The following is a 288,358-nucleotide window of genomic DNA, read 5'->3' on the forward strand; positions in this document are numbered from 1 at the left end:
TTTTCCAGTGGTCATGTATGGATGTGAGAGCTGGACTGTGAAGACGGCTGAGCGCTGAAGAATTGATGCTTTTGAACTGTGGTGTTGGAGAAGACTCTTGAGAGTCCCTTGGACTGCAAGGAGATCCAACCAGTCCATTCTGAAGGAGATCAGCCCTGGGTGTTCTTTGGAAGGAATGATGCTAAAGCTGAAACTCCAGTACTTTGGCCACCTCATGGGAAGAGTTGACTCATTGGAAAAGACTCTGATGCTGGGAGGAATTGGGGGCAGGAGGAGAAGGGGACGACAGAGGATGAGATGGCTGGATGGCATCACCGACTTGATAAACGTGAGTCTGAGTGAACTCCGGGAGTTGGTGATGGACAGGGAGGCTTGGAATGCTGCGATTTATGGGGTTGCAAAGAGTCAGACATGACTGAGTGACTGAACTGACTGACTGAACTAAACTGTCCACAGTGGTGACTTATAGGCGTTTAGAGGGGGAGGTAGCTTCTATTTTGTGTACTTCCTTGTGGGATTGTTTTTGTAATTAATGTGCATTTTTTTCAGCACAATTTTACTCTAGCTTCCCTCTTCTGGTCTCCCTGAAAACTATCCCTGAAGACATGAAAGCAGAAGCTCGGGAGAACTCATATGTGGTTGAAATTTTAATTAGCATCTACTCTGGATACAGGGTGGCACACCAGGCAGCTCAGAGGTAAAGAAACTACCTGCCAGTGCTGGAGACGCAGGAGACAAGAGTTCGATCCCTGGGTTGGGAAGATCCCCTGGAGGAGGAAATGGCAACCCACTCTGGTATTCTTGCCTGGAGAATCCCATGGCCAGAGGAGAATGGCAGGCTGTACAGTCCACAAGTTTGCAAAAGAATCGGACATGGCTTAGCGACTAAACCACGTGCCACTCACAAACTCTAGAATTTTTGGCAAGAGACTTAGTTCTCTGCCTCTTAGTTTTACCTCCAGTAAAATGAGGATCTAGTAACAGTGCCGGCCTCAGAGTGACCATAAGAATTCAACGTGCTAAGGTAGGAGTGGTTCACAGGAGCATGTGTGTTCAGTCGCTTCAGTCGGGTCTGACTCTGCGACCTATAGACTGTAGCCCGCCAGGCTCCTCTGTCCATGGGATTCTCCAGGCAAGAATACTGGAGTGGGTTGCCATGCCCTTCTCCAGGTCACAGGAGCATGGGGTGCAGAAAAACAATAAATAAGTGTCAGCTATTCCTCGTTTCTCTGGTGTCCCTGTCAAGGATGGAGTGGGATGAGATGGGAGGCAGAGGCTCCTGCAATCGTCCAAGTGAGAGATGAGGTCTTGAGCTAAGGCTGTGAGGATGGAGGGAGTGAAAGCAGGGAGGCAACCTGGGAAGGTGGACTGAGTAGCCAGGAACAGGGGAAGGGAGGGGACCGGGTGACCTGGGTTCCCAGCAGAGGTGACAGAGAGGATGCGACAGCTAGCAGAGCAGAGGAAGGGGAAGGGAAGCCGCCAGGTCTGGGGAAACCCACACAGAGGCATCCAGCAGGAACAGTCCATGAGTTCATTTGGCCAAAACAAACGTACTTCAGTTTTACGTCAGCATCTCTGGACCCCAAGTCCTGGGGGCTAAGGACCTGTCTGACAAAATAAAGAGTGAGATCCTGGCCTGAGAGTGGGCCCTCTGACCACATCTGAAAGTGAAAGTGTTACATCACTTAGTCACGTCCGAATCTGCGACCCCATGGACTGTAGCCCACCAGGCTCCTCTGTCCATGAGATTCTTCAGATAAGAATACTGGAGTGAGTTGCCATTTCCTTCTCCAGGGGATCTTTCCAACCAGGGGATTGAACCCCTGTCTCCTGCATCGCAGGCAGATTCTTTACTATCTGAGCCACTGGGTCCCTTCTCCCTGGTGCTGCCCCCTAGGTGTACCTGCATCAAAACATGGTCAAGCTGCTCTACATTAAGTCCTTATCTTACAAACAGACCAGAGGCTTGAATTCAGTCTGTCCATCCACACAGACCTCCCGCTGGACATACATTTCCGAAAGAGCCTCAAAAATGCTTCCCCCACTCCCCAACTAGCCATTTGCCTACCAATTCTCTCTAGAACTATTAAAAACAAAATGCAGAAAACAAACCATCAAAGATAAGACCAGTTAAAGTAAAAAACCATGACATAGTACAGGGGAGAAGGACGACTTAGAGAAGTCTGCCCGGACTGGACTTGCAGCCGGGCATGCACCATGCTTCTCATAAGCATTTCCTCATCAGAAACTCTGGGGTGAAGATGCATCCACCTCCCTCGGAGGTTGCTAAGGAGAAGCAATATTCCAAAGCCAACTCAGAAATGTTAGGACCTCCCTCCCTCAATCAGAGGGCTGAAACCAATCAGGATTTAAGCGCTGTAGTATGTTTCCAACACAAGGACTAAGATTCACATAATGTGTGCTCAGTCATATTGTATTCTTTTGCAGCTTCATGGACTGTAGCCCGCCAGGCTCCTCTGTCCATGGGATTCTCCAGGCCAGAATACTGGAGTGGGTTGCCATTTCCTTCTTCAGGCAATTGTCCCGATCCAGGGATTGAACCCGCGTCTCCTGCACTGGCGGGTGGATTCTTTCCCACTGAGCCACCTGGGAAGCCCCAGGATTTGGCGTGCTGCTGATAAACTCTGGCTACCTCCTGTGGTGGGTAGATTCACTTTGTTTTACTCCTAATTACCCAACTACATAGTCTGCGAACCCTATACTCTGTTTTCATACGAAGAACTTGGGAAGAGTCACCGTTTGACAGAAAGCCACATCAGATGGGGAGGGTCTCCTTCTGGGGCTCCGTAAGGGGAGTTTGGAGGGAGACAGACCGGCCAAGAGAGGATGTCTGCCTGCCAGGAACGCAGCGGCTAAAGGGAGCATGTGGGAGACAGGGCGGTGCCTGATAAAAGGGCACCGGAAACCGGGAGACGGCAAAAGCTCCTATTTCATCATCACTGAACTCTGTATATTTTAAGAAAGGCATTTCAGAGCTCCTGGTTTATTTCTCATTTGGGACCTTCCTCCTGACTATGATGAGCCCAGGCAATCTAAAAGGCCTCGCTACTATTTCCTGCGGTGCAGAGGCCCCGGCCTAGGATTCAGGACAGAGGCCAGAGCTTGCGGGCGACTCTCTCCAGCAGCAGGCACGGGGTTAGGGCAGGGAGATGGCAGAGCAGGGTGCCCAGCTCAGAAGCCCCCCTCTCCTCCTCTGAGCCCCAGGACATGGGGGTCCTCCAGCTGTCTTCCCGAAGTCATGCCAGGAGCTGGAGGCTGGGGGCTGCCCAGTTTGCCCTTTATTCTCATGCGTCACATTTGCACCCATGCAGGGGTCCAGGGGTCCCCGCAGAGAAGAGCTCCTTGGGGTAGAAGGCAGGACAGGAAAGAACCCAAGCTCTCAGCCCCTACCCATGTTTTATCGCCAAGTACATGGGCTCCTGGTCAGATAGACCTGGGTTCCAATCCTGCCATCTTTCACAAGTGACTTGCCCGAGGTTTTTGAGCCTCAGTTTCCTTGTCTTTAAAATGGGGCCAACCAATTTGTTGTTAAGACTGAAGGCAGGAACACATGCAGGTCACAACAGCCATCACTGCAGACTGGAGGTGGGCCCCTCGCTCACACTGAGGAAGCCTTTGCCAAGCCTGGGTTGGGGGCGTGGGCTGGGTAGGCAAGAGAGGTTTCTGCTAAAAGACACAGGACTAGAGAACAAAGAGGGCATCTTGTCCTCCCTGACAGTGTTCCCAGGCCACTGTCCCCTCGGGACGGCACTGCACCTGGGGACTCTCCCGGCATTTATTCTGAGGCCCCCACCATTTACCACGTGACTTCTACCGAAGCCCCCCACACTTCCCATGACCCTAAGAGACCAACCAGGCAGCAACATCCACCACATCCATCATGGGGTGCAGAGACACGTCTGACCCCAGCCCAGACTCAGGGCCCAGGGACGTCTCAAGGGGACGCTCAGATGCCATCAAAGTGGCCACTATCTCCCGGGCCCACGTCCCTGTGTTTCCTCTTTCCGTACTTGTCTGGAGGGGTGGGTAGGGGGTGGATGGCAAGCTCCAGTGGCCTGGATGACTCATTTCCTCCTTGGGATCAGAGCAGGAGTTCCACAAGGAGGGGGTGGTGGTGGAGGGGTGCAGTGGGGGACTGGAGGCCTCTGGAAGCAAAACAGCCAGTGAGGCCGCCTCCAGGAGTAAAATGAGATGAAATTCAACCCACACTGACTGAGCGCCGGGTACATAAGTTCCTAGGGAAAGAAAAGAGCAAATGAGAGGGAAAGAACTGTTTTTTTTTTTTTTAATCCATTTATTATATACAATATTAAGGCACAAATTTAAGCAGCAAAGGATAGGAAAATCTTTGGCTGACCAACAGGATCAATATTTGCTGTGGGGGACACAACCGTCTTCCTGAATTTCCCTGCTCTGTACACAGACCCATCCGGCCGTTGCAGCTCTGGGCTTCCCGCCCCCCCAGGACAGACCAGCCATACGAAGATGCCACAATGATACATCAGAGTCTGCTGGAGAGAATACAGCACACGCACCTGGCAGGAAGCGCAGTGGCACCCAAGCCAGCAGGGTTCTGGCCGAGGTGGGTGCCTGACCCGCCCTGCCTCACAGAACGTCCCAGATTCCGCTCTACAAAGGGGGAAAACACCTTAAATCAAAGAAAACCACTATGGGTCAGTCTGTTCACATCCCAGTTTGTAATAAATACTTATAGGTGTCTCTGTGTGAACAGAATTCTAGGTAAACCACATGGAAATAGACCACTGGGCACCAAAACTCCAGAGCTGATACAAGAGAACGCTGTATATGGGTTCCATTATACTGAAAACAGTGCTCTAATTCCGTGAAGAAGCAAAGTTTCACGACAAAGAAACACCCCGGTTTTGGCCTAATATGACAATAACATGCACTTAAGTCTAACATGGTTTTACGGAATTCCGACTGGAGGCAGACAGATACTCATGAATGTGCATTTACATCCGTGTGTACGCAGAGATGTGAACACGTATAAGGCGTGACAAGAGAGCAGCTTTTTTTTTTTTTTTTAATCCATTGGAAGTTACATGTACTAGTGATTACTGTTTTCCTTTGAAGTGGTCACTCTGAAAGGAGTCCAAAGATGCAGTATCCCCAGGAACACCTTAGGGACTTTTTTTTTTTTAAAAGAAAGAGCTAAAAGGATGTGACTTACCTTCATCACTCATTTTTACTTATCCAACTGAGTCAATGACTTGGGTTTATTTCCAATCTTAAACCCATTCTCAAAGGATGATGCTCCCTCATCTCTAAGGATAACCAGAGGAACGTGTCAGGCCCCCAAATCCATCCTAACAGAGGTGTTTACAGAATGTTTCTACTTGGACAGCACTGTAGTCATCAGCAAGAGTCTCACAAAGCAGGGTGAGATGAAACACTTGGATCTTTTGGATATTAAGAAAAGAAACTCGACATACAATCTTAGAGCCACATCTCGTGTATGCACTGACAATATATACATGTCTTTTTTTTTTAAATGCATGTCTTTAGATACCTTTAAATTACCAAACAAGAAAAGGGGGTGCTACTTAAAAGCGAGAGGAAAAAAAAAACTGCTTATTAGGTCCAGAAGAAATCTATTTACTGAAGCGCTAACCTTTTCATGCTCCCAGCTGATCAGCTTCTGGTAACTTCTTAATGACTCTGCCCATCTTCCATGGAGCCACACACAAGGGGCACCCACTGAACAACCCTCATGTTGAATGAAGACATTCTAAACACATTGATTAATTAGCAAAAACAAACAAACAAAAAAACACATGAGAAGAGAAAAAACATTTGTAAAGCATACACTGCAGCTGCGTCAAGCTTGGGGATAAGCGGGCAGTTTTGGACAGGATGTTCTGTGTTAAAGAAGACTCTCTGACTCTCTCATATCACGGCCACGATCCTACCTGGCTCAGGAGGAGTGTGAGATCACGGGGGGCACACAGAAGCTCGCCCACCGGCGCCAGGGCACATATGCTGGCTGTAGGACTTTGTTTTGGAAGACACACCTCTCTGCTCACGTGAGCTCCCTGCCTCCAAACCTTGCAACCCGCCACCTACTCTTAGAACCCTGCCTTTTCTGATGTCTGTGTTCACACCAGGCTCTGGGACTCAGGATGCAGTGGGGGGAGTTTCTATCACCATCAGCTACCAAGGAGGAATGGAGAAGGAAACGGCCATCCACTCCAGTATTCTTGCCTGGAGAATCCCTGGACAGAGGAGCCTGGTGGGTTACATGCAGCCCATGGGGTTGCAAGAGTCAGACATGACTTAGAGACTAAATCACCAGCATTGCAGAGGATGAAGCATGAGACATCTCTAACTGTTGGCACTCAGCATCACAAGGTCAAAGCCGCGAGACAACAAACAGCAGGGATGGCTGGCTGTTCTGCAGGGGGCGTTCCGGCACGCCTGGATACCCAGCCCAAGTCCTGTGTAGTCAAACGCACAAGTGGCCAAAGAGCAAGCTCCACAAACCTAAAGAGAGAAAGAAGGGCCCCCACTCTCTGCCTCCAACCCAAGTCCCGGGAGGGACACGGCAGCCCTGTCCTGCGTGTCCGCTCTGAGCAGGCGCAGTGCAACGCTGTGGCTGGCCTCCAACCTGTGGGAAGCTGAAGACAAGCTGAGAAGAAAACATCAAGGAAAGGCTCTGCACACACTTGGAAAATCAGTGCCAGAAAGCAGCGACATCGCCTGCTCCACACGGTACCCTGGGTGGCACGCGGAAACTGCCAGATGACATGCTCAAGGAGGAGGCAGGGTGACTCCGGCATGTCATCATCACCCAGGGCCAAGGCTTGACCCTTCACCCTGAGACAGGGCCCAGGAGTTCATGGTCAGACACCACACTGGGATGTTCTGGAGGAGACCCGGCCTCTGGATTACATGCAAAGAAGAGCTTTATAAAACAGACTTTGTGGCCTAGTGTAACAGTACACAGACTCCCAAGCTGTGTTTATGGGCAGTCCTAGCAGTTTGGAGGGTCGGGGGGATGAAGAAGGGAGCTGCTTGTGTGTGCACATGTACACAGACACGCACAGGGGATGGAGCGGGTCAAGGTGTGACCCCAAAAGACGCTCATCACCCCCAAGTCAGAAGCAGTCCGGCCCACGTCAAGGCTGCTCTCCCAAACCCTCGGTCCAGACGCTGGTCTCTCCTGCGGAAGGGACTTGACCTCCCTGGACCCGTTTCCTCCTCTGTGAAATAAGGATATAAACCTGCCCCTGCTCCCATGTCGTCAGAGGATGCACTGAAAGGTACCCAGTGCTTGCACACAGTTGGCACTAAAAAATGGAGTAAGGATTCTTTTCCAAAAATCCAATGAGATCATGTTTCATCAACGGCGAGAACGCACAGGGGGAGTTCAGTATCTGCTTTCTCCTAAAGGCAAGCAAGGCTTCGAGAAATCTACAGAGATGAAGAGCAGTGAGGCCCTCGCTGGGCCGGAAATCTGCCATAAAAGAAGAGATTTCAAAGCTGTAAGTCCCTTTTGTTGCAGAGGAGGCAGGTCAGAAGCAAAAAAGGTGGACAGACACCACAGCACAGTAGAAAAACGGTGACGTCTTGTACTGTGAGAGTTACCAGGCCTGGCAACTCAGGGACCGAGGAAAGCCAGCAAGCTTCGTGCCTATGCTGCCACTGAGATGTGCTGGGGCCTAAAGACGAGGCTCTGGCTCTCCCCCATTTCTGGGGGACACAGCTCACATTTGGGGTGGCCCAGGCCTGGACAGCAGTGAGGGGGGCACCTCTTATTTCTAGATACTAATCTTTTCCTTTCTCAACATTAATCAGGGGTCAAAAGGTCCTTAAGAGAGTCGGCTGCCATCAACTGAGCCTCATCACTTGTCGAAAGTGAAAGAGAAGAGAGATAGGATGGGGAGCTCTCTGCCCCACCACACCCATGTGTCCATACTCACCACGCCCCTGCACCACCCATGAGGTTCACCGCTCTGGCAGAACCAGGGACTGCTCGGCCCCGCAAAGCCACTCTGGTTCCTCAGGCTGCACAACCCTCAGTGACGCTTAAAGTGGGACCGCAGAAGGCAACATGTGTGATACAGAGTCCCCCACAGAGCTGGGCCTGAGGTGCATCCCTTCTGTTTATTCTGACCACCAGGCAGCTCCGAGAAGCTCCTGGGCAAAGCCAGCAGTTTCCTTCCCTCCACCCACACTCATCACCCTCTTCTACCATGTGGATCTGGGGAGGCTTCACCCAGGTTACAGGGCTCCCCACAGGTGGCCCTCGTGGTAAAGAGCCCGCCTGCCAAGGCAGGAGACGTAAGACACGGGTTCGATCCCTGGGTTGGGAAGATCCCTGGGAGGGTGGCAGGGCAACCCACTCCAGCATTCTTGCCTGGAGAATCGCCATGGACAGAGAAGCCTGGCGGGCTATGGTCCACAGGGTGGCACAGAGTTGGACATGACTGAAGCGACTTGGCAGGCAGGCAGGCACCCAGGTTACACTCCAAAAACCAACCCTTCAAGGAGCTACCCCAGCCAACTTTTTGAAGTGATGGGGTCTTCAGGGCTTCGTTTGGGTGGGATGCGAGAAAGTCTCAGATCATGGGCATGAGGACCCAGGGTGACAGAAATGCCGCTGGCCCGGAGGCAGCAAATTCATCAGGACCCCACAAGGGCATCTGATGGCCTGACTAGCCTCTCTCCTCTGATCCAGCACCTTCCAGGTTTGTAAAGGAAGCCGACATCTGAGACGTCAGATGCAAAACCCTACAACACGGGGAAAAGGGGGCCACGGCCTCACTCATTCCGGGCTCTTGGACCTGGTGCTTCTGTCTTACTTTGGACCAGTTGCTTCGAACTAAACCCTTGAACAACCCAACCACACTGTATCGATACTGGCCTATTAGGTTACGAAGCAAGTCCCCAGCAGGGCGGACCTGACTGCTGACAGCCACAGAATCTGTGTGCTCACCAACTACATCCAGAAGGATTCAAGGGGATGGCAGAGCAGGGGCCACAAACAGTAGCAAGCGGGACAAGGTGCCAGGGGAGATTCTAGATGCCACCAAGTCAAGTGTCCCTTGGTTCCTGGAGCGCAATCCTGAAAGTCCTACCTCAACGGAGCAATGAGGTGGAGAATCAGAACTCCACGCAAGAGCTGATGTGAGGGGAGAAAGTTGTGGTGGCAGGAGCTTAATGCAGGACGTCACAGTGGCCATGAATCCTCTGTCTCATCGGAGCTGACCAAGTTCACTGTCAGAAGGTCAACTGCTGTAGCCCAACTCCTCCAAGGCGGAGGAAACTGCCAGGAAGCCACCAAAAGGCTTTGTCCCACTAGTCACTGTGCATGATGACCCATCAGATACTGCTCTGGCAAACCCCAGACCGAAGGAACCCTGCAAGGCTTATTACAAGAGGGAAAAAAATGAAGGAAAAAAGGTATAATGAAAGAGAATGAGGCAGAGACAGAGATGAACTCAGAGATGTGAGCGGGGGTGAACCCCAAGACCAGAAAGCTCCCATCCTGCATGCTGCTCAGTGCAGAAAAGCCAAGAAGGCCCATAACCTCCTGAAAATCCAAACCAATCAGGTACAGAGGTGGAGATGGCCTTTTAAACCCTCCATCACCCTGGACATTTCTCCTCCCTGCCACACCCACACGCATTCACAGGACACATCATGGAGGGCACAGGTGAAATGACGTTGTGTCAAGACAGACTGAGAGATTTCTAGGAGGTTCTTCTCAAAACAAGCTAAGAGGCAAGGAGAATGGGCGTATTCCAAGGAAGATCCATGCTCAGGTTTATCTGTTTATAACCAGACCATGGGTGTACACAGACCCTCCCCGAGAGGTACATTTTTCTGTACAATGAAAAAATTTCATTTCCTAGATCTTCTTTGTTTCCAAACCTACATGCATCTTCTCTCTTCCACCATAAGCGGGAAAAATCCACGGCATCCTCTTCATCTTCAGTCATGTAGGTCTTCTGTTTTTGTTTTAACATTTATAAAAAGAATTCTCACTAATCTGAAATCCTTATCTGCTCAAACCATCCCTGATTTCCCATCCGCAACCTTCATGATCTTTCTTTCTCTTTGCCACGTTCCTTGCGCCTCGGTGTTCCACTGTTAAATTCAACAGGGAGCCCAGGGTTAGATGAGAACTTCCATCATCTCCCCGTCGGGGAACTCAGGCTTGTGGAGTAAGTTGCTGACGCGGCCTTTGTGGTCAGGCGACTTTCCGTGGCCGGGAGAGTTCTCTGCCAAACAGAAGGGACATATCAGTGGCCCGTTCCCCAGGAGGACCACAGGCCTACCCAGCTCGCTCTAAAATGGAACCACTTCAAGTACCACCCACCACCACCGGCGCACACAGGTTAAGGCCACAGAGCCCAGCTTTGGCGGACCAAAGCTAAATGCCTGGGCCTGGGATTCAGACACAAAGAACACAACCAGGACGTGATGGGAGAGGTCTGAGCGGGGGAAGGGGGCATTAGGACTTTGTGCGGGGACCTCACCCACCCCGCTCCCCTCCTTTCCTCTACATTATCAAGTGTCTACAATGAGGCAGGTCCCTCCCCGGTTCCCTGACTTCTTGGCAAAAGGGCATCCCAAGAATTACATCTCCAAAAATCAACAACATTATGTATACTTGTTTATTTTGGAGAATGAACATAGGGAACCCCGTTGGAGGAAACAACTCATTTATGCCCAGGAGCCCCCACCTCCTCCAAAGGATTCCCGAGCAGAGGGATCCTCACCCTACAACTATGAACAGTCCAAAGCCAAGTCTACGCTCTCCAAGGACACTTCTGGACTCATTGCAAAACTCCTCCCAATCTGTCTTCTCTTAAATGTTTGAAAGCAACTCCTCAGAACTGGCCTGAGTGCTGGGCCACTTCACCCACCCTAAATCTACCTTCTGCGTCAATCGGGACTGAATCAGTGTCTCCTTCAGTCGACACTGAATCCTTGATGAGTAAACACCCTGAAGGCAACATCTCTGTACCTCATGCTCTTGATGGACCTGGTACCTGGTACCAGCTCCCAAACATACGGAGGGTGGGGGAGTTGGGGGGACTAATTCCTTAACATCCCTCGGAGGGTTTGTCTGCACACCTTCTGGGGAAGGGCTAGCTATTAAACATATGCTAAAAGGACAAATGCACTTTCTGTGCTCTTTAAATATAGTAATAAGTTAGGAGTCTCTACACACATTTTAGGGCTTCCCACGTGGCGCTAGTGGTAAAGAACATGCCTGCCAATGCAGGAGACATGATACCCGGTCAGGAAGATCCCCTGGAGTAGGAAATGGCAACCCACTTCAGTATTCTTGCCTGGAGAATTCCATGAACAGAGGAGCCTGGTGGGCTACAGTCTATGGAGTCACAGAGTGGGATATGACAGAAGTGACTTAGCATGCAAGCACACATATTTCAATTCCAGAATAATAAAGAGCCTGCAGAGTCTAGGGCATCCCTGGTGGCTCAGATGGCAAAGAATCTGCTTGCACTGCAGAAGACCCAGGTTCCATCCATGGGTTGGGAAGCTCCCCTGGAGAAGGGAATGGCAACTCACTCCAGTATTCTTGCCTAGAAAATCCCATGGACGGAGGAGCCTGGTGGGCTACAGTCCATAGAATTGCAAAGATTCAAACACGATGGAGCGACTAACACTTTGCAGAGCCTAAATGCATCAGAGTAACCATACTATAGAAAGTGAAATCACTCAGTCATGTCCAACTCTTTGCGACCCTGTGGACTATAGCATACCAGGCTCCTCCGTCCATGGGATTCTCCAGGCAAGAATACTGGAGTGGGTTGCCATTTCCTTCTCCAAGCATACCATAAGATAACCCATAAGTGAGAGTAGGTTGGTAGCCTGGCTCCCTCCCCAGCTCAATAGAAGCCCCTCTCCCACCCCTGACAGGACAGGGAGCTCTATGGAGTGTGAGAGCAGGTGGAGACCTCGTACCCAGTTTCTCTGCTGTGCCCTTGGCCGCTGGGTGCTTCAGCACGGGGCTGTTGGAAGGGGTCCCGCTGAGCCTGCTGCGCGTGGGCAGGGAGGCCACACCGGGCCAGAAGAGCTCGGCACTCTTGTCCGTCTGCGTGCTGCTGTCCTTGCTGCCCGTCTTGGCGTGGGCGCTGCTGGCCGACGTGCCGGGGGTTGGGGGCGAGAGTGTGGTGGCAGAGGGGGTGGGCAGCAGGGGGGTGGATGCGTGGTCATGGTGCTCCTTCCCCAGCAGCAGCCCTGTGGGTGGAAGAACAGCTTCTTCAGTACCGTGCCTCAAGAAGCAAGACCCATCGGCTCGGCAGGGATACAGATGCCAGCGAAGAGAACGGACGTCTGTATAGGCTGGGGAGTGGTGGACTGGGAGATCAGGACTGACACACATACACACCTAGGTGGCACTCGTGGCCAAGAGTCTGCCTGCCAGTGCAGGCGATGCAGGAGACTTGGGTTTGATCCCTGGGTTGGGAAGATCCCCTGAAAGGAGGGCATGGCTACCCACTCCACTATTCTTGCCTGGAGAATCTCATGGACAGAGGAGCCTGGCGGGTTACAGTGCATGGGGTTGCAAAGAGTCAGACATGACTGAGCTTACACACACATGTAAAAGAGGCGGCTAGTGGAAACCTGCTGTATAGCACAGGGAGCCCAGCTCCATGCTCTGTGGATGGGATAGGGGTCACAGTGGGAAGGGGGTCCAAGGGGGAGGGACAATATGTATATGGATGGCTGATTCACTTTCCTGTAGAGCAGAAACTATAACATTATAAGGCAACTACATTGCCAACAAAGGTCCATCGAGTCAAGGCTATCATTTTTCCAGTAGTCATGTATGGATGTGAGAGTTGGACTATAAAGAAAGCTGAACACAGAAGAATTGATGCTTTTGAACTGTGGTGTTGGCGAAGACAAGAGTCCCTTGGACAGCAAGGAGATCCAACCAGTCCATCCTAAAGGAGATCAGTCCTGGGTGTTCATTGGAGGGACTGATGTTGAAGTTGAAACTCTAATACTTTGGCCACCTGATGCGAAGAACTGACTCACTGGAAAAGACCCTGATCCTGGGAAAGATTGAAGGTGGGAGGAGAAGGGGACGACAGAGGATGAGATGGTTGGATGGCATCACCAACTCAATGGACCTGAGTTTGAGTAAACTCTGGGAACTGGTGATGGACAGGGAGGCCTGGCGTGCTGCAGTCCATGGGGTCGCAAAGAATCGGACATGACTGAGCGACTGAACTGAATACCCCAATTAAAAACCAAAAACAAAAAACCTAGCATGGGGCAGGGGAGGAGCTGTCACATAAACTGGTTATAATATAACAAATGATAGGATACTACTATTCTGAGGATGCTATGGCAAGAAGGGAGAAGAGGTACCTTACAGGCAGAGTGTCGAGGGGCAGGGGCACTCCTGCAAGGCTTTCTGGAAACAATGCTTTCTTTCCGTCTGCAGCCCAGGAGGGCTAGTCCTGAGCAGTGGTGGCGTGTCTAAGAAAACCTGAAGGCTTCTCTGCTCCTAGACACAGCCCTGTTGGCCTGCTGCTCTGCCTAACAGCCCCCAACTCTACTCCTCTCTGGTAATGAATTGTCTCCCCAGGGCCTGGGTCAAAACAAGCATGCCTCCTGGTTACAGCAACAGAGTTGTGTACAATATTCCCCAGAGGGCTCCTTGTGATGAAGAGCCATGTCTTCCAAGAGGCAGGAAGCCAGCTGAGTTCCTGGGGAGGGCGGCTCAGCTCTTTTCTTCCCACCTATCCCAAGACCAAAGCGTTCAGGGTGGGAAGAGGGCGGCCGGCTGGGCAAAAGGGAGGCGTGACGTGCCCCGTTTCTTCAATGTCTTTCTGCAAGCTGGACAGCACAGCAACTGTTCTAATAGTGAAGTATGGCCCTCATTCAGAAAAGTGCCAGCACTTCACACCAGCCTATAGAAAGTGCAGTAAGCACAATCAAGTGTCTGTTCATTTAACGAAGTTCACACAGTCTCCTTGGTAGGGCTATTTCAGGGTGCCCATTCATAATGCAACACAACTCAATCCAGTCTGTCTACAGTGATGCTTCTCAACGTGTTTACACACATCAATTACTTGGATATAGTTAAGATGAAGATTCAAGTCAGCGGGGGACCTTGAGCTTCTGTTTCTCTAAGAAGCTCCCAGGCGACGCTGGTGGTGCTGGCCCACAGACCACACCTTGAGGAGCAAGAAGCCTTCACTAGGTGCTTCCCAGACATCATCTCAGTTCGTATGAGGTAGGTCCTGTTGCTCTCTTTTGTTTTATAGAAAAGGAAATGGCCTATATTAGTGTCTCACAGTGGAGAAGTAGCAGAAATGGCATTTGAAGCCAGAGGTGCCTGCCTTTAAGTCCACCTTGTGTCCTTTTCCGCCTCATCACTCTACTCCCGCGTGGAGAGCCCAAGTCTAGCAAGAGTATTCCTGTGCAACTAAGCCACTGGTCAGTCATCTCACCTGGGAGCCCCTGAGCCATCAGACAGGGATCTGCCTCCTTCCAGAGCCTCTCAGACAAGAGACCGTGGAAACGCTGTGGGGCCCGTGCAGGAGGTCTGTGGGAATTGAACGTGTGCCTCCCTCTGCAGTGGGAGGGCTCCACTCTTCTCTTGTGACAAGTGGACACTGATCACAGTAACAAGGGGAAATACGAGTGCGGAGAACACAGGAGCTCTTCCTGCGGCCAGGTCTTCCGCTCCCAGGCCTGGCTGTGACACATCAAATGTTAGAGGTACGGGCAGCCCCCAGGGAAATGCCTGCCTGGCTGGATGTCACAGACGGGCCTCTGCCGGAGAGGTTTCTATGGGAGAGGAGCACGTGCTGAGTCCCCTCCCAAGTCTACCTGAGCACCACTGCCGAGGCTCTGTAAATGGGGAGGGGAGCTAAGAGTCCTTGAGAGGGACTTTGAAGATCCTAGCTGCTGTCCACATGCCTCCTCTTTGAAGTGCATTTCCTTGGAGGGCAGGGCCTACAGAAGTAACCCATGGGGGGACTTCAAAAGGAGATAGCGGCTGGGTGCCTTTGATTCCCCCCCAAGTCTGTCAGCTTCCTCCTGGAAGCTCTTATCCCCTTTGACATGAAGCAGCCAGGCTCCTCCACTGTCCTGGGCTGACAAAAACAGGCTCTCAGTTCCACGGATAAACAAAACACACTCTGACCCAGGGAAATGCATCAAAGAAGGGCCAGGCCCCTGGGGCTGCAGAGTCAGGGACAAGAGCAGAGGACGTGTGACTGGGAGTCCTGCCTGTGACCCGGGCAGCTCTGTCTCATCCTCTCTGACTCAGCGAGCTGGGCCGCTGGTCCCCATCACCCTAGGAAACTGGTCCATGGCTATGACAGCATTTGCAGAATACTCTTCCAAACTCTGCCTGTGCAACAACAATCCAACAAAATACCACCAGCAGCCCCTTATGTGAGAGCACTGCTTGCAAAGTGCTTTCTCTCCAGTACGTCATTTTGGCCTTGCAATGACCCCATACGGGACAGTAGGGAAGACACCTCCAGACACCACCCAGCTTTTCTAGACACAGAAGCAGAGGTGGAGCAGTCCTACCACTGGTCTGGGGCAGAACCAAGTTCAGAGGCCTGAAGTCTCAACGTCTTCTTCCTACTAAAAATTTTTATAGTGTAAGACACCTTAGCTTTCAGTAATAATGATAATGATTATGAGTCAACTCATGGCTAACAGTGACTGGTGGGGTGGCCTTTGCTTCCACCACCAAAGTATGATGCATTATCCTTCCCACGCCTCCACTGGAGACTCCTGGACACTCACAGACAGGTCTGGCTCAGTCTCTTGTGGGGTCACTGCTCCTTTCTCCTGGGTCCTGGTGCACATAAGGTTTTGTTTGTGCCCTCCAAGAGTCTGTTTCCCCAGTCCTGTGGAAGTTCTGTAATCAAATCCCACTGGCCTTCAAAGTCAAATTCCCTGGGGGTTCTCAGTCCCTTTGCCAGATCCCCAGGTTGGGAAATCTGGTTTGGGTCCCAGAACTTTCGCAACAGTGCAAAAACTTCTTTGGTATAACTGTTCTCCAGTTTGTGGGTTGTCTGCTCGGTGGTTCTATGGTGGGGCTCAGACCCCACACCTCCCAGGTCTGCTGCAGCCAGAGCCCCTGTTCCCGTGGCAGGCAACTGGTGACCCATGCCCTGCCCATCATAGCAAGACTCAGATTCCCCCACAGCCAGTCCCTCCCATCAGGAAGCTTCTACAAGCCTCTTATCCTCATCCATCAGAGGGCAGACAGAATGGAAACCACAGTCACAGAAAACTAACCAAACTGATCACGAGGATCACAGCCTTCTCTAACTCAATGAAACTATGAGCCATGCTGTGTAGGGTCACCCAAGACCAACAGGTCATGGTGGAGAGTTCTAACAAAACATGGTCCACTGGAGAGTGAATGGCAAACCACTTCAGTATACTTCAGAAGAATACTGAGAAAAACCATATGAATGGTATGAAAAGGCAAAAAGATATGACATTGAAAGATGAACTCCCCAGGTCAGTAGGTGCCCAATCTGCTACTGGAGAAGACTGGAGAAATAGCTGCAGAAAGAATGAAGAGGCTGAGCCAAAGTGGAAACAATTACCCATTTGTGGATGTGACTGGTGTTAGAAGTAAAGTCCTATGCTGTAAAGAGCAATATTGCATAGAAACCTGGAATGTTAGGTCCATGAGTCAAGATAAATCGGAAGTGGTAAAACAGGAGATAGCAACAGTGAATATTGACATTTTAGGAATCGGTGAACTAAAAAGGATCGAATTGGGCAAATTTAATTCAGATGACCATTACATCTACTACTGTGGTAAGAATCCCTTAGTAGAAATGGAGTAGCCCTCACAGTCAACAAAAGAGTCTGAAATGCAGTACTTGGGTGCGATCTCAAAAATGAGATTTTTTTTTGTTCATTTCTAAGGCAAGCCATTCAGTATCACAGTAACCCAAGTTTATGTCCCAACCACAAATGCCAAAGAAGCTAAAGTTGAATGGTTCTATGAGGACCTACAAGAACTTCTACAACTAAAACCAAAAAAAGATGTCTTTTTCATCATAGAGGACTGGACTGCAAAAGCAGGAAGTCAACAGATACCTGGAGTAACAGGCAACTTTGGGCTTGGAGTACAAAATGAAGCAAGGCAAAGGCTAACAAGTTTTGTCAAGACAATGCACTGCTCACAGCAAACACCCTCTTCCAACAACACAAGAGGTGACTCTGCACATGGCCATCACCAGATGGTCAATACCAAAATCAGACTGATTATATTCTTTGCAGACAAAGATGGAGAAGCTCTATACAGTCAGCAAAAATAAGACTTGGAGCTGACTGTGGCTCAGATCATGAACTCCTTATTGTCAAATTCAGACTTGAAGAAAGAAGGGAAAACCACTAAACCATTCAGGTAGGACCTAAATCAAATCCATTACGATTATACAGTGGAAGTGACAAATAGATTCAAGGGACACGATCTGATAGATAAGAGTGCCTTAAGAACTATTAACAGGAGTTTGTAACACTGTGTGGGAGGACGTGATCAAGACCATCTCCAAGAAGGAGAAATGCAAAAAGGCAAAATGGTTGTCTGAGGAGGCCTTACAAATAGCTGAGAAAAGAAGAGAAGCTAAAGGCAAAGGAGAAAAGGAAAGATAGACCCATCTGAATGCAGAGTTCCAAAGAATCGCAAGGAGAGATAAGAAAGCCTTCCTCAGTGATCAATGCATAGAAATAGAGGAAAACAATAGAATGGAAAAGACTAGAGATCTCTCCAAGAAAATTAGAGATGGCAGGGAACATTTTATGCAAAGATGGGCTCAATAAAGGACAGAAACAGTATGGCCTTAACAGAAACAGAAGATATTAAGAAGAGGTGGCAAGAATACACACAACTACTATACAAAAAAGATCTTAATGACCCAGATAACCACGATGGTGTGACCACTCACCTAGAGCCAGACATCTTAGAGTGCGAAGTCAAGTGGGCCTTAGGAAGCATCAAGATGAATAAAGCTGGTGGAGGTGATGGAATTTCAGGTGAGCTATTTCAAATTCTAAAAGATGATGCTGTGAAAATGCTGCGAGCCAGCAAATATGGAAAACTCAGCAGTGGCTACAGAACTGGTAAAGGTCAGTTTTCATTCCAATCCCAAAAAAAGGCAAGGCCAAAGAATGTTCAAACTACCACATAACTGCACTCATCTCACACACTAGCAAAGCAATGCTCAAAATTCTCAAAGCTAGGTTTTAATAGTACACGAACCGAGAACTTCCAGATGTTCAAGTTGGATTTAGAAAAGGCAGAGGAACCAGAGATCAAATTGCCAACATTTTTTGGATCATTGAAAATTCAAGAGAATTCCAAAAAAAACACCGACTTATGTTTCACTGACTACTTTAGTCAAAGACTAAAGCCTTTGACTGTGTGGATTACAACAAACTGTGGAAAATTCTTCAAGAGATGGGAATACCAGACCACCTGACCTGCCTCCTGAGAAATCTGTATGCAGGTCAGGAAGCAACAGTTAGAACTGGACATGGAACAATGGACTGGTTCCAAATTGGGAAACGAGTAGGTCAAGACTGTATATCGTCACCTTGCTTATTTAACTTACATGCAGAGTACATCATGAGAAATGCTGGGCTGGGTGAAGCACAAGCTGGAACCAAAACTTCCGAGAGAAATATCAATAACCTCAGATATGGAGATGACACCACCCTGATGGCAGATGAAGAGGAACTGAAGAGCCTCTTGATGAAAGTGAAAGAGGAGTGAAAAAGTTGGCTTAAAGCTCAACATTCAGAAAATTAAGATCATGGCATCTGATCCCATCATTTCATGGCAAATAGATGGGGAAACAATGGCAACAGTGACAGACTTTATTTTCTTGGGCTCCAAAATTACTGCAGATGTTGATTGCAGCCATGAAATTAAGATGCTTGCTCCTTGGAAGAAAAGCTATGACAAGCCTAGACAGCATATATTACAAAGCAGTCATATTACTTTGCCAACAAAGGTCCATATAGTCAAACCTGTGGTTTTTCCAATCATCCACTCATGTATGGGTGTGAGAGTTGGACCATAAAGAAAGCTGAGTGCTGAAGAACTGATGCTTTTGAACTGTGGTGCTGGAGATGACTCTTGAAAGTCCTTTGGTCAGCAAGGACATCAGAGCAGTCAATCCTAAAGGAAATCACTCCTGAATACTCATTGGAAGGACTGATGCTTACGCTGAAGCCCCAATACTTTGGCCACCTGATAAGAAGGTCTTTTCATTAGAAAAGGCTCTGATGCTGGGAAAGATTGACAGCAAGAGGAGAAGGGGACTACAGAAAATGAGATGGTTGGATGGTATCACCGAGCTGATGGAAATGAGTTTGAGCCAAGTTCTGGGAGATGGTGAAAGACAGGGAAGCCTGGTGTGCTGCAGTCCGTGGGGTCACAAAGAGTCGCACACAACTGAGCGAGGGAACCGAACTTCACATGTGAGTAAACTGAGACTTGGAGATACTCAAAATTCCTACTTTCACAAGGGGGTCTGAACTCCATTGGCCAGCTGAGGTGCCTCAGTGTTTGTGCGACTCCTGCTCTTCAGAGGCTCACGTGAGGAGTGGAGGGGCTCACCTATGCAGGGGTGGGGCTTGCCTGGGGGTGAGTGGGCCTCACTTATGGAGGGAGGACCTTGCCTGAGGGGGTGGGGCTCACCTGTAGAGGGGAGGGGTTTGCTTGGGGAGGGGCGGGGCTTGTTGAGGGGGTGGGGCTCTCTGCAGAGGGGCATGGCTTGCTTGGGAGGGGTGGGGATTGTTGAGGGGGTGGGCTCACCTGCAGAGGGGCAGGGCTTGCTTGGGAGGGGCGGGGCTTGTTGAGGGGGTGGGGCTCATTTGCAGAGGGGCAGGGATTGCTTGGGGAGGGGCGGGGCTTATTGAGGGAGTGGGGCTGACCTGCAGAGGGGCAGGGCTTGTTGAGGGGGTGGGGCTGACCTGCAGAGGGGCAGAGCTTGCTTGGGAGGGGCGGGGCTTGTTGAGGGGGTGGGGCTCACCTATGCTTCCCTTCCAGGTCTTCTCCTCCTTTCTCTCCTCAGCCAACTGGCTGCTGGTGAGCGAGGTCTGGCGGGAGTGAGTCCCGGTGGCTGCTGCAATGGATGGCACAGAGCGGGCGGGTCTCAGGCTGGAGGAGTCCGTCTTCCCGGCATCTTTACGGGATCGCTGCTGGAGGACCTTAATCATGGCGTCCTTCTCTATGATTTTGGCATGGAGATTTTTAATACTGTGTAAGAAAACAAAACAGTCATGATCAAAATCCATGGAATGACAGGGATATTTGTATTTTCCTCAGGACCCCATAGATTTTAACTATAATTCCAAGGACAGAGTTAACTGCTGCCTATGTCTTCAGTTACAATCTCCAATTGTAGAAGACTGGTCTTTTGTAGTACCTGAAAAGGGGACACATTCTCTGGCCCCTTAGGAGGCTCTGGGACCCCGAGGACACACAGTTTGAGTGCGTGTGGCCACCTGGCAGGGACATCTTGGACTGAAGTGTGTCTAGAAGCCTGGCAGTAGGAAGGGTGCAAGGAACTACCGGGAAACACACACAAACTCAAGCCTCACACAGGGTGGGCTGCTCAGGAGAGTCAATTTGCCTATTTTCTGAGGGAGGGGTGGTTTGGGAAATGGACAAGTTTTCTGTGAGAAGATGTTGTTTTCCTCCCTGAAGGTCAAAGATGAGAATCAGGAGACATGTGAGTTCTTTTTCACAACCTAAGTAGTAACTTGCTGAGCTTATCAGCGACTCAGCCATGCAGTCCTATTTTCACATCTGCAGAATGAGAAGCTCAGCTTCCCAGGGCTCAACAGGGAGGGCTGGGGGTGGGCGGCAGGCTAGCTCTGCGATGTCACAAAGCCTGCTGGAGGACTTCTTGTTTACTTCAGGAGAAAAACACATTGGCTACATATGTTCTTTATTACTGGCTGGAATATATAAATACTGGCTCAAAAACTCTGAGACTCTGACATATGATGTTTCCCTTTGTCTAGCTGATAATGTCGAGTAGGCTGTTGAGACAGACACCCAGAAAACACATGGGCTTCTAAATTCTTGTTACTAGCCTCCACCTAAATATCTGCATCTGACATGAAATTAGCTCCCAGAGACCTCGGGCTCCAGGCCCCTTGTTAACAGGACTCTTTCCCTGGAATGCAAACTTGGAGGGCTCAAGCTGAAGGCTATCTAGAACGGGAAGGGGCTGGAGACGAGTGCACACAGCGGGATGGTGGCCCCACCGGGCTTGTGAGGTGGGTGGCAGGCGTGGGGCCCGGGGGGCTGGGCACGGCCGTCCCTTACGTGTACTCCATGTCCTGACACCTCCTGGTGGCCTGCACCACCTCCTCCTCCTCCTGCCAGATGTGGGCCTCCAGCGAGCTCTCGCCATAGCTGCCATTCCTCGAGTGGTTGACAATCGTGGTGTCCCTGGCAACACGGAACACACACACAGACTGATGTCAGTCAGTTCTCTCCCTGAACCGCTAGAACGAAGCTAGTATCTAAGGAAAATAAAATGCAAAGTTCCAAATTCCTTGCCCCTTCTACCAATGATCCTGAATCATAAGCGACGTGGTGTGCGCTGAATACAGACACTGTACACTTAAGTGTGCACTTATGTTAGGGCCAGTGTCTCCTAACATGTGGACAGTGGATAGTACCAGTATGTCCATGCTTGTGCTCTTTCACACTTCTTTCTTACTTTCTCAACCAGCATTCAGGTGTTATTCTGTTTCTCGCCCACTTAGGAGCTATCTCAGTGTTTTACAATAAATGGGGACTCAGGAAATGCCTGAAACAGAGACTGGTCCTCCTGGACAGCAAGGCCCCGGCTGGAGTCCCCTCCACGCTTGCATCTGGCTCGCTTCTCCTGTGAGCCCCTGCCTAGGACTCAGGTCCGTTCAGTGCAACAACCATGCCGGGCAGGAGGACACAAACATGAAGAAGACACACCCCGTGTCCTGGGAAAGTCCAGTTGAGGGGGTGGAGTCGGGGAGGGGCAGACAGAGGGAGACCGCAAAGCAGTGCAGCTGGCAGCAGGTGCCTGGCTGAAAACAGCCGGTCAACGGGGACTGCTCTCCCGTCACTGGTTCTGTCAATATAATTACTCTTAACAGGGCTTCCCCGGTGCCTCAGACGGTAAAGAATCTGCCTGCAGTGCACAAGACCCTGGTTCGATCCCTGGGTCAGGAAGATCCCCTGGAGGAGGGCATGGCAACACACTCCAGTACTCTTGCCTGGAAAATTCCACAGACAGAGGAACCTGGCATCCATGGACCATGGGGTCACAAAGAGTCGGACACAACCAACACTTTCTCTTTCAATGATGACTGGTAAAGACAAGATAATCGTGTCATCTAAGTCAGTGGTCCTTAACCTTTTTGGCACTAGGGACAGGTTTCGTGAAAGATGATTTGTCCACAGGGGTGGGGTGGGGTGGCAGAGGGTGGATGGTTCAGGCGATGATGTGAGCGATGGGGAGTGACAGACAGATGAAGAAGCTTCGGTTGCTCTGTCAGTCCGTTGCTCCTAAGAGGCCATGGTACTGGTGCTCGGCCTGGGGGTTGAGGATCTCTGAATTCTAAGAGATCTAAGCATGTCTGAGGCTGAAAGGCACAATCTTAAACTAGGAAGTGAATCTTTAGTAAGAAGTGATCCAGCTTCACATCCCTTTAACTTCACATTACAGTGTTAAAATCTTAAAGCTCTTTTTTAGAACACCTAAAAGTAGCAAAAAGAGGGGCCTTCTTGCACGTGTTCATGAGGGAGTGTTTCATCATGTTTGGACCTGGGTGAAGCACTTTACCCGAGGTATCTCATGTAGCTCTCTCAGGAACTTGGGCAGTAAGCATGATTATCCTCATTTTACAGATGAACAAATGAATGAGTTTGCAAGAGCACCCATTTAGTGAAGGCAGATGGATTCAAATCCAGATATCCCTGACTCCAGAGTCCATGCTCTTAACCTTCACACTCCTCAGTGTCCTGTGTCTTTATGAAGAAGGCCTCAGCAAAGGTACACAAATGATAAGATAAACCAACAAAGAGGGCACATGTGAGAATGTGGCCAAGTGCAAACTGCCTAAAACAAATCAGAACACCTAACAACACAGAGAGCCAGCAGAGTGCTTTAAACATACTGACACAATTATAAATTCACTCCATGGTGCTCAAAACTCATCAATACAGGGTATTAGAGCCAGAAACATTTTCAACTGATTTATTTTTAGAGAATTTACTGGAGACAGATTTAAAAATTCATATTTATACTATCAAGGACAGGAGGTACAATTAGATGAAAACAACTTAGAAGGTATACACACACAACTATAAACAAAATATTACATTGCTTTGAAATGTTTAAAAAGTTTCAAAACTAAAAAAAAAAAAAAAAAAAGTTTCAAAACTTCCCCACCCACACAAAACAGCCTAGTCTCTCAAACTTCTGATCACTGGTGCCAAAAATGCATCAAGATGGCAAAAGCAGTTGGTACACAAATATCACACTGCCTATAAACATGAAGTATGCAGCAGTGGCTGCAAAGTCACTAAGCTAATGGCTGGGAATAGTCATTTTTGCCAGTTCTTACATAGCCATTTAGCATCTCAGCAATAAGAGCTCAGAATTTTGACCTTTCTCAAAAATTCTTCATTTTCCCTTTCTCCCTTTTTGTTAATAGCAAAGCCATGCTAAAACTACAGAGGTTTTCTTTGAAAAGAACAGTAAGATAGGAGTTACAAATGTGACCTCCTCTGAACTGACTTTTCCCAAGACTGGGGGAAGCAGTGGTCAGTAGAAGGGAGGGAAGTTTCCCACGGAATTGTTAGATGCTCAGTAATGACATGTGAAAGCAAAAAAAGGGGAAGGGAGGGACGGTGCAAAGTGACCCATCCACCTACAAATCCATCCAGGACTTTAAACAGAGCTAAGGAGGAGAGAAACAGGGCTGGGTAAATCCCACAGGATTACTGTCTGAGAGCAAGAGGCCTGTCCCCTGCTTGAAGGACGACAGATGGCCAAGGCTGGGCCTAACATAGTGGGATGGGGCTGACTGCGTGTGGGCTCTGGCTGGTTCAACTCACAACACTCCGCCACCCCCATCCTGTGCCCACTGAGCAGTCTCATGCCTCAGACCTGTTCCATGCCCTACTTCTGACTTTACATTCCAGTCCCATTTGTCTCGGAGAAGGCAATGGCACCCCACTCCAGTACTCTTGCCTGGAAAATCCCATGGGCGGAGGAGCCTGGTAGGCTGCAGTCCATGGGCTTGCTAAGAGTCGGACACGACTGAGCGAATTCACTTTCACTTTTCACTTTCATGCACTGGAGAAGGAAATGGCAACCCACTCCAGTGTTCTTGCCTGGAGAATCCCAGGGACGGGGGAGCCTGGCGGGCTGCCCTCTGTGGGGTTGCACAGAGTCGGACACAACTGAAGCGACTTAGCAGCAGCAGCAGCCCACTTGTCTCTGGAACCCCTCTTCTTTTTTTTTTTTGTTTTTGGTTGTTGTTTAGTTACGAAGTCCTGTCCAACTCTTTCACGACACCTTGGACTATAGCCCACCAGGCTCCTCTGTTCACGGGATTTCCCAGGCAGGAATACTGGAGTGAGTTGCCATTTCTTTCTCCAGGGTATCTTCCCGATCTAGGGATCAAACCTGAGTTTCCTGCGTTGACAGGTGGATTCTTTACCACTGAGCCATCAAGGAAGCCCTCCTGGGGATCCCAAGCGTGCATCTAATCTGATAAATCAGGAGTTGAGACAACAATGACCCATAACAGCCTTGGGTCATGCTTCCAAGGTAGCGCTATTGGGGTTTCTGTGTTCTCAGCCAGGGGAATACAGTCTGCTTCCTTGCACATCACCAGTCAAAGATTTCAGAGATTAGGTAATTTCTGAGTAAAGTAAGTGACACTCAGAAAGGCCTTGTGCAGTCACACACCTACAGTGGGCAAAAAGCAGGCCGTGAGAGCCCTGACTGGCAGAACGCACAGCCTTGCAGGTCAGCGCAGCCAAAGTGCATGCCAGTGAGACAGAAGGGCTGAAAGTGGACGTCCTGCCTGCCTACTCGGTGTTCTTTCCATCAAAAGTCATGCAGATTCCCAGGGCAACCACTGACAGGCAGGCGTGAGACTAAGCTGGCAAACAAGGCCACATCCCTCCATGCAACTTTATGATGGGCTGTTCTCTGCCTCGGGATCCAGAGGTGATTTAGTTTTTAGCTCAGAAAACAAAGAGCTGAAGATAAAAACATTTCAGTTATGTAAAAAATCAAAAGTGTTTCCAAGGGCTTCACCAATGTCACCCACACATTTCAAGGGCTGGCCTGAGGCTGTAACTTCCTCCATGGCTGGAGCTGCAACTCACCGAGATTGATACGCATCCTGAATGCCTATTTCCACTCCCAAAGACACACTAAGAGGGGACACGGTGGGCTGTTTTCCCTCACAGCACCGACATACAGAATCAACACTTGAGCACTAATAAAGGATCTCCAAACAGTGATTTTCCACTTGGGTCTGCAGGTCCAAGTGTGCTGAGCACCCAGAGGAGGCATCTGTGCCCACGTGGGTAGCACTGGTCTCTCTCTGAGTTCCTGGAGGTACCATCTGGGCATTCAGCTAGCAATTCTCTACCTGGGTAATGAACATGGCAGCCCACGCTCAACTTATAAAGTAACTCCCCCAAACCACAAGGGACCTTCTCTACCTCATTCAAAAAGAAATCACACAGCCCAAGAAGTGGAGGGCTGACTAACTGACAGCATTCTCTTCTCATGCCTGGTTCACACCCTCCCATCCCCAATGGTACAACAATAACTCTTATGTAGTCCAGTTTTATTGATGCTCCTTTAAAATCTGAGGCTCTCCGCCAAATATGCTGACTCAAAATTTTGGTAAATTCCAAACAACTCTGAATTCAATGCCCAATACAACTTATGGGCAAAAAGGAGGTGGTGAGAATCGGACTAGCAGAACACAGAGCCTTGCAGGTCAGTGCAACAGAAGTGAATGCAGGCTAGGTGCAGCAATTGAGGGAAACGACCTGCTCATTCAGACAAGGGTAGAACCTAACAGAATTATCGTGTGAATTATTGAGCATTTTGAGCTAGTTTTTAAAGAAAGAGTAAGGCTGTGCACCCACAATAAAGGAAATAAAGCAAGAGAGGTAGGAACTGATAGTCGCAGGAAACCATTTCAAACCAAGTGAGATCAGGCTTTAAGCCGGGCAAATTTCAATTTGACGGGTGGTACCACTACTTACTACCACTGTGTCTCTCTAAACCCTAATTCGAGGAAATATGAGGATATGCAAAATGAGGATAATAGTCCTCACTCTCAGGGCTGTTATGAGGATTGCATGTTCTTGTCTGGCCCATGAAACATACCCACTGTTAAAAAGAACATAAAGTATACTTTTCCAGCATCATTCTTAAAGACCACATAGTACTCTGTTGAACAGATGGACTTCAGTATTGACTGACTCCCACTTATTGGGCTCTACTCTGTTTTTAAATGTATTGATGTTTTCAACTACATTGAGATGAACGTCCTTGGACATAAGTCTTCAGGCACTTATACAATGATTTCCTTAAAAGAAATGTTGAGAATCAGAATTGTGGAACCAAAGCAGAGATGGTGTTGTTCAGTCGCTAAATCCTGTCCAACTCTTTGTGACCCCATTTGTCCGCAGCAGGCACGCTTCCCTATCCATCACCAACTCCCGGAGTTTACTCAAACTCATGTCCACTGAGTCAATGATGCCATCCAACCATCTCATCCTTTGTCGCCCCCTCCTCCTCCTGCCCTCAATCTTTCCCAGCATCAGGGTCCTTTCCAATGAGTCCTCCAAAGAAGAGGGATAGATTACCAAAATCATTCTCCAGAAACCTTACACCACACCTTGCTCTCCAACTAGCACTACAGCCACTTTGAAATTATTTTTAACCGCTCTCACTCCCTGGGATGCAGCCGTGAACCCCTCCGGACACCCTGCGCTTCTTTCCAGGGTTTTCCGAGGCGCGCGGTGCCCGGGCCTCACCTCTCAGCAGCGGCGGTGGCCGCGGCGCTCATGGCGAAGTGGCGGATGGCGCTCTCCTCCACATACTTCTGCTCCCACTTGGTCATGTCGGCCTCCAGTGCCAGGATGCGCTCCTCCTTCTCCCTCACAAGTTCCATGAGCGCTGGGGCGTTGTACTCCGGCAGGCTGGCCGGCTGGCTGTTGCCATGTTTCTGGAGAAGCGGAAGAAATAACACCTCGATGCTGAACCGGGCTGCAAAGCAGACCGCATGTAGGCAGAGCTTCCCTGGGAAGCGCGCGCGGTTCACGCAGGTCCTGCAGCGCGTTTCACACGCATCCGCACGCCCTTGCCTCCTCTCCAGCACAGGAGACCCTAACGGGTGGATCCCCACACTGTCAACCCCTATATCCGGTTCCTCTAGCTCATTTAATTCTCCTGGAACTCTACCAAAGGCACAACATGATCCCAATTTTGCAGACGGGAAAACTAAGCTGTTGAGGAAGCTTGAATGCACTGTTCTGTGTCTCTAAGGCTATTCTTAAGCAGGTTCAGGATTTAAACCAGAAATCTGTCTGGCTACATTCAGCTTCACCTGTCAGGAAGTGCCTTTGTCCAAGGTCTCCCAGTTGATTTATCCCAAGAGTAAGAACAAGAAAGAAGACTGGGTCTCAGGGTCTAGGGCATTTTCTCTAGAGTTCAAGGAAGTGATTCAGCTGTTTGCTTTCCCTGAGGCTGGGAGTCAGAAGGGAGGCACAGGAAGTGGGAGTGAGATGCCCTAAGGCAGCAGCTCTCAACCTTTCTGGCATGGGGACTGGTTTCCTGGAAGACAACCACAGACTGGGGGTGGGGCAGGGGGAAGATGATTTCCGGATGATTCAAGCACAATAATTTATTGTGCACTTTATTTCTATTATTATTACATCAGCTCCACCTCAGATTATCAGGCATTAGATCCCAGTGGCTGGGGACCCCTGCCTTGAGGGCATGCTTGCCCAGCCTCACCGCTGGCATCTGGGAAACAGAAATTAACACCTACCCTACCTGGAAGCCGGGTAATCAAATAGGACAGCTATGAAAGCACTTAATACACTTTAAGGGGCTAAACAAAGTGCTACCAGAAAACCTCTGATGCAAATCAAGCTCATTTCCCAACCCCTTCTCTCCATCTGGGTCTATAAGAGAGCCACCTCTCAGTTTCTGTCCAAATCCCTTGTGTTGCATCTCAGGCTGGTGACCTGCTTGGGTTAAGAGCTATCTGAGCAAATACATGCATTTCAACACTCAAGTGTTCAGAGATAGCACAATCTAATGGGTAAGTATGTTGGCCAGAAAAATATACGAAGAGTCAGGCAGGCCAGCTTCTGCTGCCTGTTCAGCTAGTCACCAAATATTTACTAAGCATGCACTCTGTACAGGGGGTACCACAAGGAACAGTGCAGAGAAAATCTTTGCCCTCAATGTGTTCACCTGGGAGAAATGCCCTAATTAGCAACTTGATCTTGAAATGGTCTCTCAGTTGCCCTGGACCTCATTTTGCTCTTCAAGGACATTTCCCCTAGACTTTCCTGGTGGCACAGTGGATAGGAATCTGCCTGCCAATGCAGGGGACACAGGTTCAATCCCTGGTCCTGGGAGATTCCACATGGCATGGAGCAACTAATCCTGTGCACCACAATGATTGAGTCTCTGCTCTAGAGCCTGAGAGCCACAGCTACTGACCCCACGTGCTGCAGCTACTGAAGACCACCCGCCTAGAGCCTGTGCTCCGCAGCAAGAGAAGCCATCCCAATGAGAAACCCACGCACCACAACCAAGAGTGGCCCTCACTCATTGCAACTAGAGAAAGTCTGTGCGCTGCAATGAAGATCCGGTGCAACCAAAGCAAAAATGTCAGTACATTTTTAAAAAAGAGAATATTTCCCCTTCTCTCTTCTACCTCCTAAGACCACCTGAGCTCTGTTCAAGAAAGAGAAGATTGTGAGTTCTAAAAATTTTAATTTTCCTTCCCTTTTTACCGTTACTCTATTTCACTTTCTTCCACTTCTAATGATGCTTGAGTACTACACTTGGCCTCCCAAAGTAGAGGGAGATGACTTCTAAAAAAAGAATCTGTTCGTGGAGAGCTGCTATTTCCTCCTGGTCCTAGCGTCTTGACCTATCTTCGTCTTCCCTCTTCTCAGTCCAGCCACATTTGTCACTTTTTATTTCAGTGGCATTGGAAAAGTTGGAGCAGTTTGATCAAACGACTCTGAAGGTAATGATGAGAAAAAACAGCAATGATAGTTATTCTTCCTTCATTAGTTGCTAAGTGTCAATCACTGTAAGGATTTTGTGCAGATTCTCTTATTTGTAATTACAAGTATATGGTAAGTATAATTTATGTGCCCCATTTTAGAGACAAGGAAGTGAAGGCGCAGACAGATTACTTTTTCAATAGGAGAAGGCAGGATTCAACACCGGTCAGCCTAACCTCAGAGTCCATATTCTGATCTGATCTACGATTCCATGCCACTCTGCTCACCTCCAGTCTAACCATCCTTCTGGAAGGTTCCAGGGCACCTTGCAGGGATAATGGAGCTCATCTGGGGCTCGGTGTTGTTAGAGGGTTGGGTGGAGAGAGTCAGCAGTGTCTTGGCATGTATCTAAAGGCAGAGCCCTTCTGCGGGGTAGTTGATTCCAAAGTGCTCTAAGTTGTTTTCTCAATGGTCCTTTCCAGAATGACTCTCTATGGGGAAGGTGGGCAGTGTGACCTTACTGCTTTGTTGAAGAGAGAGATGACCGGGAGCTTTATTTCTTTTGTGTAACCTCAGTATGCCTTCTGATAGGGTCAGATAAATACTTGAGTGGCACTAGGGTGAAGGAGCACGGTGCAGCATGGGCTGCCTACATCCCAGGCGGGCAGATGTGTGAGCTCCTCACAGTGAATGAGGAGGAAGCGGATCAGAGTATGAGTTCCTTGGGTGACCCCCGCACTCCAGAGTGGATGCTGGTCATCCCTGCTGAGGGTCAACAGAACTGTGATCACTACACTTATTCACAGACTCCAGGCAGGAATCGGACCAATCTATATAGTATCTGCCACATGGAACTATTAAAATCCCAAGGTGTTCTGGTGGATTTCTTTGTGACAACATTTTTGCCTTTTCTGGTTATAGAATAACGTATGTGAAGTGTTAGTTGGTAAGTCGTGTCCAACTCTTTGCGACCCCATGGACTGTAGCCTGCCAGGCTTCTCTGTCCATGGGATTCTCCAGGCAAGAATACTGGAGTGAGTTGCCATTCCCTTCTCCAGGGGATCTTCCTAACCCAGGGGTTGAACCTGGGTCTCCTGCATTGCAGGCAGATTCTTTACTGTCTGACCCACTAGGGAGTATGCTCACTGGTAAAATGAGAGAATGAAGCATTAAAGGAAAAAATTTAAAAAAAATTATCTTTTTAATGAGTAGGGAAAAGTAGGGAAACCCTCAAGTGTCTTTCATAATAGAGGAGAGAGATTAACACTCTCATTAAAAAACAACAAAAAAAACCCCCTGGAATATTAATGTAAAGAAATGCTGGGCAATTCTGTTTAAAGATTGTTTCCCCTTTCTCTGGTCTCATGTCAGCCACACACAGCTGGGGTCTGCTATCCCCTCCAAAGACAAGTCCAAACTATAAGCCGCATAATACTCGAAGAGTCCCAATTCTGAACCTTCCGTCCTCCCAGTACGTGCATGCAAAGCCAAGTGGCTTCAGTCATGTCCGACTTTCTGCAACCCACTGGACCCACCAGGCTCCTCTGTCTTTGGGATTCTCCAGGCAAGAATACTGGAGTGGGTTGCCATGCCCTCCTCCAGGGGATATTCCCAACCCAGGGACGGAACCTGTGTCTCTAACATCTCCTGTATCGGCAGGTGGGTTCTTTACCACTAGCACCACCGGGAAGCCCTCTGTCCTCCCCAGGTAGCCTAAATCTGGCAGCTGACTTTATGTACAGCAGGAATGTTGTGTTTGCTCGTCTAAGGAAAAAATGGATGTGAGTACGCAAGGGTCTAAGTGTACATATGGGAACGGGCCTCTGTGGCAATAGAGATATTTTCCAAATAATGTTAACTTCACATTTCTTCTGGATATATAACAAGGATAATGGAGTTGAGTCTGGTTTCTTTCTTTCCTCTTTTATTTTTTTCTTTAAGAAAAAGACATCGTGCAAAACTAAATGTTGATAATGTACAGGAAGATATTCTTATACATTTCAGATAAGAAATTGGTACATTTACTTTGTAGAGTGATTTGGCAATATCTAGCAATGTTTAGCATATGCATTCGCTATCCAGAAATTCCATTTTTAGGTATATCCTCTTGGGAAACTCTCACATTCTTTAGCAAGGAGACATATAAAAAGGCAGCTCACTATAGTAGTCTATAACAGCAATACCACTGACAAAAATCCCGAGAGTAATCAGTGGGGGAGAGATGGTTGAGAATACACAGAGGAGCTGAAATGAAGAGTCTGGTTTCACGGCACTCAAAATAGAAGATCCAGGGATAAGTAATTTAACTGTAGGGTGTGGGTGGCACATTAACTGGAAAGGAACATTCTTTTTTGCTCTAAGTACTGAGTTGTGCCTATTCTGTCAGCCAGAAACTCATAAATACCCACCAGGTGCCAGCACAGTACCAGAAAGCCTGGCACCAGAGAGCCTACCCTTCAGTTGGGAAGCTTAAGATCTCAATAACCGAGCAACAGAGAACAGCCGAAGGGTGGGGAATGTGGCACAGGTTAGATAGATCGGAGACAGACTCAGTTCTTCCTAAGAAGCCAAGTTGGTGGGGGCCTGGGTGGGCCTCTGAATTTTCTGGGCAATCTTGCCAACATGTCCATTTCCAGCCAAGTACACATGTGCAGAGGGAGCTGTGTGCACTGCCACGAGAAAGGGCTGAACTGGCCTGAGCATATGCTTTCAAGCATTTTCAAGTGTTTCAACCATAACCACTATGTGCTGTCCACTAGATAATTCCATGGAGCCTTGTCTCATGTTTCCCTGGTTCCAAACTTACAGCACACCCTTCACCAGCTGCACAGAGGACTGGGCCCACAGCGCTGGCCGATGATATGCCAGAAGCCCCTGACCAGCCTGTAAACGGGTCTGGCCCAGCTGGTGGATATCTGCCCTTGTCGAGGCCCACATGGACCCTGGGCTGGGGTGTTTTCATCTGAGCTTGTTCATAGCTGCATTACAGGAACAGCTGTTACCAGGAGAAACCGGGAGCGGCAGAAGGACTAAGCGCCTATGGCCAAAACTAGCTTTTCGGGATAGTCCTGACTCCTTTTGTCCTTTACCTCTGAAAACTCACTGATGGTCATGTCCTCCTTATTTCACCCCCATTCTAGGTCCCCCCCACCTCGACTCCCACCATATCTACCCCCTTGAAGACACTAATAGCCATTCAAGCTGGCTTTCCTGACTTTGACACCTGTCCGTCCAGCCCCTCTTCTGACACCACTGGAGGGCTCCTCCCTTGATCCTACAGGGGTGGGGGCGGGGGGCGGGGAATCCACTTTCCCAACCTGAGCAAACGCCCTCCACAAACTGGCCGTTGCCACCTGACCAGCCAGCTCCTTGGGCACGCTCCCCCAGCTGTCCTGGACTCACCGTGTGTCTCACACCTCTCTCCTCTATGCACTGAACTCCTCTATCTCTGATGCTTCCTGCAGAATGGCCAACAAACTCCTCTCTCCAAGTGCTACTCAAAGTCATCTTCTGTGAAGTCGTGTATACTTGCATTCCCCCATGCCCAGCCCCCAAGGGTCACCTACTTCTTTCTGTAAGGACCTCTGTCCCTCCAAGGGAGTGGACTGATTGCTCCACTGGCTGGACCTCCGAGCACAGACGCTCTCACCAGCCTTGAGCTCCAAACGCAGAGCGCAGCCCGCAGGCAGCATGCGCCCCGCTTCACGCATGCGCCCCGCTCCACGCATGCGCCACCCCGCCCCGCCCCGCCCCGCCCCTCACCTGCTGGGTCCTCAGGGCGTCCAGCTCCCTCTCCAGCCAGGTGCGCAGCCTCCGCTCCATCTGCTCGCGCTTCTCACACGCTGACTGCAGCTGGGTCAGGGCCTGCTGCAGCTTCTCGACTTTCTCCACATATGCCTGCTTCTCTCGGAGCTGAGCAGAGTAAAAAGGAGCACGGGATTTAGACTGTGATTCTTGAAGCTGGAGTGGAGGTGAGGGCGGGGTGAGGGGGAGAGAAGGTCAGAGTACCTGGAGATGCTGTCCTTTCCTCACTCCTATACCTAAGCCGTGCTGAAACAGAAAAGATTTAGGCCAAGGCCAGCAGTTACACCTAAAACGGCTGGGATATTCTGAACTGAAGACCCTAAGAGGTCACCTGCTTTCAGTCATTCACAGAGCTCTGAGCTCAATCCTTGGTTATTGCTTAGTACTTACAGCATGTACGGGCATTGGAAATGAGGTTAATAAAGAATTTTTAAGTGTCATGAGGAAATGATTATTCTATAATGTTAACTGAAAAATCTAGAATCAAAAGTTATATACAACATCATCACAACTATGTCTATCATCAATGTATGAAAAAAGACTGAAAGGAAATGAAAGCATTGTGTTTACCTGTATAGCAGAAAAAATAATTTCTCGTCTTCTTTCTTCTGTATTTTTCAAATTTTCTATAAGTATCAATTACTATCGTAACAGAGAGATTGTGTCTGTATGAATATATGCATGTGTATCCATTTGTGTATGTGTGAATAAGTATAAATATTTCTTATTGTAGATATTTGGAAGTAACTTTCTCCTAAAGATTTCAGAGCCCTTTACGGATGAATAGCTGACAGCCCTGGAGAGAAGGATGGGGCTAATGAACATGCAAACCACACAATAACTGAGGAGAAACAGATTAAGGTAAAAATGATTTATGTAAATGTCATGTCAGGTATGAATTTAGAACCATCAATCAACAGCTTCAAATTCTTACCCTCAGAGTTTGTTTTCTCCCAATTAGGCATCTGGTCCATGTTCATAAATTCCAGGCACATTTCTAACTTGCTGGGGATTGGCTGGGGCCAAAAATCAGACTGAGGCATTTATCTGGTCCTGGGTGAGTAGACACCAGATGCTACTTCCTGTCACTCTGCACCTCAGTGTACAGACGCTTGGCAGGTGGTTCAGATCCTGAGTTCAACCCGACTGCACTGGCAACATGCTAGTGGAATATGCTAGTGATTAAAGTACTTGCTCACTGCGAAGGTCGGTGTCTGACTTCAGCAGGCAGTCCTGCCGTGACCAGTGCCTGCGTCCTAGCCAAAGCCACTGCGATAAAGAAAGGAGAGGCTTCTGACCTTTTGCAGGGAGTGCAGACAGCAACAGCCTTTTCCACACCTGCTCTTGGGCTTAGTTTTCCTCTGGCTTTTCCTTCACTGTGACTTTGGTTGCTTGAGGACCTACTGACTGCAGGTTCCTGTGCTAGAACAGCCTCATCTGATAGAATATTTTGTGAGTACTGTTCATATACCACTTACCATGTCCTGGATTGTATACTGTTTTGAGTGTGTAGCCCCTAAAATACTAAGATAAGTGCCACAAGATCTGTCTCCCTGGGGCAGAGTGTGCAGTATGTCCCCAAGGCTTGGGACAGTATCTGCCATTCAGTTCAGTAAATATTTGTTAAATGAATGAATTAATATTAACTCTAACTGCAGGATTCCTAAAGACATGGTTCACTCTCATTCACCCTTGTAATAGCCCTAAGCCCAGCAAGGAGTATGTAATGATGAGGGTGATTAGTCATAACCATAATTAATCACCCAACATTTTGCAAGCACAGCATGCCAAGCCTTGTGCTTTATATGCAGTATCTCGTTTAATCTGCCCAATGACAGTAAAGAAGGTAAAGTCTTACTATCTCGATTTAACAGATGAGAAAACTGAGGACTGAATAGGTTAGTGATTCACTCAAAGTTACACAGCTGATTTACCCATCCTGGGGTCAGGATTCTAACTCACGTCTTCTGCCTTTAGAGTCCAAGCACTTAAGCATTGTGGAAAGTTACGGTAAGCCCTCAGTGTGAGCCATCTGAACTGAGTTAACACCCTTCTTTAATAAGAACAAGGAGGGATCCTGGAAGCCAGACACATGAGACATTTTGGAGAAGTTATGTACAATCAGTCGAGGAAAGATCTTATAAATATAATGACAAGGGAAGATCCATAGTGGTGATTATAAAGAACCTGTCTTCAAGGAGTTCACAACTTTGGCTTTAACAGAAATATTAAATAAAAAGGTTAAAAATAATCATTTTTCTTCACTCCACACATGGAGATGGGCCCTTGAGAAATGATCTTAGTTATTACGGATAATGAGTCCCAGCCTCCATTGCTCAAAGCGGGCCTCTGGTCCTTCAGGGGTTAAGGTTACCTTCTGTAGCAAATGATTTCCTATTTAATGAGCTGCTTGGTGGTGACAGGGAAAACTCTGGGGCTGTTGCCTGAGATAACTCATGCTAGCATTAAAACTAGCAGGGACATCCCTGGTAGTCAAGTGGTTAAAATGCCACACTTCCACTGCAGGGGGCATGGGTTTGATCCCCAGTTGGAGAACTAAGATCCCACATGCCACATGGTGTGGCCAAAAAATAGGGGGAGAAAAAGAAAATTAAGTATAAGTTGCTAGAAAAAAATTGTGGGGTTTAACAGACGGGCCTAGACAATGTATTAAAAGAGCAGAGACATCACTTTGCTGACAAAGGTCCACATAGTCAAAGCTATGGTTTTTCCAGTAGTTAAGTACAGATGTGAGATCTGGACCATAAAGAAGGCCAAAGAAGTGATGCTTTTGAATTGTGATGCTGAAGAAGACTCTTGAGAGTCTCCTGGACGACAAGGATATCAAATCAGTCAATCCTAAAGGAGATCAACCCTGAGTATTCACCGGAAGGACTGATGCTGAAGCTCCAATACTTTGGCCATTTAATGGGAAGAGCCGATGCACTGGGAAAGACTGGTGCTAGGAAAGATTAAGGGCAGGAGGAGAAGGGGGTGGCAGAGGAGGAGATGGTTATATAGCATCACCAACTCAATGGACAGGAATTTGAGCAAACTTCAGGAGATGGTGGAGGACAGAGGAGCCTGGTGTGTTGCAGTCCATGGGGTTGCAAAGAGTCAGACATGACTGAGCAACTGAAAAACAACAAGTAGTACTAACTTAACAATCTTTGCCTTTAACTGCTCAGGCTTGAAGTTGAAGTTTGCCGAGACACTCGAATCCCTTGGCACCAGGAGATGTTTTTGGAAGGAACAGTTTTTCATTTTCAACAAGAATAAAAGCACTTAAATTAATAACAATACTGCATCCTGTGTGTCAAGCACCAACTGGGCTCTGGTGGAGCATATTTCAGTCCTGTGTCTCTCTGACTTCTAGTTCCTGCTCTCCACAGCAGGTCTGTTCAACTCAGCCCCACCACACAGGGGCTTGTGCAGCCAGCTTCTCTGTGCTGCGGTATCTACAGCCTGGATCCTGGAACTGGGGCCTCAGGAGTGGTCATTCTCCTTCCCTGGTCAGGCTTAAAGGAAAAGTGCTTCCCTGGTGGTTCAGATGGTAAAGAATCTGCCTGCAATGTGAGAGGCCTGGGTTCGATCCCTGGATCAGGAAGATCCCCCTGGAGGAGGGTATGGCACTCCAGTATCCACTCCAGTATCTTTGCCTGGAGAAGTCTATGGACAGAGGAGCTTGGTGGGCTAAGGTCCTTGGGGTTTCAAAGAGTCAGTCACAACTAAGAGATGAATGCTTTTACTTTCTACTTCTCAAAACTTCACCTAAAGGCTTGATTTCATCAAAAAAGCACTAAACTCATAATGCTTGAGCAGCATCAATATTTCCTAGACTGGGGCGTGGGGGTGGGGGGCGGGCGGTGGTCATTGCTAACTGAGCCAACTTCTAAAAACTGGAGACAGGTTTGCTGAATACCATTCCTACCCCACCCAGTCATAAGACTGGGCCTTTTTTACGCACGGGAGAACCCAAAGATACAACACTTGAACTGTTTTCTTAATTGAGTCTCCTTTCTGCACAGGCACCAGTGGTTCCCAGTCCTTCCATTTATTTCCAGCCCCTGGACACCTGCCAGGCGGTGGGCGGCAGCCTGGGTTTATGGCTGAGACTGAGCTCTTTGCTGACGTATTCACCACTGCCTCTCATCCTTTGCCCGACTCTGGGGTGGATAAGCTCTGTTTTTACTCATTTTTATTTGAGAGGTTGCCTACATTGCTCCCCTGGAGTTGGCTCTGGTTAAAGTTGCTGGGTTAGGAAACAGACATGGAGGCCCTTGGGGCTCTGGGCACCACCCCTTGTACCCCCCAATTCCCCTGCGGGCTCACCTCCTCTTCCAGCTTGATGACCCTGGCCTGGGCGTTGCTCAGAGCCTGGTCTAGGATCTCGATGTGTCTCCGGTGGTCCTCACTCGCGGTCCGCACTGCCGCCAACTCCATCTCTAACTTCTCCTTTTCCTTCAGGAATTCCTTGTCTAGAAGGGAGACAGGAACAAAACGAGCTCTATCAGAAAGCACTCCCCGTCTGGGCTCCCCGCCAGTCTACATCTGGCAAGAATTAGGAGTTGAAAAACATGCACAAAGTGGAGGCTGGAACTACTGCTTCTGCTTCTTGTTCATAGGGGTGGTGTGTAAGGCAAGGATTTTCTTAAAAACCACTGTTAACTCTAGATATATTCCAGGTCACAGCTCCAGAGATGCACAGCACACACAGATCTAGTGAGCCCCTATTCTCAGGTGTTCATTTCTGCACAACATTTGCTTTAAGCCTTCAAATTAACCTTGGGCCAATGATTTCCTTTTCGGCTCACAAGCTCCCCACTTCTAACTTCCAAACCAGTGATGGAAAGGCAGGCAATACTAATGATAACACTAACACTCCCGTTCACTGAAAAATAAACCCCGGTCCAGGAGGTTCAGCTTTCGCTCTGAGGCCAGGCAGCAGAGGGGAGCTTCAACCCAGGCCTCCAGTCTCTGGCTGGGTCCTCGTCCATGTAACCCAGCTTCACCTTTTCTCTTGGTTCTGTTCATGAGAGGAAAAGCAAAGTGATCTGGATGTGTGCAAACAGCCTTCCTCTCCTCCACTGATGCTGTAACTGAGGGTGATCACATCTCTCCGCATGTGGCGCGCAAAGGGCACCTCCCCCTTGCCGCTCCCACCTGGCTCTCCCATAGCCTCGCCCGCCGTTTGACAAGCAGACAGGGCCCATGGTGTCATGAGGTCAGTATTTTTTATGGAAAACATGTCTCCTGTTACAAAGCAATGCAGGCACACCTCAGAGATGCTGTGGGTTCTACTCCAGGCCATAATAAAGCAAGTCACATAAATTTTTTTGGTTTCCCAGTGCATATAAAAGTTATGGGCTCCCCAGGTGGCAGTATTGGTAAGGAACCTGCCTGCCAATGCAGGAGACGTAAGAGATGCAGATTCGATCCCTGGGTCCAGTAGATCTTAGATTATATTGTAGTCTACCAAGCACGCAACGGGCTTCCCAGTGGATAAAGAATCCGCCTGCAATGCAGGAGCCCAGGTGACGTGGGTTCAATACCTGGATTGGGAAGATCCCCTGGAGTACAGAAGGGCAACCCACTCCAGTATTCTTGCCTGGAGAATCTCAAGCACAGAAGAGCCTGTCGGGCTACAGTCCACAGGATCCCAAGGAGTCGGACACAACCGAAGCAACTGAGCACAGCACAAGCGTGCAGTAATAGGACTGTGACTAAAAAACAATCCTCATACTTTAATTAAAATATACTTTATTGCTAAAAAAGGCCAAAACAAAACAGTACTGTCAAAGATCATTGATCACGTTACCATGACAAGTATGATAATAATGAAAAAGTCTGAGATATTGTGAGATTTACCAAAACATAACATAGGGACTGGAGTAGATACTTTTAGAAAGACGGCACCAAGAGACTTACTCAAAGGTTTGTAACTACAAACCTTTAATTTGGGGTGGGGGGGAAGGCAACCAAACAAAGTGCAATAAAATGAGACATGCCTGTATATTTTATTTTTAAAGTAACTTAGAATATTTAGATATGTTGTTTATAATATGGAGAAACTTGAATGGACTTAATGTGTAAAATTAAGGGATTGGTTAAATAAAATACAGTAAACCCTACAATAGAATAGGATGCTGCCATTAAAACTAAATAAGAGACTATTAGTGATGAGGAAAAAAATCTTCATTGTTGAAAAAAGGTGGCTACAAAACCCTGTGCATACTCTTCCATAGTTGCAGAAAACAGGGCATTTAACAGCAACAACAATAGTTACAAATTGACTTCTTCATATATGGGATTTTTTAAAGTATCATTGATATCAATTTCTCATTTAAATGATTTCTTCTCTGCAATCACCCTCTGTGTTTTTTCAGTCTTTTAACTTTATTGAGGCTTTCAATGGCTAAGTCAAAGATCTCTCTTGGTAAATGTCACACAGAATCTGAAAATATGTTTGTCATTTTCAAATATCTTTTGATATTGATTTCTAATATAATTCCACAGTGATAAGAGAACAGACTCTGTATGATTTCAATATCTTTAGATCATAAATTTCTTCACCTTGTTTTATGTCCCTGGATATGTTCCGATGTCTCCTAGTTTAGAGTCTATGGGAACTTGAGTAGAATTTGTATCCTACTGTTGTGTGAAAAATATATATATCTTAATTATGTTTAACTGTTTCATAGTGCTTTCAGGTCCACTATATCCTACTTCTATATATTCATTCTATTACTTTTTGAGAGTTTAATACTGAAACTCCAACTAAAAATCTTAATTTTCTACTTAAAAAATAATTGTAACATATAGTGGAACTATATGTAACCTTGTTCTGTATTTTTCAAGTCTCCTATAAATGTGTTATCATAATTTCATAATTTAAAATATAAAAAAGAGAGGAAAAAAAAAGAAATTGATTTCTCTGTGCCCACATACTCAAATGCCTCATACTGGTTATCTAGTCCTCCTAGCAAACCAAACTGAAACACTAAGAACCAAAGTCTAGAAGCTGTACAAGCTTGTGATAGTGGTTTCATTCATTTATGATTTCCTTGGATAGCCACTCATTCATTTAGCACAGTTATCAAACATCAAGGACTGGTCTTACAGGCACTGAAGCAGTAGAAGGAATGCCGCTTGTAAGGAGAAGGGAAAATGTGGTTCTGAATATAGGGCGAAGACATTTTAGGGCTGCTTATTGTTGTTCATTTGCTCTGTTGTGTCCAACTCTTTGAGACCCCATGGACTACAACACGTCAGGCTTCCCTGTCCATCACCAACTCCTGGAGCCTACTCAAACTAATGTCCATTGAGTCGGTGATGCCATCCAACCATTTCATCCTCTGCTGTCCCCTTCTCTTCCTGCCCTCAGTCTTTCCCAGCATCAGGGTCTTTTCAAATGAGTCAGTTCGTTGTATCAGGTGGCCAAAATATTGGAGCTTCAACCTCAGCATCAGTCCTTCCAATGAATATTCAGGACTGATTTCCTTTAGGATTAACTGATTTGATCTCCTTGTAAAGGGACTCTCAAAAGTCTTCCCCAACACCACAGTTCAAAAGCATCAATCCTTCGGCTAATACTCAGTAAATAACTCACAATTTTAAAGCCAGGAGGAATCACAGGAAATATCACCATCCAGTTCTGCCCCCTTTGCTTAACACGTGAGGAGAGGGAAGCCCGGGAGCAAAGGCACTTGCCCAGCGTGCCCGCCAGCTGGGGCAGAGCCAGGGACAAAGGCCGGTCTCCTGACGGCTGCTGTGATGTCCTTCCCGCCTGACTGCACTGCCCTTGCCCCGTGAGCTTATGTCAAGGGAATCAGCCTACAATGGAACAGCTTCAGAATGGATAGAATGAATGAGCAGACTTGTAAAGAGAGTGCTGGCTGAGATGGCGAGAAATAATGGCATCTCTCAAAAACAAAGTGAGGCCACCAACATCCTGACCCAGAAAAGAGCATTACTTTTCAGCTCCCATATCCCACTGCAACGACCAACTGCCTTCTCCCTTTCAGTGGCATGAGATGCTACTTCTGAAACTTCCTTCCCCGTGCATGCAAGAGGCCTAAACAAATGGGCCAGAAGCTCTGGGCATCCCCATCCACAGCCCCAGGCGGACCAGAGCATTTCACGCCTTCTGTGCAAAATTACTGACATTTGAGCACTAGCTCCCTGGGTTTGGACAACATCTGAACAGGCATGGTGCCCACTGGCCTTGTCCAGGCTCTGGAGGGCACCCAGGGGTTAGTTTCTCAGCAGGCAGACCTGGGGATGCACCACTGGATTTCAGAGTTTCTGCTTGGTTATCAACCTAAGCTTAACACTTTCTGTCTTTGTTGAGGGCAAAGACACCTGAGGTTTGACCAAAGGCAAAGTGTAGAAGCCACAACTAGAGCTTCTTGCAGTTTGCAAGTTGATCACAAACACTGCCTTGTTACAATGACAACTATGACAACTCCTTGGATTTCTGGATTAATGAATACTCCTCCCTTCCCCCAACACATACAATTCCAGTTTTTGCTATTCCCTTGATTGGCAGTATCAAACTGTGGATAGGGGATGGACTTTGGCATCTGAAAGAGCTGGATTCAAATCCCAGGTTCACCACTTTTTAGCTTTGAGGCCTTGGGCAAGGAATAACCTCTTTGAGTCTCAGCACCTTCATCTATCAAATGGGAAAGATAAAAGCTACATCATGGAATTGTTGTGATGAGTCTGTTGACAAAGATGAGGCAGATAAAGACTAAAAGGACAGAAACAGATAGATCTTTATCTCTTTAGGTCATTATTGAGCCTAGACCACTGCCTGGCTCAGTAAGTGTTGTTGAATGAATAAATGAATGAATGAATCTCTACTGGGTGCCAAGTTCACTGCCAACAGTAAAATAAATGGCAGCTCTCGTTAGCAGTTAGCATTTGACCTCCTTGGGGTCTCCTGACAGCCTTTGCTATGTAGCGGTCCACTTCACCTCTGAAGCCACCACTCATCAGATGGCTGGTACTGACCTTGAAGGTCTCTGGCTCCCTTCTTCTGCCCAGGCTCCCTGAATCTCACAGTTGGCACATCAGGACAAAGATGTGGGTACTGGGGGGGAGACTGCATTAGCTCTGGAATTCCTGGGTTCAGACATCTCTGCCCTGAGTTTGATGACCTTAAACTTCAGGCTGAAGCAATGTTAATGTCATTCACACTGGCTCAGAACTCCTTGTCCACTGATAGGAAGTGCTCCCGTTTTAAAGACAATGTTCATGACAACTCGTGTTTGTGAATGGCTACTGTGTCCCAGGAATGGTGACTTACATTATTCCCTTTCATTATTCCATTCATGATCTCTCCTTTCAGCTTACTCTACGAGGGAGGCACTGTTAGGATTCCCATTTTCCAGTGGAGAATAAGTAATGTGCCCACAGAGGTGATGCTCGTCAGTAGGAGAGCCAGAACCCTCACCACACCTCTGTAATGCACGTTCACAGGCAAAGCGCCTCATGTCTCCACTGTACAAGCATGAGGGGTGAAGACCTCCGGGATGACAGAACAGGAGGTTTGGGAGAGCATCATCGCTACCAGCTCATCATGGCACAGGTTTAAGTATGTCACGGGTCATATCATCATCTCAATATACGGCGACTGATACTACACGTGTATCTTTTTGCAAATATTAATTAAGTATTTGCTATGTGGAGGATTCAGAGTACTGGACAAAAGCATGAACCTTTTTCCTTTTAATTAACTTTTACTGGAGCATAGTTGTCTTATAATTTTTTTTTAAACACTTTAAACTTTCTATGTTGTATTGGAGCATAGCCGATTAGCAATGTTGTAGTTTCAGGCGAAGAGTGAAGGGACTCAGCCATACATATACATGTATCCATTCTCCCCCAAATCCCACTCCCATGCAGGCTGCCACATAACACTCAACAGAGTTCCATGTGCTATACAATAAGATTTTGTTGGTTATCCATTTCAAATGTAGCAGTGTATACATGATCTTCCCAAAGTCTCTAACTATCCCTTCCCCTTGGGAAACCATAAGTTTGTTTTCTAAGTCTGTGAGTCTCTTTCTGTTTTGTAAATAAGCTTATTTGTACCATTTCTTTTTATATCCCACATATAAGAGATACCATATGATATGTCTTTTTCTCTGATTTGCTTCGCTCAGTATTACACTCTCTAGGCCCATCCATGTTGCTGCAAATGGCATGATTTCCTTCTTTTCAATGCCAGAGTAATATGCCATTATAAACAGGCACCGCACCTTCTTTATCCATTCCCCTGTCAATGGACGTTTAGGTAAACAGTAAACAGTATGCTTACTGGTAAACAGTTCTGCAATGAACACTGAGGTGCACATATCCTTTCGGATCATGTTTTTCTCCGGGTATAAAAGCACAAATCTAATATCAAGTTTCCTATATAGCTTTGTGACTCAGAATAAATGAACATCTTTGTGCCTCAGTTTCCTTGTCTTTAAGGTAAGGATCCTACTCACCTACTCACCAACAGTACCTATTTCAAAATGCATATATGCATATAGCAAATATCAACTATGACATGCTAAGGCTATTCTTCTTGTCCAAAAAGTGTGATAAATTCTCAGGCTACAAGGTGAATAGGCCAGAGCACCCTGCTTTTAGTCGGGTGGGAAGAGAGGCAGGGACACAGGCAAAGGCCCTGGGACCAGCTGCTCTAAGAGATGCTGGCACAGTTTCTATGACAACACAGGGAGGACCCTTGCCGCAAACCCAGGGTAGGAGGAAGAGGGGCTGCCAAAGCAGTGAGCCTACGTGGTGGGGTCACTGTGCCCCTTAATCCCCTGGAGACACTTCAGATGTCAGGGCCATCTGAAAAAGTCATCTCTTGGGGGATGCCAAGGGTGAGTCCTATAAGTGAAACCATCTCATAGGAAGGTCCCTGCAGTTTACTAGTGAAGCCCCTCGGGATGGATCTTGAGAAAGACCAGCCTCACATTAAACCTCTGGTCGAGCTCCAAGGTATATACTGAGAATTCTTAGAACAGGCAAGTTGACACAAGGGAACTCATGCCCAGAATGGTCTGTTTACTCAGTGGATATGAATTACCCTCGACTGTGTGGAGTGGGGCGTTGTTTAGCCTGATGGCTCCAGTCCCATTTACACAGAGGCTGTCTGCGCACACACTGTTGACTCTGGAAACCACAGCGATGGCGTGGGCTTTGTAGCCGGCCGACCTGGTACGATCCTGGCACCTTCACAGGCTGGCTCACTTTGAACACGTGACTTCCCCTGTTCAGACTCCATCTCCTCCGATGCAACTAAGAAGGGATTTTGCAGGAATGTTGTGAGGATTAAAATGACGACCTAGGTGGTACTAGCGGTAAAGAATCCAGCTGCCCATGCAGGAGACATAAGAGCCACGGGTTCGCTCCCTGGGTTGGGAAGATCCCTGGAGAAGGGACTGGCAACCCACTCCAGTATTCTTGCCTGGAGAATCCCATGGACAGAGGAGCCTGGCAGGCTACAGTCCGTAGGGATGCACAGAGTCGGCCATGACTGAAGCGACTTAGCACATAAAATACCTACCGTGGGGTTTGGCATTTAACAGACACTTAATAAACAACAAGAGCTGAGACGCATGACACTGGTGTTTCTCCTGCCCCAGGAACTGTGCCTTCAGCTTTACCACACAACCTCATTTCATGAATCCTCGCATCAACTCCGTCTGCCAACTGGAAAATCTGAAGCAACATGAGCTATGACACTTGTGACAGGTCTAATGGTAGCTTCTTTTGTGTCTCTACCCATAGGGTCATCTCTTGGCTTGAAAAAGAGCAGAAGTCGATGGAAATGAGAACTGGGTCTAGAATTCAAAGCAGCTCCCCTCCCGTCTTACCCTTCACCTTTGCCAGTTCTGGGCAAAGTCTGCAGTGGACTGTCTGTTGCAAGTGTTCTGCAATTACTATTTGAGCACCAAGCTTAACTGCTGGCTGAAGCACAGGGTGATGCATCCTAGTAACCTCTGTGGAGAAACACTGAGGGTGGAGCCTGGGCTGCGGGGTCTGGCAGTGGAGGTGTCAGGGCACCGTGCCCTGCACTGCTGGGTTTTTGTTGTTGTTATTTTTAATTGGAGGATAATTGCTTTACGATGTTGTGCTGGTTTCTGCCATACTGTGATGCGAATCAGTCATATGTGTACATATATGTCCCCTCCCTCTTGAACCTCCCTGTCACCTTACCCACCCCTCCAGGTTGTCACAGAGCACAAGGCTGGGGATCCTGTGTCATATAGCAGCTTCCCACTAGCTATCTATTTAACATATAGCCAGTCAGTCAGTCAGTTCAGTCGCTCAGTCGTGTCCAACTCTTTTCGACCACATGGACTGCAGCACACCAGGCTTCCCTGTCCATCACCAACTCCTGGAGCTTACTCAAACTCATGTCCATTGAGTCGGTGATGCCATCCAATCATCTCATCCTCTGTCATCCCCTTCTCCTCCCGCCTTCAATCTTTCCCAGCATCAGGGTCTTCTCCAGTGAGTCAGTTCTTCATATCAGGTGGCCAAAGTATTGGAGTTTCAGCTTCAGCATCAGTCCTTCCAGTGAATATTCAGGGCTGATTTCCTTTAGGATTGACTGGTTGGATCTCCTTGCAGTCCAAGGGACTCTCAAGAGTCTTCTCCAACACCACAGGTCAAAAGCATCAATTCTTCGGCACTCAACTTTCTTTACAGTCCAACTCTCACATCCATACATGACCACTGGAAAAACCATAGCCTTGACTAGACGGATCTTTGTTGGTAAAGTAATATCTCTGCTTTTTCATATGCTGTCTAGGTTTGTCATAGCTTTTCTTCCAAGGAGCAAGCGTCTTTTAATTTCATGACTGCAGTCACCATCTGCAGTGATTTTGGAGCCCCCCAAAAATAAAGTCTGTCACTGTTTCCATTGTTTTCCCATCTATTTGCCATGAAGTGATGAGACCAGATGCCATGATCTTAGTTTTCTGAATGTTGAGTTTTAAGCCAACTTTTTCACTCTCCTCTTTCACTTTCAAAATTTAACAAATGGTAGTGTATATTATATGTTTCAATGCTACTCTCTCAACTTGTCCCACCCTCTCCTTCCCCTTGGGCTTCCCTGGAGGCTCAGATGGTAAAGCGTCTGCCTACAATGCAGGAGACCCAGGTTCGATCCCTAGGTTGGGAAGATTCCCCTGGAGAAGGCAATGGCAACCCACTCCAGTACTCTTGCCTGGAAAATCCCATGGACTGAGGAGCCTGGTAGGCTACAGTCCATGGGGTCGCAAAGAGTCGGACACGACTGAGCAACTTCACTTCTTCACTTCTCCTTCCCCTGCTGGATCCATCAGTCTATTCTCTATGTCTGTGTTTCTATTCCTGCTTTGTAAATAGGTTCATCAATACCATTTTTTCTAGATTCCTTATATATGCATTAATATATGATATTTGTTTTTCTCTTTCTGACTTACTTCACTTTATATAACAGGCTTTAGATTCATCCACCCCACTAGAATGGACTGAAATTCAATCCTTTTAAAGGCTGAGTAATATTCCATTGTGTATATGTACCACAACCTCTTTATCCATTCATCCACTGATGGACATGTGGTTGATTCCATGTCCTGGCTATTGTAAACAGTGCTGCAATGAACACTGGGGTACCTGTGTCTTTTTCAATTATAGTTTTCTCAGGGTATATGCTCAGTAGTGGGATTGCTGGGTCACATGGTAGTTTTTTCCCCTAATTTAAGGAATCTCCATACTGTTCTCCATGGTGACTGCATCAATTTATATCCCCACAGCTGTGCAAGAGGGTTCCCTTTTCTCCACAGCCTCTCCAGCATTTAGTGCTTGTAGATTTTTTGGATGATGGCCATTCTGATCAGTGTGAGCAAATACCTCACTGTAGCTTTGATTTGCATTTCTCTACTAAATGTGCTGCTGGTTTTTAATGCAGAGCTCCAACTTATGGCTGGAGCTGATGAGGGGAGCAAAGCTACAAACTGGCCCTTCTCAAGCAGGAATTAATTTTCTAGGCCTTTCTTTTTAAAAATTTATTTATTTTTAATTGAAGGATAATTGCTTTACAATATTGTGTTGGTTTCTGCATAACATGAATCAGCCATAGGTACACATATATTCCCTCACTTTTAAACCTCCCTCCCATCTCCCACCCCTTCCCACCTCTCTAGGTTGTTATAGGCCTTTCTTGATATAAAGGTTTTTTGATAAGTTTTCCCCTAAGCCCAATATAGCTGGAGGGACAGAGGAGTCTGGCTACCACCAGCGTGACCAAGGGGTGACTAATTCACTAGAATGCTTGGAAGGCAAAAGAGAGGTCCCTTTCCAAATATCACAGAATGTAATTTATATGTGGAATCTAAAGAAAAAAAAATACAAAAGAACTTATTTATAAAACAGAAATAGAGTCATAGACATAGAAAACAAACTTATGGTTACCAAAGGGGATGGTGCTTGTGTGTGGGGGGAGATATTAATAAATTAGGAGTTTGGGATTAATACATACACACTACTGTATATAAAATAGATAACCAACAAGGATGGACTGTACTGCACAGGAATATACTATCTTACAATAACCTATAATGAAAAAGAATCTGAAAAGGATGATGATATATATTTATCATATATATACATATATACACACATATATATTTATATATGTATATACATAAAGTTGAATCATTTTGCTGTACACTTGAAACTAAAACAAAGTTGTAAATTAACTCTATACCTACCTATATAAAGAGGCAAGTACATCTTTACCTGGAGTAGACGGCTGTCACAGTGGCTGCTCAGAGAACGCTCCACTTGGAAAAATGTCTACTGTGGTCCCCGTTTTGCAGGGCTAAATTCCAAGCAGCCGCGTCTGCATTACAAAGCCCCTCTCATCCCCAATCCCACACTCTCCATGTGACAGGAGCAAACCTGAAGGGCCCTGTGACCCGAGCCAGGCCAAGCGAAACGTCTGGAACTGCATGAGGGGGCGCCTGGGCGAGCGGGATGCTGACACAGAACGGGAGCCCAGCTCTGAGGCCAGGGACCACATCCCACATGCACGCCGGACAGAGCGTGTACATGCAGAGGGTGAAGAATCAAGCAGATGGATATGGAGAGGCTATGGTAGGAAGGGGAGAGGGAAAGGGAAGTCCCCCCAAACCATCTCCCCTTGTATTCTCACAGACAGGCCGGCCTGGGCCCCTGGCCCCTGCGAAGCGTGTCTACACATCTTGCCTAGGGCCTCCTTCACATACAAGGATACTACAAAAACAAAAAAAACCCAAACCCAACAATAATAGTTCTCTTTTCCAGGGCTAAGCTAGCCCAATCAAATTTTTCTTTTTGTAACCAAAAGGTCAATAATACATTCACTGTTCTTTCTTTACACCTCTATGCTCTCTTCCACCAAAAAAAGCCTTGGACTGCAAGGAGATCCATCCTAAAGGAAATCAGTCCTAAATATTCATTGGAAAGACTGATGCTGAAGCTGAAACTCCAATACCTTGGCCATCTGATGCGAAGAACTGACTTGCTGGAAAAGACCCTGATGCCAGGAAAGATTGAAGGCAAGAGGAGAAGGGGATGACAGAGGATGAGATGGTTGGATGGCATCACTGACTCAATGGACATGAGTTTGAGTGAACTCCCGAAGTTGGTGATGGACAGGGAGGCCTGGTGTGCTGTGGTTCATGGAGTTGCAGAGTCGGACACGACTGGGCAACTGAACTGAACTGATTCCCTCCTCCACCAAGAAAGGACCTGGTAGTAATCCCTCAGGACAGGCTGCCCAGGACTCCTGGCAACAATTCTGGTAACTAGACACTGCTCCACCATGCTGATAAAACAGACTCCTTCTTCTGGAAAGACATCTGAATAATTATTTGCCTTATTATCCCTTCCTAAAATGTCCCCTCCTGTTTCTTCTTCCTTAGGATTCTTTGGCCATATCCTGGCACCGTATCTTGTAATTCTGAGCAGACGTGGCAGAGGAGCCTATTCCAAGGGTCGGCTATGATTCACGGAATAACTGGAGAGTCAGATCCACTTGCAAGTCTTCTCTGCTGGGGTTATAAGAGTGGAAAGACAAGAGGAAGGTACTCCAAGTACTTCACTATAAGCCAAGCTATTTAGGTTCATTTTGCCTCAAAGATATTCTCTTAATGCCCTCGGAAGCTCCTTCTTCCATCTGCCCTCACTCCCTCACTCCAGTTTGAAAGCTACACTGACACATCCAAAAAATATAATCCAAACAGAGCACTGTTTACAGCACGTAAGAGCAATCTGTTCACATGAAGTTTATCTGATGCAAAACAACCTGAGAGATGATCTACCTTTAAAAGCCACACTCATTCATTCAGAAATTCTAAAGTGACAATACAAAGCTGACTCCATATCCTCCCGGTTTGGCTTTTTGCTGTCTTTGTAAAATGGGCTGATAAGTTTCTCAGGTAAGGAAGCTCATTATTTCAGACCGGGCTGTTGGGCTCCCTGCCATCCTCGTACGCGCGTGCGTGCTGTCATGGTTCCCGGAAACAGCGAGACAGGGGCTGTGAGTGGGCGGCTAAATAAGTCTGTGAACAAACACAGAACACTCTAGCCAGGGTTTGCTTTAAATGGCTGAGAGTGAACTGTTTCAAAATGAATTCTGTAATAAGAAAGATTAAGAACCAAACTCTGTTCTGCAGAGTCCTGGGAGGAGGAGGGGGAGGGGAGAAAAGGGATGCTGGGCCAGGTAGGAAGGAAGGGGCTCCTGACAAATGCGCCCCTGTCCTAACCAGAAACCTGTTTCGGCTTCGTGCGTTTTATCTGAGCTTCCAGATAAGCGTTCTTTTCTTCTTTATTTTGGCCACACCACTCAGCATGGGGGATCTTAGATCCTCGACCAGGGATCAAATTTGCACCCCCCTGCATTGGGAGCATGGAGTCTTAGCCAGTGGACCACCAGAGAAGTCCCCAGATAAACTCTCTTTAAATAAGACCTCTGAGATTGAAAGCTAATAGTTCAGACATTACAAGGGAAACACTGATTTGTGGAAATGGCCGCTGTTAAAATGTAGGGAAGACACTTGGAGAAATGAATCAATATGGGAGGTAAAGCCTTATGTGTGAAGGATTCATTCAGTCTTCATTGCCCAAAGTTAAAAAGAAAATAGAAAATTTCCCTTTTACAAATGGAGAAGGAAATGGCAACCCACTCGAGTATTCTTGCCTGGGAAATCCCATGGGCAGAGGCGCCTGGTGGACTACAGCCCATGGGGTCACAAAGACGTAGCTACGACTTAGCAACTAAACAGCAGCAGCATGGCAGCTACATTACTCTAACATATATATCTGTTTTCCAGGCCCACACTGAAGGCTACACATTGATTCTTGCAATCAAGGAGACCTCTCCTGCATGGGAGAACCTGCATACATATACTTTGAGAGGGAAAGTAGTTCTTTCACGAGTCTTGACAGTTTTCTACTTGTACTCCAGGGACAGTGGCCAACGTCTGAGTTAATCCTTCCACCTCCTGGACTTACTTTATATCGTGTCTAAATCCTTCTATCTTTGTAGGATTTTAGGGATCTAAGATAGTAGAAATGTTTCCTATGGGAAGAAATAGAAAAAGTTTAGGCAACACCTCACCGAACGAGTGTTCTATTAATACACGATCAAATTCTAACTCAATCTTTAAAAATTCAAAAATAATCCTTTTCAGATGCTTTTCCCTGGAAAGTAACAAACTCAAACCACAAAATCTATTGATCTAATTGAGGAAAACAACACATTTGGTCTTACCATACTCTATTTATCTGCTGCTCTTTAGTATCCAGAAAGTGAGTTTAATACTGCAAAGTGCTTTTTATAGCACCCAATGTAAAATATTTCAGGTATGGATTTGGCAAAATATCTGAATAGCAGTAAAAGCTCTGTCAATATAACTTTTTCTAATCTAATCATTTTCAGTATTGCATTTTAATTTTAGAAACTATACTTATACTTTCAAGTATAATTCATAGGTATTTTTTAACCTGCCTAAATACATACACAACCAGCAAACTTACTCAGCAAAACCTTCTATATTCATACATCCATTCACCTGGCTCAGCCTCCTCATGTGCTGTTTGACCTTCCACTTTATATTTTTAACGTGAAGTAAAAACGTACTGCTACTTCTGTGTCACTGCAGACAGCATAATAAATTATGCAATGCATTAAAAATGTCAGGACGCACAGGGCATTTGATTTTGACTATACACCCATGCACGAATTGTCAATGAAACCTGATGGCTTACGCTTTCTATAATCTCCACAGAAGTCCTTTTCTGCCTTCTCTCTTCTTCATACAAAATGATAAACAACAGACACGTCTGTTTCCAAGTATGACAAAGTCAGAACCTACCAGACAATTTTGCTGCCCTTGCAGAAAACAACCACAGAACCTGGACATAATGCAGAGACCAACGACCTGAAGGGAGTAAGATGTGAGGCAGGGGGACAGATGGTGAGGGGAGGCCTTTCGCTGCAGAGGTCAGAGCTGCACACGCTCGACCTGCACGGGGGCTGGACTGTGACAGCTGTCACGGCTTGTCGCACTGTACACTTAAAATGTGTCAACTTTACTGTATGAAAATATAGGTACGTGTTATAAACCTATATTTGGTTTAATTAGGGGCCTCCCTGATCACTCAAATGGTAAAGAACCTGCCTGCAATGTTGGGCAGGTTTGATCTCTGGGTCGGGAAGATCCCCTGGAGGAGGGCATGGCAACTCACTCCAGTATTCTTTCCTGGAGAATCCCATGGACAGAGAAGCCTGGCAGGTGACAGCCACGGAGTTGCAAAGAGTTGGACACAACTGAGAGACTAACACTTCACTTTCACTTCAAGGCATTATTATAATATGTATAATAAAACTATGCTTTCTAAACGGGACCTCTGAATGGCAGACACGGCTTAACACCAAAACCTGGGTGAAAGAAGCAGATGCTGGGGAAACTGTTATATGTGGGAACGGAAGTGGTTTAATCTCCTGATCAGGGAGAAATAAATGAGTCACCTGCAATTACAGATTCTCCCTTCCTTTAGCTTCTGCGAGCTCTTCCATTGTCAATTTCATAACTTGCTTTGAGCAGATCCTTTTCTTCTTCTTTCTACCAAACCACAGTCTTTGTCGGCAAGAAGCAAATTAGAAGCAGATGCAAGCTTATTTTTAATGGTCCAAGACCAAATTTTCTGAACTTAAAAGAAACACTTTGTCCCCTCAAAGTTCTTGGATTCCATTAAGATACAACCGCATATTCTCCTTCCAAATCATGAACCAAAAATAATTTCAAAAACTAATTGTAAGAAACCACACCCCAAGGTTACTTATTGTAATTTGTTTATTTTTTATTCTTATCATCCAGAGAACAAAGAGTTTAATTTCATAGACGTTTTGAGAAAACTTTTAAGATTCTAGGCTGGTCTCAATAATTTTCTTGTTTTAGTATCTGAGGAGATATACTGAATTATCCAGCAAGGCTTTTTATTATAATTGGCTCAGGTTCAAAGACAGATGTAAAAGGTTAAGAAACATAAAATGTTCATTCCAGTAGCTAGAACTCATTTGAGATGACTTGAATACACTATCATTAAGTTACAGTACTGGGCTAAATAATTTGCAGTAAAAATTCTAGTACAAGAATTATTTATGTTTGCTTACTAAGCTGGATTCTTCTCTGGGTAAAAAATGTGAAATCTCTTATTACTCCCAGAGCCAACAGAGATGACCTTTGGAGGCTGGAAAGGAAAAAAAAAACATAAGAAAAAGGAGGTCCCTATTCTTATCATGGTCTTGCATTAAGTACTGAGGGGGCCTTGGACAAATCGTTTAATCATCTTTGGTCACAGTTTCTTCTTTAATGAAGCATGGAGGCCACGCTAAGTGAGCTCTAAAATCATTGGGAATCCAACTCTGCTACCTGTCTCCAATGCCTGGTACACAGGAAGCAGCTCTCGAGAATCAGGATGCCCTGGGTTCAAAGCCTGTCTGCTCCACTTACCTGCCTGTATAACCATGGACAAGTTCCTTAACCTTCCTGTGCCCTAGTTCGCTCATCCGTTAAAGACCTGTAATACCTACTTCACAGGGCTGCTTGCAGGATAAACCGGGACTGTGCACTGACAGAGGTCAGCACGGTGCTTGGTGGACAGGAAGTGTTCAATCCGCGGTGGCCACCTCACCGTTTTTGCATGATCTGAACCAGGACCTGAAGGCTAGATTATGAGGGAGCACACTTGCAACTCCACCTAAAGGTAAACTTTGAACCATCAGATCAACAGCCTCTGAAATCACTGTCACTCATAATGGCCATCAGATGGCTTTTAACGAGCTCCAGTTCAGAGGATACACACACGGCTAGTAACTAGACTTATGGCCATTCAGATACTCCTCAATCCAAGAACTGTAGACCTCACCTCACAGCAGGATGCTTATGGGTAGATTAATGGCCCTGCTGGGAGATGGACCCCTAAGACCTCGGCACCCAGGAGGCTACCACCGGTGGCTAACCACAGGACTACCCTGCCCAGCCCTGTTTCCACCATTAGCTAATTACAGATTCCCACTGGGCTAACAAAGGCTTGTAACTGCATTCATACGTGTCTCAGTTAATCTCATGTGAAATAACCATGCTCACCTAATTAGGAATGAAGTAAAAGATGACTAAAACCCTACCAGGAAAAGAAAATAACAATTGAATCCTGATTTATAAATTGGGACAATTAACAAAATAAGATCTAATAAATATTTCTGAAGTTATTTTCTATCCTCCTTCTTTGTTGGGGCTTCTCCTTTCCCTTCCTCCTCCATATGCATGCATGCTAAGTTACTTCTCCATAACCAGCGCCTAAAACAGAAGTCCACACACGATGGCCTGCAGGCTGAACCCAGCGCACAGCCACACCATCTGTCCATGGCTAATCTACAGTGACTTTCAGACCATAGGGACGGAGTTGAGTAGCTGCGGCCCCCAAGCCTAGACTTATTTACAGGCTGTCCCTTTATGGAAAGAGTTTCCTGATCAATGGTCTAGAACACAGCTCATTCATAGTAGGTAGCTAATAACTGTTTTGGACAAAATGATAATGGTCATCATTTCATTCAACATCCAACAAGTGCTTAATGCTTCCAAGCACCAGGCCCTGTGCCAGCTTCTGGAAACATAGTAACCTGAGACTAGAATGGTGAGAATGACAGGGTCCATGCCCTCATGGTGTGGACAGTTTAGAAAGGGAAGGGAGAAAATGGTCATCCAAATGGTTCCTTATTTACAGTATGATGAGTGTTTACAAAGGGAACAGGGAACTGGAGGGAGATATAAAAGGAAGACTGGATCTTATCTCAGGCAGCCTTCTCTGAGTAACTGCCATTTACTTTGAGCTGAGACCTGAATGTGGATTTCCTGGCTCTGAACTGTCAGCGAAAGTGAAGGGTCCCTGATGCCACATGAAATGCAAATGGGTTTCAGTCTGTGCTTTTTCCATCCATCCATCTAGCTGAGTGCAAGGAACACAGATCATAATGAAGTTTAAGACACTTGATTTTTCAACCCTCAAACAGGAATAGTAAGCAAATAATTTAAAAACCAATGACATGAAAATCATAAGCCACGTTCGCTTGTTAGAGACTGGACATCAACATGTGACCAAGATACAGGTCTGTCATCAGCTCTGGCTCTTCAGGCAGAGAAAATCAGCCTAAATTGAATAACATTAATTTTCACACTTGGGGAGAAGATTTGATGGAATGTAAACAGACACCCTGCAGGCTGGATGCACTGCTGGTTGTCATGAAGGTTTGAAGTTTCTCAGTGCTGCCTGTCAAGGTTGATCAAGTGGTGTAAGCAGTCACACACTCTGCTTTCAAAACCTAGCAAGGCTCGGGAGGCCACACAGGCATTCCTTGGGAACATGACCCATTTCTCCACCCTGAAGACTGGCAGGTTCTTCTAGAGAAGGTGGAGGAAGGAAGCAAAGGAACAAGAAGAAGCGATGCAGAATAAATGTATAGCCTTACAAATCCATAAATGCAAGTCTGCAGAATAAATGCATAAAGTCTTCTTTGCATTTCCTATTACTGATGAGCCCATAGAGCTCTGCTGGCTGAATTGGGAAGATTTTGTTCTCTATTTCTTTCGATGAAATGTAGGTACAGGGAGATTAAGCATCTAACTTCAGGTCACTGAGCATGTGAGTGAGAACCCAAGAACTGGAAGATGTGGTGACTGATCCAAAATTAGGTTGCTTAAGCTTGTGCCTATAAAACCTTTGCTTTTTAAAACTGAATTTTTAGTCCTAGTAAAGCAAGGAGATCAAACCAGTCAATCCTAAAGGAAATCAACCCTGAATATTCATTGGAAGGACTGATGCTGAAGCTCTGATACTTTGGCCACCTGATACAAAGAGCTGATTCACTGGAAAAGACTCTGATGCGGGGAAAGATTGAAGGCAGAAGGAGAAGGGGATGACAGAGGATGAGATGGTTAGATAGCATCACTGACACAATAGACATGAATCTGAGCAAACTCTGGGAGATAGTGAAGGACAGGGAAGCCTGGTGTGCTACAGTCCATGGGATCGCAAAGAGTAGGACATGACTGAGCGACTGAACAACAACAACTAAATTCAGAGGCCATCTAAAGGTTAATTTAGGGCAAGAAAATTTTCTCAGTTTAAGAAATGTACCTTATGTGTTATTAGCTAAGTCATATTTATAAAAAGTAATAGCCACATCACCAAGAATTTTTATAGCTTTAGCAAGTAAATTGTTTAAATCACCAAAATATCATGTTACTGATTATGTTAAAAAATGTTTAAATAGTTGAGTATTTTAAAATCCATTGGTTAAAAATCCACTGGTTCCAAAATAAAACCTTATTGTATAAACTAAAAAAAAAAAAAAGAAATGTACCTTAGCAGGCTTTCGTGGACATTCCCTTCCTCTGCCCAGGATCTGATGTGTGGTGTCTGGCATGGTCTATGGACTGGTTTGTGCAAGAATATGGCAAGCTGCCCCCAAAACTTTTATATACCGTAGTCAGCCTTCAACTTCAACATGACCACAGCAGAGTAAAAGAGGAGTCAGGGAACCAACTACATTTTAGTACATAGTAGTCATTTTCATGAAAAATACTACTGTTCCTGGAAGTAGAGGAAGATTCCCTTTACCTGGATATTTTCCTACTTGAAAAAGCAAGAGAGGAGGGGAAGGGGAAGGTGAAAGGCAAAAAAGAAAAAAAAAAAATCAAGCATTTTTAAGTTGCTTCTATTCTATTGTCATTAATAATTTCACGTAATATCTTGAAATAACTGAGCAGAACCGGAGGTAGCTCCTAGCATGGGTGGGAGATTTTGAGCTAAAAAGAACATTTTGATACTGATGTGCCATGATGAAAATTTCAAGCCTGTTCTTACAAGATCTCCCACTTTTACTCATTTCCTCAATAAACATTTATTGAGCGCCAGGTACATAAAGATCCAAGGGGTTTTAATGAAGGCTGGGGCTGGATGTTGACAAAGAATGCCTGTAATTCTCCCATCTAGTGCAGGAGATTCACACTAAGAAACGGTGCCCACAGAGAACATAGGCAAAATAAGTGATGCGGTACGGGCTTTGCGCCCAGGTGGCAGCTGCAAGCACCATCGGGCCCACAGAGGAGGAGGGAGCCCAGTGCATCCACGTGTGACAATGTCGAGCCTCTCCTTCCTAACGAAGCCCGACAGAAACCCACAGCAGGATGTAATGAAACACAATGAGGATTCAGAATACACTCCTTACGCTCTATGTGGGTCAACAGAATTAATATTTATGTCATTGTAATTTCTGCTTTGTGTTTCACATAAGCCCTTAGAGGAAATACAGAAAGAAGGATTTTCTTGTAGGAAATTATTTTTGCCTCTTTTATGTTCTAAAAGAGACAGAAAATCAAAGTATCTAAAGTAAGACTTAAGATGATGATTGTAAGATAAATTGAAAACGGCAAATTATTGTTATTTTTAAAACAGTGGTTCCACACTTTTTTGGGGGGGGTTCATTTTTAAACCCATGGGGATTATAAAGGAAATCAAATCCTATGAATTACTCTTATTTATACCCATAACTTATTAAACAAATAAATGAATGTCCCCAAAATATTTTTTTTTTCTTAGAGAGGGACATTTAACAGATAGAATTTAATATACATAGACTTCAGTTTAACCAAATATGCTGAACCCATGAGGCCTAAAGAATCCCAAGGAGTGAATGGGGAGAGAAGTTTCTGGCCATCCTGTAACACACATGGGTTTTATCCTGGAATAATACAAGCTGCCAAAGCTCATCAGCTCCCCCTCCACTCAAGAATATAAGATCTTTGCCAGTCTAGTTTCCCCATATCTAATATTTTGTTTTTGACTTTCTGGCTACTAGTATGGGCTTCCCCGATGGCTCAAGCAGTAAAGAATACACCTGCAATGTAAGAGACACAGGAAATGGAGGTTCAATCCCTGGGTCAGGAAGATCCCCTGGAGGAGGAAATGGAAACCACTCCAGACATAATAGTGATAAAAATTCTGCAGAGTTACTAATTTTCAGAAAGAAACAGATAAAACATTTCACTTATTGACAAGACAGAGCTAAGAATGATGACAGACATTCCTGGAGAACTTCGTTTTGTGGACGGTTGTCTACGTTTCTCCATGTGTGTGTGTGTGTGTGTGTGTGTGTGTGTGTGAGACAGATGAGTAAATGGGGAAACCAGGAATCTCAGTAAGTTAAAAAAGCTAAAGTACCCAGTTTCACTCAGCCAGATCAAAAAAGAAATTGGTTAGATGCCCTGTTTTTAAGGAGTAATTTGGCTGCAAACATATTTGGAAAAACAAGTAAAACCAGAAAAGGCTTTCCAGGTGGCTCCATTGTAAAGAATCTGCCTGCCAATACAGGAGACTCAGGTTCGATCCCTGGGTCGGGAAGATCCCCTGAAGAAGGAAATGACCAACCACTCAAGGATTTTTGCCTGGGAAATTGCTACAGACCATGGGCTCGCAAAGAGTTGGACATGACTGAGCGACTAAGCACACACACAAAATCAGAAAACACACATACAAACTTTTGAATTCTTCCAAAATGAACAATGCAACATCATGAGGTGACAGAGGAAAAACACTCCCCTGAGTCTTAAAACTCCTAAGCACTTCATTCAGAGAGATTTTTAATTCAGACAATCTCATGTCTAAAAGGAGCATAATTATCACTCTGTTGAATGCTTATTTCAACTTGTAGAGCTATGTGTAATGACCCAGGCAGACCACCCAGGCCTTTATCAGGCTCCAACGAAGAGCAGAGTTCTGTCTTTAAAGGCAAACTACTCTGGGCAGCAGGGAAACTTGGAAATCAGGCCAGGAAGGACATCCCCTTCCACTAATTGAGACTTTACAGAAATCCTCCCAACCGCTCATATTGCAAGAATGCCTTGAGTGTTTTGGGACCTGGACTCCAAGCTTCCGCTGGAACATGGAGCAAAAACATCATACATGTTATTCTCTATTTTCCCCTTTCCCTCTAACTTTTCCATTGGCCAAGGCGGTTGTCAGGGCCTTCCCAACTTAGCCTTAGCTACTGGTAGGTAGATCCAGAGACGTCACTACTGTTTGCTATGCAGTCAGTCTTAGCTTTCTCTTAGCCAAGCATTAGAATCTCAAAGGCTCATCTGAAAAACATGGCTCCTCTTGAGTGTACACTCAGTGTTTATGATTATGATTCTTAGGCATTGAAAAGTATTCTTATAATAGACTTTCTAAAGACTATACAGATAATGGAACACATTAATAACTGAAGAGATAGTGATTTGTGCCTGCCGTTCTGTGCCCACGTGCTAAAAGGAAAGCCTGACAGAGAGCACCGCCCATCACCAGCCTCCAGGGTACGTCTGCACCTTTGTCATTACAGCTGCTCACTTAGCTACGGGCCGCAGCAGGAGATGACTCAACACGCTCAAACCTTCACTTGTTACCGAATCCCCACGTCTCCTCCTCCTCCTCCTGCTTTTTATTGGTAAAGGATGACCATACATCCAGTGGCTCTAGTCACACTCATTTCACTCTCTGTCATTATTCAGTTGGTCATCAAGTCCTCTAATTTATCAACTGTTGATCTGTCTCCTACCCTCCACTACTACTTCTTAGTTCAGGACCTCTACTTCTTTTGTCCAGATACTAAATTATCTGTTAATCAGTCTCCTTGTCTCCAGATTAGTTCTTCATGAATTTCCCTTCTTTTGTGCCTCCTTAACTAGCTTCTAAAACATAAGCCTTAGAAACAATGAAATCATAAACATACGTGAAGAAAACACAGGTGAATATGTTTATAATTTTGGAGTGGAAAAAGCATTTCTAAGCATGACCTAAAACCTAGAAGGCACAAATATAGTCACTTGGAAAATCTATAAGATAAAGGGCACTATATTCAAAGATACAAAAACAACTGGGGAAAAAATATCTGCACTATATATGGCAGGAAACATGCTAATTTTCTTCATACAAAGAGTTCTTCCAACTCACTAAGAAAAAAAAAAACTATTTGTAAATTTGAAATAACATCTCAAGTCCATCTCTTGGCCACTCCAGGAGAGGAAAAGCTAATGCAAATGATTATAAAGCTGGCAGGCAGGCACAAAGTGTCCTGCAAAGACTAGGTAATGAAACGTTGTTTAGCTATCAGTGTTAGCAACCCTGCTTCAAAGGCCCTGCCGAGATGCAATTACATCACACGTCAACACTGAGGCACTCTTCAGCAGTTGAAAAACGCCCCTGGACTCTCTTGTTTATACCTCTGGAACAGCAGAACATATTTGCATGGAACAACTCATTCCTTGTAAAGCTGGAAGGGCCCCTTTGCCTGCATTATTGATGCTTTAGCTTTCAGCCAGAAGGTTAAAGTTGTCGGGAACATTTCTGAACTCACACAACACCAAAATCTATTAGTCCATCAGCACAGCCTGAGCTGGGAGGCTGCAGCAAATGCTCACCTGATGAAACGCATTGACTTTTCCATTTTGATCTGAACTACGTGACAAAATAATATCTCCTGACAAGAAGGCAGAGTATCAGCAGAGTGACATTACTGACATAACGGCCACAAGGATACTTACTCTACCTAGTAATATGATCATCCAAAATTAAGGTGTCAAACCCAGAGGAATAAGGTGAGGAGGCACGTGGGTGGGAGGTTCAGGATGGGGAGGACACATGTATACCTGAGCCGATTTATGCTGATGTATGGCAAAAACCATCACAGTACTGTAAAGAAATTACCCTCCAATTAAAATATAAATTAATTTTTAAAAATTAAGGTGTCAAAATCTGAAATGCTAATAGTACAGATGACTCATTTGTCAAATGAATGCTCAGATGAAATGGTAAATCCACTGCATCTATGAGTAGAAATAACTTCTGTTAGGAAAGTGAATAACTCAAGATGCTTATATATATATATAGCTTTGTATACAAGTCTGGAGCACAGGCCAATTCACCTAATGCAAAGGAATCTGACGCAAAAGTTCAAGACTGTATGAGTGTCTATTTGCCAAACAGAGTTTTAAAAATGAAGTTGAGACTCAAGCTGGAGTCTGATCATGAGAAAATCTTGGAAAAACTGGAGTGCAATCGTGAGTAAATTTGGGAAAAACAAAGAAGAAACATTAACCCCAATGGACAGTATTGGGAATTAGAAAATGTAACCAAGTATTTCTCAGCTTTGAAAATGTAGACCTGTAATGAGGGATCCAAGCACCAGAATATACTATCACTATACAGTGGATGGCCAGGGTTTGAACAACATTTTTTGCTGTTAGAACTGCCTTTATCTGTGAGCACTTAACTCACAATGTTGCTGAGAATTATGACAGAGAAATGAATTCAATTTTCTATACAGTTTCCCAAAAAAGACAGCTGGATTTTTTATGTTTCTGATTTAGACAATGAATTTGCAGAAATTCAAACCCTAATTGATGGTTTTTCAAAATCCATTTGCTTCTATTATTTGCCTCTGGTGAAATTAATAGAATATTTCCCAATAAATCTAGAGGCAGAGGAAGCCATTTTATTTCTGGCTGAAATGGGCTCGCTGGGTTCAGCATCGAGCATCAGCAATGAAGACCCTTGCTGGGAACATCTCCATTGCTTCACGCTGCCAGGGGCGGCCAGTTCAGAAATGCTCAACCTACATGCACACAAAACACAACAAAAGAGCGAATCCCACCACAGACCTCCTTCCTTTTCCATGGAGATAAAGAACTATGCCTTACTTCAGGTGGTGAGGGCCAGGGAATACTGCAAGAGTGTTATTCCTCGGAGGGTATTGTAGAGAAACAGAAACTGAAGGTCAGGAGGTCAGAATAAACACTACTGAAATATTACAACCTCGGCTTTGTCTTGGGCAGACCCAAGAGGGCTTCATCTTAGGCCCAAGAGCTTATATGCCGAGTTAACAAATGAAAAGCAAGCAACACAAATCTTACTTAAAATGAACAGGCTTCTCCCCTTAGGCCCTGAGCTTTTAAAACCACACAGTTGGGAAAGATAAGCAAGGAGACTCACTCTGGGAAGCGTAAAGCCCCTCGGCCGCCCTGTCTTCATGTCCGTCATACTCCCTGCTGGACAGCTGTCTGTTGGCTGTCTCCAGTCGATCTGGACATAGAGAGGAGATGGTTACAAAGACATGCATGCGAATCCAAGTCATCCTGCAACTGACAAATGACCCAGGTGCTGAGAGCTGGTAGGGAGAGCTGCCCGGGAAGGAGCCCCAAACTGAACAACTCTTGGGGAGGAACAAGATGTTCCAAAACACTGAAAGGAAAGTCTTCAGTGGCCACGCCATGTCTTTATACTATCCACTGCCAAGGGGTGCACCAGCAACAGGCAGTGAAGAGCAGGTACCTGCAAGCCCAGCAAAGTCCTCGCAAAGGGCTTGAGTTCCCCTGGCCTCAAACTGAGCCCTCATCTAAACTTAACTATCAGTTCTCTGTAGCTAGGAAACAAAAAATTAAAAATAACAAATAAATAGCAGGAAACAAGTCAAGATGACCTAACGGATAAAGACTCTACTCAGTGAGTTCTAGGTTTGCTCATGCCATTTCATCAGTCTTCATTTATTCAATTAAATAATTCAACCTAACAAGGTTTTATTGAGCATACAGCATACCCAAAACTGAAGGGTTTACAGTAATTAAAAAAAATGTAGGTTCCAGCTACAGACTCCAAGTACACTGAGTCTTTTGACATGAGAGAACTGAAAAAAATGGCTTGGCTGACTGAAAGTGAAGTACAAGTTCATGGGTCAAATCAATCTGCATATGGGAGGTTGTCAAGATCCTGCAACATGGGACCCAGGCTTTCAGGAAATTGATATACGTTTACTCTTCTCAGAACCATGGGTTTGTTTTTTCTCTAAGAGGGACATGTGTCTAGCTCTGTCTTCTACACTATATATTGAGCAAGTGTTAAGTGTTGGCTTTCAAAGAATGCAATCAAATGCTTCAGCTTGATATGGTAAGGGTTGTGCATGCAACACTGGTCTTTTCAGACATTCCCATTCACAACAAGAATCATGCTAAGTACTTTTGAAGCAAGAAGGAGCTGCACACATATTCCCTCCCTTTCAAGGACTCATGCATAGAGGTTGTCACTTTTCAGGCTCAATGCTGCACTGGACAACCTATAAGGTGAAAAGAACACGTCTGCTCTTTGGTGCCCCTTCCCCAGGATGCTGGGATTTACAAGGTTATCTAACACAACTTGGACTTGGAGTTAGACTGTCAGCTACATGGGGCAAGGGTGTTTAGGGCAGGGAAAACGTGAGTGATGTACCTCGGAGGTCTCTGTTGAAGTCATGGAGCCTTCGAATCTCGCCTTCGAGTTTGTTCCTCATCGCTTTGTCCAGCGACTCTCGCTTGGTGGTAGACTTGACCAGGCTCTCGTAGGCTTCCGAGATTCTCTGAAGTTCTTTCTCAAACTGAAAGAAACAGCGTGGAAGTGGAACCTCTGACATTCTCACCCATGACTTGGTTATACCGATTCTTGGACATTCCCAGTGTGAAGGCTGTATCTTCATTGCAGCCTTTCTGCACCTCAAGTTTGGCTAGCAAATCCTGCAGTCGACTTCACCCCCCACCCCCACCCTGTGTCCCCCAGGGCCACGTTAGGATCCTGTGAATGACAGTCACAAGTCTGGTGGGACCATCTGATGTCACCTGGTACATCAGGTGTCTCTCAGTACAATGTCCATCAGATGTCTATCAGGAAGGGGTGAATTTAAACATAACGCATACTCTTATATTTTGTATGGTAATTTATAACTATTATTTTTCCTAGTTAACTTAAGAAAAATATTAAAGTACAAGAAAACGAAAGGATCACAGCTAGAACCCAAATTCCCTGAGTCCAAGTACAGTGCTCTTCCTGAGACCCTTATCCTCAAAGGAATATAAAATCCACATGAAGAAAGGCTTCATCGCTTAGTTTTGTTACCCCTTTGTCTATGAAATTATCTATATAAAGGACTAATGGATTTGTATCTAAGTGTAAACCAATCTGCCAGATTGTTTCTCTATATGTGAGGGAACTGAAAAGACATGAATTTAAACCACCTTTTCTCTTGGATTTCACTGAATCCAGGGCTGTCACTGGTGAAGTCTTTAATCTATGGCATACATAAATCTATAACAAGTAGCTGAAACTGTTATAACAGGAGTCTAACACAATAGCATGTTTTAAAGTAGATATTAATAAATCCCATTTTATTGTTGTGCAACATACATGCAGGAGAAAAAGTAAAGTGAAAGTTGTTCTGTCGTGTCCGACACTGTGGACACTCTACAGTAGTCCATGGAATTCTCCAGGCCAGAATACTGGACAGAATACTAGAGTGGGTAGCCTTTCCCTTCTCCAGGGGATCTTCCCAACCTAGGGATTGAACCCAGGTCTCCCAGATTGCAGGCACGTTCTTTACCAGCTGAGCCACAAGGGAAGCCCAGAAAAAGTAAAGATTGCCCGCAAACTTGGCTACTAAAAGTTGGAATCAGAGGCAAAGTGACAGGGTTGAGAACACCAGCACCTCTCCCTGGGCACAAAGAGACCTGCCCTGCATTTTGGTCTCTTCACAGGAGAGCTGTGTACACCATAAGCCAGGTAACCTGATTGCCTGAACTCCAAACGCCCAGATCAGAAAGTTCCTGCTTAGACTCCTATAACTATTGCTAAACCAATACCTACCCTAACAGACACCTATCACACACTCACTGCGTGTCTGGGTGCCAGGGGAACAGAAATAAGACAGTGTCTGCTCCTGTGGGCCTTGCAGCCTGGCTGGCCTGTGTGTAGGCACACACGCCTCTCCAGTGCAGTCTGACAAAAGGTGTGGTGTTAATGCTATGGTAGCCTGCAGACAAAGTCCTTAATTTAGCAGGGTAAGAAGAGGTTTCTTTAAAACAAGATTTCAGGGAAAATGCCATTTAAAATGAGTCCGGAGGGATGAACAAGAACTTGCCAAGCAGAAAAGAAAAGGCTAAAGGGCTTTGGCATTCAAAGCAGAAGACAGGGAGGGCATGAGCCAAGACAGAGCCATGAAAGAGTATGCGTGTGTCTGACAGGGCAGGTCATTTGAGGATGGCAGCAAGGGGCGAGAGGCAGGAACAAGGCAGTGCAAAGGCAGGGCTTTAAGGAGAATGACAGGGGTGGGAGAGCTTGGGGAGGGCAGGGCAGCATAAACCTCACCTGAGGTTTTACAGAGTTCAGACTAAAAGATGGGGCTGCCGAGACAGGAGGCAGGAGAAAGGAGTCCAGGTAAAAGCTACTGTAAACAGTTCAGTGACACATGACAAAGAGTGAACCCAGACAACCAAAAAGACAGATCCCAAAGACACTGAAGAGTAGACTCAGTAAGCCTCCGTGACAGGTCTGGACAGGCAAGGGAGAAAGAAACCAAACACAGTCACAGCTTAGAAGACAGAGTAACAAGAGTCAGCCGAGATAAATGATGATAAGGCAAACACGTTTACCAAAGAAAGAAAACCAGTCTGGGTTTGGAGATACCAGGCCTGAAGTGCCTGCAGAACAACAGGGCAAAGATTTCCAGCAAGCCGGGGACAGACAGGTCTGAAAGTCGGGAGGGCAAAGTTGTGCTGCTATGTGCAGAGGACAGATGAGGCCACGAAGCGGAGACCGCTTAGGGAGGCCACCAGATGCTCCTAGGGCCGAGGATGGAGCGCTGACACTTCAGGAGAAGGTGGGACAGGAGGACCCAGGAGAGAGACCGACACAGGGACGCCTCCGCAGCCAGGAAGCCAGAAACTAAAGGAGAGAGAGTGTGGTCACTGCCCCAGAGGTTGCAACGGAGCCAAGACACATCAGAGAAGAGGTGGGTGGCGAGGCTGCAGGGCGTCGGGCCTCCTGCTCGCTGGCCTCCAGCTGGGGCGGGGCTGAACACCAAGGCTCCCTTCGGCATGGATGTTCCCAAAGGCCTCTAATACCAGAGTGGGTTCCTCCACAGTCCCCTTATTTCAACGAGGCCTTTCTATCTCTTCCAAAGATATCATGAATTATTGGTCATGTGGCAGGAGAAAGAACAGCCTGTCCTGAATCCTGCTCATAGTCCTACCGCAAAATTATGTTCCTTCCTTTTAATTTTGTTTTCAAAAGAGATGGCTCCAAAACATACCACCACTTCTATGCTAATTTCATCTGTGAAAGGTGGCCTTTGCTTGCAGACAGATGGGCAATGCTGCAGGGACAATCCCCGGTAAGATGGGGCACCAGTGAAGCCTTCTTCAACTAGGCCACCCATAGGAACTTCCCTCTACCTGATTTCATATACTTTCCTATGTTATATTCAGCTGACTGGAATTCAGCTGCATTCTGTGTCTCTGACTTGACTGTCAACTCCTTGAGAGCAGAAACAGCCCCATAGCCCTAGACTTGTGCCCTGCCTCATGACAAAAGTACCGACTGCATAATTAACCTTTAAATCTCTTACAGAACTACAACTGTATGTAGGAAGTTAGCAAGATGAGATTGTGATTCAACATCAGGGAGAATTTCCTAACAATCTCTTCCAGAAGTCTACCCAGTAGTGAGCGTCTCTACTCTGGAGGCATTCAAGTAAAAAAATGAATGACCTCTTTTCAGAGACATGAGGTTTCTAAGGAGTGGGAAATTGGACTAGAATCACTTTAAGAATTTTAAGTCTAAAGCTCTGTGATTTCTGACTGCACACTCCTTCAGAAGGAGGACCACATCCTCTTCTTCAGAGCCTCGGGTCAGAATACCTTAAGGCCCTCTTAATGTCACTTCCTAGGTGGTGCTAGTGATAAAGAATCCGTCTGTCAATACAGGAGACATAAAAGACACAGGTTCGATCCCTAGGTTGGAAAGATCCCCTGGAGAAGGGCATGGCAACCCACTCCAGTATCCTTGCTTAGAGAATCTGATGGACAGAGGAGCCTGGAAGGCTACAGTCCAGAAGGTCGCCCAGAGTTGGACACGACAGAAACAACCTAGCACACACACGCGATGTGTGTCAGAGGTGAAAGGAGTTGGACAGGTTGGTCTTGATATACAGACCATCTGGGCCAGTCCCAAGTCTGAGCAGGAACATATGAAGAGCGTTTGCCTCCACAGCTCCCAGCCTCCCTTCCAGCAAAGACGTCAGGAAGCTCTTAGGGCAGGCTGCAGGAGACCCGGGAATCTCTGAGAAGCAATCTCTGGCCCAGAAACGGAACTCCAAGAAGAATGGAAAGCTTATAGTTTCAGCAGGGGCTGCTGCCATGAAGCAAAGGGGCAGAGAGGGGCTGTGAGCAAGTCTTAGCCCTTCCCAGTTTAGAGACTGGCTTGTTCCCAGACACCTTCACATGCACAACTCAGGGACTTATAGGGTTGAAGACAGGCCTGCCGTCCACGCCTCAGACTGCCCAACCACAGCCACTGCTGCTGTACTGACAAGAGGGTCTTTACTAAAGCAAGCCCAGAGGAACCATCGATGTGTGGCTCTTCAAACATCCACCTACACCCTGATGGCTTCTGAGGCCAACCTGCTCAGCAACCCACAGTCTGGTCCTGCTGGAAATTCCGTGCATGAATTATGCTTCAGGGAAACTGGGAGGAAAAAGAAGCAAAATGAGTGGCCGAAAGGAAGTGATGAAAAACCGCCACTCTCTCTGGGGGTCTGTGGTCCTCATTCCAACACTAACAGGGATAATCACCACCCTGCCCCTCTCTGGAAACAGGGTCTTCATTTCCAGGTGGTTCTTTGGCAGCCTCTGAGCTCAGTCATTGTTTCCTGCTGAGTTCCTGGCATGTCGCACATAGGCTAAAGCCCTGCAATTAAAAATTTATCTATTTTTGGTTTTGCCCTGGAGATGAATCTCCACGAGCGCTCCCAAGGCTGTGAAGAAGGATTCCAGAATGGACGTTCCTGCCAACACAGGGCGGCCACATCCTACGCTGTGGCACCACCCAAAGTGGGGGTCTTTATCCCTGAGGAGTACAGTCACCTCACTGGACAAGCCTCTCCCCAGACCTGAGGCTCAAATAAGAGACACAGTTACAGAGACACACGGAGCGGTGGGGCCTGGACTAGGGCGACCTCGGGAACACAGGCCTTGAACCACCCAGTCATGATTTCAGGCCGCTCTGTGTCTCTTGGTCCCAGTTGCCGAGGAGAGCTACGGAACTAGTGCTGAATATGGCTCCTATTCATCAAAATCTGAGTTTTCACACCGACAATTTCAATTAGATACACAACTAATTAGTGATTAATGAAATGTAATATTTACAGAACCATTCACAACATTCAAGGGACTGAAGGAGTTTGGGATTTCAGAAGGGGTACAGCCTTCGATTTTTCCCCTTTTCCAGAAGTTATCAAAACGCTTTTGGCCGCAAAACTTAAGGATCATACCCATGCAGGGAAACTGAGTCCCTGCGAGGCTGATTTTGGTTTTCAAAACAGAAATGGTCATCGACATCAACAAAGAGATGTGTGTTACAGGCCAATAAAGATACGTCTGAATTTTTAAAAAGTCAATGAAGAATAATAAGAACTCCCAGTTTCTGCATCTTCCCTGTAGCTGTTCAAAAATATTTATGGAAAAGGGGGAGAACGACACTCAGCCCTCAGGAGTCTGCACGGCTCCTAGACACATCTGCCACTGGGCTCCCTCAGAGAGAGAGAGGAAAAAAAACGACTGACTTCCCAGGAAGTGCTGAGCTGGCCTGTCCCAATTTTCAGCCTGGACCAGGAAAGAAGCTTAGAGGCAAGAGAGGCAAGCCGAGGCCTGAGTGTGACTTCCAGGCACTGCCAGGAACCCGCACACGAGCTACCGCGTGACCGGCCCAGGGCGGAGGCCGCCATCTTTAGGCAGCCCACCGGTCCCCGCCCCTCGTCTGACGCCTCCAGGAAAGGCGGTCAGGCCTCTTGGAGCCAAGCCTGGTCTTGACTTCGGGGAGCTCCAGACCCTCGCCGCGGAAGCTCCACACAAACGCGCTGGGACAGGTCCCGTCTGTGAACGGCTGCATCATCCCACCCACGGCACCCTGCCGACTGCTGCCAGCCCTCGGGGGAATCAGAGGGGCTGACGGCTCTGACACCCGGACCCGCAGAAAGGCCAGGCTTTACGGAGAGGTCAACACTGAGCAGCCCTGTCATATGGACGCAGTGACCACCGTGGTCCAGCCAGGAGCAAGTCCTGGCATGAGGACCCAAAGGGCAAGGCTGCTCTGCTCAGGGGGGTTTACAGTCCCACCCTTTCTCTTTACAAAAGCCCCCACCTGCCCAGGACAGAGCAGGCCCCTAGACTCTTATGAGATGGCCCCGACCACACATGCCACTTTGTCCCCAGAAAGGAAACTCCGGAGCCCCGTGGCTCTGCTGCCTGAAACCATCCTATGACTTTTGTCCCTCACCTGCAGGGCCTTTGTACCTGCAGCTTTTCAGGTGCTGGCGTGTGGGTCATGGTGAAATCACTGCCTGTAACAGTTCACTCTCACTAGACGTCTCCCTGTTGACTTTGGCTCACAGCATAAAGCCCTAAGAATGAAGGCTGCCGTGTGTCCTAATATCCTCATGACAAAGACACGGGCTGGAATTCTGCAGCATCTCCCCACCTGCTGAGTAAGCAGAAGGAGAGCATGCCGGAACTCGCACTCTGCCCTCGGTGCTGAGGCATCACTGCATTTTTTGCAGAGACCGGCTGATGAAACCAGCACAGCAATCACCAGGTTCCTGTGTGAGATCCTAGACGTAAAGGAAGAACCTGCCTCTCTCAGCTTGCTGCTCCCGTATCCCTCTCGGTGTCCCCTCTCCCACACTGTCCGTTTGGGGCGATGCTGCTTAGCTGCTGAGTCCCTGTCCAGGGGCACCTCTCCTGTCTCTCCTGTAGCCCCTTGACATTCTATTGCAGGTTTAGCTTGCATGACTCCCCTCCACCCCTGTTTTTTTTTTTGCATAATCACAATAGTAAAAGATGTTTATCAGTTTTCATAATCAATAGCCAGACAAAAAATACAAGATAATTACAACTGCAAGCCATAATGGGAACATGAGTAACCTAACAATATAAAATAATTACCATTTGGCAGGAGGACGTCAGGCAGTGATGAGGTAAGTGGAAGTACATATATGCACAGATTTTCATCTGCTCAGCCAGCCTGTATCTTTTGGTTGCTGCATTTAATCCATTTATGTTTAAGGCAATTATCGATATGTGTTATCCTATTACTGTTTTCTTAATTGTTTGGGGTTTATTTTCTGTAGTTAGGCCTCTTTCTTGTTTCCTGCCTAGAGAAATTCCTTTAGCGCTGGCTATAAAGCTGGTTTGGTGGTACTGAATTCTCTTAACTTTTGCTTGTCGGGAAAGCTTTTGATTTCTCCATCAAACTTGAAGGAGTGACTCTCCCACTTTTGGACGATAAGCTCCTCCAAGGGAGGCACCCTGGCATATTTATTTTTGTCTTCCTAAAGCCTTACATGGTGCCTGGCACAAAATGGTGTCGAATTAAACGCTGGCCAGTGAGTCAGTAAATCAACCCCCTTGAGCCATAAGGAACTATGTGCCTTTCGGAGAACCTTCCCTCTGGCCTCATCTTGTGCTGTTCCTGCCGTCTGAGCTCTGTGTCCACTTGCTTTCTCCCACTTGATCTGCTCCTCTCAGTCCTGCCTTAGGTCCCGCTAGCCCCTGATCTGATCCATCTACGTGTAATACCTAGAACCTTCCCCCGCCCATCTCCGGGGAAGCCCCCTACCTTGTGGAGCTTGTCGGCATTGTCATAGTAACCCTGAAGCTCCTGGTGCAGCACGCGGTTCTCCTCCGTCAGGATCTCCACCATCTGCTGGGCTCGCTCCACGATGGCGAACGCGTCAGGACCAAGCTGCTGGCTGGGCGAGGCGGCGGGCGGGGGCGGCGCGGCCCCCAGGGCCATGGGAGGAGCAAGCGGCAGGGGCACGGAGTGCAACGGCCCGCTGACCGAGGAGTTCTGCGAGGACACTGGGCTGTGCTGCTGCGCCGTGGACGGGAAAGGAAGCTGGCATGGGCGGCTGCAAGGGAAGAGACCAGGAGTCAGGGCCAGGGCCACAGGCTGGGGCTGGGGTGGGGGTGGGGTGGGAGGAACGCCCACAGCATAGGCACTGTGGTGATGCCAGGGGTCAGCATCAACGCAGGGTCCAGGCTGGGCTGAGAGATGCAGCTTCAATCCCCCATCCCACAGATATTCAGCGCTCTCCCTCTGAATGTGTACTGCTCTGGTCATCGGGAAACGGTGGACCAGACAGACAAGGTCCTTCCCTGCTCTCATGAAGTTTATGTTCTTGGAGAGAGAGAGAGATGGGCACACCACCAAATGATGAACACACAAAGCTGGGTATTGAAAAGCAACGACACCTCTCCAAGAATCAACCCAAGGGACAGGGACAGGGAATCACTGAGTGGCCAGTTCATACAGAGGGGTCAGGGAAATGGTCTCTGAGAAGCGGACGCCTGAGCTGAAGTCTGTTGACAGCCATGGAGTAAAGAGTGGCTGGGGGCAGGGAGTGGAGAAGAAGCAGGGGAAGTTTTCCAGGTAGAGGGATCGGGGGCGAGCGGGACCAAGAGGAGCAGATCAAGTGGAAGAAAGCAAGTGGACACAGAGCCCAGACGGCCGGAACAGCGAGATGAGGCCAGAGGGATGGGCATGGGCCTCTGGGAGCCAAAGCCAGATCTTCCCTTGGAGTGTGGAGGGGGCAGAGGAGGAGCTGTCTTCATGCCTGTGGGTGGGATGTATGTTGGCGAGGATAGACCAAAGGTGCCCAGTGAGGAAACCTGGGAAAGACTGAAGGCAAGAGGAGAAGGGCTGACAGAAGATGAGATGGTCAGATAGCATCACCAACTCCTTGGACATAAATTAGAGCAAACTCCAGGAGACAGCACAGGACACAGGAGTGAGCTGCCATCCATGGGGTCACAAAGAGACAGATATGACCTAGTGACTGAACAACAACAGCAACAGCCAGGTTAAGAAAACACAGATGTTCCTCGATGGTTCAAATTCTGGTACTAGCTTCTTTATCTGAACCCATGAATTTTCATCTCCAATCTCCCCTTCCGAAGGATCCCCGCCTCCTGATTCTGTTAATCGGTTTCATAAGAATCACTGTATTTTCTTCCAGCCTACGCCAAGAGCTCCTAACAACAACTCTATAGTATAAACAGCAAAGACAGTCTTGGCATCTAGTTCTGTAACCATGGCTATCTCTCCTCTGCAGACTTGGGGAAACTGGTGTTCTTGTTTATCCCTTCAACCTTTAGGTCTCAGTCTGGGAACTGGGGTGCTAAGAATTATCAGCAACCCCCAAATCACTGGCATCTTTATATCAAAGGGTTGAGCTCCTTCTAGTCTGTAACAGTTTCATGTATTACCTCCATTCCTTTTGATCCTCCAAGGCCAAATCTCTCAGAACTACCTCCCTTTATCCTCAGAGGTCATCTGACCTTATATTTCCTTTTAAGTATATTTGCTGCAGTGTTTTTGGACCGTGTCAGCCTCCATATCTCTCACTGTGCAAGTGTATCTTACAGCATTAAGCAGCCTCTGAATGCTGACTTCTGCAGCTAAACGTCAAACTCTAGAAGAAAGGGTGTCACCTTAGCCCTCCCTACGTGGAGATGCAAACACCCCTAAAGATGACCTTGGAAGAAACCCAGGGATCCCACCAGAGTGACTAACCACTGGCTCTGTTCTGGTAACCAACATCAGAGTGCTCCACCGGGCTCCCAAGCTAGCTTCCAACTAGATCTCCTTATGGTTTTGATCTAGGAGCCCATCCATTTCATGTTAAAATAACTGGGATCTAAGTTCCCAGAGTCAAAATAGGGAACCATGGAGCTTAAGGTAGTTCTTTACTCCTTAAGGGCCTCAGATTTCAGAAAGGAGTGCTCGGGGTTGGGGGGTATAAACCTTCCCCCTTCCCTCCCTTTCCACACCTACGATTACCATCTGACCTTCTCATTAGAAATAAAGCGTTTCTGCAGTTTGATGAATTTGTGCCCCTTCTACACTGAAGTGTATGTGAATGTGTTGTCCCGTGCGCATGAGGATGTCTGTGTGTACAAGGTCCAACTCCATAGTGAGAGTGAAGTGCCCTTGGCTGCCTTTCACAATGCCCAACGTTCACCCCCATCACAGGGATTCCTATCAGTTGTGGACCCAAAACAACACAGGTCCTTTGTGAGCAAGTGCATTCCTGCAGCCTGGCTAAATTCTACAGTGTATTTTTCATGCAAAGAGGTTACCTTGACAAGAGACAAAATATCACAAATTACACTGCCTCAGTCCAAAGGCAGACACCCATTCCCAACTTCAAGTTCTCCCTTCCCACTTCATCCAATGCAAACAACAAGCATGGTATGTCTCCTTGGAGCTGGGGTGGGCACAGATGAAGCATCAGGGCCCCAATAGGACTTGCCCTCTGACCCTTCAGGCGTGGGCTTCAGGGCGGGGGTTCTACTTTTTGACATTTATTGGGCTCTGGCATTTGGAACTCACAGTCAAGGATGGGCCTATGTTCCCTTATATAACAAAAAGGAAGTTTTCATAATGCCAGCCTAAGTCATCCATGATGGTGACTAGCCACCTGAGTGGCAATGCAGGAAAAAGGTTCTTGCCAAGTTCAGGGACGGAAAGAATGGGTTTTTCAAAATAGGAAGTCTTTTATGATAAATAGAGAACATTGGCTTCAAAAAATAACCCGGTTACACATTCAAGAATACACATTCAAGAAGCATGGTATTACAACGGATGATGTCTAGCCAGGGGAGCAAAACACTGTTCCTTGGCTCCGCTCCTCAGCCACTGGGGCGGGTGGGCTCAAAGGTCCGTACAAGGCAGATTTGGATGACAGTAAATGAAGGGGAAAGAATGGTGAGGGGGCACAGGAAAATGTCACACACCATCAGACCAGTGCTATGAATCAAGATATCCTCTGCTTCCAAAGATAATGCTACTGATGGCCACCATTAGGATAAAGACTTCTTCGCAATGGGGACACAGAGAAAAAAGAAAAAGAGGAGATGGGAACTAATATTTATTGAGAAACTACTTTATATAGAATTCTACGTTGTGCTGTGCTTAGTTGGTCAGTGGTGTCTGACTCTTTGCAACCCAATGGACTTAGCCCACCAGATTCCTGTCCATGGGAATTCTCCAGGCAAGAATACTGGAGTGGGTTGCCATGCTCTACTCCAGAGGATCTTCCTGACCCAGGAACTGAACCGGAGTCTTATGCATTGCAGGCAGATTCTTTATCAGCTGAGCTAGTAAAGGTAAGCCCAGAATTCTATGCCACAACTATCTATTTGACTATAGCTTACTTCCTCTGTTGGGGTTTCCCTGGTGGCTCAGATGGTAAAGAATCTCCCTGCAATGTGGGAGACCAGGGTTTGGTCGGGAAGATCCCCTGGAGAAGGGAATGGCTACCCACTCCAGTATTCTTGCCTGGAGAATTCCCATGGACAGAGGAGCCTGGTGGGCTACAGTCCATAGGGTTGCAAACAGTCAGACACAACTGAGCGACTAACACTTTCACTTACTTCCTCTGTTAGAATGTGAAGGCAGAGAGCTGTTACTCACATCATTTGTTTCAGTATCCTGGGACCATACCATCACTTGGGTTAAGTTAAAGGACTTAAGGAGTTAATATGTATTAAGCTGGGCACAAATTAAACACTGAACAAATGTTAGCTAGTACCACTATAATTAGTATCATCTGTATCCCATAGAAGGCTGAGCACTGAAGAATTGATGCTTTTGAATTGTGGTGCTGCTGAAGACTCTTGAGAGTCCCTTGGACTGCAAGGAAATCAAACCAGTCAATCCTAAAGGAAATCAACCTTGAATATTCACTGGAAGGACTGATACTGAAGCTGAAGCTCCAATACTTTGGCCACCTGATGTGAAGCACCGACTCACTGGAAAAGATCCTGATGCTAGGAAACATTGAGGGCAAGAAGAGAAGCGGGCAACAGAGGATGGGATGGTTGAATGGCATCACCGACTCAATGGATATGAACTTCAGCAAAGTCCAGGAGACAGTGGAGGACACAGGAGTCTGACATGCTGTGGTGAAGAGTCCGACATGACTCAGTGACTGAACGACAACAACCCAGAGCCTAGCCCTGAGTGTGGCTTTCATGGAAAGTCCAATATTTTTTTTTCTGTTATGGCTAACATTTATTGGGCACTTTTGACTCTAGCCACTGTAGTATACACTGCTACACGCATCATCTCACCTTGAGCTTCATAACTGCCTTATAAAATAGGCATCACTATCAAGTCTCTGTATTTAGACGGGAAAACAAGGCACAAGACGGTCTGTGCTAAGTTGCTTCGGTCGTGTCTGATTCTTTGTGACCCCATGGCCTGGAGCCCGCCAAGCTCCTCTGTCCATGGAATTCTCCAGGCAAGAATACTGGAGTGGGTTGCCATTTCCTTAAATGGCAGAAACATAAAGAAGATGCAAGCACAGGCTTTGGGATTCCAGAGCCTGCAGCTCACTTGTTCCCTGAACGGTGCGGGGGAACACAGGGAGGACAGGCAGGCGCCCTGTGACCTCTGCTGCCAGGTCCCGCGGCTCAGTCTGAGTGACCATCACATCCCTGACTCACACCCTAGCGAAAGCATCAGAGCTTGCTGTAGGTTCAAGCCACCTCAGGGGAAGCATGAAGGCTAGAAAGCTGCCCCTGTGTTGTTCTCTTGGACTGTTACTTACCTTCAATGCTGTTGTCTTTCATAGGTTAATGTCTCTTCTACACAAGCATTCAACTAACACTATTAAGGGTCTACACCATCTGCCAGGAAGCACAACTCATCACCTCGCTTTATCCTCACACACACCAAGACAGGACCACCACCAGGTTCTGCTCCTGTCTCATGGAATTGGAGAAATCTTGGAACACTGAAGAAAGGGATCTTTTCCCACCTGCCACCGAATTGACTATTAAATATATCTGAGCAGGGTTGAAAAGCCTCTTCGCCCCAAGTCCACAGTGAGGTATTAGAAACAAGAACCAAGGAACATTTAAAGAGCCACATCTGGGATTTCCCTGGTGGCCCAGTGGTTAAGACTTCACCTTCCAATGCAGAGGGTGCGGGTTTGAGCCCTGTCAGGGAACTAAGATTCCACATGCCTCGTGACCAAAAAAATCAAACATAAACCAGAAGCAATACTGTAAGTAATTCAATAAAGACTTTAAAAATGATTCACATCAAAAAAGTTTTAATAAAAAAAAACAAAGAGCCACATCTATGATTCAAAATAGGGTCATACAGGGAATATATGTGGGCTGATCTTCCATCATCAATGATTTGGACCATGACTTTAAAAATGATCCACATCAAAAAAATTTTAATAAAAAAACAAAGAGCCGCATCTATGATTCAAAAAAATAGGGCCATACAGGGAATATATATGGGCTGATCTTCCATCATTAATGACTTGGGACCGTGACACATAGCCTGCCCCAGAATCTGCACTCATCTCTTGCTTCCTAATTTACAGCCCTGCCCGATTCACAGTCCGGACAACCTACCACCACTGGCCTATGTCATGGTTTTGTTCTCTTGAATTTTTATTTAAATATCATTTAATTTTTCATGCATTATTATTCTTCCTAATTAGTATCATGCATGTTTTCTGAGGGTAGAAAATTATGACTTACACTAAATTGGTATCCAGTACATTTTTGTCAGTTGATTTGGCCCCAGAGCCCAACAGCCAGTTAGGAGGTCATATATGCTTTATGAACTTCAACACTGTTTTATTGAGGAAGAGACCTCTGGTATTTATATTTGATCTGGATAATATAGTTAGAATCTCCAGTCATGACACTGCCAATTTAATAACACGGCTCCATGTCGCTTCCTTTCTCATACACAAAATGCAGCTCAATACTGAAGTGATAATGTAATTTGGATTAGGGAAGCAAGATCATTGGTGACAGCTACTACTCAACAGTCCCTTTGCTTCTCTCTGCACACAACAAGACTTCATAAATAAGCTTGTTTACATATTCTTTTAAAAAAATTTTTTGGGGGCCGTGCCTCACAGCATGTGGGATCCCCAACCAGGGATCAAACCCATGACCCCTGCATTGGAAGCACAGAGTCTTAACCACTGAGCTACCAGCGAAGTTCCCACAAATAAGCTTGTTTAAACATTTGTATTTACATTACACCTAAATGTGTAATGTACTAAACGTGCCATGAATAGCACTTTACCTCTACTGTCACTTCATTCTCACAAGCTTGGACATTCCCTGCTCTCACAACATGTATTATTATTCTGTTTTTAAAGTATGCAAACTAAAGCTCAGAGGATTAATAAACCAGAGATCTCAGTCTTTACAAAGCAAAACAATGGGCTATGAACTGGGAGTTGGAACTCACATACCTCCACCACACCAGGGCTATCGCCCCATGCTAGCACAAGACTGGAGTATTCCTTAATATGGGACTCTTTCTCTGCTTCTTTCTAGCCATGTAACCATGGACAAGTTTTTAACTTCTTCTTCACCTTTAAATGGTGATAACGACGGAGATTTCAGGGGAATACTATCTCATACTATTGCAAACTGGAACAAGAATCTTGGGGAAAGATAGATTTTGAAAGATAGGTATAATTTGGGCAGCTAGAGATGGGTGAGGGTTGTTGGGTTTCTCAGGAGAAAGAAATGAAATGGGGAAAAGGCTGGGTGAATTTGATGACCAGCAGAGAGTCTGATGGAGAAAGCAACGGCAACCCACTCCAGTACTCTTGCCTGGAAAATCCCATGGACGGAGGAGCCTAGTGGGCTGCAGTCCATGGGGTCGCTAAGAGTATGGCATGACTGAGCAACTTCACTTTCACTTTTCACTTTCATGCATTGGAGAAGGAAATGGCAACCCACTCCAGTGTTCTTGCCTGGAGAATCCCAGGGACAGAGGAGCCTAGTGGGCTGCTGTCTATGGGGTCGCACAGAGTCGGACACGACTGAAGTGACTTAGCTGCAGTAGCAGCAGCAGCAACGATAGTTATCTACTTCACAGAGTTGTTATGAGAATTAAATGAGACCATGTATATAAAGCACTGCACATAGTGTCTGTCATTTGGGAAAGTACTTAATAACTGCTAGTCTCTGTTATTATTATTACACTGCTAATGGGTGTCAGGAGAAAAGCAAAGGATAATGCACCCTTGGGTGTCCCTTCCTCTTAAAACACTCTGTGTGGAGAATCCCAGTCCCTAACACTAAAGCTTCAACCTGGAAACAAAGCAAATGCCAGCACTACAGAAGCTTCTATTTCTGAAGTGATTTCTTGCAGTGCAATGCAGAACAAGAGTATAATGTCAAGGTGATGCACATGCATGTCGGGACCCTCTCTTGAACACAGATCCTCACTTTCTTCTAGACCTGTACTGTCCAAAATGCTAGCCACAAATCACATGTGGCTACTGAACACCTGAAATGTGTCTCATCTGAGCTGAGATGTGCACGAAGTATAAAAGGCACATCAAAATTTGAAGACAGTACAAAAAAGGTAAAATATCTCAGCAATAGTTTTTTATGTTGATAACCTGTTGAAATGATAATGCTTTAGATATAATGGGTTAAATAAAACATGCATCCAAATGTACGTTTTAAAATGGATTAACTAACGGTATGGAAGTTCCTTAAAAAAACTAAAAATACAGTTACCGTATGATCCAACAATCCTGCTCCTGAGCATATATCCACCAAACACAAAAACCAATTTGAAAAGACACACACGCTTCAGTGTTTACAGCAGCACTACTTACAACAGCCAAGACATGAAAGCAACCTAAGTGTCCACCCACAGACGAATGGGTAAAGAAGATGTGATAAGCGTACACAGTTGAATATTACTCAGCCATTAAAAGAAAGAAATGCCATCTGCAGCAATCTCTACGATGGACCTAGAGAGTCTCATACTAAAAGAAGTCAGACAAACACAAATATATGGTATCACCTGTATCTGGAATCTTAAAAAAACGAAACAAATGACCTGACTGACAAAACAGAAATAAACTCGTAGACATAGAAAACAAACTTATGGTTACCAAGGGGGGAGGGGTTGAGGGGGTAGATAAATTAGGAGTTTGGAATTAGATACAAACTACTATACATAAAACAGATAACAAAGTCTTACAGTATAGCACAGGGAACAATATTCAATAACAGAAAAAAAATTTAATGTAGGAAGTATAATGTATAAATGAATCACTGCTTTATAGCAGAAACTAACACAAACAACACTGTAAATTAACTATATTCAATTTTTAAAAACGGGTTAACTAAAACATGTTTTTAAATTAATTTCACCTGTTTCTTTTCACTTTATAAAAATGTGGCTGTGAGAAAAATTTTAATTAGATATCTGTCCCACATTATATTTCTTTTTTAAAGGATGTCAATGTCTAAGTTTTTTTAATTTAGCATTTTAAATTTTTAAATTCTTATTAGAGTATAGCTGACTTACAATGTCATGTTAGTTTCTGCTGTACAGCAAAGTAAATGAGTTATTCACACAGGCACATACAATACACACAAATGTATCTCCACTCTTTTTTAGATTCTTTGCCCACATAGGTTATTACAGAGTATTGAGTAGAGTTTCCTGTGCTATATAGCAGGTCCTTATCAGTTATCTATTTTATACATAGTGGCATCTATACATCAATTCCAATCTTCCAATTTATCCCTCTCCTCTCCCTCCTCAACAATATATTTTCATTGTTCAGCACTGCTTTGGTCCACACTACATGTACACCAAAAGGCTTCATTTTGGAAAGAATTCCAGAATTCAGTGAGCAACAGAGCAATTCACGCCAACAGACCAGTAGTCCCCACTCTACTAACCCCAGATCTCCAAGCATCAATGGTGACCAGGAACCTATATTCAAAATACTATATGTTTTGGGGGCTTCCCAGGTGGCTCAGGGGTAAAGAGTCCACCTGCCAATACAGGAGACCCAGGTTCTGTCCCTGGGATGGGAAGATCCCCTGGAAAAGGAACTGGCAGCCCACTCCAGTATTCTTGCCTGGAAAATCCCATGGACAGAAGAGCCTGGTGGGCTACAGTCCATGGGTCACAAAACAGTCGGACATGACTTAGTGACTAAACAACAACAACATGTTTATCTACAATTAGGCCATCATGCTAACATTTAATATGGCTTGTGTGATTGCCAACAGTTGTCTAAAACATAACAGGAAAAGAGACATCAATGGATAAACAGATGAAGGATGTGTGACCAAGTAATTCAAAAGAGAAACTGCAAGCAGCTAAACAAATTTCCCAAAGCAAAGTTATTAATAGACAACTAAAATCAAAACAACTTTTTTCCATTTATCAATATTAACAATCAGTTCAATGAATGTTTACTGAGCTTTAAAGCAAAGATTCTTTAAAATTCTCAAGACATGATACATATTAGGACTTTGCTTGAGTAAAACATTACAGAAAAATGACTAGAAGGAACTAAGACAAAAGGACAGAATGACAGTCTCCAGATGACAAATTCATGGATTTCTCTCTTCCTATTTTTCTATTCTTTATGTAATTTCTACAATGAATATGGCTAGCTATTCAAAAATTTCTGCATTAATATATATGTTCATCATAGAAAAACATATATTAGCCACAAGGGCTTCTCTTGTGGCTCAGCTGGTAAAGAATCTGCCTGCAATGTGGGAGACCTGGGTTGGGAAGATCCCCTGGAGAAGGGAAAGGCTACCCACTCCAGTATTCTGGCCTGGAGACTTCCAGGGACTGTACAGTCCATGGAGTCACAAAGAGTCAGATATTACTGAGTGACTTTCACTTATAGAAAAATTAGAAAATAGAGATAAGTCAAAAATCAGCACTGTTATTTTAATAATCAGAGGAAGTGAACATGACAAAATAATGTTAAAATGAGGTGAAAAGAACAAATGGCAAGGTTCAAATTTTAAGACTTCTCCCTCAGTAAAAATACCTCTTATTTACCTAGAGGTTTCCAATTTAGAGTATTTTCTTATACTTTCTGACTGTGAAAGCAACAGTGAACAGAGTATTTTAGAGTAGTTTTGGCTGGATAATGGAACTGCAGGCAATTTCTGTTTCCCTTCTTTACCATTTTTTAGGGAGTGGGGAAGTGGGAGTTATCTATATTACTAGATTTTTGATAATGAAAGTGTTTCATTGGTGTAAGAGAAAATCAGTTACTTTTAGGAAACATCAGCTACAACAAATTGCAGATAAGGAAGCTGAGGCCCTGAGAACTTAAGCAATTTGCTACAAAGTGGAAGAGCCAGGACTTAAAAGGGCTCAAAACTTCTTTCCCCAAACCCACAGCCTTCCCACCTGGATCCCTTTGGTGGTGCAACACAGGACTCTTAAGTGTTCAGGCTGAGTCTAGACTCTTGGGTAAACTAAGACCCAAACTATTGCTAGGCAGGTGCATATGGATGATCCTCTTGTTTGGAGAAGCCATGCATTTAATGCACTGCAGCTGGAGTTGTGTTACATTTCCTGAGAAAGCAACCTAAACTTGACCCCAGCCTTTTCAAATTCCCACACCGCAGAGCCGCTCCTCACAATAAACAGGGCATTTTACTTGGCTCACCCAGCCACAATTCAGCTTAAAAATTGTACAAACTCGTAAATTTTAATTCTGGTATTCAAAACACATGTTTAGCTGGTGGGATTTAAAAAAACACTCCCTGGCCTCATTTTTGTTCAGAGCAACGCGTGGTGGTTAATCCGAAAGCTTTGGGTCTGGCTCACCTTTTAATGCCACATAGCAATTCATTTTCGTTAACTATCTACACTGCAAATCAGCACTTTGGAAACACACTCACTCGGACAATCCCCCTTCCTCCTCCAGCCATTTCCAACTCAGAGTGAGAGGGGGCCACTGAACATTCTCTGTTGTACTATACAGCACATTTGAGACCTCACACTCACCCAGAGTAAAGCTGCTCTTCAGCCCGAATTCTCACGCTTGTTTGCACTCTGGCCACACTGCTGGGTCGGCGTGGGTTCCTGGCAAGAGGCACGGTTTCTCTCTAATCAGCCACATGGGCTCCAGGACTCTCCTCTTTGCTCCCCCTCTCCCCGCTGCATTGTCTGACACGTTCCCAGGGAGCATGGGGCTTCCCTGGTGGCTTAGACAGTGAAGAATCCACCTGCAGTGCAGGAGACCCAGGATCCATCCCTGGGTCGGGAAGGTCCCCTGGAGGAGGGCATGGCAATCCACTCCAGTATTCTTGCCTGGAGAATCCCAGAGACGGAGGAGCCTGGAGGGCTATAGTCCATGGGGTCGAAGAAAGTTGGACACAACTGAAGCACCTGAGCATCAGAGAGCATCAGGAACTTTGACTCTGTGCTAAATAAAACCAAACCAGGAGGTTTTTCTAGAGGAAAATTCATAGTGAATATTCTAAGGAAAACATGCATGATTTGGGAGGCTGAGCACACCACAGGGTCCCTCCATGAACGCAGGAAACCACGAGCCCCCTGAACTGATGGGAAGGATGGCTGGCCTGTGAAGAGACGAAGCAAGCATGTTCTATGGAACAGGATCCATGGCACCACTGGCTCTGATGTCATCTCTTTTTTAATATTTATTTGGGGGATCTTGTGGTGGCATTTGGAATCTTTAGTTGCAGAATGCAAACTTAGCTGTGGTGTGTGAGATCTAGTTCCCCAGTATTCATTCGTGCCTTCACTTCCATTAACGGGACAGACCAGTCAGTCCTAAAGGAAATCAATCCTGAACATTCATTGTAAGGACTGATGCTGAGGCTCCAATACTTTGGCCACCTGATGTGAAGAGCTGACTCATTTGCAAAGACCCTGATGCTGGGAAAGACTGAAGGAGGGAGGAGAAGGGGACAACAGAGGATGAGATCACTAGATGGCATCACTGACTCAAGGGACATGAGTTTGACTAAACTCCAGGAGCTGGTGATGGGCAGGCCTGGTGTGTTGTGGTCCATGGGGTCTCGAAGAATCGGACACGACGGAGCAACTGAACTGAACTGATGAAAGTCAAGGAGGCCTTGACCGGTGGCCTCTCCACGGGGTTTCCCACAAGAAGAGACCATAACCTGCTACACATCTCCCATGGTCCACGGATCAGAGCAGGTGAGAGAATTCGTAAGCTATGGTAAATCAGTAATGGAGGCCAGAACTCCAGATTCTTACTCATCCTAAGCTCTGTGCTCTTTAGACCTTTCCATCTCTAGACAAAAAGCAGTGAAGTCTTGATAGTGTGTGATGGATGGGGTGAGAGCTCTGAATATCCACAACATACTGGGGCTGTCTTTGCAGCTTGAGGCCAGAACATGAGCCCAGTGATCTCAGACAAACGCCTCCCTGACTCAAGGGTCGTCCATGAGGCACTGACCCAACAACCGGCAGCTTCCCAAACCATCACCATTAATGACAAACTGATAACCTGTTAAGCACAAGGAAAGGTGACAGTGAAGTTAAAGGGAGACCTGCTCTTCTCTGGGCTTCCCAGGTGGCTGAGTGGGAAAGAACTCACCTGCCATTGCAAGAGCCGCCTGAGGCACAGGTTCAATCCCTGGGTTGGGAAGGTCCCCTGCAGGAGGGCATGGCAACCCACCCCAGTATTCTTGCCTGGAGAATCCCATGGACAGAGGAGCCTGGCGGGCTGCAGCTCACAGGGCTGCAGAGTCAGAAATGGCTGAGCACACACGCAATGGCTCTTCTTTTGGTCAAAGATAGCTTGAACATCACACCGTGCTGAGCTTCAGATCCAGTCCTTAGAGCTCAGGCCACACTGAATGTGTCTGAAGCAGGGCTGGTGTGGACGCAACTCTGTTTACCCTGCTGGCCAAAGGCTGCCCTGGGGGAGCCATGCTGGCGAGCTGTGGTCAGGCTCACAAAGCCACCTTGTAGCTCTGGGGCTGAGCCTCAATAGTCTGTCTGTTACATCTTCTAGGCCATTTTGATGTGTCATGTGGACCCAGCTGCCAAGCCCGGCAACCAGCTCAAATCCTTCAGGCATTGCTTCTTCTTTCTGACGTCATCACATCGAAACACATGACACCACCCACAAATACCTGGGCAGCCCTCCAGGAATAGCTTCCTCCTCCCCCTTCCTATCTTCCACTCACAGCATACCTACTGCCAAATGATAAAAAGCAGCAAGACCCCTTTATGCCCTGCCAGGTAACCAAGAATAAAGCCCAAGAGGAGTAAGGAGACTAAGGATATTTCTACTTTTGATCAAGCTCTAGACACAGAGTTAAATGATTAAGAAAAAAAAAAAGTGAACTATCACAACCCAAACTCTGATATGATTCTGCAATCAGTCTGCTAAGTCTGCTAAGTCACTTCAGTTGTGTCCGACTCTGTGCGACCCCATAGATGGCAGCCGACCAGGCTCCCCTGTCCCTGGGATTCTCCAGGCAAGAACACTGGAGTGGGTTGCCATTTCCTTCTCCAATGCATGAAAGTGAAAAGTGAGAGTAAAGTTGCTCAGTCATGTCCGACTTTTATCGACCCCATGGACTGCAGTGCACCAGGCTCCTCCGCCCATGGGATTTTCCAAGCAAGTACCATGGATTATTTAACTCTGGCAAATCAATGTGCTAATAACCAGAAATTTGAAGATATATTTTTCCTCTTCAAACCTAATAGCTTTTAAATTTCAATTTCTCCTTGCCTTAAGGAATCATAAAAGGGTGAGAACAAGAGCTCTCCCAGGCTGCACTTGGATACCCTGGTGGGGTCACACTGTGTCCGCTGCGTCCTGCTGCCTGTCAGGGGCCTGCCTGTCGGTACATTGCTTCAAAACTGCCACTGCCACCGAAGGCAGGGAAATGGGTCAGCAGCTGCCAAGTGAGTGACAGGCCAGCTCACTCTGCCAAGGCCCAGTCACTCTCTTTTCAGAAGATGTACAGCCAAAGTAGGCCCTGCACCCAGCCATTGGGGTCACTCAGGAAAATCTCAGCTCATTTGACTTAGAATCTGATAAATGAAACCTCTGGCAAGAATGAAGACACAGCCATAACAGACAGTGACCCACTTGTCTTCTCTTATGCTCCACAGTCTCCCCAGGCAAAGCAAGCTCAGAAACATCTAAACTCCAGCAATTTCCAAATGGGTATCTCCAGAGCCAACTTCTCTCCTGAAAGTTTGCTTTCCAAATGACTTATTTCCCACAGTGTCCATATCTAATCAATCATTAAATGATGTCAGCTCTATTTCTCTTAGCATATAATGCTCCTCCATACCTATGGCCTCAAAGCTGGGCTACTCTCTCCAAGTCTTATCTGGACACAACTCACCTCATCTCTGATGGTCTTCATGGCCTCTAGGTTCCCCTTCCTCTAATTCATCCTTTGCTGCCATTAAAATCAGCCTAGTAAACATCAACACAGTCTTTACTGAAAAACACTGGTTCTTGCAATTGTTTCTGAATAAATTCTAAACTCTTTAGTATGACACTCAAAGATCCTCATCAACTGGTCTCAATTTCCTTGTCCAAACACACTTTCTGCCACTTCCTACACCGCCACGGCTCTGCATGACTGCAGCTCATGCCAGACAAAACCCCCTAAGCTCTGGTCTGAAGAAATGGCCTTTCCCCTGCATAGTCCTGCATAGTACCTCCTGCTACTTCACCTCTACCCCACAGCTCTGATTTCTTCTTCAAGACCCAACTCAAAGGTCACCTCCTCTGTGCAGCTCTCCCTAAGCCCTTAAGCTGTGAGTCATATCACTCTCTCCGGTTCCCGAATGCTCTCTGCACCTTTCTATCCTAAAACGGCACCCTGCAGCCCAAGGATCTGTTCAGATGCTGGCTTCCCTGAGACGATGCTGGGAGGACCTTAACGGTGGAAACTGTATCTTTATCTCTGAACTGAGTACAGGGCTACACAGACTACAAATGTGGGAAGTGTTGTTGAATCCATCAGTCAGAGCAATTAGGGCGATGGAAGGAAATGGTTTTGACAGTCAGGATACCTGAGCCTCACTCCAGTTGCCTCAGAGTTGAGTACTGCAGGAACTGAGTTTCTCATCTCTTGAATAAACAGAGCTTCTTCCCTGGTGGCTCAAACGGTAAAAGAATCTGCCTGCAACGCAGGAGACCTGGGTTCAATCCCTGGGTCAGGAAGATCCCCAGGAGAAGGGCATGGCAACCCACTCCAGTATTCTTGTCTGAAGAATCCCATGGACAGAGGAGCCTGGTGTGCTACAGTCTGCTGCTGCTGCTAAGTCGCTTCAGTCGTGTCTGACTCTGTGCGACCCCATAGACGGCAGCCCACCAGGCTCCCCCGTCCCTGGGATTCTCCAGGCAAGAACACTGGAGTGGGTTACCATTTCCTTCTCCAATGCAGGAAAGTGAAAAGTGAAAGTGAAGTCGCTCAGTCGTGTCCGACTTTTATCGACCCCATGGACTGCAGCCTACCAGGCTCCTCTGTCCATGGGATTTTCCAGGCAAGAGTAATGCAGTGGGGTGCCATTGCCTGAGTTGGACACGACTGAGCAACTAATACTTTCACTTTTCTGTTGAATAAAGGGGTGAGGCTATATGATCTCTAGGTCTCTTTAGCTCCTCTGTTCTAGAATTCAGACTACATTTTCCTTTAAAATCTACAATGAAGAAAGACTCTATAAAACCCCATGGTAATAACATGTTCCAGGAGTTTGGACACTCTCCAAAAAGCCAGCCAGGAAAACCACTGCTCCTCTAGCCCACTGGGCCGAGCTCCCCAGGGACAGCCCGCAACGGAGGCTCCGCCCCAAACTCAGAAATTCCTACCTGCCTTCGGGAACACCTGGAGAAAATCCCCAGTTGACCTCTATTCTGTTTCACTCTATATATTTTGGCCAAAACTCTGCTTACTAAATATTGTGACAAAAACCTAATATGCCTTGAAAATAATGAGAGCTAAAACCATGAGTGAAACCACTAGGCTTACTGTGGAAAACAGTATGAAGGTTTCTCAAAAAACTAAAAACAGAACTACCTTATGACCCAGCAATTCCACTCCTGGGTATATAAAAACATTAATTCAGAAAGACACATGCATCTCAGTATTCACAGCAGCATTCTAGGTGGCTCAATAGTAGAGAATCTGCCTGCTAATGCAAGAGACACAGGTTCCATCCTTGTGTTGGGAAGATCTCCTGGAGGAAAAAATGGCAACCCACTCCAATATTCTTGCCTGAAAAAAATCCCATGGACAGAGGAGCCTGGCGGGCTACAGTTCACAGGGTTGCAAAGAGCTGGACACAACTGAGCAACTGAGCACACACGTACGCAAAAGTGTTCAAAGGGGCACAGATCAAGAATCGTGTATTCACAGATGATGCAACTTCACAGAAGATAGGGAAGCAACACAAGTATCATCAACTGATCAATGGATAAAGAAGATGTGATAGATACACGTGACGGAATACCACTCAGTCATATTAAAGAATGAAGGTTTGCCATTTGCAGCTACACAGATGGGCTTGGAGGGCAATCTGCTAACTGAAATAGGTCAGGCAGAGAAAGACAAGTACTGTTTGATATCACTAATATGTGGAACCTAAAAAATACAACAAACCAGTGAATGTGATATAAAAGAAGCAGACTCAGGCATACAGGGAACAAACTAGTGGTGACCAGTGGGGAGAAGGGAAGGAGGAGGGGCAGTGTAGGGGCAGGGGATTAAGAGGAACAAACTATTAGCTATTAGCTATAAAACAGGCTATTAGCTATAAAACCATTATAGCTATTAGCTATAAAACAAACTACTGGCTATAAAACAGGCTACAAGGATACACTGTAAGACATGGGGAATATAGCCAATATTTTATAATAACTATACACGGGGCATAATCTTTAAAAATTATGCATCGCTCTATTGTACATCTGCAAAATAGTAATAATATTATCTATCAACTATACTTCAATTAAAAGAATAAATTTTTTTAAATTCTCTAGGCTTGATAATCACCTCGTTACCCCGTACTCTGGGGGTGGCTGGTACCTCAGGACGGCCACTTCTGTCCTCGCAGGCTGGGGCGCAGGGTAAGGCTTGACCATCTCGTGGAGCAGCCCGGGGTGCTGGTCACTGTAGAACAGTCCATGCTCCTGGGTCTTGCTGACCGGGGACACCATCTGCTTGGTCTTGAAGGGGTACTCGGGTGGAGGACCTCGGGGGTCCAGCATCTTGGCCGCAGGCTGGGCTGGGGAGGGCCCCCCTCCAGCCTTGAACGCCTTTCCGTTCCCGGGGCCAGGGAGGTGCTGCTTGGCGCCGTTCCTCTCCAGCGACAGCTGCATGATCCTCTCGCTGAGAGAGCGGACATGGCCCTGCTTGAGCTCCTTCAGCGCCTCGTCCTTGTGCGCCTGTCCGCTGTTGGCGCGGCTCACCGTCGGCCTGCCCTCAGTCCGGGCCTTCTGACTGGCGCCCCCGGCCATGTAGTAGCTGTGCCCCACGGCCCCCGGTTGCTGCTGTGGCGGCGGCGGCGGCGGCTGCTGTCCCCGGAAAAACTGGGACTGCGCCTTGGCCTCCTCGTACGTGGGCAGCTCCTCGTTGTTCTGCTGAGGCTGCGCGGACCGCACCTGTTTCTCCATCACCGTGTTGTCCACCTGGTGTTCCTGACCCTGCGGTTCCTGGCGTGCTGACTGGTAGACCATTTGTGGGTCTTCTTGAGCGAGGTTTTCCGTGGAAGAAAAGTTGGTGGGGTGGGCTGGCCCTGCGCTCCCTGTGGCCTGGTGCTGAATGGCCAGCAAGTTCATGTTCTCGGTCGGGGTGCCATAGCGCAGTTGCTCCTGGATCAGCCGCTGTAACACTGTTCCAGCTGCCGCATCCTCGGAACCTCTCATCTCCACCTCTGGGATCCTCGGGAAGTTCGGGGGGTGGAAGTTACAGAGAGGATCCTCAACTGGAAGATAAACATGGGAAAAACGTGTCAGGCTGTTCCGTACAGGTCTCAGTGTATATTGTGAATAATGAACTTTCTAATGATAGAGGCATTTAAAGCGTTCCAATACCGCGTCACCCCCATTACCCTGGAGTTTCTCACGGGGAGCATCTCTCCAGCTCAGTGCGCCTCTCCCACTCTCCCTTCCCTCACCTCCTGCTTCCTTCTAGACCTTGGTCAGGCCTTCAAGCTCTCCCTTTAAGCTCTCCACTGACCCCTTCTCTTCATCATATAAACATTCTTTCCCATCTTAAAAAAAAAAAAAATCAGAACAACAACAAAAAAAGAAACCACCTTCTCACAGCCCAGTGTAAACCTCTAAGTGCCACCCAGTTTCTCTTCTCTCTTCTCTCCTAACTGTCCTCAGAAAGCAATCGACACTTGCCGTCTCCACTTTTCAAACACTCCAGACACGGCCCACCCTACTGCTCTGAGAGTTCGAGTTCCAGCAACACACCAAGAACACAGAGTTCCCAAACAAGCTAGCTCTCTCTGGCCTCCAGGACTTTGTCCCCATTCATCCCTCTGCCTGGAAAGATGCATCTCACTACATCTTCTTGGGAAATTCCTAGATGTGCTTTGAGTGATGGCTCCAAAGCTGCCTTCTAAGTAAAACCCTTCCTGCTGCAGCCCAGCAGGCTTGAGCCCTCCTTCTCCAACATCCAAGTTCTGTTGTGTCATACATCCCAAAGACTGATCATCACAAGTTGTTGTTTAGTTGCTAAGTTGTGTCAGATGGCACTTATTTATGTAAACAAGACTTTGAACATCTTAAAGGCAGAGATCATGGCTCCTCATCTGGGTCTCCCTAGCATACAACTCTATGGTTTTTCCAGTGGTCATGTATGGATGTGAGAGCTGGACCACAAAGAAGGCTGAGCACTGAAGAATTGATGCTTTTGAACTGTGGTGCTGGAGAAGACTCCTGAGAGTCCCTTGGACTGCAAGGAGATCAAACCAGTTAATCCTGAAGGAAATCAACCCTGAATATTCCATGAAAAGACTGATGCTGAAGCTGAAGCTCCAATACTTTGGCCACCTGATTCAAAGAGCTGTCTCACAGTAAAGACCCTGATGCTGGGAAAGACTGAAGGCAGGAGGAGAAGGGGACGACAGAGGATGAGATGGATGGATGGTATCATGGACTCAATGGACATGAGTTTGAGCTAACTCTGGGAGATGGTAAAGGACAAGGAAGCCTGGTGTGCTGTGGTCTATGGGGTTGCAAAGAGTTAGATTCAACTTAGTAATTGAACAACAACAAGCAACCTAATGCCTGCATATAATGGGTGTCAAACATTTAACCAGTAAAGAAGTACCATGAAATACATAATTTATGCCTTTGCACAAAAGTACTCAGAAGGAGTGTATTGAGGATATTTATAGTGATAGGCTAGTAAACATTCTACTACTTACTACTGATAAGACTTGCTGTCTTTGGGCTCAAAATCCTTACCTGTAAAAGCAGGGAGCTAAGCAAGCCCATCTCTAAGTAGCCTTCAGCCCTACAATTCCAAGCAGTGATGGTTCTGTGTTTTTATATATACAAAGGACACATTATTTCCCCCCAAACCGTCTCTCTTCCCGAAAGTTGCCTTTTTTCTGATAAATGGCATCCTCATCTATGATCAAAGAGTCATCCAGATACAGAGTGCAGATACAATTTTGTCCCTTTTGTTTCCTTTGCTCCCTCCATTTTTTTTTAAAGGTTTTTTTAATTGTTGAATTGTAGAGGTACTTTATTAATTTATTTATCTATGTATTTGGCCACACCACATGGCATGTGGGATCTTAGTTCCCCAACCAGCAGTCAAATCCACATCCCCTGCATTGGAAGCATGGAGTCGTAACCACTGGACTGCCAGGGAAGTCCCCTTTGCTCCTTACATTTAATCAAGTGCCAAGCTAGGTTTTTAGTTTATAGTAAAATAAGAAAAAAATGAAGATGGTGTGATACTCTTACAAGATATATAAATACACACATAATCACACATATATATGTGTATATACCTAGATACACATAAGCTGAGTTTACTACCTTCTTTTAGCAGGGGCTGCTACTAAGGACTACATTCCTCTTATACTTTTTGGTATTAAAATATGAGAAAAGGTGACAGTAGATGACATTTTGAGTGTTTCTGTAACAGCAAAGACTGCAGCCCCAGCTTCTACGACCTCAACCATTCTCTGGGTTCCAGAGAATTCTGGAACCCAGAATTCTCTGGGTTCCTAAGCTAAGCTAAGCTAAGCTAAGTCACTTCAGTCATGTCCGACTCTGTGTGACCCCATAGACAGCAGCCCACCAGGCTTACCCGTCCCTGGGATTCTCCAGGCAAGAACACTGGAGTGGGTTACCATTTCCTTCTCCAATGCATGAAAAGTGAAAAGTGAAAGTGAAGTCGCTCAGTCGTATCCAACCCTCAGCGACCCCAGGGACTGCAGCCTACCAGGCTCCTCAGTCCATGGGATTCTCCAGGCAGGAGTACTGGAGTGGGGTGCCATTGCCTTCTCCGCAAGCTCCCCTAACCAGTTTCTAAATGTCCTGAACAGCCTAACATCTGGCCTTGTCTCTGGCCTTCTCTTTCAATCAACAGTGTATTTATTACCAGTCTTCCACTACTAGAATTCTCTAGCACCAGGGAACAGACAGCCTTATCTTATCACATGCTGTGAACCCACTGTCTAGAACACTACCATGACACACAAAAGGCATTCAGGAAAGAACTGTTGGAGGGTAGGAGATATCTTAGAAGTTTGGGATTAACATATACACACTACTATAGTGGCTCAGACGGTAAAGCGTCTGTCTGCAATGCAGGAGACCCGGGTTCAGTCCCTGGGTTGGGAATATCCCCTGGAGAAGGAAATGGCAGCCCACTTCAGTATTCTTGCGTGGAAAATCCCATGGACCGTGGAGCCTGGTAGGCTACCGTCCACAGGGTCGTAAAGAGTTGGACACGACTGAGCGACTTCACTTTCACTTTTCATATATGAAATCAGTAAACAAGGACCTACTGCATAGCACAGGGAACTATATTTGATATCTTGTAATAATCTATAATGGAAAAAAAATCTGAAAAACAATCGACATATACAGATATATAGATACAACTGAATCACTTCGCTATACACTTGAAATTAGCACAGCACTGTAAATTAACTATACTTCAATTAAAAAAATGGTTTAAAAAATGAGAGAGTAAAGAACTCTACAGACTGGTTCCTGAAGCTCACCTCTGATCTACCCCTCGTGAGCTCAGGCAATTACTTGGTTTCTCTGAACCTCTCTCTCCTCTGGGGTCAGGCTTCATATCTACTTCACAGGATGGTATGTGGAGTAAATTCAAACTTACTGCTCATTTTCAGAGAACGTGCACAGTAACTGAGATATAAACCCGAAGTTCAGCAATTAGAACTTTGCAACAACAAAAACAGACCACTGAAAGTCACCCAAGATGAGCTGCTGAGTAACTGTACTAAGTGATGCACAATCCTAGGAAAGCAATTAACAGCGTGGGTTGAGTTGAGCCATCACTCACTCCACAAATACCAACTGCCAGCCTGTGATATTCAGGCATTCTGACAGGTGCTGGGTTGGGAGAGTAAAGAAGACAGTTCTTACCCTCAGGGCTTAATGAACAAGCAAATTCAAATAAAAAATCAACACTTCAAATAAAAATGGATAAAAATTCAAATAAAAACGTATTTCCAAAGGAAAATGATTTTTTGGATGAATAATAAAAGGAATGGGGTCTCATTAGGCATAGAAACTGAATCTCCTTTTCATGAGCACATCTGGCAAGAGCCTTAAGATCCTTCTTTAATGTGGTTTTGAAGATTCCTTCATGGTGTAACCAATCTCATAAACCCTTAAAAATAGTCAGGAAATTTTTACAAAGGAAGCAGTTCCTTTCCGAATATAGTTTAGAATTTCTCTGAATTTCTGAATTACCTGCAAAAAGAGGTATAAATGAAAGGAGAAGAAAAAAGAAATGAAAGATTCTAGGAAAGAGTACAAAAAAGAACATTTAGGAATTAGAGAAAAATTAGGCACTCAATGGTATAATTCGAAAGTTCCTACCTACTCAGGAACTCTCTCTGTTGAGTGAGTCATGTATTATAATTAACAGTCTATTAACACCAGCAGTAAAGAATCCGCCTGCAATGCAAGTGTCACGGGAGACAAAGGTTCAATCCCTGGGTCAGGAAGATCCCCTGGAGGAGGGCATGGCAACCCACTCCAGTGTTCTTGCCTGAAGAATCTCATGGACAGAGGAGCCTGGCCAGCTACAGTCCATAGGGTTACAAAGAGTTGGACACTGCTGAAGCAACTCAGCATGCACGCATGCACAATGTTAAGCAAACATTAAAAATAAGGCACCTACCAATAAAGAAACAACCAGTAATCCAATATGTTGCTTTTTAAAAAGAGGATAGAGAAAAAATTATTCAGAAGAGTGAAAAACATAAAATCATTCTGCTTTTCCAACATGAAAGCCAGTGAAAGAACTTACCGACTTTTTCTCTGATGCTGCTGTTTGCCTCCACTGTCAAAGATGCCTCATGCCTCCCAGGATAGAGCTGAAAGTCTGGGAAAAAGTAGCTGGGGTCCTCCAGAATCTGGACGGGACTGCTGGGGCTGTAACAGGCCGGAGGGGGACCTGGGGGCAGAGAGCAAAGTGCACTTCAGTGTCAACGAAGTCCTCCTCGCCATGTGACTCACACCAGCCATTCTCCCCCAAGCCTCTCCACTGGCAGGGGCAGCTCTGTCTTTTTGACTCATAAAATTCCAAAGTAACTATTCAGAATCATCACAAGTCTGGCACCCACCACAATGACCCGTGAGGTCATAATCATAATTTTCAAGACACACTGAGCAAAGGCAGGGGCCTTTTCACACAATTCATTTCCAAGGCCAGTGGCAACAGCAGCCACAAACATCAAGTCCCCTGTGGAGCTGGACAAGCCACCAGGTTCGGAGCAGTCAAAGGGAAGGGGGCGGGGAGGCCAGACAGGGAAAACTAAAACGGAAAGAGCAGCTGTCTCTTGGAGCATCTCAAAGATGCAGAGAGGAATGGTCATTTTGCCAGACCACGTGTTAGCAAGGGCTGCTTGCAGCCCAGCACAGAGCGATCGGCCCCACTCTGGGGGTTCTGGAGCCTTGTGCGGCAGTGTGAGCCCGGGTCATGGGTTCTGGCCCTCTGCCCAGCACTGGCCTTTCGGATCCCACGTGGCTGCTTCACACACAAAGCTGAACACGCTTCCTGTTTCAATTAAAAGTGACACTGGGTTCAATCCTGCTGTCATTGAACATGAAGTACCAGGACATGACACTGATACAGCACAAACAACACTGAGGGAGCACTCAGTGTGATGAGTGGGAGCACTCAGTGTGAGGGGGGAGTCCAGGCTCCGCCCTCTCTGCACTGACCTCTCCCCGTGGGCACCAAGTTGAAGGCTCTTTTTGGCAAAGGTAATTTAGTTTACTCTGGGCAAAGAGTCATGCTTTTTAAAAAAATTAAAATCCCTGCCTGCAAGATCATTCCATTAGTAAAAAATACGGTTTTTCAGCCATCACGTCAAATGGGTCATTCAAAATTTCTTGCTAGGATGGTTATCTATCCATTTCCCATAAGGCCAAAGCAACTAATTATTCCGAGAGGCTGTAAGATGGAAATTTACTCATCCTCTTCCTGAGTTTCTCTCCCTCAACCCATGAAATGACATTTGAACGTGTGCTCACATGTAGCAAAAGGCTTTCCTGGTGGCTCAGTCGGTAAAGAGTCTGCCCACTATGCAGGAGACCTGGGTTCAATCCCTGGGTTCAGAAGATCCCCTGGAGAAGCGAAAGGCTACCCACTCCAGTATCCTTGCCTGGAGAACTCCATGGACAGAGTAGGCTACAGTTTATGGGGTCACAGAGAGTCAGACACGACCAAGTGATTAGCTATCTTTCTTTTCACATGGAGCATAAGCATGTCTAGACTACAGAGAAAAAGAGAAAAAAAGATTTGGACGACTAGAATATTTACCTTACGATGTTAAATAATGCAGTTGTGAGTTAGAGCTTAAGGTTGAATATAATCTGAGTATGAATGACATACTATATAAAGATCAGCCTAAAATGACAGTTTCAGCGCCTCTGACAGCATCTGTCAGCATTCTCTTTCTGGCCAATCCACAGGGACTACCATGGAAAGACACTCAGTCCCTTCTGGGCCTCACCCTCTACATCTGTAAGTCTCAAAGTTGAAAGTTAAAATTAGAAATCGTCAATGGCCTGGATCCAAAGGCAAATCTAGGCTGGCTTCTAATGCAGACAGGTGGAAAATGTTGGTGGAAAGTTGGAGAGCCGCGCAGAGCAAGCGTGGCCGCCCGAGAGGATCCCCTGGGGAGCTCTCCAGTGCCAGCACCCCGGCCTCACCCGGACCTGGCAGTCAGCGTCCCAGGATAGGACCCGGGCATCTGCATTTCATAGAGCTCTTCGTATGATTCTGATACGCAGCCACGGTTGAGAAGCCCTAAGCCAGAAGGAGAACAGTGTACACAGAAAAAGAAACAGGAAAACACAAACCCACCTGCTGTACCCGCAGCCCCTCCCCCACCAGATGAGCGTCAGGGGCAGTGAGGACCCACACACTTCAGCAAAGAGAAGCGAGTGCGACAGATACACACCACTGCGTATAAGGTAGATAAACAAGGATATATTATATACAAAATAGATAAACAGTAGATAAACTATACGGCACAAGGAGCTGTATCCAATACCTTGTAATAAGCTATAATGGAAAAGAATCTGGGGAAAAAAAAAAAAATATATATATATATACACACAACTGTTATCACTTTACTGTATACCTGAAAGGAACACAACATTGTAAATCAATTACACTCCAATTCAACTTTTTTTTTTTTAAGTGTGGTATTCTCTTAAAGTAGATCTGGGTCAGGAATGGCATATGCAGGCAGATTACAACTTCAGGCCCTACTATCAAATTGTACTATCAGATTGACTACGAATTGTAAGTGATAACAGAGAGCAAACTGCCAATAAAATTGAGGCATACCTAAGAATATACATGTATATTGGATGGGTGTATAAAGGAGTGTGTAGGGGATGTGTGTATATATGGATACATGCTTTCGACATGGATGCCAGTTATCATGTGCTCCAGCAATCCCACTCTGGGCATATATCCAGACAAAACTCTGAATTAAAAAAGATGCATGCACCACTGTGTTCAGAGCAGCACTATTCACAACAGCCAAGACCTGAAAACACCCTAAATGTCCATCATCAACAGAGGACTGGATAAAGAAGATATGGTACATGTAGACAATGGAATACTACTCAGCCATCAAAAGAACAAAGCAATGCCATTTGCAGCCACATGGATGTAGCTAGAGATTATCATATTAAGTGAAGTAAGTCACAGACAAACACCATATGATATCAATCATGTGTGGAATCTAAAATAAGACACAAATGAACCCATCTATGGAACAGAAACAATGTCACAGACAAAGAGAACAGACTTGTGGCTGCAAGGGGGAGGGGGCTGGAGGAGGGGTGGGGTGGGAGGCTGAAATTAGCAGATGCAAACTATTACATCTAGAATGGATAAACAAGGTCCTACTGCATAGCACAGGGAACTACATTCAATAGTGAATCATCATGGAGAAGATGATTAAAAAAAGAATGTGTGTGTGTGTATATATGTACATATATACCTGAATCACTTTGCTGTATAGCAGAAATTAAAACATTGTAAATCAACTAGATGTCAGTTAAAAAATTTTTTCAAAAATAAATTGGGAAAAAAAAACAAGAACCCCGCATTAAGTCGCTCCTATCACCACCAGACTGGTATAAATCGTTTTTCCACACCTTATCCAATGGCCTGTCAAGTGGCAGCGAGCTCCAAGGCTCCAGGCCACAGAGCGCTGTGCAGATGGCAGGGCTGGATGCTGGGCATGAGCACTGAGGGCATCAAAGACGTGCCCCTGTCACCATTTCTTCCGCAGGTTCAGTATTAGGAAAGAACAAATGCAGTTCACACTCGTGCATGAACACACGCACACACACACACAAGCACTGATGGAGACTGAAGGACAGGATCTCAGTTCCTCACTGACAGTCATTTAAGATGCGGCAGCCCCCACACTGAGTCCTGTTCCCACTCTGCCCTTCTCAGAGGGCGAGAGAAAAGGCTGGCCGAGCAGATGATCAGGACAGACCCTATGGACAGACAGGTCCAGGGATGATAACTCCACTGAGCCCAGAGATCCCCCCGGGGCTGGGGGCGGGGCGGGTACTGCCACACCGGAAAGGAATCACTTTACTTCCCTTCCCTCACTGGGAAGACAAGGGCAAACGACAGTAACACGGATCACAGGCTCTGAAGGAGCTTCCTGGGCTACGTGGCAAAAAACAGACACCAACCCCAGGCCCACGAGCACGTAATCTTTCCCTTCCTGTTCATTCAGGATCTTCATTAGGAACTCTGGTCGTGTAATTTGCATGTGTTTTCCTATGTAAAAACACAGTGTCCGTAATCTAACCAGTAGGGTCAAGGGTCTCTGAAATCAGAAACTAGACATCAGTATCCATCATGAGCAGAGATGTGGTTTTCCTTGTTAGCACTTCTCCAGCCCCCGGAGCAGGAGCTGCCATAAACCACAGGAGATGCCTAGACGCCACCCCTTCCCGGCGAGTGCTGCAGGGCCTGGCTGGGGCCCAGGGCATATGGAACAGGGCAGTGTTTAGGGGCATCCATGAAAGCTGGACCATAAACGTTGAGTGTGGAAGAACAGGTGCTTTCAAAGTCTCTTGAGAGCCCCTTGGATTGCAGAGATCAAATCAGTCAATCCTAAAGGAAATCAACCCTGAATATTTATTGGAAGGACTGATGCTGAAGCTGAGCTCCAATACTTTGGCCACCTGATGCAAAAAGCCCACTCATGGAAAAGATCCTGATGCTGGGAAAGATTGAGGGCAGGAGGCGAAGGGGACGACAGAGGATGAGATGGTTAGACAGCATCACTGACTCAATGGACATGAATTTGCACAAACTCTGGGAGATGGTGAAGGACAGGGAAGCCTAGCATGCTACAGTCCTTGGGGTCGCAAAGAGTTGGACACAACTGATCAGCTGAACAACAAAAACAGTGGCTGAGCAAGGATTCTGCTTCTGTGTAATCTTTGCAAGGAGTTGCCTCGAGGGGTTTCAAAAAAAGTCAATCTCCACATAAGGAGTTACCTGCTTTCAAACCAGACCTTCATCTAAGACCACCAAGGACACAGCTTAGGTCTTCATGGGGAAAGTGGCAGGAGCAACAGAAAACAGGCTCAGGGTCTCCCTCTGGGCAGGGGGCCCCACCTGAAGGAAAACCAGACGTCTGTTTGTGTTGCAGTCCACAGAGGGTGAAATTCTGCAAGTCCAGTTTGAGGGTTCAACCTTTCTACCTTGATTGATGATGACCCATTTCACCCAGAATAGTTCCTTTCTCTTTGCAAAAACTGTACGTCATTTGTCAACAAAAAGAATCCTTTGCTTCTCTATGAGCATGACTGCTTCTGGCTAGCTTCTAAAGCACTGAAAACTTCCTTCCCATTACGGTTCTACACTCTTACTTTCTCTGTAAATGTCCAGAGGCCTTTAGGCAATGCGACCCTGAATAAGGCTTTTTTCTGCCTCACTCCATAGTAGTGATGACAAAGGCCTCCTTGTTGAGAGGAAATGAATCAAGGTAAAAATGAAGTGAGTTTCCTGGCGGAAGTGAGAGGCACAACAAGAACCCTGGTCACCTGCTCACCAGCCTCGCCTTCACCGTTAACTACTTTGTTCCTAAGACCAGATCCAGAATCCACAAACAGACCAATGTAACAGGCTCAGGAGTCTCCTTCAGGTGTAGAGAGCAGAGGACACACAGCTGGGAATCACCTGTCCTTAATTAAACTGCACTGTCAGCTTGTCAATCCGCTGTACATCACCATTTTGGCTATTGCTTCAAGTTCAAACTCTGCATGGTTTTCAAGGCCACTACACTCAGACCCTTCCTTTAGCTGTCACCAGTCTCGCTGGTCCCCTCAGCATTCCAGTATCCCATGAACATGCCACCCTCATTCTCCAAGGCCCCATTTCACACTCCCTTCCCGAGGTCCTCTAAAGTTCACCCCAAGACATCTTCAGGTTACTCTCTCTAGAACACCTCCCCTTACAATGGCCTGCCTGCCCCCGACAACCAGGGCAATTATGATCGGAAGTGCACAACTGAGCACTTAAACTGCCCAGCAGCTTGCGGTTGTCATTTAATATAGGTCGGTGCATCCAGCAATTCCACTCCTGGGCACATATCCAAGCAAAGCTGTAATTCAAAAAGAGACATGCACCCCAATGTTCATTACAGCATTATTTACAATTGCCAAGAGATGGAAACAACCTAAATATCCATCCACAGATAAATGGCTAAAGAAGATGTGATTATGTATGTATATATGGGGCTTCCCCGGTGGCTCAGCAGTAAAGAATCCACCTGCAATACAAGAGGTGTGAGTTCGATCCCTGGGTTGGGAAGATCCCCTGGAGGAGGGCACAGCAACCCACTCCAGTATTCTTGCCTGAAGAATCTGGCAGGCTTACAGTCCATAGGGATGCAAAGAGTCGGACACAACTGAAGTAAGTAAGCACACAAGCATATACGTGTGTGTGTGTGTGTGTGTGTGTAAATAATGGCGTATTATTCAGTCATTAAAAAGAATGAAATACTGCCATTTGCAGCAACACGGATGGACCTAAAGATGATCAAACTAAGCAAGTAAGTCAGAAAGATCAACACCAAATGGTACCAGTTACATGTGGAATCTAAATGTGAACCAAGTGAACATATCTACAAAATAAAAACAGATTCACAGATACACAGAACAGACTTGTGGTTACCAAGGGTGGGGGAGAGATGGGGGAGGGACTGGGAGCTTGGGATTAACAGATGCAAACTATGTATATATATAGGATGGATAAACAAGATCCCACTGTATAACACAGCAAACTACATTCAATATCCTGTGATAAAACCATAATGAAGAATATATATATGTAGAATTGAGTCACTTCGTCATAACTGCAGAAATTAAACACAATACTGCAAATCAACTATACTTCAATACATATAGGCTGGGGCCAGTGTCCTGGGAACCTTAGAGCTGGGCACTATCCAAGTCCTTGCTCCTTTCTGTATACAGCCTGTGTTCTCTTGCTCCCTCCTTGCTGACCGATGGAGAGACTTGGCATATCCTCTGGGACGCTGTCACTGCCAAGTTTAAAGAGGTCCTTCCAAAGTGGGTCTCTGAGAGTTCCCAACGATTCCCAGGCCCTCTCAGTACCCTAAGAGGAGGAAGCACTCACTGTCCCCACTATAGCCGGCAGTGATGCTCTGGGGTCTGCAGGCCAGATTCCTCAAAGCCTTTACTCACTGCAAAAAAAAACAAAAACCAAACCCAGAAAACCTCCCAGGTGTCATTGCGCCCAAGTGCAAGACTTTCCGCCAGGCCCACGTAAGCCAAAACCACCTAATGCCTTCAAAAACAACTTTACCGACGAGATGAGAATAACCTCCTCTAACTTTATGACAGAGATTTTAACCACAGGCAACAGAACAATTCTGCGGCCTCCACCTTCCTTTTCAAAGAGCTGAGGAATTTACTGAGTGTGCCAGCGTCCTCAAAGTCAAATGTAAGCAATCAAGCCTTCCGATCCTGGCAGGACTGGAGGTTTCCCCGGGGAGTTGAATAGTCCACTCCTGGAGACAGATGCCCTAGAAACGAGGTCTTAGGAGGAATCTGGAGACCCCACAGCCAATACCAGAAAAATAAGGGCTGGTCTGTTCACAGACCCTCATGTGAAGCCAAGCTCCTTCCCTGAGGTAGCCAAGTCACACTTTTGGACTTGAGGCCTGGGGGAAGACAGGTCCCAGCACCCCAGGCTATGAACACCTGCACACACTGTAAAAGGAAACAGGAATCTCGAACACTAAACTGAAGGCACATACCTGAAGAGGCCTTCTCACTCACTTTCCCCCAAGGAACCAGTATTTGAAACCCAAGGTGGGAGGGGGGAAGGTTTCCAAACTTCCCAGTCTCTACAGGGTATGGTCTGGGCACTGAACTTGAATTGGAATCCTTGGATCATCATAAAGTACATGTACAGTAAATACACCTATTTAATTTAGACTCTCTCAAGGTGGAATTTGTGATGAATAACTTTCTCTAAAGTTGTGTGAAGTATAACTCTGTAATGCTTATTTAAAAATATCTCTGAGATATTATCAGTGTGAACCAAAATGCGAATGTATGCTTAAGCTTTAAAGTAACAGCTGAGTTCAACAAGGCACTGTGCTGGGAGCTATAAATAACAAAGAAATGAATAAGACTGTCCTTGGCCTTAGGATGTTATGATTTGGTTCTGGAGACAAGGTGCACACAGCGATCCAAATTTCACTGCGGAGTAAGTGCCCTATTACAGGGACACAAAGTTTTGGAGGCTCAGGAGTAATTCCTTCCTATCTATTGATTGATGGAGGTGATTCAGGAGCTGAAATGACAGGGAGAAAGAGACTCCTAAGCTGAAGTGGAAAAAAGGAGGAGGCTGTTAATCCAATTCAGGGTGACGAGAGGGTGCTAGTGAGGAAAGATGAGCCCAGGGAGGTAAAGGTGAGGCACAGGAACTGAGTCACCGAGGTGCCCGGGCACTTTAAGCGATAGGGAGTTCACTGGCGCTTAAGTGTGGGTAAGGAGCACAACGAAGCTGCATCTACAGACCCACAGTCCAGTATTTAAGGGAGGTTTTCAAAATCCAATAAAGTTATCATAGGATCCAGCAATCCCATCCCTTGGCATACACCTAGAAAATTCAAAAAGATACCTGCACATCAATGTTCACAGCAGCACGACTTATACCAGCCAAGACACAGAGGCAACCTAAACGCCCATCAGCAGAGGGATGGATAGAGAAGATGTGATACGTGTGTGCGATGGAATATTACTCACCCGTAAAAAAGAACAGAATAATGCCACTTGCAGCAACATGGATGGACCTAGAGATTATTTTACTAAATGAAGTCAGAAAGAGAAAGGCAGATACCAAATGGCATCACTTCATGCAGAATCTAAAACATGATACAAATGAACAGAAAGACTCACAGACATAAAAAACAAACTTATGGTTACCAAAGGGGAAACAGGATGGGGGGAGGAATAAATTAAGTGTTTGGGATTAGCAGATACACACTACTAAATATAAAACAGATAAAAAGCAAGATCCTGCCGTACAGGGAATTATATTCAATATCTCTTAATAAGCCATAATCGAGGGACTTGCCTAGTAGTCCAGCAGTTAACACTCCATGTTACCAATGCAAGGGGCCAGGGTTCAATCCCTGGTTAGGGAATTAGATCCCACATGCCCCAACTAAGAGTTTGCATGCCATGATAAAGATCCCACATGTGCAAATATGGCACAGCCAATTAAATAAGTATTAAAAATAAACCATGATTGAAAAGAATATGATAAGCAATATATATGTGTGTGTATATATAACTGAATCACTTTGCTGTACACCAGAAACATAACATTGTAAATGAACTGTACTTCAATAAAAATAAATAAAAGTGCATTATAAATACTACAGAAATGGAAAATAATTTAGAATTATGTGGTTCAGCTTTCAACTATTACCTATCATATTCCTGATAGTCAATCACCTCTAATTAAATACTAAATTAAATAGTGTTGGAGAACTCTGAATTCTTTGTGTAAGCCTTGGGGCTGAGTCTACCTCCTGTTACAGAAGCCAAAAGGCCCCTCTCTGTTCTAGCAGTTAGAAGGACCTAGGCCTAGTTAACTGATGTTCCAACCAAAGACTCTGAATCTCGAGGAAATGAAACAAAAACAAAGGGTGTTGCTAAAGTGTCTATGGTAACAGAACCCCCAAGAGTTTAAGAGTAGCAGTGGTGTCTATGGTGACCACCATCATCACAAGACAACAAGTCTAGCCCTGCATGGGTTCCCAGTATATCTTCACCTAAAGATATCCTGCTCATTTTCTGAGGCTTTCCATTAATATGTGAGCTGCCCAAGGTACTTTCAATAAATTCTTCTATTGCTTAAGTTGGCTACCTGATGCAAAGGGCTGACATTAGAAAAGACCCTGATGCTGGGAAAGATTGAAGGCAGGAGGAGAAGGGGACGACAGAGGATGAGATGATTGGATGGCATCACCGACTCAATGGACATGAGTTTGACCAAGTTCCGGGAGATGATGAAGGACAGGGAAGCCTGGTGTGCTGCAGTCCATGGGGTCAGAAAGAGTCGGACATGACTGACAATAACAAATTGCTTAATTTAGCCAAACTTACTTTGTGCAGCTTACAATCAAGAACTTCAGATAGACATATATCATATGATACCAGTCATAGGTGGCATCTAAAAAAATTATACAAATGAACTTATTTACAAAATAGAAAAAGACTCACAGACATAGAAAACAAGCTTACACTTATCAGAGGGGAAGGGGAAAGGGGATAAATTAAGAGATTGGGATTAAAATATACACACTACTATATATAAAATAGATAAACAACAAAGACCTACTGTATAGCACATGGAACTATACTCAGTACCTTGTAATAATCTATAATGGAAGAGAATGTAAAGAAATAATAATACATATATTTATACATATATGTATAACTGAATCACTTTGCTATATACCTGAAACTAACACATCATAAATTAACTAAATTTCAATAAGTTTTTTAAAAAGAACTTCTGATACCTACCTTATTTAAAAAAATTAATTGTTCTGACACCTATTCTAAGAAAATAACACTGTTAATATCTAAAGTACTACATGACTTAGCACAATCTCGTGTCTATTAACCCAAATATCCTTTGCACAAAACCTAGAGTAATACTTGCATTTTCTCCAAAGTTTTCTCCATCTGGAGGGCCTTTCTCCCCGCATGAGTTGAGTCAAGGAAACTCTAACTTCAGCACACACTAAACACTACAATATATACCCTGACTATCCGAATGTCTCTGGAAGTCCTCTTCTAGTGCCACTTCCTCCAGGAAATCATCTACCCCTCCTCTCCCAATTTTTTACATGCCACTCACTTGTGTTCCCATCACAGTTCATGCACACTTACGCCACAATATATTAAATTCCCTGTGTATTTAATTTTTTTAGTTTGTCCCCCTAATAACTTATAATTGATTAACAGCAGAGGCCATGCCTTATTTACCTCTGTATCTCCAGTTTCTAGCAGGAATAAGACCAAAGTAAGTGCTCAATACTTATTTATTGAATCAATGACTCATCTGCACACATTTCACGATAAGTGAACGCAGCAGTCTCTAGCATATAATGGATACTCAATGAAAAAGAAAAAAAAAAAAAGGGAAAATGTTAGTCACTCAGTCGGATACAACTCTACAACCCTATGAACTATATAGCCCGCCAGGCTCCTCAGTCTATGGAATTCTCCAGGCAAGAATACTGGAGTGGGTAGCCATTCCCTTCTCCAGAGGATCTTCTTGACCCAGGGATTGAACCTGAGCGTCTTGCATTCTTTACCATCTGAGCCACCAGGGATACTCGATAAATATACATTAATGGAATTAAGGTACATGTAAAAATAACCAATTACAAACATATTCTCAATTCTACAGAGCTTAACTCAAAGGTGAGTTGTCTCTTTCAAACTACTCAGGAAACCTGGGCTTGGTAAAAGCTGCTGCTGCTGCTGCTAAGTCGCTTCAGTCATGTCCGACTCTGTGCGACCCCATAGACAGCAGCCCTTCAGACTCCCCCAACCCTGGGATTCTCCAGGCAAGAACACTGGAGTGGGTTGCCATTTCCTTCTCCAGTCATAATAGTGAAAAGTGAAAGTGAAGTCGCTTAGTCATGTCTGACTCTTAGCGATCCCATGGACTGCAGCCTACCAGGCTCCTCCATCCATGGGATTTACCAGGCAAGAGTACTGGAGTGGGTTGCCATTGCCTTCTCCTGGTAAAAGCTACTGGGCAAAAAAAAAAAAAAAGATAGCCATCTAGCGCTAAAACAGCTTAATTACAGGCATGTGTGCGTGCATGCTTAGTTGCTCAGTCATGTCCTACTCTGCGACCCCATGGACTGTAGCCTCACCAGGCTCCTCTGTCTATGGGGATTCTCCAAGCAAGAATACCGGAGTGGGTTGCCATTTTCTTCTCCAGTGCATCTTCCCGACCCAGGGATCGAACCTGCATCTCCAGCATCTCCCACATTGGCAGGCAGATTCTTTTACCACTACTACTGCGCTACCCTGGGAGCCCTGGGACTGTGCTCTAAATGCAGCCTTTGATTTCTGCTTCCTTCCCACAGGTCTGAGAGCTGGTGCAGTCAGGAGACCTCTGAGGGTATCCAACTATGCACCATTAAAAAAAACAAAAAAAGGAATCATCTCAGTCCTACCACCTGGACTCACAATGAGAGAGTCCATGATAAAAGAACTTCATCTACCAAGGGGAAGTCATTTTTTAAATTTGAGGTTTTTTATTTTTGTCTAAGCTGGATCTTCACTGCTGCATATGGAATCTCTCTAGCTGCGGCTGGCAGGGGGCTACTCTCCAGTAGAGGTGCTCGGGCTTCTCATTGCAGTGGCTTCTCTTGTCTCTGAGCGCAGGCTCTAGGGTGCAAGGGCGTCAGCCGTTGCAGCTCTTGGGCTCTAGAGCTTGGCCTTCAGTAGCTGTGGTCCCGGGCTTAGTTGCCTCTTGACGTGTGGCATCTTCCCCGACTAGGGATAGTACCTGTGTCCCTTGCATTGGCAGGTAGATTCTTAACCACTGGACCACAAGGGAAGTCCTAAATTTGGATTTTAATATCAAATCCAAAGACTATCTAAATACCTTGACTCAAATGGCACATAATAATATAATTCATATTTCACATTGATGTATTTGCTGGTTAACTTACTTAAAACTAGAAGTACCTGGACTTCAGAGATTCTTTTCCTCGAGTGTTTTTTTAAAACCACTTTATTAAGGTGTTATTAACATGTAAAAGGCTATACATAGTTAATGTACGCAACTCATTGAGTTTGGGGATAAGAATACACCATGAAATCATCACCACCACCAAGGTCACGGACATATCCATGACCTCCCAAAGTTTTCTCTCACCCTCTCTGTTGTTTGTGAGACTGATGTGTGCATGTGTGTGTGGTAAGATCTTACCTTAGACCCATCCTCTCAGCAGCTTTTCAATACACAATACAGTACTGTCAGCTCTAGGCACTACGCTGTGTAACAGATCTGTCTCTAGAACTTATTTACTTGGATCGGCTTCAATAAATAAGTTCTATATTAATTGAATGACTGAGATTTAAATCATCTTTAAACATACATATTTGTTCCTTCAGCTTTCCAGAACTTATGGACGCATGTTGCTGCGGCTGAGTGGACCCCAGAGGCCTGCCAGGCAGCAGTGTCTCGTGGGGACTGGGACTCTCAAGAGGCAAGTACCTCTCTTCTTATCACACTCACCACCAACTTCACAAATCAACATTGGCTCGTGAATGAACTACACAGTTTAAGCAACCAATATCCCCCCAAGAAATTAAACATTAAACATATAACCATTCAATCAGGAGCTACCATTTATTGAGGGCCTATTAAGTGCAGAAGACTCCTGAGTGTTCCAGAACTGCAAGATCAAACCAGTAAATCCTAAAGAAAATCAACCCTTAATAGTCATTAGGACTGATGCTGAAGCTGAAGCTCCAATACTTTGGCCACCTGATGCAAAGAGCCCACTCATTAGAAAAGACCCTGATGCTGGAAAAGATTGAGGGCAGGAGGAGAAGGGGATGAAAGACGATGAGATGGTTGGATGGCATCACTGACTCAATGGATATGAGTTTGAGCAAGCTCTGGGAGATGGTGAAGGACAGGGAAGCCTGGCATGCTGCAGTCCATAGGGTTGCAGAGTCGGACATGACTGAGCGACTGAACAACATTAAGTGCAAGGGTGATATAAAAATTACTGTATTTAATTATCACAACTCTATTCCCATTTTGTAGACAAGGATACTAGGCTCACAGTGGTTAAGTCATGCCCAAGGTCACAAAACTAACCAGCAGAACAGTCCCTCAGCCCCTCCAACAATAAAGTTCTTCTTACTAAGCAATCCTGCCTTCCAAAGATCAGTTAGTCATGCACACAATTTTTTAAATCGAATTATAGTTGAGGTACAATATTATATATTACAAGTGTTCAATACAGTAATACACAATTTTATAGGTTATACTCCATTTTTAGTTATAATAAGATATTGGCTATGTAAGCTAAGTATATCCCTGGAGCTTATTTTAATCATAATAATTTGTACCTCTTAATCCTCTCCCTATATTGACCTTCCCCCTGCTTCCCTCTCTTCCCACTGATAACCACTGGTCAGGTTTCTCTGTATCTGTGAGTCGGCTTCCTTTTTGTTATATTCACTAGTTTGGGGTATTTTTTAGATTTCACATATAAGTGATATCATATAGCATTTGCATTTTTCTGTATGTCTTGCCCTCCAAGTCCATCCATGTTAGTGCAAATGACAAGATATCACTCCTTTTTATGGTTGAGTAGTATTCCACTGTGTATATAGATCACGTCTTCCTTACCCATTCCTCTGTTGTTGGACACTTAGGTTGCTTCCATATCGTGGCAACTGTAAACAATGCTGCTATGAACACTGGGATGCATGTATCTTTTTGAATTAGTATTCTTGGGGTTTTTTTTGGATATATACCCAGGACTGGGATTGTAATGTATACTTAATTCTTTTTTTTTAACTGAAGTCTAGTTAATTTACAATGATTCAGGTATACTGCAAAGTGCACACTTGATTCTAAGTCCTCTTTTCCTGCCTAATTTCTTACATCAATATTAGAGGAGTTTTAATGAAATGTCCTTGCTTGTGAACAATGGGAAAAGGCTCAGAGAAAGCTTCCTTCTCTCCCTATATGCCTGCATAAATGCCAATATATACAGGCAGGTTTGTGTTATTACTTATAAAAGCTTAGGAGAGCAAGCTGCTGCCAACCACTGTAACACCAAGGCAGCGGATGAAGCCGCCCCTCCCACCTCTCTCATTTAGCCATCTATTATTTTCACAGTAGTGTCTCCACTTTAACAATGAATTCCAGGCCTGTGGTGCATCAAAGTACTCAGGGACATTTTTAAAATGTTACCTCCAAGTCCCCATGTCAGACCTATAACATCAAGATCACCTCAAGTGTGGACCAGAAATGAATTTTGGAGAGCCACACTTCACAACTGATTTGAATGCAGAATCAGGGTTGGGAAGCCTGGACTTCTCTTTCATATAAGATCTTGTACAACACATGAACTGAAAAGTTGTGGTAAACTGAAATTTTATAATTCAATCATGTTTTAAGTCAAAACGTGTTAGATTTATGAAGCAAAATGATGATAAACAATTAAAAGTGACAAGTTTTCCTAAAATTAGCCAACCAACTAATCTGCATTTACTCCTTTAAAGTGAAGAATTCTTTGCATAAATTGTTACTTTTTCATAAATTTATATTTGAAATTGATAGTTTTGGTGCCCCGTTATTTCATAACTGCTAACCTGAATGACGGTTAGCATAAGGGAATATGGCTATTTCTGCTGCTAAGTCGCATCAGTCATGTCCGATTCTGTGCGACCCCACAGACGGCAGCCTACCAGGCTCCTCTGTCCATGGGATTTGCCAGGCAAGAGTACTGGAGTGGGTTGCCATTGCCTTCTCCAATGACTATTTCAGTTACATCTAAAATATTGTTATAAAGATACAATAACAAAGCAATCATACAAAAAATACATCTAATTCAATATGATGAAAAAAAGCCTGGGAAACTGCCTATCATATTATACAATAAATATGTCTACCTCTGAAACTCAGAAATCACATGGCCAACTATGTCAGCAAGCCAAACATGACAAGCAGCTATCTAATTACAGGGAAGGAAGGCATAGAAAGTAACATTATTGAGCACGATATGGTACAAATACTACATCAGATAATTCTCACATCCTTGAGAATTAGGTTTCATTATCTCCTTTTCACCTAAACAAAAGCAGGAATGGCACTCTGAGTCACAAAGCTCACGGCCTTAAGGTTGAGATGCAAACTCAACTTGGACTGTTCCAAAGCACACCACAGAATTTAAATGATATTTTAAAACACGTGGGTATTTGTGATAGTATCTGGGTTTCTTATAACTCCTATGAGTTACAAAAGCTCATGGGTCTGTGAGTTGGATTAGCAGCACCGTGCGGAATCACTCACTAATTCGCTCATCTCCTTATGTATGGGCTTCCCTATTGGCTCAGTGGTACATAACCCGCCTGCCGATGCAGGAGACGCAGCTTCAGCCCCTGGGTCGGGAAGACCCCCTGGAGAAGGAAATGGCTACCTGCTCCAGTATGCTTGCCTGGAAAATTCTATGGACAGAGGAGTCTGGCAGGCTGCAGTCCCTGGGATCACAAAGAGTCAGACACAACTTAGCAACTAAACAACTCATCTATACATTCCACAAAGATCTATGACGTTGAGTATCTGTCAGGACAAAAGAGTGCCCAGTACGAGGCTTGTGACAAATATGACATGCTTGAGAGAGACAGCTGTACAAAGTGGAGGACTGCTCACCGGTACAGAAACGTAACGACACAAGCAGCTGGACGGTGGCGTGGAGCAGTGAGCAGGGAGAGAGTCCCACATCCCTCTCAGGGCACACACACTGGATCTGCTGGGCCACGCTTACCTCCTTCCTCTCTTTCACCTGCATGTTTGGGATCACGGACAACACCTTTCAAAGAATCTGTCAAGAGCTACAGAGCTAGGTCAAGAAGAATGCACACACACTGAATTCATGAAGTTCACACACAATAACACCAGTAGAAAAACCACAATTTATTTATTTTTTTAAGGTCTGTGACATTGCTTTTATTTCTGCTGTTCAATTTCCCTTAATTCACATCTGATGACTTATTTTTTTTAACTTTTAATTTTGTATTGGAGCATAGCCGATTAACAATGTTGTGATTAATTTCAGGTGGACAGCAAAGGACTCAGCCATACATATATCCATTCTCCCCAAACGCCCTTCCCATCCAGGCTGCCACATAACATTGAGTAGAGTTTCCTGTGCTACATAGTAGGCCCTTGTCGGTGATCCATTTTAAATATAGCAAGTGTACATGTTGGTCCCAAATTCCCTAATTATCCCTTCCCCCCACCCTTACCCTCTGGTAACCATAAGTTCACTCTCTAGGTCTGTGAGTCTATTTATGTTTTGTAATAAGAACCCCCAATTTATACTAGAAAAGAGGGAAACATGCTGCAAAATACAATTTCCTGGAGGCAAATGAACTACATGTCTTGGAAAGAGGGAAATGGAAGTAACCAAACACTGCTGAACATTTCCTACGTGAAGGGCATTGAGGAACTCACATGAACTCATTTAGTCCTCCTAATAGCTTTATGAGGCTTATCTTCATTTATCAAATAAGGAAACTAAGGCACAGAGAATAACTTGCTAGAAACTTACATAACTAGTAAATGGCAAAAAAGCCCAGCTGGTCTGGCTCCAGAATCTATAGTCTTTGCCACTCAAAAAGGAAAAAAGTGCTCCCCTTTACATTTTTAAAATATATGTCAACCATTTAAAAACAATAAACCCAGTATAAGTTACACATTAGAAACACTCATTTCTAAAACAAAAAGCAGTAAGAAGAATGGTGTTGTTTTATAATTTTGCCAATTTCTTTAATGTTTGGCTTAACAGAAGACAGCTGTACTCTAACGTTTGCTTCTGCTGTCAATCTACCGCTACACATTTTTTAGGTGAAGAAGATGAAGAAAATCTGGTCTCATTCAAACACACAGTTGGAAAAAGTATTTTAATACCCTTCTCATATATTTGTGACTATTCTTTGAAACTATACCAAAACACAGCAAGTGATAATTCTTTAAAGGTAGTTGCAATGTGCATTATAAAACCATATCATAGACATTTCTCCAAATAAAACACAGAGATGGCCAAAAGGCACATGAAAAGATGCTCAACATCACTAATTATTAGAGAAAAGGAAATAAAACGATAATGAGGTATCACCTCACACCAATCAGAATGGCCATCATCAAAAAGTCTACAAATAATACACGTTAGAGGTGTGCAGAAAAGGAAACCCTCCTTATACTATTGGTGCGAAAGTAAACTGGTGAAGCCAATATGGAGACCAGTTTGGAGGTTCCTCAAAAAACTAAAAATAGAGCTATCATATGATCCAGCAATCCCACTACTGGGCATATATCCAGCTCCTGCTGCTGCTGCTGCTGCTTCTAAGTCGATTTAGTCATGTCCGACTCTGTGCGATCCCATAGACAGCAGCCCACCAGGCTCCCCCGTCCCTGGGATTCTCCAGGCAAGAAAACTGGAATGGGTTGCCATTTCCTTCTCCAATGCATGAAGGTGAAAAGTGAAAGTGAAGTTGCTCAGTCATGTACGACTCCTCTCGGACCCCATGGACTGCAGCCTACCAGGCTCCTCCATCCATGGGATTCTCCAGGCAAGAGTACTGGAGTGGGCTGCCATCGCCTTCTCCGGCATATATCCAGAGAAAACCATAATTCAAAAGATAGACTAGACCTACTTGAATGTTTACTGTAGAACTATTACAGTAGCCAAGACATGCAAGCAATCTAAATGTTCATCAACAGATGGATGGATAAAGAAGATGTGCACACACACACACACAATGAAATGTTGTGTGTGTGTCAGTTGCTCAGTCGTGTCTGACTCTGCAACCCTATGGACTGTAGCCCACCAGGCTCCTCTGTCCATAGAATTCTCCAGGCAAGAATACTGGAGTGGGTTGCCATTTCCTTCTCCAGGGACAACGGAATGTTACTCAGCCATAAAAAAAGAATGAAATAATGTTATCTGCAGCAACATCATGGACCTAGAGACTGTCATACCAAGGTAAAGTATATCAATAAGTCATCTTAAAAAATGATACAAATGAACTTACAAAAGATTGAACAGACTCACAGACTTAGAAAACAAACTTATGGTTACCAAAGGGGAAAAGTGGAAGGGAGGGATAAATTAGGAATCTGGGGATAATACATACACATTACTATATGTAAAATAGATAAATAACAAGGACCCACTGTATAGCAAAGGTAACTGTACTCAATATTTTACAACCTATATAAGAAAAGAATCTGAAAAAGAATAGATAATAGAACTGAATCACTTTGCTGTATACCTGAAAATAACACAACATTGCAAATCAACTACATTTCAATAAAAAATAAGCTTTTTAAAAAGCCATTTCAGGTGAATGTTTCCCAGATATTTCTCTATATTCTGTTATGTTATAATCTATCAGTCCACCTTTCACTTTGGAATTTTCTTTATCAATGCAGGATTTGCTAACATCATCCGTTGGTCATAGAAAAATAATGGTTCACTGACCTATGCAAAATCTTCCATACATGGAAATATTTCAAGTAAGCAATATCAAGAAAATCACATTTGTTAATTCACCACAGATCACAATCATCAGAAAACTCTTTCACATATTGGGTAGCTGTCAAGCTCACAGTTGGCAAATGCAAGTTTTTCAAAATTCTAATTTTCACTTGAAAGCTTGAGTTTTACCATCAGTCGCAAATACTGTCCATTGATTTTCTTGACGTCTCCCTTTATTCACTTCTGAGAAAACAGCAGCTATCAAATACCTAACTCAGAATAACCATTGTCTGTCCATTGTTCTTTCAACTAAACCTGAGACAAGCTGCTAGTTAAACTCAGGACTCAAGTGCTTGTCACACAAGGACTCTTCTTCCCTTTGCAACAGAAGTACTTTATGTGTACTTCCCACTTGGTCACACACGATACTGAAAAGATGTACTTGAGCCTGGAGATTTAATAGAATTGATCATTTGTACCACTTCAACAAGAACATTCTTAAGTGAAATGGGCTTTCTATACCATGTTGGTTAGAAGCGGCCTGATTTCCACTGCCTTGATTCATATCGATCTGCCTGTAGTTTTACCCACTGTTGCTTCTGTACCATCAGTACAAACATCAATACAGTGGAAAAGACACACATCTTAGTAGTCTTAATATTATTATGTAGATAGTTATTAGGTCTCAGAAACCCCCCGGTGTTCCACATGACACCACTTTGAGAACAACTACTCTGTTCTATAACCTCTTCCAGGAAAAGATGTGAAACTTAAGGATAACTTTAAGATGAAAATGGCTGCAAGCCAGTCATACCTGAAAATGAGTCACCTCCCTGCCCAGACAAAGAAAGATATGCCCACAGCCCTCAGAAGCTGGTGAAACTTACAGAGAAGACACACACAGCCCCTTTGATGCAAAGCCCTGCTTGAACTCTATCAGATGAACGAATCCTGCTGATTGAAGGCAATGCATCTGAAGAGAGAGAGCAGCCTCTCTAGAAAACACCTGCACAGGAATGCATTTTCTTGCCCTTGTTATAAAAAGGAACACAAATCAACAGTGATGTGATTGGCAAAAAGGCTCCGTGAGATTACTTTTAAGAGGTGGGAAGAAAAGAAATTGTAATAACCAGCCCAGCAGGAAGTCAGGCAACATTTGGACAAAGGGAAGGATGTAAGAAATGATGACTGAAAGGAAAAGAGAATGATGCTCTCAAGCCAGAAGACGAGAGTATTAGAAAGGTTTAAAGAATAAAAATGACAGAGGAGAAAATATCCACTAAATGGAAAGGAAGGATGTGCCATGCTTTTCATTTTATTTTGGCAAATCTCCTTCTTAAACAATGTACGTTGATTCTTAAACAATGTAAAAATCCAGGCTCTGCCATATATTAAACTACCTGAACTAGAGCAAACGAGTTAACTTCTTGTTGGCCATTACATTGGTATTAATAATTGGGGATAAAAGGACCTACTACACAGGGCTGTTATAAAGCTTAACTGAGACAACAGCAAGGGCTACAAGCAGTTGTTCCAGCACAAAGTGTATGTCCAATACATTTTGGCTTCTTTTACGAGAATGGGGAAATGGAACAAGAATCATGGCTATTGGGTGGAGATTATCATACTAAGTGAAGTTGGAAAGAGAAAGACAAGTATCATATGATATCATTTACGTGTGGAATCTAAAATATGACAGAAATGAACTTATCTCAACTTAAACGAACTTCTCTATGTCAGACGTAGAGAACAGACTTGTATTTGCCAAGGAGACTGGTTGGAGGGATGGATTGGGAGTTTGGGATTAGTGGATGCAGACTAACATAAAAGGCAGAGCAGTTTCTACCTTGTTTGCTGGGACACTCACAGCTGGAGCTCTGAGCCACCATGTAAGAATTCTGACTAGTTTGATGCTGAGAGGAAAGGCCACTTGCAGGAGCTCCAGTCTGCACACCTAGCCTTGAAGTGCACCCCAGCCCTGGGGCCAGGTTAATGAATGAAGGAGTCTCCAGATGACCCAATCCCAAATCATCCAGTCACCTCCGGCCTCTTCTCAGTACAGAGGACAGAAACAAGCTGTCTCTACTAGGCCCTGCCACAGTCCAGACCCACGGCACTGACTGTGCACCTTACTTCTATTATTATTACTTTATACAGCTGAAATAATTATACAGCTCACCATACTGCAGAATCAGGGGGAGTCCTGAGCTTGTTTTCCTGAAACTAGACAGTCCCATTTGGAGGCGATGGGAGACAGTGGCAGCCACTCCCCAAGGCCAGCCTCACCAACACAGATCATCAGACATTAGATTCTCTGAAGGAACCGGCAACCTACATCCCTCACATGCGCAGTTCACAGTAGGGTTCGAGCACCTCTGAGAATCTAATGCCACAGCTGATTGACAGGAGGAGGAGCTCAGGAGGTAATACAAACGATGGAGAGCGGCTGTAAATACAGACGAAGCTTTGCTGGCTCACCCGCTGCTCACCCAGTTCCTAACAGGCCACGGACCACTACAGGCCCATGGCCTGGGGGTTGGGGACCCCTCGCCTTTAACAAACCTCCAGCTTCTTACCCTCACAATCCCCACTGTTTTCAGGGTTTCGGGTAAATGGTACTGGGCTGCTGGTTACAGTACTTTCCCAGGTGCCTTCATTTAAGCCTACTGTGATTTCAGAAGGCATTTTCTTTTCCTCTTCTAGTCAAAGGAACATTAGACCACTTCTTTTTTCAGAAACTAGAGTGGAGTTAGGTGTGTTCTGCAGGGAGTTTAACACACAAACAAATGTCTACTGCATCCACAAGGTTCCGTAATTCTGAAAAAGAACATTTCCTAGTCTCTGTTTCTACCCTTTCCTCCTTCTTGACCCGTCCCTCAAAAAAGACCCCAGAGAGGCCCTCTTGTCTGCCCTCACATCTTTTTCTTTGACAATTAATGGTTCATCCTTCAAGGTATAAGGAGATCTTGCAAATCAACATGCAAAAGTTTCACATAAATAGAAAGTTCTCAGGAAAACAGATACAAATAGTTTATAAATGTATAAAAGGATGCTAAATGCCACTCATAATAAATAAATAAAAATTTAAAATATAACAGTTTTTTTCTTTATCAGGTGGTAAAATTTGAACAAAACTGACTTGAGGAGAATTTATGGAAAAAAACAGAACCTCTGGAAGGTAACTTGGCTATATCCATTAACATTCAAAATGTACTCATATGTGGTTATCGTTCTAGAAATTTATATTAGATATATATTAGCACATTTGCAAAGAGATAAGCACAAAGCTAGTAAAGTACTGCCTGCAATATCAAGCACTGAAAACAAACCTACCATCCTAAAATAAGGGTTGATTATAAATTAAGAGTTCGTATGAATGAATAAATTGCCCTCACATCTTTCAACCAAATTTTCCCCCATCACCAGGATGAACAACTTGGTGGCCATGATACTAGGAGCCCATCCCTCAGGAAACAAGAGAATATGACATTCCCTCCTTTCCCCAGACTGCCCAGACAGAAAGACTGACTCACGAGAAACCTGGTTCTCAGAGCCCTTCAGAGCACGGCTCCTGTGAGGAAGGGCAAGGCGGGCCCACACCTGCTCCAGGGCCCCACGCCTGGGCCTCCCTTCCCAGAGCAGCCCTTACAGCTGAGCAGTGGCCACTGGCAGGGACATGCCAGGAGCAGGCAGGGAGGCGCAGGGCTATGGGGCGTGTGTGGGCCCCACCTCACACTGAGGAGGCAGAGCAGGCATGAAGACAGGACACCTGCCATCCTTGTCTGGCTCTGCCTGTTCTGAGAGGGGTGGTGGGGAGGACAGGGCTCATCGGAAGAGGTGTGAGACAGCAGAGAGGGGAGTGCCTATCGCGTGGCTCCCACACGAGCCCAGGTCACAGGAGTCCAGCCAGCGGGGCGGTGGGGACACGTGAAGGAAGGGGATGGGTCCAGGAGACTTCCTGGGGCCCACCTGGTGACTGAGCGGGTGCAGGTGAGGAAGGAGAAGCGCTCGACAGTCTGCGGAACACCTTCAAAGGCAGCAACAGCGAGAATGACGCAGTGGGGAATGGCATCCGAGCAAGTCCAAACCGGCGCCCTGAACCAGATGAGCGAGCCCCCCGCCCGCCACCCACTGGCACAGGCTGGTGCGAAGAAGCAGCTGACCCGAGGTGGAGGAGCTGACAGCAGGGCCTCCCCAGGAGAGGGGCTTCTCAGGGCTAAAGCCCTCCCCAGGAGAGGGGCATCTCAGGGCTAAATCCCACCCCAGGAGAGGGGCATCTCAGGGCTAAATTCCGCCCCAGGAGAGGGGCATCTCAGGGCTACATTCCACCCCAGGAGAGGTGCATCTCGGGGCTAAAGCCCTTCCCAGGAGAGGGACGTCTTGGGGCTAAATCCCTCCCCAGGAGAGGGGCATCTCGGGGCTAAATCCCTCCCCAGGAGAGGGGCATCTCGGGGCTAAATCCCTCCCCAGGAGAGGGGCATCTTGGGGCTAAATCCCTCTCCAGGAGAGGGGCATCTCAGGGCTAAACCCACCCTGACACTTCCATTTGTTTCTCTCAAGGACCAGATTCCTGAAAGAACCCCACAAACAAATCTAGGAATACCCCCGAGAAACAGTAGACCCCACTCCCTTGACAGCAGCCTGCTACGTTGGTAAGCTCCACTCCCAGATGCCTCACTGACCTACCTTCCAAGTAGAGAGTCTCAGAAACGCCAAGTGGCAAAGTGAGGTTCAAGCTGACAGTGGAGTATCCCCCGTGGTATTTTCTCCCCATCAGTCCACACCAGACCTCCAAGGAGGAGTGGTACATTTCACTCAGAAACATGTCCTGGTCCCACAATAAGAAGCCCAGTGATGCTACCTTCAGACAAACAGGGTTAGTATCTTTTTAGAATAGCACTGGCCAGTGGAACTTGCTGTGATGATTGGAAATGGTTCTTAGGCACCTGAATCGTGGCTAAACTAAACTGAAGGTTTAATTTCATTTAATGCTCATTAATTTTAGATGGCCACATGTGGCTAGCGGTTACCGTGGACGGAGGAGATCTAGAACTTAAAAAAAAAAAAACAAAACAGGGGCCAGTTTAAGCTGCCAGGAAAAAAAAAAAAATCATGGAATTCTATTTCTCTACTGTGAGGAAGTGAACTTCCTTAACAGTGCAGCATCCGCTCCAGCTTTTTTCCAGCTCTGAACTCTTCTCTGGTCATGACAATTATATATCAATGTGCCTCCAACACATCACAACTCGGAAGGCCCTTAGAGACCCGAGCCCAAACGGTCCACTGTAGGAAGCCACTCTACAATGTCCCTGCTGTCTTACCAGGTGCCCTCAGCAGCAGTGAGACTCAGCATCAGTCCACCCCCAAAATCCTAGGATACTCTTTCAAAGGGAAATCAAGGACGCTCAAAATAATAAAAAATAAATTTTGCACCATGCTTTACCTCTTATGTGGCCCTTTCACATGCATTATCTCAGGTAAGCCTCACCTAACATCAGGATATAAGCATTAGTAACACATTTATTTTACATAAGTGAATTGGCCAAGGCAATATCGCCGGCACTTGGTCACCATGTACCCTAATCTCACATGTCTTCCAAGGAGTGAGAGGTCAAAAGACAATGGAAAAGTTGTGGTGGTGAAGGGGGAAGGCGTGGAGGAGGGATTAGAGGATGCAATCAGGCACATCAGCCAGGAGCCACAGAAATCAAACTGACGTTAATCTCAACTATTAAACAGGAACAGACTCAGTTCCAAAGAGTAAAGCACCAGTCTAGGCTAATTTATGGGGTTGGGGGGAGGCTATGCCCTAAAATAGTCCTTCTTAAAATGTGGTCCCCGAACCAGAACCAGCAGCAACAGTGGCCCCTGGAAACTTGTCTGAAGTGCAAATTCTGAGGCCCTCTCCAAGCCCTGGTGAAACAGAAACAGCCAGTGGGGCCCAGCAGTCTGGCTTAAAACAAGCCCTCCTGATGATTCCCAGGTCCACCCACGTTTGAGAACCACCGCGCCACAATTCTACATCTGAAGCCCAGTCCATTTCCTCTGGGAAATAAACAACCTGGTCATCAAGGGAAAGGAAAGGGAGCCGCCGGGAGTGAAGTTTGAGACACGTCCTGGTGACATCAGCCCTGATGTACTGTACTTCGGGTAATAAAGGACTCAGTCCAGTCGGTAAAAGAATCTGCCTGCAATGCAGGAGACCTAGGTTTGAGCTCTAGGTCAGGAAAATCCCCTGGAGAAGGAAATGGCAACCCATTCCGGTATTCTTGCCTGGAGAATCCCATGGACAGAGGAGCCTGGCGGGCTTCAGTCCATGGGGTCGCAAAAGTCAGACATGACTTAGTGTCTTAGTGACACCACCACCGAGCTCTGAACTAGCTTGGGACCGCACACACCTCCTGTGGTCAGGGCACAGAGGAAATTGTTCTTTACTCAGAAAATCTTGGTTTAGGAGTTTTCCTGTTGGCCCAGTGGATAAGAATCTGGATGCAAGTTCCATCCCTGGTCTAGGAGCTAACTACATGCTGCGGGACAACTAAGCCTGTGTGCTCGGCCACGAGTGCAGCCAAAAAAATTTTTTTACATAAATTCTAAAAAAGAAATTTGTTTAGAAGTAGGGGAAAGGTACAGAGAAGGCGATGGCACCCCACTCCAGTACTCTTGCCTGGAAAATCCCATGGCCGGAGGATCCTGGAAGACTGCAGTCCATGGGGTCGCTGAGGGTCGACACGACTGAGAGACTTCACTTTCACTTTTCACTTTCATGCATTGGAGAAGGGAATGGCAACCCACTCCAGTATTCTTGCCTGGAGAATCCCAGGGATGGGGGAGCCTGGTGGGCTGCCGTCTATGGGGTCGCACAGAGTCAGACATGACTGAAGCGACTTAGCAGCAGCAGCAGCAGCAGGGGAAGGTATATTCTATAGGGAATACTAGATTGTGAACAGAGTATCCTAGCTTCTAATCTCAATAAATATTTGCAAACAGCAAGGTCTTACTGTATAGCACAGGGAACTATATTCAATATCTTGTAATAAGGCATCATGGAAAAAATATGAAAAAGAATATATATACATAAATAACTTTGCTGTACAGCATAAATTAACACAATATTGTAAATCAACTATACTTAAATAATTTTTAGAATAAATAGTATTTAGTACACAACTGTGTTCCCAAGTGTGAAAAGACAAATTTCTATGGCTTTTTTTAAGCTTCGATTAAGAGCTGGTATTCCAGTTTCTCAGAGAAAGAAATGAGAATATACAAAACAAAATCATTTATCTCCTGCTATTTTAAAATAATAATAGGCGTTTATTGACTGTGCCCAGCACTGTGCTAAGTACTATATATGCATCATTTTATTTCACCTGCACCCTCCACCCCTAGGTGAGCACTATGACTGTCTCCACTGTCTCTGTGAGGCTGCACAGGTCACATTTGCTGAGCTCACACAGCAAGGAGGTGGCAGGGCCAAGAAGCAAACCAGATCTATCCGACCTAAACAATCCAAAATACTACTGCTTTTTTCATTTTGACACATATTCTAACTTTAAATCTATTCAATCTTACTCATACTTTTTATGCTATTCAGTTTTAAGTACTTCCTTTTAAAGGCTAGTATGCCATGTGCTGTTCAAAAGAGTCCTCAACCACTCGGTTTACTCAGAGTCTTTCAGCCCGTGCTCAAGAACCTGGGTAACTTACACGGAAGAATTCATGCCAGTAAAATACTCAAAACCTAGATCGAAGTAAGAACCCACTGCCTTCTCACCATGCTCGGGCAACACGCCCAGGGAAGCCCTCCCTGACACGGGATCAGAGGGGAACTCCCTGAGGCTTCTCTTCTCTCGGTTCCCACATACTTCTCCCTTGCTCTTCTCTATTCTGACAAGTAACACCTGGGAATGTCTGCACACCACTGCGCCAATAGTGAGCTTGGGAGAGCGGGAACTATATCTGATTCACCGGTGGGCTTCCAGAGCACTAAAATACACAATCGACACCTAAGAGATGGTTGATAACATGGATAGCAAGACATACACATTATTAAGAGGGTATAAGGGAACTGCAGTTTGAAGACGTAAAACTATGAGACTTTTAAAAAACAGAAAATCTTTGGGAAATTAACTTGGGCAAAATGTTCTTAGATGTGACACCAAAAGCACAGTTCATAAAAGCAAAAAAAAAAAAAAAAAATCAATAAACTGGATATTAGCAAAATTTTTAAAAATTTTGTCCTCTAAATGATCCTGTTAAAAGTTCAAAAAGACAGGCTACATGTTGGAAAAAAATATATACACAAGCCACAAATCTGACAAAGGACTCATATCTGGACTATATGAAGAATTCTCAAAGCTCAATAGCAAAAAAAATAAAATAAAATACACTTAGAACATGGGCAAGACAGGAGCAGACATTTCACCATAAAGGACACACAGATGACAAATAACCACATGATGTCCAATACCATCAGCCGTTAGAGAATGCAAATCAAAACCATGATGAGACTAGAACATTTACTGGGAGACTAAAATAATAAACAAATGGTGGTGTGGACGCAGAAAAACTGCACCTCTCACATGGCTGGTGGGAATGTGAAAGAGTATAGCCATGCTGGGAAAGTTTGATGATTTCTTTAAAAAAGAAAAAACTAAACACATGCTTACCACCCAAAACCCAGCAATCGCAATCCAAGGCATTTGTCTTAGAGAAATGAAAACTCTGTCCTCATCAAAACCTGTACATGAATGTTCACAGCAACCTCAACTGTAAGAGCCAAAAACTGAAAACAAGCTGGGTGTCTTTTAGTGGGTAAATGCTTAAACAAACTGGTATATCAACACCATAGAATATTACTCAGCAATAAAAAGGAATGAACCAGTGATGATGCAACGGTTTGGGTGGATCTCAAGGGTGTTATGCTGAGTGAAAATGCTAATCTCAAAAGACCACATACCGCATAAAGCTATGTATGTAATATTCTCAAAATTACAGATGGCAAAGAGCCACCCAAAAAACCTCACAAGTTACCAGGTTTAAGAGATGGGGCGGGGCTAAGGGAGGCGTGACTACAAAGGCGTGGCGCAAAGAGCTGGGAGGTGACAGAACAGCTCTGTATCTTGACTGCGGAAGTAGCTACAGGAATCCACACAGACGAAGGATACTACACTGCCCTCCCCCCAAATGTCCGCATGTAAAACTGGTGAAGTCTGAATATGGTTTGGATTGTACCAACGTTTATTTACTGGTTCTGCTGCTATGCTCTGGTTACGTGCTGCTGCTAAGTCGCTTCAGTCGTGTCCGACTCTGTGTGACCCGATAGACGGCAGCCTACCAGGCTCCCCCGTCCCTGGGATACGTGAGATGTTACCAATGGGGGAGACTGAAGTGAAGTGAACACGGGACCTCTCTTCGATTTTTCAACTTCCCATAAAGCTACAATCATTTCAAAACTAAAAGTTAAACAACGGAATTACAGGCATTTCACTTAAAACAAACAAAAAAAGAAGTGTACATAAATGCACGACTGGCCAGTGAAGTCCCAATTACAGATTTAAACACACAAAGTAGGCCCACTGGCTTGATTTTTTTTTTTTTTTTTTTTAAGTTAAACCCAGTTCTCCAGAGGCATAAAGGGGATACATTTCCTAATATGTTGGAGCTACTCCCTCATCCCCCAATAAAGGGAGGAAAGATGCCTGATGTGTGAGCCACTTTGGGAATCCAGGAGTCTGGTCCTAACAGCCTGGCATGAATAGACCCTAAAGTTTCACAAGGATGGAGGCCAAGGGCCCACAAGTCAGAGGAGAACTGAAAGTGGTGCCAACACACAAGCCCAGGCGAGGCTCTCTTTCAGAAAATGCCCTGTGTGGATCTACCCACGATGGCCAAGATTTAAATTCTGCCTTCCTTCTGAGACAAAACAAACCAACAAAATAAATTAAAAAAAAAAATTGTTCAGCAAACAAATAAAAACCTCAAGAACCCCAGACTATTTCCAACAAACCTTATAATTAAATATGTCCTCTTCCATGACCTCCAAGCTACCCCTTGCTTTTCAAGTATTCCACTGCCCAGTGAATTCTGGGACATAAGAACCTACCAAAATTAATGAAAAACTAGGAGGAGAAAAATTATTCAAAACACTAGAGAATTTACTGATCTAAGTTTCCACATCCATTTAAAATGCAGACAGATACTTGAAAGTGGTGAAGGGTTGTGAGGGGGGTGCAGTTCCTGCCAGGAGAATGTTACTTTGTGAGAATTTTGCTTATCAGGACTATTAACAGGTCTTACAAAGTTACTTCCTTTTTCATTTACTGGCCTGGAAAATCAGATTTTTACAATTTTCACTAGCAATCCCCTCCTTTCCTAAGTCATTCATTATTTTTTTTTCTTTGAAAAGCTTTATGTCACACAATACTTCATCATTTTCAAAGCATTTTCACAGATTATTAAGAAACACAGCACTGGTACCCATGGGCTGTACTCTTCCACAAAACTCTCACCAACCAGACTGCCATCTAATTTCAATTAGTTCAGCCATGTTTCCCCCAGGCACTGGGTCCACACTACTCCACAGGGGTAGACATCGAAAAAAAAAAAAAGCAGAGTTCTCTACACAGAAGCCTTCCAGACAAACCAGTCAAGGGCAGACACTCTCAAGTCTAATCAGCAGAGTGCCTTCCCATAAAATCACTCACATTTCTGCATTCCTGTGCTTTTCTTAAGGACAGCAATTTAAAATTTCATTTAAACTCAAAGTCCTCCATTAGCTTCCATGAAAAGATGTATTTTTAAGTGCTTTGATCTCCACATGTCCTTCTGTACATTAGTATTCTTCACCCTCCACCATCTGCACCGAAGGAAAACACCAAGACTTGTGCACATTTTAAAAAGAAGGGAGAGGGAAGTGGATTTAAGAGCACCTTCTCAGGACTTCCCTGGTGCTAGAGTGGCTAAGACTCTGATCTCAAAACCTGGGACCTGCGTTACGTCCCTGGTCAGGGAACTATATCCCAGGGCCACAACTAAGACTGCCTCCCCACCTAAGTCAAAATATAATTTTTTTTTTTAAAGAGTGCCTTCTCTCATCCTATCCTACTTATAGAGTTCACAAGGGTTTCTTCATTTATCTTGAAAAAATGTACCTCACCAAAGCAAGTATATCCATCCAAAAACTAAGCATCCACTCACACCCCACCAGGGAGTAGAGGCAGGCGGCTCTAAAGCCTTCTCCTCTATGCCCTACTCCTTTTTATTCTGATCAAATCAGTGGTTTCCAATCCTCTGCTCCCCTGCAGAACAGCTCAAAATGTGTGAAGTACTGTGACCACATTGCTTCCATAAAAAGCGTTATAGTAGATGCACTATGATGATCTGAGCCCGGTCCTGGGAGATAAACGTCACACTGGTCTAGATGCTTCAAGAACTTGCAATCTAGAGAGACCCCACCCCCTACCATGTTAGATGTCCAAGGAGAGCTGTGGGGTCCAGGAGAGGTGGGCAGTCAGGGGAAATCTTCAGTCAGCCTGGCAGGGACACACTGGCCAGTTTTGGAAGCAGAGAGAGGAATGACTGTTCAACATTTCAAGTCCAGGCTTTTCACTTCCCGAAAAGGAAGGACATTTTTTGGAATAGGAGCTATGAATAAGCCCTCTATTCTGGTTGTATTTGCTTATAGCAAGTACCCTTATTGTTTGGGGTGGTCCAAAGCATCTTTGGGGATCATAAAGGGTGACTGGCTCCCTACCTCCAGTGCCTGTTGTGTGTGTGTGTTTAGTTGTCGAGTCAGTGACTCCTTCCGACGCTGTGGACTGTAGCCCCCCAAGCTCCTCTGCCCATGAGGTTTTTCAGGCCAGAACACTAGAGTGGGTTGCCATTTCCTTCTCCAGCGGATCTTCCCAACCCAGGGATGGAATAAAAACTCGATCCTCCTAACACGCCTCGGAAGAAGCCGGCAACCATGTCCACACTCCAACAGGACAGGGCAAAGGAATTGAGGAGGGACCGAGAGCAAAAAGTGTTCTGTCCCAACCGCCAAGTCTCCGAGGCCGGCCCATCATCAGGACCACGTCTACTGAAGCCCCAGTCCAGGTGATCCACACACCAGCCGGGCATTTTCCAAAGCACGTGCCACCTGGGGACAGTAAACCAACACCGAAATCAAAGATGCAAAAACCCTTGGAACAAAAATGTAAAGTCTTTACAGCCATCAATCAAGATACTAGAGGGCAGGGCGTGGCGAGGAGCGGGAGCTGCGGGCCGCCAGCCGGGTTCTCAGCCGGAGCTCCTAAGGGGGAAACCTGGAAAGGTCGCCACGGCGGGGGTCCTGGAGATGGGTGTGCGCCAGCAGCTCGTCGGTTCGGCCGCCCGGCCCTCCAGCTCGGCTGCCCACGGGGCACGTCCGGCCCCTGGCCCAGCCCGGGGGCCCGGCTCTGCCCAGCTGTCATCAACCGAAGTGCCAATCTCCCTCCTGCCACGGAAGTACCATTCCAAGAAAGGCCAGTGCCACTTGGAAAGTTTAATGTTTCCCCCACCCCGAAAACAGATGCTTTTGAAGCATCAGTAACAGCAAGGGAGAGAAAGGGATCTCACTCCCCAGTTTCGGCCAAAGAAACTTGTCCGCAGAGAACAAAGAAGCAGCAATCGGAGAAGGCGATCCGAGGCTGGGGCGTCCCTTCGCCGCCCCCACCCTCCAGGGCCGAGAGTTTGGGGCCGTAGGAAGGTCCCCGCGTGTCGGGCGGGCGGGCGTGAGCGCCTTTGTCTCGCGCGCCGGGAAGCGGCCGCCGGCCACCGCTTCCCTCCGCCGCCGGGGACCCGCGCGCGGGCGGGTGGTGCGGAGCGCGGCCATATGGCAGCGCCCCTCCGTTAAAGGCCCGCCCCACGGCTGGGGCGCTTCTGCACCCCGGGTCCCGGGCCGCGACGGCCAAACGACTCCCAGTCTGGGGCCTGCAGAGTGGCGCGGAAACGTAGTTTTAATTTTTTTTTTTTTTTAAGTAATCTAGGTAAGGGGGATCAAGATTCCGGTGGCGGGCACTCTCGGTCCCCGGGGCCGAAAAAAAGGCTGCCCAAGTCGCTCCGAAGCCGGGCCGACCTCAGCCCGGAGCCCCCCGGGAAAGGAGCTCTCCCCACCGCTCCCCCGGCCCGGAGTGGTTGGGAGCGGAGAACATCGATCGGCTGGGTCCTCGGCGCTGGAGACTCGGGGGCGCCCCTCCCTGCACCCCGAGCGGGGACTGGTTACCTCTCACCGCAGACTCACAAGTTCCCCGGCGCAACTTTGCCCTCCACATGAGGCGATCATGGCCAGCTCAGCTCCGCGGCTGGGGACGGCGGCCGCCGGGCAGCGCGCTGGGCACGGCGTGGGGGCAGCCTGCGGAAGCGGCGCCCGGCGATCGCCCCCATTCACACGGGAAGCGGAGACCAGCCCGGGGCTTCCCCTCCAGCCCCAAATCCCAGCGCCGCCTCTGGGTCCTAGAGCGCCCTGGCGCCCGCGCCGCCGCCCGGGGAGGGTGGTCCGGGCTGGTCCGCGTAACCCTACACTCCACCCCCGCCGGGCGCCCGGCCGCTGGGCCCTAGAGCCCGCCCTCACCCGCTCGCCGCCCCTCCCCAGGCCCCGGAGACCGCCTGCTGCCACCTCCCTGGGCTCCAGCTCGAGTGTCCGCCCCGGAATGAGGAGGGCAACGGCCTCTCTCGGTTCGGTCTCCTTCCTGCGACTTTCTCTTCCTCCCCACCAGACCAACTCCGGCCGAAGTCGTTTTCCCGATCTGCCCTCAAAGTCCAGATGAGGTCTCTGTAGGAGTCTTTTTTTTTCTTCTTAAGAAGCATTTTCAGATGAAAAGTGGCCAGAGTTTTCTCTCTGCATTGCCCTGGTCTCCAGGGCTTCTATCACGCACTGGGATTGGGCGACCAGCCGCTGCGATGGGCTCCGTTGACAAGCAGAAGGGCCAAAACAGATTCTACAACCCGAGAGCCTACAACTGGTGGTCATAACCCCTCTAGGAGTGGAGGCAAAGAAAGGAACTCTGGGAAAAGGCTGCTGATTCTGCCTCACGTCTTAAATCAGGCTATATTGAATATAACATCCTCAATCGCTCCTGCATATCCAATTAATGCATCTCTGGAGCCTTGATCTGGGGGCCTGAAACTCACCCACATCTTGTAACATTTCTCCCTAGTTTCCAGGAGCTGGCTCTGCTGCTCAGCGGAGGAGAGTCAGGGCATTCCAAACCTCTCACCTTGTGCTCCTCTCTAGACCAGGGTTCTTTCAGGGATTCCTGCCTGGACTGAGGCAATGAGCTAAGCAATCCACCAGCAGTTTTACCCCTCCACTCAATCCTAGTGGGTGGTGTGCCCTTCTGATTCCAGTCTGTTCTCCTCATACATCCCTAATGGTTCAGGAACCTCTGCTCTCAAGATTTGTTGTTGTTCAGTCACGAAATCCTGTCTGACACTTTGTGACCCCCAAGGATTGCAGCATGCCAGGCTTCCCTGTCCATCACCAACTCCTGGAGCTTGCTCAAACTCATGTCCATCGAGTCAGTGAGGCCATCCAATCATCTCATCCTCTGTTGTCCCCTTCTCCCACCTTCCATCTTTCCCAGCATCAGGGTCTTTTCCAGTGAGTCAGTTCTTCGCATCAGGTAGCCAAAGTATTGGAGATTCAGCTTCAGCATCAGTCCTTCCAATGAATATTCAAGACTGATTTCCTTTAGGATTGCAGTCCAAGGGACTCTCAAGAGTCTTTTCTAACACCACAGTTCAAAAGCATCCAGGTGCAATAATATATAACAATTATTTACCAAATACCTATCACATTTAGAGTTTGATACCCTAGTACTTGATAACACACAAAAGAAACAAAAGCAGCAGCAGCTAACCAGCCCTTCAAGGATTTATTTATTTAAAATAACAAAATATGCCACCACAGAGCAGGAAAGCACTGAAGATACTCGGAAAAACTGAGAGGACCGAGTACATGCAGGAGAAAGGAGAGCCTTGAAGGGTTCTGGAGCTCAGAGCCACGGGCATTGTAGGGATTTAGCTTCGCCTGGGGCTTCTTCAAATCAAGCTTCCTTGGTGGTTCAGATGATAAAGAATCTGCCTGCAGTGCAAGAGACTGGGTTCGATCCCTGGGTCAAGAAGATCCTCTGGAGAAGGGACTGGCAACCCACTCCAGTATCCTTGGCCTGGAGAATCCCATGGACAGAGGAGCCTGGTGGGCTGCAGTCCACGGGGTCACAAAGAGTCAGTCATGACTGAGTGACTAACGTAGGCTGAGGGAGAATGATGTATAGAAAAAGGAGGGAAAGTAGGAAGGAAACTAAAATGTATTAATTGCCCATGATTCAATATCACTATATCCTGAGAGACAGCAGAATTTAATATTTTTAAAGTATCCACTGGAATGAAACCTAAATGGATTGGCGAGTCACAGTTCCACCACTCTATCTGTGGACACTTGGGCAAGTCACCTAACTTTGCTAAAACCTCAGTTTCTTCTTTTGCAAGATGAGGGAAATAGCATCAAACCTCACAAGGTGGTTGTAGGGACTGAATAAATTAGTAAATATAAAATAGCACAATGCACATAAGTGCTCAACACACATTTGCTATTATTTCAAGCAACACTCCAATAGCCCTGGTGATAGGAAGCCCATCAGGGAAATAGCTGCAGAAAACAATGACACATGAGGTTGGGCAAAGGAGATAGAAAGGAAGAGAGATACCAAATCTTTGAAGATACCAAATACAGGGAAGATAACCAAATCTTTGAAGCAACATTTTATTCTTTTCATTGACTGGACAGCTATCCTGGGAGAAAGAACAAAGTAATCAAGTTAACTCGGATTTTGTGGCTGGATCATAGAAAGAATGGATCATTCTTGGAAGACTTATAAACCAATTAATCCAATGGATGGACCAAGGATGGAAGAAGAAGAAGAACTGAGAGGGAAAACTGGTTTGAGAGAGATGTTGAAGGGCTTTCTGTAGAGGAAATAAGGCACAAGGGCCTTAGCTGAGAAGTCAAGAACAGAATTATAGAGAAAAAGAGATGAAGCTGTGAAGATAAGTTTACTTGGAGAATGCTCATAACAGAAAATTCAGGGAAGAAGGAGGCAGAAGAGGCAGGAGCTGGGGAAGAACACGGGTCTCCCGCGTTGTAGGCAGACACTTTACCGTCTGAGCCACCAGGGAAGTCCAGTAGAAGAGCTAGGAAGGTTTAAAGGCATGTTAAGACAGGGGGGGTTTTAAGAAGATGCTATCAAATGCTACAGACTCTTAGGCTTCTGAAGAAGTGACAGGCACAGAATGTGGGCTCAAGAATCTGCTGACCAATCAAGCAGACCACACCTAGAATTTTCAAATTGATCCAGAGTGATGATTAATTTGGCAGGCAAATTTTCCCCCTCCACACATTTTAATTTTCTCAACCATTAATAATCACTATATCAAATACAGAAAATGAATAGTCTTCTACATCAAATATATATATGACTATTTTTCAGGAGCGAAGACCTGAGAAAAACACTTTGTATTTGACTAGTAAGAGGTCATCAGTAACATTTTACATATATTTGGTTTCAGATTCCAACTATGATTGGGACCAAATAGAAACAAGGTTAGTTTACATTAAAAACTGAATGTAGCTCTACGAGCAGAAAGGTAGTTAACCAGTCAGCATCCGTGGTTTTGGATCTACATACTCTACATTGCTTTCAAACTGTGGTGCTGGAGAAGACTCTTGAGAGTTTCTTGGACCTCAAGAAGATCAAACCAGTCCATCCTAAAGGAAATCAGCCCTGAACATTCATTGGAAGGACTGATGCTGAAGTTCCAATACTTTGGCCACCTGATGTGAAGAGCTGACTCATTGCAAAAGACCCTGGTGCTGGAAAGATTGAGGGCAGGAGGAGAAGGGGACGACAGAGGATGAGAGGGCTGGATGGCATCACCGACTCAATGGACATGAGTCTGAGCAAACTCCAGGAGATAGTGGAGGACAGGGAAGCCTGGCGTGCCGCAGTCCCTGGGGTCGCAAAGAGTCGGACACGACTGAGCAACTGAACAATGAAACAAGCAGGGCCAGGCTCTGTGCTGTCATCCTACGCAAGCATTTGGCTCATTGAGTGAATGATGGATCCAAGGCCGGTTTGTCTGGATGTTTCAGCTTCACACCCATGGTGACACACTGGTCTCTTCTTGCCTCATGGCTTTCTCCTCTGAGCACACTACCTAATATTCATTAAACACATGTGCATGTGTGCTAAGTCTCTTCAGTCATGTCTGACTCTTTGTGACTCCATGGACCCGCCAGGCTCCTCTGTCCAGGGGAATCTCCAGGCGAGAATACTGGAGTGGGTTGCCGGGCCCTACTCCAGGGGATCTTCCCTACCCAGGGATTGAACCTGAGTCTCTTATGTCTCCTGCATTGGCAGGAGGGTTCTTTACCAGTAGCATCACCTGGGAAGCCCATTAAACACATAATCTGGTCTACATAAAACACAAGGAGCAGAGGGTGGATACCATCATGTACAGGGAAAATGCACCTACATCAGAAAGCTCATAAGGAAGAGGAGAGACGTTGGCTGCAAACAAACCCAGGGTCAGATCCTGACTGAGACACTCAGCAGCTCAGAATATAAAGCACCTGGCATGCCACAGGTATTTATTAAATGATAATCATTGTTATTTGCTATTCTTACTACAGAAACCTTCAGAATATTGAAAGCTCATACTTTTTTGGCTGAATGGTTGTTTCAAAGTTTCTCAACCTTGGCACATGTGACATTTGGGGTTGAGATTTTTTTTGTGGTGAGGACTGCCTTCTGCATTGTTAGATGCTTAGCAGCATCACTGCCTCTACCCATGTGATGCCAGTAGCAACCTTCCCATTCCACGTTGTGGCAACTAATAATGTCTCGTTGTCGTTGTTCAGTCGCTCAGTCGTGTCTGACTCTTTGCGACTCCATGAACTGCAGCATGCCAGGCTTCCCTGTCCTTCACTATCTCCTGGAGTTTGCTCAAACTCATCTCCTTTGAATCAGTGATGCCATCCAACCATCTCATCCTCTGTCGTCCCCTTCTCCTCCTGCCCTCAATCTTTCCAGCACCAGGGTCTTTTGCAATGAGTCAGCTCTTCACATCATGTGGCCAAAGTATTGGAGCTTCAGTTTCAGCAGCAGTCCTTCCAATGACTATTTAGGGTTGATTTCCTTTAGGATGGACTAGTTTGATCTCCTTGCCATCCAAGTAACTCTCAAAAGTCTTCTTCAACATCACAGTTCAAAAGCATTACTTTTTTGGTGCTCAGCTTTCTTTATGGTCCAACTCTCACATCCATCCAAACTACTGCTTTAACCAGATGGACCTTTTTTGGCAAAGTAATATGTCTGCTTTGTAATATGCTGTCAAGGCTTCTCATAGCTTTTTTTCCAAGGAGCAAGCATCTTTTAATTTCATGGCTGCAGTCACCATCTGCAGTGATTTTGGAGCCCAAGAAAATAAAGTCTGTCACTGTTTCCATTGTGTCCCCATCAGTTTGCTATAAGGTGATGGGACTGTGATGCCATGATCTTTGGCATTTTTTGAATGTTGAGCTTTAAGCCAGCTTTTTCACTCTCCTCTTTCACCTTCATCAGGAGACTGTTTAATTCCTCTTCACTTTTTGCCATAAGGATAATGTCATCTGTGTATCTGGTAATGTCATCTAGTTATTGATATTTCTCCCGGAAACCTTGATTCCAGCTTGTGCTTCATCCAGCCCTGCATTTCGCATGATGTACTCGGCATATAAGTTAAATAAGCAGGGTGACAGCCTTGAGGTAGTCCTTTCCCAATTTGGAATCAGTCCATTGTTTCATGTCTAATTCTAACTGTTGCTTCTTGACCTGCATGCAGATTTCCAAGTCAGGTGGTCTGGTATTCCCATCTTTTTAAGAATTTTCCACAGTTTGTTGTGATCCACACAGTCAAAGGCTTTAGTGTGGTCAATGAAGCAGAAGTAGATATTTTTCTAGAATTCTCTAGCTTTTTCTATGATCCAATGCACCGCCAGGGTCCTCTGTTCCTGCGATTTCCAGGCAAGAATAATGGAATGGGTTGCCATTTCCTTCTCCAGGGAATACTGGCTCCAGACATTGCCAAATGTCTCCTATGGGCAAAACTGCCCCTGGTTGAGAACGTCTGAATTAGCTAAGTAGTTAATATTGCCCAGCTTACAAGCTCCCAAGCTTCTAACTATATTGATCATTCCATTGAATTGTTGGGTCAATCCAATTGCATTACTAATACAAGCCAGCCTCGGTTTCATTCATTCTACAGTTTATGTCATGTTATGACAATTTCTTTCTCTTTCTCTCTTCATGAACAAAAAACTAGTTAGGTTTTATTCTGTTTCCAATGATGGTATAGAGAGTGTCTTTTTTTTCATAAAAACTGGAATCATACTGAGTTTCTAAAACAACAGCAACAATCACTATTAAAAACAAGGACTGTTATAACTGGAGATAACTTTGGTCAGAATGTTCACACTTAAGATTGCTTACAGTTACCATTCTGAAAAGTATGCTGGTGTGTTTTATTCCGAAAACATGTCCTCTCTGTTCATAGCTAGAAACAACAGAGAGAAGAATGGCCCCTCCATGGCCTATCCAGCAGTTCTAGTTCTTCTCTTTCTAGAATATGTAGTAAAGACAAGAACATCTTCCAGTACATCTTGTACCTTAAATGCCAAAGACAAAGAAATGGGAAAGCTCTCACCATCCCCAAGGACTCCAGCCACTCTGGGTGGTTCAATTAAAGAGAAAAAAAATTTTTTACAGCATAATCTCAGAGTGGGGGTTTTTGTGGTTGTTCAGTTGCTCAGTCATGTCCGACCCTTTGCGACCCCATGAACTGCAGCACACCAGGCTTCCCTGTCCTTCACTATCTCCCGGAGTTTGCTCAGATTCATGCCCATTGAGTCGTTGATGCCATCGGACCATCTCATTCTCTGTTGCCCCCTTCTCCTCCTGCCCTCAATCTTTCCCACCAGTGGGGGTGAGGACACTATGGATCACGTATAGATTATATGGATCACGTATAAAATTCACACCTTATACGTGATCCATCCAGAAATCAAAAATTACTTATTGTGCGTCAGTGACAGAGCCAGTATTATGCTAAGCAGAACATAATATTCAGGAAAGTCCAAGGTCAGGAGGGGAAAAATTAGAAATAACTATAAAAAAATTAAGTCCTAAACAAAAGGACTATGTGAAAGAATTAATAGAAAGTACAACAGAGTTTGAAAGGAGGCAGAACCATGTGAGAGCTGCAGTGGTTCATTTATTCATTCATTTACTCAAAAAATATTATCAATTACATTGAATAAGCCACACCCTCCACTAGGTGTGCAAATACCCTACCACAGGCCCTGCTCATTAGAATGTATATAAATCTATAACTACAAACTGGTCTACCTGTGATGAAGAAAAGGAACAGGGTTCAGTAACAAAGATTAATGATGGACAGGGTAGCTACTGAGAGGGAGTGGAAAGGAAGGCTTCTCCAAGCTGACAAAGAAGAGGATGAAGAACAGTCGAGTTGAACAAATAGCCTGAGTGGGTATGTTAAAGCAGGAAGGAGCTTAAAGGAGGCAAAGCAAGGGGTGCCTGTAGGGACCCAGGCCAGAGCACCCCAGGATGAGTTCCTTAGGAAGGTTACGTGTGTGTTAGTTGTTCAGTCATGTCCGATCTTTGCAAACCCATGGACTGTAATCTGCCAGGTGGCTCTGTCCATGGGATTTCCCAGGCAAGAATAATGGAATTGGTTGCCATTTCCTTCTCCATTAGGAAGGCCGAAAGTGAAAGCCACTCAGTAATGTCTGACTCTTTGCAATCCCATGGACTATACAGTCCATGAAATTCTCCAGGCCAGAATACTGGAGTGGGTAGCCATTCCCTTCTCCAGGGGATCTTCCTAACCCAGGGTTTAATCTCAGGTCTCCCACATTGCAGGCAGATTCCTAACCAGCTGAGCCGTGAGAGAAGCTCAAGAATACTGGAGTGGGTAGCCTATCCCTTCTCCAGGGAATCTTCCAAAGCCATGAGTCAAACCGGGGTCTCCTGCACTGCAGGCGGATTCTTTACCAACTGAGCTACCAGCCTCTGGGAATGGTCCCTTTCCAATCATCATTTCCTGGTGGCTCAGATGGTGGAGAATCTGCCTGCAACGCAGGAGACCCTGGTTCAGTCTCTGGGTTGGGAACATCCCCCTGGAGATGGAAATGACAACCCACTCCAGTACTCTTGCCTGGAGAATTCCATGGACAGAGGAGCCTGGCAGACTACAATCCATAGGGTTGTAAAGAGTTGGACATGACTGAAAGATGAACACTCTCACTTTCACTTTAGGATGTGATACTTTATGAGTCTCCAGCAACATGAGTTTCAAATTAAGTGGAAGAGAGAAAAGGAACACCAGAAAATGACCAATTTGGCTCATCTCACACGCTAGCAAAGTAATGCTCAAAATTCCCCAAGCCAGGTTTCAATAGTACGTGAATCATGAACTTCCAGATGTTCAAGCTGGATTTAGAAAAGGCAGAGGAACCAGAGATCAAATTGACAACATCCATTGGATCATTGCAAAAGCAAGAGAATTTCAGAAAAACATCAACTTCTGCTTTATTGACTATGCCAAAGCCTTTGACTGTGTGGATCACAATAAACTGTGGAGAATTCTTCAAGACATGGGAATACCAGGCCACCTGATCTGCCTCTTAAGAAATCTGTATGCAGGTCAAGAAGCAATAGTTAGAACTGGACATGGAACAATGGACTGGTCCCAAATCAGGAAAGGAGTACGTCAAGACTGTTGTCACCCTGCTTATTTAACTTCGATGCAGAGTACATCATGAGAAATGCTGGACTGGATGAAGCACAAGCTAGAATCAAGACTGCCAGGAGAAATATCAATAACCATATGCAGATGACACCACCCTTATGGCAGAAAGCAAAGAAGAACTAAAGAGCCTCTTGATGAAAGTGAAAGAGGAGAGTGAAAAAGTTGGCTTAAAACTCAACATTCAGAAAACTAAGATCATGGCATCTGGTCCCATCACTTCATGGGAAATAGATGGGGAAACAGTGGAAACAGTGACAGACTTTATTTTGGGGGGCTCCAAAATCACTGCAAATGGTGACTGCAGGCATGAAATTAAGAGACGCTTGCTCCTTGGAAGAAAAGTTATAAGTAACCTAGACAGCATATTAAAAAGCAGAGACATTACTTTGCCAACAAAGGTCCATCTAGTCAAAGCTATGGTTTTTCCAGTAGTCATGTATGGATGTGAGAGTTGGACTATAAAGAAAGCTGAGCACTGAAGAACTGATGCTTTTGAACTGTGGTGTTGGAGAAGACTAGTGAGAGTCCCTTGGACTGCAAGATCAAACCAGTCCATCCTAAAGGAAATCAGTCCTGAATATTCATTGGAAGGACTGATGCTGAAGCTGAAATTCCAATACTTTGGCCACCTGATGAGAAGAACCGACTCATTTTAAAAGACCCTGATGCTGGGAAAGATTGAAGGTGGGAGAAGAAGGGGATGACAGAAGATGAGATGGTTGGATGGCATCACCAACTCAATGTTACATAAGGTTTGAGTAAGCTCTGTGAGTTGCTGATGGACAGGGAAGCCTGGTGTGCTGCAGTCCATGGGGTTGCAAAGACATGACTGAGCGACTGAGCTGAACTGAACTGAATCATAAAAAGTTTAAGATGGGAACAACCTGAACATGAACTCTATGTTGGTCACATAACCACATGAAAAGTGCAGGCTCTCTAGAGCCTTCAACAAAGTCCTGCTGAAAACAGAGGAAGACTCAGGATGCTCAGTGTCTACAGGGCAGTGGTTCTTAAACTTTAGCTGCATGAAAGTCACCAGAAGAGCTTGCTAAAACAGACTGCTGTGCCGCACCGTGGAGTTTCTGATTCTGTCGGTCAGAGTGGGGTCCAAGAATTGCACTTCTAACAAGCTCCCAGATGATGCTGATGCTGCTGGTCTGGACCACACTTTGAGAACCCCAGGTTTAGAATATTTGAGGACCTACATTTCAATGCACTCAGAATCCCAACCTAAATGAGGGAACAGGTAAGAGATACTGTAGGTGGAGATTGATCAAAACTCAGTTTTCTGTCTGGAGCAAGCAAGTACGGAAGAGCATCTCCTGTGTCCCAGGTGATGTCGTGTGTTACCTTGTTTCACCGGTACATGACACACTGCATGGGCGGCATCATTATCCATGTTTTACACCTGAGGGAAAGAGGCTGGGCCAGGTTATGGGAATCTTCCAAGATTATATGGCTCTAAAGTGACAGGGCCAGGTTTCAAACCTGTTCTTCAGAGCAGAGCTCTTGATCTTGCCGCTATACTTTGTAGCCTCCCAAGCACATGTCTCCTCCTCCAGGCTCCCCTGGAGAGGAGAGATGCTTCCCTGGCGCCAGACCCACCACGCCACTGCAAAGCACTCTGGGGCCCACTCCGAGCAGTGATGGGTACAGACAATTGTCTCCTGGGCTTCCCCAGTGGCTCAGATGGTAAAGAATCTGCACGCAGTGTGGGAGACCTGGGTTTGATCTCTGCGTTGGGAAGATCCCCCGGAGAAGGGACTGGCAACCCCCTCCAGTACTCTTGCCTGGAAAATCCCATGGAAGGAGGAGCCTGGTGGGCTGCTGTCCATGGGGTCACTAGGAGTCGGACACGACTGAGCGACTTCTCTTTCACTTTTCACTTTCATGCATTGGAGAAGGAAATGGCAACCCACTCCGGTGTTCTTGCCTGGAGAATCCCAGGGACGGGGGAGCCTGGTGGGCTGCCGTCTGTGGGTAGCACAGAGTCGGACATGACTGAAGTGACTTAGCAGTAGCAGCAAGAGGCTAACACTTTCTTTCTCTCATCTCTTGAGGGCTGCTAAGGACCTGAACTTGTATTAAGTTCTTCTCTTTCCTTAGGAGAAGGAATAAGCTCTATTAAGCCCCCACAAATGCACTGCTCAAAGTATGTTACAGGGCTTCCCAGGTAGCGCTAATGGTAAAGAATCTGCCTGACAATGCAGGAGATGTCAGAGACATGGGTTTGATTCCTAGGTTGGAAAGATCCCCTGGAGTAGGAAATGGTAACCCACCCCAGTATTTTTGCCTGGAGAATCCCATGGACAGAGGAGCCTGGTGGGCTACTGTCCAAGGGGTTGCAAAGAGTCGCACACGATTGACCCCGTACAGGGTAGAGGGAAGCATGTTACATATATTATCTCTTTCTAAACCAGCAGAAGTGGTTTTCAGTCTGGGGGGGTGCAGTTAAGTATTTTAAAACACAGGCTGAGGACTGAGATGGTTCTGGGCTTAACTTCCCTTCTGTCACTTATTAGTTATATGCCTGGCCAAATTAATTGACTAAAGATCAGGTTTTCTTCTTTTGATAAAGTAGTAATTACAACAGTATTTGCCTCAAAGGATTGTGAGAAATTCATGAGTCACTTGCGTGAAAAGCTGTCAGCTCTTAGCAGGCAGCAAAAACTCCATAAATTATTAGCAATGATTGCTAACCTGTTACCCATTTTTTTTCAAAATATAGCCATTTTAGGGGAGTTTTAATTATTGATGTGCCAGACAGTGCTAGGCACACAGCTTCTTCTTAACATTTTTTTTTTTCTTTTGGCCATGCTGTGTGGCATGCAGGATCTTAGTTCCCTGATCAGGGGTCAAACCTGTGCCCCCTGCAACAGAAGCACAGTGTCTTAACCACTGGACCTCCTGGAAAGTCCCTTTTGATGTCTTGAGTTTAAGAACATTTGGTTGGTGGATCCAGGAAATGTGAATGATGGCATCTTGATTTGAGCCTCTCCCACATCCCAACTAGGAAACACATCTCCAGAGACTCTTACAGACAAAACAGGAAAAATATGAATGATTTTTTGATTAGGCATTTTGGGTACATAAAAAAATTAAATAAGCACACCCAATGGGTACTGATTAATGGAGTGATATTAACTTGAGTGGCCTTCTCTGGAGGCTCTGTGGTAAAGAATCTGCCTGCCAATGCAGAAGACATAAGAGACTCGGGTTCTACCCTGGGTCAAGAAGATCCCCTGGAGGAGGAAATGGTAACCCAGTCCACTATTCTTGCCTGGAAAATCCCATGGACAGAGAAGCCTGGTGGGCTACAGTCCATGGGCTCGAAAAAGAGTCAGACACAACGGAGCGACTAAACAACAGCAACAAATTAATTTGGGTGGGGGTTTGAGGCCAAGGGTTCTGATGGTCCCACTATGACAAGTACTGGTCAAGCTATATGTGAGGTCAGGCTCAGTTCTTAATGACAAGTTAAAACCAAAATCTTAACTTGGAAAGCACCTGGCAGAGGTTGAGCAGGATGGGAAGGGATGGAAAACCAGAGCATGTTAAAAAAGAGACCCACAGCCACTGTGGAAAACCATATGCAGGTTCTTTTAAAAACAAAAATAAAGTTACCATATAATCCAGCAATCGCACTCCTGGGCATATATCCAGAGAAAACCATAATTCAAAAAGATATAGACACCCCAATGTTCATAGCAGCACTGTTTACAATAGCCAAGAAATGGAAGCAACCTAGGTATCCATCAACAGATGAATGGATAAACAAGATGTGCTACATATATACGATGGAATATTACTCAGCCACAAAAAGAGTGAAATAATGCCATTTCACAGCAACATGGGTAGACCTAGAGATGATATACTAAGTGAAGTCAGACACAGGAAGACAAATATTATATCAGATCAGATCAGATCAGTCGCTCAGTCGTGTCCGACTTTGCAACCCCACGAATCGCAGCACACCAGGCCTCCCTGTCCATCACCAACTCCCGGAGTTCACTCAGACTCACGTCCATTGAGTCAGTGATGCCATCCAGGCATCTCATCCTCTGTCGTCCTCTTCTCCTCTTGCCCCCAATCCCTCCCAGCATCAGGGGCTTTTCCAATGAGTCAACTCTTCGCATGAGGTGGCCAAGGTACTGGAGTTTCAGCTTTAGCACCATTCCTTCCAAAGAAATCCCAGGGCTGATCTCTTTTAGAATGGACTGGTTGGATCTCAAACATTATATGATGTCACTTAAATGTGGAATCTACAAAATAATACATATGAATCTACATACAAAACAGAAAAAGACTCACAAACAGAAAAAAACACTTGGTAAGCAAAGGGGAAGGAGGGAACCATAAATTGGGAGTATGGGATTAACAAATGCACACTGCTGCTGCTGCTGCTGCTAAATCGCTTCAGTTGTGTCCGACTCTGTGCGACCCCATAGACAGAAGCCCACCAGGCTCCCCCATCCCAGGGATTCTCCAGGCAAGAATACTGGAGTGGGTTGCCATTTCCTTCTCCAATGCATGAAAGTGAAAAGTCAAAGTGAAGTCGCTCAGTCGTGTCCGACTCTTAGCGACCTCATGGACTGCAGCCCATCAGGCTCCTCCATCCATGGGATTTTCGAGGCAAGAGTACTGGAGTGGGGTGCCATTGCCTTCTCCAAAATGCACACTACCGTATGTAAAATAGAAAAGCAAAGATTTACTGTATAGTGCAAGGAACTATATTCATTATCCTGTAATAAACTATAATGGAAAAATAGAAAAAAGAATACACATATATATGTATAACTGAATCATTTTGCTGTATACCTGAAACTAGCACAATATTTTAAATCAATTACAATTTTAAAATTAGAAGTAGTAGGGAGAAGATTAACATACAACTTGATAGCCATCTTTGAATACCTCGAGAGCTTTCAGAAAGACCAGAGGAGCAGATTTACTCTATGTTTGCTATAAAACCTCTAGAACATTCTTTTTCAAACAGTAGTAGGCAACCCATTACTGGAAATCAATTGAACAGGTTAATCAACATTTTAAATAAATAGAACAAAATGGAAAATATCAGATGCAGTTAATCTAATAAAAGGTAATTGCTATTCCACAAAACTTCTGCTTTAGTTATATTTATATTCAAATTTGTGTGAGTTTAATATAAAATGTATCCTTATGTTGGGCCACAGTGAAAAAAAAAGTGTGAAAGCTCTAGAAGGGAAAACATGGACAAGTGGGTGCAAGAAACAAGAAATCAGGTTTCAGCTTTTTCAAAGAAGCTAAAACTTCTTTGATTATAATAATCAGTTCATTTCAGTTGCTCAGTTGTGTCCGACTCTGCGACTCCATGGACTGCAGCACGCCAGGCTTCCCTGTCCATCACCAACTCCGGGAGCCTACTCAAACTCATGTCCATTGAGTTGGTGATGCCATCCAACCATCTCATTCTCTGTCATTACCTGCCTATATGGGTGTCTCTAAACTTGCTTTAGAGGATCCCTCGGCTTCTCATTTGGCAAACAGTCTGGAATTTCAAGGTGACAGTCACAAAAATAATGATGATTATAATGGAAAAAGCAGTGAAATTCAAAAGAACATGGTTTAACAGCTTTGTCCTACTGAACCCTACCACTCCAAATTTGAGGGCCAAACAAGTGGGACAAACACAGGACTTCCCTGGTGGTCCAGTGGTTAAGACTCCACCCTCCCAATGCAGGGGGCCTGGGCTCGATCCTGGTTAGGGAACTAGGTCCCACATGCCCCAACTAAGAGTTTGCATGCCACGACTAAAAGAGCCAGCATGCTACAAAGACGGAAGCTCCCGTGTGCTGCAACTAAGACCAGATTCAGCAAATCAGATCAGATCAGTCGCTCAGTTGTGTCCGACTCTTTGCGACCCCATGAATCACAGCACACCAGGCCTCCCTGTCCATAACCAACTCCCGGAGTTCACTCAGACTCACGTCCATCGAGTCAGTGATGCCATCCAGCCATCTCATCCTCTGTTGTCCCCTTCTCTTCCTGCCCCCAACCCCTCCCAGCATCAGAGTCTTTTCCAATGAGTCAACTCTTCCCATGAGGTGGCCAAAGTACTGGAGTTTCAGCTTTAACATCATTCCTTCCAAAGAACACCCAGGGCTGATCTCCTTTAGAATGGACTGGTTGGATCTCCTTGCAGTCCAAGGGACTCTCAAGAGTCTTCTCCAACACCACAGTTCAAAAGCATCAATTCTTCAGCACTCAGCCTTCTTCACAGTCCAACTCTCACATCCATACATGACCACAGGAAAAACCATAACGTCATTAACCCCTTCCTCAAATTCTGTGCACGTCCTGTGGGGTCTGAGTGGGACAAACAGACCCCACAGGACGTGCACATATATATATATATAAAAGAGTGGGACAAACAGACCCCACAGGACGTGCACAGAATTTGAGGAAGGGGTTAATGACGTTACAGTCTCACTTTGTAGAGTTTCCATGCTCAAACTGGGCTGTACCAGGGAGAAGATCCTGCCTCATTCACCTGCACCCCAGCATTCAGAACTCAATTTCAGGGACCCCAGAGGAGGAGTTGACTTTAGCTGCCTCTAGCTGTTCTAACACAGACATAACCTGTTCATGTCCTATATCTTTCCTCTTGCAGCTCATGCTGTGAGGGTGGCTTTCTTCCAGGAAGCTTGCCTGGTTTCCCCTTGACCTCCGTGGCTTAGTCAGGCTCATCTTCCCTGGGGTCCCACGCCTCCTTGAATACTTCCCTTACAGCACTCATCATAAAAAGTAACTGAAAACACTCATGGAGTGCCAACTGTTAATATGTGCTAAGCACATGGTTTGCATAGATCATCTCATTTAATCCCTTCCCTCTACCCTATGAAGGGCTTCCCTAATGGCTCAGCGGGTAAAGAATCCACCTGCAATGGAGGAGAGACTGGAGACACTAGTTCAATCCCTGGGTCCGGAAGATCCCCTAGAGGAGGAAATAGCAACCCACTCCAGGGTTCTTGCCTGGGAAATCTATGGACAGAGGAGTCTGACAGGCTACAGTCCAAAGGGTCACAAAGAGTCAGACACGACTGAGCGAATAAGTACATCTCTACCCTATGAAGTATTTGCCTTCCCATACCAAAGATGGGTAAACTGAGGCCAGAAAGGTCAGATAACTTGTACAAGGTCACATAGTCAGTAGGTGCCCACTGGCCTAGAGAAGCCAGAGCTCCTAAATTGTAAATTTTTTGGTCTATTGAGCTTTCTCCTTGAGTTAGGTTATCAGGTCTCTGAGGGAAGGATTGGGTCTTATTCACCCTCATGTCTCCAAGCCCAGCCTGCTGTGTCTGGTAAGCTGTAGGCAGTATTATAAATGGGTCAGCCCATAATATTATAATCAAACAGGCCCTTGGACAGCCAGGAGATCAAACTAATCAATCTAACGAAAATCAATATTCACTGGACAGAATGATGCTGAAGCTGAAGCTCCAATACCAGAGGATGAGATGGTTGGATGGCATCACTGACTCGATGGACATGAGTTTGAGTAAGCTCCAGGAGATGGTGATGGACAGGGAAGCCTGGCGTGCTGCAGTCCATGGGGTCGCAAAGAGTGTGACATGACTTAGTAACTTAACAAGAACAAGCCTGGATGCAAATCATGGTTCTGCCAAGAATCTACTACTGAGAATCAAGAGTCTGGGTTCTAGTAATTTGCTCCAGAGTTGAGGACAGAGGTTAGGAATTCCAGCAAGAGAGAACAGAACTGGCTCAAGCCCTGGGTCCCCGACTCCCCAGATGTGACTTGGCACATTACTGAGCTTGTCTAAACTCTCACTCTCCATCTGTCAAGTTAGGGAAACCTCCTACCTCAGCGCCTACCTCACAGGATTGTTTTGAGATGCCTGACATAAAGTTCTTAGTGCGACACCTAATACGTGAAAGGCACTCCACAGCTCTTTGTAAAGTTAATTAATTAATTAAGTAGTTTGGCTGCACTGTGTCTGAGTTGTGGGACTTGAGATCTTTGTTGAGGCATGCAGGGTCTTTCGTTGCAGGGCGCAGACTCTCTATTTGTGGTCTTTGGGCTTAGTAGTTGAGGTACATGGGCTTAGTTGCCCCAAGGCATATGGGATCTTAGTTCCCCAACCAGGGATCGAACCCATGTTCCTTGCACTGTAAGAAGGAGATTGTCAACCACTGGACTGTCAGGGAAGTCCCAACTCTTCTCATTATTAATATACTGCATTTTATAAAGCCACTTGAACTAGAGTAAATAAATTTTGGTTAACTATTGGCATAAGTATTGCAAGTTTTAGACACAAGTTTTATTCAGGGGATCAGAACTTGGGGAAAACATGTAAATAATTTCAGGGAAATTTCTTGCATAATTATTTATTTATTTGGCTGTGCCAGGTCTCAGCTGTGACCTGCAGGATCTTGATTCTTCATTGCAGTGTGCCGTATCTTTTAGTTGTAGCTTGTGGGATCTAGTTCTGTGACCAGGGATTGAACCCAGGCCCCCTGCACTTGGAGCATGGAGTCCCAAGTACTAGACCACCAGGGAAGTCCTGGGGGAAATTCCTTTTAAAGAATTACTCCAAGAAGAAGTTGGGCTTTCTTGTATTTACACAACACTGAAAGAGTTCCCGGAAAAGGAGAAAAAAAAAAAAAATCCATGAGAAGGTTGGGGATGAGGAATCAGGGCTAACGTGTCCAGTTACATAAGCTGTTCACTGCACAAGAGTGCCTGGCTAAGGGTGTGTAAGAAACAGAGGCGTGGAGCCAGAATCTAGCTTGCCTTCTACTCATGAAACTGGGAACACAGTCTCTGCTTTTCATCCACTTGGAGAGAATGCTTTTTTCTATTTTGCTCTAAGGCACTCTTCGGGCCTGTGGTGGCTCTAGCTTTATACCTTTGTGATTGATCCAGTTTGTTCTTTTCTTTCAGTGTTGCTTCCCTGGTGGCTCAGATGGTAAAGAATCTGCCTGCAATGCGAGAGACCTGGGTTCGATCCCTGGGTTGGGAAGATCCCCTGGAGGAGGGCATGGCAACCCACTCCAGTAGTCTTGCCTAGAGAATTCCATGGACAGGGGAGCCTGGTGGGTTACAGTCCATGGGATCGCAAAGAGTTGGACACAGCTGAGCAACTAAGCACCAATACAGATGAACATAACAGGGGAGAAGAGACAGAATGGAGCTTCGGGAAGGAAAACATACTTGAAAGTGATGAGGGAAGTGAAGGAAGGCAGGAACAAAGGAAAGCAGTGGAATAAGGGTAACATTTAGTAAATGCTGGTCATTTGTCAGGCACTGTTCCATGTGCTTTAGTTGTGCTGACTCACTGAGTCCTGGTTACACTCCTACACGACAAGGAGAACCATTGGAGGAGGAGGCGGCAGGCGGGCGTGTGAGGTTAACCCATACATGCATCTGCCCAGGACAGAAACTGCTGGCCACGCTCCTTAATCTATGAAAATGTTCAGAATCTGGAAGCTCTCTTTTGAGTCCGTGGTGGAAATGGCTTTTAGAGCCAAAAGGAAAATAGTTTTTTAAAGGAGATAAGTCTGAGTTCTCAGGTGGGTGGCTGGCCCACCACCAGGGCTACATAATGGACTTCTATTTCTGATCAACAGCTGGTCCTTTGGCAGACAGAAGCAAAGGCCCCCTGACAGGTTAGAAGTCCCAGCTTGTAACATGGTCCCAAAGTTCGACCATGAACTTTCCATATGGTTCATCTCAGACCAGGTTCTGACACACAAGCTCCTTCTCTATTTTCTTAAGAACCTGTGAGTGCACGCTACATTGCTGCAGTCATATCCGACTTTGCAACTCTATGGTCTATAGCCCACCAAGCTCCTCTGTCCATGGGATTCTTCAGGTAGGAATACTGGAGTGGGTTGTCATATTCTTCTCCAGGGGATCTTCCTGACCCAGGGATCGAACCCCCCATCTCCTGAGGCCCCTGCATTGCAGGCAGATTCTTTACCATGGAGCCACCTGGAAGAACCTGAAGTTCCATAAGATATTTACTGTTAAACAGTGACCTGAAAGCAGCTCCAGTGTCCACTTTTCCTGGTGGTCTTTAAAAGAAACCCTTCAAGGGTGTGCTAGGGAACCCTCCTACACTGTTGGTGGAAATGTAAATCAGTACAAGCACTATGGAAAGCAGTATGGAGGTTCCTAAAAAAACTAAAAACAGAGCTTAACTTAAAATACAGCAATCCCACTCCTGGGCATACACCCAGAGAAACTGTAATTAGAACAGATACACGCACCCCAAGGCTCACTGTAGCACTACTTAGAATAGCCAAGACCTAAGGCCTTAGGAAGCAACCTAAGCAACCATCAACAGATAAAGAAGATGTGGTATATATACAGTGGAATATTCAGTTCAGTTCAGCTCAGTCACTCACTTGTGTCTGACTCTTTGTGACCCCATGAATCACAGCATGCCAGGCCTCCCTGTCCATCATCAATTCCTGGAGTTTACTCAAACTCATGTCCATTGAGTCGGTGATACCATCCAGCCACCTCATCTCTGTTGTCCCCTTCTCCTCCTGCCCCCAATCCCTCCCAGTATCAGAGTCTTTTCCAATGAGTCAACTCTTCGCATGAGGTGGCCAAAGTACTGGAGTTTCAGCTTTAGCATCAGTCCTTCCAAAGAAATCCCAGGGCTGATCTCCTTCATAATGGACTGGTTGGATCTCCTTGCAGTCCAAGGGACTCTCACGAGTCTTCTCCAACACCACAGTTCAAAAGCATCAATTCTTCGGCGCTCAGCTTTCTTTACAATACAACTCTCTCAATCCATACATGACCACTGGAAAAACCGTAACCTTGACCTTTGTTGGCAAAGTAATGTCTATGCTTTTGAATATGCCATCTAGGTTGGTCATCACTTTCCCTCCAGGGAGTAAGCGTCTTTTAATTTCATGGCTGCAATCACCATCTGCAGTGATTTTGGAGCCCCCAAAACTAAAGTCTGACACTGTTTCCACTGTTTCCCCATCTATTTCCCATGAACTGATGGGACCAGATGCCATGATCTTTGTTTTCTGAATGTTGAGCTTTAAGCCAACTTTTCACTCTCCTCTTTCACTTTCATCAAGAGGCTCTTTAGTTCCTCTTCACTTTCTGTCATAAGGGTGCTGTCATCTGCATATCTGAGGTTATTGATATTTCTCCCGGCAATCTTGATTCCAGCTTGTGCTTCTTCCAGCCCAGCGTTTCTCATTATATACTCTGCATAGAAGTTAAATAAGCAGGGTAACATTATACAGCCTTGACGTACGCCTTTTCCTATTTGGAACCAGTCTGTTGTTCCATGTCCAGTTCTAACTGTTGCTTCCTGACCTGCATATAGGTTTCTCAAGAGGCAGGTCAGGTGGTCTGGTATTCCTATCTCTTTCAGAATTTTCCACAGTTTATTGTGATCCACACAGTCAAAGGCTTTGGCAGAGTCAATAAAGCAGAAATAGATGTTTTTCTGGAACTCTCTTGCATTTTCCATGATCCAGCAGATGTTGGCAATTTGATCTCTGGTTCCTCTGCCTTTTCTAAAACCAGCTTGAACATGTGGAAATCCACGGTTCACGTATTGCTGAAGCCTGGCTTGGAGAATTTTGAGCATTACTTTACTAGTGAGTGAGATGAGTGCAATTATGTGGTAGTTTGATCATTCTTTGACATTTCCTTTCTTTGGGATTGAAATGAAAACTGACCTTTTCCAGCCCTGTGGCCACTGCTGAGTTTTCCAAATTTGCTGGCATATTGAGTGCAGCACTTTCATAATGTCATCTTTCAGTATTTGAAATAGTTCAACTGGAATTCCATCACCTCCACTAGCTTTGTTCATAGTGATGCTTTCTAAGGCCCACTTGACTTCACATTCCAGGATGTCTGGCTAGATCACTGGTGTGATCACTGGCTAGATGTCTGGTATGATCACTAGGTGAGTGATCACACCATCGTGATTATCTTGGTCGTGAAGATCTTTTTTGCACAGTTCTTCTGTGTATTCTTGCCACCTCTTCTTAATATCTTCTGCTTCTGTTAGGTCCATACCATTTCTTTTCTTTATGGAGCCCATCTTTGCATGAAATGTTCCCTTGGTATCTCTAATTTTCTTGAAGAGATCTCTAGTCTTTCCCATTCTGTTGTTTTCCTCTATTTCTTTGCATTGATTGATGAAGAAGGCTTTCTTATCTCTCCTTGCTCTTCTTTGGAACTCTGCATTCAGATGCTTATATCTTTCTTTTTCTCCTTTGCTTTTCGCATCTCTTCTTTTCACAGCTATTTGTAAGGCCTCCCCAGACAGCCATTTTGCTTTTTTGCATTTCTTTTCCACGGGGATGGTCTTGATCCCTGTCTCCTGTACAGTGGAATATTACTGAGCCTTAAAAAAGAACAAAATAATGCCATTTGGGGCAACATGGGCGGATCTAGAGATTATCATACTAAGTGAAGTAAGTCAAAGACCAAAATTGCTTATGTGTGGAATCTAAAAAAAAAAACAGTACAAATGAAGTTATTTATAAAACAGAAATAGATGCACAGACATGGAAAACAAATTTGTGGCTACCAAAGGGGAAAGTGGGAAAAGGGATAAATTAGAAGTTTGGGATTATACACACTATTGTATATAAGATAGGTAACCAACAAGGGTCTACTGTATAGCACAGGGAATTCAAAATCTTGTAATAACTTATAAGGAGAAAGAAATTGAAAAATTATATATATATATATATATATATAAAGATAGATAGAGAGCTGAATCACTGTGATGTACACCTGAAGCCAATACAGCATTATAAGTCACCTATATTTCAATAAAAAAAATTGTAAATAGATACAATAAATTTTTCTAGGGCCCCCTCCAAAAAAAAAAACCCTTCTGAAAAGAGGGTGAAAATAAACCTTGCTACCAGGTGGTCAGTAATCTTGTCTACTCTGGATGTGGGGCTACAAAGGTGATGAGGGGATGAGAATTGAGCAGAGACAAATACACATACATTTACATATTTGATGTTAAAACAACCACACCTGTAACATGATGATGAATGCCCGCATCTAGCTATTCTGTAAGGAAGGTGTTTCACCTGACAGCCTGAGACAGCAAAACCACCCCTGAACATCTGTTTCCTCCATTTTGCCACAGAGCATTCTTTTGTAATCCTTTTTTTATAATTTGACCTGTTCCATTTTTCTGGCAGAGGGCCCTGGCAAGGCAAGCACTTTTCTGTCTGTATTCCAACTTCAGATGGGAACAGGAAGGAGGCAGCAAGAGGGGAAGGGAGAGGAAAAGACAGAGAGGAACTGAGGCAGACACCGGGGAGAGGGTATACAGGGATCCAGACGTGGGGAGAAAGGAGAAAAGGGGAGGGAAACCCAAGAGAGAGAGAGGCGAAGAGTCCCAGAAGGCCACTTTAATGTGCCCACCCAGGGGGGCACGACTGATTTGAAAGAAACCCAAACCGACAGGACATAGTCCAGAAAGATCATCCAGTACAAATGTGACCCAGAAACCTGTAATCACAGCATTCTCGAACAGATCAAACTGGTTATTTAACACTCTTTAGACTCAGAAAGTCTTTAACAATTGATGAAATATCATCATTTCTAAGTGGTTTGTGTTTAACATTCAGGAATAATTGGACACAGTCTTAAAACATCTCTTTGGCAAGGAAAATGCCCTTTCCATTCTGTGTGTGTGTGTTTGTGAATTTTATCCCACTCTTCTATATCGCTTTAGCCTAGACAGACAACCATTTGGGCTTCCCAGGTGGCGCTACTGGTAAAGAACTTGTCTGCCAATGCAGGAGACATTAAGAAACTCTGGTTTGATTCCTGGGTCAGGAAGATCTTCTGGAGGAGGGCATGGCAACCCACTTCACTATTCTTGCCTGGAGAATCCCATGGACAGAGGAGCCTGGCAGGTTACAGTCCATGGGGTCACAAAGAGTCAGACACGACTGGAGCGACTTAGCACAGCACAGATAACCATTTACCCACCAGAAGTGATTCTCATTTTCTCCTGCCTACTCCATTCTCTCTCCCAAGGAAAACACCCTGAAATAAGACCTCGCCTCCTGCGCAGTGAGCAGTATCACTTCGCCGACAAACACCAGGGGAACTGGGATGAGTTTTACACCCAGGCCGGGGTCCACCTGCCCTCAGTTAGGCTTTCAGACATTCCCCTCCAGGCTGCCCCTGCCCTGCCCCGAACTGCGCTGCCGCCAAGGTCTGGTTTCCTTAGAAATGGCGGTGGCACCATCCGGGAACTGTAAGAGCTTTCCTGTCCCAGAGGCTCCGCACTGCTGAAACATGGGTAGGAGAGAGGGAACTGGATGATGGAAGCTAGGAAGAGTTTTTCTGATTGCCGTTTCACATCCCATTATGGAAAATTCCTTTGGAATATATTAACCATTATTTGTTGGTCTAAAGAAAAAAAAATATGTGTGTATACACATATGGCTTTGCGCACCTACTATTCATTCATTTATTCAACAAGAACATATTGGACAGGCATCTACTGTGCAGTCAGGCCCTGGGCTAGTTACTTTTACATCATTTATAGCAACCAAATCCTCCTGCATGCATGCTCCGTTGTGTCTGATTCTGCGATGCTGTGAACTATAGCCCGCCAGGCCCCTTCTGTCCATGGAACTTTCCAGGCAAGAATACTGGAGTGGGTTGCCATTTCCTTCTTCAATCCCCCTGAGAGGAGGGCAACTTCTATATTCTCCTCTCCAAGAAACAGAGACTTGCTTCTGGAGCCAGAGATTCTATTTCGAGTGGAAGTTTTCCCTCTAACTAGCTGTGTGGCATTGGGCAGATAACTTAATCCCTCTGAGCCTCTGTTTCCTCCTCCATGAGGTGAAGATAATTCCTTCTGCCTCACTGAGTCCTTCTGCATTTGAAACGAGCTGATAAACTCAAGGAGATCAATCATGTAAGAGGCTGAGTGCCCAGATTTAGGAAACTGTAACAATGGAGAGCCACTCTGTGATTGTTTTGCTGGAGCCAGGAGGCCAGACCGCGCCTTGCGGTAGGGTGAGGTTTCCTGTGAAGAGAATTGAATTTTCCACAGTCAATCATCCTGAGAAAAGTTAAACTGGAGTGAAAACTCCCTCCCTCTCAGAAGCCACGGCCGGCTGGCGGGGGAGGAAGGCAGGACAGATGGGCTTCGCAGGGTGCAGAGATCTGGGGGCATATCCAAGGGTGGAGTGAACGGCCCTGGCTGTTTAAAGACCAGCTCAGAGCCCGGCATGTGGCCAACCTGATCCCAGCCCCTAAGGTGAGTGGGGGCTTGTGTAGTGACTAGAAAGCTCTGGGCCAACTCTGCAGCATTTGGAGAGGGGTGCCCTCGGCCCTTTGGCCAGCCCAGGGCAGGCCACTGGGAAACCAGTTAGGCTCCGGGCAGGAGAACGCCAAGCCCTGGCTTCTGTCCTGTGTAGAGGCAGCAGCAGCGATGGCTGTGTCGTGGGGTCAATGGTTTCTGGAAAAAGAGGTTGTGAGCAGTTACCAAGGTGTCCACTGGCCTCAATAAGGTGTATCTGGATTCCAGCTCCCTTGGCAAAAGACTAGAACAATCAGAACTGACTCTGTGGATGTGAACAAGCACCCCTGAGAATTCCTGGGCTTAAAATTAGAGGGTAGCCTTAGAAAAAGACTTGATTTGTTAGTAATGTGTGCTTAGCCGCTCAGTCATGTCCAACTCTTTGCAACCCTTTGGACTATAGCCTGCCAGGCTCTTCTGTCCATGGGATTCTCTAGGCAAGAATACTGGAGTGGGTAGCCATTCCCTTCTCCAGGGGATCTTCCCAACCCAGGGATTGAACCCAGGTCTCCTGCACTACATGCAGGAGCCATCAGGGAAGCCCAATTTGTTAGTAATACGCACAGGAAAATCCTTGGAAACTGTTATTGGGCTATCAATGGGGGTGGCATGATTTAAACTCCAAGCTGGGAAGCTGGGTAGACTGTTTACACCCCTACAAAGCCTAGCACAGGGTAAGTGAATAATAAGAAAGGTCTGGGACCTTTCTCCTTATTTCTCCCCACATGATGAGAGGGAAGAAACTTTGGTTGCAGGAACACATCTGCAACCTCTTGGTGCATCCTCTTAACACAGGGTGCAGAAGAGGAGATGAGTGGCCATATTATTTAATTTATATGTCAAAAACCAGGTCTTTCAGAAGGTTTGACCATGCCTGTAGGGATCAGGGCATTCGTCCAGGGACATGAAACATAGTAAACATGTAATGATGGTTACGACATACAGAAGACTCTTGAGTCCCTTGGACTGCAAAGGAGATCAAACCAATCAATATTAAAGGAAATCAACCCTGAATATTCATCAGAAGGACTGATTCTCAAGCTGAAGCGCTAATACTTTGGCCACCTGATGCAAAGAGGCAACTCGTTGGAAAAGACCCTGATTCTGGGAAAGACTGAGGGCAGGAGGAGAAGGGGGTGACAGAGGATGAGATAGTTGGATGGTATCACTGACTTGATGGACATGAGTTTGATCAAGCTCCGGGAGATAGTGAAGGACAGGGAAGCCTTGTATGGTGCAGTCCCTCAGTTCACAAATAGTTAGACATGACTGAGTGACTGAACAATAACAACGATGACATTCAAGTGTTGCTTCTAAAACCCATTTGCTCCTCACCACTATGGTCTGAGGCTGGTACTATTATTAGCCCCATCATATCAGAGAAAGGAAATGGGTGGTATACTCTAAAAAAAGCGGTATACCACAGGAAATGGGTGGTATACTCTAAAAAAAGCGGTATACCACAGGAAATGCGTGGTATACTCTTAAAAAAAGTGGTTGAAGGGCCTGCTGATGAGAGTGTGATGGGCAGACAGAAGGGAAAACAGACGATGGGGGAGCAGCCTGGGGCGAGCCAGATGGGGCATAGCTGCCACCCCTCATTCAGAAGGGGAGGTTCCAGAACCCAGAAGGATCCGAAGCTGCAGGAGAGCAAGCAGTGGCCTAGACTGATCTAGCCATGTCATCCCACAGCCCCACGGGAAGGGACTAAGTACCTTGACATCCCTTGGTTTCCACCCTCCCACATCCTGGTGGCACCTTTCACTGGCCAAAAAGGAAGCCAGGGGTGTCCATCCAGAAAGGTAAGGTTTCCAGGGCACTGAGCAGGGTGGTGAAGGATGGTAAGTGGGTCTGGAAGAGCATCAGAAGAGAGCTGACACATGAGTTTATAGATTAGGAAACAGAGATATAGATGACATAACCTGCCCAATGTCACAGAGCAAATAAGAGGTGGGATCAAACTGAAGCCCACACAGTATGACTCTGAATCCATGCTCTCAACCACTAAGACATGCATCCTAGAACTGATTGAAAAGACTACTGGTTATCCAGCACCTTTTCCCCGCTGCATCCGACTTAGTCATCCTTCCAGTAAAAGACTCCACTTACTCCCACCCAGATTTTCCAGCCTTCTTGGAGCAAGGTATGGCATCTGACTAGAGCTCAGGCCAAAGGAATGCAAATGAAACAATGTGAGCAGCTGTTAGATTACACCCTCCGCTTTTCTTCTCTCTTTCCTATAGACGGGGATGTGGGATGTGATGGTGTGATCTGAAGCAGCCACCTTAGCCCACGGCAGGGAAACTCCATTTGAGGTTATCAGAGGAGCTTATGCTGCAAGTGAAAGACAACTTAATTTGTTTCTTGTTTCACTCACTGTTATTACCGAACCAGTAACTTAAACAATACAAAGACCAGGATGTAGCTCATTCACTGTGGTTAAAGCAGTAGGAGTCGTGATTGGTAGAGATGGTTAGTGATCACCAATGCAAGTGTGCTCCTCTTCTTTCTGGCTGTTACTAGACTACATTTCCCAGCCTCTTTCCATCTGCGTGAGGCTATGGGACTAGCTCCCACCTCTGGAATTGGAAGGAAGGTGAGTGTGTTACCCCCAGGCTGAGACAACCATCGGTGAGTGTACCTTTGTCCCGCTCACCTTATTCACTCGTCTGCCAAATGTATGCAAAGCATCCAGTGAAGGAATCTGATGCTCTAGAGTAGGATGGATGAAAACAGGAAAGGTGCCTGGGGCTTTCCATGATCACATGGATCAGAGCCCTCTGACAACTCAACACTTGACTACAATACAAGCAACAAACACCACCTCTATGGTGTTAAGTCACTGACATTTGAGCTTGTTTGTTACAGCAGCAGTTTGTCTGTCTATTCTGACTATTTTCATACTTCCCAGTTGCTGCACTCTGACAGACGTAAGTACTATTATCCAGCAGTGCAGTCTTAGCCCCTGTTTTAGGAGGGCAAGGGGGTGGGCTGGTAAACATTTACTGTTTTAAAGAAGTTACACAACTGTTACTAATTATTGTGATAAAGCCCCTACATCCTGCTTGAATAAGGAAGGCAAGAATAGTACAAGAAAACCCTTTCTCATGGTACACTGGCCCTGGGGGCACTGGCCCTGGTCTCTCAAGAATGCTATTCCCATGAACATTCCTTTGGGGACTCAGGAAAGTTCACAGAGTCTGAGCAAAAAAGAGCATCAACTGAACACACTGAGGCATTTCAGAGGGTCAAGAAACCCCAAAGGGCAGCAAATTAGGGAAAGTTAAGGAAACAGCGACCCATCTATGTCCATGTCCTTTTCAGTGGTGAAGGAGTGGACTCTCTTCCATTCTTCCTAATGTCCAGATTTTCTAAAGTAAGCATGTGCTACTTTTATATTAAAAAGTGGTTTTAAAATTTCCATTTTTAAGAAACAAAATAAACCGATTAAGCCTAAGGAATGAACAGACAAGAGAGATACAGGTCAAAGGATACAAGTGCCCCCAGGCATTGGTATGACAAAGAAACAGTTCAGCCTTAGGAATATACAACCATGAAAAGACAAAGCATCTCAGAGGTGACCCTCATTCACTCGTTCAATAAGCATTTCCTGTACCAGGTACTGGGCTGGCTGCTAGATCTGCAAAGAAGAATGAAGTGGCCACAACCTCATACAGTAGCTGACAACTTTGGCTACACACCAGAATCACTTGGGATTCAGTTTTTAAAACATACAGTGATAAAATACAGATGCTTAGGTCCACACTCCAGGGATTCTAATGTAATTGGTCAGGGTTACAACTTGGTCGTAGGACTTTTAATAGCTCCCCTGATTCTAATGAGCAGGGTGGAGAATCCCTAGGAGCACGTGACACATGAACTGAGTGTTGAAGGAAGGGTAGGAGCCAGCCAGGAGAGGAAGAGAGAAGGGGTGGTATTATGTAGCCAGAGCTGCATTTAGACTGTAGTTCAATGTAACAGATGGTTATGATGAGTGGGGATGATGCAAATGATGGGCGTTACCCCATGGCCAACCGAATGTCTATCTTCCAGGTAGTAGGAAGTTGATAAAGGTTACTAGACAGGGGCAGACATGATCATACCTGGCTTCATTCCAACTCTCCGTGCATTCTCTCTTACCCTCTCTGATGGCCATCGTCTCTGCCTACACATGGGGCTATAGAAGGGCTATGGAGAGATGATGCGGATTTTGCCTCTAGAAAATGGTACCATCACAGGAGACGGCATATTTCTGGACTCTCCATCAGAAGACACCTTCAACACAGCATTCATCTCGAGTTAGACTCCTATTTTCACTGCCTTTTCAAAAATTCCTTTTTGTTTTGTAGGGGGAAACAAAAGTTTATTTTACTCACAGGCCCAAGAAACAGGAAGTGTGACACATTTCGGGGGGGCACGAGAGATGCCTCAGGGTGGTCAGAGGGCAGAAAGTAGGAGTGCAGGGGAACAAAAACCCCTTTTTGGTTACTTAAATTCATTACGTGATCTTGCTGCAACACTGAGAATAAATGCCCCAAAGCGCTAGTCATAGCTTATTTGGAGACTGATATGAAAATTTGGAGTTGAAGCAGACTACCTATCGCATCATGAGAAAGTAGTGGCATTGTCACTGAAGACCCTCGACGGAACACCATTCCACACGCAGCTCCAAAACAAATCACTAGATAATTCAAATGACCCGATCACCATTTCTGAGCATCTGTTTGAAGAATAAGCAAATTACAGAGGAATTTCTAGAAATAAAAATGGTTTCAGTTAATAGGTTGGGACAATTGGTGAGAGCTAGTCCATACTTCATGCACTGGAAATGTGTCTTTTAACTGAATAAAATAATAATAATGAATTAACAGCCATAAGCACTTCCTGAATATCTGCACATACAATATGTGGGGTTAGGACTTTACACACAACATTGACCACAGTCATGCAAGGTCTGCCATTAGGTTGAGAGATAACCGAGTCTCAGAGCAGTTTTGTTATCTGTCCAAGGTCACAGGTAAGTGCAGTGATAGAATTCAAACTAAGTCTTCATGGCCTCCCTCCCTCCTTCTCCGGGTCCCTAAGATCCTGGCCAAGGGGTGAATCTGTGCTCTTTCGTGCTTCAGAAAGAATGGCTGCTTGACAAGCTTATCAACTGCTGTAGGGTAATCTTTCCTGCTGTGTGTCTAAGGAAAGCACCAAAAAGTATCACTATTCTTTCAAGGGAAAAAATGCCAGCTCCCTCTTTGACCTGAATAGCATGGAAACAACACAGTCTCAGCCAATGAGCTGCTCTGTCAGGAAGAGGAAATCCCTCTGGAGACACCATGCACCCAAGCAGTATGGCACCCGGTGTAAATAATAAACACCCAAGAGCCACATGCCTCCTTTGGCTTAAGATTTCAGGAGGCTGGAACTGGGTGATGCCTTAGGGGCTGCTTGGCACAAGCCCTGCTTTTCAAAGATGAGAAAACAGACTGGTTAACAGATCTACTAAAGCAGGCAAGGGGTTCCCAGGTGGCTCAGTGGTAAAGAATCTCTCCATCAACACAGGAGACGCAGAAGACATGGGTTCAATCCCTGGGTCGGGAAGATCTCCTGGAGTAGGAAATAGCACCTGACTCCAGTATTCTTGCCTGGAGAATCTCATGGACAGCGGAGCCTGGCGGGCTACAGTCCATGGGATTGCAAGAGTCAGACACAACTGAGCACAAGCCTATAAAAGGAAGGCACAGCAGCCAGAAACTTGGTCTCAAACTCTGACTCTGTATTTTATCTTATTTTGTATTCTCAATCATCTTGCATCCCAGAGCCCAGGAGGGAACCCCAGGATTCCTATAACACTCTCACCTCCTCATGAAAAACTGGGCTTTCCCCACAGAGGAGCTGAAGGGGAAAAAAATGCTGTTTTCTGAATTTCTACTGCTGATTTGAAGGGCTCCCCCTACTGATCAGCTGGACCGTCCAGTCTGTTACTCCCAAAGGGAGAGATGGAAACAAAAGAGGATCAATCACCTGGGCCTTTCAGGTACATAAATCGTTCTGTGAATGCAAACAATTAGGTGTTTATACAGGTGGTTTCTTGGAGCAAAGAATGCTCTTTCTGCCATGGCTGACACTTATCTATAATTTAAGAGAACCAAACAGCTTCTGTCCCATGTAAAGCACCAATGCTGGTGTCATTCACACACAATTAAACACGTGTAGAGCAGATCATCAAGAATATGCCCTCTTCAGAAACTGCTTCATGCAAAGCTATGGTTTAGATGTCATTTCCATTTCATAAAACGGCTCACCACAATGTCCCTTCAGAAGCTAGTTTTGTTCATGCATTTAATTTGTGATTCCATTTCCAGAGATGTGATTGCCTCAGAACTTGTCAGAAACACATTTTCTGAATAAAACAAGGTCCTCTTCCCTGCCTCAGAATGCCTCCCCTTGATCTAGACCTATTTTGGGTGCCTGGCTCTTAGAAATGGATGAAAGTCCTTGCTGCGGTGGAATTTAATTAACTTCAGCCAGTGTGGGTCTTGCTGAGGACACGCAGACCAGGAGGAAAGGATGATCAGACACATGGTACCCAAGGCTCAGAGCCTCACTGTGGATAAACATTTTTAAACAGTCATTTCATGGAAGGAAGGCGAGATGTTCAAGCTGGTGATAAAAGAACAGCAGGGACAGACTTGACAGCCCAGATTGTTAGCGGCTTAAGGAAACCGAGAATGAGAAAGAAAACCAAAACCAAAAATCAACCACTAAGCTACCAAATGAGACTGGGTGGCAGGAATACTTGGAGATAACCTGACAACGCAAATGTCCTTCTCTTCATGGGAGGAAGTCTATCTCTGACAAGTGTGTCCTGGCTCACCCACCACAAATCTACACTTAGAATGACAGGCGGAAGAGGATGAAATGCCCTATTCCAAGACACCTGGAGGAAAAACAGACGTCAAAGGCGATCGCAGCTCCCAGGTCTTGAAATTTAATTACCAGAACGTTTTTGGCCCTGGACTTCATTAAATTCAGGTTAGGGAGTAGCCACAAGATGTCCTTCTTGTGGCATTTACCGGCTAGCTGCATCTTTCCAGGCAGGATGAGACCGCCTGCTTGCAGGGTCCCGCAGATCAGGAAGTTTGCTGTGGCGCGCTCCTGGGAGCATCACCAAAGACCAGGACACACACACACGCACACACCGCACAGCCGACTCTCACCCCTGCCACCTCCAAAGCTCACGCTCCAGGAAAAGGCCAGTTCTCACAGCAAAAGGAACGTGCAGCAGGGCGAGAGTCCCCCGGCCAGCCCTTTCTCTCCGCCCCTCGGGCATGGACTCCAAATTCGCGATTCCCAGGCTGGGTTCTAACAAGAAAAGGCAAAAAGGGCAGACTTACCGAACTCCTCCGGGCTGTAGGGCGCGGGAGAGGCTTCCACAAACTCGTTGTCTGGAGGAAGAAGAAAAGCAGAAAACAAAAATAGAATCTTAACCTTTCAGGGCTAATCGATTAAAAATCAGTTACCGCCCAGGTCCCTTAGAAAAGCGCGCGTTTCTCTCTCCCAGCGACGGAAATCCGTGAACCTGGGGCCTCCCGGGGTTCCAGATGCCAGATCCACTGGGGGTAAGAAATCGTTAAAGAAACTTGGCGGGGAGCATTTCGGCCCAGGAACCAAGCGTCTTCTGGGCGCAGGCAGGTGCGCGCCAACTTTCCGTAGGTTGGAGCCCATGGATCCCCCGGCCCGGCGTGCCAGGCAGCGACCTCCCCCTCTACCCTCAGCCCGCGGGGCGCATCGCGGCGTCCCCCGGGTCTAGTGTCGACGCCCCGGCGCCCAGGAGCCCCAAAGTTTCCTAGCGGGTCCCGGAGGCCCGAGAGCGCGCAACGGCAGCGGCGGCTAGCTCCCTGCGCCCACCCGAAGGAGCGCCCGTGCGCATCCCCGCTACCCGTTGCTAGGCGACCGCGGCCTTCACGCTCTGCAGTGGCGCGCGCGCTGCCTCCCGACTCCTGGTGGGAGGGCATCTTCCCCATCCCCACTCTCTCTGACCATTTATGACAAACGAGCGCGTAACCAGTTGTAAAAACGATTTCTGCATTTTTGTATTATGTCTGTCCTGTTCCGATCGATGCTTGGGAAATCGTTTTTTTTTTTTTGCTTTGCTTCTCCTGGGAAAAAGCAGGAGTTTCAGAGCTTGAATATTCCCTGCAGCAAGGAAGGGTTTCCAACACCCTCAACCCTCTCCTTTGAACCTGAATTCTGACTTCACTCCAAGCAATATTTCTTCCTCTTAAGAGACTAGCAGAGAAGATAATATGCCTTCATTTCACAGGTAGGGAAACTGAGGCTCAGAAGTTAAGTAACTTATGTACGACTGCGCATCGTTGTGATACTCTGTGTGTGTGTGTGTGTGTGTGCGCGCGCGCACACACACGTGTCAGGAGAGAGCAGAGCCATATTCCTTCTAATATTAAAAGAGTTGCGCAGTTTCACGTACAGAATGTAGAAACAAAAGTTTGGGTCTGAAAATTTGAGTTGTAGGTCCTAAAGAAATTGATGTCAGCTTGCGGGAGTCTCCCTGCCTAGGTCAGTAACTTGTACAGATGCATTATGTGTTTCTACCAGGACTGACTGATGCTTCACTCAGGAGGGCCCTGAGCTATGGGAAAATGCTCTAGAGATGCTGGGAGGAGGCAGAGGAAGGAAGGCGCAGACATAGAAAATGGCTGTCTCTTCTCCATCCCCGGCCTTGGACACTGATAGTTGGAGAGTTAACAGTCTGGGCAACATCCGGACCTTCTATAGTCTCAGACTGATCAGATCGCCAGCTGCAGCAGCCCGAGGGCCCGTGGACCTGTGCTGAGGTGCTCTCATTCTGTAAACCTCAGTCATCTCTGAATGTTCTACTGTCAGTCTACAATTTACCGTGGAGGACAGAAAGAAGGCGCCCTGGCCCGAGTGCCCATGGAGGAATGGCCTGGGACCAAGCTGAGACTGTCCTCCTTCCGCACCAGGGTAACCGTTCTTCTTCTTCCTTTTCTGTTGGCTGCCCTGAGAGTGGCTTGAAGGATATCTCAGTTCCCTGACCAAGGACTGAACCAGGGCCACAGCAGTGAAAGCCCCGAATCCTAACCACTAGGCCAAGGAACACCCCAAAGCAACCATCTTGAACTGCCCAGCCTATCTCTCTATCCTCTTCTGTTTTCCCCACTCCTGACAATCTGAGCTCTGAAATCCAAGATGGGAATGTGCTTGGGTGAATTTTTGCACATATCAAGACATCCCCTCCCATCTCCTGAAAACCTCCATTTGCTTTCAGGAATTCATGGGCTTCCCCTGATGGCTCAGTTGATAAAGAATCCACCTGCAATGCAGGAGACCCCGGTTCGATTCCTGTGTTAGGAAGATCCCCTGGAGAAGGGATAGGCTACCCATCCCAGTATTCTTGACTTCCCTTGTAGCTCAGCTGGTGAAGAATCCACCTGCAATGTGGGAGACCTGGGTTCGATTCCTGGGTTGGGAAGATCCCCTGGAGAAGGGAATGGCTACCCACTCAAGTATTCTGGCCTGGAGAATTCCATGAACTGGATCCCAAAGAGCTGGACACGACTGAGCGACTTTCACTTTCACTTTCATTCATGGTTTGTAAAACTTTCTTTCAACTCCTCACTCTGTTGGAAACCTGGCTCTCCTTGAAAATAACAGAGCATGTTGTCCACAACCCTTACTCACTGCAGCCGTCTACAGACCTCTGTGTTATTCTACCTCATTTCTTGAAGGTGTTGGCATCTGGATCACTGTCACTTTTCCCAATACCGTTCCCATGATAATTTTTATTTCCAAATCTACCAGTGGATTCTTCTCGTACTCTGGTCTCTCAGCTCTTCAACATCCTCTCCCTTCCTGCACCTCCAGCTATCCCAGCTTCCTGCCCTTCTAGTAACACCATCTGTAATCTCAACACCAAGCATTCCACTTTCCTATCACCACCACCCAGCCTTCCAAGCTTTCCAGCTTATTCTTCCTGTTAGCCTCACCCAATGTCTCCTTGACCCCAACCGCTCCTGTAATTTGCTGATCCTGTGATCTTTTCTGTGTTACTCTCCCTCTTGACATTCCTTTCTCTTTTAACCACCCTAGTTTCCAGGTTTACTATTATCATTTCTCTTATATACCCCTTCAAATCCACCTCTCTCTCTGTCTACTAAGTCTTTGGGAAAACCATACCCCTGATAAAATCTATTTCTTCATCTTCTCTCTGCTGGCACCCAGTGAAACATGATCAGAGAAGCACAGCATCATGCTGACTGGTCTTATTTTCAGTGTGTGACCACTAGCCTCAAGTGGACATTAGTGCAGCCCAGCAATCAGTCTGTTTGCCTGGTTTACTTACTCTCCTGCTCTCTAGTTACTATGGATGAACCATCCATTTTCCAGCTGAGGCCAACTCCTCTGTTGTGTATCAGATCCTCCGTGCCCTCTCACATGGATTTCTCCCCCATCTCTTCTCTAAGTTGATGTTCTCCTCTGTTCTGGATCATTCCCATCAGTATACAAATGTGCTGTTATGTTTCTATCTTTAAAAAATCTTTTCCAATTCTACTTCTGTCTTCTAATTACTGATCTCAAGTTTCAGTGACAGTTTACCACAAAATTCATCAAAGAATTGTTTATACTCATTGTTTCCACCATCTTCCTTTAATCTTAAAGGCAAACAGGCTTATAGCTCATCACTCTTCCAGAGTAGCTCTTGTCAAGGTCAAGACTGACCTTGGCACTGCAAAATTCCAACGGTCAGTTCTTGATCTGAGTAGGAGTCTTTGACTCCCTGATGCCATGAGGAGGTGAGCTCAGATGGCCTGTTTGCAGGACTGCTGCTGCCGCTAAGTCGCTTCAGTCATGTCAGACTCCGTGCGACCCCATAGACGGCAGCCCACCAGTCTCCCCCATCGCTTCCAATTCCCCATCGGATCAGGAGGCAACTAGCCTTTGCATTCCAAGAGAGACAGTCTACAGAGGGCTTTGGTATGAGTGCCAAGGTCTGGTTAGGGGTCAACCAGACCTTGGCTCTAATACCAGATTCACTATTAACTAGTAGTTTAATTTCTGCTAACCTTAGTTTTCTATAAAAATGGAGATAATAATTATACCTAACTCATAAGGTTGTAGCAAGAATGCAATAACCTACAGCATTTAGAGCCTGTAAAATAAAGACTGTCACACTGTGAAAATCAAGTACATGTTAGTTATTATTAGATGGTATGCTCTTTCACAGCTGAGGAAAATGAGGCTCTTTTCTCTTCTTTCATGACTTCAAGTTACTGAAAGGAATCACTAACCACAGATTATGCTTCCATTTAAAAGCAATGTACATGGTCCCACCTCTTAGTTTGCTTTCTAAGAGTTTCCTTGAAAGTTAGTTATGTGGAATTAGGATCAGGCATTCCCCATAGAAAGAGCATTACAAATATTCTACCAGGTGATTAGGTTCTGGAGCCTGCCAGATTGTTCTAACTCACAATGGACTCCCTTTCAATTTGTTCCCTAAAAATGGATGACTCATAAGCTAAGAATTTTCTTACAGCCCTTCAGTTATTTAAATTTCCTAATCAGCGGAAAGTTAATGAAAAAATATTTTTCTTGTTTTAATATTTGTTGTTGACAATTTTTCTAAAATATATGATTCCAATTTTCTATCTTAGAAAGCAAAGCAGAGAAAACAATAACATTTCCTGTTAGTCAAACAATACTTATGGGGAAGTACCATGCTTCTCTGGTGGTTCAAATGGTAAAGAATCTGCCTGCAGTGCAGGAGACCTTGATTCCATCCCTGGGTCAGGAAGATCCCCCGGTGAAGGGAATGGCAACCCATTCCAGTATTCTTGCCTGGAGAATTCCCATGGACAGAGGAGCCTGGCAGGCTATCGTCTGTGGGGTTCAAAGAGTCAGATACAACTGAGCAACTAAGCATACACACCATTCTTTCAGGATGGTAGGCAATGCATCTGTGAGGCAAGGCAGATACAATAGTGGTCAGAACGGGTTCCTGTCCTCATGTTGCTCACCTTCCAATAGGTTCAGAAGACCTTCCTAACCTTAGGCAATATCTCAAACTGGATGCTTATAGACCTCTTATAAAGAAATGGTTCTGCAAATAAGTTAATCAGTACCATTTTTCTAGATTCATATATATGCGTTCATATACAATATTTGATTTTCTGACTTACTTTACTCCACATGACAGGTACTATTCTATTTACAGGACAGAAATAAAGATGCAGATGTCAAGCACAATCACGTGAACATAGCGGGGGAAGGGGAGGATGGGGCAGACTGGGAGAATAGCATTGACATATACACTATCATGTGTAAATAGACAGCTAGTGGGAAGCTGCTGTATAGCACAGCGAGCTCAGATCGGTGCTCTGTGATGACCTAGAGGGGTGGGATGGAGGGAAGAGGCTCAAGAGGGAGGGATATATGTATACATAATAGCTGAGTCACTTTGTTGTACAGCAGAAACTAACACAATGTGGTAAAGCAATTATGTGAAGTGAAGGTGCAAGTCTCTCAGTTGTGTCTGACTCTTTGCAACCCCATGGACTATAGATTCCATGGAATTGTCCAGGCCAGAAAACTGGAGTCATAGCCATTCCCTTTTCCAGGGAATCTTCCCAATTCGGGGATCAAACCCAGATCTCCCACATTGCAGGTGGATTCTTTACCAGCTGAGCCACAAGGGAAGCCCAAAGCAATCATACTCCAATATAAAAAGAAATTGTTCTGCTGGGAAGTTATAAAAGAGAGTACACAATATTATAGGTTGGAATCTCAGTTCTGTCAAATTATTAGGGGAGAAATCATAGGGTTGTTACTAGATCTCCCAGAGCTTCAGTTTCCTGACGATAATACTTAATACCGTATTGCTGGGAAAAGCTGAGCAGGTTAAGTGTGAAACAGACCAAGCACAGTGCTGGGCACTGTGGACGCTGAGGAGGAAATGTTCCTTTCTCTCCCACACAGAAGGCTTGGGCATGCTGCAGGCCCTTTTTTTGACTCTCCTAGAGGGGCTTCCCTTGTAGTTCAGTCGGTAAAGAATCTGCCTGCAAGGCAGGAGACCCAGCTTCGATTCCTGGGTCAGGAGTATCCCCTGGAGAAGAAATTGGCAACCCACTCCAGTATTCTTGCCTAGGAAACACCATGGACAGAGGATCCTGGCGGGCTACAGACCATGGGGTCTCAAGAGTCAGACACAACTTAGCAACTCAACCACCACAGAAGGAGAGTGGGCTTCCTGCTGCTATGGCCTCTAAAGACAGGGAAGCAATCTCTGATCTTATTTCTAGGGCAGCATTTATTAGAAAGTGGGACATGTGGAGAGAAAGCAGCAAGAAGGAAATATTTCTGGGGCTCAGGGTGAATTATTTCTGGGACTCAGGTTTTCCATAGAAACATAGTACAACAAGGGGCTGATGGCTCATCTTCACTCTTACTATTACCTGCTGCATGATTTGAGCAGATTTTTGGGAGCTAACCTGGGAACCCAATCCCTAGCTTTAATATTTCTTCGTATATATAAAGTTAATAATATATTATTCATTAATATTAATAATTTTATATAATACATCAAACTTTAAATGTTTTAAATTAATTTTATTATATAAGCAAATAATATATATTCAAGGGGAAAGAAAAAGACATTTAGTCCCCATGGGTATAAACTGCAAATGGAAGTCCTCCTTTCTCAGTTTCCATCCACAAACTCAAATAACATCCACAGATTCTTGCGTGCTCGAGATTGCTTTTTAGGCACATTCAAACATGTTTATGAATTATTGAAACAAGTTAGGTATCCTATGATGGCTTCTGAATGAAAGACAGTGCATTTCTAAATGAGATCTTGGTCCAACCCCAATCATAAACTGAGGTATGACTATTTTCTCAGTTTATAAACTGCGGTATGACTATTTTCTCAGTAGGGCAAGAAAGTGTATAAACAAATCTTTGGGAAAAAGTCTTATCAACTGTTATGTATAGAACAGTAAAATCTTGAACAGTATGTAGGTATTTAAAGGGTTCTACTTCAGTTATCCTGGAAACTCACTAAGCAGAGCTCTCATCCGTCCACCCAGGAGCTGTGCTCACGTGGCAACATGAAACATAATGCTAAAATCAAAGGAATTCTTTGGTCCATTTTTCTAGAGTTAAAAGCACTGGAAAATGCTTTTGGAAGTGTTTCTAGCAAAGCAGCCATCACTAATATCCTGCATGGTGGGCAGGATGGCAGCTGCATACCAGCCCCTGCCCCCAGGAGGCTGGGGATGCCATCAGCCCCTGTCTGGCCTCTGCTGCGGTGGGGCCAGGGCCTGCCTTGCTGCAGCGCTGCTTGGAGCAGAGGCCACAGGGAGGGCCAGGCTAGATGGGCTGCTTTCATACAGCCCCTTGGTCAATGGAGAAAAGGAGGAGACGGCCTCATACAGGAGGTGACTTCTTCCCCCAAGAGATGGATGAGAGGTCTAAATGCCACCCTAGGGAGACTTCCCTGGTGGTTCAGTGGTTAAGATGCCACGCTTCCAATACAGGGGATGCAGGTTTGATCCCTGGTCAGGGAACTAAGATCCCACGTGCCCTGTGATGTTGCCAAAAACTTAAAAACAAAAAGTTAAAAAGAGAAAAAAAAATGTCACATAGGGAAAAGGTTATTTTTCGGCCAAGGTATGCTATCAATTCCCTTTGCAAGAAAAATCTGCATGGATGCTGTAGTAAGTTAGGATGGTGGCCACAGGCTAGGATCTGTGCACAGCCTTCCCGATCCCTACCCCTGGGAGGTCACCGATTTCAACCATGAAAGACAAGGAGGAGAGAGCTATACCTTCCCCCTGCCTCCCTCTTCTCCCTGGTGTTGCCCTTGGCTCACGTTCTCTGCAGGTAGCCTTCTGTCTCCTGGAGGCTCTCTGCTAGTTAATGGCAGAAGGGAGTGGAGATGCGAAGCTTGCCCCTCCTCCTCTCCCCACTCTGGGGAGCGAGGGCGAGACTGGTTTAGGAGACAAGAGAGAGGTCGTGGCTGCCCGGGGCCGGTCTGACTCTCTGCTCTTATCCTGTCTCTGTGTGCATCCTCTTAGGACAGCGGACAGAGGACAGCAGGGGCACATATGTGCCCACCCATAGGGTTTCATCAAAGAGAATTTTCATCTAATTGGTGTCTCAGCATTAGCTCCAGGGCTGAAATGGCCCAAAGGACATCTCTCTTCTCCTAGGGTTTAATATTCTTTTCTTTAAGCACAACCCCACTTTTTTTTTTTTTTTTTAATAATCCTTGATGCAAGGCAGAAAGAAAACAGAGTGGCTTCGTTCCCTTTAAATGAAAATCAAGCCTCAGAGAATGCTTTAAGTGTTTGATACTGTCCAGAAGAAAGAAATAGCCTTAATGGAAGAATTGTGGGTGTGCGCGCGCTAAGTCGCTTCAGTCGTGTCTGACTCTGCGACCCTATGGACTGTAATCCTCTGGGCAATGGGATTCTCCAGGCAAGAATGCTGGAGTGGGTTGCCATGCCCTCCTCCAGGGACTCTTCCCCACCCAGGGATCAAACCCATGTCTCACGTCTCCTGCATGGGTAGGCGGGTTTTTTTTTTGTTTTGTTTTGTTTTTAACCACTAGTGCCACCTATATGTCACTATATGTCACCTGAAAAGAAAAATCATTATTCTTACAGAAACAGTGCAAGCCAAGAGATGATATGGTACTAAGTCTGACAGGAAGACAAGGATTCATTTTGGTAAAAATGCTAAGTATGTTCTCTGAACAATTCAAATACCAATGCAGTAGATGTTACTAACAACAGCAAAGTGTTTTATGAAGTGTATGAACTTGGAGACATCCAGCCCACCTCCCACCCCCAGGTAACACCCCCTGTTACCAACTATGGAATAGAGGTGAAGATTTAAAAGACTCTTTACTCAGCATCATATCAAAGGAAATGAACTCTGGCTGAGCCAAGAAGCGACTAGAAGGTATATGTGGCTATGACTCAGAATAAACCATTCCAAAAATACACACAGAAAAAGGTCCCTGCAGAGGAAAATCATATACTTCCAGCTTGCATTCAGCTGCATCTATTGAGTGAAATCAGACAAAATACCTTGTGTTAAGGCGAAAGTAAAAACATTTGGTGTCACTGAAATCTATAACTAAACCATTATAAGAGAGGTCCATAGAATGGATGTGAGTTTCTGCTGACATGCAGAGACCATCCTCATCTCCCATTTTGGTCTGAGGCCTGTGAGGGAATCACTTCTTTCAGACATTGCAAATAGACTCTACCTGGTGCACAAGAGCCTCTCTTTTTTTCACATTAAAATGGTTTTTCCAATAAACTATGGCCTTACCAATATAGGTGCTGAAAGGGGAAGCAGAAGCCTGAGTTCTTGCCTTAGTTTTGCCACTAAATCTTTGACAAGTCTCCATACCTGCCTAGCCTATGATCTCCTCTGTAAAAAAAAAAAAAAAACCTGACGTTTATGCAACTTGTTAAAACAAATGTCAACGTGTATACCTGTGGCAGATTCTTGTTGATATATGGCCAAACCAATACAATATTGTAAAGTTAAAAAATAAAATAAAAACAAAACAAAAACAAATGTCAGTAGGAGACCAGGGATGACAGATTATGTTGTATCAATCTTTTTACCACCCTGTATGCAGGAGAAACAGACACAAAGCTCAACTATACACAATTTTATTTTATGAAATAAAATAATTTTTTTAAAAAAAGAAATAGGACTTCCTTGGTGGCCCAGTGGTTAGGAATCCAGCTGCCAATGCAGGAGACACGAGTTCGATCCCTGATCTGGGAAGATTCCACATGCTGCAGGACAGCTAAGCCCATGTACCCAAGCCACCACAGTGAAAAGCCCTCACCCTGCCATTAGAAAGTAGCCCCACTCACTCAAACTAGAGAAAGCATGCAGAATCTTCCTGGATACATTTCGTGGAGTGCTGCCTTCAGGTTGTCTAAGTCAGAGCAGTGCTTATTGGAATTAATCATTTGGTTTGATCCCTCATCCAGGAATATGCCGCATGCTGCAGGGCGACTAAGCTGGTGGCCACAGCTACTGAGCCCACGTGCCTAGAGCCCGTGCTCTGCAACAAGAGAAGCCACAGCAGTGAGACGACCACAGACCGCTGCTGGAGAGTACTCCCTGCCCACTGCCGCTACAGAAAGCCTGCACACAACAACAAAGATCCAACACAGCAAAAGTAAGCAAATAATAATTTTTTGTTTTGGTTTTTTTTGGTAAGAAATAAACTCAAAGGATCAAGCTTCCTAGACACGTGGTGCTGCCCCCTTGAAACTGATGGGGAAGTGAACTGGATGGAGCAGAACCCTGGAGAACAAAGACCTAAGTGTGACTGTGAGCTCTACTGTCGTTTGCCGTGCAAGCTGGACTTCGTATTTGTGTCTTCACAAGTCTCAGTTTCCTCATCTGCAAAATGGGGGTAATAATAACTGCTTGAAGAGATTTCAGTAAGGATATGAACAAAATGAAATAATGTCCCCAGCAGTGCTTGGCACCCAGACCACACTTGGAAAAATGTCCTTCCTTCCTGCAGGAGGGAAGTCCACCCCTTCCTGTTTTTATAACCAGAATGGGGAAACAGCGCCAATAAATTTCTAGACACACCTGGCTCCGGCTGCCAGGTTATGTTCCCCACACTTCCTGCCTCTTCCCTGATGATAAGTTTAAGCAGGTTGGGTCCCCTGGGAGGAGTGAATGACAACAGGGTTCCCAAACAGCTGAGTGAACGCAAGTATAACAGGAAGACATGTTTTATGGATTCACTGTGAAGGTCTGAGGACGCCTCCCCTCCTGCGCCAAATCCCCACATGTCTGATGGGGCAGCTGGCGAATCAGAGGAGCCTGCGGTGGTGGTCAGAACCAGGGCTCTGGCCCCCTTCTGTTCTGTGTGTTAGGCCCTGCATTTAATTTCATTTGGAAAATGTGTTCCAGGCCTTTAAAATAAATTTGCATAACCACTGGCCCAGGCCCTTGAGGGGATTTTAAGAGTGTAGGCTTTGGGAGTGGAAGAGGGACTTTCGTGGAGAAATTCTGTATCTCCCCCAGACATCCTGGGCTCTTCCCAGCCAGCTTTCCAGGAGGTTGACCCACCCTCATGGCAGCCGAGATGCCCAGATGTTGCCTGGAACTGGCCTTGCCTCCAGGCCCATGACTCACCAGGATGACTGAGCCTCCCTGGCAGATAACACGGTTCTCAAAGGACTCCGTGAAGCCAAGAATAAGATCTCAAGGCTTGCACACTTTCAGGACTTTCCCTGGTAGCTTGCTAGAAATGTAAACCCCATTAGCCCACAGTGAGCCTCTGAGATGGAGCAGCTGGGACCAGCCAGTGTTGGGAGAGGGGGGACGTGGGGTAAGGGGTGGAGGGAAGATGGTCCGAAGCAGGTGGATCAAGGCCTTGGCAATGCATTAGCTGAGGTGCCCATTGGTGGCTCTTGGATGGTAACCCACACATTGCAACAGCACTGTGGGTTTTCTGGCCTTGTTAAGAGCTAGTTGTCTTTTCTACTGTGACAACGAAATAAGCAGCAAAAAAAAAAAAAAAAAAAAAGTCTGTAACTGGACCCCCAGAGCCTTTAATTGAGAAGGCAGAGTAGCTAGTTTTGGAGGGTGAATCGTCAGGCAATAAGTTGGCATGGCTAAGTGTCAGGCAGACCTCCGTTCAAATCCCCACATTGCCTATGACCTTGAGCAAGTTTCCCAGCATCTTCAGGCTCAATTTTTTTCATTCATAAAAGGAGAATAAGGTTGTTGTGAGAATGAACAGTGATGGTCTTTATCTATACTAAAGAAAGGTGTAGTGTCACGTCCGGTGTAAGGTATCTATCTAATGAGGGATTACAAATATTTTTTTGTAATTCATCTAGTTCTGACTTAAGTCTGGCACAGGGGTCTCCCACTGTGCAAGTTTGTTTGTTTTTGAGTGTGAGTTTCCTCACCTCATTTCAACATTTCACCATATTTCCATTTTGCCACCCGACCTAGTCCTCTTAGGACCTGCATCCTTTCCCTGAACCCTGACCTAGGCCTCTGGAGGTGGTGGTAGTTTAGTTGTTAAGTCATGTCCAACTCTTGAGATGCCATGGACCATAGCCCACCAGGTTCCTCTATCCATAGGACTTTCCAGGCAAGAGTACTTAAGTGGATTGCCATTTCCTTCTCCAGGAGATCTTCCCAATCCAAGGAGAGAACGCGGGTCTCCTGCAGTGCAGGCAGATTCTTTACCAACTGAGCTACCAGGGAAGCCCTGCTTAATCCAGCCTGAGAACCACCCGGATCCAGCCGCTCACAAGAACTTTCACATTTCAGCATACTGCTTCCTTGAGAGGGTGCTTCACCCACACAGGACAACACAGCCAAAGTCTGTCTTGGACACCTCCAACATCACAGACCGACTTCTGAACTGGGGCCAGATAACAAGGGATCTACTGCCCATCTGAGCTAAGCTTTTCCATCAGCTCCAGATGCTCATCACTACCCAAGAGCAGTGCCTCTCCATCAGGCAGATCTAGACACCGGGCTGGGTCCCCTTCCTACAAGCCAGATGTATCTCCAAAGACTGTAGATATATGATGTGGTGAACTCAAGGAGATGTGTGGTAATGCTTGGAACTGCTCACAGTAGAATTTCTAACCACTCCCTTGTCACAGTGACCCCTGAGGCTTCTTTCTGCTCTAAACTTCTATGATGGATGATGCAGGCAAACCATACTTACTTACTTCTCTCCTATGCCATCCAGCTTTAATGAACAAGCCTGGGGTCACTGAGAAAAATGCTCTAGGTGTGCCCAAAGCAAGGTGGAGTGATTCCAGAAGCAGTTGTGCAATGCATTGGGCTGCCACAGTCAAAAGACGTTCTCAGTGACCACAGAAATCTGCAGAGGACCTGGTCTCAGCCATCATTCATTCATACATCCATTCATTCATCAAGCCACCCAGCCAGCCAGCCACCAAATACGTATCAAATATTTGCCAGGCTGCTTGTGAAAGGGATGCAAAAGCAAATAAAACAAGATGTCTGCCCCTGAGAGGCTCACAGGTCATCTAGGATGCAGACAGTGACAATACAATGTAGAAACTTGGTGACATGGAAAGCTGCAAGCTCTGTGGCAATACTGAAGATAGACTGCTCATTCCGATTAGGATGGGGGTGGACGGGTGAAGAGTCCCAGAAGAGATGACTGAAGCTGGCGCTTCAGAGATGAGCAGGACCTGGCCAGGTAGAAGGCATATACTAATGACAGTCTTTGCAGAGGCTCACAGGTGTGTGAGGACGTGAGGCACTCAAGGATCCAGGGGGAGGTAGACACGGTGAAGAGGAAGGGCTTCGTGTTTAGTGAGGAGCTGCAGGAGATGAGTCTAGAGAGGCAGGCAGAGGTCAGACCAGGAAAGGCAGGCTGTGTGTGGAGCTGAGGAGGTTCAACTTTGTGCCCTGGGCTGTGAGGAGACATGGCTTAAGAACCTCTAAAAAGTGGCTCAGGTGGCAATGTGACAGGGCGTAGGAGTGAACAGCGATTGGTTTTTGTCTGGACTGCATCCAAGTTCCTTCTCTCAGAACCTAAAGCTTCCCTCTGGGGAAACTCCCATTGTGTACAGCTGTCTTGGTTGGAAAATGTACCCTGATGCAGTGCAAAAACTAAGTAAGTGTTTATTGCTATCTAAGTTACCCCATTTTAGAGATGGGTACAGTAGGGAATGTAGTCTGGTGATCTCTGTGTCTATCTTAATCTCTTTCTTATATCCCCAGTGCTTGGCATGTAGTAGCTGCTCATTATTAATTGAGTGAATGAATAAATAACAGCAAATGAGAGGCATACCATTTTTAAAAATATCTTGTGAATGCATTAACTTCAGTGGCCTCTGTTTTCTCATCCATAGATTAGCTCCTACCAAAGTGGATCCCCATTAGATGGGCAATGGGGCAGACCTTGGGCCTGACAGAGGACCACTTCCCTGCGTCAGGGGTATGGTTTTGACACCTGTATGCTCCATGCCAGGACAGTAACAACATCCCGAACTTAACTCTGAGTTGTATTAATCAGATGCTAGGATGTGGACACAGAATGAAGGAGAGCCAATCTATGCCAGTTATACCGGTTGCATTATCCCCAGTCTTAATCTTTGCAGGGCTGTGGAGAGGAGATGAGAGGGGAGGAGACGGGAGACAGGCAAGAAAATAGTGCCTGGATGTTAGGTGCTCAAAGTTATGTGACCGGCTTCCCACTCAGCTAGGGTAAGGTCTCATTCAATGACAGCTTACATTACTTAATGGTGCTCATCGCAAACCTCCAAGTAGGCATTCTTACTCTCATGTTAAGGCTGAGGAAACAATAGATTTTCTTAAGGCCCCATAGAGTATAAAGAGAAAATTCCATATCTGAACCTGGGTCTGTCTGACTCCAAAGTCCATGCCTTCGCCTCTCCACCCAGCTGGTTTTGAAAAGGCAGATAGCGCTGGGCATGTAGTGTGTACCGCTGGGTTGACCCAGTGGGTGCATGAGTTGAAGAGGACCGCGTGTATCTGGGACAGCAAAAGCAGCCATACCCCCTCTGGTGTTGGCAAAATGATGAACTCCAGCGTGAGACAGCCAGGTTCCTTCCTCCAAAGGCCATTTTTCACTAAGGTCCATGCTTCCCGCAAGTCTCTTGTATGTGCAGCTCTCTCATCAAATGGAATCTCCTGAAATAATGAGCACGAAAAAATGGAGATAATTGACTACTGATACTCTGCTGGGGCGGGAACATGTTCTTGAAGGGAAGCACTCAATTTCTAGTTTATTATGTTTCTTTAGCATGTGAAGATTGTTGTCAAGATTCAGGCATTCACAATAGCCAAAACAATCCCACTTCTGGGCATATATCCAGAAGAAAACTCTTAATTCTAAAAGATATATGCACTCCTATGTTCATAGCAGCTCTATTTACAATATCCAAGACATGGAAGCAACCTAAGTGTCCATCGACAAATGAATTGATAGAGAAGAAGTGGTACATATATACAATGGAATATTACTCAAGCATAGAAGAGAATGAAAAATGCCATTTGCAGCAACAGGGATGCAACTAGAGATTCTCATACTAAGTGAAGTATGTCAGGGAGAGAAAGACAAATGCTATATGATATCACATATATGAGCAATATAAAATATGACACAATTGAAGGTATCTATGAAGCTGAACCAGTCCATTCTAAAGGAGATCAGCCCTGGGTGTTCTTTGGAAGGAATGATGCTAAAGCTGAAACTCCAGTACTTTGGCCACCTCATACAAAGAGTTGACTCATTGGAAAAGACTCTGATGCTGGGAGCGATTGGGGGCAGGAGGAGAAGGGGACGACAGAGGATGAGATGGCTGGATGGCATCACTGACTCGATGGACATGAGTTTGAGTGAACTCTGGGAATTGGTGATGGACAGCGAGGCCTGGCGTGCTGCAATTCATGGGGTCGCAAAGAGTCGGACATGACTGAGCAACTGAACTGAACTGAACTGAACTGATGAAGCTGAAACAGACATAGAGAACAGACCTGTAGCTGCCAACAGGGAAGGAGGGTCATGGGGGATGGACTGGGAGTGGAGCTAGTAGATGCAAACTATTACATATAGAATAAAACAGATAAACAACAAGGTCCTAATGGATAACACAGGGAACTATATTCAGTGACCTGGGATAAGCCGTAGTGGAAAATGATATAAACAAGAATATATATGTGTGTGTGTGTGTGTGTGTGTGTGTGTGTGTGTAACTGAGTCACTTTGCAGTACAGCAAGAATTAACACAACATTGTAAATCAACTATGTGTGTGTGTGCGTGTGCATGTGTGTGTGTTAGTTGCTCAGTCGTGTCTGCCTTTTTGTGACCCCATGGACTGTAGCTTGCCAGGCTCCTCTGTCTATGGGATTTTCCAGGCAAGAACAGTGGGGTGGGTTGCCATTCCCTTCTCCTGGGGATCTTCCCAACCAAGAGATTGAACCCAGGTCTCCTGCCTTGCTGCCAGATTCTTTACCATCTGAGCCACCTGTACTTCAATAAAACATAAAAATTAAAAGATTCAGGCACAGTCTGAGTGTGAGATCTTCAACAAGTCTAATCGAGTCAAAAAATCATGGTTCCCCTTTTCATTCAGTTAGCATGTTTATGGAGCAACTATCGCATTCAAGGCTTTGAGCAAGGGACTTACTGTAATTAGCTCTGCATGTTTTATAGAATCCTAGAACTTCAGGGTAGCATAGTTGCATTAAAAAAAACTAAGTATATACTTCTATATGTGACTAAAAAACAGATTGGAAAATCTGAACTAAACTTTGGAGGTAAATCCCATCATATTGAAAATATGAGTACTTCCCATCATAATGGAAATATGAGTACTTCTCATTTTCTTTGTAATCTTCTGCATTTTCCGTAAGAGACATGCATTACTTTTATAATCTGAAAAAATATATAATAAATATAATTTTCAAAGAAAATCCCAGGGCTGAGAAGGACCATGAAGATGCATTTTCCACTTTCTCTTGAAAACCATGATAGAAGGTCCATGTCATGAGGGCTCTAGTTTTCATAAAAAGGACACTTCACTGGCTGTCTCCAAGAAGTCCAGCCTGGGAATCCCTTCCTGTAAACCATATCTGGGAAGATTACAACTCACAGCCAAACTTATCCCAACATTACAAAGAGACTTTATAATTCTCTGCATTGCAGGTCCTCCAAAGAACACGACTGAATAATTGAAGGTGACTGATGGACCTAATCTGTGAATGCAGCCAGTGGGACATTCTCCAGGGCAGAAACCCTGTCAGCCTCATTAGGATGGGTCCTGGTGATCACCAGCTGCAATCAGAGCAGCTGGCTTCCTTTGGTCTCAAGAATGCTGCTCAGAGTTGCCCTGCAGGTTCCTGCACTGCCAGTCTGTCTGCGGACAAGGCAGACTGATGTGATGGGTTTTGGCTGTCTGCCTAGAGAAGGGTGGTACTCTTGGAGAGTTGCAACAAACATCCACAAATCTCTAGTCGAATACCAGGAGGCACCAAAGATTGTACTGCACTTAATTGGGCCCTGGCTCACTAGGGGTTTGTGTTCAATCCAAGCACCCGAAAATTTTAGAGGGGAACTCTAGACCAGAATGGGTATAGCATAATACCATAGGGACAACACTGGATTCATCAATAGATTCAGATTTTAATGCTAATGTTGGCACTAACTGGGTGACTTTGGGCAAACCCATTTATACTCTTGAGGTTTAATTTCCTCAACTTCAAATGAAGGAATTAGGACTAGATGATGTCAAAGGTTTGTGAAGTCTATAATACTATGCTTTTACATACAAAGGTCACCTATCCAATTACGTTAGTAGGCTGAGAAAGCTGTGTTATTTGTCCACTAGCAAATTTGAGACTTTAGCCTCAGCATGTGAGAGGTGGCTGATGAGACTAGAGGTAGTCTACCTTTGGAACAAGATGTGCAAACCTAAAAACATGTTTGGAACAGAAATTCAGTTCTGGGCCATGATCATACCAGTTTCTTGTTCAATCACTAAGTTATGTCCAACTCTTTGCAATCCCATGGACTGCAGCATGCAGGCTCCCCTGTCCTTCACTATCTCCCGGAGTTTGCTCAAACTCATGTCCATTGAGTTGGTGATGCCATCCAACCATCTCACCTTTTGTCACGCCCTTCTCCTTTTGCCTTCAATCTGTCCCAGCATCAGGGTCTCTTCTAATCAGTTTGGCTCTTCACATCAGGTGGCTAAGTATTGACGCTTCAGCTTCAGCCTCAGTCCTTCCAATGAATATTCAGGACTGATTTCCTTTAGGATTGACTGGTTTGATCTCCTTGTAGTCCAAGGGACTCTCAAGAGTCTTCTCCAGCACCAGTTTGAAAGCATCAATTCTTTGGCACTTGGCCTTCTTTATGGTTCAACTCTCACATGCATACATGACTACTGGAAAAGCCATAGCTTTGACTAGATGGACCTTTGTCAGCAAACTGATGTTTCTGCTTTAATACACTGTGTAGTTTTGTTATAGTTTTCTTTCCAAGGAGAAAGTACTTTTTAATTTCATTAAAACTGCAAGTTTTATGGGTATCATCATTTAATCAAATAAACTAATTACTCAAAGTCTTATATCTTTACCAATTGTAAAATAACATTAATAATAATATTACATCCTTTAAAAGCAACATGTATTTATCATATACTGTTCATTCAAAATCATTTTATTAATCTTGAGAAGTGAGTTGGAGATTATAATAACTTTGTTTGACAAAAACAGAACTTTACTGAATCATTGGAGAAGGGTTTTCAAAGTAGATTCTTCATCTCTCTTGGTCCAGTGGCCTAGACATCCACTTCCCTTCTCCAGGGGATCTTCCTAACCCAGGGATTGAACCTGGATCTCCCACATTGCGGACAGATTCTTTACCATATGAGCCACCAAGGAGGCGGGGAGAAGAAACCCACTGGACCACAGGAAAGAGAATTGTAAGGTGCTATCTTCTGGATGAGGGAGGTTAGGCTCTCACACCCATACATTTTATTTTATTAATCTGAACTACATAGGTTCATGTTGAGTGTTTTATTAACTTCAACTTGAAAGCCCTGCTGGTTTCTCTGATGCTTGAATTTCACACCTCAACTTGGGAAAGTCAAGCACAAAATGTGAAATGAAATTGCATCAAACACAAGTATTTCAAGGAAGACTGATCAGTCACATCTGTTCCTGCAATTCTAACACCATCACATCAGTCACAGGAAGCCCCAGAGTTGCTCACAAAACTCTGGAGGCTAGTGGATACTTTCCTAGCTTCTGGCCATATAAGACAACTTATTCAGAGTTTTCTATAAAATGTTTAACCTGTAGCCAAATCAAAATTCTATCAAGGACGAAGTCCATGTAAAAGAAACTAAAAGGCAAAAAAAAAAAAAAAAAAAAATTATTGCAAGCATAGGAATAAGAAGTGAAGAAAGTTTTCTGTAAAACAGCACATGGCAGCTCAAACAATAATACATACAATAGGGCGGAGTAGAGGGCATGAGTGGGAAAGTACTGGGAACTTACACTTGTAATTCTGACTTTGAGAAGCTCTTTTGTTCCCAAGAGATATCTGTACTCCCACATTCACTGATGCGTTATTCACAATAGCCAAGATATGGAAACAACCTACGTGTCTTGTCGGTGGACGAATAGATGTGGAAGATACATACAATGAAATATTATTCAGCTGGGGCTTCCCTGGTGGCTCAGGGGTAAAGAATCCGCCTGCATTGCAGGAGACCCAGGTTCAATAGCTGGGTCAGGAAGATCCCCTGGAGGAGGGCATGGCAACCCACTCCAATATTCTTGCCTGGAGAATCCCCATGGACAGAGGAGCCTGACGGGTGACAGTCCATAGGGTTGCACAAAGTCGGACATGACTGAAGAGACTTAGCACACACATACACAAACACACATTATTCAGCCATAAGAAAGAAGGGAATCTTGCCATTTGCAACCACATGATGGACTTGGAGGGCATTGTGCTAGGTGAAATAAGCCAGACTGAGAAAGACAAATAGTGCATGGTATCATGTACATGTAAAATCTAAAGGAAAAAAAAGAGCTCATAGAAACAGAGAGTAGAAAAAACAGTTGCCAAGGCCAGGGTGGCAGGGGAAATAGGAAAAGGTTGGTATAAAGGGTAGAACTTTCAATTATAAGATGAACAAGTTCTGAGGATCTAATTGTATAACACTGTGACTATAACTGATAACACTATTGTATAATTGAAATTTTTTAAAAGAGTTGAATTTAATGTTCTCACTGAGAGAAAAAATAAGATAAATATATGTGAGATGATGGATGTGTTTACTAGATGGGAGAATCATTTCACAATGTGTGTGTGTGTGTGTGTGTATATATATATCAAATCATCATGATGTACACTTTAAATGTCTTCCAATATTATTTGTCAATTATACCTCAATAAATCTGAAAAAATTAAAATAATAGCAAAAAATGGGGAGAGAGACAGAAAGAAGAACTGAGCAGAGTTGGACACTGGGATCTATGGAATATTGGAGTGCTTTGAGCATAATATTGATATTTAATAAATACTGGATGATTCAGTTCAGTTCAGTCCCTCAGTCATGTCTGACTCTTGTGACCCCATGGATTGCTGCATGACAGGCTTCCCTGTTCGTAATCAACTCCTGGAGTTTACTCAAAGTCATGTCCATTGAGTTGGTGATGCCATCCAACCATCTCATCCTCTGTCACCCCCTTCTCCTCCTGCCTTCAATCTTTCCCAGCATCAGGGTCTTTTCCAATGAGTCAGTTATTCACATCAGGTGGCCAAAGTATTGGAGTTTCAGCTTTAGCATCAGTTCTTCCAATGAATATTCAGGACTGATTTCCTTTAGGATTGACTGGTTTGATCTCCTTGCAGTCTAAGGGACTCTCAAGAGCCTTCCAACACACAGTTCAAAAGCATTGAATGAATGAATAAATGATAATGGCCAATGTGAGTAAGGACCCTAGTCAGATACTATATCCTATTAAGCTCCCAAAGGCAACCTATCTATCCTAAGAGAGGGTGTGAAGCCAAATGCGCCTTGAGTTTAGGGCTCAGAGTCTCCAACCACCAGAACTCTTTTTGGAGCTGCCTCTAGAACAAGCCACAGCCCCAGCTGCCTGAGGGATCTTAATTCCCAAGCAGGGATTGAACCTGGGTGCTGGCAATGAAAGCACCAAGTCTTAATCACTGGACAACCAGGGAATTCCCTGGTCATCCTTGATTAGTTGATTGCATCTCACATCCAATCACCAAACTTTGTCCAGTCTAACATCTAAATATCTCAGGAATGCAATTGCTACCCTCTGCTTTCATTGCCTCAGCCTAGATCAGCCACTGTCCCCTCTTACTGAGACACTGTGGTGACTTCAGTGGGTCCCTGGTCTTTCTTTCCTCCAACCCTTTCTCCACACTTTGCTGTAATATTTTTAGAACACAGATTTGATCATGTCCCTCCTTGATCAAAATACTCTAATGATTCATTATTCCCAGGAGAAAGTCTGGACCACTTAACATGGCAGATAAGGGCCAACTATTGCAAAATATTTGAAATCCCTAAATTAGCTCTCTTCTTAGATTTTTTGGATATGCAGCCATTGCTGGAGCTGAAGCAAGAGTGCTCTTCCTTCCTCACCTTGCAATTTATCCTTCACATTTCATCTGGGATTTGGTTCCTTGTCCCCCAGACTGCCCTGTGCTTGCTTCATTACAATGTGTATCACACTGCACTGTAATTATCTGTTAATATGTATGTAGAGTTTAGTTCAAGTTTATGTACATAAGGGCAGAGATTCTATTTGTGTCTGTAGCATTGATACAGGGGTTTCACAAGCACCAACTATTTGTTGAATGAATGAATATATGACTGAATGGTGGTGTTTGGCACAAGCATACCTCATTTTAACATGTCCCTTTAGCAAGGATTGTCTTTGCAACCTCATCCACCTCCTCTGCTTCTCTAGTAATTTCTCCACCTAAAGATCACACCCTATTTGCCTCTGCTTTCTGGCTTTGTTCTTACCTTCTCATCTGGTCTAACTGGCTGAGATTCTCCCACTTATGCTCCCACTTCAGTGTGCATACCTGCTCCTCCACCCGGCATGCCTCTGTCCATTGTACACCCACCTGCTTCCCTTCCCAAGACTGGATGAAACTACGCTTCTGATCATCCACAGGAGACTCCTGCCCACTGAATGCAGCCAAGTCACACTTAGACCTCTAACCAATACCTCCAGGGTCTTTTCTAGTGGTGGGGGGTTTAATCTAGAAATACAAATTCATAAAAAACCCTGTTCCTACTTTGATTCTGCCTTAGCTAGCATAAAAGAGCTCCATTTTGTAGAGAAGGGATGAAATAATTAGAAGTGCCATGTTTGGAGATTCATATGGCATATTCCATCATTCAGGCATTCAAGCAGCCATGGGTTCTAAAGAATTTGAACACCCTCCACTTGCTGATAACTTACACTATAAATCAAGGTATATATATGTGTGTGTGTGTGTGTGTGTGTGTGTGTCTAGCTAGAGATATCAGTATGTAAAATAAACTTGTTCATTCATTTGATAAATATTTACTTGATGTCTCCTATATACTAGTCACTGTGCTAAGTGCTTGGGATAGAAAAGGATAAATCTTGTCTTTCCTTCAGAAAGTTTTCAACCTTGAGGGGGAGACAAACATCTGGGCATATTACTACAGAACAATGTACTAAGTGCAAGCTTTGAGTCATGTATAGATAAATCAAGGATCTGCAAATAATAGAATCAGGAAGTTAGACAGCAGCTGAGGACCTTTAATCTAACCCTTATGTTATACATGACTCTCCAGTCTATGTCTTTGCAACCTGTACTTCAATACCCAGTAAGGAGTTAATTTTCTCCCAAACAGACCATTGTATTTGTGAACTCTTCTGTCAAGAAATCCATTTTTAAATTTTCAACAAAATATTGACAGTCACCAAAAGTCCTCAGTGCTGCTGAGCCATTCTGGGACCTCTTGCCCCTTGTCTTGTTCTTCAGAGGTTGCTTGAAGATGAGATACTCTTCCTGGAATATTAAGATTTTACCCCAGTCCTAATGCCCTCCAAGCTTTGCAGATCTGGGCCTTATTCTTCAGTGAGTCAGGAATCAGAAGGAATGTTCCATCTTGGCTTTGAATAGGGAGTATAAATCTGTCTGATTACATCCAGAAAAAAAAAACCTAACAACTAAATTGAAGCACAAGAGGGAAGAGGTCATGTGATGAGATCTTCCTTCTCAACTAGGAATTTCTAGCTAAGATCTCCATTACCGAGGGGCTAGGTGTCTTTGTCAAGATGGAATGCTATAACCGAGTACCACAGACTGGATGGCTTATAAACAAAAGAAATGTATTGCTTATAGTTCTTGAGCTGGAAGTCTGGGATTAGGTTGCTAGCATACTCAGGTTCGGGAGGAAAGCTCTTCCATTATAGAATACTGACTTCTCATTGCATTTTCTCATGGCAGAAGGAGAGCTAGAGAGTTCTCTGGGGAGGGGGATCCTCTCATAAGGGCACTAATTCCATTCACGAAGCCTCCACCCTTATGATCTAATTACTTTCCAAAGGCCCCACCTCCTAAGACCACCACAGTGGACATTAGGACTTCAACATATGGATTTTGAGGGAACACAAACCCTCAGCCCATTGCACAATGTCTAGCCTGGTATTAACTATCAGAAAACTCAGTCATAGGCACCCTTGTGGATCACAGTAAAATAGAGGGCACTCTTCTCTTGGGCTGCCCCAAGGGTTTGACTCTAATGAGTTTCAATTTCTAAACTTTGACAGATATTTTCCTTTTGTTGTTGTTCAGTTGCTAAGTTGTGTCTGACTCTTTGTGACCCCATGGACTGCAGCACACCAGGCTTTACTGTCCTTCACTATCTCCCGGAGATTGTTCAAACTTATGTCCACTGAGTCGGTGATGCCATCCAACCATCTCATCCTCTGTTGCCCCCTTCTCCTCCTGTCCTCAATCTTTCCCAGCATCAGAATCTTTTCCAGTGAGTCAGCTCTTTGCATCAGGTGGTCAAAGTACTGGAGCTCCAGTATCAGTCCTTCCAATGAATATTCAGGGTTGATTTCCTTTAGGTTTGATTTTAACTTCAAATAAACCAAACACATCAGAGTGTACATCTGGGCTCTTAATATTCCAATGATTAAATTCAGTAGCACATACAAGACTTTTTCTTGGTTGGAAGAGAAGAGAGAGTAGAATACTCTAAATATCCCCTGTGAAAGAAAATACCTCTTTGACAAATAAAAGGACATGAAATCTAGAGGCATGAAGTCTTCCTCTGAAATGGGCTGATGTTTAAAGAGTTGACATGATTCTTCTGGGCTTCATTTGTTTTTCCACATAGTCTTACCAACTTTGTAGAATTGGAAACCATTCTTTCAAATTGGCTTAACCAACTGGGCAGAGTATTTGTGAAGTTCCTATGGAATTTACTGATGTTAATATTTTAAGTACTCCACTGAATAATTCATGCTACTCTCTAAGGAGCTGTGGCAACAAGCATATTTTTAGGAAACTTAATAAAGTTATAAGATGATGAAGTCCTTTGCAGAATACTCAGTGTCTCAGGCTTTTCATCTCTAAAGTCAGTCCATTGAAACCAAACTCAGAAGTTCCCTCCACCATGAAACTTTCCCAGGGAGAGTTAAATCCTTCTCCCTTTCCTCCTCTCCTAACTTTTAAAATTCCATTAAGACTACACTTTCCCATTGGATAATACTCTCTTTGCAAGATGGTTCCTGTCCTTGTTAGAAGGTAATCTTCTTAGGACAAAGTCGTATCTTATCTGCCTTTCCATGCTCACTGTTAGCATGATGGCTGGCCAGATTTAGGGTCAGGAAATCTTGCTGAATGAATGAAACTGACACGCCTACAGCTGAGAAACTCATATGAGTCTGTACCTGCAAACACTTGCCATAACTCACATTAAATCAGCCATTATAACACATGATTTGCCACCATATTCTGCCATCCAAGCAGCATAATGCCTAATATACTCTGATGAGGAAAGAAAAAGGAGAATAAATATTTCCAGAAAACTGGGTTCTTGCCTGGCTGGGGATTGTTACTCAACGATGTAGCCCCAGAAGAATCATTTCATCTTGTTGGAGCTCAGTTTTTCCAGTGTGTGAAATAGGGCTCATAAAGCCCATTTTTATTTTTTTAATCAAAGGTTTGTGATTGTATGTCAACTAGAGAATCATCAAAACAAATGCACAGCACTGTTATCATTCAGCAAATTTGCTTATACATGTCACTTGCTATGAGGCATTGAATTCCAATTTGGAGTTCCTAACTTGGGAGGTGACACAGCATGTGAAAGGCAGTGTTAAATGTAATGGGGAAGAGCAAGGACTTTGGGACGGATGTGGGTTTAAATCCCAGGGCCCCCATTTCCCAGTGATAGGTAAGCAAGGACTGTAATGTCATTAAACCTAATTTCTCCCATTTGTCATAGGGGATCATAGCATAGGCTTTGTGGGATTGTTGTCAGGGTTAAATGAAAACTTTCTGTAATGTAACCAGACTAGATCCTGGCCAGTAATAAAACTCAATAAATAACAGTAATTGTTTTTATTAAGATCATTATTAATTTTTGAAGTTGATACATTTCAGAAGTGACTTAGTTCCATCCACAAACTTCATTCCGTGGGGAACAAAGCTAAAGGGTGACGAAGCATTAAGAAGCAGACATTTGTCCCCAAAGGAAAGGGCTTTTGTAAAAAGTGGGCAAAGATACAAAGGCAAGCTATTTGCTGTGTGCCAGTCCTGGAAAGGAAGGAGGGAATCAAGGCAAGAAAGAATAACAGAGACCAAGAGGCAGAGTGAAGTTCTGTAAGGATTCTCTGAGGCAGAGCCATAGACAGGGCTGCCTGTCCAGGGGATGTTGGGAAACCACAGGAGAGGACTAAGTGTTTCTATTTGAGAAAAGCAATTGGGCCGCAGTCTATGAGGCAAAGAGAAAGAACCAGAGCAGGATGAACTGCCGCAGCTCTAATTACAAACCAAGAATAAGATACAGACGTGGGCCCCGCAGCAAAGAGCTGTCATTTATACACAGATCTTTACAGCCAAATCCGTGCAGGGGAAAACAGCAGAGTTACTGTCTAACCTAGCTGTCCCTTTGTCCATAATGTGAGCCATATGTGTCATTTTAAATTTTCTAATAGCCACATTTTTTGAAAAAGTAATACAGATGAGATTAATTTTAATAATATATTTTCTTTAACCCACTATATCCAAAATAGTATTTGGTTGGCCAAAAAGTTGGTCTGGATTTTTCCATAACATCTTAGGGAAAAAGAACTTTTTGGCTGACACAATATTTCAATATGCATTTAATAAAAAAATTACTAATGAATATGTAAGGTTTCTTTTTTTTATACCAAAGCTTCAAAATCCAGTCAATTATAGCACATGCCAACTTGTACCAGCCACACCTCAAGTGCTCAGTAGCCATGTGTGGCCCAGAGCTAATCCCAGCGGAAAATGAATTCCATTCTCTTGACCTCCTAGGCTGCTGTTTAAGACCTTTTAAAAGCTCAGAGTCATAGAGCAAGAAAAGACCTTTGGAGAAGTACTATGGGCAAGGGCTATCTATTTATTCCTAACAGTTTTTCTTTAACATCTCTGCTTCAATTTAAATAGTTCACACCCCACTGAAAACCTCCAATTGGACACTCACTGGTGACTAAGTGCTTGGTGCATGTGCTAAGTCACTTTAGTCATGTCCTGCTCTTTGCTACCCCATGGGCTGTAGTCTGCCAGTCTCGCTGCCTATGGGATTCTCCAGGCCAGAATGCTGGAATGGGTTGCCGTGTCCTTCTCTGGGGGATCTTCCTGACCTAGGCGTCAAACCCGCATCTCCTGTATCTCCTGCTTTGCAAGCGGATTCTTTTACCACAGAGCCACTGGGGAAGCTCAAGTGCTTGGTCTAGGCAGGTTAATCATGGTGAATGTTCTGTCCACTCTCCCATTCTAAGGGAAACTGCCTCACCCACACTTTCCCCCTGCAATCCCAAGGCAGCTTTATGTACCCACCTCTTCTCGCTATACCCTCTCTGGCTCAGGTGACCAGGGATGAATAGGCATATGACTCCATGAACTGTTAGATTTATCTCTATAGTCACCAGGTGTGGAAAAGCTTGTCCAACCAGAGACTGACCACTGAGGACTAGTTGGGCCAATCAGCTCCTCTGTCAGGAATATAGAGGCAGAGTCAGGCTTAGGGAGAAGCATCAGAGGAAGACACACACACAAGAAGCAGAAAGAGCTTCAATAAAATTGTGTTTCCAGTTATTTCTTCAGTTTCTTCATGTTCCTCTCAGATCTACTTTCCACCTCAGGATTCCCGAGGCATTTCATTTGAACAAAGCAATTCTTCAGATGAAAGAATTTTGAAAGCCTCCTATGGGAGGGTTTCCAAGTAACCCCGGTTCTTGGAACTCTGTTGGAACCTTCTAGTATCAACCACATTCTGGGTTCCTAAAGCATAGCTGTTTTGCTGTTTCTAGTTTACTTTGAGATTCTTGTATCTTTTATGGTTATGATTAGTTTATAAGACTCCCTTATGTGTGACGCAGTGATAAAAAATCCGCCTACCAATGCAAGAGATGCAAGAGATGCAGATTCTATCCCTGAGTTGATAAGAATAGGAAATGGCAATCCGCTCCAGGATTCCTGTCTGGGAAATCTCATGGACAAAGAGTCAGACATGACTGAGCATGCATGCATGCATATGTGTGGAGGAATCCTGAATGAGTCTATACCTGTTAACATTAAGGCCTACCACAGACATGGATGCTTCTATACACATTCAAGCAAAGCTCTTTTCCATCACTCTCCTCCAGTCTTGTTTGCACTCTGTCTCATGCCTACATTTAGCCTGACAGAGAAATGATAGATTACTTTGGGTTGCATTCTCAAATAATTATGCTCTGAAAAGACCTCATTTCAGTGACCTTCCAGGGACCCTTTAAGCCGCACGTCATCAACAGTAGTGATTCTCAACTATGACTGCACACCACAAACACCTGAGGTACTTCTAAAATTTATCAATGCCCACAGCCCTACCCAGACCCATGAAATAAGAACCTCTGGGAGCAGGTCCCTTGACATCTGGATCTCTTGAAAGGTCTCCAAATAATTCTAATGTGCAGCCACAGTTGAGAAATACTGATATACAGGATATGCCCTTGTATAGGTTTGGGTTTATGGTAAATCAAATCAGGTATTGTCTTAATTATGAAAGAAATGCATATTTGTTTTCTAAAGAATACATAAAAAGTGGAGAACGGTCAAAAGGGGAAAAGTCTCTTTCATCAATAGAATCCCCAACAATCTCACTCCCTGCAAATAACTATTTTAGCTTCATATGTGCCCTTCCAAAAATTGTCTGTGCCAATGCAAATATATGGGGTTTCCCAGGTGGCCCAGTAGGTAAAGAATCTGCCTGCAGTGCAGAAGACACAGGAGATGCAGGTTCAACCCCTGGGTCCGGAAGATCCCTTGGAGAAGGAAATGGCAACCTGCTCCAGTATTCTTCTCTGGGAAATTCCACAGACAAAGGACCCTGGTGGGCTATAGTCCATGGGGTTGCAAAGAGTCAGACATGACTGAGTGACTGAGCACAGCACAGCATACAAATATAGGTATGGATATATGTATATCAGTTCAGTTCAGTCGCTCAGTCGTGTCCGACTCTTTGTGACCCCATGAACCACGGCATGCCAGGCCTCCCTGTCCATCACCAACTCCCGGAGTTCACTCAAACTCATGTCCATCGGGTCGGTGATGCCATCCAACCATCTCATCTCTGTCGTCCCCTTCTCCTCCTGCCCCCAATACCTCCCAGCATCAGGGTCTTTTCCAATGAGTCAACTCTTCGCATGAGGTGGCCAAAGTATTGGAGTTTCAGCTTCAGCATCAGTCCTTCCAATGGACACCCAGGACTGATCTCCTTTAGGATGGACTGGTTGGATCTCCTTGGAGTCCAAGGGACTCTCAAGAGTCTTCTCCAACACCACAGTTCAAAAGCATCAATTCTTTGGCGCTCAGCTTTCTTCACAGTCCAACACTCACATCCATACATGACCACTGGAAAAACCATAGCCTTGACTAGACAGACCTTTGTTGGTAAAGTAATATCTTTGCTTTTCAATATGCTATCTAGGTTGGTCATAACTTTCCTTCCAAGAAGTAAGCGTCTTTTATATATGTATATATGCACATGTATTTATATACAGAAACATAGGTATATCTATGGAGAGAGGCATACATATAAACAAATATATGTGCACATATACATTTTTTTCCTATGGTTGGCTTTTTTCATACTAATATATTTTAGTTATTAGCCTAAAAATTTGTGATTTAAAAAATAATAGCAGGGGACTTCCCTGGGGTCCAGTGGTTAAGAATTCACCTTCCAATGCAGGGGATGCAAGTTTGATCCACGGTTGGGGAACTAAGCTCCCGCATGCTACAGAGTAACTAAGCTCACCTGCCACAACTGCTGGAACCCACATGCTCTGCAGCCCACACACTGCCAACTATTGAGCCCACACCACAGCTCGAGAGTCTGTATACCACAAGGAAACGTCCCACATGATGCAAGGGAAATCCCAAGTGCTGCAACTGAAACCTGACACAGCCAAATAAAATAAATAAGTTTCGCAGATGACACTGGAGACACAAGAGATGCAGGTTTGAGCCCTGGGTCAGGAAGATCCCCTGGAGATGGAACTGGCAACCCACTCCTGTATTCTTGCTGGAAAATCCGAGGACAGAGAGGGTGGGCTATGGTCTATGGGGCCACAAAGAATCAGACATGACTGAGAAATATCCTATTAGTTGATATAGGTATAAATATATATATATATATATATGTAATAATGGCAGTGTTTGAGAAGTTATTTACTTTCCCAGATAATACAACAAATTATAAAGCTAAAGTGATTAAAATAGTGTGATCTTATTCCTAGAATAAATTGTTTGAATAGAATAAAAAACTCAAAAAATAATGAAATTGATTTGGTATATGAAAAAATTGGCATTTCAGATCAGTAAGGGAAAAGATAGACTACTCAATAAATTGTGTTGGGGTAATTGGCTACTTTTTAAAAAGTGGACTCTTTCCAAGTGGTGGTCACTGGTGGAGTCCCAATTCTACTAGATTGAAATGCTACCTTGACAGGTTTATTGGATCTATTTCTGAATGCTTCAGTGCTTTTCCATAATCTCTCTAGTGTTGCACCAGTATTTTAATTATTATATTTAATTGTTGTGACATTTTAAAATATCTAGTATTATTAGACTTCCTTCCTGACATTACTTTTCCCCCCAAATATTGCCTGGCTAGGGATTCATCACCTGCTCCACACTGACTAAGCAGCCCAGGAGGCACTTACAATAATAAAGTGAAAGTTAAAGTGTTAGGTGCTCAGTCTTGTCTGACTCTTTGGGAGAACATGGACTGCAGACTCCTCTGTCCATGAACTTTTCCAGGCAAGAATACTGGAGTGGGCTGCCATGCCCTCCTCCAAGGGATCTTCCCGACCCAGGGATTGAACCTGTGTCTTCTGCATTGAAGGTGAATTCTTTACCACTTAGCCACCAGGGAAGCCCAATAATAAAGCAAGAGCCCAAATAATACCAAAATAAAGTATCCCATATCAGTATTGAAAGAGCTCTGAAAACAAATTGTCATTGCAACTATAGCTCACAAAAGTTGGCCAGAACCTACACTCTAAGTTTAAATAAAGTGACTGCTACTAAAATAAAATATTTGGGTATGATCAAGAGTCTCCTAACATGTTATCCAAAATGTCCAAAATATAGCTGGAAATCACTCATCATACCTTCAAGATACAGGAAAAGCATAACTTGAATGAGAGAAGACAATCAAACAACGCTGACATTGAGGTGAGTCAGATGTTGAAAATATCTGACAAGAATTTTAAAGCAGCTGTTATAAAAATGCTTCAAGAATAATTACAAATTCTCTTGAAACAAATGAAACAATCTCAGCAAAAAAAAATGAAAGTTATGGTGGTTTAATCACTAAGTCATGTCTGACTCTTGCAACCCAATAGACGGTAGCCTGCCAGGTTCCTCTATCCATGGGACTTTCCAGGCAAGAATACTGAAGTGGGTTGCTATTTCCTTCTCCAGAGGATCCTCCCAAGACAGGAATCAAACCCAGGTCTCCTGCATTGCAGGCAGATTCTTTAGCAGCTGAACTCCAAGGGAAGCCCCTTTAATAGGATATTATGTAGTAGTAGACTGCATAGTATCCCACTGTATAAATAGACCATAATTTAATTAATCCATCTCCCACCATGAAAATTTAGGTTATGTCTCAGTACTGTGATGAACATCTTTATACATACATAGTTGTGTGTTTCCATGCTGGAGAATTTTTTTAAGTGTAAAAGTCAAGCCATTAAATATACTATAACAGAAATTAATAAACAGGAAGAAAATAATAAAGATAACATCAGAAATAAACTGAAAACAGTAACACAATTGAGAAAATCATTAAAAACAAATATCTATTGTTATAAGAAAAAAAAATCAAGATTAGTAAACCTCTAGCTAGACTGATAGATATGAAAAGAAAAAAGACAAATTACCAACATTAGGAATGAAATAGGAGGTATTGCTACAAATCTGGTAGCCTTTAAAAAGATAATAAAGAAATAAATGGACAACTGTGCAGTTTTAAATCCAGAAAAGAAGTGGACTAATAGCTTAAAAACAATGAGTAATGAAAATTCAAGTCAAGATGAAATGTCATCTAAATAGTTCTACAATTATTATAAAAATTGATTTTATAATTTAAAAGCTCACAAAAAAGAAATCTCTAGGTTCAAATTATTTCACTGGAGAATTTTATCAAGCATTTAAGGAAGAATTAACACCAATTTTATATAATCATGTCCAAAAAATATAGAGAAGGAATCACTTTGTAATTCATTTTATGAGACTAGTATTACCTTGATATCAAAAGCAGATAGTACAAAAAGGGAAAACAGCAAATCAGTAACTCATGAACTGATACACAAAAATTGTCAACAAAGTATCAGTAAGTTGAATCCAGCAGTTTTTTCTAAAAAAGAATAATATGACCAAGTGGGGTTTTATTTCAGATATGCAAAGCTTCCTCAAATTTCAAAATCATTCAAATGTAATCCCCTCTATCAATAGGCTAAAGATGAAAAAACATATGATCATATCAATTAATGCAGAAAAAACATTTTAAAAAGTCAACATTCATTCATGATTTAAAAAAAGAAACCTTTCAACAAGCTAAGAATAGAGGAAAACTTTCCCTACTTGATCAAGAGCACTTACAACAAAATCTAAAATTAACTTTATTCATAATTGTGAAAGAAAGGCTGAAGGCTTTTCCTTTAAGATTGGGAACAACTAATAAACAGAAATCTCTTGCATTCCTATACTCTAACAATGAGAAAACAGAAATGAAGGAAACAATCCATTCACTGCTGCAACAAAAAGAACAAAATAAATATAAATGAAAATACTTAGGAATAAATTTACCCAAAGAAACAAAAGACTTGTATATAGAAAACTATAAAGCAGTGATGAAAGAAATCAAAGATGACACAAAGAGATGGAGAAATACACCATGTTTGTGGATTGGAAGAATCAATATAGTGAAAGAGTATACACCCAAAGCAATCTGTAGATTCAAAGCAATCCCTATCAAACTACCAATTGTATTTTTCACAGAACTAGAACAAATAATTTCACAATTTGTATGGAAACACAGAAAACCTCTAATAGCCAAAGCAATCTTGAGAAAGAATGTAACTGGAACAATCAACCTGCCTGACTTCAGACTATACTACAAAGCTACAGTCATCAAGACAGTATGGTATGACACAAAGACAGAAATACAGATCAGTGGAACAAAACAGAAAGCCTAAAGATAAATCCACACACCTATGGAGGCCTTATCTTTGACAAAGGAGGCAAAAATATACAATGGAGAAAAGATAATCTCTTTTAACAAATGGTGCTGGGAAAACCAGTCAACTATCTGTAAAAGAATGAAACTAGAACACTTTCTAACACTATACACAAAAATAAACTCAAAATGGATTAAAGATCTAAATGTAAGACCAGAAACTATAAAACTACTAGAGGAAAACATAGGCAAAACACTCTCTGACATAAATCACAGCAAGATCCTCTATGACCCACCTCCCAGGGTAATGGAAATAAAAGCAAAAATAAACAAATGGGACCTAATTAAATTTAAAAGCTTTTGCACAATGAAGGAAACTATAAGCAAAGTGAAAAGGCAGCCTTCAGAATGGGAAAAAATAATAGCAAATGAAACAACTGATAAAGAATCAATCTCCAAAATATACAAGCAGCTCATGCAGCTCAATACCAGAAAAGTAAATGACCTAATCCAAAAATGGGCCAAAGAACTAAACATACATTTCTCCAAAGAAGACGTACAGATGGCTAACAAACACATGAAAAGATGCTTAACATCACTCATTATCAGAGAAATGCAAATCAAAACCATAATGAGGTACCATTTCATGCCGGTCAGAATGGCTGCCATAAAAAAGTCTACAAACAATACATTCTGGAGAGGGTGTGGAGAAAAAGGAACCCTCTTACACTGTTGGTGGGAATGCAAACTAGTACAGCCACTGTGGAGAACAGTGTGGAGATTCCTTTAAAAACTGGAAGTAGAACTGCCATACAACGCAGCAATCCCACTCCTGGGCATACACACTGAGGAAACCAGAATTGAAAGAGACACACGTACCCCAGTGGTCATTGCAGCACCATTTGCAATAGCTAGGACATGGAAGCAACCTAGATGTCCATAGGCAGATAATGGATAAGGAAGTTGTGGTACATATACACAATGGAATATCACTCAGCTAAATAAAAGAACACATTTGAGTCAGTTCTAATGAGGTATACAAAACTGGAGCCTATTATACAGAGTGAAGTAAGTCAGAAAGAGAAACACCAATACAGTATATTAATACGTATATATGGAATTTAGAATGACAGTAAAATGACCCTATATGCAAGACAGCAAAAGAGACACAGATGTGAAAAACAGACTTTTGGACTCTGTAGGAGAAGGCGAGGGTGGGACAATATAAGAGAACAGCATTGAAACATGTATATTACCATATGTAAAATAGATGACCAGTGCAAGCTCAATGCATGAAGCACAGCCCTCAAAGCTGGCACTCTGGGACAATGCAGAGAGATAGGGTAGAGTGGGAGATGGGTGAGGGGTTCAGAATGGGGGGACACCTGTACACCCATGGCTGATTCATGTCAATGTATGGCAAAAACCACTGCAATATTATAAAGTAATTAGCCTCCAATTAAAATAAATAATTTAAAAATCACATTAGATAATTTACCTTAGTTAGTATACATGTTGAACTAGCTAAAGGAAATCAGATTGTCTCAATTTTCTAGGAAGTTTGTTACTTTTCCTACAGATTAAAACATTTGATTTAAAAAAAAGATTGGAAACAAGGTAAGGGTGCCTGAATCACTATTCATACTCAACATAGTACTGAAAGTTCTAGCCAATGCAATAAGACAAGACAAGGAATAAAAATCATATAGATAGGAAAGGGGAAATTAAAACAATTTCTATCTGTAGATGATATGATGATCTATGTAGAAAATCTCAAAGAATCTATTAATATAAGAAAAAATATCCCAAAACTATTGAGTTCGGAATGATTGCAGTATTTAATATCAACACACAAACATTAATTGTATTTTGAAGAGATATTGATCAAAGTATACATTCAGTTATAAGATGAATAAAATCTAGAGACAGAGTATACAAGGCTTCCCAGGTGGCACTATACATATCTATCTCAAAATGGATTACAGACTTAAATGTAAAACTATAAGGCATTTAGAAAAAATAGGAGAAAATCTTTGAAAACTAGGACTAGGCAAAAAGTTTTTATTCTTTCTTCTAAAAGAACAACCTACAAATGAAAATATTGATAAATTAGACTTTGTCAAAATTTAAAACATTTGCTCTTTGAAAGATTTTATTTAGAGGATGAAGTACAAATTTACTGAGTGGGAGAAAATATTCGTAAACTACACATCTGGAAAAAAGATATTTACCTAGAATATATAAAGAACTCATGGAACTCAATAGTAAAAAAACAACCCTAAAAAAACTAAAGATCCAATTTAAAAATGGATAAAAGTCATTAATTTAACATCTCATTGTAGAGGATATATAGATGGCAAATAAGTACATAAAAAATATCAAACACTATTAGCCATTGGAGAAATGCAAATTAAAATCACAACAAGATATCACTACCCACCTATCAGAAAGTCTAAAATAAAAAATAGTGATAACACCAATGCTGACAAGGATGCAGAGAAACTCCATGACTTCTACATTGCTAAAAGTAATACAAAACGTTACGGCCACCCAGGAAAATAGTTTGGCAGTTCACCCTAAAACTAGAAATGGGCTTACCATAAGACTCAGATATTGTACTCTCAGGCATTTATCTCAGAGAAATGACAATTTATGTTCATGCAGAAACGTACACACAAATGCTAATAATTTTATTTGTAGTTGCCCAAAACTGGAAGCTACCCAGATAGCCTCCAATGGGTAAATGGATGACTAATTAAACAAATTGTACAATTCCACATGCTGAGGAATACTATTCAGCAGTGACAAAAGAATCCACTATTGATACATGCAACAACTTGGATAGGTCTTAAGAAAATCTTGCTGAGTGGAAAAGTCTGTCTCCACCACGTAATTACTGCATGATTGCATTTATATAACGCTTCTGAAATAAAATTATGCAGATGAACAACAGATTAATGGTTTTAAAATGTTAAAGATGAGTGGAGTGGATGCAAAGAGATAGTGAAAGAGAGCCTTGTGGTGATGATAGGGTTTTATATCTGAATTGTTGTGATAGTTACACCACATAGTTACATGATATTAACATCATAAAATGGCATACAGTTATATACATGTACACAAATGAGTTCATGTATAACATAAAATTCTAATAAGGTAGATAGATTGTACCAAGGTCAGTTACCTAGTTTTGATATTGTACCACAGTCATGCAAAATGTAAATATTAGGGAGACTGATTGAAGTGGGCACATACTCATGAATCAATAAATATTTCACTAGAAAAAAATTTTTAAGAAGTACACAGTCACTTCAGTGATAACGTGAATCACAACCTTTTCTAACTCAATGAAACTATGACCATGCCACGTAGTGTTACCCAAGACTGACAGGTCATGGTGGAGAGTTCTGACAAAGCATGGTCCACTGGAGAAGGGAATGGCAAACCACTTCAGTATTCTTGTCTTGAGAACCCCATGAATCGTATTAAAAGGCAAAAAGAAATGATACTGAAAGATGAACTCCCCAGGTTGGTAGGTTCCCAATATGCTCCTGGAGAAGAATGGAGAAATAACTTCTGAAAGAATGAAGAGATGGAGCCAAAGCAAAAACAACGCCCAGCTGTGGATGTGCCTGGTGATGGAAGTAAAGTCTGATGCTGTAAAGAACAATATTGCATAGGAACTTGGAATGATAGGTCCATGAATCAAGGTAAATTGGGAGTGGTCAAACAGGAGATGGCAAGAGTGAACATTGATATTTTAGGAATCAGTGAACTAAAACGGACTGGGATGGGCAAATTTAATTCAGATGACCATTATATCTACTACTGTGGGCAAGAATCCCTTAGAAGAAATGGAGTAGCCATCATAGGCAACAAAAGAGTCCTAAATGCAGTAATTGGATACGGTCTCAAAAACGACAGAATGATCTTTGTTTGTTTCCAAGGAAAGCCATTCACTATCACAGTGATCCAAGTCTATGCCCCAACCAGTAATGCTGAAGAAGCTGAATGGTTCTTTGAAGACCTGCAAGATCTTCTAGAACTAACACCCAAAAACAGATGTTATTTTCCTCATAGGGGAATGGAATGCAAAAGTAGGAAGTCAAGAAACAACTGGGATAACAGGCAAATTTTGCTTTAGAATACAAAGTGAAGCAGGGCAAAGGTTAACAGAGTTTTGCCAAGAGAATGCACTGGTCATAGCAAACACCCTCTTCCAACAACACCAGAGATGACTCTACATATGGACATCACCAGGTGGTCAACACCAAAATCAGATTGCTCTATACAGTCAGCAAAAACAAGACCAGGAGCTGACTGTGGCTCAGATCATGAACTCCTTAATGCCAAATTCAGACTTAAATTGAAGAAAATAGGGAAAACCACTAGACCATTCAGGTATGACCTAAATCAAATCCCTTACAATTATACAGTGGAAGTGGCAAATAGATTCAAGGGATGAGATCTGATACACAGAGGGCCTGAAGAACTATGGACAGAGCTTAATGACATTGTACAGGAGGCAGTGATCAAGACCATCCACAAGAAAAAGAAATGTAAAAAGGCAAAATGGTTGTCTGAGGAGGCCCTACAAATAGCTGAGAAAAGAAGAGAAGCTAAAGGCAATGGAGAAAGGGAAAGATATACCCATCTGAATGCAGAGTTCCAAAGAATAACAAGGGGAGATAAGAAAGCCTTTCTCAGTGATCAATGCAAAGAAATAGAGGAAAACAATAGAATGGGAAAGACTAGCGATCTCTTCAAGAAATTAGAGATACCAAGGGAAAATTTCATGGAAAGATGGGCACAATAAAGAATAGAAATAGTATGGACCTAACAGAAGCAGAAGATATTAAGAAGAGGTGGCAAGAATACATAGAAGAGCTATACAAAATAGATCTTCATGACACAGATAACCACCATGGTGTCATCACTCACCTAGAGCCAGACATCCTGGAATGCGAAGTCAAGTGGGCCTTAGGAAGCATCACTACAAACAAAGCTAGTGGAGGTGATGGCATTCCAGCTGAGCTATTCCAAATCCTAAAAAGATGATGCTGTGAAATTGCTGCACTCAATATGCCAGCAAATTTGGAAAACTCAGCAGTGTCCACAGAACTGGAAAAGGTCAGTTTTCTTTCCAATCTCAAAGAAAGGCAATGCCAAAGAATGTTCAAACTACCGCACAATTGCACTCATCTTACATGCTAGTAAAGTAATGCTCAAAATTCTCCAAGCCAGCCTTCAACAGTATATGAAACATTAACTTCCAGATGTTCAAGCTGGATTTAGAAAAGGCAGAAGAATTCGAGATCAAATTGCCAACATCTGTTGGATCTTCAAAAAAGCAAGAGAATTCCAGAAGAACATCTACTTCTGCTTCACTGACTATGCCAAATCCTTTGTGTAAATCACAACAAACTGGAAAATTCTTCAAGAGATGGGAATATCAGACCACCTTACCTGCCTCCTGAGAAATCTGTATGCAAGTCAAGAAGCAACAGTTATAACTGGCCATGGAACAACAGATTAGTTCCAAATTGGGAAAGCAGTATGTCAAGGCTGTATATTGTCATCCTGCTTATTTAACTTATATGCAGAGTCAGTCACTCAGTCAGTTCAGTCGCTCAATCGTTTCCGACTCTTTGCGACCCCATGAATTGCAGCACGCCAGGCCTCCCTGTCCATCACCAACTCCCAGAGTTTACCCAAACTCATGTCCATCAAGTCGGTGATACCATCCAACCATCTCATCCTCTGTAGTTCCCTTCTCCTCCTGCCCCCAATCCCTCCCAGTGTCAGGGTCTTTTCCAATGAGTCAACTCTTAGCATGAGGTGGCCAAAGTATTGGAGTTTCAGCTTCAACATCAGTCCTTACAATGAACACCCAGGACTGATCTCCTTCAGAATGGACTGGTTGGATCTCCTTGCAGTCCAAGGGACTCTCAAGAGTCTTCTCCAACACCACAGTTCAAAAGCATCAATTCTTCGGCACTCAGCTTTCTTTATAGTCCAACTCTCACACCCAGACATGACTGGAAATATCATAGCCTTGATTAGATGGACCTTTGTTGACAAAGTATTGTCTCTGCTTTTTAATATGCTATATTGGTTGGTCATAACTTTCATATGCAGAAGTACATCATGCTAAATGCCAGGCTGGATGAATTATAAGCCGGAATCAAGAATGCTCGGAGAAATATCAATAACCTCAGATATGCAGATGACACCACCCTTATGGCAGAAAGCAAAGTGGAACTGAAGAGCCTCTTGATGAAAGTGAAAGAGGAGAGTGAAAAAGCTGATTTAAAGCTCAATACTCAAAAAACTAAGATAATGGCATCTGTTCCCATCAATTCATGGCAAATAGATGGGTAAACAATGGAAACAGTGTCAGACTTTATTTTCCTGGGCTCCAACATCACTGTGGATGGTGAATGCAGCCATGAATTTAAAAGACGCTTACTCCTTGGAAGGAAAGTTATGACCAACCTAGATAGCATATTGAAAGGCAGAGACATTACTTTGTCAACAAAGGTCCGTCTAGTCAAGGCTATGGTTTTTCCTGTGGTCATGTATGGATGTGAGAGTTGGACTGTGAAGAAAGCTGAGTGCTGAAGAATTGATGCTTTTGAACTGTGGTGTTGGAGAAGACTCTTGAGAGTCCCTTGGACTGCAAGGAGATCCAACCAGTCCATTCTGAAGGAGATCAGCCCTTGGATTTCTTTGGAAGGAATGATGCTAAAGCTGAAACTCCAGTACTTTGGCCACCTCATGGGAAGAGTTGACTCATTGGAAAAGACCCTGACACTGGGAGGGATTGGGGGCAGGAGGAGAAGGGGACGACAGAGGATGAGATGGCTGGATGGCATCACCGACTTGATGGACGTGAGTCTGAGTGAACTCCAGGAGTTGGTGATGGACAGGGAGGCCTGGCGTGCTGTGATTCATGCGGTCGCAAAGAGTCCAACATGACTGAGCAACTGAACTGAACTGAACTGAACTGGGGGCTTACCTGGTGTCTCAGACGGTAAAGACCCAGAGGGATGGTATGGGGAGGGAGGAGGGAGGAGGGTTCAGGATGGGGAGCACATGTATACCTGTGATGGATTCATTTTGATGTTTGGCAGAACTAATACAATTATGTGGAGTTTGGAAATAAAATAAAATTAAAAAAAAAAAAAAAAAAGAATCTGCCTGCAATGCAGGAGAACTGGGTTCGATTCCTGGGTTGGGAAGATTGTCTGTAGAAGGGAATGCCAACCCAGTCCAGTAATCTTGCCTGGAGAATTCCATGGACAGAGAGGCCTGGTGGGCTACAGTTCATGGGGTCGCAAAGCGTTGAACAGGACTGAGAATCTAACACTTTCACTTTTTCATTTCATTCACAAAGTATAAATAAAGCAGGAGAACTTAACACTCACACTTTGCTCTCAAGAATCATGTTATCCTTCACCTTGATTTTCCTACCAAAGTGATGGCATCTGTGAAATGGTCTTGACATTTCTGTAGCACCTTGGGCTCAGGATTCCTGCAAAGTCACCCAGACTTATTAAATAGAATGCTTAGAATAATGAGTTAAGATGTATTGATTGTTGAACTGCTCAACTTCTACGCAGTAGAAGGTCAGAAGACGACTTATGAAAAAATAAGAAAATATGATTTTAGCTTATATTGCTTAAGATACAGGAGAAATAATGCACAGTCATGCTTTTAAAGCCTTTGGAAATACATTTGGGAGAAAATAAGAAAAAACATTGGTGGTAGATTAAATAGTCAGAATATAGATAGTTGGTCTGTGTTAAGTACTCATTGAACACTTATCCTGGCCATCTGTGGTGTGACTGGTTGACAGTCTCTGGTCTTGCCGGGAGCCTGTGGCTTTGGGACTTGTGACAGCAGTAAAGCATAGGACTCTAACACTGTCACTACTGATGGGTTGACTGCTGTTCATTCAGCACCAGGTGTTAAACATCATCTCAGTTAATTATCATGAGAACTTTATGAGATGGTATTATTATCCAGCTTTTAAAGATGAAGAAACGGAGAAGACAGCCATGAAAAAGAACAAAGCAATGCCATTTGCAGCAACATGAATAGACTTAGAGATTATCATACTGAGTGAAGTAAGACAGACAAATATCATATGATATCACTTATATGCAGAAACTAAGAAAGGGCATGAACTTATTTACAAAACAGAAATAGAATCACAGATGTAGAGAACAAATTTACGGTTACCAAAGGGGATGAGGGAGGGATAATTCAGGAGTTTGGGATTAACATGTACACACTACTATATATATAATAAAACAGATAAGCAATAAGGTCCTACTGTATAGCACAGTGGAGAAGGCAATGGCACCCCACTCCAGTACCCTTGCCTGGAAAATCCCATGGACGGAGGAGCCTGGTAAGCTGCAGACCATGGGGTCGTGAAGAGTCGGACACGACTGAGTGACTTCACTTTCACTTTTCCCTTTTATGCATTGGAGAAGGAAATGGCAACCCACTCCAGTGTTCTTGCCTGGAGAATCTCAGGGACGGAGGAGCCTGGTGGGCCACCATCTATGGGGTCGCACAGAGTCGGACACGACTGAAGCGACTTAGCAGTATAGCACAGGGAGCTATATTCAGTATCTTATAATAACCTATAATGGAAAAGATTCTGAAAAAGAAGATACATATATAGATGTTGAAATAACTGAATCACTTTGCTGTATACTTGAATCTAACACAACATTATGAATCAACTACTGTACTTCAGTAGAAAGAAAGGGACTGAGAAGAGAGATGTCTATATCCTTTCCAAGGTCAGCCAAGTAGAAAATGTCAGAATCCAGATTGGAACCCAGGTCACGTGATTTCAAAACCCATGCTTTGACTACTAATCCCTGTGTCCAGACGAGAGCGTGTTTGTAAATCCTCATCTTAGTTGCTCTTTTCTAAGGGTCTCACTTGCTTTCCCCCAGGGCTCTGGGCATTTTCTCAAATTCATGTTTTTTCTGCCTGTTTTTCCCAGCAAATTTCAGGTGGAGGATGGAGCAGAGCTCAAAGAGCAGGTGAGGGAGCCCTTCCAGCAGAGCTTTGTATGCATGGAGTTAGATTCCGAAGTGATGGGGCAGATGGCAAGAGGAGAGAGAGAGACAGAATTCTTTCACTGATTTGGCTATAAGGGTAAAACTAGGTAGTAAAGTAATTGAGTCTCTTTGGCAAGCTTTTAAAAAATAATATGCTAAATTTTTATTTTATTCATTCTATTTATTTTTGGCTTCCCTGGGTCTTCACTGCTACATGGGGGTTTTCCCTAGTTTCAGCGAGCAGGGGCTACTCCTTAGTTTCAGTAAATGGGCTTCTCATTGCAATGGTTTCTCTTGCTGCAGATACAGGCTTTAGGGCACACGAGCTCAGTAGTTGTAGTGAATGGGCCTGGGTGTCCTGTGGCATATGGAATCTTTTCGAATCAAGGATCAAACCCATGTCCCCTACATTGGCAGGTGGATTCTTAACCACTGGACCACCAGGGAAGTTCTCTCAGGCCTTTTTAATCAAAATGTTTTCTCCCTTAGTGATCTGAGGCCTAGACTTCTGCTGCCGCTGCCAAGTCGCTTTAGTCGTGTCCGACTCTGTGTGACCCAAGTGACGGCAGCCCACCAGGCTCCCCCATCCCTGGGATTCTCCAGGCAGAGGCCTGAGACTACACGTGGACAAAGAATTCTTTGGATAGACCCCTCTAGACCTCCAACACTCGTGGAGGCTTAATCTAGGCTGGCTTCTGCATAAGCAAGAATACATACCACCTTGTTCCAGTTATTTTTGCTGTGTAACAAACACCTCTAAACTCAGAGGATATGAATTGTCACATCTCTCAGGATGCGGTGGGGTGAGTGGGCTGAGCTGACTGGCTCTCCCTCAGGGTCTCCTGTACAATGTAGTCAGACAGTGGCTGAGTCTGGAGTCATCTGAGGGGTTTTTTCCTGTAACCTAAGTGTGGATGGCTGGAAAATCTGGAGCAGGTTGGGTTTCTGTCCATGGAGCCTCTCCATGTAGTTAGCTTGGGCCTTCTCAGGGTATAATGGTCTGAGTCACCAGCAGTCACGCATCGGGGCTGGCTTGTACAAACTTGTAAGAATTGATTCTATGTATTTCTTTCCAACTCTTGCTTTCAGTGCTGTCACTCTGGTGGCTTGAAATCAGCCACGGTGGGAGGGAATATTTATATCATGAAAACTGGTAAATAGTGCAAATCAGGGGGATTCCCCAACCCCCATAGATCCAGGTTACCAGCACATGATTTTATATGGTGGTTGGCTTCCCCTAGAGTGAATATGCCAAGAAAGCCAGGAGGAGGCTGCAAGGCTTCTGAGAACCTATCTATGGATGCTCCCATAGTTCACTTTCTTTTTATCCTATTGATCATCAAGTCCTTAAGGCTATGCCTGATTCAAGAAGAGGAGAATTACCCATGTCCCATGGAAGAGTAGCAAAGAAATTGTATAATAGAGGAGCCAGCACAGAATAGGCATTCAACAAGTGTTTGATGAATGAATGAATGAGCAAAGTCACTTAAACTCTAATCTGTATCTCCTTAAATCACCCTGAATGTGTAAAGCCTTCTGGAAAGTTTTACATCAACATCAGAGAGGCCAGTGACCTTTAAGTCCCCAAAGAGCCTAAATCTAACACTGCTTGATATAAATCTATTTACACTGTCTGCCAGTATTCACAGACCTGTTTACTCAAGCCCGTCCCACTTACGTGCTCAACTGGGACTGTACACATGACAATGGCAGATTGCTTGTTTTATTGATGTTTTCATGCTAGGTACGTTTGCTCTACCTCTCTAAGTAAATTGCAGATTCCTTGAGAGTGTTCACATGTATTTCTTTGCCATTCCTTCTCCCCACCTTACCAAAACTAGATAATCATACATACACATACACGTGGATACTTATATGATAATTAGAGGTTATAAGCCTTAAAAGAGAAGGAAAGAAGGAAAGGAACTAAAAGCTCTCAATGGCTGTGTTTCATAAATGTTCTCATTTAACTCATATTCATCCCAGTGAAGTAGGCATTATTATTTCCATTTCATAATTGAGGAAAATGAGTCTCAAGAAAATTTAACCAATTTGGTCAAATCCACACTAGGAAGTAGGGAGCTAGGATTCCGACCTAGACCTGCATGGGTCCAGGGCCAGAGCTTTATGTGTTCTTTCCCATTGAAATATACACTTCCATCTCCCGCTACTTCTCTTTGCCCCCCACCTTGAAGTAGTCACAAAAAGTCATAGAAATGCTAATGTTTTTAAACCCCAGATAGACTAATAGCTGTTTCAAGTTCTGCTTTTATAAGAAACATCCTTAAAAAGCTTGGGAGAGGATTTCCCTGGTGGCACAATGGATAAGAATCTGCCTGCCAGTGCAGGGGACGTGGGTTTGATCCCTGATCCAGAAAGATTCCACATCCTGCAGAGCAAGAGTCCGTGTGCTACAAATACTGAGCCTGTATGCCACAAATACTGAAGCCTGCGCGCCATAGAACCACACACCACAACTACTGAGCCTGCATGCTGCAATGACTGAGGCCTGAACACCTAGAGCCTGTGCTCTGCAACAAGAGAAACCACCACAATGAGAAGCCTGGATGCTGCAACGAAGAGTAGTCCCCGCTCACCGCAACCAGAGAATGCCCTTGGGCAGCAACAAAGATCCGGTGCAACCAAAAGCGAAAATAAAGTATTAATTAAAAAAACCTCTAATGTTTAAAAAGGAAAAAAATCAGCTTGGGATAGTAAGAAGCTTTAAGTGTCTTACACTAGGAAGGGAGTGAGTCCAAGAGGTCAGCTAAGCAGCTCTTACAATAATTCAGGCAAAAAGCATTGATGGGATGGACGAAAGTACGAGTGGAGGGATGAGAAGGTGTGAAAAGTTTTGAAAACTATTAGGAAGACAGATCAACAGACTAGTGATGGTTTGGATCATGCAGGTGCTGTTCAGTCGTAGAATCACCGCTGTGGCTGCTCTGGGAGAATGAAGCTGGAGAAAGGAAGCCAGGATGGGAGGTTTCCGTATTCGTGGAGATGATAAGGGCTGAAAGTAGCCATGGAAGTGGGAGAGAGGATGGATCTAGAAAGAACAAGGAAGAAGAATCTACGGGACATGCCACCAAGCTAGACGTGGGAATGTGAGGGTGAAGGAGGGGTCCAGGGTGAAGTCCAGAAATCTGTTGCAGACAGCCGGGTGCTTTTCACAGAGGTGGGGGACACAGGGCTGGGGGAGGGGGGCAGCTTTTAGGCAAAGATGGATTCTGAATGTGCCAGGTTTGAGGTGAATGTGTAAGCTGGCACTGGCAGCCAGAATGCAATTACATTTAAAACAAAACAAGCCTCTCTTATCTCAGTGAGATTCTTTGTCTCCTTCAGAGGCTGTGGATGAAAGCACTGAACCCTGTGTGATGCAGGGTTCTGCGTCAGATCATAAAGCAACTCTGCAGTTCTCAATGTTTTCACTTTATAGTGGTTCAACTCTATCTCAAAAAAGCCATTTATCACCCAGTAGGGGCCTCTGTCATCACCATGATGTCTTTATCGAGAATTCCAAAGCTCATAGGAGCAGTATGATTCGATCAGCAGCAGTGACTCACATAACTTATAGAAAGTGTGGCAGGGAGGTTTCAGCGGCCCCTAGGGCCACAGGTTGGCCATACACACACACACACACACACACACACACACACACACACACACACCCCCCATAGGTTAAAACTCGCATGGACAGGCTCAAAGACATTTTTCCTTGCTTCTGTCCCACAAAAGAGCACTGGCATTGTTTACACAAGGCCCCTGCATGTCAGGACAGGGAGCCTGGCCCTTTATGCCTGCTACAGAGGAAGAAGTGAAGCATTTAAGCGGGTGAATGAGCAGATGAAGACTCTCCACGGAGCACTGCTTTTCCCGCACATGAACTTTCATCACGAAACCCTCTACCCCAAATCCAAAGCCAGTTGTTAGGAAGGCAAATTGCATAGGGTCTCCCAGCTCAAGGAGACTACTTGTAGTTGCTTCCTCAGTGTATTCATTGTGCCGGTGTTACGACACCCGAAACCAAGCCCGGGTTAAACTCCCATGCCCGTTGCAGTGTGAGTTAAGTGGTCACCCAGCTCAGGGCCTGCCAGCCCACCAGGTGGGGACCAGCTGCCTGAGAACCAACTGCCCTCCTCATTCAGAATGTCCTTTGACCCAACTCCAACTTTACCCAGAGAGGCCCCCGTCAAATCAAGCTTTCTTGCATGGAAACCCTCTAAAAAGGAGCTTCCTTACCTGAGAGAAGGTCCCGGTGCCTGGCTGTGGGGAAAAAAAAACCTAAAAAACCAAGTTCCAGCAGACGTGACAGGGACTCATAGAGCAGATCTGTTGCTTTTAAAAGAAGAAAGGTGACTTCATCCCTGGTGCCGTGGTGTTTAGAAGAGCAGTGAATGCTGCCTGACTGAGCCAACTCGGCCTCACCAGCGATGACTCCATCCAAACTATGCAGCCACTGCCCAGACATGCTCAGCCTTCAGAAGGTGGATCGCTGGAATCTGACTTGCCCCGGCATTTTCAGAAAGTTTCAGAAAGTCCGGAAGCATCAATCGCCTTCACTGGCACCAGGGGTAGGGAAACCACACACTTATTTCCCCCCGAGTCATATTATTATCTCCCAAGAATCCAACACTCTAGGGAAGGAAAACAGGTATTTAAACTTCTGAGAGGTAGCAATTCTTGGGGAAGAAGGGGAGAGAGAAGAATGAAAATCTTTCAAGCAGGATGCGTGTGGGGGGGCAGTAAGAAGCTGGAAACAATCACTGTGCTAAGAGGTTTGCAGATCTAGTGGGTTTGTGAGCCTTCAAAGGTGACAAATAGGTGATGGCCTGGACTTCAGGAGGGAAAGTATCTAGTTCAACAAAAGGAATGTGTCACTGTAAGAAAGGAAAGATGGTAGTCTTTCTTTTTTTTTTTAAGGACTGTTGTGAACTTGAATTATCACTGGAAAACTGCAGCTAAGGTAATTTGTTAATAATACAAATGGTGGTAACACTTGGTCTAGAAGACATGACCTCTGATTTCTCTTTTTCTTTCTTTTAAAATTTTATTTTGTGTTGGGGTATAGCCAATTAACAATGTTGTGATAGTTTCAGGTGAACAGCGAAGGGACTCAGCCATACATATGCATTTATTCATTATCCTTCAAACTCCCCTCCCATCCACGCTGCCACATACCATTGAGCAGAGTTCCGTGTGCTATACAACAGGTCTTTGTTGGTTATCTATTTTAAATATAGCTGTGTGTACATGAGAGAAATGGTTGTAATGGTAATGGTATGGACGAAATGAACTTGAGTTTAAACTTGGGAAAAAGGTGACAGTCTTTTAAATGAAGGTGACGTATTTTCATTTTCTTTTTATTGAATATGGTACCACTCAATCCATTTGGGATCATCTGTAACATTTATGCATTAGCTTATAACAAGCCCACATTCCACCAAGCTTTGGGAAGAGACATTTATTTAAGTCAGGAGTTGTCTCTTTTATATGTCAAAGGTAAGACTGAAGCAATGGGATTTGGAACGTGGAATTCAAGGCCACATCAAGCTACCCAGTAAGCTGGGTGCCTCTGCCTGATGCCACGTCCTTGGGTTAAACTTTGGGCAGAACTTCTGGCTGTGATGCCAGGATAAGACATGGTAATGCCAGTGACCTCCGTTGGAAGTAGGGCAGAGCTTAGCAGCTGGCTGCCTTCCCTCTCACGTCTGTACTTTAGGAGAGTGTACGGTGACTTTGGGTCACTACACACATGTCCAGTTTCTTTTTTTTTTTTTTTCCAGTTTCTTGCTGAACTATTTTGAGGCTTTGGGGAATCTTCCTGTGTCAAGTTTCACTCCAGAGAGGATAAAACAAGAAAAAAAAAAAGTTCTTTCTATTGAAATGAAGACATTCAGTTCCAACATTAGAAATGAGTTTTTGAATTCAGAGATTTAAGCAATGTCAACATGGCCTTATAGAAGAAACTTGCAAATCTCTTGGTTGGGGTGTAAACATTCAGAGTAGAAGATGAGCAGAGTTTCATTAATGATAAAGTCAAAAAAGGGCAGAAACTACTTTTATTTGGTTTATCACAGACTCCTCATATCCTTGCACAGAGAGTAGTACATAGTAAGTGCCCAGTAGCCAGAGAGTAAATGGTGTCTGACAATCCCTTCTGTTCCAGATTTTTAGAACAGATCCGTCGAGGATCTTTTTTTTTTTTTAATTAAAGCATAATGGACATACAATAGCAAGTAGTTTTGTATGTGTTCATCATAGTGTACATCATTGTGATTTGATATTTATATGCATTAAGAATTCTTAAATTCCCTATCTGGTAAGCAAGGCAATTGCAGAGCGCGTGAACCAATGGGTCTTATGAAATGCAAGAGGCACTTTGTCCTTTGCTTTGTCTTAGTCCCCAGGTTCATTGCCACAGTTAGAACAGAGCAAAGAAAGCCAATTTCTGGACCCAGGAGCCTGCTTTGTAACCCTGTTTCCCTCTACATCAAGTAGACTCCGGTGTCTTTCCTCAGGCCCAGGACTCCATCTCACAGGCAATCTGCCAATTCTCCTCAGTTTTCTTTTGTTCTCAACATTCTAATATAGAATGTTCAAACTTACAGCTATGTTGAAAGAATTTTAGAGTGAACACCCAAATACATACCACGTAGTTTCTTCAACTGACATGTTACAGTATTTGCTTTATTATATATTAATTCTCTACACATTCAGCAGCTAATTAACTTTGTTAACTACATTTCGAAGAAAGTTCCAGACATTAATACATTCCCCCAAATACTTCAACGTTATTAATCAGAGTTCAAAATTTGTTTACAATTCTTTTATCTCTTTTCAGATGAAAATCTTGTACTGTGCAATGCAAAAACTGTCAGTATATCATTCGATGAGTTCCTATAAATGCATACACCTTTGCAGCCCAGATCCTATCAAAAAACAGAACATGGACCATCACCCTAGAAAGTTTCCCAGCAAACTCTTACCTTAACACTCCTAGAGAGATCCAACCTTCTCATATTCTACCAGATATCAATTTTACCTATTCTAGTACTTCATATAAATAAAAGCTTACAATTTGTATTCTTTTGTGGAATTTGTGTTCACTCAGCATGTTTTGAGATTCGTCTATCCATGTTGTTGGTTTCTTTTCTTTGATGAATAGTATTTTACTGTATAACCCCACGTCCAAGGAGCCATGGCTGCGTGGGCGCAGGAGGGCCTAGAGGAGCTATCCCACATTGAAGGTCAGGAAGGGCAGCGGTGAGGAGATACCCCTCGTCCAAGGTAAGGAGCAATGGCTGCGCTTTGCTGGAGTAGCCGTGAAGAGATACCCCACGCCCAAGGTAAGGGCAAACACACTGAAACCATACTAATCAATCTAATCACACTAGGACCACAGCCTTGTCTAACTCAATGTAATTAAGCCATGCCCGTGGGGCAACCCAAGATGGGCGGGTCATGGTGGAGAGATCTGACAGAATGTGGTCCCCTGGAGAAGGGAATGGCAAACCACTTCAGTATTCTTGCCTTGAGAACCCCATGAACAGTATGAAAAGGCAAAATGATAGGAAAATGAAAGAGGAACTCCCCAGGTCAGTAGGTGCCGAATATGCTACTGGAGATCAGTGGAGAAATAACTCCAGAAAGAATGAAGGGATGGAGCCAAAGCAAAAACAATACCCAGCTGTGGATGTGACTGGTGATAGAAGCAAGGTCCGATGCTGTAAAGAGCAATATTGCATAGGAACCTGGAATGTCAGGTCCATGAATCAAGGCAAATTGGAAGTGGTCAAACAAGAGATGGCAAGAGTGAATGTCGACATTCTAGGAATCAGCGAACTGAAATGGACTGGAATGGGTGAATTTAACTCAGATGACCATTATATCTATGACTGCGGGCAGGAATCCCTCAGAAGAAATGGAGTGGCCATCATGGTCAACAAAAGAGTCCGAAATGCAGTACTTGGATGCAATCTCAAAAACGACAGAATGATCTCTGTTCGTTTCCAAGGCAAACCATTCAATATCAGAGTAATCCAAGTCTATGCCCCAACCAGTAATGCTGAAGAAGCTGAAGTTGAACGGTTCTATGAAGACCTACAAGACCTTTTAGAACTAACACCAAAAAAGATGTCCTTTTCATTATAGGGGACTGGAATGCAAAAGTAGAAAGTTAAGAAACACCTGGAGTAACAGGCAAATTTGGCCTTGGAATATGGAATGAAGCAGGGCAAAGACTAACAGAGTTTTGCCAAGAAAATGCACTGGTCATAAAAAACACCCTCTTCCAACAACACAAGAGAAGACTCTACACATGGACATCACCAGATGGTCAACACCAAAATCAGATTTATTATATTCTTTGCAGCCAAAGACGGAGAAGCTCTATACAGTCAGCAAAAACCAGACCAGGAGCTGACTGTGGCTCAGACCATGAACTCCTTATTGCCAAATTCAGACTTAAATTGAAGAAAGTAGGGAAAACCACTAGGCCATTCAGGCATGACCTAAATCAAATCCCTGATGATTATACAGTGGAAGTGAGAAATAGATTTAAGGGCCTAGATCTGATAGATAGAGTGCCTGATGAACTATGGAATGAGGTTCGTGACATTGTACAGGAGACAGGGATCAAGACCATTCCCATGGAAAAGAAATGCAAAAAAGCAAAATGGCTGTCTGGGGAGGCCTTACAAATAGCTGTGAAAAGAAGAGAAGTGAAAAGCAAAGGAGAAAAGGAAAGATATAAGTATCTGAATGCAGAGTTCCAAAGAATAGCAAGAAGAGATAAGAAAGTCTTCTTCAGCGATCAATGCAAAGAAATAGAGGAAAACAACGGAATGGGAAAGGCTAGGGATCTCTTCAAGAAAATCAGAGATACCAAAGGAACATTTCATGCAAAGATGAGCTCGATAAAGGACAGAAATGGTATGGACCTAACAGAAACAGAAGATATTAAGAAGAGATGGCAAGAATACACAGAAGAACTGTACAAAAAAGATCTTCACGACCCAGATAATCATGATGGTGTGATCACTGACCTAGAGCCAGACATCCTGGAATGCGAAGTCAAGTGGGCCTTAGAAAGCATCACTACAAACAAAGCTAGTGGAGGTGATGGAATTCCAGTTGAGCTCTTTCAAATCCTGAAAGATGATGCTGTGAAAGTGCTGCACTCAATATGCCAGCAAATTTGGGAAACTCAGCAGTGGCCACAGGACTGGAAAAGGTCAGTTTTCATTCCAAGCATAAAGAAAGACAATGCCAAAGAATGCTCAAACTACCGCACAATTGCACTCATCTCACACGCTAGTAAAGTAATGCTCAAAATTCTCCAAGCCAGGCTTCAGCAATATGTGAACCGTGAACTTCCTGATGTTCAAGCTGGTTTTAGAAAAGGCAGAGGAACCAGATATCAAATTGCCAACATCCGCTGGATCACAGAAAAAGCAAGAGAGTTCCAAAAAAACATCAAATAGATAATAAGAATAGAAATAGAAAATAAATAAAGCAGAAATACTGCTTTATTGACTATGCCAAAGCCTTTGACTGTGTGGATCAGAATAAATTGTGGAAAATTCTGAAAGAGATGGGAATACCAGACCACTTGATCTGCCTCTTGAGAAATCTGTATGCAGGTCAGGAAGCAACAGTTAGAACTGGACATGGAACAACAGACTGCTTCCCAATAGGAAAAGGAGTTCGTCAAGGCTGTATATTGTCACTGTTTATTTAACTTATATGCAGAGTACATCACGAGAAATGCTGGACTGGAAGAAACACAAACTGGAATCAAGATTGCTGGGAGAAATATCAATAACCTCAGATATGCAGATGACACCACCCTTATGGCAGAAAGTGAAGAGGAACTCCAAAGCCTCTTGATGAAAGTGAAAGTGGAGAGTGAAAAAGTTGGCTTAAAACTCAACATTCAGAAAACGAAGATCATGGCATCCGGTCCAACCACTTCATGGGAAATAGGTGGGGAAACAGTGGAAACAGTGTCAGACTTTATTTTTGGGGGCTCCAAAATCACTGCAGATGGTGACTGCAGCTATGAAATTAAAAGACGCTTACTCCTTGGAAGGAAAGTTATGACCAACCTAGATAGCATATTGAAAAGCAGAGACATTACTTTGCCAACAAAGGTTTGTCTAGTCAAGGCTATGGTTTTTCCAGTGGTCATGTATGGATGTGAGAGTTGGACTGTGAAGAAGGCTGAGTGCTGAAAAATTGATGCTTTTGAACTGTGGTGTTGGAGAAGATGCTTGAGAGTCCCTTGGACTGCAAGGAGATGCAACCAGTCCATTCTGAAGGAGATCAGCCCTGGGATTTTTTTGGAAGGAATGATGCTAAAGCTGAAACTCCAGTACTTTGACCACCTCATGAGAAGAGTTGACTCATTGGAAAAGACTCTGATGCGGGGAGGGATTGGGGGCAGGAGGAGAAAGGGACGACAGAGGATGAGATGGCTGGATGGCATCACTGACTCGATGGACGTGAGTCTGAGTGAACTCCGGGAGTTGGTGATGGACAGGGAGGCCTGGCGTGCTGCGATTCATGGGGTCACAAAGAGTCGGACATGGCTGAGCAACTGATCTGATCTGATCTGATTTTACTGTATGAATATGCCAAACTTTTTCAAGTTTCCTGTTCATGGACACTGAGTCCTCAAGTTTGGGGCTATTATGAATAAAGCTCACATGAACATATTTTAACCAACTTTTTGTGGACATTCATTTGTTTAGATTTAGTTCAGTCACTCAGTCATGTCGGACTCTGTGACCCCATGGACTGCAGCACACCAGGCCTCCCTCTTATTCCCCTGGGTAAATATCTAGGAATAGAATTGCTGGGTCTTAAAATTGTTGTGCAGTCGCTCAATCATATCTGGCTCTTTGCAACCCCATGAACTGCAGTACACCAAGCTTCCTTCTTCTTCACCATCTCCCAGAGTTTTTTCAAACTCATGTCCATTTAGTTGGTGATGCCATCCAATCATCTCATCCTCTGTGGTCCCCTTCTCCTCCTACCTTCAATCTTTTCCAACATCACAATCTTTTCCAACATCACAATCTTTTCCAATGAGTCAGCTCTTCACATCACTTGGCCAAAGTACTGGCTTCGGCTTAAGTCCTTCCAGTGAATATTCAGGGTTGATTTCCTTGCAGTCCAAGGGACTCTCAAGAGTCTTCTCCAACACCACAGTTTGAAAGGATCAATTCTTTGGGTCTTAAAATAGGTGTGTATTTAATTTATATGAAACTGGAAGATCTTTCCTAATGTCTTGACCATTTTTCCTGCCTACAAACCATGTACAAGAGTTCTAGTTGCTTTGCATTCTTCTGACAACACTTGGTGCTGTCAGTTAAATTTTAGCCCTGTTGGTGCATGTGGAATGGTACCTCACTGTGGCTCAGTTTGTAGGTCCTTGATGACTAAAAAGTTGAACACCTTTTCATGTGCCTGTTGGCCATTCATTTACCATCTTTTATGAAGTGTCTGTTCAAATCTTTTGGCCATTTAAAAATTGTCATTTTATTATTGAGTTTTAGGAGCATTTTGTATATTCAGAATACCAGTTCTTCCTCTGACATGTTTTGCTGATATCGTCTCCTGCCCTATGGCTTGCCTATACATTTTATTAATGATGTTTCTTCTGATAAACAAAGTCTTGATTTTGATTAAGTGCAGATTTTTTTTTTTTTTGCTTTTGTCTCCCCCCACCACCCCCACCCCAAGTCATGAAGATAATCTCCTATGTTTCTTCTAGAAGTTTTATAGCTCTGGCTTTTATATTCAGATCCATGGTCAATCACAAATTGATTTTTGTGAATAGTATGATTTAGGGCAAGACTGATTTGTTTCCATATGAATACATAATCATTTCAACACCATTTATTCCTTTTCTAACAGGGTTATTTTAACACCATTGTCAAAAATAAAATAAATATCTAAATACGGATCTACTTCTGGACTCTATTCTGTTTTATTCATCTATTGATCCTTGTGCCAGCACTGCACTGTCTTGATTATTGTAGCTTCAGGGTAAGTCTTGAATCGAGTAGAATAAGTCTACACCTTTGACTTCTTTTTCTCAAACCTTCTATTAACATTCTAAATTCCTTACTTTTCTACAGAAATTTTAGAATCAGCTTGTCAATTTTGACTAAAAAGCATACTAGGATTATGATTAGGATTGTAATGAATCCATAGTTCAAGTTAGTAATTGCTGTCTTAACAATACTGAATCTTTCAATCCATTAATGTAGTATATTTCTCCATTTAGTTACATCTTCAATTTCTCTCAGCATTTTGTTGATTTTCTCTTTGTCATTGATTTTTAGCAGTTTGACTATGATATGCATAAAGGTTTTTATCTTTGTTTTGCTTGTTTTTGATATTAATCTTTCTTGGCATTTTTTGAAGTTTTAGAGTCTATAAATATTTGTCTTTTCCCAAATTTATAAACTTTTCACCTGTTATTTATTCAAATACTTTTCTGTGTTGTTCTTTCTCTCCTCTCCTTTTGGGACTTCAATTATATGCATATAAGACATTTTGATATTGCTGCAAGGATCTATGAGTCTCTGTACATTTACTACATCTCTGTTCCTCAGTTTGAATCATTTCTTATCATCTGTCTTCTAGCTCACCAACTTTTTGTTCTTTCATTTCACACACTGAATTTTTATCTCAGAAGTTTATTGTTCAGTTCTTATGTTTTCATTTGATTTATAAAAATAATTTCTATTTATCTGCTAAGATTTTCTATATTTTCCTTCATTATAGACATTTTCCTTTACATACTTGAGCATACTTACAATAACTTCTTTAAAATTCTTGTTGGTTAATTTTCATCATGCAAATTGTCTTAGATGTTGGTCTCTGGTGATTGTCTTTTCTTTTTAAAATAAGTCATGTTTTCCTATTTTGTTATATGTTGAATAGTTTTGGAGTGTATTCTGGTCTTTAAGAATGACATGCTGTAGAAAGTCTGGATTCTATATTGCTCTTCTGATGAGTACTAACTTTTCTTTATTCAAATATTTAAAGTGGCTGAACTCAAACTACAAAACTCTATCTCCCCTGTAGTAGCTAGAATTTTAATTCAGTTCTTTTAGTTTAGCTGGGACTTTTAAAGTCTTCTTCTTTTGTATATGGTTCACAATTAGCCATAGATCTGGGCAGAATTTATCCATAGAGTGTAGGGCTTCCCTTTTGCCCTGTTTATGACAGACAGGGCCCTATTCTTAGGCTAAAAGCTGAAAATCAGGGAACTTAACCCATGCCATTCTCTTCTTCCAATGGCTCAGTCTCCTGTGGTTTCTTTCTTTTTTTTTTTTCCTCTTAGGACCTTCAATTAGACATTTTTACATTTTGTCCAGAGCTTATATTTGTTATCTATAAGATGTATGATCCAAAAGGAGCTACATGGCCATAACATTCCATTACTTTTGAGTCACCTAGTTTACCTTCAACAAGATAATTCATAGCTCTTTCCTGGGGTACTAGTAATGTTTTATTTCAAGTACTACCTCAGATTCAATGATTATGTTGAAATGGATACTGAGTTACAGCAGAAAAGTGTGACATAATCAATAAGCAAAGGAGGGGAGGTGTAAGCTGGATGTTTACAATTTCTGTTATGGTTATTTACAAAACAATATAATACTCAGCTGTTTGTACCTACCAGAACATCTTCCTGAAGTTTGTACTTACTTGTTTGACTGTTAATCTTCTCTGTTAAATTATAAACTTCCTGAGAGCAGGGATTTGTATTTGCAAAATTCACATTTATATGACCAATGTCTGTCATCTGGAATATAGCATGTTCTCAATAAATATTTGCTAAGTGAATGAGAGTAGTGTGTGATGAGGACCCATTCCAACTTACAAGTTATCATTGTTAGCAATCTATCTCTGAAAAAAGTGGACCATTTAGAAATACCTAATTCAGGTTTTGTTCTTCCCAGGTGGCTCTAGTGGTAAAGAACCCGCCTACCAATACAGGAGACATAAGAAACGCAGGTTCAACCCCTGTGTCAGGAAGATCCCCTGGAGGTGGGTACGGCAACTGACTCCAGTATCCTTCAGTGGAAAACTGCATGGACAGAGGAACCTGGTGGACTACAATCCACGGGGTTGCCGAAGAGCTGGACTTGACTGAAGTGACTTAGCACAGCACAGCACAATCCAGTTTCATTTTTACCTTAGTCTTACTTTTTGAAATTATATAACCAATGTGGAGAAATAGAGAACACAGATCAGCAAAAATAAAATAAATCAACAAACCCCATTTTTTTTCCCTTCACAGACATACCATTTTAATCATTTTTTTCCACATAGCTTTTTATTATCCTTCAGTTTTGCTTCTCAGCCTTGGGTGCATATTCTAATTCTCTGGGCAACTTTGATAAGTGATAATGTTCATATCACATCCAGGACCAATTTAATCACATTCTTAGGGATTGGACTCAGGAGTTACTACTATTTTTAATTTCCAAGATGATGCCAATATGCAATTAAGAGGACCCAAAGATGTCCCAGCTGGGACTATCAGAGGTTTTTCAGATCTTATTTTCTGTCTCCTAGATGATGCAGTCCCTGTCTTCCAGGAGACTTCAAACTAGGCAAGACTTGAAGCAATTAAATATGAAACAAGTAGAAATCAAAACATCAAAGATACATAATCAAGTGCTAAGCTGCATAGAAGCTGTTAAGTTAAATGTGCCTGGACAGACATTCCTGAGTGACAGCAAAAGTGGACTCACCTGTACTTCTTACTTCTTGGCTGGGAGCCCTGCCAGTTACATCAAGGGACTCTCCTCCATCTATAAAGTTTTGGTGAAATGGGCACAGTTCAGTTCAGTTCAGTTCAGTTGCTCAGTCGTGTCCGACTCTTTGCGACCCCATGAATAGCAGCACACCAGGCCTCCCTGTCCATCGCCATCTCCCGGAGTTCACTCAAACTCACGTCCATCGAGTCAGTGATGCCATCCAGCCATCTCATCCTCTGTCATCCCCTTTTCCTCCTGTCCTCAATCCCTCCCAGCATCAGAGTCTTTTCCAATGAGTCAACTCTTCTCATGAGGTGGTCAAAGTACTGGAGTTTCAGCTTTAGCATCATTCCTTCCAAAGAAATCCCAGGGCTGATCTCCTTCAGAATGGACTGGTTGGATCTCCTTGCAGTCCAAGGGACTCTCAAGCATCTTCTCCAACACCACAGTTCAAAAGCATCAATTCTTCGGTGCTCAGCCTTCTTCACAGTCCAACTCTCACATCCATACATGACCATTGGAAAAACCATAGCCTTGACTAGCCGGACCTTTGTTGGCAAAGTAATGTCTCTGCTTTTCAATATGCTATCTAGGTTGGTCATCACTTTTCTTCCAAGGAGTAAGCATCTTTTAATTTCATGGCTGCAGTCACCATCTGCAGTGATTTTGGAGCCACCCCCCCCAAAATAAAGTCTGACACTGTTTCCACTGCTTCCCCATCTATTTCCCATGAAGTGATGGGACCAGATGCCATGATCTTCATTTTCTGAATGTTGAGTTTTAAGCCAACTTTTTAACTCTCCACTTTCACTTTCATCAAGAGGCTTTTTAGTTCCTCTTCACTTTCTGCCATAAGGGTGGTGTCATCTGCATATCTGAGGTTATTGATATTTCTCCCAGCAATCGTGATTCCAGCTTGTGCTTCTTCCAGCACAGCGTTTCTCATGATGTACTCTGCATATAAGTTAAATAAGCAGGGTGACAATATACAGCCTTGATGTACTCCTTTTCCTATTTGGAACCAGTCTGTTGTTCCATGTCCAGTTCTAACTGTTGCTTCCTGACCTGCATACAGGTTTCTCAAGAGGCAGGTCAGGTGGTCTGGTAAATGGGCACAGTGACACGTTAAAATGATAGGTGATGCTGATTCTTGTCCTCCCGAATTTTCTTTTTTTGGAAGGTTGTTGAGAATGCTTTGCGATTTTATTTATTTTTTAATTTACTATTTTATTGAATTGTGTTGCTTTCTGTCAAACTTCAACATGAATCAATCATAGGTATACATATATCCCCACCCTTTTGAACCTCCCTTCCAGCTCCCTCCCCATCTCACCCTTCTAGGTTGACACAGAGCCCCTGTTTGAGTTTCCTGAGACATACAGCAAATTCCCTGTTGGCTATCTATTTTACATATGCTAATGTAAGTTTACATGTTACTCTTTCCATTCATCTCACCCTCTCCTCCCCTCTCCCATGTCCATAAGTCTATTCTCTATGTCTGTTTCTCCATTGCTGCCCTGTAAATAAATTCTGTATCACTTTTCTAGATTCTGTATATATGCATTAGAATACAATATTTCTCTTTCTCTTTCCAACCTACTTCACTTTGTATAATAGGTTCTAGGTTCATCCACCTCATTAGAACTGACTCAAATGTGTTCCATTTTATGGTTGAGTAACATTCCACTGTGTATATGTACCACAACTTAAAGAATGGATAAAGATCCATTCATCTGTTGATGGACATCTAGGTTGCTTCCATGTTCTAGCTACTGTAAATAGTCCTGCAAAGAACAGTGGGATACATGTATCTTTTTCAATTTTGGTTTACTCAGAGTATATGCCTAGGAGTAGGATTGCTGGGTCATGTGGTTGTTTTATTCCTAGTTTTTTTAAGGAATCTCCATACCATCTTCTATAGTGACTCTATCAATTTACATTCCCACCAATGGTGCAAGAGTGTTCCCTTTTCTTCACACCCTCTCCAGCATTTATTGTTTGTAGACTTTTTATAATGGCCATTCTGACCAGTGTGAGGTGATATCTCATTGGAGTTTTAATTTCCTTTTTCCTAATAATGAGCAATATTGAGCATCTTTTCATGTGTTTGTTAGCCATCTGTATGTCTTCTTTGGAGAAATGTCTATTTAGGTCTTTTTCCACTTTTTGATTGGGTTGTTTCTTTTTCTAGCATTGAGTTGTATGAGCTGCTTGTATATTTTGAAAATTAATCCTTTGTCAGTTGTTTCATTTGCTATTATTTTCTCCCATTCTGAGGGATGTCTTTTCACCTTGCTTATAGTTTCCTTTGCTGTGCAAAGGCTTTTAAGTTTAATCAGGTCCCACTTAGTTTTTATTCTCAGTATTTTAAGAGGTGGGACATAGAGGATCTTATGTTGATTTATGTCATCGAATGTTTTGCATATGTTTTCCTCTAAGAGTTTTATAGTTTCTGTTCTTACATATAGGTCTTTAATCCATTTTGAGTTTATCTTTATGTATGGTGTTAGGAAGTGTTCTAATTTCATTCTTTTACATGTAGCTGTCCAGTTTTTCCTGGAGAAGGCAATGGCACCCCACTCCAGTACACCTGCCTGGAAAATGCCATGGATGGAGGAGCCTGGTGGGTTGCAGTCCATGGGGTCGCTAAGAGTCGGACATGACTGAGTACTTCACTTTCACTTTTCACTTTCATGCGTTGGAGAAGGAAATGGCAACCCACTCCAGTGTTCTTGCCTGGAGAATCCCAGGGACAGCAGAGTCTGGTGGGCTGCCGTCTATGGGGTCACACAGAGTCGGACACGACTGAAGCGACTTAGCAGTCCAGTTTTTCCGGCATCATTTATTGAAGAGGCTGTCATTGCCCCATTGCATGTTGTTGCCTCCTTTGCAAAAAATAAGGTTCCCATAGATGCATGGGTTTATTTCTGGGCTTTCTATCTTGTTCCATTGGTCTATATTTCTGTTTTTGTGCCAGTACCATACTGTCTTGATGACTGTAGGTTTGTAGTATAATCTCAAGTCAGGAAGGTTGATTCTTCCAGCTCCATTCTTTTTTCTCAAGGCTGCTTTGGCTATTCAGGGTCTTCTGTGTTTCCATATGAATTATGAAATGTTTTGTTCTAGTTCTGTGAAAAATGTCATTGGTCATTTGATATGAATCACATTGAATCTGTAGATTGCATTTGATAGTATAGTCATTTTCACAATATTGATTCTTCCTACCCAGGAACATGGAATATCTCTCCATCTGTTTATGTCATCTTTGATTTCTTTCATTAGTGTCTTATAATTTTCTGTGTACAGTTCTTTTTCTCCTTAGGTAGATTTATTCCTAGATATTTAATTCTTTTTGTTGCAATAGTGAATGAGAGTGATTCCTTAATTTCTCTTTCTGATTTTTCATTGTTAGTATATAGAAATGCAAGTGTTTTCTTTGTATTGATTTTGTATCCTGCAACTTTGCTAAATTCACTGATTAGCTCTAACAATTTTTTGATGCTATCTTTAGGGTTTTCTAAGTAGAGTATCAGGTCATCTGCAAACAGTGAGAGCTTTACTTCTTTTCCGTTCTCAATTCCTTTTATTTCTTTTTCTTCTCTGATTGCTATAGCTAGGACTTCCAGAACTACGTTGAATAATAGTGGTGAAAGTGGACACCCTTGTCTTGTTCCTGATCCTAGGGGGAATGCTTTAAGTTTTTTACCATTGAGAATATAATGTTTGCTGTAGGCTTATCATATATGGCCTTTACCATGTTGAGGTATGTTCCTTTTATGCCCATTTTTTGAGGAGTTTAATCATAAACAGGTGCTGAATTTTGTCAAAGGCTTTTTCTGCATCTATTGAGATTATCATATGGTTTATATCTTTCGATTTGTTAATGTGGTGTATCACATTGATTGATTTGCATATATTGAAGAATCCTTGCATCACTGGAATAAACCCAACTTGATCATGATTATGAGCTTTTTGATGTGTTGCTGAATTCTGTTAACTAAAATTTTATTGGGGATTTTTGCATCTATGTTCCTCAGTGATGTTGGCCTGCAGTTTTCTTTTTTTATGTGTTGTCTTTGTCTGGTTTTCATATCAGGGTGAAGTGGCCTCACAGAATCAGTTTGGAAGTGTTTCTTCCTCTGCAATTTTTCTGAGAGTTTTAGAAGGATAGAAATTAACTCTTCTGTAAATGTTTGATAGAATTCTCCTGTGAAACTATCTGGTCCTTGGTTTTTATTTTTTGGGAGATTTTTGAGTCCAGCTTCAATTTCAGTGCTTGTAAATTGGGTTGTTCATAATCTCTGTTTCTTCCTGGTTCAGTCTTAGGAGGTTGAACTTTTCTAAGAATCTGTCCATTTCTTCCAGGTTATCTATTTTATTGCCACATGGTTGTTCATAATAGTCTCTTATAATCTTTTGTATTTCTGCACTATCTGCTGTAACCTCTCCTTTTTCATTTCTAATTTTGTTGATTTGATTCTTCTCTCTTTTATTCTTAATGAGTCTGGCTAAACATTTGTCCATTTTGTTTATCTTCTTAAAGAACCAGCTTTTAGTTTTATTAATCTTTAGTATTGTTTCTTTCATTTCTTTTTCATTCATTTCTGCCCTGATCTTTATGATTTCTTTCCTTCTACTAATTTTGGAGTTTTTTTGTTCTTCTTTTTCCAGTTGTTTAAGGTGTAAAGTTAGGTTGTCTGTTCAATGTTTTTCTTCTTTCTTGAGGTAAGATTGTATTGCTATAAACTTCCCTCTTAGAACTGCTTGTGCTGCATCCCATAGGTTTTGAGTTGTCATGTTTTCATTGTCATTTGTTTCTAGGAATTTTTTGATTTCCCTTTTGATTTCTTCAGTAACCTGTTGGTTATTGAGAAATGTGTTGTTTAATCTCCATGTGTTTGTGTTTCTTACAGTGTTTTTTCTCGTAATTGATATTTAGTCTGTGATCACTGACCTAGAGCCAGACATCCTGGAATGTGAAGTCAAGTGGGCCTTAGAAAGCATCACTATGAATAAAGCTAGTGGAGGTGATGGAATTCCAGTTGAGCTCTTTCAAATCCTGAAAGATGATGCTGTGAAAGTGCTGCACTCAATATGCCAGCAAATTTGGAAAACTCAGCAGTGGCCACAGGACTGGAAAAGGTCAGTTTTCATTTCAATCCCAAAGAAAGGCAATGCCAAAGAATGCTCAAACTACTGCACAATTGCACTCATCTCACAGGCTAATAAAGTAATGCTCAAAATTCTCCAAGCCAGGCTTCAGCAATATGTGAACAGTGAACTTCCTGATGTTCAAGCTGGTTTTAGAAAAGGAAGAGGAACCAGAGATCAAATTGCCAACATCCTCTGGATCATGGAAAAAGCAAGAGAGTTCCAGAAAAGCATCTATTTCTGCTTTATTGACTATGCCAAAGCCTTTGACTGTGTGGATCACAATAAACTGTGGAAAATTCTGAAGGAGATGGGAATACCAGACCACCTGATCTGCCTCTTGAGAAATTTGTATGCAGGTCAGGAAGCAACAGTTAGAACTGGACATGGAACAACAGACTGCTTCCCAATAGGAAAAGGAGTTCGTCAAGGCTGTATATTGTCACCCTGTTTATTGAACTTCTATGCAGAGTACATCATGAGAAACGCTGGACTGGAAGAAACACAAGCTGAAATCAAGATTGCCAGGAGAAATCTCAATAACCTCAGATATGCAGATGACACCACCCTTATGGCAGAAAGTGAAGAGGAACTAAAAAGCCTCTTGATGAAAGTGAAAGTGGAGAGTTAAAAAGTTGGCTTAAAGCTCAACATTCAGAAAACGAAGATCATGGCATCCAGTCCCATCACTTCATGGGAAATAGATGGGGAAACAATGGAAACAGTGGCTGACTTTATTTTGGGGGGCTCCAAAATCACTGCAGATGGTGATTGTAGCCATGAAATTAAAAGACGCTTACTCCTTGGAAGGAAAGTTACGACCCACCTAGATAGCATATTGAAAAGCAGAGACATTACTTTGCCAACAAAGGTCCGGCTAGTCAAGGCTATGGTTTTTCCAATGGTCATGTATGGATGTGAGAGTTGGACTGTGAAGAAGGCTGAGCACCGAAGAATTGATGCTTTTGAACTGTGGTATTGGAGAAGATGCTTGAGAGTCCCTTGGACTGCAAGGAGATCGAACCAGTCCATTCTGAAGGAGATCAACCCTGGGATGTTTTTGGAAGGAATGATGCTAAAGCTGAAACTCCAATACTTTGGCCACCTCATGCAAAGAGTTGACTCGTTGGAAAAGTCTCTGATGCTGGGAGGGATTGGGGGCAGGAGGAGAAGGGGACGACAGAGGATGAGATGGCTGGATGGCATCACTGACTCGATGGACGTGAGTCTGAGTGAACTCCGGGAGATGGCGATGGACAGGGAGGCCTGGCATGCTGCGATTCATGGGGTCACAAAGAGTCGGACACGACTGAGTGACTGATCTGATCTGATCTGATCTCATAGCATTGTGGTTGGAGAAGATGCTTGATACAATTTCAATTTTCTTAAATTTACTGAGGTTTGATTTGTGACCCAAGATGTGGTCTATCCTGGAGAATGTTCCATGTGCACTTGAGAAGGCTTATTCTTCTGCATTTGGATGGAATGTCCTGAAGATATCAATGAGATCCATTCCATCTAATGTATCATTTAAGACTTGTGTTTCCTGATTAATTTTCTGTTTTGATAATGTCTCTTGGTTTGAGTGGGGTGTTAAAGTCTCCTACTATTATTGTGTTACTGTCAATTTCTCCTTTTATGTCTCTTAGCGTTTGTCTTATATACTGAGCTGCTCCTATGTTGGGTGCACAGATATTTACAATTGTTATGTCTTCCTCTTGGATTGATCCCTTGATCTTTATGTAGTGTCCTTCCTTATCTCTTGTAACATTCATCATTTTAAGGTCTATTTTGTCTGATATGAGGATTGTTACGCCAGCTTTCTTTTGTTTCCCATTTGCGTGGAATATATTTTTCCATCCTCTCACTTTCAGTCTATGTCTTTAGGTCTGAAGTGGGTTTCTTGTAGACAGCATATATATGGGTCTTGTTTTTGTATCCATTCAGCCAGTCTGTGTCTTTTGGCTGGAGCATTTAATCTATTTACATTTAAAGTAACTATTGATATATATGTTCCTATTGCCATCTTCTTAATTGTTTGGGGTTGATTTTGTAGATCTTTTTTCTTCTCTTGTATTTCTTGACTATATAAGTCCCTTTAACATTTGTTTGGTGGTACTGAATTCTCTTAAGTTTTGCTTGTTTGAAGAACTTTTTATTTCTCCATCAATTTTGAATGAGATCCTTGCCAGGTACAGTAATCTTGGTTGTAGACTTTTCCCTTTCAGTACTTTAAATATATCCTCCCATTCCCTTCTGGCCTGCAGAGTTTCTGCTGAATGATCAGTTGTTAAACGTATGGGATTTCCCTTGTATGTTACTTGTTTCTTTTCCCTTGTTGCTTTTAATATTCTTTCTTTGTGTTAGTCTTTGTTAGTTTGATTAGTATGTGTCTTGGCGTGTTTCTTTTTGGGTTTATCCAGTATGGGACTCTTTGCACCTCTTGGACTTGACTGACTATTCCTTTTTCTCTGTTGGTGAAATTTTCAACTATAATCTCTTCAAAAAGTTTCTCATACCTTTTCTTTTTCTATTCTTCTTCTTGGACCCCTGTAATTCAAATGTAGGTGCATTTGATATTGCCCCAGAGGTCTCTGAGACTATCCTCAGTTCTTTTCATTCTTTTTACTTTATTCTGCTCTTCAGAAGTTATTTCCACCATTTTCTATTCTAGCTCACTGATTCATTCTTCTGCTTCAGATATTCTGCTACTGATTCCTTCTAGAGTATTTTTAATTTCAGTAATTGTGTTGTTTGGCTCTGAATGCTTATTCTTTAATTCTTATAGGTCTTTGTTAATTGCTTGCATTTTCTCCATTTTGTTTTCAAGGTTTCTGATCACCTTTACTATCATTATTCTGAATTCTTTTTCAGGTAATTTGCCTAATTCCTCTTCATTTATTTGGACTTCTGTGTTTCTAGTTTGTTCCTTTATTTGTGTAGTATTTCTCTGCCTTTTCATTATTTTTTTTTTTAACTTATTGTGTTCGAGGTCTCCTTTTCCCAGGCTTCAAGTCTGAATTCTTTCTTCCTTTTCATTTCTGCCCTCTTAAGGTTGATCCAGGTCTGCCCTCTTAAGGTTTGTGCAAACCTCGTATTGGGTGAGATTTGTGCTGAGTTTTTGTGTGTGTGTTTGTTTTTCCTCGATAGGCAAGCTGAATGAGGTGGTAATCCTGTCTGCTGATGATTTGGTTTGTATTTTTGTTTTGTTTGTTGTTTAGATGAGGCATCTTGCTCAGGATGATACTGGTGGTTGGATGATGCCAGGTCTTGTATTCAAGTGGTTTCCTTGCTGTGAGTTCTCACTGTTTGATACTCCCTAGGCACCCCACTCCAATACTCTTGCCTGAAAAATCCCATGGACGGAGGAGCCTGGTAGGCGGCAGTCCATGGGGTCGCACAGAGTCGGACACAACTGAGTGACTTCACTTTCACTTTTCACTCTCATGCATTGGAGAAGGAAATAGCAACCCACTCCAGTGTTCTTGCCTGGAGAATCCCAGAGACGGGGAAGCCTGGTGGGCTGCCGTCTATGGGGTCGCACAGAGTTGGACATGACTGAAGTGACTTAGCAGCAGCAGGATTAGTTCTCTGGTAGTCTAGGGTCTTGGAGTCAGTGCTCCCACTCCAAAGGCTCAGGGCTTGATCTCTGATCAGTAATGAAGATTTGGTTTGTTATGGCATTAACTGAGATTAAAACAAATACCTGGAAACGAGAAACTAAAGATGAACTCCAGACAAATAGCAGTTACAAAATCAGGAAAATAATAATTAAAATAATGGAATATACACATATACATATACACCCAGAAGCAAAGTCAAAACAGTCCAACAAAAATAAAGTACAGTAGAGTAACCTGGTGAACAAAAGAAATAAAAAATTATATTTACCAGTTAAGAACAAAACTAACTAAAGCACAAACTTGAAAACAAAACTAAATCAAGGTGCCAAGTGGGGAATAAAGCAATGGAAACAAAACTAACAAACATTTTGAGAGGAAAGGAAAGAATGAAAAGAAAAAAAGAATATGTATGCAAAATTAAATAGAAATAAATGAATAAGATTTATATACATTAAGGATTAACTGCAAGGGGAAAAGAACAGCACACCCTGGGTGGAGTCCTACTCTGTAGGTCAGTGGGTTTGATGGGCCAGCCTGTCTATTGTTCAGCTGCTGATGCACCCTGGCGCGTGGGAAGAGAGAGGCTATGGTGATGGCTCAACCCCATATGCGTGACTCAGTAGTATCGCCTTGCTTCCATGGCTGCCTGGCTTTTCTCCACAGGCATTTCCCACCACAATCTCCTCCCTCACATCCCCTCAGTCCGTCTCTCCACAGTCAACAGCAGCCCTTGCCCTGGGATTGCTCCACAATCCCTACACTCCAGCTCCCAGCTGCTGTGCCTTCCTGCTGTGCAGGAGACCAGTGTCCCTGTCCGGGATATGCATGGCTGTGGCAAGGACTGATTCTCATTCCATTTAGGCTGCCACGGATGAGCTGTTTCACTCTCAGCCTTAAATCTTTCTCTTCTGATTCAGACAATTGTCTGAATGTGGGGTTTGGACCCCTGCTTCAGTTCCCCGACCAGCCAAGGGCAGGTCCAGTTCTACTAACAGTCCTGTTTTTCCCCCTAGTTCTTTCATCCTACCGAGTTTTGCATGGTTCTAAATATTCTTTTCCACTGTTCAGGTACTCCTGTCTGCTCTCAGCGGCTGTTCTGCATGCATTACTGTGTCTGAAGGTGTATTCCTGATGTATCTGCAGAGAGAGACGTACTCCGTGTCCACCTACTCCTCTGCCATCTTGTTCTCCCCTCCTCCCATTTTTGAAATTTTCTGCTTTATGGAATCCTTTATAGGTTCCTAGCCTCTATCCTCTCTTTATGGGAATGTATTTTAATTATTTACCTGACTTCAGAGATGATCAATCCTCAACCAGACAATCTTCTATGGAAAATGGCCATTATCGACCAAGTAGCTAGCTGGTCTGGAGTGGAACCCAGATAAGTCAGACATAAATGGGGGAACTGATCAGCAATCAACCATAGGAGCCTCGTTCTTGACCCAGGTAGCATAAGAGACTCTCCCAGGAGATTGTAAAATACCTCTGCTTAAGCCCTGCCCCAGAGCGATTACACAGAAGTACTGGGTGATGGTGCCCAGGCATTGGTACTTTTGTCAGGGCTCCCTAGGAAATTAGTACATGATCCAAGGTGAGAAATACTGATGAGGCAACTTAGTGATCCATTCTCATGGGCTGTGGGTGGATTTGAAATTTCCCTTCCTGCTACTCCTAGAGGCAGCCAGGCCTTATGTTAAACAGGCTAGGGTTTGAATCCCTGCTTGGCTGTGTATTGGCTGTGTGATATTGGCTAACTTACTCAATAGCTCTGACATTCCATTCAGTCAATGGTAAAAGAGGCAAAGCAAAGGTTCCCAGCAATAAGATTCCACATGTGTGTGTGTGTGTGTGTGGTGTGTGTGCTCAATCATGTCTGACTCTTTTTGACCCCATGGACTACAGCCCAATAGGTTCCTCTGTTCATGGAATTTTCCAGGCAAGAATACTGGTGTGAGTTCCTGTTTCCTACTCTAGGGGATATTCCCTACCTAGGGATCAAATCTGCATCTCTTGCATCTCCTGCACTGGCAGGAGTGGACTCTTGAACACTGTGCCACCTGGGAAACCCTCCACAAGACCCCGTATATAAAGCATCCAGCACACTCTTTATCTAGTAAACATCGACTGCCTTCTTTCCCTGTACTTCCCATCCTCACCCTACCTTAGCATTGCCATAAGAGGTATGGGCAGCTCTGGTTTGGTTTTGTGCTATTTCTCCTTGATATGACCATGACCACTGCATCACTCTGGATTTGCAGCTCTGGTCCTTGGATCTGGCGTTCTGATCCTGGCTCCTGAATTTGATATGGCTCTTCTTTCCTGCCTTGCAAGTTACAGGCAGCCCAGTTTCCAACACCTGTTTCTGTTGCTCAGCTCTAAGCCCCAAAGTGATAGTTTCTAAAAGTAACTGGCCCCACCTTGCTCCAGCTGAGTTTAGCACTGGGAGGGGGTGGGGCTAATTTTACATTTGTCCTGGGCTAACATCTGAGAAAAAGCAAGGCCAGGCAAGTCCAACCTTAGTACCCACCCCTCTTTAGCATCTGGGTTGGAGTTTACAGAGAAAAGTTGTGCAGGTGTTGCCACAAGGTTTGTGTCTGCATCCTACCGGGTACCTTATATGGTAACATAATTCAAGAAATCATTTGCCTCAAATCTGTTTGGATTTGAGCCTCAGGGGCTGTGCTGAGTGGGAGTAGCCACAATGTCAACCTGAGTTTTTGATATGCTAATGCTTGTTCTAAACTGGGATGGATTCTTTTCTGCTTCCCCAGGGACAAGATCAGGCAGGCAGGCAGGCAGGCACAGGGCCGCCAGACCTGAGAGCCCGCAGAAAAGAGGCTAATTAAGAGAAAAGATAGAAACAGTTATTGATTCATTTGTGTTTTGGAGAAACTGAGAAGGAAATAGGATGAAGCAGTATGGTGACAGAAAGCCCTGATTGAGAAAACTAAGGAGGACTTGGCAGCTCCTAGAACAGGCCTGGCCCAGAGGAAGCCTTTAATGACTATTTGCTAATGAGCATAGAGTGAAGGGCTTCTAAGGTGGAGAAAGAGAGACACTTTGGGAATGCCCAGTGAGCATCTTGTGCTTTGGAAGGAAGGACAACCAGCTTGGAGCAAATTGGGTGTCAAAGGATGGTCTAGGGGATCCACAGCATCAGAAGGAATTTCTGGCCTCTGAATCAAGGGGAAAATGGAAGGAGAAATTAACTGTTACAGGATTAGGCCCATAGACAAATAGCAAAGAAGTGCTGAGGTCCCCCAGGGCTAATAAAAAGAAGATAGAAAAGATTAGTGAAAAGAGTAGTCTTTAGAGTGAGTCAAACTACTTTCCTCATTCCATCACTTAATGCTGTATGATGTTATGCAAATTACTCAACTGCTCTGAGCCACAGTTACTCCATATTCACCAACAGATATTTATTGAACATTCATCAGCAGTGTATTGAGCATCTATTGCATGACTCAGACAGTTGGATATGTGGTAAATAGATCCGTTTCTTGTGCAGATGCATCTAATGATCTGGAAGGAAAGGCAGATGAGAGCACAGAGCAAGACAAGGGCAGATGATGCTGAGTGCTGTGAATAAAGTAAACAGGGAGAAGGATGGAGGGTCATTTGGAGAGGGATAAGGAAAGCTTCTTGGACTGCAAGGAGATCAATCCTAAAGGAAATCAACCTTGAATATTCATCAGAAGGATTGATGCTGAAGCTGAAGCTCCAATACATTGGCCACCTGATGTGAAGAGCCCACTCATTGGAAATCCAAGAAATCCTGATGCTGGGAAAGACTGAAGGCAAAAGGAGAAGGCAAAAAGACAGCAGAAGATGATATGATTAGATAGCATCACTGACTCCATGGACATGAATTTGAGCAAACCCCAGGAGATAGTGAAAGCAGAGAAGCTTGGTGTGCTATAGTCCATGGGGTTACAAAAACTAAACAACAGTCAAGGGAAGCCTCTAAGGAAGAGCCTTGGGACCCAGCTCTCAATTTTGGGTAATGGTGGCCCTGCAGAACACTCTAGGTGGAAGGAAGATCCTGTGCAAAATCCCCCAAATAGCAGAGAGCTTGACAGCCTGCAAAGCAGCAAGGAGGCCTGTGTGGATCGGGGACAGTGAGCCAAGAAGAGTCAGACTGAGGTCAGATGAGAGAGAGAAGGAGGACACAGGGCCTCGAGAAGGAGTCTGAACTTTATAAGAGGAGAACTCCCAGCTCCGGGAACACGAGGATAGGCATGAATTGGCTGGCTGGAGGCCTTTTCCTTTGCCACGAGATTGTAATAAAACATTGACCTGCACTGTCAATGAAATTTTCTGAAAAGTTGTCTCTAGTAACCTGGTGACCTGTAGACAGGCAAAGACTTCTTCAAGTTTTCTTTTAATCTGTGACCCCTTTGCCCTCTGACCTCCTGCTTATAGCTCTTGTGCTATCTCTGACTGTACATCGTTTTATCCATGGGGGTTCTGCTAAATAAAATTCAGTTCCTGTGAGCCCTGGTGATTTGGTGAGGAGTGAGAGAAAGGCTGCTTTGCATTGAACTGTGTTCCCCCAAAAAGATATTCTGAGGTCCTAACCCCCATACCTCATTGCGAGATCTCTTCTGAAGGTAAGCTTTTTTGGTTTGTTTTTTTAAATTTGATTTTATTTATTTGACTGTGTCAGATCTTAGTTGAGTTACGCAGTAATTCATCATGTAGTGTGGGATCTTTCATTGCGGCACATGGGCTCCCTAGCTGTGGCACGCTGGCTCCAGAGCATGCAGGCTCAGTGGTTAATGCACAGGCTTAATTGACCCATGGCTTGTGGGATCTTCGTATCCCCAACCAGGGATCGAATTCATGTCTCCTGCATTGCAAGGCAGATTCTTGACCACTAAACCACCAGGGAATTCTCTGGAGGTAAATTCTTTACAGAGGTCATCAAGTTAAAATGAAGTCCTTAAGATGGGCCCTAATCTGACTGGTATCCTGATAAAAAGGACACATTTGGAGGTAGGTCTATACACAGGAAGAATACCTTGTGAAGACAGAAGGCAGAGATCAGGGTGATGCTTCTGTAAGGTAAGGAATACCAAAGATTTCACCGGAAGCTAGGGGAAAGGCGTGGAACAGTCTTCCTGAAGGAACCAATCCGGCCGACACCTTGGTCTCAAACTTCTAGCTTCCAGAACTGTGACACAATATATTTCTGTTTAAGCCACCCAGCTTCGTTATGGCAGAACTGTTGCAGGAAAGAGAACAGGGCATGAGAGGCTGGTCGTGTCCTAGGTCTCAGGTGAGTCCCTGGGATGGCCACCAAGTGTGGGTCCTTGACTTCGGGCAGGAAAGAATTCAAGAACAAGCCATAGTGAAGTGAAGGAAAGTTTATTTCCGGAGGAAACACACTCCATGGACAGAGTGTGGGAAGACACACTTGGAAGCCAAGAAAGGTATTAGCATACGAGATTGTCAGTTTCTGTAGGGATGAGTAATTTCATAGGCTAATGATTGGGAGGCATATCCCAGCTATTCTGGGGAAGGGGTGGGGACTTCCAAGAATTAGGCCACCACCTGCTTTGAGACCTTTTGTGGGAGGCCTTGGAACTGTCATGGCCCTGGTGGGTGTGTCATTTATTACATTTGTCTGCGCTGGGTCTCTGCTGCTGCACGCAGTCTTTTTCTAGTTGTGGCAAGTGAGAACTACTCCATTTGCCGTGCGCAGGCTTCTCATTGCTGTGGCTTTTCTTGTCACGCAGCATGGGCTGTAGCGTGCAGGCTCAGTAGTTGTGGCTCATAGACTTAGTTGGCCTGAGGTATGTGGCATCTTCATGGACCAGGGATCAAACCAGTGTCCCCTGCATTGGCAGGTGGATTCTCAACCACTGGACCATCAGGGAAGCTCGGCTGCCATTCTTCTAAAGATTGTGCCCTGCTTCCTTCCTGTCTCAGCACTAGCAAACTAATACAAAGACTTTAAAGGGAGCTTTATAAAACATGATACTGAAGTCCTGCTTGGGGCTTCCCAGGTGGCGTTAGCGGTAAAGAACCCTACAAATGCAGGGGACGTAAGAGACGCAGGTCTGATCCCTGGTTTGGAAAGATCCCCAGGAGAAGGGCGACCCACTCCAGTATTCTTGCCTGGAGAATCCCATGGACAGAGAAGCCTGGTGGGCTACAGTCCACAAGGTCACACAGAGTTGGACATGACTGAAGTGGCTTAGCACAAAGTCCTCCTGAAGCATCCCCAGCACGGAGTAGCACAGAATCTTCGACCTACCTGGTCCCAGCCTCTCTCTTTCTTTCTGCTTCTTTCTCCATCTCTCTTACACCCCGTCTCCTCCCAACTCCACCCCTTCTCGCTCCTTCTTCTCTCATCTCCTCAGAAAAAGAAGATTTCTTACATCATGCATAACGGTCTTGCTCCCATCGGAAAGATCTTACCGCATTTTAAAGTAAATTCTTATAGAATTATAAAAAATGTCCACAAATCTTAAAAAGGTAAAACTTGATGAAGCCCAGGCTTCCTGCTGAGACTTCCCTCCCTCCCCTTCATGTGGGTCCTAGACACTCAGAGTGCTGCCTGTGCCCTTCAGAGCTGCCACTTCCCAATCCTTGAGGTTCTCTGTTCATCCAAAGAAGCCCTTTCCATTTTTACTCACTTGAGGAAAACATGCTTCAGGTATTTCTTAAAAGGTGGAGAACTGATAAAGATTACAGTATCTTTCCATTGCTCTTTTTTAGCTCCTGACTTCCATGAAAGCAGAAAATGCCTCTGGATTTTTGTCCTCTTTTCTTATTCCTGAGTGTGGCTCCCACCTTCCACACCTCTAGAAGGGCGTGATGACCCTTCCCCATAAAGCATTGGTTCTTAGAGCAGAAAAATGGATGCCCCATGAGTCAGTTCAGTTTAGTTCAGTCACTCAGTCATGTCTGACTTTTTGTGACCACATGGTCTGCAGCACGCCAGGCTTCCCTGTCCATCACCAACTCCTGGAGCTTACTCAAATTCATGTCCATCAAGTCGGTGATGCCATCCAACCATCTCATCCTCTGTCATCTCCTTCTCTTCCTGCCTTCAATCTTTCCCAACATCAGGGTCTTTTCAAATGAGTCAGTTCTTCACATTAGGTGGCCAAATTATTGGCGTTTCAACTTCAACATCAGTCCTTTCAATGAATATTCAGGACTAACTTCCTTTATTTATTTTTTTTGAATTTTATTTTATTTTTAAACTTTACAATATTGTATTAGTTTTGCCAAATATGGAAATGAATCTGCCACAGGTATACCTGTGTTTCCCATCCTGAACCCTCCTCCTTCCTCCCTCCCCATACCCTCCCTCTGGGTCGTCCCAGTGCACCAGCCCCAAGCATCCAGTAATTGACAGTTTGGATCTCCTTGCAGTCCAAGAGACTCTCAAGAGTCTTCTCCAACACTACAGTTCAAAAGCATCAATTCTTCGGTGCTCAGCTTTCTTTATAATCCAACTCTCACATCCATACATGATCACTGGAAAAACCACAGCTTTGACTAGAGGGACCTTTGTTGGCAAAGTAATGTCTCTGCTTTTTAACATGCTGTCTCTCCAGTGTTCTTGCCTGGAGAATCCCAGGGACGGCAGAGCCTGGTGGGCTGCCGTCTATGGGGTCGCACAGAGTCGGACACGACTGAAGCGACTTAGCAGCAGCAGCTAGCTTGGTCATAGCTTTTCTTCTAAGGAGCAAGAGTCTTTTAATTTCATGGATGCCGTCACCATCTGCAGTGATTTTGAAACTCCTAAAAATAAAGTCTGTCACTGTTTCCATTGTTTACCCATCTATTTGCCATGAAGTGATGGGACCGGATGCCATGATCTTAGTTTTTTGAATGTTAAGTTTTAAGCCAGCTTTTTCACTCTCCTCTTTCATCCTCATCAAGAGGCTCTTTTGTTCCTCTTCACTTTCTGCCATAAGGGTGGTGTCATCTGCATATCTGAGGTTATTGATATTTCTCCCGGCAATCTTGATTCCAGCTTGTGCTTCATCCAACCCAGCGTTTCTTATGATGTACTCTGCAAATAAGTTACATAAGGAGGGTGACAATATATAGCCTTGACATACTCCTTTCCTGATTTGGAACAAGTCTGTTGTTCCATGTCTGGTTCTAACTGTTGCTTCTTGACCTGCACACATATTTCTCAGGAGGCAGGTGAGGTGGTCTTGTATTCTCATCTCCTGAAGCATTTTCCACAGTTTGTTGTGATCCACACAGGCAAAAGCTTTGGCATAGTCAATAAAGCAGAAGTAGATGTTTTTCTGGAACTCTCTTGTTTTTTTGATGATCCAACGAATGTTGGCAATTTGATCTCTGGTTCCTCTGCCTTTTCTAAATCCAGCTTGACCCATGGGTTGAGTTAAATTTGACACAGAATGAGATGTTGAGGGTTAGCATACAAGGTGAAAATTGCTAGATTTCACCTAGAATAGAATTCTAGGTGAAATTCTATTTTAGAATAGAATTCTAAAATAGAATTCAAAATAGCATAGGAAATCTCTTATAAAGCTATCAATTTTGAAGACTGAAGTGCTATTTTTCAGTAAGTCCAACACAACACCTGCATCCTATACAGAAGTAAACTCCCATTTCTTCAGTTGAGGTAGCTGACTTTTAGACAGACAAGCGTTGTACTATCTTTTTTATCTAGAATCACATTCAGGATGGCAAGTATCTATCTGAGACTGAAGCTGACAGAGGCAGCCTGAAATTCATATCTCCCATTCTTTCTGGAGCACATTTATTATATAAAATTGTCTATTAAGTGGAATTGTCCACAATATTTAAATGGCTGTTCTCTCTCTTGAACCCCAAGTTCATAGAATTTGATTCGCTTTATAATGAGCTGTTACCATATAATAATTTAAATTTTTCATCATCTTAAAACCTATTCAGAATTTGTCTTTAGGTGGAAACTACCTTTTAGTGGAATTTTTTAAAAGGGGGGGCAGGGAACAACTGGCTTTACTTTCAGTGGTGTCAGCTGTATCAGCCTGATTTGCAAGAGACCAAACCTCCCATTGACAAATGAACAAGCAAGCTAACACACAGCAGAAGGGCTAGACTTTGAAAGGGGCTGAAGGCATTAGAATGTTTCCATGGAAGCCAGGACTGGAGGGGCCAAAGTCTCTGAGTGAAGAGGCAACTCTCATTGAGCCTGATATTCTATCCTGCTTTTCTCCTCAAAGGATTTGTCAGTTCATAGTCAGTTTAGGATGAGAGACTGAGAAGCCAAGCAGAAAGCAAAGCTTAGTAGAGCTTTGGGCACAAACTGAAGTTCAGGACCACCAGGGGAGTCAGGAATAGAGGGATCAAGAGAGAAAGGAATGCAGCCAAGTGATTTGACAATCTGAGATGCTTTTCTCCTCAAAGCATCCCTCTGTTCATAAACTGCATGCTGTCATGCTGGTCAGCCAAGCCAAAAGCATCAAATAAGAGGCTGAGAAGTGAGACTTCAGCCACTTAAGCATGGTAAGGAGAGGGGACCTGGGAATCTCAGCTTTCCATTTGTTATTTTGAAAGCTGTGTCCCCCAAATTAGGGCAAATATGAAAGACACTCAGTGCTACAAAAACTGAAATGCAGCCTGAAATCAGTCCACTCCCCATTTGGACTGCCTTGGAGAAGTAATTTGGGCTGTAAATTCACAGTAGGTGGCTATTGCCCACTGACTGCTGTTTACGAAAATAAGCAGAGGCTGCAAGGTAGGCAGCCTTTGTAGGAATTCTAAAACAGCTGTGATATGAAAGAAAATTGGGAGTTGGACCTGGCTGACTGGCCTTGGTGAGTGAAGATGACAGAGGAGTTAAGGATGACACCTAGGTTTCTAACTTGGGCAGTTGGACTAATTTTCTCATGACAGATAATGTTAGTCAATGCTTTGTTTATCCACCTCTACAGTGAAAGTATCTTAGATCAAGAAATCCAAAACCACAAAAATATCAAATATTGGCTACTTGTCAGAAACCTCCATCATCCCATTCATTCCTAACAACAACCCAGAGATTAGTACTATTCCCTTTTACCATTTAGCAGATTTAAACAAAACAAAACAAAACAAAACAAAAACTGCTCTAGATCCTCCAAATTGTAAATGGATGACCTAGAATTAAGTGTGTCTTACCCTTGAACCTAAGCTCTTATCATTAAGGCTTTTTAGGAGATTGTACTTGGATTTAGCTATGGTCTTTCCAGTAGTCATGTACAGATGGGAAAGTTGGACCATAAAGAAGGCTGAGTGCCAAAGAATTGATGCCTTTGAACTATGGTGCTGGAGAAGACTCTTGAGAGTTCCTTGGACTGCAAGGAGATCCAACCAGTCCATCCTAAAAGAAATCAGTCTTGAATATTCATTGGAAGGACTGATGCTGAAGCTGAAACTCCAAGACTTTGGCCACCTGATGTGAAGAACTGACTCTTTCGAAAAGACCTTGATGCTGGGACAGATTGAAGATAGGAGGAGAAGGGGACGACAGAGGATGAGATGGTTGGATGGCATCACCGACTCAATGGACATGAGTTTGGGCAAGCTCTGGGAGTTGGTGATGGACAGGGAAGCCTGGCGTGCTGCGGTCCATGGGGTTGTAAAGAGTCAGACATGACTGAGCAACTGAACAACAAGAAAGCTGCTCCATAAGAGATGGAATTAATTGGTATTTCCAGGTCTTCTTACATTGAGAGCCTTAGGTGTTGTGTAGATGAAAACTGACCTAGTGGTTAAGTGGGCCGAGCCCTGGGAAATCCTGGGATGTGAGGTTGGTTTTCAGTCTCCTTCCCTCTGTGGGTCCCATCCTGGGAGACTCAGAAACAGAAGCTCTGCCCTGCCATTTAGTGCTTTTTCTGAGCAGCCAAACATGCCACGAGAACCAATTAGTGTCAGCTGGGCATGCAGGCACTGTTCCCAGGACAGTGACCCTGAACAGTGCTCAGCAGAGTGGAGGTGGGTAGGGAACTCATTACATTGGAGCTTCCATCCCATCTCTCTTCCTCCAGAAAATGAACCCGGAAATGCTCTATTTGCAGCTGTCTCCAAGCTTTTTGGCACCAGGGACTGATTTCATGGAAGACAATTTTTCCATAGCCAGGGGGTTGAGGGAATGGTTTGGGGATGATTCAAGTGCATTACACTTATTGTGCAGTTCATTTCTAATCTAATGCTGCCACTGGTCTGACAGGAGGCACCGGTCCTCAGCCCAGAGGTTGGGGACCCCTGCTCTTGAAATCCCTCTCTGAAAAGACAGCAGCCCCCTTCTCTTTCCAGCCCTCCAATGGCAGGCAGGCACATTTTAATCAGCACATCCCCATGACCCCAGATTGTCTTCAGCCCTCACCTGAATTCATGGGTCTCTGGGCCCAAACTAGGCAGTGACCATAATAATTTTGATATTAACAATAATCATCCTCATGAAAGTGAAGTGTTAGTGTTAGTCGCTCAGTCATGTCCAATTCTTTGTGACCCCATGGACTGTAGCCCACCAGGCTACTCTATCCATGGGATTTTCCAGGCAAGAACACTGGAGTGGGTAGATATTCCCTTCTCTAGGGGCTCTTCCCAAGCTAGGGATTGAACCCTGCTCTCCTGCATTGCAGGCAGATTTTTTTTACCATCTGAGCCACCAGGGAAGCCCCGTCATCTCCATAATCACAGTTTAGAATTTGCAAAACACACTTGGATGAGCTCCTGTCATCCTTGCTGCAGGGCAGAGTGGGTATTATCACTGCCCTTGCTTTACAGTGGAGGAAACCAGGACAGAGCTACGACATGAAGCTGATCAGCGTCTTCCCCGGGGTGAGCGCTGCTCTCACAGGATGACCTTAGAACCCAGTGTCATTGAAGGCTGGGTACCCTAGCCACAGGAGTGGGGTGAGGTGGCTTCTCAAAGGCTGTGCGGTGCGTGATTCCTTGGAAAAGGAAGACTTCTGAGCTGTTCCCCTTTAGTACCCAGGGCGCATTTGAGAAGCTGACTGGGCCCAGCCCGAATCTGTCTGCCCAAGGCTCGCCCAGTCTCCCCTGCTGGTTAGAGGGCCAGAGTCTTCATCCAAAGCTGTTGACACAGCTCTAATCGCCCCCCTAGTTCACCCCAAAGAGGAACATCAGCCATCCCCAGTGCCATGCTGACTGGCTGCTCTTCAAAACAGCCTCAAGAGAAAAGCCTGGAAACTGGACTTGCCGTCTTTCTCACCCTGGGAGTTTTTCACATTAAGTTGGAATGGAGTCTAGGGCATGGCAGGCAAATTGAAGCATGTTTTCCTGTAGACATGATGATTGCTGCCTCCCCAAGCAAGGTTATTTGGATAAGGCTTACACGTCCATTCAAAAGATACATGTTTCTGTCTGTAGGCACAGCTGTGGGTGTGCCAGCGCCCTGCCCTGGGCCCCCAGAGCTCTTTATGAGGTCTGCATCTCTGTTAAAGACAGCTCTCATCACCTTGGATTAAGTCCCCTGACACAGAACCAATCTCTTCATATTCCCAGCATTCCAATAAATGGAAGGGAGGCAGGAAGGAAAGGAAGGATTAAAGGGGCCCCAGTCAATTGCATTACCTTGCTACAAGGGCAGCAAGACAGCGTTAGGTTCAAGAAATCTGGTGTTGAATCCCGGTTCTGCCACTTAGTTCTATGTTCGTGAACAAGTTTTTCCACATTTTTGAATTTGGATTCCTAGTTATAAAATGGGGGTATTAACACCTGCTCTGCCTGACTCAGAAAGACGTTGTGAGGATAGCATACCATAAAGCATGGCCAAGTGCTTTAGTGTAAGCAAGCCTGGAAGAGCAGCATTGCTAGGATGTGACCTATCCCCAGTTCTGATGGGGAGAGCTACATTAGCAAGTGGCTGTGGGTATGAGGGTTGGGGAAGGCAGAAAAGAAGCAGTTGGTGGGCTTCAGTTCTGGAGGACAGGCAGGCCTGGGACATGAGTGTAGAGGAAACCCTGCCCACAATTTCAGCTTTTCTCTGGACGTTAAACTTTTACACAAATGGCTATCTGCCACAAGTATGATCTTCCTGAGCCTCACATGGTTCTAGAAGGGGAAACCTTGAAGGAACAGTGCCACAGGAGCTAAGGGACAGGGCTGAGACTAAACTCTATGCCTCCTGAGGCTTATTCCTGTACCCAGTCTCCGTATCAGCCACCCCAATGGGGAGGGACATTCTGATTTGGAGTTAAAGCAAGGATGCCTATGTGTTCATGCTCAGTTGTATCCGACTCTCTGAGACCTCACAGACTCCTCTGTCCATGGGATTCTCCAGGCAAGAATATTGGAGTCGGTTGCCATGCCTTCCTCCAGGGGATCTTTCTGACCCAGGGATTGAACTCGCACCTCCTGCGTTAGCTGGCGACTCTTCACTGCTGAGCCATGGGGGAAGCCCATAGAGCAAGGAAGGGTGAGATTATTTTGGAGAATGGGCCACTTCAGGGAGATTAGGCCTGGGCTGGTAGAAACCTTAGGGAGACTTGTCTAAGACCAGAGCACAAGATGAGGGCCCTGGAAATCTGAACAGAAAGTTGTTGTTCAGTCACTCAGTCATGTCCGACTCTTTGCAACCCCATGGACTGCAGCATGCAGGGCTCCCTGTCCCTCATCATCTCCCAGAGTTTGCTCAGACTCATGTCCATGGAGTTGGTGATGCCATCCAACCATCTCATCCTCTGTCATCCCCTCTCCTCCTGCCCTCAAGCTTTCCCAGTATCAGGGTCTTTTCCAATGAACAGAAAGTAGGGGAGAAAGTATGGAAATGTATTCATTCTTTCATTTATTCACCCACTCATTCATTCATTCTGATAGCCCTTCCAGATAAGAGAGAGCTGGAATGATCAGATCTAGACTGGAAACCTGGGGGCAGGAGCAGCTCATGGAGTGAGGGCAGGGGGATGAAGGGAGGGATGAAGATGCTGTTGGACCAGCCCACAGGGGTTATCGGAGCCATCAGGGTGAGTTTGAAATAATAAGCAAAGCCAGGCAGATGTGTAACCAGTTCATCAACCTGAAGGGACTGGTCGGAGAAAGACCCAGTTCCCAGGGCTTAGAACTGAAACACAGGACTCCAGAGCAGAGTGAAGAAGTCTTAAGGCTGGAGTTGGGCAGGGAGAAGATAGCCTGGGAGACTTCCTGAGTGTCGGGATGTTGAAGGGTGAGAAAGAGTTGCAGAGGTGAGGAGTCAGATGAAAAGGACGCCAAGGTAAGGCTTGGGTGTATTCCTAGGAGACTGGGAACCTTGGAACATTTTCAGCGAGGGCAGGGGCATGATTGGGTTTGCATTCTAGAAAGACCACTCTGGCTGTAGTAGGGTCACTGGGGGGAAGATGAGTAGTTAGAAGGTTGCCAAAGGGCCTGAACTGATTTAGTGACAATGGCAGGAGAGAGAGAAATGAGAAGTATGAAGAGGCAGAATTCACTGAATTCAGGAATTCTTAGAATATAAGATGTTGTGTGAGCAGAGGGAGGCATCGAGGATGACTTTCAGATTTACTGACCTGAAGACCAGAGAACTGGATTCAAGCCCCCGCTTGGCCATTATTTTGAAACTTTCACAGCACAGGTCACCTTCCCCTGGTAGGCCTTGGCTTCTACTTCTCAGAAAAAGAAAGTTGATCTGGGGTAGTTGGCTTTCTAATTATAGTCCCCAGGGCCATCCTGTGGGTGTGGCCGCAACTCTGGAGGAGCCCTGGGCTGGATGGAGTCAGAAGATCTGGCTCACGTCCAGGTTCTGCCTGTGACACTAGGCAGAACACAGTATTCCTGAACCCAGGTCTTCATTTGTATAAGTAGAGATAATTATCCATTTATGCAAGAAATAAACACACTAGGCAAAAGATGAAAAGAATGAAACTTGGTCTGTGCCTCAGGGAACTCACAGCCCAGGAAGAGAAGCAGACATAAACAAATTTTTACAAAGGAGCTTGACCAGTGCCAGGATGCTGAAAAATGTAGATGGAGGGAGGTGAGCCAAAGAAGGGAGGGACCAGCAAGTGCAGGAGCAGAATCTAGAGATGGGATGAGGACAGTCAGGAAGAGGGTGGGAGGACAAGCTCTGCCTCGAAAGAGTCAGACTCAGCCTTCCCTCCCCTCCCCCAACCCTTGTTGCCCTTCTGTGACCCTTACCTCTCCCTCCTGCCATCTAAATAGTAATCCTCTTCCTTACCTGCAAGTGAGACCCTGAGGGATTCTTCAGAAAGCAAGACTTCAATTTAGTCCATATTATTAACCCCCAACATCACAAGCTGGATGCACCAATGGTGAATGTCCAGGCGTCAGAGGCTCCACCTTCCACAAGCTGACATCAACATATGGAGACTAGGTAAATAGTTTCCAGAGAGCTGCACTGTGTTTAGTTCGTAGTTGTATTCTCAACACCTCATGCCATGCTTGGGACATGGTAGGTGACCAATACTTGTGTGCTGAATAAACAAAACTCCATGGGCTCTTTCGATTTCAATCATTGCCTCATTTATTTCCCAGCCTCCAAGCAAAAGTGCATCTCAACTACCACACCTGGACTGCTCAATCTCTTTAACAGATTTAATGGAACCAACCCAAGAAATGTCTCTGCTTTTTCTCCTCTTCTCAGAAGAGGAAAGTTGATCTAGGGTAGTTGGCTTTCTAATTATAGTCCCCAGGGCCATCCTGTGGGTTTGGCTGAACCTCAGAATGAGTCCTGGGCTGGAGTCAGAAGATCTGGCTCACGTCCAGGCTCTGCCTGTGACACTAGGCAGAACACAGTATTCCTGAACCCGGGTCTTCATTTGTGTAAGTAGAGATAATTATCCATTTATGCAAGAAATAAACATACTCAGTAAAAGATGAAAAGAATGAAACTTGGTCTGTGCCTCAGGGAACTCACAGCCCAGGAAGAGAAGCAGACATATAAACAAATTTTTACAAAGGAGTTTGACCATTACTTTGCCAACAAAGGTCCATCTAGTCAAAGCTATGGTTTTTCCAGTGGTCATATATGGATGTGAGAGTTGAACCATAAAGCTGAGTGCTGAAGAACTGATGCTTTTGAACTGTGGTGTTGGAGACGACTCTTGAGAATCCCTTGGACTGCAAGGAGATCCAACCAGTCAATCCTAAAGGAAATCAGTACTGAGTATTCATTGGAAGGACTGATGCTGAAGCTGAAACTCCAATACTTGGGCAAAGAACCGACTCATTGGAAAAGACCCTGATGCTGAGAAATATTGAAAGCAGGAGGAGAAGGGAGAGACAGAGGATGAGATGGTTGGAAGACATCACTGATTCAATGGACATGAGTTTGAGTAAGCGGGAGTTGGTGATGAACAGGGAAGCCTGGTGTGCTGCAGTCCATGGGGTTGCAAAAAGTCAGACACAACTGAGCGACTGAATTGAACTGAACCCACGAAATAGTCAGGGATGTAGTTCTCTAGTGGCTCAGATAATAAAGAATCTGCCTGCAATGCAAGAGACTCTGGTTCGATCCCTAAGTCAGGAGAAGGGAATGACTATCTGTTCCAGTATTCTTGCCTGGAGAATTCCATGGACAGAGGAGCCTGGTGAGCTACAGTGTATGGGGTTGCAAAGAGTTGCACACGACTGAGAAACTAACTCTTTCACTTTTTTATAGTTAATTAGCAATGTTGTCAGAGAAGGCAATGGCATCTCACTCCAGTACTCTTGCCTGGAAAATCCCATGGACGGAGGAGCCTGGTGGGCTGCCGTCTATGGGGTCACACAGAGTTGGACACGACTGAACGTCTTCACTTTCACTTTTCACTTTCATGCATTGGAGAAGGAAATGGCAACCCACTCCAGTGTTCTTGCCTGGAGAATCCCAGGGATGGGGGAGCCTGGTGGGCTGCCGTCTATGGGGTTGCACAGAGTCAGACACGACTGAAGCGACTTAGCAGCAGCAGCAGCAGCAGCAGCAGCAGTAGCAGCTATGTTGTGTTAGTTTCAAGTATACAGCTAAGTGATTCAGTTAAACTTATATATATATATTTTCAGATTTTTTTCCATTATAAATTATTAAAAGATAACTTACATAATATACTCAATATAATAGTTACATACTCAGTAACTATATTGGGTATGGTTCCCTATGCTATACAGTAGGTCCTTGTTTACTTTATATACAGTAGTGTATATATCTTAATTCCAAACATCTAATTTACCTCTACCCCCCATCCTCTTTGGTAATCACAAATTTGTTTTTTATGTCTGTGAGACTATTACTGTTTTGCAAATGAGTTCATTTGTATTATTTTTTTCAGTTCAGTTCAGTTCAGTTGCCCAGTCATGTCTGACTCTTTGCGACCCCATGTACCGAAGCACACCAGGCCTCCCTGTCCATCACCAACTCCTGGAGTCCACCCAAACCCATGTCCATTGTGTTGGTGTTGCCATCCAACCATCTCATCCACTGTCATCCCCTTTTCCCTCTGCCCTCAATCTTTCCCAGCATCAGGGTCTTTTCAAATGAGTCAGCTCTTTGCATCAGGTGGCCAAAGTATTGGACTTTCAGCTTCAATATCAGTCCTACCAATGAACACCCAGGACTGATCTGTAGGGTGGACTGGTTGGATCTCCTTGCAGTCCAAGGGACTCTCAAGAGTCTTCTCCAACACCACAGTTCAAAAGCATCAATTCTTCAGTGCTCAGCTTTCTTTATAGTCCAACTCTCACATCCATACATGACCACTGGAAAAACCATAGATTCCACATAGCAGTGATACATGATGTTTGCTTTTCTCTGTCTGACTTAGTTCACTTACCATGATAATCTCTATGTTTGTCCATATTGTCACAAATAATATTATTTCATTCATTTTTATGACTAAGTAATATTCTACTATATCATGTCTCATATCTCTAAATTTTATTTTATTTGACAAATGTGCATTGGGCATCTCCTCTGTGCCAGTCTCTGGAAACAGAGATTAATGTGACCTCACGAATGTCACAGCCCAGCTGGACTACAGATATGGCATTCATAACTGCCACAAAGTAGCTCAAGGAGGAAGGGATTGGCAATCTAGTTGGAGGATGCTTGAGCTCCATCTTGAAAAATGAGTATGTGTTCAGCAGGCTGTAGCCTAGTATGTGGCTAGGCTGGGAGGGCCAGGGGAGAGAATACAGTAGCTGGGACAAGAGCATTTAAAACAAAAGATCCCCATAGGTATCATATTTACAGCAGTGCTACTCAAAGAGCTAGGGAACTCACCCCAGCACTGCTTCCTTTCATGAGGAAGTCTTACGATAAACAAATGGTTAGGCTGCATCCCACAGGCCTGCAAATCCTGTACTTGTCCAGTTCAAGGCTGAAGAAAGAGCCTGGAGTCAGAGACAGAGACATCACTGGTTTAATAGATGGAGAAGCGTACATGAATGAAGCAAGCCCCTAGAGTGACAGCCCACCATTTATAGCAGATGGCAGGACATGGCAGCAGACTTCACTCCAGGGGCAGAGGGTGGAGACTGACAGTTAAAAGGGGAGTTGACCTCATGTTGGCTCATTGGCTACCAGGGAAACCAGCAGAGGAGCAGGCCCCTCAGTGCCCCCTTTTTATTTTTTTTTAAAACATGCATTCTTTATTCTGATATTTATATATGTGTGAGGAGTTGGAGGGAGGGGCCATAAGCAGCATTTCAGCTGCAGTTGACTTGAGAAGTTAAAGCACATGCACTTTTTCTAGTTGGTTTATTGCATATCAGGTACAGTCACATCTGGTTCTTCATTCAAATAATTTGGAAAGACCTATTCAATACTTTTCTCTCTGTATACAATTTCCACAAGTAAAATTCTAAATGTTTTATACACACCACTACAATATAAACCATAAAATATGTATTTGGCAATCAAAATTTCTCAATAATAGAATTTTTAAAAAGATAAAAATTAATTTTTTACCCTGGGAGCTGTGCTTTTTCCACAGCAGGGACAGCAACATTGTAAGCAATGAGAAATCCATGTTATGTTGCTATTGGCTGCACCTACCAACTTCTCCTGTAAGAACATTTACTAGCTATGGCCTGGGGCAAGAGTGCAGGAAGTTCAGTCATGTGAGTAGGGTGTTGGTGAAGCAGACACTGGTTGGCAGGGGATGTACAGAGAGCAAGAGAGCAGCCATCTTGAGTGGCCTGACCATACATGAACTGTCCTCTGAATCGTGTGTTTAGTGACCACAGATTCACATTCTGGCACAAGCTCCTTCATGGAATCACTAACAAATGATTTTTAGATGGAGGTTTTGCGTCCAGAAAAATCCTGTGAGCTTGGCAAGGCAAGTTTCCATGTATTCATTTTACAGGAGGGAAGGTGAAACTCAGAGAGGTCAAGGTTCAAGTCACACAGCACATTAGCAGTGAGGCCAGGATTTTTTTTTCCCCAATTCATTCTTTTTTAAAAAAATTAATTAATTAATTTTTTATTGGAGGCTAATTACTTTACAATATTGTGGTGTTTTTTGCCATACACTGACATGAATCAGCCATGGGTATACATGTGTCCCCCATCCCAAACCCCCCTCCCACCTCTAACCCCATCCCATCCCTCTGGGTTGTCCCAGTGCACTGGCTTTGAGTGATCTGTTTCATGCATCAAACTTGGACAGGTCATCTGTTTCACAAATGGTAATACACATGTTTCAATGCTATTCCCTCAAATCACCATCGAGGATAATGTTTGCTGTGGGTTTGTCGTATATAGCTTTTATTATGTTGAGATATCTTCCTTCTATTCCTGCTTTCTGGAAAGTTTTTATCATAAAGGGATGTTGAATTTTGTCAAAGGCTTTCTCTGCATCTATTGAGATAATCATATGGTTTTTATTTTTCAATTTGTTAATGTGGTGTATTACGTTGATTGATTTGCGGATATTGAAGAATCCTTGCATTTCTGGGATAAAGCCCACTTGGTCATGGTGTATGATCTTTTTAATGTGTTGTTGGATTCTGACTGCTAGAATTTTGTTAAGGATTTTTGCATCTATGTTCATCAGTGATATTGGCCTGTAGTTTTCTTTTTTTGTGGCATCTTTGTCAGGTTTTGGTATTAGGGTGATGGTGGCCGCATAGAATGAGTTTGGAAGTTTACCTTCCTCTGCAATTTTCTGGAAGAGTTTTAGTAGGATAGGTGTTAGCTCTTCTCTAAATTTTTGGTAGAATTCAGCTGTGAAGCCATCTGGACCTGGGCTTTTGTTTGCTGGAAGATTTCTGATTACAGTTTCAATATCCGTGCTTGTGATGGGTCTGTTAAGATATTCTATTTCTTCCTGGTCCAGTTTTGGAAAGTTGTACTTTTCTAAGAATTTGTCCATTTCTTCCACGTTGTCCATTTTATTGGCATATAATTGCTGATAGTAGTCTCTTATGATCCTTTGTATTTCTGTGTTGTCTGTTGTGATCTCTCCATTTTCATTTCTAATTTTATGGATTTGATTTTTCTCCCTTTGTTTCTTGATGAGTCTGGCTAATGGTTTGTCAATTTTATTTATCCTTTCAAAGAACCAGCTTTTGGCTTTGTTGATTTTTGCTATGGTCTCTTTTGTTTCTTTTGCATTTATTTCTTCCCTCAAATCATCCCACCCTTGCCTTCTCCCACGGAGTCCAAAAGTCTGTTCATTGTATCTGTGTCTCTTTTGCTGTCTTGCATATAGGGTTATTGTTACCATCTCTCTAAATTCCATATATATGCATTTATATACTATACTGCTGTTTTTCTTTCTGACTTACTTCACTCTGTATTATAGGCTCTAGTTTCATCCACCTCATTAGAATTGATTCAAATGTGTTCTTTTTAATAGCTGAATAATATTCCATTGTGTATATGTACCACAACTTTCTTACCATTCTACTGCTCATGGACATCTAGGTTGCTTCTATGTTTTAGCTATTGTAAACAGTGCTGCGATGAACATTGGGGTACACATGTCTCTTTCAATTCTGGTTTCCTGAGTGTGTCTGCCCAGCAGTGGGATTGCTGGGTCATACAGCACTTCTATTTCCAGTTTTTAAAGGAATCTCCACACTGTTCTCCATAGTGGCAGTATTAGTTTGCATTCCCACCAACAGTGTAAGAGGGTTGCCTTTTCTTCATACTCTCTCCAGCATTTATTGTTTGTAGACTTTTTGATGGCAGTCATTCTGACTGGTGTGAGATGGTACCTCATTGTGGTTTTGATTTGCATTTCTCTGATAATGAGTGATGTTGAGCATCTTTTCATGTGTTTGTCAGCCATCTGTATGTATTCTTTGGAGAAATGTCTGTATAGTTCTTTGGCCCATTTTTTGATTGGGTCGCTTATTTTTCTGGTGTTGAGCTGTGTGTATATTTTGGAGATTAATTATCTGTCAGTTGCTTTGTTTGCTATTATATTCTCCCATTCTGAAGGCTATCTTTTCACTTTGCTTATTGTTTCCTTCTTTGTGCAAAAGCTTTTAAGTTTAATTAGGTCCCATTTGTTTATTTTTGCTTTTATTTCCATTACTCTTGGAGGTGGGTCATAGAAGATCTTTCTGTGACTTATGTCAGAGAGTGTAATCCCTATGTTTTCCTCTAGGAGTTTTAGAGTTTCTGGCCTTATATTTAGATCTTTAATCCATTTTGAGTTAATTTTTGTGTATGGTGTTTAAAGGGGTTCTAGTTTCAGTCTTTAACAGATAGTTGACCAGTTTTCTCAGCACCACTTTTAACAAGTTTGCCTTTAACAAGATTGCCTTTTCTCCATTGTATATTTTTGTCTCCTTTGTCAAAGATAAGGTGTCCATAGGTGTGTGGATTTATCTCTGGGCTTTCTATTTTGTTCCATTGATCTGTATTTCTGTCTTTGTGCCAGTTCCATACTGTCTTGATGACTGTGGCTTTGTAGTAAAGACTGAAGTCAGGCAGGTTGATTACTCCAGTTCCATTCTTCTTTCTCAAGATTGCTTTGGCTAATCGAGGTTTTTTGTATTTCCATACAAATTGTGAAATTATTTGTTCTAGTTCTGTGGAAAATACCATTGGTAGCTTGATATGGATTGCATTGAGTCTGTAGATTGCTTTGGGTAGTAATACTCATTTTCACTATATTGATTCTTCCAATCCATGAACATGGTATATTTCTTCATCTCTTTGTGTCATCTTTGATTTTTTTTTCATGAGTGTTTTATAGTTTTCTATATATAGGTCTTTTGTTTCTTTAGATAGATTTATTCCTAAGCATTTTATTCTTTTCATTGCAATGGTGAATGGGATTGTTTCTTTAATTTCTCTTTCTGTTTTCTCATTGTTAGTGTTTAGGAATGTAAGAGAGTTCTGTGTATTACTTTTACATCCTGGAACTTTACTATATTCATCAATTAGCTCTAGTAATTTTCTGATGATGTCTTTAGGGGCTTCTGTATAGAGGATCACGCCATCTGCAAACAGTTTACTTCTTCTTTTCCAATCTAGATTGCTTTTATTTCTTTTTCTTCTCTGATTGCTGCGGCTAAAACTTCCAAAACTATGTTGATTAGTAGTGGTGAGAGTGGGCACCCTTGTCTTGTTCCTGACATTAGGGGAAATGCTTTCAATTTTTCACCATTGAGGATAATGTTTGCTGTGGGTTTATCATATATGGCTTTTATTGTGTTGAGGTATGTTCCCTCTATGCCTGCTTTCTGGAGAGTTTTTATCATAAATGGATGTTGAATTTTGCCAAAGGCTTTCTCTGCATCTATTGAGATAATCATATGATTTTTATTTTTCAATTTGTTACTGTGGTATATCACATTGATTGATTTGCAAATATTGAAGAATCCTTGCATCCCTGGGATAAAGCCCACTTGGTCATGATGTATGATCTTTTTAACATGTTGTTGGATTCTGTTTGCTAGAATTCTGTTGAGGGTTTTTCATCTATGTTCATCAGTGATATTGGAGGCCAGGATTTGAAGCTCGGAGGCCTCTCCCAGCCTCCTCTCTTCCAGGCTGTGTGGAAAAGCACTGCTGAGTGGTAAGAGGGCTTCATGGCCAGAATGTCCCTAGAAAGAAATGTCAGAAAGAGAATCTGGAATAGGTGGCCACATGTGTGACCCCATATGACCCTTTCTCATGTTTCTCTGTCTCATATTCCTGCAGCATCATAAATAGAGGCAGGGTGACTCTCCCTTTCCATCTGCCCACTGTGGAGCCATCCCCACCTGTCATCCCAGGAGGGCCTCTTCCAGCTCTGCTTGAACGCTTGACATTTCACTACCTGAAGGGCTTGGCATCAGCCCCGTGGGAGAGATTATCTCAGAGATACAGCAGGCAGCTCCTCAAAATACACTTCATTTTCCACAGATCTGATTCTGGGCATGTTGCTCTTACCCTGCCAGGTTGGGCCATGTACTATGGTGAGTGACCCCCTCTACTCCCTTCTAATATGGTTCCCTGGGCAGAAACCTCTTCTACTTTTTTCCCCCTAGGTCAAGAAGCCAAGAGCAAGTGGAGACAGCTATGGGAGAAGTCACACAGGCCAGGAGAGAAGGGATCCTCCAGCCCTCAGGAATTATAAATCTTCAGTTATTAAAAAAAATAATTTATTGATTTAGCTACATTGGGTCTTAGTTGCGGATGTGGGGTCTTTGCTGTGTCTTGCACACTCTTTCATCACAGTGCATAGATTCTCTAGCTGTGGCATGCAGGCTCTGTAGTTGCGATGTGTGGGCTTAGTTACTCCATGGTGTATGGGATCTTAGTTCTCTGACTAGGAATTGAACTCATGTTCTTAACCACTGGACCACCAGAGAAGTCCCTAAGTGTGCAGTTATGATCTAACCATTCCTCCAAGCAGCAAGCTGTGGGGAAAGCTCCAAAGTTCAGCTTTGTGGTTTCCACGGCCATTTGACTATGGGACATTTGATGAACTTGGAGTGAGCTGCAGAAGGTCAAGGGCTCTAACACCCAGCCTCCTGGAACACAGCCACAAGTCCTGTCCTGGAGAAGTTTCTTCCTGGTAAGGGCTCTGACACAGCTCCTCCCAGCTGCAGACCCTCAGCTGAGAAGCAGTCTGGGTTTCCAGACTGTTAGAAGGTGAGCATGGAGTGTTGGGAGGATAAAGAAGTAAACTATTAGAGAGAGTCTTCAGTTCAGTTCAGTTCAGGACTTCCCTGGTGGCTCAGATGGTAAAGTGTCTGTCTACAATGCGGGAGACCTGGGTTCAATCCCTGGTTTGGGAAAATCCCCTGGAGAAGGAAATAGCAATCCACTCCAATACTATTGCCTGGAAACACCCATTGACAGAGGAGCCTGGTAGGCTACAGTCCATGCGGTTGCAAAGAGTTGGACATGACTGAGTGACTTCACTTTCAGTTCAGTTCAGTTCAGTCACTCAGTTATGTCCAACTCTTTGTGACCCCATGAACTGCAGCACGCCAGGCCTCCCTGTCCATCACCAACTCCTGGAGTCTACCCAAACCCATGTCCATTGAGTCGGTGATGCCGTCCAACCATCTCATCCTCTGTCATCCCCTTCTCCTCCTGCCTTCAATCTTTCCCAGCATCAGAGTCTTTTCAAATGAGTTAGCTCTTCTCATCAGGTGGCCAAAGTATTGGAGTTTCAGCTTCAACATCAGTTCTTCCAGTGAACACTCAGGACTGATCTCCTTTAGGATGGACTGGTTGGATCTCCTTGGAGTCCAAGGGACTCTCAAGAGTCTTCTCCAGCACCACAGTTCAAAAGCATCAATTCTTCTGCACTAAGCTTTCTTTATAGTCCAACACTCACATCCATACATGACCACTGGAAAAACCATAGCCTTGACTAGACGTACCTTTGTTGGCAAAGTAATGTCTCTGCTTTTTAATATGCTGTCTAGGTTGGTCATAACTTTCCTTCCAAGAAGTAACCATCTTTTAATTTCATGGCTGCAGTCACCATCTGCAGTGCTTTTGGAGCCCCCCAAAATGAAGTCAGCCACTGTTTCCACTCTTTCCCCATCTATTTCCCATGAAGTGATGGGACCAGATGCCATGATATTTGTTTTCTGAATGTTGAGCTTTAAGCCAACTTTTTCACTCTCCTCTTTGACTTTCATCAAGAGGCTCTTTAGTTCTTCTTCACTTTCTGCCATAAGGGTGGTGTCATCTGCCTATCTGAGGTTATTGATATTTCTCCTGGCAATCTTGATTCCAGCTTGTGCTTCTTCCAGCCCAGTGTTTCTCAGGATGTACTCTGCATATAAGTTAAATAAGCACAGTGACAATATACAGCCTTGACGTACTACTTTTCCTATTTGGAACCAGTCTGTTCCATGTCCAGTTTTAACTGTTGCTTCCTGACCTGCATATAGGTTTCTCAAGAGGCAGGTCAGATGGTCTGGTATTCCCATCTCTTGAAGAATTTTCCACAGTTTATTGTGATCCACACAGTCAAAGGCTTTGGCATAGTCAATAAAGCAGAAATAGATGCTTTTCTGGAACTCTCTTGCTTTTTCGATGATCCAGCAGGTGTTGGCAATTTGATCTCTGGTTCCTTTGCCTTTTCTAAAACCAGCTTGAACATCTGAAAGTTCATGGTTCACGTATTGCTGAAGCCTGGCTTGGAGAATTTTGAGCGTTACTTTACTAGCGTGTGAGATAAGTGCAATTGTGCCATAGTTGAACATTCTTCAGCATTGTCTTTCTTTGGTATTGGAATGAAAACTGATTTTTTTCAGTCCTGTGGCCACTGCTGAGTTTTCCAAATTTGCTGACATGTTGAGTGCAGTACTTTCACACCATCATCTTTTAGGGTTTGAAATAGCTCAACTGGAATTTAGTAATAGAGAGTCTTACTATACACTATATATCTTTGTCTCAACCCAAAGTCCCATATTCTGAAATAGTAGAATAATAGAAAGGGAAAAAGAATACTAGGTAGCAGTTAGGATATGTCCTGATCTGAACACAAGCTCTGCTTTGGCCAACCAGGGCAAATCCCTTAACCTCTCTGAGTCTCTGCTCTCTGGTGTATAAAATGAGAATTCTGTTGACAAGTACAGATGCCTTAGGAATTGGAGATGACCCAAACCAATGCCAAGGGCTATAGGGAGGCATCAGACTCCAGCTGACCGCTGCCCTGTCTGCAGTGCCTGCCATAGTGTTTATTTCTTTATTTTGTTTACTTAGATCCATTGGCCCCATACACTATGATTGTTCCTTTCTTTCTTTTCTTTAAAACAACCTTATATGGCCCTCCCATACTGGGAAATTTTGTTAAAAAACCAAACTTGGGTCTGCTCACCCATGCACAGTATAGCCAATCTAGTGAAACCATGCTGTGGTGAAGGAAAGTGCAGCATTTATTGCAGGGTGCCAAACAAGGAGTCCAGGGCAGCTAGTGATCAAAATACCCAACCTCCTTAATGGGTTTCAGAGAAGCATTTTTAAAGGCAAGATGAGGGAGGGGAGTCCCAGGATATGTGATCAGTTTATTCATAATTCTTTGATTGGTTGATGGTGAGGTAACAGGGCAGTGTCATGTCATGATCAGTCAGTCCTTAGGTGCCAGTAAGTCTGAGCACTAAATGCTCATGGTCATTAAGTAGTAAATTTCTTCCATTTGGTGGTGGTTTATACATCTGTAAAACAATTCAGGAAATGTGCATCAGATACTATTATTGAGTATCTAGGTACTTCAGAGAGGACCTAAAGCAGAAGACCTAGGGGGAGGGCTCTATCATGTGAAAGACCCACAGAGTCCTGCTTGGTTACAATTTCCCTTTTCATCCAGTATGACCATCTTAAACCGGGGTCATCACCTGTTTGTAATCACAGGATCTAGTTCAGAGCCTACCAGATCCAATAAGTGTCTGTTTAGCGAATGATATTTTCTGTCAGAACCCCCATGACTCCAAAGTATTTATTTTATAAATAACACACACTTAATCTTAGGCTCACGATACCAGGCAATATTCTGAGCATTAAACATGTATTAACTTATCTAGTAAGCATTATTGTTATACCCATTTTATGTATATTTGATTTTATGTATATTCCATTTTATGTATATTCCAGTAGCTGGATCTCTCATTGGTCTGTTTCTCTTGTCAATCATTCTCTTGACTTTGCTCCTTTCCGCTCTTGATTCCTGGTATGTCTGATGATTTGGGATTGAGTACTAGTAATTGTGCATGGAAAATGGTAGAGATAGCTCAAGGTTCAGGAGATGTTATTTTTCTCCAGAGAGGATTTACTTCTGCTTCTGAAGGCAGTCAAGATAGAAGCAGATCAGCTTCACAGATTCTGAGATTAAGCTGATTCTAACCTGTGCCTCAGTCTGCGATGTCTAGTGGTTCCAATTCATCTTTTTTTCTGGGGTTTTTCATCTTTGTTTCCATATGTCTCCATCCTGGGGACAGCCAATTTCGATTTTTAACTTTTCCAAACCTGAGTGACTACTGAAACCCTGCTCAGCTTCTCAGCTCCTTGCCTGTTCTTGACTATTCTTGGGCTCCTGGCTGCTGCTGGAAACCAGCAAATACCTTGGGGAGAAAACTGCTTCCAAATGTTGGGCTAACTTCCCTTTTTCCTTTTCTTTGGGGTTTAGACCACTGGAGTCCTACTTTTCTTGTTCCTGCCAATACCCTTTAAAACTATATTGTATCTATATACAATGTAATTTTTAAAATATGCATTTATGTAATGGTATATGTATATATACACATATGCACATAAACAGATATTTTTAATGTAATTCAAATATATATAGTTCTGCCTTTATACTTTTCTTAACAAGAGAATTATTCTGATACAAACTAGTCCACCAAAGTTGGAAAAAGTATTTAGTCCCTATTTCATACATGAGGAGACTGAAGCATAGGAATGTTCAATAACTTTTCAGATTACTGTGTTTAAGTAAAATATCTACTCATTTATTAAATATATATGTGTGTGTGTATACATGTATATATATGTATCTTTTTGTTAAGCACCTAACATGTATTAGACACTGTCTTGGGCATTGAGGATACAAAGTTAATAAGCCAACACCTTGTGTTCCAAGATCTTAGAGTTGAGTGGACATCACTTATAATTCAACATAGCCAGTGCAGTTACTGAGGAAGGTACTCCTGGGGCTCAGCTTAGGGTTATCATGCTCACCTGCACTTCTTTGTCCATAGAAATTTCCTCCCTAGTGTACAGTGAACTTCTTGTGATCAGAATCTGTGATTTTTCACCTCTCACACAGTGCCTGGGACAAGGCAGGTGCTCCATAAACAACCCTTGTATCGAGTTTAACTAATTCTCAGACAGAGAAGAAGGAAGCCAGGATAGCGTGAAGGCCATAAGATGACGGACAGTATATTAGCCAGGCAGTCAGGAATCCCTGGCCTGCCAACTGGGTCAATAACTCTCTACAAACACGGCAAGTCACTTGCTCTGTCTGAGCCTGGTTCAGGTTCAGGTTCCTCCAACCTCTCAGCAGGTTGGAGAGATTGGACTCTAGAACATCTTAAGATCTCTCCTAGCAATATGTCCCTGAAGTGAGTGTGACCCAACAGAGAATGAATGACCGCAGCTCACCCCAGTTTGTCCCCATGCGGCCTGTCAGGGCTGGAGTGCTGGGCCAGACAGGGTCAGAAAAAAACAGTGGACAGTTTCTACATCAGTTTCCCCTGCTTTCTCCCATGGGAAAATGAGGCGTGAAAAGGTTTTCCCGAGTTCACCTGGCAAATGCCAGAGATCTTCTCATGCAAGAGAAGCTGGCTAGAGACAGGAGTAGAGCAGAGAGACATTTTCTGGGTCCTTTTCCTTTGGGACTGGCTCCAGCCAGCCCACTTTCCAAGCCCAGAGTTTACTCCCATGTTTGAGAACATAGTGCTGTCTCTCTGGCAGCACAGCGCTCGTCCTGGCTCGTGTATGGGAAGGAAGCTGAGCCCCTCCGTTCATTTGGCTGAGGGAGACTCCTCTGTCCAGACCCCCATTTCCTCATCTCCCTGGGACCTGGACATTCTCACAAAGGCATCCAGAGAAACAAGCGGACATAGACTCACCTTCAGCCGATTAGTAGGAGAGCTCTTTACCCCTCAAGAGGGCACCTGTCCCCAAAAGGCTCTGTCTAAGCACAGAGGAGTTGGCACAAAAGCAACAAGGGATGGTGTAGAGGTGCCGCCGGCTCACCTCCTTTTATAAACGAAAGATGGGCCCAGAGAGGGCCAGTGGCTCTCCTGAGGCTGCACTGTTGACTTGCGATGTGGGGCTGAGTTTAGTATCACAGTGAGGCAGCGCACCAGCCCCCTGGGCCAGGAGCATGGCTCGACTTCATTATTGGATCACACAACCAACTTTGGGGCCCTTTTCTCATCACAGGTCCCGTGGGCAGCAGAGCCCACCAGCCACCCAGCATTCCTGGGCTGGGTTCCCACCCAAACCCTGAAGTCAGCCAGGGCCAATATTTGGACCCAATTATGTATTTCCAAACATCCGACTCGAGAAGTGGGAGGACGGAGACAGGCAGCCAGGGTTGCTTTTGTGGATTCTGTAGTCAGTGACCTAAATTTCACACTGGGGGGAGAATTTTAAAAAAAGGAAGAACTGCCACAGGTAACACTGATACGTTAGGGAAAGTGCTGAGGATATGAAATGCCCGACTAGGGTCTTTGAAAAGTTGTCTGTTTTAATTGGACATGTCTCTTCAGAACTAGCTGGTGGCGGGCCCATCATGGGCTGCTTTTAATCAGTGAAATTCACATTTCCCCGCTGCAACTGAACACAGAAGAAAGAGCAGTGGGGCGGGGGCCAAGGGGGAGGAGGATGTGATTCCAATTTGAAATACCTTAATGTAAGAGAAGGGTTTTATTTAAAACAGAATTGCCCAGTTCCTTCTACTTTATGCCTTCGTGAGGAGATTTTTTTCCCCTAAAGAGCAGGAGCCCAGAGTCATTCTGGCCCATTTTCTCTTCTTTTTCTAGAATATATGTGTATGTGGGTATCCTTCATTCCCAAGGTTCCCAGCATCAGAGCTCACTGTTCCTGGTCCAAAGGGCAGTGGGTGTAGAGATGTGTCAGGGGTTCAGGGTGGAAAGGAAGAGATGCAGGAGGGATCAGGCAGAAGCAGAGAAGCCCTTGGCCTAGGACTCAGACCCTGGGACTCACAGCCAGATCTGCACCTTCCTTCTTTAACTTCAGGAAAGAGAATCTCTTTTCAGGACAGAGAATCAGATGGGGGACCTGGATTATCCTTACACACATTTATACACTCGACAAATGTTGGTTGGACAGAGTTTCTCATGGCTCAACACTGGGACTCACACGTTATAGCCTAAAGGGTCCCATTTCTGCAGTGAGTCAGAGGTCTAGGTCCTAAGTTCATCTTGGGACCACCCTGTAGCAGATCCAAACACTTGGGAAAGTCTCAGGACCAACCGTGGTACCTGGAGTCTATGAGCATCGGACCATGGAATACGCTATGGACCACCTACATCCTGAGGGCAGTTTGAGATTGAGACACAGATGTAGGGAGAAGTAAGAAGGGAGAGACAGGGTGGAGAGAATGCATGCTGTCAGCTATAGAATCCAACCAACTAGCAGAGAGACTCGCTTGAGGCTATAGCTTAATCTATAAGGAATGGGCCAGGTGGGGTGGATTGATACCTACCTCTGGTTTTCCTATTTCTGATTTAAGGATACTCAAATCAGATTCTTTCAGCAGTTACTTAATAAGCACTCAGGGTGTGTCAGGGACTGTACCACACTTAGTGAGACCTGCCTTTAAAGGCAGTGTAGTCAAGGGGACAGTTAGTCCTTGTGCCAACATATTATTATTGAATGCTTCCTTTGATCAAGGTCTGTACTGGGTGATGGTGATATATCAACACATAAACAGGCTTTCTGCCCATAATGGAAGTCCCTGCATTCTTCTTATTTTTCAAAAAATGAAGTATAGTTGATTTACAATATTGTGTTAGTTTCAGGTATACAGTAAGGTGATTCAGTTATACATATATATTCTTTTTCAGATTCTTTCCACTTATGGGTTATTATAAAATATTGAGTATAGCCCCCTGAGCTATACAGTAGGTCCTTGTTTATTTTATATAGAGTAGTGTGTATATTTTGGGCTTCCCTATCGGCTTATCAGTAAAGATTCTGCCTGCAATGTAGGAGCCACATGAGATGCAGATTTGACCCCTGGGGTGGGGAGATTCCCCTGGAGGAAGGCATGGCAACCCACTCCAGTATTCTTGCCTGGAGAATCCCATGGACAGAGGAGCCTGGGAAGCTACAGTCCATAGGGTAGCATAGAGTCGGACACAACTGAAGTGACTTAACACGCATGCAGTGTGTATATTTTAATACCAAGTTCCTAATCTATCCTTCCCCTGAAGATCTCTACCTTCTGTTGTGGGACGGGGAAGCTGACAGTAAACATGTAAGTAAATAACAAGTAAGTAAATAACAAATACACATAACAAGAAACAAGAGAATTTCAGGTAGATAAATGCTAAGAAGAGAAAGGGATGTGTTCGAGAGGGAGTGACTGGAGTGAGAACTGAATTGGATGAGAAGGTGGAAGAGGGCCACTGGTGGGAGTTGGCAGTCAAGCTGAGAGATGGGAAGGAGCTGACAAGAGGGTACCGGTGGGAATAGGCACAAGGAAGAGCCAGGACAAAGGCAAAAAGCAACCCGTTCAGCATGGTTGAGGGCCAGCAAGAAGGCCAGTGTGGCTGGAGCAAAGTAAATAAGGGGAGTTTGCAGAAATGAGAGCGAAGTGGGGGTCCATGCTTGACTCATGGAGAGCCTAGATTTTGTGTCGTGCATGATCCCATCAAGAATTCAGGGATCTGTGTCTCTTCCTCTTCCTCTGTGGCTGACTGACCAATAGAAATCAGGAAATATGATGCTGTATCAGGTTTTAAAAGACAGCTTCTACTTCCTGTCTCTTAGAAACTTACTCTTGGAACCCATGCTACAAGGAAATCCAAACATCTCCTTGGAGAGATCCACAAAGGGGAACAGAAATTCTAGAATAAGAGTTCAAGCTGAGCTCTCAGAGAACAGAGGGTATCAATGTGTGAGCCATGGGAGTGAACCAGTCAAGCAGTGAACAGTTCTCAGTCTCCCAAGGCAATGGAAATAACAGCACAAATAAACAAATGCGACCTAACCAAACTTACAAGCTTTTGTACAGCACAGGAAACTGTAAACAAAAGGAAAAACAACCTACAGACTGGGAGAAAATATTTGCAAATACCGTGACCAAAAAGGGCTTAATTTGTAAAATATACAAATAGCGCATACGACTCAATAACAGAAAACCAAACAACCTAATCAAAAAATGGGCCTAAGACCTAAATACGTGTCACTAAAGATCCCTGGTGGCTCAGAGGTTAAAGCGTCTGCCTGCAATGTGGGAGACCTGGGTTTGATCCCTGGGTTGGGAAGATCCCCTGGAGAAGGAAATGGCATCCCACTCCAGTATTCTTGCCTGGAGAACCCCCATGGATGGAGGAGCCTGGTGGGCAACAGTCCACCGGGTCGCAAAGAGTTGGACATGATTGAGCGATTTCACTTTCACTTTCAAAGATGGACTACAGATAGCCAACAGGCACACTGAAAAAAATGTTCATCATCGCTAATTGTTAGAGAAATGTAAGCAAAAGTACAATGAGGTACCACTTTCCACTGATCAGAAAGGCCATCATTAAAAAGTCTACAAATAAATGGTAGAGAAGGTATGGGATAAAAGGGAACCCACCAACAGTGGCCTTTAAAAAGCTAAAGGTAGAGTTGTCATATCATCCAGCAATCCCAGTGCTGGGCATATATCTGGAGAAAACCATAATTTGAAAATATACTTGCTCCCCAGTGTTTATTGTAGCACTATTTACAACCTAAATATCCATCAACAGATGAATGGATAAAGAAGTTGTGGTACATGCATACAGTGGAATACTATTCAACCATCGGAAGAATGAAATAATGCCTTTTGTAGCACATGTATGGACTTAGAGATTATCATGCTAAGGAAGTAAGTCAGATTAAGACAAAGAGCACATGATATCACTTCTATGTAGAATCTAAAATATGATACAAATGAACCTATCTACAAAACAGAATCAGAGTCACAGACATAGAGAACAGTCTTGTGGTTGCTAAGGAGGGAGGGAGAGTGGGGGAAGGATAGATTGGGATTTGGGGGTTAGCGAATGCAACTGTTATATATAGAATGGAGAAACAGCAAGACCCTACTGTATAGCATAGAGAACTATAGTCAGCATCCTGGGATAAACCATGATGGAAAAGACTATGAAAAGAAGGTGTATATATATTTATATATCTACCTATACATATAACTGAATCACTTTAATGCACAGCAGAAATTAACACAACATTGCAAATCCACTATACTTGAATACAATAAGTTTTTAAAAAAGCGAACCCTTCACCCCAATCAGGCACCCAGCTGACCTCACTTGGAGCAGAGAAGCATTGTTCCTATGAACCATGTGCTAATTGTATCATGAGCAAAATTAATGATTGCTGTTGTTCAATCTCTTATGTTTTGGGGTGGTTTGTTATGTAACAATAGATAACCCAAACAGATGGGATGCCGATAAAACAGGAGTTTTTCAGCAAAGTTTTTCTGTACAGAGCTACATGGTAAATATTGGGAGCCTAGCAGATCAGAGGATCTCTGTGGCAACTCCTCAGCTCTGCTGTTTCACAGCAAAAGCAGTCATTGACAATACATAATAAATGAGCATGGCTGTGCTCCAGTAAAACTTTTTTTTTTTTTTACAAAAACATGTTCAGAGCCATTCAGCCAACCAACTGTAATTTGCCAGCTTCTGAATAGAGAGTTTTAAGCAATAGTGATATATTCTCATTTAGATCTAAAAAGCTGCTTCTGACTGCCAATTGGAGGATGGACTATAAGGGAACAAAAGCAGAAAAGAAGCTGTCACGCAGGTGAGAGAGGGTGAAGGCTTGGCTAGTAGTAATGGGGGATCTCTGTGGGAAGTGGTATCAAGAACTACCAAGACAGCTAATAGCCAGTTGGTCATTGCTTTGAAAGAAATATGAAGAAGGAAGCTATGGGAACTCAGAGCAGGAGCACCCACTCTGAGGATCTACTCCACTTCCTGGAGTAGGCAACTGCTGGTTAGGAACTAAGCAGGGAAAGAATTATCTTCTCCATGAGTAGAGCAGAGTAGCAGTTCAAGATGGCTAAGCTTCAAGGAGTTGGGAGTTTCAGAAATAAGAATAATAGAAAGTAAAGACTCTGGAGAGTGATCAGGGGTCAGACCTTGAAGGATCAGGAGGCCATCCCCAGCAAGATCAAAGGTGGACCAGCCTGCTAGAGTCCTGTGTGTTTTTCTAGGAGTTTTTCCTAACCATTCTTCCCAATGTTTCCCCAAACCATCTTCCCACCATGAGTTTTGAGGCTGTCCCCTACAATGGGAACTCAGATGTGTTATCAGAAGCTTTGCCTGCCTGTGGAGATCATCAGGTCCTGCCTGTGGCCCTTGATATGTAGGAGCCAGATCTCAGGTCCCTCTGAGCATCAGTTTCCTTCTTAGTCAAATGTTGATGATTCCAACTTCACAGCGTGGCTGAGAGGACCAAATGGGAAAAGCATATGAAAATGCTTTGGAAATGCCAAGGTTTGCTAGAGTTACAATGTTGGTTATTAAAGCTCACCATCTTGCCTCTCCTACAGGTGTCTTTTGTTGCTTTTTTCCTCCCACCATCCTCTAACTCTTCCTCCTAACGTTTTTTCTGAGTTTAGGGGAGACCACTTTGTTTCTCACTCTGAAGGTCTACGGGACATGGCCAACACTTTCCTGCTGAGAAGAAAGCCCTGTCAGCTTTGTTCACTTCCCCAAGATGCCCGGGAATCAGCTTGGATGTTTCTCAAGCAGACATGGATGTATCTGCCACAAGCTCTCTGGCTCATGGAGTAGTCCCTATTACATTCTCTCAGTGCCCCTAGGGAGCCTTCCTCCTCCTGTGGCCAGGCCATCAAGACATCCTCCTGCTTTATACTCAGAAAAAGCGCTTTGCCTTGAGATGAGTAAGCGTGGCCTTTGACTTGCTCTGCAGAGCTCACTGTCCAGCACTCCTCCTCTTGTTCTGTTTTACTGGCAGCATTTCAGAGCATTTTGGAAGGTCAGCATGAGTGTGGTATTTCAGTACCATGGCTAAGTGGATCATGGGGCTTGACCATCCGTCCGAGGTGATTTAGCCCTCTGTCACTCCACAACTTGCAGATGTTCTGGCTCAGCTCAGGGCTACAGTCCTGGGTTCAGTGCAGGTTCCAGTCTTCAAGTCTCTGTCATGGCACACTGTCTGGTATAACAGTTCATGTGGACTGTAACGTGAATGACACCTCCTGGGGTTGACTGTACAACTTGTGCAGCTGTTTGTGACGCTGCTTACTCATTCTTAACGTTGTGTTTTATGGTAACCAGCAGAGCTCAGGCTCTCACTTTATGGAATTGTTGTGAGAATGAACATTTTATAATCGAATCACATTTTACAAATAAAGGACACAGAGATGGAGGGTTGACTTGAAGCCAGGTGTTGATACCAGATGGCATACAATAGACCCTCAATAAATGCTAGATTAATTGAAAGTGGGTTAGTCGCTCAGTCATGTCCAACTCTTTGCAACCCCATGGACTGTAGCCTGCTAGGCTCCTCTGTCCTTGGAATTCTCCAGGCAAGAATACTGGAGTGGGTAGCCATTCCCTTCTCCAGGGCATCTTCCTGACCCAGTGATCAGACCCAGGTCTCCTGCATTGCAGGCAGATTCTTTACCATCTGAGCTATTAGGGAAGCCCAGATTAATTGAGGAATCACACTACCAGCAAATCTTCAGGTGAAGTTTCAATGGGAATTTTATTTTATCTCTGTAATTATTAATGTTTTCCAAATTTCAAACCATGAGTGTGGATTACTTTTTTAATTAAAAAAATCCAATAAACATGAGCAAATAAGTATAAGCAAGAGGTCGAGAAGTTAATGAAGATCAGAGATGAATTTGACCATAAAAATTATATGCAAATTAGTTAGCTGCAACTGTTGCAGGGTTCATCTTTGTTGAACTTTGGAACAAATTCTTATGATGTTCCATTTGGCTATTTCCTGTCTCCCCAAAAGAGCTTACTCTCTAGTGGAAAGAAAGTCCTATAATTAAAAATGTATGGTAAGGATAAAATATCTAGGAATAAATCTAATTAAGGAGATGAAAGACCTGTACTCAGAAAATTATAAGACATTAACAAAAGAAATTGAAAATGACACAAATAGAAAGATATACCATATTCATGGATTGGGAGAATTAATATTACTAAAATGACCATACTGCCCAGAGCAGTCTAAAGACTTAATGCAATCACTACCAAAATACTAATGGCATTTTCACAGAACTACAACAAATATGGAAAAAACAAGAGAGTTCCAGAAAAACATCTATTTCTGCTTTGTTGACTATGCCAAAGCCTTTAACTGTGTGGATCACAATAAACTGTGGAAAATTCTGAAAGAGATGGGAATACCAGACAACCTGACCTGCCTCTTGAGAAACCTGGATGCAGGTCAGGAAGCAACAGTTAGAACTGGACATGAAACAACAGACTGCTTCCAAACTGGGAAAGGAGAACATCAAGGCTTTATATTGTCACCTTGCTTATTTAACTTATATGCAGAGTACATCATGAGAAACGCTGGGCTGGAGGAAGCACAAGCTGGAATCAAGATTGCCAGGAGAAATATCAATAACCTCAGATATGCAGATGACACCACCCTTATGGCAGAAAGTGAAGAGGAACTAAAAAGCCTCTTGATGAAAGTGAAAGAGGAGAGTGAAAAAGTTGGCTTGAAGCTCAACATTCAGAAAACTAAGGTCATGGCATCTGGTCCCATCACTTCATGGCAGATAAGTGGGGAAACAGTGGAAACAGTGGCTGACTTAAAAATTCTGGACTCCAAAATCACTGCAGATGGTGACTGCAGCCATGAAATTAAAAGACGCTTGCTCCTTGGAAGAAAAGCTATGACCAACCTAGACAGCATATTAAAAAGCAGAAACATTACTTTGCCAACAAAGGTCCATCTAGTCAAGGCTATGGTTTTCCAGTGGTCATGTATGGATGTGAGTGTTGGACTATAAAGAAAGCTGAGCACCAAAGAACTGATGCTTTTGAACTGTGGTATTGGAGAAGACTCTTGAGAGTCCCTTGGACTGCAAGGAGATCCAACCAGTCCATCCTAAAGGAGATCAGTCCTGGGTGTTCACTGGAAGGACTGATGTTGAAGCTGGAACTCCAGTACTTTGGCCACCTGATGTGAAGACCTGATTCATTTGAAAAGACCCTGATGCTGGGAAAGATTGAGGGCAGGAGGAGAAGGGGATGACAGAGGATGAGATGGTTGGATGGCATCACCGACTCGATGGACATGGGTTTAGGTAGACTCCAGGAGTTGGTGATGGACAGGGAGACCTGGTGTGCTGCGGTTCATGGGGTAGCAAAGAGTTGGACATGACTGAGTGACTGAACTGAACTGAGAACAAATAATTCTAAAATTTGTGTGGAACTAAGACTCTGAATAGCCAAAACAACCTTGAGAAAGAACAGAGCTGGAAGTATCATGCTCCCTGGCTCCAGACCATACTACAAAGCTACAGTCATCAAAACTAGCACACACACACAAAGACACACAGGTCAATGGAACAGAATAGAGAGGCAAAAAATAGACCCATGCATGTATGGTCAGTTAATTTATAACAAAGGAGCCAAAAATATTCAATGGAGAAAAGACAGTCTTTTCAATAAGTAGTGCTGGAAAAACTAGAGAGTTACATGTAAAAGAATGGAATTAGAACTTTTTTTTCCCCACACTGCATGGCTTGCAGGACTTTATTTCCTCTACAGAGAATAAACTCAAGCATGCAGCAGTGAAAGTGAGGAGTCCTAACCACTGGATTGCCAGGCAATTCCCAAAATTAGAACATTCTTTAACACCACATAGAGACATAAACTCAAGATGAATTACAGACTTAAAAGTAAGACCAGAAACCAGGTCTTTCTTCTTTTTCTTAGAAGAAAACAGAATATTCTTTGACTCGAACCATAAGTGAAAGTGTTAGTCACTCAGTCGTGTCTGACTCTTTGCAATCCTATTGACTGTAGCCCACCAGGCTCCTCTGTCCATGGAATTCTCCAAGCAAGAACACTGGCGTGGGTAAACATTCTGTTCTCCCGGGGATCTTCATGATCCAGAGAGCAAACCTGAATCTCCTGCATTGCAGGCAGATTTTTTTTTACCATCTTAGTCATTAGGGAAGTCTCCTAGGGCAAAATAAACAAAGGCAAAAATAAACAAATTGGGCCTAATTAAACTTAAAAATTTTCTCACAGCAAAGGAAACCAATTGCCAAAATGAAAAGACAACATGAATCAGAGAAAATATTTGCAAATGATATGACCAATAAGAGGTTCATATCTAATATACATATAAATAACTCTTACAATACAATATAAAAAAAAAACCCCAATTTTAAAAGTGGACTTAAGACCTGAATGGGTAATTTCCAAAGAAGACACATAGATGCCAACAGGCACATGAGGTGTTCAACATCACTAAACATCAGAGAAATGCAAATCAAAACTACAATGAGATATTACCTCAGAATAGTTGTCAAAAAGATCACAAATAACAAATGTTGACAAGTATGTGGAAAACAGGGAACCATCATACACAGTTGGTGGGGATAAAAATTGGTGCGTCCACTGTGGAAAACAGTATGGAGGTTTCTCAAAGCCTAAAAATAAAACCACCATATGACCCAGAAATTCCACTCCCAGGTATGTATACAAAAAAAAAAAAAAAAAAAATCCAAAGAAACCCAAAACATCAGTTTGAAAACATACATCCCAATGTTCAGTTCAGTCGCTCAGTTGTGTCCGACTCCTTGTGACCCCATGAATCGCAGCACGCCAGGCCTCCCCGTCCATCACCAGCTCCCAGGGTTTACTCAAACTCGTGTCCATAGAGTCAGTGATGCCATCCAGCCATCTTATCCTCTGCCGTCCCCTTCTCCTCCTGCCCCCAATTCCTCCCAGTATCAGGGTCTTTTCCAATGAGTTAACTCTTTGCATGAGGTGTTCACAGTAGCATTATTTACAGATACCAAGATATGGAAGCAACCTAAGTGCTCACCAACAGACAAATAGTAAAGAAGATGTGATATATACAGACAGTACAAAAAATAATGAAATGTTGCCATTTACAACACCATAGATGGACTTGGAAGGTATTACGCTAAATGAAATAAGTCAGAGACAGACAAACACTGTATGTTATCACTTCAATGTGGAATCTAAAAATAAAACAAAGAATGAAACAAAATGGGAACAGACACCCAGATATAGAGAACAACTATTGGTTACCAATGGGGAGACAAAAGGGGGAAGCTCAAGGGAAGGGTAAAGGATTAATAGATATAAACTACTGTGTATAAAATAAATAAGCTGCAAGGATATATCAATATTGTACAACATGGATAATATAGCTAATATTTTGTAATAACTTAAAACTGACTTCAGTCTATAAAAATTTTTGAATCACTAAGTAGCAAACCTGAAACTACTATAATATTATGAATCACTATACTTCAGTTCAGTTCAGTTCAGTCACTCAGTCATGTCTGACTCTTTGCGACCCCAGGAACCGCAGCACGCCAGGCCTCCCTGTCCATCACCAACTCCCGGAGTTCACCCAGACTTACGTCCATCGAGTCAGTGATGCCATCCAGCCATCTCATGCTCTATTGTCCCCTTCTCCTCCTGCCCCCAATCCCTCCCAGAATCAGAGTCTTTTCAAATGAGTCAGGTCTTCGCATCAGGTGGCCAAAGTATTGGAGTTTCAGTGTCAACATCAGTCCTTTCAATGAACACCCAAGACTGATCTCCCTTAGGATGGACTGGTTGGATCTCCTTGCAGTCCAAGGGACTCTCAAGAGTCTTCTCCAATACCACAGTTCACAAGCATCAATTCTTCGGTGTCAGTTTTCTTTATAGTCCAATTCTCACATCCATACATGACCACTGGAAAAACAATAGCCTTGACTAGACGGACCTTTGTTGGCAAAGTAATGTCTCTGCTTTTTAATATGCTGTCTAGGTTGGTAATAGCTTTTCTTCCAAGGAGCAAGCATCTTTTAGTTTCATGGCTGCAGTCACCATCTGCAGGGATTTTGGAGTCCAGAATTGTTAAGTCAGCCACTGTTTCCATTGTTTCCCCATTTATCTGCCATGAAGTGATGGGACCAGATGCCATGATCTTTGTTTTCTGAATGTTGAGCTTCAAGCCAACTTTTTCACTCTCCTCTTTCACTCTCATCAAGAGGCTTTTTAGTTCCTCTTCACTTTCTGCCATAAGGGTGGTGTCATCTGCATATCTGAGGTTACTGATATTTCTCCTGGCAATCTTGATTCCAGCTTGTGCTTCCTCCAGCCCAGCATTTCTCATGATGTACTCTGCATATAAGTTAAATAAGCAGGGTGACAATATACAGCCTTGACATACTCCTTTTCCTATTTGGAACCAGTCCGTTTTTCCATGTCCAGTTGCTTCCTGTTGCTTCCTGACCTGCATCCAGGTTTCTCAAGAGGCAGGTCAGGTGGTCTGGTATTCCCATCTCTTTCAGAATTTTCCACAGTTTATTGTGATCCACACAGTTAAAGGCTTTGGCATAGTCAACAAAGCAGAAATAGATGTTTTTCTGGAACTCTCTTGCTTTTTCCATGATCCAGCAGATGTTGGCAATTTGATCTCTGGTTCTCTGCCTTTTCTAAAACCAGCTTGAACATCAGGAAGTTCATGGTTCACATATTGCTGAAGCCTGGCTTGGAGAATTTTGAGCATTACTTTACTAGCATGTGAGATGAGTGCAGTTATGTGGTAGTTTGAGCATTCTTTGGCATTGCCTTTCTTTGGGATTGGAATGAAAACTGAGTTTTCCCAGTCCTGTGGCCACTGCTGAGTTTTCCATATTTGCTGGCATATTGAGTGTAGCACTTTCACAGTATCATCTTTCAGGATTTGAAATAGCTCAGCTGGAATTCCATCACTTCCACTAGCTTTGTTCGTAGTGATGCTTCCTAAGGCCCACTTGACTCCACATTTCAGGATGTCTGGCTCTAGGTGAGTGATCACACCATTGTGATTATCTGAGTCACAAAGATCTTTTCTGTATAGTTCTTCTGTATACCCTTGCCACCTCTTCTTAATATCTTCTTCTTCTGTTAGGTCCATACCATATCTGTCCTTTATTGCACCCATCTTTGCATGAAATATTCCCTTGGTATGTCTAATTTTCTTGAAGAGATCTCTGGTCTTTCCCATTCTGCTGTTGATCACTGAGGAAGGCTTTCTTATCTCTCCTTGCTGTTCTTTGGAACTCTGCATTCAAATAGGTGTATCTTTCCTTTTCTCCTTTGCTTTTTGCTTCCTATATTTTCACAGCTATTTGTAAGGCCTCTTCAGACAGCCATTTTGCTTTTTTGCATTTTTTTTCTTGGGGATGGTCTTGATCCCTGTCTCCTGTACAATGTCACGAACCTGCATCCATAGTTCATCAGGCACTCTATCTATCAGATCTAGTCCCTTAAATCTATTTCTCAGTTCCAGTGTATAATCATAAGGGATTTGATTTAGGTCATACCTGAATGGTCTAGTGGTTTTCTCCACTTTCTTCAATTTCAGTCTGAATTTGGCAATAAGGAGTTTATGATCCAAGCTGCAATCAGCTCCTAGTCTTGTTTTTGCTGACTATATAGAGCTTCTCCATCTTTGGCTGCAAAGAATATAATCAATCCGATTTTGGTGTCGACCATCTGGTGATGTCCATGTGTAGAGTCTTCTCTTGTGTTGTTGGAAGAGGGTGTTTTCTATGACCAGTGCGTTCTCTTGGCAGAACCCTATTAGCCTTTACCCTGCTTCATTCTGTACTCCAAGTTATTTTAAAAAATTAACAGAAAAAGAGTGTGTGACAAAGGCAGTGATTGTGAAAAGTGAGGGGACAGAGGAGAGGCCTGACCTGGCCTGTGAAGTTAGGAGTCAGTGGGTCAGAAAAGGCCCCAGGAGGAAGAGAGGTATCAACACTTGAGCTAAACATTGATGAATGGCCAAGAACTATGCAGATGGAGAGGCGAGAGCAGGATGATCCGAGGATGCAGTGGCTGGGCACTGTATGTTTTGATCCAGGGCAAGTCAGGAACCTGGCTTGATCTCAACATTTTTGTGAGATGAGATCGTCGCAACAGTTCTTGAGTCTGAATCCTGGCTAGAGGTGAGAATTGTCTGGGGTTCTTAAACCAGTGTCAAAGCCCGAGCCCCACCTCAAATCAGTTAAATCAGAGCCAATAAGTGTAGAAATCAAGTGACAGTATTTTGAAAGGGCCCCAGGTAATTATGAAGTGCAGCCAGGGTCGTGGGCCACCAGAGCAGCAGGTCACTAAGTTTCCTGAGTTTTTCTCTTTCAGCTTGACATAAGCCTGATACAGCTTAACCCCTTTATTTTTTTCACTAATAAAACTCTAACAATATATGATATTATAGAAAGGAACATACATGCATTTCAAAGAGCTAAATAAGTCTTGGAATGGCATCAAAGCATGAAGACCAGTCAAAATAGAAAATTTCTAACAACACATTTATATGTTCCCCAAAGACATTTGGGGGGAAAAAAGTATGCATCTACCTTGCCCTAGAGTGTTGAAAAAAAACAAAGCAGCTTTCCCTAAGTTTGAAAATTTATATTATAAAACAAATTTTAAAACATCAAATTGCTTTTTTTTTTTTAACCATTCACAAGTACAAGTGGAAAGAGAGTGATGGGAGAAAGAAATCAACAAGAAGCGTGTTTTTATACCAGTAGTTCATTAGTACAGTCACTTATATGACAGAGGTTTTAAGCCTGCTCATTAGGGAACATAAATGGAAGAAACCTTCACTCCAGACCTCTTATTTCAAGGTCTCTTCATTGTCTCTTAGCAGTCTTGTGGACTTGGCAGATCATTTATCAAACCTAAGCAATAAGCCATGTGCCTATCACAGTGACCAGGCCCAGCTCAAATGAGCCAGTGAGAGAAGCAGCTGTATTTAGTTTGCTAGGGCTGACATGACGTGAAAGTGAAAATGTTAGTCACTCAGTAGTGTCTGACTCTTTGCGACCCCAAGGACTGTAGCTTACCAGAGTCCTCTGTCCATGGAATTCTCCAGGCAAGAATAGTAGAGTGGGCTGCCGTTCCCTCCTCCAGGGGATCTTCCTGACCAGAGACCGAACCCTCATCTCCTGCTTTGTTGGCAGATGCTTTACCATTGAGTTATGGAAAAGACCTGGTTACTGGGTTAGGGTTCACCTAACAATAACTTGATTTCATCTACAAAGACCCTGTTTCCAAAAAAAGTCACACTTACAGGTACTGACAGTTAGGACTTCAACACATCTTTTTTTGGGGCGGTGGCGGGGGGCAGGGTGTGGGGGGTAGGACACACAATTCAACCTATAAAAGTGGCCAACTTAAGCAATTTGGTGAAGGCCTAGGAAAGTTCAGAAAATCATCCGTTTAATCAGATGCCGACCTAAAACATGTTTGTTTGTTTGTTTGTTTGTTTTGCATAAACTCATCAAGCAAATAATGAATGGACTAGGCGACTTAACAGTAGCAGTAGGCAACTTTCAGTTTTCACAACAGAAATTGGTGATTTAAAAAAAATAATAAACATAAATGTAAAAAAAATAAGAATCTGACCCAGCTTTGTAGGTAACACTCCAAACTGACAAGATAGATAAATCATAGGACAATTATGGGAAGAGCATTTTGACTTATGAAATGTTTTACTACTTAGTCATAGACCAATATTTAGACATCACTTCATACTCTACAAAACGCTTTCATATGTACTGATGGTCTCAGATAATTTCAACAACCCTATGACTTAGATAGTATTAAAACCTATTAAATAGTATTAAAATCTCTCTATAGTACTTAGAGAGAGATTGAGGAGGCTCCCCTGGAAGTGGGAGACCCAGGCTTCCCTATACCCACTAGGCCCCTAATCAGGGTCCTTTTAAGAGTGTGCACACCTCCTTTCACATAATTGAATTCATGGAATGTTGATTTGCAGCTTGCTGGGATCACATCTACTGTGTTAAACAAAGCTTATCTCTGCTTGTGATTAACACTGTGCTGTGATGTGCTTAGTTGCTCAACTGTGTTTGATTCTTTGAGACCCCATGGACTGTAACCCACCAGGCTCCTCTGTCCATAGGGATTCCGGATTGCCATGGCCTCCTCTGGGGGATCTTCCCGACCCAGGAATCGAATCCAGGTCTCCTGCATTGCAGGCAGATTCTTTACCAGCTGAGCTACCAAGTAAGCAGCTTGCTTAATACTGCTGCTACTGCTGCTAAGTTGCTTCAGTTGTGTCCGACTCTGTGTGACCCCATAGACGGCAGCCCACCAGGCTCCCCTGTCCCTGGGATTCTCCAGGCAAGAACACTGGAGTGGGTTGCCATTTCCTTCTCCAATGAATGAAAGTGAAAAGTGAAAGTGAAGTCGCTCAGTCGATCCGACTCTTAGCGACCCCATGGATTCTAGCCCACCAGGCTCCTCCGTCCATGGGATTTTCCAGGCAAGAGTATTTGAGTGGGGTGCCATTGCCTTCTCTGTGCTTAATACTAGAACTCTATAAAGAAGAATCAGATTCTTTGGAGGGAAAAGTTTCACTCAAAGCTTGGTGAATTTAGCCCATTCTCCAGCAGCAGTCTTGGTGAAGGATAGGCCATATCTGTCCTCGCCACCACCTAACTGGTCCCTTGGGTGCCCAGGCAATTGCTGACTCCTTGTAAAGCAGAAGATGGGTGATTTTCTACTGACATTCAACAAAAAAATTGGCACTGGCCTGGTTTGTTTGCTCTGATTAATTTAGAAAGAGGAGTCACTTGAAAAGAGGATTTCATTAAGAATGAAGTTTCCATTTGGGAAACCAGTATCACAAACAAACAGCTGTAACATTTGTTGTTGTTCAGTCACTAAGTCATGTCCAAATCTTCACAACCCCATGGACTGCAGCACAACAGGCTTCCCTATCCCTCAGCATCTCCTGGAGTTTGCCCAAGTTCATGTCCATTGAATTGGTGATGCCATCCAACCATCTCATCCTCTGTCACCCTCTTCTTCTGTTTTCAATCTTTCCCAGCATCAGGGTCTTTTCCAATGAGTTAGTTCTTCACATCAGGTGGCCAAAATATTGGAGCTTCAGCATCAGTCTTTCCAAAGGGTATTCAGGGTTGATTTCCTCTAAGATTGACTAGTTTGATCTCTTTGCTTTCCAAGGGACTCTCAAGAGTAACAGTTATACTGCTGTTAATTTATTTCCCGTATTAACTTGCACCTTACTGTCTTCCAGGAGAGCATCCACCACTCGTGTGACAGACACCAAGAATCACATCACTAAGGACTGGCCTTCAATGACATTCCATTGCAACATTAGGCAAATCCTTCTTGAGCACCCAATATCTCCCAGTGTTGCTTAGGTAGGTGATACATAAAAATCATAATAAGTAAAGCAGAACAAAATGTCTGCTCTCTGATGGAAGGGAAAAGAGACGATGTCTACTACGTAAAGAAGATGTATATGGTGTGTCAGTCGGTGCTGGTGTCAAGACAGAAGAAGTCAATGTAAGGATTTTGGTCTCTATTTTGATAAATATAGAGGTTTTTGAACAGAGGAGACCTTAAGAGATATTTTTAACAAAGTGACATCATCTGATTTATGCTTTAATAGCATCAACTGGCTGCTGTTCTGAGAACAGTGGAGGTTGGGAGTAGGTGTCAAGGGTGGAAGAAAGGAAATGGTTAGGAAAATCCTCTACAGTCCGAGAGAGAAGCACAATGATCTGGGCCAGGTGATAGAATGGGGGTGGTGAGAAGTAACCATGTTCTGGGTCGATGTTGAAGTTCAAGCTGACAGAAATCTACTCACAGATTGGATGTGAGGGATCAGTAAGAATCAAGGAAGACGCGAGGCTTTTGTTTAAGCAACTAGAAGCATATTTTCATCAGCAGCGATGTGAAAGGCTAAAAAGAGAGCAGGTTTGAAGGAGGAGATAAACACTTGAAGACATTTCATGTTTGAGATGTCTACCAGGTATCCAACTTGGAGGACTGGGATATTGTTGTCTGGTAGGTATTGGAATATCATTGTTTGGGGGTCAAGGGAAGTTGCCAGGTTATAGGGGAAATGTAAAGCCAGGAGGCTAGAAAGGGTCAAGAAGGATGTAAATACAAAGGAGAATGGACTCAGGGGGTCCCTGGGTCCTCTGATACTTAGAGGCTGGAGAGATGAGGATGAACCCGCAAAGGAGACTGAGAAGGTGTAGCTGGTGAGGAAGGAGGAGACCCAGGTGAGCTTGGGGTCCCAGAAGCCAGGCAAAGAGAGCTCTCCCAGGTGGAGACATAATCGACTCTGCCCATTACTGTGGAAATCTGTGGATTGATGCTTGGATTTACCAACATGGAGGCCAAGGAAGGGCAGATCCTTAGCATTAAGTGCTATTTCTGAAGATCTGTCCCTTGGACTGCAAGGTGGTCAAGCCAGTCAATCCTAAAGGAAATCAACCCTGAATATGCATTGCAAGGACTGACCCTGAACCTGAAGCTCCGATACTTTGGCCACCTGATATGAAGAGCTGACTCGTTGGAAAAGATCCTGATTCTGAGAAAGATTGAGGGCAAGGTGAGAAGGGGGTGACAGAGGATAAGATGGTTGGATGGTATCACTGGTTCAATGGGCATGAGTCTGAGCAAGCTCTGGGAGATAGTGAAGGAAGCCTGGCATGCTGCAGTCCCTGGGATCGCAAAGAGCCAGACACCACTTGGTAACTGAGTAACAACAACAGCAACTGAAGCTCTGTGTCCAGAAACTTCGTCAGGACAACTTCAAGCATCCTCCAATTGCCAAACTCTTCTCTAACATAATTGTCTTCTCTGTTTCATTTACTAAAAACCTTTTTTAAAGTCAAGAATAATCCCATTCTTAAATTTCTTGAAAGCTTTTATCCCTTCTCACCAACTTTAGGAATCATTGGTGCAAGTTGTACAATATGGTCTCTGTTCCATTTTGTTGGTTTTGAAGCTGAGTTTGATTTCTGACTTTGCTTGCTGACTGTTTAAGTGTGGGAAAAGTACTGAAGTTTCAAATTTCTTACCTGCAAAATGGGAATTTTAATAAGAACTCATGGGAGTTTTGTAAGAGTTACATGAAAAGCTATTTGTATAGGGCTGAATAGGTAATATTGTGGGTAGGGGTCTACAAAATTTTTCATCCCTTCATGAGGTTACCGCCTATGTGACCACAGGCAGGGAAAACATGTCACTTTGAGAGGCAAATGCTGAGTGGTTGACTAAATTCTCTCACTAGCTAGTAACCACCTTCTGGAAACCTGCCTCCCGGCACATAAATACAAAAGGTAGCCCCAGCAAAACTAGCACATTTTTATATGCTGTGAATTTTCCAATTGCTTGATAGCATTCAAACTAATGGAATTTAAGTCAGAAATTGCTATTAATAAGAAGGGTCAACTACCCTGGGTAGAGTTAATGAAGCGAAAAGTAGAGAGAAGCATGTAGTAATTAATTCCCCTTGAATGAGTCGTCCTAAAAGAGTCTTGCAGGACTTCCCTGGTGGTCCAGTGATTAAGACTTGGCCTTCCAATGCAGGGGTATGGGATGAATTCCTGGTCAGGGAACTAAGATCCCACACGTCTCAGAGCCAAAAAACCAAAACATAAAACAGAGGCAATATTGTAACACATTCCATAAAGACTTTAAAAATGGTTCACATAAAAAAAAAACCTTAAAAAAATAAATAAAAGACTCTTGCATTCAGTCTTGATGACTTTAAAAAAAGATATTGCAGGCCAAGGGAGCAACACGTGCAAGTGTACCGTCTTTGAGGAGCATGGCTTTTGCAGGCAAATAGTCCAGTAAGAACATAGCAAATGTCATGGTTGGGTGGGGCAAGGGATAATAAGCAAAGAGTTGAGGCTGCAGAGGTGGCCTGGGCCACATCAGTGAGGGCCCCTGAGTTTTGTTTAGAGTGTGAACTTTCCCTTATGGAGATGAGGAGAGATAAGGAGAGTCCTATATGCCAGGTCATGTAGGACGTGGCATGGCTATTCACTTGGATGGCAGAGTGTAAGGTGGTCTAGAGAGCAGGGGACCATGAAACAAGATCTGCTGACGTCATTTCCAATTCCCTCTGTGTCACACAGTCCATTCCTCTCCAGGCCCTGTGGATATCACTCAAACTTTCTTCTACTGTAGGCTTGAAAACGTACCCCAGTTTCAAATGTCATCACTTTATTCTCTTCCAACTCTGCTGTTCTTGTTCTTCGAAGATATCCCTGAGACCACTGAAATTATCCTGAAGGATTTCCTTGGCTTCATTCAGTAGTATTTCAATGATTTCCCCCCAAGTCCTGAATAATGGTAGCGGTTTCTCCAAAGTCAGTGATGCCACCTGGAGTGATGGGTGTCTTCTCCCTAGCAACCCCCACCCCCATTTCCTAAGCATCATGTGTCTATCACTAGGGAACACTGGTTGAGGATCAAAGTCCCCCAAAGGACTCTTCTTGGGGTTCAAAGAGTATAATCATATTGAGATAATTCCTCCTGAAATGAGGTTTCATATGGTACAAAGAAGAGCAGATTTGGAATTAAGGGCTTCCCAGGTGGCCCTAGTGATAAAGAACCTCTCTGCCAAGGCATGAGATGTAAGAGACCTGGGTTCGATCCCTGGGTCAGGAAGATCCCCTGGAGAAAAGCATGGCAACCCACTCCAGTATTCTTGCCTGGAGAATCCCATGGACAGAGGAGCCTGGCGAGCGACAATCCACAGGGTCACAAAGAGTCAGACACAACTGAAGTGACTTAGCACTCAAGCACGTGCATCTCTTCGGAGGGCCTGCCAGTCTGTACATGCAGGCTACCACCTTCTCTTAGCCCCAGAGAGACATAGGTGCTTCTCCACACCTGCTCCTGCTGCCCTTTGCTCAGCAAGCCACTGCTGAGAGCAAGGATGCACTGTCCTTGGCCTCATAAACAGCTTTAGATCTTCTCCAGTTCAGTTCAGTTCAGTTCAGTCACTCAGTCGTGTCCGACTCTTTGCGACCCCATGAATCGCAGCACGCCAGGCCGCCCTGTCCATCACCAACTCCCAGAGTTCACCCAGACTCACGTCCATCGAGTCAATGATGCCATCCAGCCATCTCATCCTCTGTCGTCCCCTTCTCCTCCTGCCCCCAATCCCTCCCAGCATCAGGGTCTTTTCCAATGAGTCAACTCTTCACATGAGGTGGCCAAAGTACTGGAGTTTCAGCTTTAGCATCATTCCTTCCAAAGAAATCCCAGGGCTGATCTCCTTCAGAATGGACTGGTTGGATCTTCTCCAGGCGACCCTAACCTCTGGGACCTTATGCCTGATGATCCGAAGTGTAGCTGATGTAATGATAATAGGAATAAAGTGCACAAGAAATGTAATGCACTTGAATCACCCCAAGCCACTCCCCCACCAGGGTCCATGGAAAATTGTCTTCCATAAAACCAGACCCTAGTGCCAAAAAGGTTGGGGACCGCTGCTCTGGACCTTCTACTGAAGGTCAACTCCCTTCATTTCTTCCCCAACCCTCTTTTCACCAAATCTCAGATATGTTTTGACTCATAATTAGAAAAATCCACGGGCATCTCCAGAGACACCTGAAGCCAACTAACAGTCCCTTCTCTGAGAACTTCTCTGAAGTTAGCAATATTTCCAATAACCACTTCTCAGACATGACAAATGGAGAAGGCAATGGCACCCCACTCCAGTACTTTTGCCTAGAAAATCCCATGGATGGAGGAGCCTGGTAGGCTGCAGTCCATGGGGTTGTGAAGAGTTGGACATGACTGAGCAACTTCACTTTCACTTTTCACGTCCATGCATTGGAGAAGGAAATGGCAACCCACTCCAGTGTTCTTGCCTGGAGAATCCCTGGGACGGGGGAGCCTGGTGGGCTGCTGTTTATGGGGTTGCACAGAGTCGGACACGACTGAAGCGACTTAGCAGCAGCAGCAGCAGACATGACAAAACTTGCTGAGATTTTGGGCTTTCCAAGTCTCTTATCTCCCCCAAACTTCAATATTTCCTTTCTACTGAAAATCTCATTAAAGTTCTACTTCAACGACACCTTGTCCTATTCTCAGAACCTTCTGAATTACATGGAGGAATAGAATTGCCAGGTTGACTTCTAGAGGGCCTTCTGTTTTCTCTGCCTCTGGGCAGGAGAGTAATGGAACAAAGTATTTTGCCAAGAACAGCAGCACACAATACCTGGCAAGACACAAAATATGTATTTGCATGGCTGGGAGAAAGGCTTGGAAACTCGCATAGCAACCTAAGCAATTATAGAGACAGGCACCTGCTCTCCTTTGAGGAGCTGGGTCTGAGCCACAGGAGAATAGAGCACAGTTTGTGCATTTCCAGGTAAGTTTAAGTTAAAAAAGATAAGGAAGAGAGAAATCTTTTTCTCTGATTGTCTCAGAATGTTGTATCTAAAAGGACTATAGGTAAAGATCAACTTGTGGTTAATGTTAAGATTAAAAGACTCATCTTGATATTTGCTAGAGGGTCTTAGGAATGTATCCAAGAAAAAGAAAATGTAATTGAAAACAAATATAGCAAAGTGTGCATCATGAAAAGCCAGCAGGTCGCTAAAGTTTTAAATACACAAGCAACTGAGCAAAGGTTCTGAAGCCAATGGGAGTGAGGGGCGGGGAGAGGCTGAACATAACCGAGCTTCCTAACTGGAATTCAGATACTCTTGCTCTTTAAGTATGATAAACCATCTCTTAATACAACACATGGAACTCATCTGCACTAAAGTATAAATGAACAGCTACAGATTAAAATATATCTGTTTTTGAACAAGGATCAAGACGTGAAGCTAAAAGTAGACACACTGAATAACAATGTGAAGGTGTTTGGGACACAGTTGGTTCAACATACTGTGAATCAGAAAGTAAGAAAGGCTGTCCACATCTGTCTCCTCCTGAGAGGGGGAGAGGTGATGCTTGTTTGGAGTTTTCAACTGCCTATATTTCCTGCAGACTATTTCATACCTTCCCATTCCCTCATCCTTCTATGAGTCCTACTGTTCTCTTCTTGTCAAACCCGGCTTAGATATCCACCCCTGCTCCCAACATCACACCCTTCTCTGTGGGCCCTCAGGACCTAGACACCTCCCTACTGCTGTACTCTGCATGTTCTTTCATAATTTGTTTGTTTACATGCCTGTCCCCTCCACTCGCCCAGGAGATCATCAACAAAGCATCGCACCCCACAGGACCGCCACAGAAAAGAACTTCAGAGCATACGTGTGAATTTGAAATAAATCAAAAATTGGTTGGAGTCCTCAGATCTCTCACAATGGGGTCTGTCCAGGCTAGGTTTCTCTGGCAGCTATTTCTAAAGCAGATTTTCTTTTTTAATTATTGTTGAAAACTCATGGAGTTATATGCCTCTTAGATACAGGTCAGAAGGCTCCAGCTTTGCTGGTAAATGTCAGAGCAATCTCACACATCCTAAAGTTGCCATATTTTATTCCAGTGCATATCAACTCTTAACTGCTTGGTGAAAATGTTCTTATTTTTTCTGAACTAGCAGTTAGGGGTTGCATTCAAATACGGGGAAAGCAGGTCTTACCACTGTTCTAGCCCCACCCCTCCTCCCAGAGAGCAATAGCCATCTATGAGAACCCCCACCTTCTCCAGCCTCGCCTGCAGCTGAGCCCACCTGGACCTAACTGAGCTTCCATGCTGGGTCTTACTTAGTGTCTCACCTACTGTGTGTTTGTCTTATGTCCCTTGGATCCTTTCACATCATCTTGCAAAATGATTAACACACAAAAGATACTCGATAAAAATTTGCTGAGTTGTTTTGAAAATCAAACTGTTTTGTCAAGAGCACTAAATTTCAAATTAAAGTTATCTTTTGAGTTTGAGTGAACTCTGGGAGTTGGTGATGGACAGGGAGGCCTGGTGTGCGATTCATGGGGTTGCAAAGAGTTGGACACGACTGAGCAACTGAACTGAACTTTCCACCAGAACTAGTGAAAGTGGAGAATTTTCCATTCAGTTTCAAGAGTCAAAATATTTTTTCCTTTAAGCATAAGCATGGCAAAATTGCTGCTAACATTTATTGAATGTTTACTCTGTGCCAGGTGATATTTTTGTGATTGAAATACAGCTGCTGTACAATGTAAGTTACAGGTGCACAGTATAGTGACATAATTTTTAAAGATTATACTCCATTTGGAGAGGATTCTTGAGAGTCCCTTGGACTGCAAGAAGATCCAGCCAGTCAATCCTAAAGGAAATCAGTCCTGAGTATTCACTGGAAGGACTGATGCTGAAGCTGAAGCTCCAATACTTTGGCCACCAGTTGCAAAGAACTGACTCATTGGAAAAGATTCTGATGCTGGGAAAGATTGAAGGCAGGAGAAGAGAATGACAGAGGATGAGATGGTTGGATGGCATCATCAACTCCATGGACATCAGTTTGAGCAAGCTCCAGGATTTGGTGATGACAGGGAAGCCTGGTGCACTGCAGTTCATGGGGTCGCAAAAAGTCAGACAGGACTGAGCGACTGAACTGAATACTCCATTTATAAGTTATTATAAGATATTGGCTATATTCCCCATGTTGTACAATATATTTTTATAGTTAACTTTATATCTGTATTGTTTTTGAATTCATTGTCTTACTTTACATAATAGCCTGAGACATAGAGATTTTTATCACCATTCGTGATACAAAAAAGTGTGTTAGTCACTCAGTTGTGTCTGACTCTTTGCAACCCCACAGACTGTAGCCCACCAGGCTCCTCTGTCCGTGGGGATTGTCCAGGCAAAAATACTGGAGTGGGTTGCCATTTCCTCCTCCAAGGGATCTTCCTGACCCAAGGAATCTTTGTGATACAGAAAGGGTGACATTTATTCAACATTATGCAGCTCAGCTGCTGTCTATGGGGTCTCTGAAGCGAATTAGCAGCAGCAGCAGCATGCAGCTCAGAAATGAAAGAAGCAGAATGTGAACCAAACTCAGATTCCAAAGGCCATGTATTTTCTACTACATCGCTCTTTAATAAACACAAACTGGAAGGTTCTCCCCTGGTCGTCCAGTGGTTAAGAATCCACCTTGCAATGCAAGGGGCGCAGACTCAATCCCTATTTGGGGGACTAAGATTCAACATGCCATGTAGCAACTAAGCCTGAACACCACAGCTTGAGAGTCCGTGTGTCCCAACGAAAGATCCTGCATGACTCAAAGAAGATGGCATGTGCTACACCCTAAGTAAAATAAATTAATAAATGTTCTTAAAAATAGACATAGACTTAATGTCCCCCAAAGCCTTTCTTTCCACTTTTTCATGCTCAATGATGCCCTGATTCTTCTTATTTCAAACTGCCCCTTCCAACCTAGACTTTTGATCAGAAAATGTACGGACAATTTTTTTTTTCTAATTCCAAATATTTCTCTTATCATTGCCAACGCCAGCAGCCTTGGGCTTCAGAAACTGTGCTAAGCCCATGGGTTCACATCAATCTAGTGTTCTGAACATATTATATAACGTGACATTTACCCCTTCCTGTTATTTAACAAGTTATTTCTTTTTCCTCCCTGGGGAGAAGTTCAATGCCTTTTTCAAAGACTCTGATCAAACAGGTGAGCATCAAGGGGAAACATTGTGCCTCCTCTCTGGATACTGTGGGAATCCCCAACAATGGGATATTTGCAAAGGTTTTCTGAGACTAAGTTAAAGCCTGACTGGGTTGCTTTGTCTTCCAGCTGCTGTGTGGATGGGGCCTGGTTTTGTCTTTGTTGTGTAAGAAGGGAAAGCAAACACAAGAAGCCTCGCCTGGGAGATAACCCCTAGAGAGAGGGAAATCTTTGATGGCATGTTTCCCTCTCCACTGTAGCCAGTCCTGGAGCCCATGTGCTTCCCCGCATCCCCTTTTGGCATCAGTCTCAGCACACCCTTTGCCTGGACTATGGCAGCAGCTCCTCATTTGTCTCCCGTTTCCGCTCTTGCCCTCCTCTACCCCCACGCAGCTTCCTACACAGCAGTCAGAGCGATATTTTCAGAACACAAATCTGTATGTGTAACTCTTCTAGTTAAACCCATCAAAGCTTCTCACTGCTTTTTTTTTTTTTTTTTTAAAACTAACATTTTATTGGAACAAGGTTGATTTACAGTGTTTTGTTAGTTTCTGCTGTACAGCAAAGTGAATCAGCCATACGTATACATACCCTGTTTAGTTGCGAAGTGTCCAACTCTTTGCAATCCCATGGACTGTAGTCCACCAGGCTCCTGCGTCCATGAGATTTTCCAGGCAAGAATACTGGAGTGGGTTGCAGTTTCCTTCTCCAGGAGATCTTCCTGAAGCAGGGATTGAACCTGTGTATCCTGCATTACAGGCAGATTCTTTTACCTCTGAGACATTAGGCAAGCCCATGTATATGTTTACCCCCTCTTTTTTTGGATTTCCCTCCTATTTAGGTCACCACAGAGCACTGAGTAGAGTTTCCTGTGCTATGCAGTAGATCCCTATTAGTTATCTTTTATATATGTTCCCATTGCTTTTTGAAAGCAAAAGCCTTCAACCAGTATTTAGGCACTTTGTGGTCTGGCCCCTGCCCACCTCCCCATCCTCATCTTACCCAACTCTTTCCTATTTCTGCCTTGCAGCCTCATTAGCATAATTTATGCTTTTATGAAGAAGCCAGACTATTCCCTCTGTCAGGAATCCTGTCCCCAGGGCCAATCTTCTCCTGGATAACATTTGCTGACTCTTGGATCTCAGCTTAAATATTATTACCTCCTGAGAAACCTTCCCAGATCTGCAAACTAGGCTAGGGAGCCCCCTAATAACCCTCACAGAACCTTATACATCTCCTCTGTGATCACATTTTAACTAATCATTTCCGTGGTTGTTTATTTGATGGCTCAGGACCACGCCTGTCCTTTTACAGATGACTTGAGCTTCCCAGGTGGCGCTAGTGGTAAAGAACCTGTTTGCTGATGCAGGAGATATAAGAAATGTGGGTTCCATCCCTGGGTCAGGAAGATCCCCTGGAGGAGGGTATGGCAACCCACTCCAGTACTCATGCCTGGAGAATCCCATAGATAGGGGAGCCTGGCGGGCTAGGGTCCATAGGGTCCATAGGGTCACAAAGAGTCTAACACAACTGAAATGACTCAGCACGCACTCACGCACAGTTGGGCTGGTTTCTAGAGGTTTCAACAGCCCCCAAACCAAATCTCAAACCTCTTAGGCTTCATGGTTTCTGGAAGTTCTGTATGGCCAGGATCCTGCTGGTGCCCATAACTTCTGAATTCAGACCAATGGGGTATAAAGAGGTGGGCAATGAACCATGGTTCTTCCTGAGAAAGCAGAATCTCTGCCCAGTTTCCCCAGAGAACTCTATGTCACAAAGAAACGAGGGAAAGCTCATCAGTAAGCCTCGGGGCTGAGTTTTGTGTCAGCGGAGCACCATGTTCTGTGGGTTTTTGTCCAGGGACCAGGCATTTCTAAAAATCTCCATCTCCTACTCTCTTCATTACTGCCAGGGGCAGAGCTGTTCTGTATGACAAGCCATCAGTTCTGGGGCAGCCAGAGCCAAGTAAGATCTTCATAAGATTTTGTTGAAGTAGAAGGCTTAAAAAAAAAAAAATTAGGAGCTAGGAATATAGCTAATCTGACCTTTTAGGGCCCATCTAGACAATTACAGGTCAGATATGAAATATAGTGCTGGTCATTATTTAAAAGAGAAAGTTGGGAGGAAAAGGAGACAAATATGAAAAAAAAAAATAAACACAGCTGTTCATTCCCATTCTGTATTAGTTTTCTATTTCTGTGTGACAAATTATCACAAACCAACAGCTTAAAACTTAAAATACTTTCCCCAGTTTAGAAGTCCAGGCATAATGTAACTGGGTCCTCTGCCCAAGGTCTCACAAGCCTGGGGTCTCAACCAGACCTGGGGTCTCAGCTGAGGCTTGAGGTTCTCTTCCAAGCTCATGTGGTTGTGGTTGGTAGTTTCAGGGAGGAAAAAACTTTCCTCTATCTTTCTAGGCTTTTGTGGCTGGTTGAAGAATTAAAAAAATGAGGCACTCACCAAAATGGCTGAAAGCCTCACCTTAAATACTACTTTCAGTTAAAGACCAAAGAGAATCTTGAAGGTGGTGTTTTGGGACTTCACAGGGCAGGAAAGAGACTCACATGAAGATGGAAAAGCAAATGTTTGGCAAATAAATGTTTGCTGGACAGGCAGAGGCAATGGGACACAGAATGGACTCTGATCTCTACACCCTGCCTAGAATTTCCCCCGCTAGCACAGAGTCGGACACGACTGAAGCGACTTAGCAGCAGCAGCAGCAGCCCTGACCCATATTCTTTGCGGATATCTGTGGTGATAACTCTATTCTGGGAGCAAACCCTCTAAATCCTTTAGGCAGTTAAGGGGGAAGGTCAAAGTTTCTTTCTGAGTCTTTTAGGCTTTGATTGTTTTCAATTCAAAATAACCCACGTGCCAAAGAGACATTGGAGGGTGGCCAGTTTTGTTTCCCTAAAGTTGAATTCAGTTTTTTTGTAGCTATAGAACTCATTCATTTTTTTAAGGCCAGCAAGGAACAGTGAGTCTCTGATTTGTAGACCCGCTTTCATGGACATGGGGAGAGGAGAGGAGAGGGTGAGACATATGGAAAGAGTAACGTGGAAACTTACATTACCATATGTAAAATAGATAGCCAACGGGAATTTGCTGTATGTCTCAGGGAACCCAAACAGGGGCTCTGTATCAACCTAGAGGGGTGGGATGGGGAGGAAGATGGGAGGGAGGTTCAAAAGGGAGGGGACATATGTCTACCTATGGCTGATTCATGTTGAGGTTTGACAGAAAACAAAATTCTGTAAAGCAATTATCCTTCAATAAAGAAATTAATTAAAAAGAAAAGAATCCACCTGCCAATGCAGGGACATGGGTTCAATCCCAGGAGATTCCCACATGCCAAGAGGTAACTAAGCTGCTGCACCCCACTTACTGAGTTCATGCCCTAGAGCCCACGCTCCACAACCACAGAAACCACTGCAAGAAGAAGCGCATGCACCCCAGCTAGAGGGTAGCCCCCACTCGCTGGAACCAGAGAAAGCCCATGCGCATTAGTGAAGACCCAGCACAGCCAAAAATAAATAAATGAAAGTGTGAAAACGTTAAAAAAAAAAAAAAAGAATTTACCTGGTTAGGTCAGACCCACCCAGAATAAGCTCTTATTTGATTAACTTAAAATCAGCTTATTAGGGACTGCAAAATTCCCTCATTCTGTGGTTTATGGGTTAGAACCAAGTTACAGCTTCCTGCTTCCCACAACTCAAGGGGAGGGGATTACGCAGACGTGTAGATACCAAGGACAGACATCAAAGGAGGTCATATTAAAGTTCTACCAAGCACATCTTTCATTCACTGAGCTTCTGTGGTGTGTGTGTGCACACACACGCGTGCACACAGAAATCAACTTGCTCCAACTCACTTCAACAAACTCAGGGAAATTTGTCTTAAGGAAATGAGGATGCCTTGTGGACCAAGGGAAGTAACGCAGCTTGGCCTGGACAAAAACAGGGATTAGGCTGTGGAATGCTGTAAGGAAGGTTGTGTTTCTCTGTGCATTTGCTTCATCACTGTCATTCTCTGTGAACCAACTTTATCTGATCCCCACTTGACTCTGCAGTTCCAAGCCCATGCTGTCTCCGGTATCCGGTGGAATCCATCTCTCTCTCTCCCCCTCTCTCCCTGCTGCCCTCTAGTTCTAACGTCTGCTCACCTTTAGAGCAGTCATCTCTGACCACAGTGGGGACGTCACAATCATAGCCGCCACCCATGGTGACCATGTAGCGGGAGAAGAAGGGGTTAGTTTTCAAAGAGGCTGAGGCCCCACTGCATGGTGTAAGGAATTGTCAGTGGCCAGTCTGCATATTCCCCCATCTTCCTGTACATGATTTAGTAGCAAGGCTCCTCAGGTAGCAGTGGAGGAGGCAGGAGAGGTTATGTTTAATTGCTAATGTGTTTAAAACGATGCTCCCAAGACCACAGCACTTAGAGGAAAAGTCATCCCACTAGAAGAACACGGCAGCAGCAGAGGATGTAGGTGCAGGCTCGGAGGGCCCAAGTTAGGGACAGAGCCACAGTCATGTCTGACAAAACCTTTCCTAGAATGGCTGAGAAAGCGCATGCTTTGAGTAAGTGCACAGAGCAAAAAAGATCTGAGCAACAAAAGCCCTGGAGGAGGAAGGGGATGTTCCAGCACAGACTGTACAGCTCAAGTTCTTCTAAGAACAAAGTGAGACTCAGAGAGGGTAATCCAGATGGGGCCCATCGTTTAAACCCAGCCGTGCTGCTTGAGAGCTCGCGTCAACTCTTACTTGTGAGGAATCAGTATCAGAATCTCTGTGTGTCTTGCAGCTGGCTTATACTCAGGTACACAGTGATGTGTAAACTGGGGGTGGTCCTTATCTTCGGTGTGGGTGCATTACCATCGAATCCTCTGTGATCTTCCTATAGTTCCAAGTTAAAGGATCATTTCCAATGTTGTCATACTTGTGTAAATGAGCATTTGATGATCACAGTTGATGATCACAATCAAGATTCTGAGGCTCAGAGTGGGCCCAACAATTAAATATTCTCCAGTCCCATGCTATTGAAGACCTTAGTTTCACTGAGGTTTATTTATATCCGAGTGTTCTTCCCAGGTGGTACTAGTAGTAAAGAACCCACTTGCCAATGCAAGAAGACGTAAGAGAAGTGGGTCCAATCTCTGGGTCAGGAAGATCCCCTGCAGAAGGGCACGGCAACCCACTCCAGTATTCTTGCCTGGAGAATCCCTTGGATAGAGGAGCCTGGCAGGCTACAGTCCATAGGGTCGCGAAGAGTTGGACATGACTGAGGCGACTTAGCATGCACACACTGTTCTACATGTTACAAAAAGATTCCCAAAGTCAGAGACTGAACCTGGCTAGTATTTAAGTTCTACGAGGTGACAGAGGCCAAAACCAAATTATCTGTCTTGTGGTGCCAGCACAAATCAATCACATCCTCAAGAAATGTTGGGTTTAAAAAAAAAATTATTGTAGTTGATTGACAATATTGTGTTAATTTTTCATGTACAACAAAGTGACTCAGTTATACATATGTATCTCTATATATTCTTGTTCATATTCTTTTCCATTCTGGTTTATCAGGATATTGAATACAGTTCCCTGTGCTATGCAGCAGGACCTTGTTGTTTATCTATCTTATATATAAAAGCTTGCATCTCCTAATCCCAAACTTCCAATCCTTCTCTCTCCCACCACCCTCCACCTTGGCAATAAATGTTTATTGAATGAAAAAAAAACAGATTATTCTGGATTTTGGTATCATATAATCATTATAATTATAACCTTCTCTTTGTTCTGGCAGACTGTGGTTTTTCAGAACTGCACAGTCTAGGATGGTCACCATGAGCCACACACAGAATTTTAAATTTAAATTAAATACAGATTTAAAATTCAGTTTCTTCATTGTAATAGCCACATTTCAATACTTAGTAAGCGCATGTGGCAAGTGGTTCCAAATAGTACTTTCCCATCAGTACAGAGTTTTATTGGCCAGCACTGCTCTTGAAGGTGGAGACTTCCTCAGTTTTCCTCACAGAATCTGTATCAGGGTGCGTACATAGTGTTCAACCATCATTTCTTGAACTAATGACCATTAGACTCTCCTGGTAATCACAGCCTAGCCTTCATTTCTGCACAAAGACCCCACTGAGTTCCATGCTGTGCTCCCCTGAGACTGAGACAAATCCCTAGCTTGTCAGATTCTGACTCTGACCTCACACAGTACACAAAAATCGACTCCAAATGGATTAAAGAGTTAACCTGCAAAAGTAAAAGTTCTGAAAGAAAACACTAGGGAAAATCTCCATGCCATTGATACTGGCAATGATTTCATGAATATGACTCCAAAAGCACAGGCCACAAAACCAAAAATAAACAAGTGAGATTATATCAAGCTAAAGCTTCTGCATGGCAAAGGAACCATCAGCCAACCATCGGCAGTGAAAAGGCAACGTATGGAATTGGAGGAAATATTTGCAAATCATATGCATGGTTTGCAACTATATCTAATATGATATGGGGTTAATCTCCAAAATATACAAGGAATTCTTACAGTTCAACAGCAAAGAAAAAAAAAACAAACTCTAATAACCCCAATAAGAACTCAAACAGATGTTTCTCCAAAGAAGACATACAAATGCCCAAAAGGTGCATGAAAAATGCTATAAGTCACCAATTATCAGGGAAATGCACATCAAAATCAAGGTGAGATATCACTTCACACTTGTCAGAATGCTATAATTGAGAAAACAAAAGATAATGAGTGTTGTCAAGGATGTGAAGAATTGGAACAAAGCACACCTTTTTATGGGAATGTAAAATGGTACACAGCTGTGTAAAACATTATGGAAATCCTTCAAAAAAATAAAAATAGAACTATCATACTATCCAATAATCCCACTTGTGTGTATTTATCCGAAGTAACTGAGATCAGATTCTTGAAGAGCTATTAGTCTCCTATGTTCACTGCAGCCCTTTTCACAGCAATTAAGATGTGGAAGCAACCTAACTGTCCACCAACAAGTGAATAAATATGATATATACTTACAATGGAAATAATGCTTGGTTTTAAAAAGAGGAAAAGTCTGCATAGGCAGCCATATGGACGAGCCTTGAGGATATTATGCTAATTGAAATAGGCCAATCACAGATAGACAAATATTGCACAATTCCACTTACATGAGGTACCTAAAATAGTCACATTTACAGAATAAAAGAGTAGAATGGTGCTCACTAGGCTGGAGAGAAGGGAAAGTGGGGAATTACTAATCAATGGACATCGTTTCAGTTAAGCAAATGACCTGCTGTTCAACATTGTGCCTATCATCAAAAATTATTTATTGTACACTTAAACATTTGTTGAGGGTACATTAACAAATGTGTTCTTGCCACAATAAAATAAAATAACAAGTTTCTGCTTCCTAGAAAAATAGCCCATCCTTTGCAGCCCTGTCCAGATTCCGGGCTGTAAAGCCCTTGAGAGGTGGGCTGGCACTAATGATTGCACTTTCAGCCTTTGGCTCAATGGTTGACAGAGCAGAGACACTCAGGCAAGTTTATCAAAGAAAATTGAGTAGGGAGCATAAATTGATGGCTTCAAGCAACGTCTTTGTTATTTGTCAAGTTGATGACAGGGTGGAGGTGAGTGCTGCAGGCTGCATCTCTACAGGAGGATGGGACGGCTGTGAGAGGAGAAGCAGGGAACACATTCATATATAATACCAGTGTGAAGGTCATCATTTACCAAACGCCTAGATCTCCAAAGCATCCCAGTTTCTTGAGAAGATTTTCCTACTTTTTTGACTTCTTCCCTCTCAACTCCTTCAGTTCAGTTCAGTTCAGTCGCTCAGTCATGTCTGACTCTTTGCAACCCTATGAATTGCAGCACACCAGGCCTTCCAGTCCATCACCAACTCCCGGAGTTCACTCAGACTCACGTCCATCGAGTCAGTGATGCCATCCAGCCATCTCATCCTCTGTCATCCCCTTCTCCTCCTGCCCCCAATCCCTCCCAGCATCAGAGTCTTTTCCAATGAGTCAACTCTTCGCATGAGGTGGCCAAAGTACTGGAGTTTCAGCTTAAAGCTGAACATCATTCCTTCCAAAGGAATCCCAGGGCTGATCTCCTTTAGAATGGACTGGTTGGATCTCCTTGCAGTCCAAGGGACTCTCAAGAGTCTTCTCCAACACCACAGTTCAAAAGCATCAATTCTTCGGCGCTCAGCCTTCTTCATGGTCCAACTCTCACATCCATACATGACCACAGGAAAAACCATAGCCTTGATTAGACGGACCTTTGTTGGCAAAGTAATGTCTCTGCTTTTGAATATGCTATCTAGGTCGGACATAACTTTCCTTCCAAGGAGTAAGCGTCTTTTAATTTCATGGCTGCAGTCACCATCTGCAGTGATTTGGGAGCCCCAAAAAAGAAAGTCAGCCACTGTTTCCACTGTTTCCCCATCTATTTCCCATGAAGTGATGGGACCGGATGCCATGATCTTCGTTTTCTGAATGTTGAGCTTTAAGCCAACTTTTTCACTCTCCACTTTTACTTTCATCAAGAGGCTTTTGAGTTCCTCTTCACTTTCTGCCATAAGGGTGGTATCATCTGCATATCTGAGGTTATTGATATTTCTCCCAGCAATCTTGATTCCAGCTTGTGTTTCTTACAGCCCAGCATTTCTCATGATGTACTCTGCGTAGAAGTTAAATAAGCAGGGTGACAATATACAGCCGTGATGTACCCCTTTTCCTATTTGGAAGCAGTCTGTTGTTCCATGTCCAGTTCTAACTGTTGCTTCCTGACCTGCATACAGATTTCTCAAGAGGAAGGTCAGGTGGTCTGATATTCCCATCTCTTTCAGAATTTTCCAGTTTATTGTGACCCACACAGTCAAAGGCTTTGATGTAGTCAATAAGGCAGAAATAGATGTTTTTCTGGAACTCTCTTGCTTTTTTGATGATCCAGCGGATGTTGGCAATTTGATCTCTGGTTCCTCTGCCTTTTCTAAAACCAGCTTGAACATCAGGAAGTTCACGGTTCACATATTGCTGAAGCCTGGCTTGGAGAATTTTGAGCATTACTTTACTAGCATGTGAGATGAGTGCAATTGTGTGGTAGTTTGAGCATTCTTTGGCATTGCCTTTCTTTGGGATTGAAATGAAAACTGACCTTTTCCAGTCCTGTGGCCACTGCTGAGTTTTCCACATTTGCTGGCATATTGAGTGCAGCACTTTCACAGCATCATCTTTCAGGATTTGAAATAGCTCAACGGGAATTCCATCACCTCCACTAGCTTTGTTCATAGTGATGCTTTCTAAGGCCCATTTGACTTCATATTCCAGGAAGGTCTAGGTCAGTGATCACACCATCGTATCTCTAATATTTCTTTTTTCCTGTTTGCTTAGGTTTAAAAATACAAAGATTGCAGAAAAATAGGAAACACTTTATATACCTATATTAAGAAGGGTCCTGATAGGAAATACATGGCAAAGGAGTGAGTGAGGTGTAAAAAACCACAAGAGATGCTGCTGTACCCCAAGCATTCAGGAAACCTTAACATCTTAAAGGCACAAGATGGGGTGTTGTTACCAGAGCCTGACAAGCGAAGGCTTCCTAATAGGAGCTTTCATTTCTGCAGAGAGGGACGGCATAGAGGAATGAATACTCAGACTCCCTCCCTCCCATCTCTGCCCCTGTTCCCAGCAGGATGAACTCAGCGGGAGCCAGAGGGCTGGGAAGTCAAGCAGAGGGACCAGCCTCCTGGGTCATCAGGGTGGAGAAGGGTAAAGTGTGGATCCAGAGGGCGACAGGGAATAACCCCACACCCCTCCATCTGGAAGTAACAAGTGGGAGCAGTTTGTTATTTTTGATCCTCATTTCAAAAAAAGAACTTCACAAGATAGAGTTAGGCCTCTTACTTGTTCACCTCAGTATTCCATTCTCCCCCCTCATCAGAGACAATTTTGTGAATTTGGTGTATCTCCCCCCTCATCAGAGACAATTTTGTGAATTTGGTGTAAGCCCTTTGTGTATATTTTTAACCTTTTTTTACCTAAATATAAATAAGTACCGAATAGCATTATTTTGGCTTTTTGAGATTTTTAGATATGTTTTCATGTTTTTCATATAATTCTGTGACTTACTTTTTTCATTCAAACGTGTATGTGCTTCAGAGAGATTTATACATTAGTATATATGAGTATGGGCTTCCCAGTTGGCTCGATGGTAAGGAATCTACCTGCCACGCAGGAGGCACAGATTTGATCCCTGGCTCAGGAAGACACCCTGGAGAAGCAAATGGCAACCCACTCCAGTTTTCTTGCCTGGGCTATCCCGTGGACAAGGAGCCTGGCAGGCTTCAGTCCATGCAGTCCCAAAGAGACACAATTTAGTGACTAAACAACAACATATATCAATATATTTCATTCATCTTAATTGTTGAATAGTATTTCACTCTATCTATCTACTCTTCTACTGATGGATATGTACCTTGTTTACAATATTCACTCTTCAAATAGTATGGTACCAGGGCTCATAGAATCTGAACATGCTCAACTTTAACAGAAATTGCCAAATTATTCTCCAGAATAGTTGTGTTAATTTATATTCTCTTCATATGTGAAGGCTCCTGTTTCCCCACATTCTCACTAACTCTCTGTACTTCAGATTTTAATTTTTGCCTGCATAATGGCATGAAATGGTATCCCACTGTTGCTTTAATTGGCATTTTCCTGATCATTAGTGAAGGTGAGCAACTTTTTCAGATATTTACTAGCCATCTGCATTTCCTCTTCTGTTAATTGCCTGCCTCTCTCCTTTGCCTACATTTTACTAAACTATAAAACTTTTACAACTTTCTTTGTGAGTTGGAAGCCTTGAAGTCTATCTTGGATGTTACTTCTTTGTGTGAAATGTGATGTGCAACCCAAGACACTTCTAATTAGCTCAGGATGAGGTTTTATAAAAATTGGAATCAAGAGCTTAACAGGTGGAAACATTCTCAAGGGGTAAAAGAAAGGCAAGGTGGTATTTACTCACATTGCTTCAGGAATTTTTCCCCAACATACTGGACAGTAACAAAGTCTCTAAAAGTCAAAGGGAATGACTGCATTAAATTAAGGCTTGATTATCTATTCTTCACGGAGTTGCTATCTCCATGTTCCCTGGCTCCAGATGTATGGCATCAAGGGGGGAAATGAAATTGTGACTGTTTTCAGAGTGGGCTGTTCTGACTTGACGATGTATTTCATGATGAATCAATGCTGCAAGGGAGACATAACTTAATCCACTAAGGTATGTGAACTAAATCCTCCAATTCATCTCGCAGGAATAGCTGCTCAAGGACAGGGCTCTCTCTGAAGACTCTGGTGACAAATTTAATTCAACAGATTCCTGCACCTTGTTCTAGAAGCTGTTTCTTCAGCCAGCAAAATAACTCACATCAGGATGCATCAAGCGGCACTTCTGTTTGAGAGAGGACTGTGCACAGCATTGTGGGGCCATAGAGGAGTCAGCTCCTTCTAGACTCACGTTGGGAACCTTCTTACCACATTCCTGTACCTCCCCTCGTTCACTTCCCACATTATACTGGCACTGTCTGCTCGTGGGTCCCTCTCCCCAGCAAGGCTTTGAGCCAGGGTTTCTCAACTTCAATACTATTGATATTTGGGGCCAGATAAATGTTTGACTGGGGGAGGGGCCATCCTGTTCTTTGCAGAATGTTCAGCAGGATCCCTGACTCCTACTCACTCCATGCCACTATCTCTCTCTCTCACACACAGAGTCTCACACACATTGAATGTGTGTGTGCTCAGTCATGTCTGACTCTTTGTAACCCCCTGGACTGTAGCCCATTGGGCTTCTCCTTCCATGGAATTTTCCAGTCAAGAATACTGGAGGGCGTTGCTATTTAGTACTCCAGGAAATCTTCCCGACCCAGGGATTGAACTTGTGTCTCTTGAGCCTCCTGCCAAATGTCCTCTGGCAGCCAAATTGCCCCAGTTGAGAACCCTTCTGTCAGCTCTAGCAGAGCAGCAGCCACATTTTCTTTCCCTCTCTGATTCTCAGTGCCCTGGACATGCCTGGCACTGTGATCCACACAGAACTTTGCTTGGAGGGTTGAGAAAAGGCTTTGTGTTAGACAAGTACTGGATTTTGATTTTGAAGAATGGAGAGGAATAATATGTATCAGTACTCTCCTGCACAACTTTCTGTGATCATGGAGCTACTCTATATACTTTGTAGAGGACCAACCCTGGGTCCAAGAATCGTGGTTGCACGGGCACAGGAGGGCCTAGTGGAGCTATCTCACGTTGAAGGTCAGGAAGGGAGGCGGTGAGGAGATACCCCCACGCCCAAGGTAAGAGAAACACAAGTAAGATGGTAGGTGTTGCAAGAGGGCATCAGAGGGCAGACACATTGAAACCATACTCACAGAAAACTAGTCAATCTAATCACATTAGGACCACAGCCTTGTCTAACTCAATGAAACTAAGCCATGCCCGTGGGGCAACCCAAGATGGGCGGGTCATGGTGGAGAGATCTGACAGAATGTGGTCCACTGGAGAAGGGAATGGCAAACCACTTCAGTATTCTTGCCTTGAGAACCCCATGAACAGTACAAAAAGGCAAAATGATAGGATACTGAAAGAGGAACTCCCCAGGTCAGTAGGTGCCGAATATGCTACTGGAGATCAGTGGAGAAATAACTCCAGAAAGAATGAAGGGATGGAGCCAAAGCAAAAACAATACAGAGTTGTGGATGTGACTGGTGATAGAAGCAAGGTCCAATGCTGTAAAGAGCAATATTGCCTAGGAACCTGGAATGTCAGGTCCATGAATCAAGGCAAATTGGAAGTGGTCAAACAAGAGATGGCAAGAGTGAATGTCGACATTCTAGGAATCAGCAAACTGAAATGGACTGGAATGGGTGAATTTAACTCAGAT

The 288,358-nt window shown here is 44.2% G+C and overlaps 1 protein-coding gene and 1 long non-coding RNA gene across 8 annotated transcripts; one reads left to right on the forward strand and one right to left on the reverse strand.

The window, feature by feature from the left end:
• Positions 1–4,294: 4,294 nt before the first annotated feature.
• On the reverse strand, positions 4,295–202,602 carry AMOTL1 (angiomotin like 1). Of its 7 annotated transcripts, XM_019974851.2 has the most exons (16): positions 202,359–202,494; positions 171,061–171,195; positions 156,843–156,893; positions 93,175–93,321; positions 93,046–93,078; positions 87,691–88,621; positions 70,442–70,733; positions 63,014–63,158; positions 61,745–61,834; positions 37,451–37,596; positions 33,077–33,226; positions 27,101–27,291; positions 21,362–21,487; positions 20,058–20,284; positions 11,980–12,255; positions 4,295–10,265 (listed from the first exon to the last, which is right to left on the reverse strand). In XM_019974851.2, the coding sequence occupies exons 2-16, from the start codon at positions 171,143–171,145 to the stop codon at positions 10,159–10,161; spliced, it is 2,997 nt and encodes a 998-aa protein (XP_019830410.2). In that variant the 5' UTR covers positions 171,146–171,195; positions 202,359–202,494; the 3' UTR covers positions 4,295–10,158. The 7 variants fall into 7 exon arrangements, with proteins under 7 accessions (XP_019830410.2, XP_019830407.2, XP_019830408.2 ...); XM_019974848.2 differs by lacking the exon at positions 171,061–171,195 and having other exon boundaries at positions 202,359–202,602; XM_019974849.2 differs by lacking the exons at positions 93,046–93,078; positions 171,061–171,195 and having other exon boundaries at positions 202,359–202,602.
• LOC139187278 (uncharacterized) lies at positions 157,395–172,141 on the forward strand. Its single transcript, XR_011570814.1, has 3 exons — positions 157,395–157,771; positions 166,506–166,696; positions 168,682–172,141. It is a non-coding gene; the product is annotated as an uncharacterized lncRNA (long non-coding RNA).
• Positions 202,603–288,358: the final 85,756 nt, after the last annotated feature.

Source organism: Bos indicus, chromosome 15, assembly GCF_029378745.1.
Source record: "Bos indicus isolate NIAB-ARS_2022 breed Sahiwal x Tharparkar chromosome 15, NIAB-ARS_B.indTharparkar_mat_pri_1.0, whole genome shotgun sequence".
NCBI classification, from domain to species: Eukaryota; Metazoa; Chordata; class Mammalia; order Artiodactyla; family Bovidae; genus Bos; species Bos indicus.

Bases quoted from the DNA above. Each gene is read 5' to 3' on its own strand.
- AMOTL1 (XM_019974848.2), bottom strand. From the start codon at position 202,587: ATGTCTGGGCAGTGGCTGCATAGTTTGGATGGAGTCATCGCTGGTGAG. The intron at 37,597-61,744 runs GTGAGTCTCCTT...TCTCCCTTCTAG, and splicing joins GGGGCTTTACGCTTCCCAGA to ACAAGGAATTCCTGAAGGAA. The intron at 12,256-20,057 runs GTGAGCCCCACC...TTCCACCCACAG, and splicing joins GACCTGGAAGGGAAGCATAG to GGCTGCTGCTGGGGAAGGAG.